General features: G+C 39.7%; 6 protein-coding genes, 4 long non-coding RNA genes, 14 other non-coding genes and 3 pseudogenes across 24 annotated transcripts; 6 read left to right on the top strand and 21 right to left on the bottom strand.

Moving 5' to 3' along the window:
- Positions 1–4,265: 4,265 nt before the first annotated feature.
- LOC122641340 (phospholipase A1-Igamma3, chloroplastic-like) lies at positions 4,266–5,948 on the bottom strand. Its single transcript, XM_043834552.1, has 2 exons — positions 4,379–5,948; positions 4,266–4,286 (listed from the first exon to the last, which is right to left on the bottom strand). The coding sequence occupies exon 1, from the start codon at positions 5,946–5,948 to the stop codon at positions 4,416–4,418; it is 1,533 nt and encodes a 510-aa protein (XP_043690487.1). The 3' UTR covers positions 4,266–4,286; positions 4,379–4,415.
- A 20,097-nt stretch (positions 5,949–26,045) lies between these two features.
- On the top strand, positions 26,046–26,887 carry LOC122642802. The gene is made up of 2 exons (XM_043836403.1): positions 26,046–26,639; positions 26,744–26,887. The coding sequence occupies exons 1-2, from the start codon at positions 26,058–26,060 to the stop codon at positions 26,867–26,869; spliced, it is 708 nt and encodes a 235-aa protein (XP_043692338.1). The 5' UTR covers positions 26,046–26,057; the 3' UTR covers positions 26,870–26,887.
- Positions 26,888–27,621: 734 nt separating this feature from the next.
- TRNAA-AGC lies at positions 27,622–27,694 on the bottom strand. The gene has a single exon. It is a non-coding gene; the product is annotated as a tRNA-Ala (tRNA).
- Positions 27,695–39,112: 11,418 nt separating this feature from the next.
- On the top strand, positions 39,113–59,080 carry LOC122642980. The gene is made up of 3 exons (XR_006330137.1): positions 39,113–39,124; positions 45,247–45,250; positions 58,724–59,080. It is a non-coding gene; the product is annotated as an uncharacterized LOC122642980 (long non-coding RNA).
- A 6,951-nt stretch (positions 59,081–66,031) lies between these two features.
- LOC122643895 lies at positions 66,032–81,661 on the bottom strand. Its single transcript, XM_043837466.1, has 5 exons — positions 81,288–81,661; positions 80,239–80,316; positions 78,051–78,150; positions 67,363–67,505; positions 66,032–66,366 (listed from the first exon to the last, which is right to left on the bottom strand). Exons 1-5 carry the CDS (start codon positions 81,603–81,605, stop codon positions 66,157–66,159), a joined length of 849 nt encoding a protein of 282 aa, XP_043693401.1. The 5' UTR covers positions 81,606–81,661; the 3' UTR covers positions 66,032–66,156.
- A 617-nt stretch (positions 81,662–82,278) lies between these two features.
- Positions 82,279–82,439, bottom strand: LOC122644340. Its single transcript, XR_006330279.1, has one exon. It is a non-coding gene; the product is annotated as a U1 spliceosomal RNA (small nuclear RNA).
- Positions 82,440–83,122: 683 nt separating this feature from the next.
- On the bottom strand, positions 83,123–86,294 carry LOC122642354 (annotated as a pseudogene).
- A 2,065-nt stretch (positions 86,295–88,359) lies between these two features.
- LOC122644346 lies at positions 88,360–88,520 on the bottom strand. The gene has a single exon (XR_006330284.1). It is a non-coding gene; the product is annotated as a U1 spliceosomal RNA (small nuclear RNA).
- A 653-nt stretch (positions 88,521–89,173) lies between these two features.
- Positions 89,174–89,334, bottom strand: LOC122644347. The gene has a single exon (XR_006330285.1). It is a non-coding gene; the product is annotated as a U1 spliceosomal RNA (small nuclear RNA).
- Positions 89,335–92,162: 2,828 nt separating this feature from the next.
- LOC122644370 lies at positions 92,163–92,358 on the bottom strand. Its single transcript, XR_006330306.1, has one exon. It is a non-coding gene; the product is annotated as a U2 spliceosomal RNA (small nuclear RNA).
- A 3,416-nt stretch (positions 92,359–95,774) lies between these two features.
- LOC122642353 lies at positions 95,775–97,023 on the bottom strand (annotated as a pseudogene).
- Positions 97,024–97,102: 79 nt separating this feature from the next.
- Positions 97,103–103,497, top strand: LOC122643023. The gene is made up of 3 exons (XR_006330148.1): positions 97,103–97,115; positions 102,169–102,170; positions 103,363–103,497. It is a non-coding gene; the product is annotated as an uncharacterized LOC122643023 (long non-coding RNA).
- LOC122644339 lies at positions 103,369–103,529 on the bottom strand. The gene has a single exon (XR_006330278.1). It is a non-coding gene; the product is annotated as a U1 spliceosomal RNA (small nuclear RNA).
- Positions 103,530–109,980: 6,451 nt separating this feature from the next.
- Positions 109,981–110,141, bottom strand: LOC122644356. Its single transcript, XR_006330294.1, has one exon. It is a non-coding gene; the product is annotated as a U1 spliceosomal RNA (small nuclear RNA).
- An 8,734-nt stretch (positions 110,142–118,875) lies between these two features.
- Positions 118,876–118,997, bottom strand: LOC122644383 (annotated as a pseudogene).
- Positions 118,998–120,034: 1,037 nt separating this feature from the next.
- On the bottom strand, positions 120,035–120,195 carry LOC122644338. The gene has a single exon (XR_006330276.1). It is a non-coding gene; the product is annotated as a U1 spliceosomal RNA (small nuclear RNA).
- Positions 120,196–121,716: 1,521 nt separating this feature from the next.
- LOC122644377 lies at positions 121,717–121,913 on the bottom strand. Its single transcript, XR_006330313.1, has one exon. It is a non-coding gene; the product is annotated as a U2 spliceosomal RNA (small nuclear RNA).
- A 6,886-nt stretch (positions 121,914–128,799) lies between these two features.
- LOC122644350 lies at positions 128,800–128,960 on the bottom strand. The gene has a single exon (XR_006330288.1). It is a non-coding gene; the product is annotated as a U1 spliceosomal RNA (small nuclear RNA).
- A 1,779-nt stretch (positions 128,961–130,739) lies between these two features.
- Positions 130,740–130,935, bottom strand: LOC122644376. Its single transcript, XR_006330312.1, has one exon. It is a non-coding gene; the product is annotated as a U2 spliceosomal RNA (small nuclear RNA).
- Positions 130,936–132,270: 1,335 nt separating this feature from the next.
- LOC122644354 lies at positions 132,271–132,431 on the bottom strand. Its single transcript, XR_006330292.1, has one exon. It is a non-coding gene; the product is annotated as a U1 spliceosomal RNA (small nuclear RNA).
- Positions 132,432–135,275: 2,844 nt separating this feature from the next.
- Positions 135,276–135,436, bottom strand: LOC122644358. The gene has a single exon (XR_006330296.1). It is a non-coding gene; the product is annotated as a U1 spliceosomal RNA (small nuclear RNA).
- A 196-nt stretch (positions 135,437–135,632) lies between these two features.
- LOC122641674 lies at positions 135,633–143,922 on the top strand. The gene is made up of 3 exons (XR_006329942.1): positions 135,633–135,822; positions 143,285–143,290; positions 143,912–143,922. It is a non-coding gene; the product is annotated as an uncharacterized LOC122641674 (long non-coding RNA).
- A 489-nt stretch (positions 143,923–144,411) lies between these two features.
- LOC122644371 lies at positions 144,412–144,608 on the bottom strand. The gene has a single exon (XR_006330307.1). It is a non-coding gene; the product is annotated as a U2 spliceosomal RNA (small nuclear RNA).
- A 5,306-nt stretch (positions 144,609–149,914) lies between these two features.
- On the top strand, positions 149,915–158,183 carry LOC122644020 (chlorophyll a-b binding protein 7, chloroplastic). Its single transcript, XM_043837611.1, has 6 exons — positions 149,915–150,126; positions 150,228–150,394; positions 151,202–151,348; positions 151,857–151,989; positions 152,951–153,043; positions 157,841–158,183. The coding sequence occupies exons 1-6, from the start codon at positions 149,950–149,952 to the stop codon at positions 158,141–158,143; spliced, it is 1,020 nt and encodes a 339-aa protein (XP_043693546.1). The 5' UTR covers positions 149,915–149,949; the 3' UTR covers positions 158,144–158,183.
- Positions 158,184–167,911: 9,728 nt separating this feature from the next.
- On the top strand, positions 167,912–169,952 carry LOC122644186 (cytochrome P450 704C1-like). Its single transcript, XM_043837799.1, has 5 exons — positions 167,912–168,484; positions 168,576–168,860; positions 168,965–169,303; positions 169,381–169,581; positions 169,713–169,952. Exons 1-5 carry the CDS (start codon positions 167,963–167,965, stop codon positions 169,908–169,910), a joined length of 1,545 nt encoding a protein of 514 aa, XP_043693734.1. The 5' UTR covers positions 167,912–167,962; the 3' UTR covers positions 169,911–169,952.
- A 20,464-nt stretch (positions 169,953–190,416) lies between these two features.
- On the bottom strand, positions 190,417–207,732 carry LOC122644190. Its single transcript, XR_006330246.1, has 4 exons — positions 207,719–207,732; positions 205,920–205,925; positions 199,055–199,060; positions 190,417–190,982 (listed from the first exon to the last, which is right to left on the bottom strand). It is a non-coding gene; the product is annotated as an uncharacterized LOC122644190 (long non-coding RNA).
- LOC122644187 (cytochrome P450 704C1-like) lies at positions 192,787–197,097 on the bottom strand. Its single transcript, XM_043837800.1, has 6 exons — positions 196,635–197,097; positions 195,997–196,281; positions 195,577–195,915; positions 195,303–195,503; positions 194,551–194,764; positions 192,787–192,803 (listed from the first exon to the last, which is right to left on the bottom strand). Exons 1-5 carry the CDS (start codon positions 197,028–197,030, stop codon positions 194,567–194,569), a joined length of 1,419 nt encoding a protein of 472 aa, XP_043693735.1. The 5' UTR covers positions 197,031–197,097; the 3' UTR covers positions 192,787–192,803; positions 194,551–194,566.
- Positions 207,733–239,376: the final 31,644 nt, after the last annotated feature.

Raw genomic sequence — 239,376 nt, 5'->3', positions numbered from 1 at the left:
TCCTAGATAGTGACAAGAGATGGAGCTGAAAAGGAGATATTATGTCCTTAGATAGTAACGAGAGAAGGGGTTGAAATGGAGATATTATGTCCCTAAACAGTGATAGCGTGTCCAACCTTTACCTTTAGGCTAATGAGTCCAATTTCTCTTCCTCTTGTAAATCAAAAACATAAGATAAGATAAGTGATTACCTCTCACATGTATGTTGATCGATACATATTTATTTTAAGAAAGAAAAATAATTGAATTTGTTGCCAAAGTGAGGCAGCCTAAGGGCAGCCCGACAGAGGTAGGGACGCTCCAAGACCGGGAACTGGCCACAAGGTGTGGGACCATGGGAGGGGGCGTGCTTGCTTGAAATATGTAATGAGGTAAGTAGGGGTAAAAGGCTAATGTTGAATTAAGTTATCTGAGAAAATGGGCCATACAAGATTAAGTAAGTGCTTTACATTGTAATAAGAGCTGGAACTTTCTAGACCTCATCGATCATTATTATGGGCTTAGCTGTAGTGGGCACTAAAGAGAGGTGAGTGGGGGTGAGGCCTGAGGACCCGTCACCCTCTTGGTCATCATCATTGATGGTAGGGAAGGATAATTAGATTAGGGAAAAATCTTGTTGTAATCAAAAGTTTTATTTTTATTTTTTGGTAAATTTGTTGTAACCAGGTTTTTTTTTTACTTTGATTTGTCTTTTAAAAAAAATCTAAGTGATTCGATCTTGTTAAATTCAAGTCAAGACGAGTCATAGTTTTTAAAATTTTTTGAAGAAGGTATTTGTACATGAGAAATTCTCTCATCAATTTCATCAAATAGGGGGTCTAAGGATTTTTATGAGATTGTAGATTGACATTTATATCAATCTAACTGCATTTAATGCAAGTCGTGTACATACATGACCGTGCATGAAAACTTCTGTCAAATTTTTGGTAATGCAATAAATTTTTATAACTTAAGGATCACCTAGCCAAATAAAGACTAAAACCTTATATTTAGAAACAAATAAACCCTTTCAACCTAGAGTTGCCCTAGCACTATGATTTCCTAAATAAGCATGAAAATGGGTGATCAAGGAATGAGGTGGTCTCTCTTTTGATCTTTATTTTTTTGGGGGGAGTGGGGTTGGTTACAAACAATCATTAATACATCTTGAATAGATTGTGAAATCAACTAAGATTACCTAAATCTAAATACTGTGGACTCCGTGTTAATCATCTCAGATGACAGTTTTGATTCTTTCACAAAAAGGGGAGGATGGGGATCAATGATCATACATAAGAATGAAATTGTTGCTTCTTTTATGAATTCTGGATATGCAGGGACAGCTCAAGAAATGGAATTCAGAGGAGTCAAAGAAGGAATCGAAAGGACACTTCTACTGGAATGCAGGAACCTAACTATCTAGACTGATTCTAAGGAGGTGAAGAACTGGTTAACTGATCAAGAGAGGCATCCTTGGCCCTGAGATATTTTTCATTTGCTTTTTGATATTCATTCTCTATTTAAGTTATGCTGCAATGTAACTCTAATTAAACAACCTAGAGATGTAGAAGGATCTAGACATAACAGAAATGAAACTTAAGCCACAAACTTAAATACTCCTCAACAAATATCAGTCACAATGAAATGGCTGGCTCCTCCAATACTTGACATGCAATCTTTTTCCAATACCCTTAAAAATATCTATAACCACCTTGGCATCTGATGTTGAGTGGATCCTACTCAACCCAATTTGTCTTTAGCCATCACTTCAATAGTACATCTAGGATTATGACTATTTTCATCTATTTGGGTCCTCCTTAGTCAATTTCTTGCATTATCAGCTAAATTGTTGTCTTGTTTGAAACTAAGCATCAAGCAATAGGGGGTTTATAATCTAGAACATCAAGTCATATAAAACCTATTAATCCTTGACCTTCCTTTCTTAGAAGGAGCTTAAGGTTGTAATCACATTAGTTACAAATTATAATAAAACCGCATGGTCTTGATTTTTGTGTTATGTGTCTCGAATTACTTCTACCTGTTTTGAAGATTGATCAATTCGATTTGATATTTTTGGTGATGACTTGAATGAGATTTTTTTTGAGGTCTGTGATGGTAGCGTAGGGGTTTTTGGGTCTATCGGACCTGATGGGTCGACCCACTTGGAAGAGTATTTATATGTTTTGCGTGTTTTATTGTGTAAGCAAGTGAAACAAGTGAGATTTTAAGGATTTTCGAGTTAGGGTTTCTGGGTGAGAGTTCTTGTAGCTGTTTTAGGTGTTCTTGAGATATCTTCATTTCTATCCGAATTCCTTTGTACACATGTTAAGTTTCAGCCCATTCGTAGTTTGCCATGCGGCAAAGTAGCATTGCAAAATAGAATCTAGTCTACAAGAGGGTCCCAAGAGAGTCTATGGGACTATATATAATAGGGTGCATGGATATACATGGGAAGGACATTAGATGATGGAAGGTAAATGACGAAACTAGTCAATTCCCTAAATATCCAATAGTCAAATTTGCCACATCATTCTTCTATGTGGCATAATCAGACCATGGTTAGAATTAGTATAGCAACAATTGCTGATCTAAGATTCCCTAGCATTAGCCTAACATTGAAAAGCCTCCAATAACCCTGAACAATTTCTTTCTTGTATCCAGTAAATGGTAAAACAGGAAATAGAGAAGAAAAGACCTTGATCCAAACAGAGATCTCTGAAGTTTAAACCTAGGTGAAGATTAAGGGAAAAGAGACTCATTGCTTTGGGTATAAGACAATTAAACTTGCATTCTAAGAAGCTTTGAAACAAACAATCAACTTGAAATTATTTCATTATCATCAATCAATATCAATTTGAACAAGTCCTTCACATATTTATATTTGCACCGAGGCATACAACTATATTCTAGAATACCTTCACCCACCATCCGTACATTATTAATTCATTCAGACCATGGTTTGAGGAATTGGTATTAGATCGGTCGATTTGTATCGGTATCGGTACTGATGGAGATCGATATCGATTCTTGGCCAACCATGTATCGGTGGTTCGTTACAGATAAGGGTAAAAATGTAAAAAAAAAAAAAAAATTTCAAAGAAAACAAGGATAAACCTGTCCAATATAGACCGATCCGGATCGATATCGGCCGAGACCGATACCGATTGCTAAAACCATGATTCAAACATAGATTAATGGTTCATGTATTTCTAACATGTTGTGGAACCAAAGCTGCATAAACAAAAAGAAGTTGAATTTACTGAATACATATAGGGAAAATTATCACCTCCAGTTTGCTGACCGGCCCAGTTCCCCAGTTCCTCTAATAGGGGGATGGTGGACCCCACCCGGGCAGGGTGTTTGGGCATGGATAGAGAGGTCATTTCAGCCCCCCTTTGTTAGAGGAACTGGGGAACTGGGCCGATCAGCAAACTGGAGGTGATAAGGATCCATACATATAGTGGGTTTGTCAAAACATCCAAAACTACAATTTGATACCGAAATTTAATGACTTCCTTTCTTTTTCCAAACAGTTCAGACTTACAATATCAATGTCAATTTCATTTCATAATCATAACAAAACTGGAATCAAAATTCACATTAATTTGGATTCTGAGTGCACTCAATTGTAGTTGTCGACTCAACTGATCTCAATTATCCAATTGAACCATAACTATATTGGGAGAGAGATGGGTTCTTCTACTTGAGAATATTGGACCATGGGTTTTCGTTACTGTTAGAACAAACACCAAACGAAACACGAACAAAAACGAAAACAGAGCAAGATGACATAGAGATTTAACGTGGTTCACAGACCAATATGGTGTGCTACATCCACAGGTGAAGCTGAAGATGTTTCACTATGCAAATCAGAGAAAATTACAATGAAGATCTCTCAAGAACATCCAAATCGACGCTGCTGTTCTCTCCCAGAAACCCTAAATAAAAAAACCCCAAATCTCACTCACTTGACAACAAAGCAGATAAAGAATATAAATACTCCTCCATTGGATCGGGGCATATCGGCCCAAGCCCTCCGTTACCATCACATATCTGAAAAAAAAGTTCCATTCAGGTCGCCACAAAAAATGTCGGAGCAGGTCATTTTTCAAAACGGGTACAAGAATTCGAGACATACATAACAATTACATACCCCTTTAAGCCTATTACATGTCTTCTGGTGAAGCTACCAAAGAATATATCAGTATTTAGAACACTTCTTATGGAGACATGATAAGTATTGGCAACACAGAGGAAGAATGGGAATTACTTAAGAGGATCATATCATTAATAACAAAAGCATTATATGATACAATAGTAGCTATACTTTTCATTCAATTCACACAAAAATTACTATAAAGGCTGGATTGACAATAGCTTTACTAGTAACAAAAACATTATAAGATAGAACATTAGTAATTCCAATCACATTACAGTTACTCCAAGGGTACTGAATTCACAAGCTTAAGCACCTGTTCAAGATGGTGAGCAGTGTCAGGTGGGTGTGCTTCCATCCTTGGTCTCTCCGGCACGATCCACCTACCGTCGGCACACCTTACCATCCCCTTATTCTCATCTTGACGCCAATACGGCGGCACGTTATAGTCTTCCCTCAAGAAATCACAACTCTTGTTAACAAGTGCTATATCTCTTTTATTAGCCAAACAAAACCTGCATCCCATACCATGGTATCCATCCAAAAGGTGTAGATAAGCCTCAAGATTATGTGCACAACCAAGGTCACCATTAGGCTTTAGGAAAGGTGAATTTTTATGATCCAATGCAAGCTCTACACCCACATGTGCATAACTCCAAGGAAAATCAATTACCTCTTCCATGTATTTTTGATACTGAAATTTCTCATTTGTAATGATCCCTGGTACTGTAGGAACCATATCATGAACATTAACCACTCTTAGTACTTTTACTCCAAGCTCATCACACCTTTCTTTGAATTTAAGATTACCCACTCTAGGACCTGCAAAGGAGAAGACAGTGATAGGAATTCTACTCTGTTTTTTGCTGTTCTCATGTCTAATGTTGAGTTTCATCTCTGCAATATCATAAGCACTTATTAAAGCTAGTGCTGCTCCAAGGCTATGGCCTGTGATTGTAATACTTAACTCTTCTTCCTTTTTATATCTTTCAATCAATCTCTTGATTTCAGCTAGTACTTGTTCTCTAGCAGAGAAAGAGCAGTACTTACAGTTCTGTTCTTTCTTGGTGTAGAGATCATAGAAACCAGACTCAATTTTAATTGATGGGTCATCAGTGAAACCTGCTGGATGAAGGATATCTTTGAGATCTGTGATCCATTCAAGGTATGTCACTGTGCCTCTCCAAGCTATAACGATGTCGCGTCTACCTAATCGTTTGATCTCTTCTTCGTCGGTAGATACAGCAACATAGCCCATCCAATTTGCATGAGGACTCCACACACTGCTCATTTTTGATTTCTGAAAGAAATTGGGAAGATTGATGTTTGAAGTTGCATAGAGATATCTACTCAATTGGTAGCCTTGATTAGCCATATCGAGTTTTTCGAAGAAATGGGCACCTTGGTACTTACATGTTCCACAATACTTTGAATGAGGATCGAAATCAAAGGAATCGTAGCAGGCTTGAGCGAATTCGCCATATCGAATGATCTCTTTCCGAAGGAGAGGATTCATAGGGTCTAACAATCCTTCCCAGTCATTACAACCTTGGATTTCATTCCAAACATTTTTGAGAGTTGGTGAAATTGGTGTCACTTCCTCAAGGACTAGATTTTCTTCTGAAGTTGAAGTCAGGCTTGAAACAGATGTGCATCTTGGGATAACTTTACTTGGTTTTGGTGAGATGGGTTTTTCTGAAATTAGAAGTTTTGAGGTTCTAATACTGAGGTTCCATCTGGGCACAAAGTTTTGACAAGGACTTGGTTTCATACATTTGGGATGGTTGGAGCAGAACAAAGGAACAGAAGCCATAAGAATACTTTGTGCCTTGCCTTAAAATAAGATCTATAAGGCCTACACCAAACAGAGAGAGAGAGAGAGAGAGACCCTTTTCAAAAAAAGGGCTGCTTAACTAAGGCTAGCTCACTGGTAGTATAGAAGGAAGCAGAGATTGAAGCAGATAGGGATCAGTTTGAGTTTGAGATGGTGAAGTAGAGATAGAGGCAAAGGTTGGAGGAGGAGGAGGGTTGAGAGGAAGCTCAATACCCAATTTGAGAAGCAGGTAACTTAGCATCCTCATCTATTGAACCATAGAGTTTAAGTTGGGGAGAGGACTTATACACAAGATGAGAAAGGCTTTTGAATGAGGGAAATCAATAATTCTACAGAATTACTTCTTTTTGGGGTTAGATGATTATTCAAGATGATGAAGGAAGGATATAAAAGTTGGTATTTGTCATGCATGAATAGTTGTTTCAGACCTTATAAAGGTTGTTTGATCCTATCCTATTTTCCAGTCTTCGCTGACTGTAAAGAACAAGTTAAATTAAATGATGCTTGTGTTTCTGACTGTTTTTAGCTAAAGGTCAGCAAGTATATATTAAGATAAAAATGAGGATAAAATACAAGAATAGTTACAGCAGAAAAACCTTAAACGCTGATGCCGCAACCGGCCAAAGAAACAAGAAAAGGTTTCGAAAATTAACTAAATTGATAGTATGGTTTGCCCAAGGCTTCCCATGTTATCAAATGTGCGATGAAGGCAGGCGTGCCATTCCAAACCTCAGAAATTTTGGAGCATGCTGCCCTACTTGCAAGCGCATTCGCAGGAACATTACCTTCTCTATAACAGTGAGTGATGTGCCATTGTATGGTGGTTAGGTATCTTTCGGCTGCCCACCATAAATGAAGAAAATCCCAAGGGATCTTTGAGGAGAGGATGCCTGAGACTACCACTGCCGAGTCGCATTCTACCCATAGCTTTTCCACTTTGAGAGTCTCAGCGTCTTTTAATCCAATGAAGAAAGCCTCCATCTCCGCTTGATAATTAGTTCTAATGCCTTGGAAAGAAGAGAAACACCTCTTTGTAGCACCTAAATGATTCCTGAGAATCCCTTCATGTGTTTCTGACTGTTATATATACTAATATTGGGAATTGAGATGCCCTTAGGCCCCAAGTATTAAAAACCAACCCCACCTCAGCTGAGATTTTAGGATCTCATTTGATGTATAAGTCTTGTTTAACAGAAATATATAATATGAATATGGAAATCTTGTTGTAATCATACATTGTTGGTTAAACAAGATTGTAGCTTTACTTTTGTGCTCCTTGTTTTATTTGTAAAAGTTATTTTCGTGATGGGTAAAAATGGGTTTCAAAATAAATTGAAAGTGATTATCATTATGTTATTTTCAAAAGTTGTCGTTGTCCATATGTAATGACAAGATTACTCCTGTATTAAATAACTTTTGAGAATGAGATAAAGGGTAAAAAAGTAAGATTACAATTTCTTTGTTCACCTACTTGGTGACAACAAGATGCACCCAATATGAATATACTGATTCGGATGATATAAGCTGTAATATATTTATGGGAGAGGATTTTATGAACACGCAAGCAACTTAGGGGAGTGTACCAATCAAGGGCGTTTCAATTTCAGCATGGTTTCATTAATATGGGGATGGGGAAGAGTGGAGAGAGATATAGACATCGGAGTTGCTGGCGTACGATACACCAGCAGGTCATAGAGACTTTTCTATATTGAGATATGGAGTATTCAAGACTGGAAGATTTTAAGCTCCTTATATTTATTTGGCAAAAGGTTTCGTGTACAGTTGTTCGCAAGGGTGCTTCTGTCTAAGGTGGAACGCTACCCTACTCGGCCGTACTTGAAAACCTTTGAAGTTAGAAGTCATCCTCTATTGACTTCTTTGAAAAAGCAAGAAAAAACACTATTGACAATCTTTACAAGAAAGTGCCAATGGATTGAAGAAAACTGCTAACACTGTTGGTGGTACCTTTGCCCATAGGTAGACAGTATCTTAGAAGACATGGGATCAAGTCTCTGCTTCACCTAGGAAGGGCTGGGGTGGGATCTGGCTCTCCTCCAGCTGTGGCGGGAGCTGGAGGATCCAGACCACCCAAAACAAGGGTGTTTGGGTCATTTTATAGGTGGGCCCACATGTGAAATGATCCAAACACCCCTGTTTTAGCTGGCGAAGAGTTGAATTAAATTGGGTTGGGGTGGGGTTAAGGAAGAAATTATAGTAGGTATAGTTTTTTTTTTTTTTTTTTTTTTTTTATGAAAAAAAAAAGAAAAAGAAATATATAAACTAAAAAAAGGAAAATACAAGAGAGTTAGAGTCCAGGGCCTATATGGCTAGATTAGAAGCAATTGCATACCAGAAAGGGTTCCTTACCTTATTAAACTTTGAGTCCAAGTCTTGGCCTACAGAGCTGATATACAGAAGGTCCTGAAAGACATGCCACAGCCAAGGATTAATAGTAGGTATAGTTGATAGCTGCAAATTATATATCATGTAGCAATATAGTACTACGGTCAAATTGATGATATTATAAGAGCTAGGTATCCAGTCCTTGTCCAATTGCCACACATTTTATTTGTTTCTTTGGTAAGATCCAATTGCTACACATTGCCTACATATTTATTGGAAGGTACCACTGCCAGCTTTTAACTGGTAGACTAGTCCTTGCACTAAGATCAAATCTCCTTGCCTCCACAATGCACTAAATGTGTTATGTGCCCTTCTCTCTCTCTTTCTTTTTTAGGCCGGTGAAACCTCCCCTTCCTCTCCTCGCTCTTGTAATATTACCCGACATTGGTGTTTATATATTTATGGATCGAGTTTTCTTTCAATCCTGGTGATTGAGATTAGGAGAGTATTTTCGAACATAATAAAATTCTATGAGAGGTTTGTGAATCTTAGGATGGTGGGTGAACCGTTCTCGATGGGTGGAGGAAAACTGTGTCCTATATAGATAGCGATGAATCCTTTACATACAATAAAAAATAAAAAAAAAAAGCAAAAGAAAGTGTACAATAGTCTTGTGGTACATTATCAATTGACTTAATCTTTGACAAAGTAGTAGAATTATTCACGTAGATAATGAATTTTAGAGAAGCATATACTCAATTTTGTGTTGTTTCAAAGATGTAAAATTTCATAATTTTTTTTTGGAACAATTTGTTGTCACCAAAGTGAAATGAAGAAGTTGTAACCTTCTTTTGACTGTTCCTTGTCTTGTTCTTAAAAGTTATTTAGTGTAGAGATAAATTTGATTTTAAGAATTGAAAGGTAATAATGCAGTTTTTGTGAAATAATAAGATTTAGGGTAAATTACACGTCACCGCTGGTTTTCAAGCGAAACTCAGATCATCCCCTGGTTTTTGAAAAAACTCAAATTACCCCCTCTACAGTAACAGTGTTAGTCTGCAGTTAGTTATTGGTGTGAAAGGACTATTTTACCCTTGTATTAAAACATTAGAATTAAATTTACAATACTACCCTTCCTTCATGTTCAAGGGTAGTTTACGGATGAAAATTTATTTAACTGGTTGACATCATCACATAACAGCATAAAACTAACGGTAGGGACTAATTTGTCGTATTGGGGTCTAAACCAAGGGGTGATTTGAGTTTTTTCAAAAACCGAGGGGTGATCTGAGTTTCGCTTGAAAACCATGGGGTGACGTGTAATTTACCCTAAGATTTACCCTCTTTGAAAAAAAAGTGGTTATACTAAATAGGCAAAAAAGTAAAGTTATAATCTTGTTGTAACAAACCTTGGTGACAACAAGACCCCCCCCCCCCTTTTTTTTTGGGGGAAAATTTCACGGACACCCCCTAAAAGTATCCAATGTCTCAGAAACTTACCATACTTGGTCAAAAAGGCACAGACTACCCTTATTTTATGAAGATATTTGAACTTAGTCCACTTCGTCAGGCTTTTGGGGTTAAGTTGCTGTTAGTTTTATCATAATGGCCAAATTACCCTTAGAAGGGATAAATGTACCATAATACCCCTTAGGGGTAAAACCCTCTTTTACCAATCTATGGCAGAGAACCGACGTTCTGAAAAGCCTACATCTATCCATCACCGGCGGCATCCAACACCAGAAAGCTTCACCGGCGATCACTTTAGATGCTTGACGACTCCATTTATCCAAGTTTAACAAGTGAACCAGAGATCTCTGATCCCTTCATCACTACCACCATTAAATGCTCTGATCCTCATTTCATCAGACTAGATTGGGTTTCGGCTCCATCATGTTCATGTCTTCGAACTCGACATCATCCTCGAGGAGCTTCAGCCAAGAACCCGTACCTCCACAAATCCCAACTTCTAGGGCAACCGAGATCAAAGGATGAAACAGACGTACCTCTGAAGCTCACCGCTTTCCCTTCCTTAATACAACAAACAACAAATTAATTGAAACAAGAAAGCCCTAACTTTTGCAGGCAAAAGCTTTTGAAGATAGATTTCCTCTAGCGACACAGAGAGAACGAAGAAACGAAGATATGAGAAATATAAATACATAACAGATGCGCATTGAAAGAAAGACAAGATGACGTTTTTTATTTTTCTCAATTTCTTTCCCCCCTTTATTCTACAATAGATCGAACAAATGTTGGCGTTTATCGGATCCGGTTACTGCAAAACCGTCTTGATGTCAATCCATTGAATGAAGAGAAGTGGATTCCTGGAATGGGAGCCATTCATGAGAGTCTATACCGGAAGTGCCTCCCACTCTGTTTTGATCACACAAGTCATTTATACCTAGGAAAAATCTCCCTCCTGGGCATTGATTGTACTTCTTTTCTGGATGTGTTGTGCATTGAGTAAAAATTAATCCATATTGCTGCTTGGTTTTGATCCCCTTCCATATGCTGGATGGGAAATGGGAATATTGGTAGATCAGGTGAATGTTATCAGATTTGGTTGGGGTTAATTAATATACAGGACAAACATGTTTCTTCTATCAAAGGCTTTTAATTCTTGGATGTCACTTGTTCTTGCGTCTTCCTCCTTCAGCCCAGCGAAAACGTTGGAAGAGAGAATGGTGCGCCCATAGTCCTATTTTACCAACTCAAAATGGTTTATTCAAGAGAGCAAGAGCACCAAATGGACCCACGAATAGCCCTAGTTTCTCAAGCCCTAAACCCAATCCTATTTTACCAACAAAAAAAAAAACCCAATCCTACTGTGATGTAACTCACTATACCCAAATCTGAATCTATGACTCGGAGATGGAGAAGGAAAGGGATAGGGAGATGCCGCTGGTAATGGTCGCCAGAGAAGAAATCGCAAGACTTTATTCTCGATAAAGTTGGAAGAAATAGCCGGAGATGAAATTGCCCACGGTGGTTCTGTTCTTCGCACTCCAACGGGAAGAATCTAGTCTTGCCCTAGTAATTTTTCCAAGAGGGTAAAATCGACATTTTCTACTTTAGGTGATACTAAGAGGGTAAAATCGACATTTTATCTTGGGGGGTCACCCTACTTAACGTCAGGGGGAAGTTTGCTATTTTGACCAAGTATGGTAAGTTTCTGAGATATTGGATACATTTAGGGGATGTCCGTGAAATTTTCCCTTTTTTTGTTATTTTTACCTTGAGTGCATTCTTTGTCAATTTTTTGTTTCATTAGTCCAATTCCTATTGTATTTTCATTTCAAGATATATTTGTAATTAACAAATATTAATTTATTTAAATAATGTTAAAAAAATGCATTTATTAACCAAGATTTTAACACCTTAGCCTTCTGGTCCATGTTGCATTTAAGCAGGGCCAACTGATCTCTATTCAAGTGTAATGTGTCAGTCCAATTTAAAGGAGTATTAGATATGTAAATTATGAATGTTTAAGAATGATTAGAAAGTCAAGGTAGAAGGGAAAGAGTTCCAATGGAACAAAATAATGGGAAGAAGACCAACCTCATTTCATGAAAAATGAAAATTATCTTGAGAACCCACCAATGGAAGAATTCAATCTACAAGGGTTTTGGAAGCTTGAACTCTCTGCTGCTCCTAAACTGTTTCTCACATATATAAGTAATGAATTGGGTTGACACCATCCAACCTAATATCAATAGAGTTCCCAAGCCTTAATTATTTGACCCCCCCCACTCCCACCAAAAAAAAAAAAAAAAAACCTAAAAAATGCAATTTAGTTTTGGAAAAGATATCCTTAAAGAAGCAACTAGTTTATTTGAATAGCATGTCAATGACATTCATTAAGGGGCATACCCAATGGACGAGGCTCCCACCAATCTGGAGTCTAAGAGGATCATAATGTACACAGCCTTATCTCTACTTTTGCAGAGAAACTGTTTTTAGACTCGAACCCGTGATCACTTGGTCTCAATGTAGCCACCTTACCGTTGCATCAGAATCGATCAAAGCCTTAATTCCAATCGGGGTCGATCAACTCCAAATTGACAAGATTTTGATTTAATTTTGAAAACCATGATCAACAAAACAATAAAGAAATATTTTGTCATTTTACATGTTTTCCTTTGGTTCAATGAATTACTTTCTCCACAATCATTTCAAAATAATAAAGAAATGGTCCTTTCACCACTCCTCATCCCAATTGCATTAGGGTGGAGGTGGTTGGTGCAAAACCCTGAAGTGGCAAGGCATTTCTCTCTTCATTAGTGGAGATATATCATCTTCAAAAGTATTGAGTAATGCTAGCCAAGCCTATCTTAAAAAATAAAGTTTGCTTTAACATCACTTTCAATATAATGGATTCCACTCTTTACAATATTGGGTCAATGGTTGGCAGATTGGATCCAGAATAATTAGTTATAGGGGTGTCAATAATGCCCGGCTGGCTCGAACCTGCCCGAACCCGCCCTGAGCCCGGCCCAGACCCGACCCTGATCTCCCAGCCCGAAGGGCGGGTTAGGGTTGAGTTTTTGGCTGACCCTGGCAGGGTCGGGTCGGGTCTGGGTTAAGACCCTGGGCTTAGCCCGGCCCGGCCCGACCCCGACCCTGAATTAGTTATAAACATTTATATATCTGAAAATACCAAAATACCCATAAGAGATGATAACCCTAATCCCATATTCCCTTTTCATTTTCAGTTTTTCACCCTTCATTCTTCATCCACGAGAAACTGAGAAAGCGGTCGCTCGACTAGCCTTCTTCTTCCTCGGTTCCTCCTTCCTAGATTCGTTATTTTGTTTTGTGTAGGCTGAGAAAATCATAAAACTTGCAGAAACCTAATCGCCTAGTCCGAAACTCATACTTCTTCATTCTTCAAGCTCTGAACCTCGGCTGTTCGATAACCTTAACGGAGGTTAGAGTTACTTTCTGTTATTTTCTGATTTGGGTGATCGATTTGAAATCTATAATTTTCTGAACTTTTGGTATATCTCTAAAAATTGAGATAAAAAAAATTCGTCTTTATGTTGGTTTGGGGAATCAAGAAGACAGAGTGTACTGTGTCTGTGTAGCCATGGAGGTTGTTTATTGGGGATTTAGGTTGGTGGTTATGGCTGCCGTTCTCTCTTCTACTAGCGTTAAGGGTTTCAAAAATCATGAATCGACCAAGACAGGTATCATTTTTCAGGCTAATTAAAGGAATTTTTGCATTGATTCTGATGTGACCTGAATTTGGAATAGGTCCCTCAACCCTGGCAGGGTTGGGTCAGGTCGGATCGGGTCAAGCAAAACCCTGGCAGGGTCGGGTTAGGGTTGAGGGTTTCTTGACCCTGCCAAGGTTGGGTCAGGGTCAGGGTCAGGGTTTAGGCAGGCCCGGCCCAACCCGATCCATTGACACCCCTAATTAGTTATGAAGTGATTTTTGTAACGTTAGAATTTTTTTAAAAGGGGCTAAGTATTCTTTCATTCGCAAAGAGAGAAGAATGTGAAGAATATGATCCATCGATAGAATCTTGTGTCATCCTTACATTTCCACTGAAGAACACGATTTTTTAAAAATAATGGGAAAATATAAATTGATTCCGTTCATATGGAATCATTCGTAATCTTTGAACTTCAAATTATTTATAGTCTTTAGAATCCAATAGAAAAAAAATACCCTATAAGAAGGTCTTGTGGTTTTTCTTTATCAAGTAAAAAACTACATACTCTTACTAAATAATGTAATAAAATAGTTGATACGAAGTAAAATAATCTAAAAATAAAATAAAATAAAAGAGAAAAATATTAGGGGGAGAAAGAGGAAGAGAAAGAGAATATGCTTTACAGACGAAGCAATGGCGTTTGGCTTAGGTGAGGCCGTGAGGAAGCTTACTTTATCTCTAAGAGATAAATTAGGGGATTCAAATTGGGTAAATTCCATTCCTTGGCTTCATAGACTTTGTGTATCTGAAGCTAATGGTTTTGCACATGGTTGTCAATTTCAATAAATCTATTTTTCACCAAAAAAAATTTAAAAAAATTAGGGGATTCAAATCATATTCATTCATTTAATATATTCCTGCTAAGAAGTAGTTATAACTTCTATAACTTCTCCACAAGACCCACGTACAGCACCACCCAATTATCCCTTAACTCTCTCCCATGATATATATAAATAAATAATTAAAATAATAATTATTAAAATTAAATTAATAATTAAAATAAAAACACGTAACAATGGTATTTACCCCCAAAACATGTGATAAAGAGGGAAAAATTAGGAAATTTAACCAGTCAAGAATGTGAGAAAAAGATGGAAAATAAAGAAATACTTCTGTGACATTCTTTTTCTCTACTTCCCTTTATAACTCCATTTTTATTAAAAAAAAATTTCATCACTCAGGTCTCTGGCTCTCTGCTTTAAAGTCCATTCACCTCCATCTCTACCAAATGAGATACTCACAGAGTGAGTTCCCTCTTTGAACGTGAGACACATGGGATGGACATTTGGTGAAGGATAAATCCTACCAGCATTGACTGACTTTAAAGAACATTAAATTTAGGTTTTAAGTGGTGGCTGAAGATGTCTTGAATATTCTTGAAAAGGGAAAAAGAAAGAATGTTAGTGGGCTTCTGAAAGGAAAGTTAGACATGGGCTTTTTGAGCCCACACAGGCTCTATCTCTATACTCCTAAAAGGGTTATAGACTTCCCAAAGGGGAGAGTTAAGGGCATAGGGCCTCAATCCCCAATTACCTCATTTGTAAATTTTGTTTACCAAATTATATAATATTTTGGCTGTTTTCAAAAACATTTTTCCTTATTGACAAACTTCATATCATCTACCCATCAGTCTCTTCTACAAGGCAAAATCAGAAATAATAAAAGATAAAAAGAAATCGACATTTAAGTGTCACTGAATTCTTTCTTTTGCATGGCGGACCAAAAAGTGGGGAAAAATGAAAAAGAGGTAAGGAACAAAATGTGGTAGGTTGAGACTTGAGTGAAACAAAGAGAGAGTACAACAAAGTCTCCGCCACAAATTTTTAAAAAAGTCAAAGGGAGAGAAAAAGTATGCCGAGAGGACTACACGTAAATGTGGGATCTTTATCATCTGCAGGGCTGCCCGGCCCAGTTCCCAATTCCTCTAACAAAGGGAGACTGACATGACCTCTCCATTTATGCCCAAACATTCTGTTCAGGTGGGATCCACCATCCCCCTATTAGAGGAATTAGGAAATTGGGCCGATCAGCAAATTGGAGGAGATAATTTTCCTGTAAATGTGTGATGTAATTTTACACTCTAGTATCTTATTGATCGTTTATGAAACAAATATTTCATTTATTCAAATCACCACTTATAACATCACCAATGATTCACTGTTGCTGCTCGGACATCACCCTCTCCCTCCTCCTCTGTCTCCACCACAAACCACTATTTCATCTCCTTCTCACCTTTATGTGTCTATCTCTCTTCCCTATTGTCCCTCCACACTACAAGTGCAAATCCGTGGGACCTTTATCCGCTGTTGTAATTGAAGTGTTGCTGTGCGTATCGTGCAGTGTAGCCGTGGTCATGTGCATACAGTGGGGTTTGCTATGCACACATGGCCACTGTTGTGCCACACAATGCACATTGCTAGAGGTGTCAAGAGATCGGGTTCGATCGGGCCTAGCCGGACTTCACCAATTTTTTAGGTTGCACCGTGTTCGATCGTTTAACCATTCAGACTTGCATAAACTGAACATGATACTGTTTTATTTCGATCATGATACTGTTTTATTTCGATCGATCAGTGTTCGATTTTTAATCAAGGCAACCTTGCGTGGCTTGAAGACGCTGAAGGTGTGGCAAGATCGCCCCAATAGACAACAGCACTCGGCCCTTTAACAATTCGAAGAGGCTTTCAAGCTTTTTTAGGGATAATTATCAGATTTTTTAGGGATAATTATGAGAGATAAATTGGGGTTTGTGCCTTTGTGGGTAAATATTTTAATATATCTTCTAACTTCTGTCAATAGATATCTTGTCATGTCAAATCATTATTAATCAGTATTTTATAAATCGATATATATTAGTCAAATACACATTCACGTGTTCAGAGCCCATTAATATCTTAACCATAAAAAGGTCATTAGCAACAGATTTTGGTCATGGAGTCGGGCTGACCGTCGGTCTCTCAGTATACACCGGGAACGACCGATTGGTTCTCAAGCCCGGCATGTTTGCAAATTGATCGTATCGGTCTCGGTTTTTCATCGATTGGAATTGATCGGTTCTACCAGTGCGGATCTATAATTGACATCCCTACACACTGCAGCCCTCCAGTTACAGCAACGAATAAAAATTCAAATCCGTGTTATTGGTGAAGCCTGATCTTAGTCTAGAAAGTATTGTGACGAATTTTTGGTGGGCCATTTTACCTTAGAAACTCGTCAGAATGGTTTTAAAGTGCATACATCAATGCTATAGGCTTTGCATCTTGTAGAGTTCGACGAGACCTTCAAAATGATATGTATATGCACATATGTTGGGTTCTGGTCCGAACTAGTTCTAGGGGCATTTCTGTACTTTTTTGGGTTAGGGTTCTCCTATAAAGTATTCTTGTCTCTTTGTGAGGGTGTGTGAGATATGAGGGTTTGTAACTTTTGCTTCAGAAGTAGTGAAACCATTTCCTATCTCCGATCGTTGATGTAGCCTATCTACTTGGGGGTGAACAACGTAAAATCCTTGGTGTTGTGTGTGTGCGTGTGTTTGTTATTCTCTTTATTTTCGTTTTCTTCTGCAAAATCCCCATTTCTTGGCGTTGTTTTTCTAACACTCCGGTGTTGCACCCGAATATGCCTACCCTCCCTCTCCCTCTCCCACTCTGGCTCCCCCACCCCACCCCACTCATTGCAAACCTCTGTATCTCCCTCCCCCTCCTTCAACCCAGACCCTGCCCTCCCCTTGCAACTCCCCGCCCCATCTCTACTTTGAACTCTTCCCCTCCCCATACCCACTGCAAGGTTTAGATAAAATGCATAATTAGAAAGTCGCTTTCTATTCGAGAGTGTGGCTTATGTCAGCACTCCCATGTGTCCATCTTTCTCATCCTCTAAACAAGGGGATACAAGTGTCTTTTCATATGGGGAGGAGAGAGATGCACTCATGGGAGTACTGGCGTAAGCGACACTCCTAGACAGAGTTATTTTTCTTAACTCCCTTAAAATTAGTGTTACTCTCCCCTACCCACACACACACACACACAAAAGAGAAAAGAATATCTAAAAATTAGTGTGTCTATAATTGAGCAAACAATATCTTTTCGACAATCAATGGCTTGTTGGCAAATGTTGATCCACTACTAAGATGACAACGTATTTAAATACAAGGAGCTGATTAGGTTGGTACAATTATAGACTTTATTTGTAATTTTTTTTTTGTATGGAGAAAAGCAGTCCCAACCTTGTGTCCCCCTGGACTCAACCCATGCCCACCCTCCCAAGATTAAGCAGGCAGTGTTTTTCTATGTTTTTGTCGTTTTATGTAATTTTTTATATAAAAAAATAGAAAAAAATTAGTTTATGTAAACAATTATATGTTTAATGAGAGAGGGTACCAATGGATATCTTGAAAAAGGTATCATTTATACGACTTATATTTTCAAAACATGTGAGAGAAAATAATAAAAAAAATTCATGAGAAAGAAAAATTGCAAATTGGCTTAATAATTTAATATGAGAAATCAATGATGTATATCAAATGTAAAATATGATACTTCATCTATTGGCCTTTTTCTTGCATACATCTATACATATACAAAGGTTAGGGATGCAGCCCAGGCTTGTTCCGGCCCGGCCCAACCAGATATGGGCCTGAGCATACCTGTACTTAGCTGCTTTCAATTTCAGCCCAAATGCTTATTGGGCTTTAGCCATCTTGAGCTTGTTGTACTTATCATGGGCTTGCAGAGTGAAGTGCATTCTATTAATTCTTTGTTTCAAAAGATTCTGCAATAGATGCTTTTAGTAGTGGATCAACAGCCACAAAGCAACCCACTGTCGCCCGATCCTCCTCTGAGGCAGAATACAAGGGCATTGCAAATGCATCCGCTGAACTCCTATGGCTTCGCCAATTGTTTCTTGATCTTGGTATGACTACCCCGCCGCTATTTCTCTACTATGACAACATTGGTGCTACATGCTTGGTTGCTAACCCCCTCTTCCATGTTCGCACCAAGCACATTGAGATCGACTATCACTTTGTTCACAAGCAGGTTGCAGGCAATCGTCTATGCATCCGGTTTGTGCCCAGTTCTGATCAACTTGCTAATTTGATGACTAAAGGACTCCCCACTCCACGGTTTTGGCTTCTACGAGACAAGCTCACCATCTGTACCCGACCGCTTCGCTTGCGGGGGCATGTAAAGGATAACAGCCGTAATTATGTTGCACAACTTGATAAAGTGCTAACCAACCAATCCGTATCTCCTAAGTCTGCCACTCTCATATTGTTACCCAGATAACTATACCATAGAGAGATAAGATAAGGATTATAGCCGCATCCCATGATAACTCACCACACCGACAAAATGATCCAAAAATGTTACATCAGATTAAAAAAAAAAAAGTTTTTTTTATTACTATTAACCATAGGAATAATTTCACCAAAAAAAACCATTTGATTAGTATTTTCTAAACATGCTTTTAGAAACCCTATTCACATAATATAATGATTAGTACAAAAAGTATGAATAATACATGGGAGAAAGAATGCTACCTAGGCGCGTGTGGTGCGTTACCCCTATGCGCAGACACAATGGCAAGCGAAATGATTGTTGCGCCCCCATGAAAAGGCGGAATTTACTGATGACGGGATAGTCATTTCGCCTACCCCTGTGTCTAAACACAAGGGCAACATACCACATGCGCTATGATGATCACGATATGCAATATCACGATATGGTGTGAATTGCGATATTTCGCAATTTGCAATATAGCTTGATCATCGTAGCAATATATATCGTGTATTGTATCATATCATTATCGATACGATATGGGTCAATCTCGTATCGAATCAATAATGATTTGATATTGAAAATGAATTCAGTTGCACAAAGAGGAAGAAAAGAATGATAGACAAAAAATCTAGATTGCGATCGGATTGCTACATATGATGATCAGATTACACCATGTCGCGGGATTGTATTATGACGTGATATATCGTGTATGGCATCATATCGATATCAATACGATATGCGTTGATAATAGTTGATTAGTATTAAATTTTTTCTTTTTTGAAGAAAGATTAGTATTAAATTTGATCCTTCATTATTAACATACCACTTTAATACTTTTTGACTAACACAAAAAGCTTTCAACTTATCATAACATTTGATCCTTGATTTATTAATTTACCCCAAAAAAAAAATCCTTGATTTATTAACATAACTTCAGTACTTTTTGACAACCACAAACCTTCAGCTTTTTGATTAGTATTAAATTTGATCCTTTATTTGTGCTTTACCTTTAAAAAAAGGATTAGAATGATTTGATGCCCTAATCACGTATCAGTTATCAACGTGTCTTGATTAAGTCTTAACTCCCAACTTTCAGGGTAATAGGACAAAAGATACAATTAGATGAACTGTACAAAAAAATAGCTTTGAAATAGAAAATTCCTGTGCCCAACGATAAAGTTACACTTTTCAATTTTTTTTTATCCAACGGTTTCGATTAGCCAACCGTGTCCCAATGCACTGCAAAAGAAAATTTTAAAAGAGAGAAAATCTCTTTCAACGTGGTTCAAATCAGTCTTTCTGAAACCTGAAGTCTGAACTTTGTTCAAAACTGCGGCCTGGGTAGTTGGTCAAAGTCAAATTAAAGAAATCAATAATTGCTCATGATATATATTGACCAAAATACCCTCGTTAATATGTCCAGTTGTAATTCATGCATGTTGCCTCGTGCGTTTTTGTCAATTGGTCGGTTTGGAAAGGGCCTCTTGGCAGGGTCTTGGCAGGGTGGTGGCTGCTAGTACAGTAGAGCCCTAAATTTGGTATCCAAACCGTTTATCGAATTATCCATACCGTATCGAATATAATTCGATATGGTAATAGTATGAAAAAATTGTATCGTACTCGATACAATATGGTATCGATATGGAGGTTGATACTGATGGTAAATACAGATATTGTACCAAATACTGGTATTGTATCATATTGTCATAATATATACTTATACATATATACTAATTTATATATAATAAATAATATATATAAGTATATATGTATTAAATATATATATATATATATATATATATATATATATATATATATATATATATATATATATATATATGAATAATCGTATAACAAATACCTTATACTATATCATATACATACCAAATAAAACTATTTATCAAATTGATACTTTACAGTACGATATCGGTATGGGTTGTTTGGTTTTGATACCGTACCAAATACCGGATATCGTACCATTTGACACCTTTAGAGCCTTGACCTAAATCCAAGGAGAGATCGCTTGTTCGATTCGTCTTCAACATCCTATTATTCTCTCCTTAACCATTCACACCCCAACCTTTATTTGCCCTTCCTTGAGTTGGGATGCAAGCCCCTAGTAGTCTACGGGCCCTCAATGAGATTTGTTAAAAAAAAAATAATAATAATAATAAAAACGATTGATTTGGTTTGATTTTGGTTGAGTTGAATCGATTACAATATGTTATCGGGCCAATCTGAAAACAAACCATAAACGAAGTTTTTGTTTAGATTTGATTCTTATCAACGGTTTGTAATCAAGTTACTATCGGATCGATCCGGTGCTGTTTTGGTTCTATATGTATACATAAGGAAATCAATAGAAAATTTCTGTATTTTTTTTCCCCGAATTCTTATTATTATTAATCCGGTTTCAAATTTGTATTAAATTCAATATGCTTTTCGGTTTCGATCTGTGCATTCAATCGATTTGGTTTGGTTTTGATATCTACTGTTAGTCTAATGCATTAAAATCCCAACCCAAAAGTAGACCAAAAAATATTCGATTCGATTCAATCCAAACTAAACCATTTGATTTCGTTCAATCCAACCGGTTCTAATTGAACTTTGACACCGTTAGTTTCCCAAGAGAGAGAGAGAGAGAGAGAGAGAGAAGCAAAAATATCCTCTCAGGTTCTCTGCCCGGTACAGTTCCCTAGTGCCTCTAATAAGAGGGGGGTGGACCCCAAGGGGCAGTGTGTTCGGACAGGGGGTAAGGTTGTCATTTTTGTCCCCTATGAGAGAAACCGGATGAACTATACCGGGAGAGAACCTGAGAGAGAGAGAGAGAGAGAGAGAGAGAGAGAGAGAGAGAGAGAGAGGTTATAACTTATAAGGAAGACATGAAAGACACTAGGGGTGTCAATACCCAACCCGAACCAGCCCGGACCACACCGGACCGAACTCTTAATGGTTCGGTTTGGTTTGTGGATCCAGAAAGGCAAACGGTTTGGTTTGGTTTGGGCTAGCCCGACGGTGCACCGGTAGTCTGAACCGTTAGGCCCGAACCCAAATCGAACGGACCTAACCCTATAAATGAGTAAATCAGTAAATGCCTAATGCCCCATTGCTCCCTAAATGTGTTGTGATAGTTTCTCACTTTATCTCATATCCTTTGTTAGTGATTACCCAACCAATTGTATCCATAGGCCATAGGACATAGGATACAAAGATGCATTGTATTTGAAATATTTTATGTACTTAAAAGAGAAAGAGAAGAAAAATTAGCACTAACCGGACCTTACTAGTTATATAAAACAGGTACCAAACCGAATCCAAACCGATATCAACCCGTTATCATAAACCGAAACCGACACGAAACCAAATCGCACCGAAACCGAATATTTCTTAATGGTTTGGTTTCGATTTCTATAAAAGTCACACCGAAACCGAAAAGCCCGAACCGGCCCGTTGACACCCCTAAAAGACACCGAGCATATAATCCCCCGTTTGGTGAGATTTTTTGCAAAACAGTTTTGGGGACAGTGTTCTTAAAACTGTTTTTTCAATACACACGTAAATGACTTGGATTCCTTTTACTATAGGGTAAATATCATCCCCCTCCCCTCTAAGTATCCATAATATCAAACCCTACCCCCAAGTTTTGAATAATGATAATACCCTCCCCTACTTTCCCAAGATTCTATCAATCATGCCTTAACTGTTAAAAAACGTCATTAAGTGATGAAGTGGGTAGGGCTGCAACAGGGTCGGGTTGGGCCGGGCCTATTAAAACCCCAGCCCAACCCTGACCCGCCCTTAGGGTCGGACTGGGTTGACCCTGATTGGCCCTAGCCATGGGGGAGGGGGGAATGGAGATGCATGGGCTGGCCAAGCTGAGAAAAGGAGATGTATGGGCTGGCCAAGCTGGGAAAGGGAGATGAATGGGCTGGTTAGGCTGGGAAAGGAAGATGCATGGGTTTGCCAGGGAAGAAGAAGAAAAAGAAGAAGAAAGAAGAAAGAACAAGAACAAAAACAAAAAATAGAAGACAGGGTCGGGCTCAACCGAGGCCTCAACCCTGATCCGGCCCGACCCTGACTCCGGGTCAGAAATTCTTGACTTTAACCCACCCTCAGGGGCAAGGTATCTCAACCCAGGCCTTGTTCGGGCTCAGGGCAGGTTCGGGCCGTCAGGGCGAAACTTGCACCCCCAGAAGTGGGCATGTACAAAATTTCTAAAACCCCAAAATACCCTTAGTATAATTCTATTCCAATTTTGCCCTTCCCTACTTTCCCTTTTGTGGTTCCTCTTCTTCCTCTATACGTTTATTCTTCTTCTTCTTCTGCCAGCACCAACATCATCGCTACCACTGCCGCCTCCGATCCTCTTCCACCGCTAGCACCACCGCCGAAATCCCTTTGCGAAACCCCTCTACTACTTTCCGCCGATCCTCTTCCTAGGTAAGTTGATTCAATCTTTGTTTTTCTGTAGGTACATCGTACTTCTCTTTAATTGTTTTTATCAGCTGAGATCGATTGGCGTGACACGAATCTCTGAATCCTTAAATTAGCTCCGAACCTCAAAACCCCTTTGCTTTGGATAAGAGAGGCTCTCTTTCTCTCTCTCTCTCTCTCTCCCTTAATCTACATCTCACGGAGATTATGTTTACAGGAAGAAGTATCTGCCGTTTTCACTCTGTACAATGTTGCTTTTAAGGCATTTGAGAATAAATTTTTCATTGTTGCCTTTTTAAGGTACCAGAGGCGGTGGTGGTTGCCATTTTTTTTTACTACTGTTAGTTTTCGACAAGACCATTACCGATTGGAGGTCAATCTCCATTGATTCTGGAATCAATCGTTTTTGTGTTGGAATCAGGCACACTAAGAAGAAGAAAGAAGTGAGGGTAATATTGTCTTTTGAACTGTTATTTTATCACTCTTAGCCGGGTACGGTTGATAGAATTTTTTCAAAAATAAGAGATTATTCAAAACTTAGAGGAGGGGTTTGATATTATAGATACTTAGAGGGGAGGGGGATGATGTACACCCTTTACTATATGAGAAACCTGCAATCTTACCCAATAAGCAAAAAAAAACAAAAAACCTGCAAACCTGCAAAACTTTCAGATTCATATCTAACGCCGTACACTACATATAAACTATCAGCATCTCGAGATCTTTTTGCTTGGGAATATAAAAAGAGTTTTTCTACAACAAGAAGAGTAAAAATTTTCTTTACTGTACCATCAACTTTGACTGTATAGAGATATCTTTCAAATCATTTAGATTATGCCAAATCTCATACTCGAATTTAATTGGGAAAATTACATGATTAGCTATTTTTAGATTTTTATTTACAAAATTATTCATCCTATGTTTGAATTAATAAAAATAGATAAAAACAAGTTAAGGTTTATAAAACTGGACAAAATAGTCTTTTCCTCCCACACTTACTATTTTAGACATTTTTACCCCTGCCATTGCCTTCTCGCCCAAGCATCCTTTGTTCCCTACAACTCCACCCCTATCTCCACCACTGCCATTCTCTTCTACCCCAAGTAATAGAGGAAAATAAAAGAGATTTTTTCAGAGGGGAACTGTCAAGGAAGACAAAGGATGAAGGAGAGTCACTGTTTTGTCTAGTTTTATAAAACTAAACTTGTTTTTGTCTATTTCTGTTAACTCAAACATAGGGTGGACAATTTTGTAAATGAAAATCCAAAAGTAACTAGTCATGTAATTTTCCCAATTTACTATGAAAGTTGTACCCTAAGGCTATGTTTGGATGCTGAGAAAAAGAAAAAAATATTAATAAGAAAGATGTTCTATGTTAAAGAATTTTTATCTTGGTCGGTTCCTGTCCGGTACAGTTGTCCAGTTCCTCTCATAGGGAGGCGAAAATGACGACTTAACTTCACTCGGACAGTGAGAAGGATGACTGGTTAAAATAAAAAAGAGAGTTTGAGGATGATATTGTACAAAAAATTAAAATAAGGTAGATGAAGTGGAGGGATGTGTTCAAAATGTTATGTGATCAACATATTCATTTAAAACTCAAAAGAAAAATAGTTGTACAACCGATAATGATGTATGAAGCTGAATGTTGGGCAATAAAGAAACAAGATGTAAACATATTTACTGTAGTTGAAACGGAAAATGTTGAGAAGGATGACTGGTTAAAATAAAAAAGATAAAATAAAAAATGAATAAATTAGAGGTAATATATGAGCAACTCTAATATATGATAAGTTGTGAGAAAATTATTTATGGTGGTACGATTGTATAAACATGTGCAATGGAGGACTTTGAATGGTCCAAATTTATTATTTAACGTCTGAAATTAACGGTATGGACTTAAATGGCTTTAAGTTGAAAAGTAGGGGTGGTACGTGGAATTTTCAGGGGGTGCGTGCGAAATTGTTAGAACCTTAGGGGGGCATGAGGAATATTGGGTGCACTTTCGGGGGTACGTGTATCTAATCCTTTATAATACTATATTTATTATAGTATATGGACTGAGTAGAGGAACCGACACCAAACCATGTAAGAATCTAATTGAACCGAATTTCAGAACCGAATAAGAACCGAAACTGAGCAAGTTTGGTTTGAGTATCGAATTTTAGAATCGATTTGATTCGCAGTTCGATTTTGGATCACACAACACTCTCTGGAACCGAATCGAAACCAAAACCAAAGTGAATAATTGATTCCAAACCGATTAACACCCTTAGATTGAGGGGGGGGGGGGGAGGAGGAGGCTTAGTGTAACCAGGGTTTCTCTTTCTTTTCCGCTTACATATTTAGCAAAAAAAAAAGGATCTAACATTAAAGGAAAAATTCCCATGAACCATATGGTTAAATTAGATCATCAAACATGACATGTGACTACTATAGAAGAGATCATAACTATCAGATAGGTAAAAATTTGCCACATGTCTTAAAACCCATGTAGGATATTGAGCCAACAATGACACGTAATTAATTGTGCCACATTTTTGGCTTTTTTGTTTGGTAATTAAGGGGTTCCCTAATAGAAGCTTTCACATTGGGTCTATGGCTTAAACCATACACCTTGGGTGGATTCCATCCTCCGTCCACCTATAGGAGAGAGAGAGAGAGAGAGAGAGAGAGAGAGAGAGAGCTTTTTCTGTACTATAAATGACAACACGAGAGGGAAACTGTAAAGAAGAAACAGAGATACCTCTTCCCCTCTCTGCTCAGTACCCGGAAGAAACAAGTTGGAACTCTCCGAAAAAAAAGAAGCGATCATGGCATTCGATTGGAAAGAATGTGACGGAGTGGAATCAGTCTCAGACGGCAAATCAGGCGACGCAACCACCGCCAGAGGCTGCGTCGACGCTCGAGAGCGTCACAAGTTGGCCGAGCGGGAGCGGCGTAAATCGATGCGAGAGCTCTTCCTCTCCCTCCACGCTCTTCTCCCACACGCCAAAACTGTCCGCAAAGAACAGTCAGCAATCCTCGAAGAGATCATCAAGTACATCCCTTTGGCTGTCGCTCGCCTCCGATCGCTCCAGAATAGGAAAGACTCCCCTTCCTCTGCTTCCTCTAGGGGGTCACCATCGCCGGTACCGCTGGTGGACCGCCACTCTGCTTCTTCTGACTCGTCGGAATATGACATCCGAGTCTCGCCGGAGCCGCCGTCAAGTGTGTCGATTCGGATCAGAGGGGACCGAGTCAACGTGTCACTAGCCGATACGAATCCTAAGGGAACGTCACAGGTTCTCCCACTTTCTGCCATATTAGATGAACTTGAAGCTCATCACCTTCAACTTATTCGCTCTACCCATTGCCGTGATGGAAGCAAGATACTACATCACACTGAGTGCAAGGTCTGCATTGCTTCAAATCTCTTTCTATTAATGTGTTTGGTACCCATTACTCAATTTTTGATTTACTGAACTGGGTTGGTTTTATTTTCTTGTTTTGATTTCAGGTTTGTGATGGGTTGGATAAATCCCCTGCTCTGTTTAAAGCTAGATTACAGCAACTAGCTTCCAAGCTTCACAGATTAAGGAAGTCATCTTCTTCTCTGAAGAGAACATATGACCAGCTGGACTGATTGACTGAATGATCAACCGCCTCACCAGTCACCACTCATTCCACGCATCTCATCTTTGTAGTTTTCCATTTTTTTTCCTCCTTTGGATGTGATTTGGTTGGGTGTCGGCGTATTAATTTAAAATTAACTCCTGTTTAGTCTCAGCTACTTTTTTTTTCCTCTCCAGTTTCCTTTCTGTTTAATCTGTTCTTGAACAGGATTGAGAGAGTTTGTAGATGAAAAAGAGAGCTTTCAATCTTGAATAGTATTGAGAGAGTTTTTGGAGTTGAAACTTGAAAAAGGACAGCTTGTTGAACCACTGTTTGCAGCTTTTACTCTTGTGAATCTTGTCCTTCTCTGTTTTTTCTTTATATTCCCCTTTCCCTAAATAAGAGATTAAAAAGGGGGGAAAAGAAAGACGTTTTGTTCCAATGCAGAGCAGAAAATTGATGAACTCATTGGATGCAAAATTTAATGGATCAATGGAAGGTGAGAGAAAGGGAAAGCCATGCTTCCCTAAGCCATGGCTCCTGTTAAAGCTGCAATGGAAGGTGAGACTTGAGAGGATAGCCATTCTTCTTTTGGCTACTATTGAACCTGCAAACCTAGTGCTTAAAAAAAAAGTGTCAATGGAGATCAATGGAAAGGCTTACCAAAAAGGGACAAAAAAATCAATGGAAAGAGAAAGCAATGGGTCTCTTAAGCCGTAGGTTCCTCTCAAAGCTGCAAACCTTTCTGAACCAAAAAGAGAGGCGCCGGAAAAAATCAATTAATGGAGATGCGGGGTATCGATCCCCGTACCTCTCGCATGCTAAGCGAGCGCTCTACCATCTGAGCTACATCCCCTTGTACCATAATCTTTTCCTAAACTTTAATGAGAAAGGGTAAAATGGTCACAAAACTCATTTTTTAAAAGAAATTCAGGTACATTTGTGATCAATACAGTCGATATCGTATTGATTTTGGGGTCACTAATACCCGTTCCCATACCGTGCACTAAAACCTTGATACCAGTGGGACCCTTTCCCTGATTAGAAATGTCCCTGCATCATAAAAGACCAGAGTAGCTACTCGTCTTTATTTAATAATTTTAATGTTTTTTTTAGGGTAAATTATTGTATATTTTATGTTATGTGATATGTATTCTTTAGTCCCTACAAATAAAGTCGGTTACTTTAACATGTGGCGGTCAGCTTTAATATTTTGATTATTGATAATTATTATCACTTGTTAAATTTATTGGTCATCTAAAACCCCACCTTGTTTTAAAATACTAAAAAATTTATGAGTAAAATCAATACATAAATAATATTATATATGAGATTTATGGGACAAAGATCAATATTTGGTGTTGTTTTCTACGCTCTCTCATAGGATACTGTTAAGTGACGCCTCTGCCCCCTAGATAGATATATAGGTGTGCTCTCCCATTGGCCCAGATACTTGTGTAGAGATAATGATATGTTAATTAAAAATAAAATAAATTTAGAGGAACAAAAAATTTCTTCTCTTGTGCCAAAACCTGTTTGTACACATCCTTCAATTTGGTGGGACTTGAAAATTTGATTGGGACTAAGATTTTATAGATATGTTGTCAACATCAGCATTAGATTTGGTAAAAATTGCAGACATATTTGACATCCATAAGTAACTATAGAAGATATATATATACATATATATTTCAAGTTGAAATATCAACAAAAACCGCAATATTTAGTAAACTCTATGGTTGAGATAAACAACTAATTTGACAAACCATTTATTTTAAAGGTTCAAAGTAACTTGTCAAATCATTATTCTATGTGATTAAAAACTATCAAACTTGCAAGAGTCATTGCTATAGAAAATCAGAAATCTTTATACAATTATCAAAATTATTAAAAATACTTGAACAAAATACATGTACAAATTTTTATGAGGGCAAATCAAAATTCACCACGTGACAAATAGTTCATAAATTGTCAATCTAATAAATGAGAAGGGTTGAGAAACCCAATCTTAATAAATCACCTCCCACGCTGATTCAACCATTTCAATACAAATGTCATCTAAGATAACACGTGGTCTTTTGTAAAGGATTCTAAAGGGTTTTTTTGACTAAGAAGAGTGAGATCTTAAAGTACTGATCAATGGGCAATTATTTTTCTAGGTGTAGGGCAGATGGGATCTTTATCCGCTGCTGTGCCATCATGCGGTGCAGCAGAGGCCATGTGTGCATAATGGGGCCCCCTGTGCACATATGGCTGCTGCTGCGCCGCACAATGGCACAGCAGCGCTACAGTGCACAATAACGGATAAACATTCGGGCAGATGGGGCCTCGTGGCTGTGACCCAAGAGGCAAGGAGTTTCCCAATGACAAGTCTCCATAACATTAATAATGGAAATAAATAAAAGGAGTGTTGGGGTGGTGGGACTTAGTACTTCCTATATGGAGGGCAATCAAAGTTTTAAATATAATATGAGAGAATGTTTTCTCTGCTGGGGGCGCAGGCTGCGCCTAGACATACGGGGGTGGGTGCAATGACCACTTTGCCTCCTGAGTGGCAGCCTCATGTGTCTGGGTGTAGCCACAAATAACATGAGCCCATATAATATAAAAGTAGGTTTCATGGTATCTTTAATTATACTTGTCAAGTTTGTATTCAATTGGAAAGATGATGATGTGGCAATATATCCACCTTAAAAACTTAAAATGGATGAAAGAAATTGTTATGAAGCTTGATTAGAGGCTAATTTAGATCATGCCCTTCTTATTGCATTTTCATGTGACACAATACTTAGAACATTCTATTGGAAAATCCATTTGAAAGTGAGTAAATAAAATCCATCTGAAGAGATAGAAAATATGAAAATTTCAAAACATAGTTAACAAAAAACGGGAATGACAAAAAAAATGAAAACATACGGTACATGTTTTAAATGGCGTAAAACTTTGAACTATACAGTAAAAAAATGGGACACAAAAAATATAAATTGAGGAATTATTATCTGAATATTTGCATCTAATGTTTCAAAACAGCTATAACATCAAAGTTTAGTGCATATATATATTCCAAAACCCATAATAAGTTTTAACACATACCGTCCAAAATACAATTCCAAATTCATACACCATAAAAAAACATGTCCAGTGTATTGTTGAACAATGTCACTTGGCTATGGTATTGTTCATTGTTGTCAACACAACCAATACACTATCAGCTCAGAGTGATGCTTGAAACACTTTTCAAACATCACTTTGTAGTTCAATTCCGGCATCCGTGCATTGAACACGAATTAAAGGTGATAGCATGAGAAATGTGGTCCTTAGAGTCAACTTTATGTTGGCGAAAGAATCAAATCAATTAGAGTTTAGTAGAGAAAGATATACTCAATTAAGTAAGCTATTCTTTAACAAGTCTAAGGTCTTAAAAAATGTCAAAAAAATAGGAACGTGTTTTAAACACATTTAAATTCAAAATACTTGTCGTTCGTCGTTTTTTCGATATTGTTAGGAAACAAATGAGAAAACAAATTTACAACAGTAAAAACAAGAACACCGTTTTAAACACATTTTTGCTTTACTATGGTTCAAAACGTTACATAGGAGTTACTATGGTTTGAGGAGTCGTTATTGAGTCACCTGAATCAGGATAGGTAGATGTTGATATCAGTTCTGGGATGATCCCGCATCAATCAATCGATACAGACCAAGAGTTAAAAAAAAGCTGATTGTTTTAAAAAAAAAACATGGATAAATTCATTCGATTCGACTCGATTTAAACTGATCTGGATTGATATCGACCAAAACTAATCCTGATATGAATTACTAAAACCGTGTAAATTACACATGACCTCCAAAACTAAAAAATAGACCCCATATACTATCCAAGGACATCCTATCATCATGGTGGTGCATGTCTCCACGGTTTTAGAATGAAGTATCTACAATCAACACTAAATAATTAAGTTTAGGAGCATTATTTTGTCGATTATAACTACCCCCAAAGAATTTCCTATTTTGGGGAACTTTCCATTTTGGGTAATTAAGCTTTAAAACCTCAGAGCCCACCAAACAACAAAAAAAAAAAAAAGGAAAAAAAGAAAAACACATTAAAGGTTTTGTTGATCGGACGGCAACAGTCATACTCATGGCCATAGATGATTGAGATTGATTTGGCAGGTAGGACCCACTTCAATATTCACCATAAAAGAGAAATATTTTATTTTTATAAAATAACTGAATTTCCATTTCCCAAGAAGTAGAAAAAAATAGTAAAGCAAGTTGTGTAATACTGTAATGTGGGATAATTCAACTAAGCTCACCTGATATCTTATCGGGTAGATATTTATTTTATTCTTAGGTACTTATAATGTACCATGTTACTACCCCCATTTGTAGTTAATATTCAGTTGAAAAATGGTTGGGTTATGATTCTAAGGATTATAATTTATGGTTTTTCAACCAAAAAATATTATAATTTATGTTTTTTCTTAAAAAATGTTTTTACCTTTGAGTGATTTCTAAGTAGTTGAATTTTGAAACTTAGAAGTTAAATGAAAAGAAAAAAAAAAAGTGAGATGTATCCATGGTAGAGTCCAGATGAGGTTTTTGTACGAAAATCATTATCGCAAACCCTTAGGTGTACAGATGAAATCTACTCACTCTCTTGGATTCCATTTGTGTACATTAGGACTTACGAGAATGATTTTCATACGAGAACCTGATCCAACCTCTTCATGGTAAGGGTCTCAAAGTTAAGTCCGAATCGATTGGATCGGTTGAAATCGATAGGTATAGCTTGGAGCGAATTGTTCCTTAGTGGTTTGGTTTTGGGTTGGGGTTTTATGGGATCTATAGAAACCGAAATGATAGGAACAAAAAAAATGCACAGACCAATCAAAATATGAACCAAACACGATATGAAAATGTGACTAGATCAATAGTAACCTGATAAGAAATCGGAACCCATAAAAAATTAGGATTTTTCATTAATTTTCTTATTTATACATGTTAATTCTAAACCAGACCAAACCTTACCAAATCGAATCGATCGATTGACACCCATAATCCAAGGGCTGCATGTATCCATATATTTGGGTATCTCTCTCCCTGGCCATGTGGTAACTAAAGCTAATGACAAAACTTTGCAGACTTGTTGTCTTTGTGAGCCTCAACCATTTGAAAATGGTTAGAGTGCATATTCCATGTGGAGAAAATAAAGCTGTTATGTGTTTAATGGGATCCATTCTAGTGTATGAGTGTTAGATTGGATCAACCTAGTATGAGAAAGGTTAAAAAATTTAATTTAACGTGTTCTATCAGTTCCGGAGCTTTTGATGTATCGATCAAAAACTTACAAAGGCATAATTTGAAGGATATTGAAATGTCAATAATTTTGAAAATAGCTTGCAGTAATTTAAATTATAAGAAATAGGAAAAAAACAGATACTTGATCTAGACCATATCTTATTTGTCCAATAATCATAATGGCCAAAATCCTGTATCCACATAAAAGAAAACCAATGTGTTAGACAAAAGCTGCTTAAACAACCTGTGAAGACTGAAGAGATATTTTCTTATATTATAAGTGAAAGACTTTAAATTATTCTTTAGGGTAGTTGGAAATCTAAAAGTGTGAGTTAAGTTATTTTAAGTCCTAGCTAGTCCTTGAAATTGATGTTCATGAGAATGATACGTTGGATGGAAAAAGTGATCTGCACATTTCAAACATATAAAATACAGAAATTTCAATCATGAAATAATGTTTTTTAGTGTGCTCTTAATTTGTTGGACAATATATCTCTCAAGTCAAATCAAGAACAAAGGGGGTTGCATGGACCAAGAAAATATTTTACAGATGATGTTTCTGAGTACCCTTCAACGCCTTTGAGAAAGGGGCCACCCTTTTATGATGGATCTGTGTGGCACATATTGAAGAGATTTCTTTCGGATCATTGTTCGTTGTTGTAAGTGCAGCGTTGTTGTACTCATTGTGTGGTGTTATAGGTGCCATGTGTGCACAATGGGCCCCACATGACACACATGACACTTGCAGCACCGCACGATGAGTATAGCAGTGGATAAAATCTCATTCTTTCCTAAATTTAATCATAACATCAAATCATCATAGATGAAGAGATTCTCTCTTCACTTCTGCTTCACCTATAATGATATAAATTCAATCATAAAAAAAAAACTATTAATTTGAAAAGAAATATTCAATGAGTTTTCTTTTCTTATTTTTGTTTTTGACTTTTTGATGCCCTTTCAATGTCTTGGTATGCATTAGTGTTTTCTTGTATCTATTTAACTTTTTTTTTTTTCCTTTTCCTAATAAATAAGAAAGAAAAAAAAAAAAGAAAAAAAAAACAAAAATCAGGTATCATTTTTTATGGAAAAAAAATCAGGTATCATGGATGAAGTCTCATATATTAATTAATGTCATAGTCAAGATGGTACTCATTCCCTATTCAGAAATCATTTTCAAAAATGACAATTTTAAATCCTTTGGAACATAGATTTTTCTTTTAAAAAAATTTATTAAGTACTGGCACATGTTCCTCTCTCTATCTGTCTGTGTGTGACAGAGGGAATGCACCCAATATATATACATATTTTTTTTGTGAAAAAGAAATTATTAGTTGCTATTTTTAAGATCTCTGGAATCTTGAACATGGGTTTTATTATGACACGTGTTATTTAAAATAATTAAGTTGGTGACTGTTCTTAATTTTGGGCTTTGCTTGATATGCATTTTCAAAGTAGATTATGCGTCTAGCGCGTAAAATATAAAACAATAGATGGAGAAGAATTGTCTCAGAATGTGCTCTAGAAATAGAATCTATTCTGAGATTGGACAGCTTAATTAACATCACTTATTTTGATTTAATCTGATTCCGATCAAGTCCAATCAAATTTCAATCGCCCTCAGCCAATACAGGACATTTCAAAACAGTATTGAATTAAAAAAAAAATATATATATATATATATATTTTTTTTTTTTTTGAAATTGTTCTTATTATTGATTCATAGTTTTAACCTTGTTGCCGTTCTATTACTATCTAGTAGTCGTGGGTTCGAGTCTAAAAAAAGGTCTTTGCAAAATAGGAATAAGAACCACACACCCACTTTCAATCCTAAGGTATGCCAAAAAAAAAAAAAGGTTTTGCTCGTGGAATAGTATAGCGTATGCCATCAACCCTAAAAAATAAGGTTTTGCCAAATTGGTGATCACATAACCTCTTTTTTTCTGGATTGACCCGTGGTGAAATCAATTCCAGGCTATTGTTCAACTATTTTTTGCATGATGATTTCAAAACGGATTTTGTTTGTAGTTACTTTGATAATAATAGATTGAATATATCTTCCATCCCTTCCTTTCTCCCGACATGTTATGTATTTGCTTGCTCTAAATTGACTTTAACTAACACTGCAGACGGTTGGAGATGTTCTATCTCTTAATATGGTAGATTCACTACTAGTTTAGCAGTCGATTTTATTCAATCTACTTTGAGACCGTCTAAACAAGTTAGAGACTCATGTTGGTAGCGCTTTCTTTGGAAGCTTCCTATTCACTCACAATTCAAACTATTTTTTTGGCGTGTTTTACATGCATGGATCTCTGTCAAAGCGACTCTCTCAAAATGGACCCAGATCGATTCTTGTTGTGTATTTTGTGGATCTTGGGTTGAATCCATCTAGCACCTCTTCCTTTCATGTGATTGGTCTAAGCATATATGGGTGGCAAGCCCCTTGGGATTGAGAACGGAGTATCTCTTCCACTCCTCTATGGTTTAGCTTTGTGTTTCTTTTCTCTCTTATAAACACCTAGATAAGGCGTCTACTAGATGGTTGTTCTTGGTTTTTATTATAACTTGTTATTTCATTTGGCACCAGAAATAAGGTGATACATGAATCTGTTAAACCTGATCCTATGTGGGTCATCAACAATACTCATACTTGGTTATATGATTTGACTATTTTACCCCCTTCCCCCACTTAATCCTATGAGATGTTTATCCTGCATTGATGTGAAAACTTTTTATTATCTTGCCTGGATTCATTGTCTATATTACATTATCCTATTTTGATTTGCATAAGAATAACTTATCATCCTTTGAAGAGATCAGGGTGGATATATTCCATTTTGTTGAAAGGACATATTATTTTAATAACTGCAGTTTTTTTGGGAACTAAAAGGATTTTGGAGACCGAACTTTTTGGTCTTGTCCAGGGATTGGATCATTCTTCACAACTAGGTTATAAGATCAAGGAGATTTGTTGCTGCAACAAGGATATTATTCTATCCTCAACTACAGCGGTGCGGCTTTGGAGTTTGATCCCCCTATGGATGAAAGTATCAAAGTCAAGTTCTAACATTCCCTTCACCATCACAAAGAATGCCCATATTTGGGAGTTCACTAACATCTTAACTAGACATGTAGCTGATAAGCAGCATGACTTTGTTTTGTATGATAACATTGTACAGACTTTATTATCCTTCTTTTATATATTTTTATTTTCTCACCATTAAAAAAAACAAAAAAACCAAGGGTCACAATAATTGGGTATTTTTAGGTTGTCATTATGCTCAATTTTGAATTATAACGCTTCATTATTTGCCATTTTGTATACATGTGTTAGTCCATGTGATAGAGGACGCTACGTATATTTCAATGACCAAATTTTAATCTAAAATAAACAAGGGAAGTTGCTCAGACTCTAATTCAAAGTTTTAATAAAATTATCAAAAGGTAATCAAATGAAGATGAATATAAAACACAAAATGACATCATTTGTAATTTTAACTATTTCCTCTACTCATTTTAAGTTGAAATTATAAAAAAAGAGAATCCTCCTCACCTTCTATCATATGGACTAACCCATATATTGTCATGTGACAAATACTGAAACGTTATACTTCACTAGGCATAGTGATGAGGAAGAAAACCTTAAATGAGTAACGGAAATGAGCTCTGGGAGGGCAGCTGTTTGAGAGTGGGCGACGTAGAGAATAATACCAAAGGGGATACTAAGGGATAACAACCTTCCAGTCTGATGCAACACTTGAAGGTGAATTCACTTGTATGGAAGTTGGAGCTCGTCACTACAATCTTGTCAAAGTTCACTTCTTATTCCTTCCTTTTAAATTTCTCCCCTATGATTGCATTCTTGACCGTGTTCGAATTCCAAGGATTTGAGAATGGAATGTATGCCAAACAAAGTTTTTAATGTTGTGTTTGGTATGCATTCTTGGAATGTATTCTAGGTCGATTTTGCATTTTTGGACAATAAAAACAACTATTTTTATCATTCGAGAATGTGAAATCGACCTCGAATACATTCCAAGAATACATATTAAACACAACCTAACGTTCCAAAACAAGAATGCATACCAAACAATGTCTTAAGTATAAAGTTGTCTTTCTTCATATTTGTAAGTCTTGGTTTATAAGGTTTTCTTTCTAATGGAAAAAAAAAATATATATATATATATATATATAAAGTTTCAAATTAAGTTAATTATTTTACAAATTGGTAAGAAAAATCTTGGTGGTTATTTGGTTACTATTTTCTCACAAGAAAAAGACCATCCTACCCCTTGCATTGGATGCTTGTGTGCACACATGCAGGAGCCACGCATCCTAGCAGCAAATCTCTTCCCTCTTTTTTAATCTATTAATTAAATGATAGTAGAACGAACCGGGTCCTACTCCCCATAATGGTGGAAGTGAACAATACGTGTGGGGGATTGAATAATGAAACCATCGGAAATTGAAATAAAGCAAAAAGGTTTACCAAAAAAACAAAAGAAGAAATAAAGCAAAAAGGAGGAATTAAATAACAAAATAGTTTCTGACACAAGGAAATGCTTGGCCTTTTCACCTCTGGAAAGTTAAATAAATTTCCAATTGCCATCCAGAAATTCCAATAATAGAGTTCTTCCCTATAATGGTGGAAGAATCTTCATTCTAGGAAGTCATCTCTCACATTTTTATTATCACTTGCCACAGACATATATTTGGAAAGGGAAGGAAAAAGGTTAAAAGAATCTTCAGTCTGTGGAGCACCATATACTATGCAGAATTCATTCCCATCAAAAGGAGTAAAAAGTTGCATCACTTATGATAATAAAGAAATCTGCAAAGCTAAGTATTATGATGTGATCTGGACTTGCTCATCTGGGGTCGAACCATCCTACAAAACAGTAAGTTCGGGCTGAGGAATGCCGGTCTGAGTTGGCGGAATGAGCTCCGATGCCAAAATTAGATCGCGTACAAAGATAATCTCTAGGTGGTAAAAACTTGAGCTAATTCAATCCTCTTTACCTAAGTGATGCCTGGTTATTTATAGGTTCTATGTCTTAGACCGTCATAGGCTCTTCGTCGATGCCAAACCGTTACTTCGATCTAGCGGATGCATGGGTGGAGCTCTGCCTGTGTTGACACCTGTCCGGAGGGTCATCCCAGATGCATGACCCTAGTTCACGCTGTCTACGTGACATGGGTGAAGCGATCCTGTCCTCATCGTGTGGGCTGGTTGATGGATATCTGAAGCTCAGATCGATCATGGTTATACCGATCTGATCATCATTCTCAATTCCGTTCGGGTTGCCACGTCCTACCGATCTACTTGGGTTTAGATACTCCTAAATTCAGGTCGGCCGGGCCGACCTAACCTGAATGGATGACACGTGTCAGTACGTCAATGGTCAGGTAAGAGTGGTTATATCACAAAACATACAAGTAAGATCAGATCTCCAAATTTTTAGAATGAAAATATTTTAAGAAGAAAAGTTCCTGTGGAGGAGTGTACTGCCCACATCCAGACATAGTTAGGGGAGGGGGTGGGGGGAATGATCGCCCTTCCCCGGCCCAATGAAAGGTGGAAATCCCCACCCCCATGCACCGATAGGGGTTACGCTTCCCGACAAAGAACTCATGCCCAAATTCTAAATAACCATAGATTTTGAGAAATATTTTCTTCTTTTGCTTTATTCTCATTTTTAGGATTTTTCATTGGATACCATCCGATTTCGAACTGATTACGATCAATCTAATTAGAATCGATGGAAGCCGATCTCATGTCTAATTATGTATACTTTTTTATTTTTTGCTCGAATCTAATTATGTATACTGTATGCTTGAACTTTGCTTTATATAGTTGTGGGAAGATAAATTGTTTAAGAACATACCTTAGGTTTGGTTAGTGGATCAAATCCTCACAAAGTTACGCACTCGTAACCTGCACCGCCTCCCATCCCCTAAGGGTGGCACCATTGGTAGGGGTGTCAAAACCTAGCTTGAATCGACCGAAATTGAATCAAATCGAAACCGATATGAACTTATTGAATCATGTTTCGGACTAGGGTTTTGTGACGTCGAAACCAATACCAATCCAAAATTCATAAAAAAAAAATATGGGGAAAAGATATCTGTCTAGGAATGTGGCCTACGCCAACACTGCCATGAGTCTATCTCTCTCCTCCCTATGTGAAAAGACACTTTTACCCCCTTATTTTAAGGAGGAGAGAAATAGACACATGGGAGTGCTGACGTAGACCACACTCCCGTACAGAAAATTGCTTCCCAAAAAAAAAAAATGTTTTTTTTTCATACTTCTGTGTATAAAATATAGAAGAACGAAACCAACCCAATAGTAAACCAATTAGAAATCGAAACCAAACTAAATCTGATGCATCTTTATTGGATCATGTTTTGAACTCACTCATTCTCACACTGAAACCAATAAAATCAAATCGAAGCCGATCTGAACCAATCGATTGATACCCCTACCCTTTGGGCGGCCAATCCAATCCTCTGACCCCAATATTGGGCTTTGTGTGGGATGGATTGGTTCGATTCCCCTTGTCTCTCACTCATGAGTCATGACTGTCGAGTCCCATCTTTTCTTTTGCGTTTTTTGTCCAGTTTCATTAGACCCCACACAAAGCCTGAGGAGGACCATAAAGGTTAGGCTTTGATCCAGAAACCAAATCCTTATATAATGGGAGGCTTAAATGAGTTTTAAATTTCTTTAAAGTAAGAAAAAGCTAATCACATTTATCACGTTTTAATGATGATGCCCCACTGTCACCTGTATAATAATAGCCTAAAAGTACAACTCTTTTCTTTGCTTGATCTTATGGTCATTAATCTTGTGTCTAAATATATATATAAGCCAACTATATATATAAGTTTCAAAAATTGAGTATCAAATCGGTGAATTGGTTGATAGATTCTAGCCAATCTGACATGATCAATTCATTTCAAGAAACCCTAGAATCGCTAAGTGTTAAGAAAACAACGCCTAAAATGGCGATTTACAGAAGAAAAACAAAAAACAGAGAAGAACAAGCAACACACACCATCAGAAATTTACTTGGTTTACCCCCAAGATGGAAAGCTACATCCACGGTCGAGCAATAGAACGAATTTCACTATTCTTTGAAAATGTTACAAAACCACTCTTACAGCTCTCTCAGAGATATGAACATTATATAGAGAAGCCCTAACATGAGGAAATACAAGAAAACCCCATGACCTAGAAATTGCCAAACCGGATGGGATCGGACCAAAACATAACGTATATCACAAAATATACCGTTTCGTAGATCTTGACGAGCCTAACACAACTCCCAGCCTTTGGCAATAAAGTACGCATTTTTTTGGCAATTCAAGATCGTTTCGAGGCTGAAATGACCCTCTGAAGATCTCAACCGCACAATTTGAATCAAAATCTGGCTTCACCAATAACACTAAGGCTCTGCGAGGTAATGTTTAAAAAAATTGTATGTGATAGTCGAATTTTTTTTTTTTTTTTTGTTTTTAATTTTTAGATTGGACTGGTAAACAAAAAAAAAAAAAAAAAAAAAAAAAAAAAAAAAAAAAAAACCAATTTTGACCCAAATTTAAAAAACATAAAAAAATTATACCAACAAAACAAAAAACAGAAAGCGAAAACTTGGTTGATAAGTTCTTGCATGAAACAATAACCACCACCACCACAACCACAGAAATGTAAGAAAAATTGAAATGGTGAGTGTAAGTACCGTGGTCCCTCGGGACGAGGGTTTCCTCAGCCCTTATGGTATATGGCGACAAAGGGTTTTGGGAGATGTATGGTGTGTGTGTACATGGATATGGATAATATTATCAATGTATAATATTGATAAATAGGGGATTGGGATCATGCATTAAAATATGTTAATGTAATGTGAAGTCGCTACTTAGGGTTAGGGCCTAGGACCCATTAAGTGTAGCCCTATCCGTTGTAAGCGGAATCGGGCTACGTGACTCCATATGGTCCGGCTAAAGGTTCGGGTAAGGGGTCAGGTTACGAGTGTGGGAAGGTGTTAGGCACCCACCTCGCCCTGCCGAAGCCGGTCTCTCTGTGTTAGATGCTACATAAGGACGAATGTTCTCTCTCTTTTATTTCGGGGATGGAGGATATTATGAACTACATTCAGATGCTATGAATTGAACTAAAGCATAATAAACTACATTACATATATGATAAATGCGGACTAAAACGATGAAATATGAAAGGACTACATTGAATCAACAAAAACACAGTAATTATACCTGTATGGTTGTATTTCCCTGGCTCAGGGGAGATAGACGAATGGACTGACGCCGATTCTTTCTCGGCAGAGTAACGGCTCTTTCAAATGATTTGGAGAGGGGTAAACAGACAGAATAACGTCTGTAATAAAGGAGTTTTGATGGTTATCCGTGCACAGACGGGATAACAACGCCAAGGAGCAAAAGCGCTCTATACTCAGAGGGACAATCGAAGGATCTGTCCGTCACAAGAAAACTTCAAGCACTCACACTCTCATGAGAGAAGGAGGAGAAATGAGGGTGAAAAGAGAGGAAAAGAGGCTAGGAATCATTTGGGGAGGGTCTCTCCACCCAAAATTCCTTGGGAAATGTGGGAGGGGACCCTCCAATTTATAGGGAGGGACCCCTTCTCTCTCCTGGCCGGATAAGTCCTCCACGGCACTGTGGGTGACGTCAGCAGACTGATGTCACACCCCCTCATGGCGCCGTGAAAATCCGGTACACATCCCCACGGTGCCGTGGGAAGAGTCCACGGTACCGTGGGAACGCAGTGCCATTTTTTCTTGTTTTTGGGCCTAAAATGGGTCATTTTGTGCTCAGTATGGTTCTTGGTCTTATGTGTCAGGTATCTTGGGTCTAAAAAGAGGGAGAGTACATCGTCCATCGTCCATGTCCCGTTGTCATCATCGCCAATTAGGGGGTGACAAAAAATCAGTGTCTACAGTGAGATCTCTTGCATGATAAGTTCTCCTTTAAAGTTGGTTGCTTTTTTATTTTTATTTTAATTTATTTTAGGGTGGGGTTTGTCATTTGGTATTCAACTACCAATTATCATTCATAAACAATTTAATGTAGAGGGTACCCTTTAATGGATTTTCCTCTTGTCCCGTATGAATTGCCTATTTATACATGAAACCAATACCACCAATCACCACCTGATGCAACAAATATGGATTCTCTTTATATATTTTGGGGATTGCTTAAACAATCTTTGCAACCATACAAAGATTTGAAGGTGTATATATATCACTATTATTAAATTAAGGTTGATTAAACAGAATCTAATTTTAATCTACAAAACTCCAAGCCCACCTCATATTTTGGTTTATTTTAAATGGTATATTATACATGCAACAAATATGGATTCTCTTTATATATTTTGGGGATTGCTTAAACAATCTTTGCAACCATACAAAGATTTGAAGGTGTATATATATCACTATTATTAAATTAAGGTTGATTAAACAGAATCTAATTTTAATCTACAAAACTCCAAGCCCACCTCATATTTTGGTTTATTTTAAATGGTATATTATACTGAGGATAAGACAAACCATTCATGAAGAAAGGACAAACCATACATTTCCAAATATTTCTAACCCACTATTGTCCCAAATTGGAAAATTTTGGAAAAAAATCTAAATTAATAAAAAATGGTATGAACCCTCTTAAGTTTATGCATTAGTTGCCTTCACATTAAACATTAAGAAGATATAATAAGAGCATGTGTTTACATAACATCCATGATTATATAGTAAGTGGTGTAAGAGTGATGAAACATATACACACACATTGTGTAAACCTTGCTTTGCTTTGTTTCTACCATTTACTTTACTTAAAGAGGGAAAGTATAAAGCTAATTCCAATTCAAATGATTATATATATATAAAAAAAGAAAAAATATGGTTTAGGAATTGGTTATGTTGAGTTGGGATCGTTGGATGTCCGAGCTGTCACGTGTCGGCATCTCCACCTAACACTACCGCACTGTCAAGCTTTAAGAATTGGAGAGGATAATAACCAATTTGGATCTTCTACTGCCGAGCTGCCCGGCAGGATCGTGCTGCCCAGACACGGTGCTGTGCGCAATGTCCGCCTTACCCCTGCCCAAATGCCTTGCCCGAGTGGGGGTAAGGCGGTCATTGGGCGCAGCACCATGTGTAGGCAGCACGGTCCTTCCGGGCAGCTCGATAGTAGAGTATCTGGATCCGATAATAACCCTTCTGATATGATGTTATATATTCTGACTATGTTAGAATTCGTACATGATAAGGATCCCTCATCAATGGTGTGTAGAAATAAAAAACCTATGACGATATGTAAAACAAATGAAAATTACAAACAAACAATCACATAAACGAAAGGATTAATGTGGCTCGACATGATTTTCTACGTCCACGAAATGACATCTGTTCCAAAAATCTCTTGGCCTTGGCACTTGGTTCCTCTCCTTTTGAAGATTTTGGATGTTATCATAGGAATTCCGCTCTCTTATCATCAGACCCTCCCTAGCTGATTTTTACTAACTTTTTGATTTATTTTGCCTTATTGCATAGACAACATTTTGTTGTAAATGGGCAATGTAAATTTTATGTGTTAATATATTTATTTTTTATTATTATAAAAAAAAAAAATGACATCCATTTCACCATCAATGGAGAATAGGGTTAAAGGTACTCGTCCTCATGCTTCTCTCACATTACAGAGAATGAACCTTCAATATAAAATTTAGTAAAACCCACATAGACACATTATCGAAATACCCATATAGCCCCCCAAAAATAATCTCAGTATTGCCGCCCAGCGCCCCCCCTAACCCCCACCATGCACCTCTAGTTCGTTGAGCCCTCAATAGCAAAGATAAAACATAGAGTGGGCCGATTCCTTCGGACCTCGGGCCCTATGGCCTTTTAACGTCCTTTTGGAATCAGCCCACAAACCCATGTGACGCTGTGACGGAATACAAAACATCGTACCCCCAACTTGATGATCACTTCTCACTAAGCCATTCCAGTGGGTATTCTAATTAATGCCACTATCACTGTTGAGTGTTAACTTAAACTAATGGAAAAAAGGTATAGGTATCTGGTTCGGTTTTCCATCAATTTTTTCAAAATTTTTGCATATATTACTTCAGATTAAAATAGGATCAATAAACTGGTCAGTTTGTATAACCCAAACCGAAGCCGATAGCTATCAGTTCAATTTGGTTCAATCTCTTATCTTACTTCAGTTGAATTGGATTGAAACCGAACTGACAAGGAGTTCAATTCCGGTTTCGATCGGTCCAATCAGTTTGGGCTGATTATTGACACCTAAAGAAAAAGATTGTTTTCTTCAAATTTAAACCAGTAAAATGTAGATCCATATATGAGTTATGGCAAGGAGATGATCAAATCCGCATAGGTTCTTGTTGACTGTTCTAATGATAAAGAGAGCGATACACACATAGGGTGCTAGTTTATGATATACCGCTAGCATACCCAGCCTTTTTCCTTAAATATTTTGTCCCCTTTCACATATCATATGATACGGAAAAACAAAAAGGAGAGTTCTCAATGCACAGAGCTCCTGCCAGTGCGAGATTTCGGAAAGGGCAGATATATATGTAGATATCATACAATATATACCAAGCTAAAATCCCATGTGATATGCAGTTAGGGAACAAAGACAACCAATAAATTAAAGAGCTAAATGGGTTTACTACTGCTGTGTTTCTAATTAACAGATTACCTACTGTTGTGCTTGGGAATACTTGTCCTTTATTCAAGTTATTTGGGACCCAACCGGACTACCTGACCTTGAGGGTCTTTGGGGCTGCCTGATACCCACTACTTAGGCCATTCAACAAGCATAAGCTTGATTACCGCTCTGAGCTTCATGTCTTTCTTGGATACAACTCCAGACACAGGGGGTACACTTGCTTAAATATGCGCACAAGGGCAATTATCATATCTCGGCATGTTGTTTTTGATGAGGATTGGTTTCCATTTAAAGAGGCTGCGGATAAGGTTGAACCACCCACTCCTCCCTCATCCATACTTGGCCCTCCACCACTACTTCCTCTATTTTCCGTGACATCTCAAGGCTCCACTCCGACGCCTGGTACAACAATTCCTATATCACCACAGCATACATCTAATGCTGCTCCATTAATTCACCCAACTCCATCTAATGCAACCATAGAGCCAACACACACCAATACTGCCCTTACTCTTCCTACAAACAACACTTCCATGGACTACTCACCCTTGTTATACCCGTACCCCGGGATATAATTAAATATCATTTCTTCTCGTGACGTGTAGATACCGCTGCCATGTATGCTGGTGACCTGTTCTCCATGATGGTCAAACCTAGCTACAAAATCGTTGACCACAACACGGGATTGCCTGTGGAGGAAAGATTCCTCAACCGCCAGTGGGGAAAGTTCGTTGACGGCGACTTCGTCGACTACCCTCCAAGTACCAGCCCGGGAAGCGAGGAGTTCAGGAGAGAGCATCCTGGACCGTCACCTCAGCTGGATATTTCGTTCGGTGATGAGCTTAGCATTGCCGTGGCGAAGCTGTTCGGGGTCATGGGTAATAAACCATGACAGGGGAAAAGGTAAGTTCTAGCCTCAAGTCTTACTAATTATTTTTCCTTTGGTAACCTCGAAGTGCGGGTCCGGGCTGGAACCGCTCGAGCTATTTCATGAGAGAAGGGAATAATTTAAGTTCGGGTCCCGCGTACCTTTAGGAAGTACATTGGGGACTTAAACCCATCTCATATGAACCCATCTAAGAATGGGCTTTTCCCTAATTAAGGTTGTGGGCAGGCCCAATTAACCTATTGGCCCAATGGTGGGTTATTCCATCCACTTACCCACATAGGACTAATGGGTTGACCCATTAGGCCTCATGACCCATTTGACTTGAGGTACCCCAAATACCCATTTATTATAAAAGAGAGGAGGAGGGGGAGAGAACATTACTTCTTCTTCAACATCCTCTTCTACCCTAAATCGTGGAGGAGAGAAAGAGGAGAGAAAGAGGAGAGAAAGAGAAAGAGGAAGGAGAGAGAGGCTTGGAGGAAGGTGGAGACCCCATCTCTTGGGCAGAAATCGTGGAGCTCTCATCTTGGGGGTAGGTAAGCTTCTTCCTTCTTCTATTTTGGGTTTCAAAAAGGGGTTGGGTAATGGGAGAGATTGACCTAGATCTCTCTTGGAACCTAGGGAGTAGATGGAGCTTTAAAGCCAAGCTATGGTGGAGTTAGTTCACTCCATTATGAGCTCTAATGTGAGGGTTCTCATTGCCATTTGGGGGGATTTAAGGTTGGACCCTAAGGAGCTTAGGATAGAGTTTTCTAGAAGTCCTTGTGCCTTAAAAACCACTTGAAATGGGGTCCTTGGAGGGGAATCCTTCGGATTTTGGACCTGAAGGTGTGAGGGTTACATGTGATTTCAGACCTGCAAGAAACCCCTGAAACTACCTTCCCGAGAAGGATTCAGTGAAGGTCGGATTTACACTTCGTTGATTTTTCAAAACCACATCCGCATCCGACCTTGGCAAAAATTGTCCTGAGCCCCTGTGAAGCTCGGATTTACACTTGGATTCAGTTTTTCTGAAACCACATCTGCATCCGACCTTGACTAAAACTGTCCCGGTTTCCTAGGATTTACATGTGGTTGCAGAATTTGGGCATGAAACCACTCCTGCAACCACTTCGTCTCTGAAACCTTATACTTAAGTGTTTATGGGAGATCTTTTGGGGATCCGTTCCTTTCGCTCGTTTAACCTTATTCCACTCTTTGTATAGGTTAAAATATTCACTTTTGTGGCTTATTGCTTGATCGAGGCGACAACTGATAAACTGGGTGCTTGGCGTATACGTTGTGAGTGGGTTTGGTTGTTTGGGCTTGTTATTACTATTGCACTATATATTATGTACTCATTATAATTAATAAGCATGTGTGCGCATATTGCATAATTTTATATCTATTTGTTATAATGTTGATTGATAATGTTGTATCTTGATGGGTCTCGGTGCCGGTGGAGTGGGTCTGCGAGACTCCTCGAACTTTATAAACATTTATGAAGAAATTATGTTGAATGTCATGTTGAACTGTATGCGCCGTGCCGTGCTGGTAACCGGGCACTAAACCAGATGAAAAGTTGATGCGCCCGGATTACCTCTCGGGACGATAGGACTTGCATGTAGTATATTTGTGGCTAGGATTTCACACCCTTATGCTACGACCCTTACCAACAGGGGTTTAGGTGTTGGGTAATCGATACACCGGATTACGTGGAGGTGGGAGAGGCCATCATGGTAGTATTGGTTATCAGTGCCGCCACCGAGTGGTCTTGGAGGCTTCGATCGGCGTGGGTCCCACGTGACAATTGAGGTTTCATTGTGGCGATAAGTTAAGTGACCCACGAGTGTCTCCCGAGTTGTCACGATGAGCATATGCCATTGACTTAGTTGTTTGTTAGGTGGAAAAATGGACTTAACATGTGCATGCATCATTGGACTATGTGAATTGCGTGTTTGTGCATTCCCATCCCCTCACTGGCTCAGTGGAGCTAACCCCCTCGTGCGCACATTTTTTTAGATTATGGTGCAGGTGACGGATATCTCGCGGGACTTGGAGTTCAGCCCTCGGGATACGATGAGATCGGTGAGGAGGAACCGGAGGCCGTGTTTGAGGAACATGGCGACGGGTGTCCTTGCGATGATTGTGCCTACGGGCCGTGAGGATATTCGGGACTCGATCCCTTTTTGATTACTTTTGAGGCTAAGGCCTATGGTGAAATACTTACTGTAATACCATTTTTGATAGTTATTAGATGATCATTGGAAATGTAACTAATTACTGTATTTATCATCTAGCTTTGAACGTCTTGTAACTATTCGATTTATACGCTTCCGCAATACTACTGATCCTTGGAATGTAATATTCCTCTTTTCTGCATTCTAATGTTACATTGTGTTAATATTGGATATGACTGTGCGTTGGGACACTGTGTCAGTGATCCGGGCGGTTTAGTAGGATGACACGCGTCGTCCTAGTCACCCTTTATATGATATTATATTCCTTGTCTGGAATAGGGGCGTGACAACCCTTGGCTACCCAATCTCCACCACCATCTTCATCTTCGGCTCAGCCACCTCTGGAGGTTCAAAGCCATCCTATGGTAACTCGAACCCTGGATGGCACCAGACGACCAAAGATACTTCTCACCACCAAGCATCCCATACCAATATCTCTCCTAACCGAATCCGTGGCACATTCTATGGAACCAACGTGTTATACACATGCCTCTAAGGACCCTAATTGGCGTCATGCAATGGACACCGAATTTAATGCCCTCATCCGTAATGGAACCTGGACTCTAGTTCCCCACCACCCTAAGATGAATGTAGTAGGGTGCAAATGGGTGTACAGGGTAAAAAGACTGGCTGATGGGACTATCGAGCGCTTTAAAGCTCGCTTAGTGGCAAAAGGATTCCATCAACAAGAGGGTCTGGATTACGCAGAGACCTTCAGTCCTGTTGTCAAACCAACTACAATTCGGCTTATTTTATCTTTGGCTATTTCAAAGGGGTGGGCTGTTAAATCCGTGCCCAAAACCCGATTTGAAACCCGATCTGACCACCGGTCTGGTTTGAACCTTTTGTGTAGAACCGGGAGTGGAGTACACTCACGAACTGTGGGTCATAATACTCAAGCCATCACACAAGATTGTCGACCGCGAAACAGGGGAAGTCATCGAGGAAAGATCCATCGTCAGAGACAGGGGGAAAATCGTCCTCCAAAACATTTTGTTGTAAATGGGCAATGTAAATTTTATGTGTTAATATATTTATTTTTTATTATTATAAAAAAAAAAAAATGACATCCATTTCACCATCAATGGAGAATAGGGTTAAAGGTACTCGTCCTCATGCTTCTCTCACATTACAGAGAATGAACCTTCAATATAAAATTTAGTAAAACCCACATAGACACATTATCGAAATACCCATATAGCCCCCCAAAAATAATCTCAGTATTGCCGCCCAGCGCCCCCCCTAACCCCCACCATGCACCTCTAGTTCGTTGAGCCCTCAATAGCAAAGATAAAACATAGAGTGGGCCGATTCCTTCGGACCTCGGGCCCTATGGCCTTTTAACGTCCTTTTGGAATCAGCCCACAAACCCATGTGACGCCGTGACGGAATACAAAACATCGTACCCCCAACTTGATGATCACTTCTCACTAAACCATTCCAGTGGGTATTCTAATTAATGCCACTATCACTGTTGAGTGTTAACTTAAACTCATGGAAAAAAGGTATAGGTATCTGGTTCGGTTTTCCATCAATTTTTTCAAAATTTTTGCATATATTACTTCAGATTAAAATAGGATCAATAAACTGGTCAGTTTGTATAACCCAAACCGAAGCCGATAGCTATCAGTTCAATTTGGTTCAATCTCTTATCTTACTTCAGTTGAATTGGATTGAAACCGAACTGACAAGGAGTTCAATTCCGGTTTCGATCGGTCCAATCAGTTTGGGCTGATTATTGACACCTAAAGAAAAAGATTGTTTTCTTCAAATTTAAACCAGTAAAATGTAGATCCATATATGAGTTATGGCAAGGAGATGATCAAATCCGCATAGGTTCTTGTTGACTGTTCTAATGATAAAGAGAGCGATACACACATAGGGTGCTAGTTTATGATATACCGCTAGCATACCCAGCCTTTTTCCTTAAATATTTTGTCCCCTTTCACATATCATATGATACGGAAAAACAAAAGGAGAGTTCTCAATGCAGAGCTCACCCGGTCGAGATTTCGGAAAGGGCAGATATATATGTAGATATCATACAATATATACCAAGCTAAAATCCCATGTGATATGCGGTTAGGGAACAAAGACAACCAATAAATTAAAGAGCTAAATGGGTTTACTACTGCTGTGTTTCTAATTAACAGATTACCTACTGTTGTGCTTGGGAATACTTGTCCTTTATTCAAGTTATTTGGGACCCAACCGGACTACCTGACCTTGAGGGTCTTTGGGGCTGCCTGATACCCACTACTTAGGCCATTCAACAAGCATAAGCTTGATTACCGCTCTGAGCTTCATGTCTTTCTTGGATACAACTCCAGACACAGGGGGTACACTTGCTTAAATATGCGCACAAGGGCAATTATCATATCTCGGCATGTTGTTTTTGATGAGGATTGGTTTCCATTTAAAGAGGCTGCGGATAAGGTTGAACCACCCACTCCTCCCTCATCCATACTTGGCCCTCCACCACTACTTCCTCTATTTTCCGTGACATCTCAAGGCTCCACTCCGAGCCGGTACAACAATTCCTATATCACCACAAAGATACATCTAATGCTGCTCCATTAATTCACCCAACTCCATCTAATGCAACCATAGAGCCAACACACACCAATACTGCCCTTACTCTTCCTACAAACAACACTTCCATGGACTACTCACCCTTGGCTACCCAATCTCCACCACCATCTTCATCTTCGGCTCAGCCACCTCTGGAGGTTCAAAGCCATCCTATGGTAACTCGAACCCTGGATGGCACCAGACGACCAAAGATACTTCTCACCACCAAGCATCCCATACCAATATCTCTCCTAACCGAATCCGTGGCACATTCTATGGAACCAACGTGTTATACACATGCCTCTAAGGACCCTAATTGGCGTCATGCAATGGACACCGAATTTAATGCCCTCATCCGTAATGGAACCTGGACTCTAGTTCCCCACCACCCTAAGATGAATGTAGTAGGGTGCAAATGGGTGTCTGAGGTAAAAGATCGGTGATGGGACTATCGAGCGCTTTAAAACTCGCTTAGTGGCAAAAGGATTCCATCAACAAGAGGGTCGGATTACGCAGAGACCTTCAGTCCTGTTGTCAAACCAACTACAATTCGGCTTATTTTATCTTTGGCTATTTCAAAGGGGTGGGCTGTTAAATCCGTGCCCAAAACCCGATTTGAAACCCGATCTGACCACCGGTCTGGTTTGAACCTTTTGTGTAGAACCGGGAGTGGAGTACACTCGCGAACTGTGGGTCATAATACTCAAGCCATCACACAAGATTGTCGACCGCGAAACAGGGGAAGTCCTCGAGGAAAGATCCATCGTCAGAGACAGGGGGAAAATCGTCCACGAAAACATATTCTTGGAATTCCCTTATGATGGGGATCCGTGGGGCCCGCACCTGAATCGCCCTTATCCACTTAGCGATGACTGGGAGTAAGTTACTATCCGACTAATTCATGCCTATGCATGACCATTAATAAGCATAAGAACTAGAATAGGCTTGGGCTTAGGAGCTTAGCCTCTTTCTATTTGTAACTAGAACTTAGGACATGGGCCCAAGTGGATCCAATGGCCCAATGACTTAAACTAGACCTTGGGCTTATATCTAACCAAACAAGCTCCTAAGCAAATGGACCTAAGGACCTAAGACAACCAAACATGACTTAAGACTAAAGTGAGGTAAATAGGGGTCAGTCTACTATTCACCTCACAATAGAAGACCTAAATCGTGGAGAGGAAAGGAGAGAAGGAAAGAAAGAAGAAGAAGAAAAAGAAGAAGAAAAAGAAGAAGAAGAAGAAGGAAGAAGGAAGAAGAAGAAGAAGGAAGAGAGGTGGAACCCAAGCTTGCTCTCCTACATTGGTGAGCATTCTCTCTCTCTCTCTCTCTCTCTCTCACTTCCTAATTTATAGACCTAGGGTTTGGAATTATGAGTCATGAATGCTTCATCTACCCTAATGGAAAGGCTATTAATGACTAATCTTTGAAGCTTAGTTATAAAGACACCTAATCCTACCTTGAACCCCCTTTCACCCTTTCTCCATTTATGAACCCTAAGTTGGGGATTCACCTCCATTTATGGGTTTCACCAACCCTCATGGAAGACCATAGATGTGTGGTTTGTGGGTTGTTAAATAACATTGATTAACGGCCCTTTCAAAACCCCAATACCCAAACCCATGAGTTTCCTTTCCATATGTATTTTAATGGAGGAAAACCTAATCAATCATGGGGTTTACAAACCCATGTTGGGTGTGTGCTATGGCACCTTGGTTGGGGTTGTTCTCATGGCCAAAGAGACCCCTAAAAACCCCTAAGAATACCCCATTTTAGCCCCAGACTTTGGGCTGCAAAACCATTCTCGGAATGGCATGAACAGCAAGACTGGCACGTGGACAGGCACATGCAAGTGTCAGTCCCTGAGAAACTAGATCTGCCGGTGAGAAGTCCGAGAGGGACAGACACATGGACAGGCACATGCAAGTGCCAGTCCCTGAGAAAGATCTGCCGGTGCGAGGTCCGAGAGGGACAGGCACATGGACAAACACATGCAAGTGCCAGTCCCGAGAACCTAGATCTGCGGTGGGAAAGTCCGAGAGGGGACAGGCACATGGACAGGCACATGATATAGCCTTCTTGTATGTGCTGGTCCCCTATTTTAGCCTTGTTTGATAACTTATGGGGCCCAACTCTTCTAGCCCTAAGGCACTAATCTCTCCCCACGTTGTACACTCTCTTTAGGTTGACTGACCCAGCTTGGGGGCGTATTAGTACGTGGGACAGTGTACTTGGCATCGAACGCCGATTCGAAGAGCTCCGTACTGACGATTGACTGAGAATCAAGGTGAGTGAGTTAAGCAAACGTCTTAATTTATGGAATGTTTGTGTGTCGTGTCTTGCGAATGCCATTCATGCATGTGTGCTATAATATATAATTATTGGTAAGATATAGGACGATATAAATGTTTAGATGTTGATAGGACTTTACATTCTTGTCTTGCGATATTATTTATTTTATTGCACTATGGTGCGAATGGTATTGGATTTAGTTATGGGACTCGGGTGTCGGTTGGTGCTGGACCTGGGGATTCCATAATATGGACTTACTCATGGCATGTAGATCTAGGGCTTTCGGAAGCGGGATCCAAGTGCCGGTGGGTGCTGGGCTTGAGATTGCCGTACTTGAAATTGCATTAGAGTTGTAAATTGCATTAGGTGGAAACGGGATGGTGACCGACCGACTACCTTCGGTATTCACATCTCGTACTTGTATACGTACGTATGGGCTAGAGAAGCGAGAGGATAGCCGGCCGACCGTATTTCGGTATCTATGGACTCGGCCTCTGGCCTATGCACATGCGTACCTCACTTATACAATAGGTGAATGCTAGCTAGGATAAATGTTTACCCAGTACTATGACCCTTACCGACAGGGGGTTAAGTGTCGATCAAATCTGTGGGTTCCGACCGTTATTCGGGTATACCCACTCTGGAAGTTCGGGCACCAACCGTATTTTGGGCCGAACGCCAGGACGGGATTTGACTTAGGGGTTTGAGTATATCTCTTGGTGGAGACCGGTACGGCAGGCTCCCAGTGCGACTCGGGTTTGTCATCGTCGGTATACCATCCGTTTATGGTACCGATGTCGGGGATGCTACCTAAGGTGTTGCTATAGTACTATACCTGACTTAGTTGTGTGTTAGGTGGATTGGCTAGGAAAAATGTTTACCCAGTACTATAACCCTTACCGACAGGGGGTTAGGTGTTGGTCAAATCTATGGGTTCCGACCGTTATTCGGGTATACCCATCCGGGAAGTTCGGGCGCCAACCGTATTTTGGGCCGAACGCCAGGACGGGATTTGACTTGGGGGTTTATGTATATTTCTTGGTGGAGACCGGTACGACAGGCTTCCAGCGCGACTCGGGTTTGTCATCGCAGGTATACCATCCGTTTATGGTACCGATGTCGGGGATACTACCTAAGGTGTTGCTATAGTACTATACCTGACTTAGTCGTGTGTTAGGTGGATAACAATAAAACTATACATCATCATTCATTCATGTAGCATGATTGTAAATTGTATGTGATGTACGGTCTACCTTGGTGGTATGGAACACCTTGGTATCCGTCCATCATGTATGGTTTGCAGTCAACCCCATTCATTATTATTATTGTGTATGCTTGTGTGGCTTAGCCACTCATTGGGCTCAGTTGGAGCTCACTCCTCGAGGAAACATATTTTTTTTAGTTGATGCAGGTACATTCGAGCAGGACGGTATGGAGTTCAAGACTCCTGAAGAAGGTCATGAAGAGTGGTGGACTTCGGAGTATGAGGATCATGGACCGGAGTGCTACTGTGAGATGTGTTCCACGAGGGAACAGTGATTCTTGGCTGGTGGCGATCTTTTGTTACACTTTGATAAACTATTTTCTGATTCAAAGGTGTATTCTTTTATTCCTTTCTTGATAAGTTTATTTATTAAACAGTGATAATACATAGATCCTGATTAGAATCCATTGATATGAAGGGGTAAATTTGAATATACAATATTTTATATGCTATCACCTAGTTTCTGCTAACTCTGATGTTATTAATATTAATCCTTTCCTTTTACCTATTATTTGTCGTTGTGAATGAGTTAGTCTTGGGTACTGCATTAGTGATTCTGGTGATTAGAGAGCGTATTGGTATGCTCTGGTTGCATTCCCCGTGGTTCAGGGATGGGGGTGTGACATGGGCAATCCGGCAACTTGATGTTCAGAACGCCTTTTTACATGGTGTATTACAAGAGGAGGTGTACATGGCCCAACCACCAGGCTTTACAGATTTACAACACCCTAATCATGTCTGTCGACTCCACAAATCCATCTATGGTCTTAAGCAGGCCCCACAGGCCTGGTTTGAACGGCTCAGTTCGTTTCTACAGGATTTTGGCTTCCGGGGTTCCAAAACTGATACGTCATTGTTCATATACAGCTCTACTGGCATCACATTGTTCTTATTGGTCTATGTTGATGATATTGTCCTCACAGGTAACAATAACAGATTTATTGCACGCTTTCTTGATAAGCTTGCCGACACCTTTGCCATCAAGGACCTACGCCAACTTCACTACTTCTTGGGCCTCAGTGTAGCTAGACAAGCTAATGGGCTGTACCTCTCTAAAAAATGGTACATTCTTGATCTTCTTGATCGAACTAACATGACTGGGTGTAAACCGATTGCTACACCAATAGCCACCACTCATTCTCTATCGAAGGCAGCAGGAACACCCATGGATGATCCAACTCTTTATCGCAGTGTTGTAGGGGGTCTACAATATGCAACACTGACTCGGCCAGACATAGCCTTTGCCGTCAATAAGGTGTGCCAGTTTATGCACAAACCCACTACTGATCATTGGTCCGCCGTTAAACGGATCTTACGCTACCTAAAATCTACCATAAATCATGGGTTATACTTTCAGCCTCAGCAGACTCTACAACTCTATGCCTTCTCTGATGCTGACTGGGCCGGCTGCCCTGATGACAGAAAGTCAACTGGTGGTTATGCAATCTACCATGGCACGAACCTAATCTCCTGGAGCTCACGCAAACAGAACACGATTGCACGCTCCAGCACCGAATCCGAATACAGGGCTGTGGCAAACGCAGCAGCAGAGCTTACCTGGCTACAATCTCTATTGTATGAACTAGGGATTTACATGTCTACTGCACCAGTTCTATGGTGCGATAATGTAGGGGCAACCTACTTAACAATGAACCCGGTGTTCCATGCTCGCACCAAACATGTGGAAATTGATTTCCACTTTGTCCGGGATAAAGTTGCTAAAGGTGATCTTGATGTTCGCTTCATCTCCACCAAGGATCAAATCGCAGATATCTTAACCAAAGCTCTATCACGACAGCGGTTCAGTCATCTCAGTACCAAGCTCAAGGTTCAGCCACCCTTGAACTTGCGGGGGCGTGTTAGCGATAAGGATAATGGTTTATCCGTAACAACCACTCTTGAAGAGATCAATGGATCAGATGATAAGAGCACCTCAGTGATTATCCCTAAACCAACGCACAAGGCTGCTGTAGTTGTTGAGTTGCAATCCAACTCCTCCAACCTCAAGGATCGTGACCAAGTGGTAGAGTTACAACCCAACTCCTTCAAACTCAAGGATCGTGACCAAGTGCACTCAAACTGTAATACTCACTGTACCCATCCTTATCACAGTGTTTATCCTTGTAAACTAATCATATCTATCTCTAAGCCTCTATATAAAGAGAGGATAGATGAAGGCTAGGAGTGTGGAAAAATAACAAGAGCTGTGGACGTAGGTTTCCAGTGAAACCGAACCACATTAAAAACGTTTCTGTCTCCTTCCTTCTTTCTTTGTTCTTCTTTAATATTTCTTCAGTTCAAACATACACCAACAGTGCAGGCCTTGTCCCCAACTCCCTACATATATACTGGATTCTTTGGTGAAATCATAGAAGATCTTTCTAATAAAATGGTTTTGTGAATCCACAGCCCATGTGGTCTCAGAATCATTTCCTCATCTACAAGACCTGTTTCTACTTCCAAATTTGGATTCCATTGCTCAGACTCCAAAACTACCAAGTTCTTCTGTTGTCTACCATTCCCCATATGAATGTGGGGTCTACTGTACATGTAAGATCCTACTCAGCCTGGGATCTTTATCCTCTCAATTTGCCTGCCCGTACTTGACGTCAAGTACATCTAACAGAGGGGCCGGAAGTGTGGAACTGACTATCCTACCCCCTGCCCAAACACACTGCCCGAGGTGGGTCCACGTCCCTCTATTAGATGTATTTGACGTCAAGTGCGAGCAGGGAAATTGAGAGGATAAAAATTCCTCAGAGAGAGAGTTATAAGAAATCTGTGTCTGGACTGAATACCACCATTTGTTGAGAAAGTGTGCGTGTTATAAGAAAATTTGTGTGTGGACTGAATACCACCACTTGTTGAGAAACTTACTTTAGTTTGGACCACTTGATTTAAAGCCAAATTATCCTTAATATTATTTTAGCTTGTTAAGAGGCGGACCTTGGCACAACGGTAAGATTACTCTATTGCAGGTTCGAATCGGGAAGCAGCCTCTCCATGAAGTTGAGGCAAGGTTGTGTACATTATGACTCTCCTTAGACTCTGCAGTGGTGGGAGCCTCGTTCACTGTGTACGCCCTTTATTATTTTAGCTTGTTAATTTTATCTACACATTCCACACCTTACTCTCATCCACCCTTGTCATTCTGTTCCAAACCTTGTGGTCAAGGAACATCACCTCCTCTCGTGCAAATGAGCACTTTTCCTTCTTTATGTAGAGTTGATTGTCCCTTGTTGTTTTGAGAAGAGTCCGCAAGTGTTGTTGTAGTAGTAGATGTGTAATTAGTCACACCACAAAATGCAACAAGTATGGATTCTCTAGAATGCATTGCTATTAGGAGCTTGGATTCCTAGGTTGTGTTTGTTATGCATTCTCAGAATAGATTCCGAGCCTATAATGCATTCTAAATCTCGGTTCTTCTCTATTTTATTACTTCAAAGTATGTTCTAGACACATAATCTATTCCAAGAATACATACCAAACACAGCCTAACATTTCTAAAACTTCGATTTATCTATAGGATAAGATGTAAAACATTCGTACCTTAGTTGTAAAATTTTCAGTTCATTTCGATGGACAAAAATAAAATGTCTTGTTGATTCAGTCTTTTTCTTAACATATATTTTGTGCTTTGATTACTTTGGATTGTTTTAGTGATTTCGATTTAAGCACATGCGTAGAAGCGATTTTGAAATTTTTTTGCATTAGCAATCAATCTTAACAATTAATTACTTTCATCTAAAATTGCTTTGTTAAACCAAAATTTAGGGCATATTTAGGAGACATGTTCGTCTTAATCTTTGAGATCAGGAGTTGAGTACTATTCAACCAAACTTGAAGATATGTGTGAACAATGCTCCATTGTTCACTGATCATTAATGAAGGTAACCAAGAATGACCTAAACTAATAGGAAAATGATTTTATTCAATAGTTACAATATAGTATGCATGAAATTAAATCTCTTTGATGTGGTACTTAATGCACGCGGTAACCAAGGATTTTTGAAAAGATGAATATCATTTAATGCAACATTTCGAGGTATCTTTATATTTATTGACTTAATGATCCCTCTTTTAGACTGTCTTCTTCGTTTGTCGAGAAATAAAAAGAGAAGAAAAGAAAAAAGAAAATATCAAGAAAAAAAACAAAAAAAACTTTCAAAATCTTCCAATTATGTAAAGAAACTTTGTGAGAGAAAAGAAAATAAATTTCATCATTCCTTTGGTGATTTTAAATTTAAAAGAAGGGGAAAAGAATGTTAATGAGTCGCATGGTTAATATGGTTCCTACGCCTAGACACAAACCAATGTCTCCTTGTGCAAAAAAACTATTGAGCCCCAATGAAATCGAAAATCACATCCAAACCAATGCCTCTGTGCACACTTTCATTGGCTACCACGTTGTACAGGGACTACGGCTCTGTATGGTAATGCTTCTGTTTTTTTTTTTTTTTTTTTTCGTGTTTTTGGGTCCGGCACACTTTTGTGTTTTTGTGTTTTTTGAGCATTTCTGGGTCCTAAAATGCTGTATGGTAATCCTGAAAAAAAAAAACGTTTACGAAGTTTAGAAGAAACAGAAATTTGTATGGGTCGCACTAACAAAATCGTTTCTTTTGTTTACCAAAAATTACGTAATTGCCATCTATACCATGGCTTTTATACTTATGATTTTTTAAGCCAAAAAAAAAAGAAACAAACATCACAATTCAAAACTACTTAATTGTTTAGATAGTACATCAAAATTAAAAACCTATGATTTTTAAGTGAATTCGATTTAGAATGAGATTAGATCATTACACATGTTAGGTTATTCTAAATCTTTCCAATCCATTTACTCAAATAGCTCAGCTATGTCAAGTAACTAATGAGATCAAACTCTCCAAACCCAAACAATGATGGAGCCACAAGAATTTAAGGCAATTCATTAGAAATTCATTATGATAAGAGCCACAAGAATATAAGGCAATTCTAGATTTCAACTAAGACAAACTAAGCAAGCAAATTCAGTGGTTGTTGGTGGTTCCATATCTGAACCTCCCTGCATAAGATTTATGCAACCATTCAAATTGTCAAGTGAAGAAGAAGGTGGAACAATCACACGAAGGTCACAAAAAATCCCATATGAAGCATCGAATTTTGGATGCCAACGACGATGAGATCGGGTCCAAAAATCTCCTGCAGTGCTTGAAACTATTAGGTGATGGCAACTTCTGCTCTGATGTACAGCATGACCAACAACCCCCATTTTCTCTTTGTTCTTGAAATACAGGAATAACCCACATTAAATTCCAAAAGAGGAGATACCCACAAGTCCCCTTTTAAGGACCAAACTCTCAAAGCTTCCATTTTTGAGTGGGAAATTTAGATGTAAATACGGAAAGCTATTGCAAAATCCATTCATGAGCTAGTAGGGAGAAAAGAGAGGGTTTTTTCAATCTCCAATGTCACTTCTCACGAAAACTGAAACTAGATAATGAAAAGAGAGGGTCTTGGTGTAATTATTAAGAGACTGAGACGAGCTCATTGGCTACTTGGCTTGGCGCCATCGCTTCTCTCTCTCTCATAAGTCGATGGAATATGAATCGAAGAAGAAATTAAGTTGAGGATCGAAGAAGGACTGGGAGACAACGAAGTGGAGAGAAATCAGGAACCATGGAATCGATTGGATGGAAGGGTAGTGATGGTGACAGAAGCTTCTTCGGGGCTAGGGCGAGAGTTCTGCTTGAATCTCACCATGGCAGGCTGCAACATTGTCGTCGCTGCTCGTCGGAGAGATCAATTGAAGTCTCTCTGTAACGAAATCAATCAAATGAAGAAACAAAAAAACTCTTCAAACGCTTCAGCCTCAAATCCATCTACAGAGATCAGATCTATTGGGCTATAACTCAACGTGACCGCTGCAGGGCCTGTGATCGACGCGTCTGTGCAGATTGCTTGGATGCCTTTGGCCAGATCGATGCCTTAATTTGCAGAGGGAGCACGCAAAGAGAGCAGTAGAAATCAACAGAGGGTTGCAGAGGTCGAGCGAGAACAATGAAGAGAGGTTTTAAGGTTTGAGGGCGAAAACCACCTATTTGTTATGTTTAGATGACATTTTACATTTTTACCCTCGTTAATTTAAGTGAAGCTCATGTTTCTTCGAAAATTTGTAAAAGTGTTTCTCTTAGGTGAGAAACACCAATTTAGTGTTTTGCAAATGTGTGCTAAAAATGTGCCAAGTGCCCGGTTCATTTCAAAAAAACAAAAAAATGAACCGAACATACCATTCAGATTTTAGCATGTTTCTGTTCCAAAAAAACGAAAAAACACTAAAAAAGAACGTTATCATATAGAGCCTACATGACCGGTCAACATTATCTTGTCCTTAAAAGAATACACATTCTCTCTTTTCCCTGACATACGGGCTTTTTTTTTTTTTTTTTTTTTTGATAGTTGGGTCCCAAGGAGAGTTGAACTCATGACCTCTTCTTTGAGAGGTGTTGGTCTTTGCCAACGGGTTACGGGCTTTATATATATATATATAAAAATTGTGTGATGTCCCCTCCCATGCTCCAATTGGCAGGGTATGTTGATCCCATTACACACTGGCAGCATATAAATCCCCTCCTAACAAACAACTAGATTTGTTTTTCTTCTATTTGCTTCTTGCCAAACATGGCCTTGTGCATCTATCCTCGTCACATTAATATGATAGCAAGAAATTATCACAACCACCATGAATCAATGAATGCATGTTATGCTGGTCACCTGTACTTAATTTTCATCATTTTATGGTTATATAGTTGAGGGTGGAGGATGAGACACAGCACACACACACACACATTGTGTGGATGTTGCTTTGGTTCTTGATATGGCATTACTAACTACTTGCAGCTAAGATAGTGAAGCAAGATTTCAAGAAGCAGGACAGCATCAGGAATCCCAAATCAGTTGAGTTGACGCACCAAAGCAAGAAAAAAGCATTACCTGCCAAAGTGTGAATTGATGTTATTTTAGTGACCTTTTGGATTCATTCCTGCTAAATGCTAATGGTGGTCCCTGTTTCCCTGGTAAGTGGTTCGTTCCCACTAAAGCTCTTCGTGTATTCTAATGCCCTTTACTGTTCTACTTAAAACTCAAGTAACAGGGTGGCTTTCTTCCAGGTATAACCATGTCAGACCTATAGCAATTAAATTCCTCCCCATTTGTCCTTATTGCAAACCTTTAAATCATTAAGTGGAGAGAACTCTTCAAGTATATGAAAGCACTAATGAGCTGAGTAAACCAATGTGAGACTATATAACTCTCAACATCTTAATAATCCCCACGTGTGGTTTTGGCATACCTAGCTCTACACATGGACAAATAACTAAGGGAGATAACAAAGGGACTTAGGCTTTAACACCATATTACATAAAGTGGAATAATCCACAAAATACCACCAGAAGATCTAACTCAAAACCTTAAAGCATTAGGTGGAGAGAGCTATATGAAAGAACCAAGGACCTGAACAAACTGACATGGGAATATAACTCTATAACCCCCCAACATCTCAACACCTTAAGAGCGAAATGCAGGAACTGTCCGAGTTCTTAGATTTAATATACTCCTGCAAAACATTTTGAACAAGAAATGGCAACTAGATATTACATGCAAAATATTGTAGCATTGACATTAATTGTAGACCAGCGGTTCTTTAATCCTTCCAACCCCCCCCCCCCCCCCTTTTTTTTTCTCTTTCCTGCAAACCTTAGTAAAAGCAACATAGCTCTGTTTGTGAGTGAAATGTTGGGTCTAGTTCTAGTCAACATGAATTGATCCAACGAAGAAGACAACTGTTAGCACAGTTGGTGATCATGGAATAGACTCTCCTGCTTCACTTGGGAAGGGCTAGGGAGAGGGGTGGGGGGAGGGGGGGGGGGGAGTTAAATATAATATATCCTTTCTGTACCAAAGAAGAAACCTTATCAAAAGAAGGAAAGAAATAGACAGCTTTAGAGCTGTGAAGTGTGAACTGGCCCCAGCCACAAAATAAGAGGGTGACAAGAAAGGTTGCAGAAATGACTTTGAGAGCATTTGGGTGATATACTTCCATGAGTAATCAACTGATATTAGTTCTTGAGAGGTAAGGTGAAAAACAACAATGGAATCACCTACCCAGATGTGTTGTCAACACATCCGGGATCAAGAGCCCACAATACATTTCCCACCCCAAACCCCTCCAAAAAAAAGAGGGGTGGGCATCTCCTGAAGCAATCAACCACCATTACTACTCATTGGCCGACATACAAAGCATATGAGGCTCATTCTCACATCCACCAAGAGTGCAGGCCATGTCCCCAACCCCAGCACATATTGGATTCCTTAATGAAATCATGGAAGTTCTTTTGACTACAATTTTCTTTCACCTGGGCAAAAGGATCTTCATTCACTCCAAAACAAAACTCATAATAAACCTAACAAAAATCTGAGCCAGCTTGGAAAAGAAGGTCCTCGAAGAATAATCCTCAACCACAAAAAGACCTAAATCAGTTCAAACTTATGGACATACAAGTTCCTGTCCCTCCAAACAAAAAATAGAAAGAAACTCGACAAACCCCATCACAGAAGCCCTAATGTCCTGCAAATTATGTGCAATCATTCGGTTTTAGTCTTCCAAAGCATTGCAATGTGGTCCTTTTTTTGAACTCAATAAAATGCTGGGAAGCTTGAGGAGTTTTTAACCAGCAACTCTGTACCAACAGTATCTAGAGGATTATAGTTTAGAAATAAAAAAGAAAAGGAAAATTAAGGTTGCTTTACATAGTATAAATTTCCTCAGCATACTTGATGTATCACAAATTACCAAAGACTTCTTTGACAGATTTATTGATCAACGAATTTCAAAACAAACAAATTTTTGGATCCTTTAGTCTTAACTACATTTTTCATTGTTTTCTTGCATAAGAATGATCAGAATCACTATCAAATATTCAATCAATTAGACGCAAACAGATCTGAGGACGTTGAATATTTTGTTTCATCTGTCATTTTCATCAGAGATCTATGACTACATGATTTTCTCAGACCTATGATCCACGGCTACCTAATCAGTTAGTTCTTCCTCCCAAATTTTCAGGAAAGAAGAAAACTTCGAAAACAAAAACCTCTGTTCTCCATCTTTTTTTTCCCCCTCTTTAAAACAAGAGTAGTGCAAGTAAATCATGGTAATGGAAAGCAGAAGGCTGCATCTAATAACTCCACAAATGCATTATGAGTGGGTGAGCATCCTCATATTGTGCATGCCATGAGAACACAGTCGGATCGACCATCAATGAATCCCTGAAGAAAACTCATCTTAGCCTTTTCCCAACTGCTTGGGTTCCACTACATGGATCTTCTTCCACCTTTCTGCTCTATCTAGGTAATGCAGTATCCAGGGTACAAGAGAAGAATAACCTGCAGCTGCATGAAGACCAGGGCCTTTCTTGGTTCTGCGGTTCAAGATTTGAACCAGTTTTCTGGTTCAAAATTAACCCTGCGGTTCCAGATATGGTTCACCTAGGAATCAGAACCGTGGGGTCTGTTTTGAGAGTCCTATTTCCTTATGTTTCTTATTACTATATTGTTGTAGTTGAGCTGGATTAGGTTACTGTAAATCCAGTCTTGTTTAGGTCAGTTTCCTTTTGCTTTTTTTGCATTAAGAAACCTCCAAAGCAGCTGTCAGCTGGGGTTTTAGAGTCCAATTCTAATTTTAGTTTGTCGACTTTTTCTAGTCAGTTTCTAATATTATGAATAAGCATGTAAGGGAACATCCCTACCCAACTATTTATTTAATGAAGAAGCTCTTTACTGCCAATTAGTTCTGAGGATTACAGACCAGCTCTTGTAGGATTCAAAGGTGTTTTACTTGGTGGATTCAGAAGTGGGCTGTTGAGAATTCAATAGCTACAATTCATCTGGGATTCCTGGATGAAAACTCTCTTTATTTTATCTTCTCTGTATACTTCACAGCACAAATCAATCAGTTATTCCAACTTACTTTACCTGTGATTTCTAAATATGTGAAATTTCTCAGTGTTGTTTTTTTCTGTTAGTTCTAGTTCCTGTTAGTGAGTTAATCATGGATCAGTCCCTGTGCTTCCATGCCATCGAATTGCTTAATAAGTTAGTAGTTCAGATCATAGTTGGCTGGGCGTCGCCTCGGCATCCAGGCTCTTTATTGGGTCCAAGGCGACAACACGCCTTGTTGACACTTCACGAGTTTACGTCGATTTATTTTTATTGTTTTGTTTTTTAGTGAATATGCTTATATTATATCCTATGCTTTGTTTATTATATGTTGGTTTTCTAATATTGGGTCATTACTAGCATAATTATATCATATTGCATTGAGATGACTTCTATGTTGCATATAACCCTAATTATATAAAATTATCATTTGTTATATTATACACTCATAAACTGCACACCTAGGGTGCCTAGGCCGGTACCTTGTCACCTAGGCACCCCCCAATGCCTTTGATCGCCTAGTCACCGTGACAACTATGGTTCAGATTCTGCTTTATAGACAGCTTTCTCCATCAATTTCTAGAATCTACTGCTGTTCAACTTTCTAAATTTCTGGCTGTAGTTGAGTCCTCATTGTTGTTTAATCACTAAATCAGGTCTTTGTTTAATTCTATTCCAAAACCTCAAAGTACCATCCATCAATTTTACTAATTATTCTGGGTTTCCAATTTTCCTTTTTCCAGTAGGAAACTTACATATTTCTGAATCTGACCTTGGATTGCATTCAAACTTTGTTGAGATATTCTCTTTGTGACATGGACAACTAGACCAGAATTATCTGTCAACTAGGCTTGTTTTCATTGAGCTATTGTAAAACTCTTCAATTCTGAATCTGGTTCCCTTCTTGCGATTCTGGCTTACTTAAGGTTTCCTAAACCCTAATCTTTAGGTGACTTAGAATACCCCATTACCAAGGCCACATTTTCCAAATATGTGGCAAAAGCTTGGAACAAAAAATTTTGAGCATTCATGTTTAAATCAGATTCAGACATGAGATGGTTCTATAGGGGTGATGACACCAACCAAATAGAGATTCAACACCTTTTTGAGCATCCAAAGTAATGTGATGTGTCGCATGGTTAGAGTATCAAATTTTATTGGCCTGGAATGATGGGTAGCATCCACATGCACATTCTCAGCATATACAAAAAAGATATTTCATGGTCTTAAGGATATAACAGAGTACCACTTGAGAGTTTACTAAAAGAATATGCATGATTTCTGTTTTCCCAGGTTGCTAGCGAAATTCTATTTTGAAAATCATCTTGAGCCATAGAGAGAACAGTCAGGAGCACTTTAGAACATCATGATCTTGACAACAACTTTAAGGCATAAGCAATCTTTCCTGCAAATTAGCACACAGCTTGGAAGTAACAATGTTTCCAAATTCTATCACAAAAATAGGAAAGAAATTTCCTCGGAACTGCATCAAATGATAGAAAATAAGTGATTAGAGGTTGTGAGGTGAAGCCTTTTCCCACATTTTAATGGTATTATTATTTTAATATTTCTAATGACACTATAAATGTATCATTTTTTTGGGTAAGGACAAAATATATATCCACTTTAGAAAAACCGTAACTGGTGTCTCATTTATGTTTATTGGTGTGACTGCACAGGAATATTCAGCTCCATGTATTCAAATAAATCTTCTAAGTGACTCTAGGACTTGGTCACCCTGTCACTGTAACAATTCTTTACAAACTGATGACAGTTTCCATGCATTTTGGTCCTCCTTGCACATGCTGATGTCCAAGGTTGACTTCGTACTGAATGCTGATCCTTCTGTTTTATTTATGCATCTAGTACATTTTTTGACACACTTACCCCATGAAGTAGTATACTATTTGTTACTTTCCTGCTCCAAACTAATCACCTTTGAGTTGTGGCTGTATAGATATGCCCTCGAATCCAAACAGCCACAGTATGGCTATAAATCTCCCATCAAGAGGCAGGGGACCCACATATTGGATTTCCAATTTCATGAATGATATGAGAAGCCTACCATCATTGCTAGAATAGCACACCTATGAAAAGTCAATAACTCCACAACTTGGAAATTATTCTAACCATTCAAGCATGGCAGAGTTTCCATATAGCTATTGGTTTTCCAGACAAATCCTTTGTTGAATGTTGACATTCGCAATCATGTCACTAACCATTTGATTGTTCAATCAAGGAATACCAGTGCACAGAATCATTCTTCCCCCCCACCCCGAAGCATTGGTTGCATAATGTCTCCTTGACTACTAATGCATCTGACCAGGGACATGCCAGGAAATTTCAAAAGCATTATATCACTTCCTTAAAGTCTACAATTAATAATAGGCAATGTGAGATTACTTATCCTAATTGGAAAGCACTGCAACATCTGCTTTCACAATACCCAATACCAAAAGGATATAGTGGTTCAACTTTTGCTACAAAAAGAAACCTAAAAAGGCTAAAGTTGTCGGTGCATGTCTGATAAGGTGGTCTCCGTGCTCATCTACACTGGATTTGAAGATTATTACATGGTGTCCTAAAAATTCAAAAACTTGAATCTGATCGATGTACAGGGTTCTTTCACCCGTCAGGCTACAACCAAACACCAAGAACAACCAGTCCATAATCGAGCTAGGACTGGCACCGAGGATTTTACTTACCAGTCAGTTCCAGTCAGGCCTACGTGTGCAGGCCAGCATTTGATACCCCTAGATTAGATATTACATATTAGAAAATAGAGGTAATAGGATTGGTTATCTGACATTACTTGAACAAGCTTATCATATTTTATAAAATAGAGGCAAGAGGATTTGTTATCTGACATGTTCGCAAATAACCTTATTCTGACTTCCGGAGGTTATGAAGAATGTACAAGGAAGCAGATGACAAGATAATACATAGAGAGTAACATAGAAGATCCATTCCAGTAGGTATTGGTTATCTGACATGTTCTCAAATAAGCTTATTACATTTAATAAAATACACGCAAGAGGATTTGTTATCTGACATATTCTCAAATAACCTTATTCTGACTTGCGGAGGTTATGAAGAATGTACAATGAAGCAGATGACAAGAAAATACATACAGAGTAACTTAGAAGATCCAATCCAGTAGCTATTGTCACCATCTTGCTCTTTTCAAACATCTTTACGAGAAGAATCATGACAATAACGTGTCCCACCTTTGTCTTCAATTCATCCAGTGAGCTGATTTTCATCCATTTTGGTCTCTCCTACAGACCAATAGCAAGAATCATAATCAAGTTTTTATGTTCTTGGCATTAAGCTTGGTTTGAACCCATGAACTCATGGTAGCAGTGAACATCAATAAGCTGAGCGGTAGGTACACCCCAGACCATAATTTAGTTTTAGTGAGATTTAAGAATTCCATATTTGTCAACAACATAGAATAGTTGCAGGTATATCATTCAAAATCCTGCCAAGCCATGTTCAGGTTTTTAGTTATATATGGACTGATAACAGATTCTGACTTTCTGAGTCAGCCCCACAGCATGCCAATTAAATTATAGATGCATATCTAATTCTAAAACTCGTGTATTTACACTCATGGTAAGAAAAGGACTTTTGCTTATTATCCTAAATCAGATTTCAACATGTTGACTACCAACACAATGATTTGAACCTACAAATTAGTGGGTATCCCTTTGATGGGATATCCCCATTTTTTTTCTTTCAACAGCTAAAACATGTCTGGCAAAAAAGAACCAGATCAAAAAATCACAAGAGAAAAAGGTTAATGTTTCAAACTGTATATTTCTAAAAAAAAAATCCTATGTGTCCACTCAGTCTCACTAGTAAATTATGCCCGATTGAGGTGGCCAGGAAAATAATTGGTATTAATGGATGGGTTGGCAGGCCAAAGTCCAGTCTATAAGGGGCATTTATCAATGATTCATATGAATCTAATATCCTTAACTTCTTTCAATGCATAAAAATTAGTTGATTGAAGTATAAGATGAATCCAGTGTTTGACACATCATTAACGGTCAAATTCCTGCAAATTATGATGATGTAAATGCTAAGCGACATCTTTAGTGATAGAATTTGCTGTAATCTAATTTATTAATTGCAATGTAACAAGAGCCTCACCCTGATAAGTGTATTTAAGAGAAAGTTCAACATCAAGTACCAATAATAAAGGAAAGGAGATGTTGGTTCATCTAAACACCATACATACTTGGAGTTCAGTTCAAATGAATGTTACCTACCTTCAATGCGAACATCCCAAACAAGGAAGATCCCTTGGAAACACGATCATTTTTGGAGGATACACCAGGAGGCTCATTACTGATAAATAGTCCATACAAGCCCATACCAAATATTAACATGACAGTACCAGCAAGATAAACATCTGCATTAAGATGAGATTGCCTCTTTAATCTGTAATATGAAGCAGAAATATCATATGCAATAGAACATGGGATTCCTCAAACTTTTGTCCCTTTAGGGTTGAATGAGTTAGAGGGTTATTCCATAACCAAACAGCAAAGATGAATTCTGCACCCAGCAGGAAGTAGAATGCCTTCTATGCGGAAAACAAACGCACAGATATAAAAATATTCTCAGTAGATTTATGTATTTAAATAATTGTAGACTATGAACTTACTATTTCATGGAATATTTTCATCCAAAGTAACAAGATGTGATTAGACTTCCGTTTTATTCTTTACTTTCTTTTTTTTTTCTTTTTTCTTTGGGGAGGGGGAAGACCTCCGTACTTCCCTTATTGGTAAGGAGAAGAAATATACAAGGTATGAGAATCGGTCCTAACAAAACCCAAAACAAGCAAAGACCATACAAAGGTCTTTAAAAAAAACATGCAAAACAAGCAAAAACCATGTGATCTATAGACTTCTTCCTAATGAGAAGGGCAGACAAGATGGTGTGTAAGGACTATAAGGTTATCCCTGGGGAGAGCCTAACCAAGCCTAACCACCCAACATAGACTGGTGGTCCTAGATGTGTGCCTCAGTGCACAGAAGCGCAAGAGGAGGGATCCTATGTACCCTAAGATAAGGTGGTGGAGATTAAAAGGGGAGTCCTGAAGACATTTAATGATAATATGGTCGAACAAGGAAAGTGGGATTTTGAAGGAGACACCAATGCGATGTGGAACGAGATGCCAAAGATGTGCTAGGGGAAGCGAAGGGTAGTCGTTAGGCCCTTAGGGAGACTTGATGGTGGAATGTTGAGGTCCAAGCAGCCATTAAGACCAAAAAAGTTTGTTTTAAGACATGGCAAAGGACTAAAGAAATAGAGGATAAAAAGAGGCATTCTGATGCCCAAAACAAAGCTAGGAAGATTGTGGGGTTGGCTAGGGTGAAGAAATATGAGGATCTTTATACCAACCTAAACACTAAAGAAGGAGGAAAAAACTATTTACAAGATAGTTAAGATGAGAGAAAGGAAGAGATAGAGTAGGAGTCATAACACTGAGATATGTCGATCATATGGTCAGTGGCTCCAGAGTTAATGACCCACGAAGAGGCAGTGGAAGAAGCAGATGTAGAGGCCTGTAAGGTGGAAGCTGAAGAATCTTGTATTGTAGGTGTAAAAGAAGAGCTATCCAGATATGACATAACCCTGCGAAACGCTGCAATATCATCCTGAGTGAGAGACTGGTGTTTGTCTATAGTCCAGATAGATATCCCATAGGTTCAACCTCAGTCATCATAGTGTGTGCTATGGCTCCCCCTCTCCTACTGCCATGCATACCAGGGGGACAGCCATAAAGCATCCAACATCTCTCTCTAGTGTGCCCAGATTTCCCACAATGATTACAGCTGAATCTATCCCTGTCATTCCCTCGGGGTGGCCCTTGACCTCTTCCTCCAACCTCTGACATGTTGAGTGTTGTAATATGGGGTTCAAGGGTATAATTGTCCATAGGGTTTTATCTTGTGTTGCCCTAGGGGCTTTAATGTCTTTTTACTTCATATCTTATTATTTTAAATAAAGAGTAGGCTGTGTCTCTAGACACAAGTCACAATTTCCAAAGCTAACGTTGAGAAAATGGAACCTCACTCTCCTAACTCACATTCAAGTGTGTTTTGATGATAACTGTTACATATCTCTTAACATATGTAACAATAACAAACAAATTGAGTGAACCTAACTCCTCATCTTAAGATGGGGCTTGTGTGTAGCTTGCCATAAGATTATCAGATTGGAAAATCAAAGTCAGTCAAGATCAAGTTCAAGAATTCATCAAAAGTTCAAGCTCAAGATTCAAGAGTGAAGTCTTGAAGATGATCAAGTACACATAGGCTAGAATAGAACACAATTGCATAATGTAACTTGCATTCATACATCATGAGTATACGTACATCTTAGAGACCTAGGAGGTACTTAATCATTCCTAAAAAGGCCCTAAATTAAGATTGGACATGTTACAAAAAGATCCCAAAGTCAAGTCTGTCAAAAAATCAAGACAGAGAACCTGACGGTTGACCGATAAAACAGGAATTTTTTATAACATATCGACCGGCCATAACAGAAAGATTGACAGTTGCTGCCGTCAACGGCTAGTTTTTTAATGGTCATATTTTGGCGGTCAATCGTCATATGCCACTGGTCGACCAGTAAAGGTCAAAATATAGCCGTTAGAGAATTTTATCACATGTTCAAATGTGCATTTATTGATGCCTATAAATACAGACCCATCAAACTTTCTGGCAATGCACTACAGTCCAAAAGAGAACTTTATGAGTAAGAGAAAAGTCAATTCCAAAGGCATTTATTGTTCTTGAGTCAAGTGATCAATTGTCAAGTCTCCATCAAACATTAACTCAAGCATTCAAGTCTCCTTACTCCCTCAAGTTAACATCATCAAGAGAAGTTTTCAAAGAGGCTTGCATCGTGCATTCATCTTATATCATTTCATCCACTTGCAAGGAGTATTCGTCACACTTCTTGCCTAGGTAATCTTTTGTCTCTATAATTGTAATTATTTTGCTTTGTTCTTGAGTTTGTAGAACTCTAGATTGGAGCAGTGTTTTGCATTACCCTAGACTGTAATTAGGTAATGCAAGGATTCTTTTATCCTTAAAAGAGTAAGGATCCACTTATCCATTAAAAAGATTTGTAAAGGTGATTATTTCCCCACCTATTGTACTGAAAGGGAAACACTGTGGAATTCTCTCAAGGTTAAGAGGAGTGGATGTAGACTCTTGGAGTTGAACCACTATAAAATTCTCTATCTCTTCTCTTACTTATACATTGTCTTGTGAATTGTTTAAATTTTATTTCCCGCATATCATTGCATAAATTCATGCATTATTATAAGAAATAAAAAAAGAGGTATATTCCACTAGTATTAACCTATTCACCCCCCTCTAGGTTAATTCACATGACATAATGTAGGAACTCATGTAGAAAGTGGGGATGTTACCCAAACCAAATGGGGAGTACACTCTCTAGCCAAACCTAGACTATTCTTCCCAAGTAGGACTTCGCCAAAAAGAAACTTCATAGAAACAATTACAAAAAACATCCATAACAGTAATATTTCCACTGTAAATCGCTTCTAGCATGTATTACAAGATGGAATCATCAATCATTACCAACCAACTAGGCCAAATGGGAGCCTATAGATCAGAAGTTCTTGTGAGATGCCAAAAAGGCTCAAAGAGGCGGTTTGAGTTACTGCAACCAGATCAGGCAGTTTCCAAACTCCACATTTATACCACTATTCAAGGACCCTTAGGTGACCTGAAAGGTACCAATCCATTGCCCTAACAAGCTCCAGGTTGAAGAGAACAAAAGCTGCAACAGCAGGCCAACGAGCCAGTCTGGTGGCAGAATTGTTCAAACAAAAAAAGGAGTTGCAGAAAACAAGGGTAGAAATCACCAGCTGAGATGACCCTTGGGCGACTCAAATGAAGCTGGTCCCATCTCCAGCTGAGGTCAGATGAGAGAAAAACAAGAATAAAGGGACAGATTCTCGGGTTACTGTAGCGGACGAACTATAGCAGCAGCACAAAAATGAGTTGCAAACCTTGGGCTTCCCTCCTTTACAACCAAGGTTTTGGGGACTTGAAAGGGGACCCAAGGGCGACTCCAATGGGCCAGGTCCAAGCTTCAACAAAGCCAAGATGAGGGAGAATAAGGGCTGTTTCAGAAATCTGGGTACTGTTCAAGGAACAGTGTTTTCTCGGGTTACTGTCCACGGAACAGTAATCTGGGCTGTCCTTTGATTTGAGCTTCCAACAGCCAAGTCTTCACATGCAGACCTATCTTGGTGCTTCTATAGCCTTCATCAAGGGATATGACATGATTTCTTCAATGTTTTCACATAGCAGCCCCTACCTTGGAACCCCTTTGTAACCTAAGGTTCCTAAGAGAGGGAAAGGAGGTGAAGAGCTTGTAGGACGACTCTCAAACCGACAAAGTGCGCTCTGATACCAAGTTGGAAGTTAAAGAATGTAAGAAAACAAGGAAAAAGATGAAAGTAGAAGGTTGGAGAAGAAGAAGAAAAGGAGAAGAGAGATGCTGCTGCAATGTTATGTGTTAGAGAATTAACTCTACCACACCTATATTACTTCACTAATAAGATGAAAGGAATTACATACACCTCCCTAGGGAGGTAAAAGGTAAAAAAGAGAAATTACAATATAAGACAACTAGACATTGAACTAGTTCCTAAAATACCCTTATTACATAGACTCTTAACACTTTGAGGGTGGGCTTTGTCCCTTTGGGTCGCTGTTGCACTCTTGCTGTTTGTTTCTGTAACAAATCAAACCTGTAAGTGCAATCAGTAGAGAAGAAGAAGAGAGAAGATGGAGAGGGAGAAGAGAAGATGGAGAGAGATCGATTGGGAGAGCCAACAGAACCTCCCTCACGATTCTAATTAATTGAATCGTGAGGGGAGGCAGTATTATTTATAAAGACTTAACTAAGTTACAAGGGTAAATACCCAAACTGCCCTTAGTACAAGAAATAAACTAGAAACATAACTAGGATAAAAAGTAAGACCAAAACACCCCCAGACTACTAACTTCAATCGACATTCTTAACACTCCCCCTCAAGCTGGAGCGTAGACATCACCAAGAACCAATTTGGAACAACCATCCAAGAACTGAGGTCGAAACAAGGCCTTCGTAAACATATCTCCAAGCTGAAACTGTGAACGAACAAAAGGAGAGACCATCAGTTTCTTTTGAACAGCATCCCGAACAAAATGACAGTCAACTTCAATGTGTTTGGTCCGTTCATGAAAAACAGGGTTGTTGGCAATGTAAATAGCAGCTTGGTTATCACAGTACATCTCCATGGGCTGATCACTGGAATACCCAAGCTCAATAAGGAACGAACGAATCCACATAAACTCTGCAACTGTATGAGCCATGGCTCTGTATTCAGCCTCAGGACTGGAACGAGCTACAATCGTTTGTTTCTTGCTCTTCCAAGTAACCAAATTTCCTCCAAAGAAGGTACAATAACCTGTAGTCGATCTTCTATCGCCATCAGAAACAGCCCAATCCGCATCAGAGAACCCAACCACGTTGGTATGACCACGACGACAATACACTAATCCTTTACCAGGAGCACCCTTGAGGTACCTTAGAATGCGACAAGCAGCATCCTAATATACTTGCTTAGGAATCTGCATGAACTGACTAACAACCCCCACAACAAAGGAGATATCAGGATGAGTAACTGTGAGATAAATAAGTTTACCAACCAGGCATCGATACTGATGTATGTCACCAAACTCTTTGTCATCAGAAGCACCAAACTTGATGCGGGGATCCATAGGAGTATCAATAGGTTTACAACCTAACATTCCTGTCTCATCAAGTAAATCAAGAACATACTTTCTCTGAGACAGGCTAAGACCTCGAGAGCAGCGAATAACCTCAATGCCAAGGAAGTACCTGAGGTTACCTAAGTCCTTGATCTGGAAATTATCATGTAAATAAGTCTTCACCTGTGCAATTCCAGAAGCATCATTACCAGTAACAATAATGTCATCAACATAGATTGCAAGAACGACCACGTTAGATCCCTGATGTCTAACAAAGATAGAGTGATCAGAATAGCACTGAGAAAACCCATAACTAGCCACAACACTGTTGAATTTGTCAAACCATGCACGGGGAGACTGTTTCAGTCCATAAATTGCCTTATAAAGGCGACAAACCCTAATACTATCCTCCCCCTGAGCAACATACCCAAGAGGTTGCTCCATATAGACCTCCTCCTGAAGGTCACCATATAAGAAGGCGTTCTTTACATCCATCTGAAATAGAGGCCAATCAAGGTTGACGGCCAAGGAAAGAATTATACGAACAGAATTCAACCACGCAATAGGAGAGAAGGTCTCAAAATAGTCGACCCCATAGGTCTGTGTAAACCCTTTCGCAACCAAATGGGCCTTAAGCCGTTCCACAGTTCCATCTGGATTGTACTTAACTGTATGCACCCAACGATACTTAACAAGATCTTTACCAGGTGGTAGATCCACTAATGATCAAGTCTTACGAGAGATCAAGGCATCCATCTCCAAATCCATAGCATGTTTCCACCCTGGGTGAGAGAAGGTAAGTGTATAAGAGGTGGGAACAAAAGTAGAGTGTAACGTAGTAGCAAAAGCACGATAAGGAGTGGAGAGATGAGCAACAGAGACATAGTTTGCCAACGGGTAAAGAGAACTATTTTGAGTGCAAGTACGAGTACCTTTGCGCAAAGCAATAGGACGGTCATCATCATCTAAAGGGAGATCTGCAGGTAAGGACTCAGCTGGTGGTAGTAGAGGGGCAGCAACAATATTTTGAGGTGGCACAGGCGGCGGCTGTTGTTGGGTACGTCGGTGATAGACCTGCAGAGGCTCGGAACCAATAGAACCAGGATTGGCAACTAACGGGAGAGGAGGAATAGTAGTATCAACTGGACCAACAACACCAGTATCAACAGTAAGATCAACATCATTGGGAGAACCAGCAAAATAAGGGGTATTTTCGAAGAAGGTTACATTAGCGGAAACAAATTGTTGGCGAGAAACCGGATCAAAACACCGATACCCCTTCTGGGTACGAGAATAACCAAGAAACAGACACTTGATAGCCCTAAGAGACAATTTATCAAGGCCAGGGCAAAGAATATGAACAAAACATTAGCACCCAAAAACAAGAGTGAGAAGCAAGAAAACAGCCCGCTCCGAAAAAACAACATTAAAGGGAATTTGATCATTAAGAACCGATGAAGGCATACGATTAATAAAAAAGCAAGCAGTGAACACTGCATCAGCCCAATAGAGTTTAGGAACATTCATATGAAACATCAAAGATCTAGTAATGTCTAACAAATGACGGTTTTTGCGCTCCGCCACACCATTTTGTTGTGGTGTATAAGAGCTACTAGTTTGATGAAGAATGCCATTGTCAGAACAAAAGGAAAAAATCTCATGTTGAACAATTTCCAGGGCGTTATCAGTACGTAAAATTTTCAAAGGAACACCAAATTGAATACGAATTTCATTATAAAATTGTTTGAAAACAGAGACAAACTCAGATCTATCCTTAAAGAGGTACAACCATGTCATCTGAGAATGATCATCAATAAAACTGACAAAATAACGAAAACCTAAACGACTCTTGACCCTACATGGACCCCAAATGTCCGAATGGACGAACTGAAATAAAGAAGTACTCCTAGACTCTGGACTCAAAGGAAAAACAGTTCAATGATGCTTGCCAAGCTCACAAGCTTCACACTCGATACAGGAGACAGATTTGCAGCTAGGAACCAGATGCCGCAGCTTGAATAAGGAAGGATGTCCTAGCCGATAGTGCCAATGTAATTGAGAAACATCAGAGGAAGTAGCAACAGCCGCTGTTGGAGAAGTTGCCAAATCAAAATAATAGAGACCACCCTTCTCATGCCCACCACCAATCGCCTTCCTGGTTGCAAGATCCTGGAAAACACAATGAGAAGGATTAAAGGTTGTAGAGCAATTTAAAGATTTAGTTAACTGACTAACAGACAAAAGATTAAGAGGCAGCCTAGGGACATGAAGAACATTAGTCAAGGACAAATTAGAGGATAAGGAGATATCCCCATGACCAGCAACAGGAATGGAAGATCCATCGGCAATGGAAATTCGAGATGGAGTAGTAGATTGAGTAAAAGAAGAAAATAATTTAGGCTTTCCAGTCATATGAGAAGATGCACCGGAGTCAATGACCCACGGAGAAGATGAAGAGGCAAAACATGCAGTAGTACCTGAATGGGCAAGAGTAGCTGTAGGAGTAGAAGATGATGCCTCCAGTTGTTGAACCCGTTGTAACAATTGAAAAACCAGATCACTAGAAGGACTACCACCATCAGTAGAAGACCCATGATTAGTGTTGAAAGGATGCACAGATTCAGCCGCTCCATCAGAGACTGCGGCATTGGCAAACTGCTTTCGAGCCCATTGTGGTTTGTCATGTTTCAGCCAGCATTTTTCAACAATGTGGTTGGGACGACCACAATGAGAACACCATCGAGAATTACCATCACCAGAAGATGAACCAGCAGGGTTCGAACCAGCCCCTCGACTACCAAAAACAGCCCCACGGCCACCTTGAGAAGAGGTACCACCACCACGACTATGCCCTCCAGTAGAAGTAAAAAGGGCAGAATTATCCTTAAGAGACAGGAGCAGCCTCAGATTTAGCCGTGGAGGGAGAAACAACCCTTTGTAGGCGACAATAAGCTTCATTCATAGATGGGATCTTCTCACAATCTCACCAGTCAATAATTGGCTTTTGACTGATTGAAGATCAGAATCTAACCCAGAGAGGAATTTAGCAACAAGAAATTCAGAACGTGAGCTTTAATTACAGCAGCATCAGTAGATATAGGCTGGTACACATTGAGTTCCTTCCACATGCCCTTCAAAGAACTGTAGTATTCGCCAAGAGATTTTCCTTCTTGCTTGAAGGAGAAAAACCTTTCATATAAATCATAAATCCGTGGGCCTAGATCAGCAGCCAATGATGAGGAAATAAACTCCTAGTAGAGACAAGATCGATTTCCACAGGGTTTTTGGAGGATCGATCTCAGATGAGGGTAGACAGCACTTCAATCATCCAACCTTGTAGGCAGCCAAACTTCAGCATAGCAGGGAACCCTAGTCTTTCATCATAATACGACTAGGATTCAGTCAATAGAAGGCAGCATATGGTTGCTGTGGACCACAACAAGAGGGAACAAAGGCAGCATATGGTTGCTGTGGACCACAACAAGAGGGAACAAAGGAAATCCTTCAAAACTGCAGGAGGGAGGAGGAAGATCGTGGATCAGAATTGATGCTCTGATACCATGTAACAAATCAGACCTGTAAGTGCAATCAGTAGAGAAGAAGAAGAGAGAAGATGGAGAGGGAGAAGAGAAGAAGAAGAGAGATCAATTGGGAGAGCCAAAGGAACCTCATTTCCTTCAAAACTGCAGGAGGGAGGAGGAAGATCGTGGATCAGAATTGATGCTCTGATACCATGTAACAAATCAGACCTGTAAGTGCAATCAGTAGAGAAGAAGAAGAGAGAAGATGGAGAGGGAGAAGAGAAGAAGAGAGATCAATTGGGAGAGCCAAAGGAACCTCCCTCACAATTCTAATTAATTGAATCGTGAGGGGAGGCAGTATTATTTATAAAGACTTAACTAAGTTACAAGGGTAAATACCCAAACTGCCCTTAGTACAAGAAATAAACTAGAAACATAACTAGGATAAAAAATAAGACCAAAACACCCCCAGACTACTAACTTTAATCGACATTCTTAACAGTTTCCAATAAATTTCTTTGTTATCTAATAGGGGGAAAAAAGAGAACTCTTTCATACAATGATTCTCAATTTATGCTCTTTAATGAAATGTACCATTGTCCATAGGATCTTTCCATGTGAACTGAAGCTTATGGAAACCTATGGGGCAGATAACTAGAGAGTGAAACTTTTTTTTTTCTTTTTGTCTTTTCCTTTCTCTTTTCGGTGGAGGGGGAAGGAGAAGGGGTGTTGCCCATGCCTCTTAAATGAGATATGAAATAACTCTAAACCAGACATTCAGGAGTTCCCACAGAAACCAAAGGACAATCTAGAGCCTTAGCAAACACCAGTCTGAATAGAGTGCCAAAGCTCCAACCTTATTAATCTTGATGCAAAGCTGAAGCACTACATCCGCAAGAAGAAGAAGAATAAGAAGCAGCTGCCCAAATAGAAGTGTTAGTAGTATTAGTAGTGGATCCATACTTAGTTTTTTTTTTAGTGTTTTTATGTTTTTAAATTGAACCGGCCCAACCTGGTTGAACCAGTGGTTCAATTTAAGTGACTTGAGTCCACTACTAATATGTAATTTTCCTTTTTTTGGGTCCACACCACACTCCCACGATTTAGAGAGGAGTGTGGATTAGTTAAGTCAGCTAGGGGTTATTTAGACTCCTAGGCTGAGTAGATGTAAGGCTGTTAAGCCCTATTTAAATCAATGCAACATACCATAATTGTCACAGCATCTAGGCGACCCAAGGCATTGGAGGGGGCCTGGACGTCAAGGTGACACCAACAAGAGACCTGCCTAGGTGATGCCTTGACAACTATGCAATATAAAGACAGTCTTTTAGCCCTAACTTTCTCAGTTCGCATAAAAATGTAATCTTGAGCTTGTTAGATGGGTTATTGGACAATCTCTTTTATCCGTACCAACGTCAATGTGCTTTGATGCACTTTTCTTCAGGCCCAAAAGTGAGGCCACAAGTAGAAGGATAAACTTAAAACTTGAGCCTTTTGGATAAATTTGCAGCACATAATGAGGAAAGTATTCAGTTAGCCATCTAGTGCTTTATCTAATTGTTGAATTGGACTGCTAACGGCTATGATAAAAGCAACGCATCATGAAGTGAATTTTAAGAATCTAACCAATAGCTTCAACTAATCGTAGAACCATCTGTCCTGTATGAACTCCTTTGAGGCATCCTGTCCAGTATACCTTGTATGCGTCAAAAATGTAAACACAACCCTGCAGAGAACAAACGCTAGTATTAGTCAGCTTCATGATATCCAGCTCAAATCGGGGAAAAATGCATGCCTAGAAGATCAAAGAATTACCAAAATACATTCATCCTATCAAATATATACTCCAATAGTAATAGAAATATGCAAGCCAAAAAAACTTATAGAGTGCAAGAATCAATCTCCCTGAGCCTGAAACCTCCACATAGATCAAATTCTTAAAGTTCGTATCTTCATGGAAAGAAAAACAACAGTTCTAGCTTCTAGGTGTTTAATATCTCTAAATGACCTATGGCACTTAAAACCCTCTTATTTGCAATTGAACAAGCAGAAGCAAGAAGATTAGCATATGGGAAGAATTGGAACAATACCACTAAAGATGAAATGACCATCACATCGAAAACGAGGGGAAAAAGAGCCACAGAGCTGACTCGTATTTGAAGCTTAGCATATGAAAATTCAAAGACTCTTCAGCTGCAGACATGAGATATTTTTGGAACTCCTTGTTTCAATAACCTGTACCGTCTTTTTTTATAGCCTATAGTTGTGTATAGTGAGACCTGCTTTTCTTAATAAATTCTATGTTCATACTTAAAAAGAAGAAAAATTGGAACTCTTCCACTATATGGCTCTAATAATTTGTGGGGTTAGAATTTTTCCCTTTGCAACGTAAATTTATCAATGCTCTAACAAGATTAATTTGGCAAGATAATTGAAAATAAAGACTTCCAACATTAATTTGGCAAGATACTTGAAAATAAAGACTTTCAACATCAAGGTGCCTTTTACTATTTTCAATTCGTTGGATTATACAGAAAGAAAAGATGATAAATTCAACAAATTAGAGCTAATGCATAGTAATCAAGGCGGTGCCATGGCAACGCCATGGCGTCCAAGCTCCGTGGTCGCCTTGGACGCCTTGCCGCCATGGCGCGCCTTGCTGCCATGGCGGTGTTGCCTTGATTTTTTACCCTTTAAAACGCCATGGTCACCTTCCTGCCTTGATAACTATGAGCTAATGGAAGGCAAAGTGAAGTGGATTCTGATGCATAGCCCTAAATATTGAAGAAGCTTCAAAATATAACTCCATATTAAAGTATTTTTGAGTTTGCAGCGTAGTGAATTCCAAACTTCTATTTTGTTGTTATCGATAGGAATAACTAGTCTCTTATTCACATGCATGAAATGCTTATTAGAATATAATGGTTGTTAATAGCTATAATAAGGTTTAGAACTTGTAACTTGACTTGATTCTCTTATTCAAATTAGAAATACTGTTGATAAGTATGAAATAAAAACCATCATTCTGAGGTAAGAAGTTCTCTAATGAACAAAGCCTTCTGAAAGAACAAATGCATTTACAGTGACATGTAACCCAGCTTCTACAAGAGCGGCACTAGAGAACAATTCATTGTAAAAAACTCCTACATTCTTTAGTAGCCACTTCAGATCCTAATCCAAGACTGTATGAGTGATGTAATAGCCCCAATACAAGCAGGAGTGGATATTCTTTCCTGTGCTATGTTTCCTCTTAAGAAAACTCCTACCTTCTTTAGTAGCCACTTCAGATCCTAATCCAAGACTCTATGAGTGATGTAATAGCCCCAATACAAGCAGCAGAGCCACATGGTTCAGTGCTATTCTATTGCAGGTCCCAGAGTCCTGATTCAAAAAGGCCAGGGGAATTGGTAAAAAGAGCAGAGAAAACCTCCTATTATAACATAATTCAGACTTCTAAAATATGACTTAGTACTAACAATAAGATGTAACATAACAAAGCAGCAAATATGTGGTGGTTCATAAGCAAGTCTTAAGTTCCTTTTGTGAGACACACCACAACATATGTGGTATAGACAACTAAAAACTCATTTTGGTCTTTTATTTTATTATTTGATTTTGTATATAATAGTGCACAATTCTATTTTATAACCAACCATATAAAGCTGTAGGGGAAAAGGTTCAAGGCAAAATCAAACTTTAATAGCATATTAACAGTGACAAGTTAACTTCATGCTTTCACCAGACAAATATAATATGGATGGCACCAACATTTTCATAGTTGACATAAAAGAAATAGTGTTACAAGGAAAATTACATTCAAAAAGCACAACAAGGAACCCGCCAATGAACCTCCAACAGCCAGAAGCGCCAAGAAACGGAAATCAAAAATTGCCTGCTCAATAGAAGTGCAAACATGAAAAACATTACTAAACTAGAATATGGATGTGGGAAAATCATAAATCTGTGGCAATGGTATAAAAACCATGTTCATGACTTAAGCAAACATGGAATTTTCTCCCTTTGCATCTATTGCACAATATTATATCAGAAATACCATGCTCTTACCCAAAATCAATCACTTGATGCAAAAATAGGTGCAAAGAAGGGCATCCATATATATTGGTTAGTCAAGCCATGATCAACCAAGGGTGACTCAAAACAATATTACATCAATGACCAAATGTTTTAATCGTCCATCAGAATTAATAAAAAGAGCATCCCACTATCCCAGTGCACAAGGATCCCGCTACTGCAGGGTCTGAGAGGGGCAAATGTACGCAGCCTTAACCCCTACTTCACAGGAGAGGCTGTTTCCAACTTTTGAACCCACAACCAACAGGTTGCAATAGCGCAACTTAACCGAATTAATACACAAAATTAATGTGATGCTTAATTTTACATAAAAAATGAGCCCTGCAAGGTCAGAAAAAAATAGTAATTCCATGCAATAAATTAGGTACACTGTTGATGCAATGCTACTCAAGTCCATATCTGAACTTATCATTGACAGCGTGAGAAGCTGATTGATTGGCCAGTCTACTTAACAGTTAAGGCAACAGAAATATTTAATTAAGAAGTGAATCCGTCTCCATTTTAATAATAAAATATATCTAAAACAAAACCGATAAAAAGAAATAATAAAACCGCATAAAACACAAAGAGTGGAAATAGAATTGGAAGAAATGATCACAGAAGAAACACAATTTTAGGACTAACATGTAACGAACTAAAACAGCTAGTACGTCAACAAGTGTAGTGTCTGCTCAAAATCATCTCTCAAATTGAGGGTTTTCTCCAACAATTAGTTCATCCAATCAAAGAACTAAGTTGAAGATTGAGGAAAGAAAAAACCATTTATTTTACTTTCTCGATGGAGGATTCAGCTAAGTGGACGAAGCGAACAACTGGGCTACCGTTGGGATTGGCAAGCGCATAATTGAAGCTTGGCTTCGGCGGTAGAGAAGTTTCGAGAAAGGGTTTCTTGGTTACAGGGGTAGAAGAAGAAGTGACGCTCTCGGTAGGAGAGTATTCAGGTGATGATGATGATGATGAGCTCAGAGCATCGACCTGGAAGGAGAAGCGTCTGTGACTTCGTTGAGGGTGATGGAGTGAGACGAAGGAGACCGGAGGCAGAGCTGCTGATACAGAGGTAGACAAAGTCGTCATCATCATCGTCATCATCGAGAGTAGGCGGAAGAAGAAGAAGATTTTTGGCAGCTATGAAGTGAGACATTGGGAGCTGAAGGGGTTGGGGCTTCTTGGTCGCGCTGGGTGTGAGCCCCGTGAGGTGTTGTGGACCTACCTTTCTCCATCAAGTTTATGACCGGTAGCGGGAAGTGAAATAACGGTTCTCCTTTAAAAGCCTTTCTTTTCCCTTCCAAGAGGTGTGTTTGGTTTGTCATTGTTGGAACACACGTATCCCCTAAGCTTTTGATAAGTCTACTTACCACCCCTGCTTTAACCCTTAATGCCATTTAAATCCATACCAAGTGTTAAATGCTAAAAAATAATCAAACTACCCTTTCTTCTATTTGTTCTAAAATTTTGAAAAGACCTAATTACCCTAACCTATTTACTAAAAATTAAAAATACCAAAATACCCTCATCTTCCCCAAATCATGATCTTCTTTTACATACCTAATACCACCACCACTAACCACCACCCACCATTACCACCATTAATATCACTACCCTTTGGACAAGTATCTCAACCCAAGCTCTATTCCAAGTCAAGGCAAGGTAAGACAAGACAAGTTCAGGCCAACAAGGTCAAACTGACATTGTCTTAGTTAAAATATCTCAACCTGACCCACCCTTATATGCATAATACCCAAAATATTTAACTAAGAATTTGGTAGGGGCCGCGCGAACGCGTACCCCCACTGCCACAAATTATGACGTACACTCTCCCACTTGGGGAGATGTTAGGCAGGCACCCCTCCCAAGTGCAATGGAGGTCACCAACCTAGGCAATGGGCCGTCTTGATCACCCATAAACCCCGTCCAGGTAAGTATGTTTTACCATCATTGCTTTCCCTATTTGTACAATTGTTTCCCTTTCTATCTTCTACTACCTGACCGATGTGGGACTTTAAAACCAACCTCCTTTGATTCCTTTTCCATACTATAGCATCGCTTGGCCAACATATGGACAATAGATCAAGGGTGCATAGGATGATCTTTGGGCTTTGTTTTCATGGATTTGAAGGGAAGATTAGCAGTCAAAATCAGGAAAAAAAAAAGAAAAAAAAGCAATGTTGGAGGTGGGTTCTTCTCTTGTTATAATGTTTCTACTTCCAGTAAATTGAGTTGTTCACTCTCTGCTTCAAATTAAGAAAGCACCAAATTAGTAGATATCCATGTGACATTTTTTGTTCATTAAAGAGTTGAGGTTACAGACTACAGAGAGAATAGCAGAAACTTCAATACAGAAGAAACACTTTGGCTCTTCTCCTATCCTTCAATTTTTCTTCTTGAATGGGAATAATAGTACAAGACAGAGACCAGTTTTCCAGATCTGGCAAGAGAATACACTTAAGTCACAAGTGCTAAAACCAATAGTGGTGGTTTATACAAATAGTCAGAACAAGCAGAGCTGTATTCATGGAGGAAGGAAGCCCAAGAGGGACAAATAGGAGAGAAGAAAAAAAAATTTGGTGGTGGTGGTGGTGGTGGTGGTGGTGGGGGGAGGAGAATATCTAAGTTTTGTACACTATCGTCGAACGACGTCGGTTTCTGTGGGATGTTGCTCTGCTGCTACCCATCTGCAATGTTCTATTGATAAGTATATCCACAAAACTAAAGTAGGCATCACTCCATGGCTTTCTGATTGCTAGAATAACACAAGGTACCAAAAGACCAGTTGCAAATCCCAAATCAACACTCAAGTAAAACCATTTATCCTTTATATCACTGTCATCTTCAACTGTCCCTCTTCTATCTGAAGCACCAATTTGGCAACTTTTGAGAAGTGGAAGACCACAAAGACCTGGGTTTCCATAGTATGAAGATTCATCAAAAGTAGTCATCTGCCCATTATCTGGGATTTTTCCTGATAAGTTGTCGTTTGAAAAGTTTAGATAAGCCAAAGAAGCCATGGATGCCATGCTGGAAGGAATGCTCCCTGACAGCTGATTATTTGAGACATCAAGAGAGGCTAATTCATGCATGTTTGCAATTTTCTCAGGAATTTGCCCACTGATATGATTTCTTGACAAGTTCAAAACAACTAAGCCTGAGAGATTTGTTATTGTTTCAGGAAATTCTCCCACTAAGTTATTTCCAGACAAGTCTATGCAGGTTACAAGAGAAAGGGTCTTTGTGTATTGTCTAGCCTGGTCTTTAATAGAAATAACCACATTCTCTTCATAGTAGAGCCCTGTGTACTTCCCATAAAGTAGATACTTGTTTACACTTTGCACATGTGTCATGGCTCGAAGATCCCCTAAGCTGGCTGGAAAGTCTCCAACCAAATTGTTATTTGCCAGATCCAGAACTTGCAATGACCTCAGATTTGAAAGTTGAGGAGTTAGTCTTCCTGAAAACAGATTTGATCTCAAGCGTAAAATTCGAAGAGTGGTCATCCTTTCGTAAATCCAAGGTGGAATGTTACCTGAGAATTTGTTGTTACCAATGTCTAGAGTTTCCAAACTAGAGCAATTCTGCAAGGATGATGGAAGTTCCCCAGATAAACTATTGTCACTTAGGTGCAGTGTCTGAATCTTTAATAACTGACCCAGTTGGAATGGGATCAATCCAGATAGATTGTTCTGTCGAAGGTCTAGAGCTTTTAGATAAGAACAATTCTGTAAGCTTGATGGTATGTTGCCTGTCAGATTATTTTGTGACAGATCAAGGACTTCTAGAAGCAACATTTTGCCAATGGAGGCTGGGATTTCACTTGTTATACAGTTATCTGAAAGAGACAGAAACACCAAATTTGGCAGCACATCACCTATGCTCAATGGAATAGAACCAGAAAATCGATTCTTAGAGAGATTCAGTAATTCAACCTCGACCGATGGAAGAGGAATGGGTCCTTGCAAGAGGTTGGACCTGAAATCTATGTCTGCAAAGGATGCAACTGGAAGAGGGTTAGGTAGTTGGCCTTGTAACTGATTGAAAGATGCATTTAAAAGAGAGAGATTAGAAGAAAGATCCCAAAACCAGTTGGGTATAAGGCCTGAAATGCTAGCATTTGAAATATCCAGAAAACTGATTTCCTTTTGAGTTTCAAGCGAATCAGGAAAGAAGGGACCTAGTTGACATGACCCCATGTCAAGATTATTGATCTGGAATGGAGGAATCCACTTGGAGCTAACATTCAAAGTTAAGGAATTTGCAGATATGAATAAGAACTTCAAGTTACTTAGATTTGAGAAATGAGCTTCAGAAACAATCCCAGTCAATTGATTGAATGACACATCAAGTGAAACCAACTCAGAAAGCTCTCCTATAGAATTAGGAAGGCTTCCATTTAGTTTATTCCCCCCAAGTCCCATATCTGTCAAGGTTGATAATCTTCCCAAAGAAGCAGGAATTGGACCTCGAAGCAAGTTGTTAGTCAAATCAAGTTTCATTAGATTATGCAGTTCCCCCAGCCATTCTGGTAAATTCCCAACCAGCTGATTGCTGGTCAAGCTTAAGTACATCAGACTAGGCAATGGACTCCTACCGACGCAGTTCTCTGTTCCTTCAAGAAATTCTAGTAAACCTCCTGTTAAGTTATTACCTGCTATGTTCAAACTTTTTAAGTTGCAAGGAAACCAATGGAGCTTGGGATCCCTCCAGCAACATTATTAACAAACAAATTAAAATCAACCAGAGAAGTCATATTTCCAATGGAGGAAGGGAGTCTCCCATGTACTCTGTTCATAGATAAGTCAAGTACCTCAATGCTTCTCCAGCTTCCCTTTAGTAGCTGTCCACAACTGGCAGTAAGATTACCATTTTCTGCAAGACTCAGATGTCGCAAATTTGGAAGCTCAGAGATACCAAGGGGAATCTTTCCTTGTAACCTGTTAGCACTTATGTCCAAAGATACAAGACTGCTTATGTTTACAATCCAGTCAGGAAACTTTGAAGTGAAGCTATTCAAGCTAAGGTCCATCACTGCAAGTGAAGTGAAATTCACAAACTGAAGGGATGGAATGGGACCAGTCAAGCCACAAAAAGATAAATGTAATTCAATCAATAATGGGAGCCTGTTCCTAATATAGGAACCCAACCTGATCCCACCATCGAAAGGTCCACCCCATTCATCGCGAGGTGTCTCAGAGAGCTGAGACCAGACACCCACTGTAGACTGTTAGCCATCAAAGGAGGGAAACCTGAAGAAACATCAAGGTACTGCAAGCTAGAGAGGTTTCCCAAACTGGGAGGAACTACACCACTAAAACCTGAATTTGACAGGTTTAGATATTGCAATTCTTGCAAAGAACCAAGAAAATCAGGAATTGGGATTCCATCAAATGTGTTGAGACTTAGGTCCAACTGTTTCAATGACTTGAGTCTTAACAAAGCAGGATCAAAATTTCCTCTTAAGTTCCAAAAACCATACCTGTTAGAAGAATCAGAACTATTATATGGATGTGGGTTGTGGAGATCAATTGCAATCACAGCTCCAGAACTGTTCTCACACTGCACTCCTCTCCATTGACAACAATCATTTCCTTGCCATGACAAGAGACGATTTTCAGGATCATTGAGGCCATTTTTAAACTGAATAAGAGCTTTCCAATCGGATTCCAGACAATGGGAATGGGTTTCACCATTACATGCAAACTTCTCAGTTGATAGCAAACAGAGAATCAATAGGACCAGAAGAGTAACAGAAAATCTACCCATTATGTCAATAATTCCCAATACTATGACTCACTATGAACCCAGAAGACAGATATTTGAAAGTAGTCTATAAGTGCCTCAATATGGATAAGATCATAGAAAGAAGATTATCAGAATGAGAAGTAGATGATTCTCTTCCAAGAAACCAATCACTTTCATATTTGACCAGCTAAAAAATTATGAATTATGAAGCTTTCAAGGCCTTTCATGTGAAAGATGAACACTTGTCAACATTTAGTCACCTTTGAAATAATATTGCAATAGAATATAAATTTAGTTGACTATTCTTAACAGGAAAATTGGGGAGGACGGCAGGGGACGATGTGTGGAAATTTCTTCTATTCACATGATACGAGATTCCTATTCCATTATTAATAAAGGGAAAACATCAAAAGCTTGAGACCATCACCACTCACCATTACTCTCCAATTAACAATTACAACCTATCTCGTATCATGTGAATAGAAATGAGCTGTAATGGCCATATCCATTGGGACATTACTTGTGGAGAGTCTTTGTAACGTTACGACATTTGATATACCATTAGCTAGTTGTGCCATTACGATAAGTATTTTTTTATTGTTAAAAAATTGATGGCTATTATGATTCATAACTGATTGAAGAAGCTCATTACCACTAAGAAATGCTTGCCACTTGTAACGGAAGATGTATAACCATTCCCCACTTGTAGGGATTGATGAGCTTAATGATGATATCCTTAAGTGGATGAAACAGATGAAATTGAGGTAATCCATTCTCGCTAGGAGATGTTGAAACTGATGAAATGTAACTTCTGGCCCATTGTGGAGTGGCTGAAATTGAAGGTATATAACCACTAGTCAAATGTGGAGGTTGATGAGCATTAACCATTGTAACTGTTTGATAAACCTTAGAAGCCATTAACGAATGAGTGAGTAAATGCTCATTATCGCAAGGAGTTATAGAGAATGTGATGGTGTAACCGTTTGAATAGAGTTACAATCATTTAATGCAAAGGCTAGTTGAAAGGAACAACCATGAGGATCGTTGTAATGGTACTGGCGGCTGAGCCACTGATCAAATCCCATGACAGATTTTTCGGCTAAGGAGGCATCGAAGCATGGGATTTCATCCTCTTTTGTTGGCCTATCGGCTCATATAAACGAGGAGCTGCTGAGAGATGCTCAATGTAGGCCTAGATTTCTCTTGTTGATGGCATTGTCGAAGGTGTGAGTTCCCAGTTATTTTTGTTCTTGTATTCATCTAAGTTGCCCAAATGTTAATCCTGTACATCTCTTCTTTATTCATCATTTTAATACATTTAGATGTTTTAACAAAAATAAAAAATACACTATTTTTGTGCAACATATTATATTTTTTTAATAATAAACTATTAACTTTTCACTTACAAAATGGAAAAATTAATGTCAACTCAAAATTTTTATTTTTTCATAATTTATAAATTAAAAGTATAAAATGGTATATTTTCCATGGCCAAATGATTTTCCCTTCAATTTTTAGTAAAAATTTCATGAAATTACTTCTTCACAGAAAATGCCCAAAACTATAAATCAAGTGAGAAATCTCTCAAAAAAATTATTGCTTTCAAACCATAAAATCGAATTTAGTGACGCATGTATCATTAAAAAACTTGTTCGGAGTACATCTAATAGTGTGAAAATCAAAAACCATTTTAACCACAATCAAGTTTGAAAATGGATCCCACAAGACCAATAATGGAATCATACATAAATAATGTTCAAATTAAATTGTTTTCAAACAATTTTCGAATATAAGAGTTTCTATGATGAAATACACAAAATCCTCAAATTTGAACTGATCTCAATGTTGTTTGATGAGCTTTTAACTAGTCAACCCTAATAGGGGCATTTTGGTTATTTTATAGAATTCCTCTTTTTATTTGGGATGGTTCAAAACATTGGTTGGGAGTTATACAAGATGTCTAAGATTATAAACTAGAACCCAAACAAACAAAAAGCAATAAGATTCACACCGTAAGGATGACAAAATAAAATTTCTACAAAGTTTGAAACAAACAATCAATAATCTTCATTGCATGAAAAAAAAAACAAAATATTTAACTGAGAGTTGGGTAGGGGCCGCGCGAACGCGTACCCCCGCTGCCACAAATTATGACGTACACTCTCCCACTTGGGGAGATGTTAGGCGGGCACCCTTCCCAAGTGCAATGGAAGTCACCAACCTAGGCAATGGGCCTTCTTGATCACCCATAAACCCCGTCCAGGTAAGTATATTTTAATCTCATTGCTTTCCCTATTTATACATTTGTTTCCCTTTCTCTCTTCTACTTTCTGACCGATGTGGGACTTTAAAACCCACCTCCTTTCCCATACTATTTTTCATGGGTATACGGTCAAGTATTGGTCTCTCTTGTGGTGATATTTGGGCCCTGTTTTCATGGATCAGTAGGGAATGGTAGCACTCAAAATGTGGGTTGGGGGAAGGGGGGAGAAAAAAGCAATTTTGGAGGTGGGTTCTTCCCTTGTTATAATGGTTCTAGTCTCCATTGATTCCGATTTGAATCGACTTAAATCGATCAGACCGGAGGAATGTGGAACAAGAGAACGCGATTCGTTCTCTTCAGATTTTAGGTGTTTGGAACTGTGAAAACCTTGCATTCTTGAGCAAGATTGTCTAACTAAATCCCGGTAAAATCATGTGAAACCACAAAGCAACTTCCTTTCGGTTCAAAACAACCAAGCCTGAGAGATTTCATTATTGCTTCGTAGTTGTCCCTGATTGTGATCCTTTTAAATGGTTTTCTTGTGAATTTGTGATACATTTTACCCGAATGAACTACAGAAGAACCGGCTTACCTCAGCTCGTTGAACAAGGTCGCTGCTACATCCAATTATCAAACAGTAAAATATTTTACTAAGAACTTAGTAGGGGCCGCGCGAACGCGTACCCCCTCTACCACAAATTATGACGTACACTCTCCCACTTGGGGAGATGTTAAGCGGGCACCCCTCCCAAGTGCAATGGAAGTCACCAACCTAGGCAATGGGCCTTCTTGATCACCCATAAACCCCGTCCAGGTAAGTATGTTTCACCATACTTGCTTTCCCTTATTTGTACTCTAAGTCTCTTTTCTATCTTCTACTATCTGTCCGATGTGGGATTAAAAAAACCCACCTTCTTTTCCATTCCATGTTATTTTTGTATCCGTATATGTAAATGATTTTTTTTTATGCAAATAAAAACTATATTACTTATGAAAAGATATTTACGATAGACTTGTTTGAAACAACTTTAAGAGCCAATTGTTCTAACAGTCGCTCGCTGATTGTGCTTGCTAATTCCAAAACGGGGTGAAGGGTGTTCCAAGAAATTCTTAAATATATATATATGCAAATGATTTTGATCCTTTGGATACATAAATGATTTATTTGTTCATTAAAGAAGTGAGAGATACAAGGAGAGACTAGCTGAAACTTTAATTTTGAAACTGAAATTGCAATTTTAGTCAATTGAATATTTAAGAAGAAATAATATAGATTAACCACATGGTAGATTTCAGACTCCAATCAACTTGTAGACCCTCCCACATGTCGATTGAGCATCTCCAATATTTTAAATTTTATAATACTTTAGGGAAAAAATAAATCTGTCCAGAAGTATAGATACTACGCATAGATAGAGATGGCATGAAATGACCCCCCCTCCCCGTGAAAGGTAGAAATTTGACCTCCATTGATGCTTTTTTAGGCGCTTTTATTGGCCCCTACGACAGAAAACTCTTTCCCAATACATTATTTTGTCACTTGGTAAATTTCATTTGGATTGAAACTTAACATGTGAAGTGGAAATTTATTGAACAACTGCTTGCTCAGTAGGTTGATGGTTTGCCAGTAGAATGCATGCTCCCAGGAGGTCATGGGATTGACTCTCCTGGTTCACATTTGTGCCATGAGACACCCCTCCCGATACATGGATGGAAGTGGTTAAATGAATCACAACCATTTGATAAGGTATCAGTGGGGGCCAAGGAAATTACCAGTTGTTATTATATGTTCTTAAATCTAGAGTCTAGATCTTGGAACCAAGTTGTTTTATCCCACTTCCAAGATTTAACATCTGACCCTCTTTGTCAGTAGAATCAATAGCAGATTATCTCATTGGAACGCTAACCTTCTCTCTTTTGCTAGCCCTGTAGTTGATTCGATTTGTTACAACTTTTGGTGTGGCGGATCTAAGAACAACAACAAAAAGTCCCTTGTTTCCTGAAAACGAATATGCCTTCCTTTGGACCATGGGGGTCTCGGCTTTCGACCCTCTTGTATCCAAAATACTGCCCTTCTTCTTAAGTTAGGTTGGAGACTTCTTGTTGAACCACATTCCCTTTGGACCAAAGTTCTTAAAGCTAAATACTTTCCCAAAACTTCTCTTTTTGATCTTAGGACTAGATCTCGGAAGGACTCATGGGTTTGGAATGGTATCACTAAGATTATCCCTACCCTTAGATCTCTCTGTATTAGGAAGATTGGCAATGGAATGGACACCTATTTTTGGACCGACCCTTGGATCCCATCAATACCCTTGTTCTCCCTCAAACCTGAGGAATTTCAAAGGTCCTTTCCTGAAAAGGTCAATTTGTTTCTCTCTAACAACTGCTGGAACTTGGATCTTTTGAGGATTTCAGTCCCTTCTTATCTACCTCACATCTTTCACATCCCTTGCTCTGACTCCTCGGACTTGTGGTGGTGCACCCTCACTAGGGATGGTCGTTTTATCACTAAAAAAGCGGATAATTTCATTTCTAACACCTCTTGCTTTGATTTGTCTTTATCCGTTTGGTGAAATTTTTTTTGGAAACTCAATCTCCATCTTAAATTAAATTTTTTTTTTTTTTGCGTGTATTAAATGTAGGGATTCCAGTTAAGGATACTATTTCGAAATGGACTCAGATCGACCCAACTTGTGCTTTCTGTGGCACTTGTAATGAGACCCTTTGGCATTTACTGTTATCTTGTGACTGAGTTAAACATATTTGGACAGCTGGTCCGTTGGGTCTGAGGATAGAATTCATCTATTTCCCATCTCTAGTACAATTCTGCATTTCTTCTTTCCTCAATTGCAAACTTGATAAGCCATCTCTTGTTTGGTTTTTTTTTCATTTTTATTATAACTTGTTATTTTATTTGGATTTCCAAGAACAATTATATTTTCTGTTTTGTTAAACCTCATCCTCTAACTGTTTTAACGAGTATTGAACTTTGGATGCAAGACCTTCATATTCCCCCCCCCCCCTATTAAGCCCAATGCTGTACTTTCTAATAATTAGTAACCCTAAGCTTCATTTACCTACTTTGGACTTTCCTGTTTTGTTATGCATAGGGCTCTTCCACGGACATAGGTTGTTTTGGATGGACTCTTGGCATTTTGTTAGATGGAAAATTCATTTTGTTAAATACAAGAAGGGTTAAAAGCAACCATGAAATGGAACCAGAACTGTTAGCTATTTTCGACGGTTTTGATCTGGCTAATCGATAGGTTTGAAGTTGAAAGAAGTTTGGTGCTCTAACAAGGTGCTACCTGGACTTCTTCCAACTCCATCCCATTCTCCATGGCGGTGTTGGAATACTTTCTATAGATTTTGGATCGTTCACCAAGCATTTTGTTCAAACATATGACAGACCCCTCTCTGTTATATTGGCTCAAGTCCCTAGCACAACAACCTCTAGCTTCTAATGCACCCTAGATAGACAATATTGTAACTTTTTATCTGCTTAATAGAAATTTTCTTTTCTTTCATCGAAAAATAAAACAATCCAAAGTCCAGAATCGTTTTCCCCACCAAACCTTCAAGATTTATGGTAACCTTATTTAAGCCGTCAGATTTGGATCTTTACAAAACTTTTTAATTAGCTTTTGTAGGGGTACGCCAGGCCCGTGCAGTAGTGCAACACATGGGCAACGCTCGAAGACCCTAGTAGCAAGCTACTGTTGTGGGCCTTCCCCCAAGAAAAATTAATTTAATATCATGTGGGTCTATGACCCACATATCAGATATTAAACTGATAAGAACAGATACTACACTTGATCTTAGCCAAAAGGCCGAGAAAGGTATGCTTTGTTAATCGTTTTTGTTTCCATTTTATAGACACCTATCCACTCATCCTTGCTCTTCCTTTAGCCGATGTGGGACTAGCGATCATTCTCTTCTTTAGCTTTGACCTCCTCACATGAGCATATGAGAACTATTGCCAGAGATTGCATTTACAGTTCACAAGTACTAAGGTGGTGTGAAGCCTATCTTTGATTCTCTAACCAATAAAATGGTTTATTTTCTCCATAAAGAAAGGTGGTGTGAAGTTTTTGATGGATTGAGGATCTTGTCTTATCTTTCCAGAAATAAGCCTCAGTGAGTGTCTATTACAGGTGTAAACAAATCACCACCCATTAGGGTGTACCTGAATAGAAATAGGAATGCATCGGAATGATCTCGTACGGATTTGATTATAAGGTTTACGAATTCAAACGATTTTCTTCAATCTCTAAATATCTTGAAAGACTTCGATCTCCTGAGTGAGTGTCTATTGCAGGTGTAAACAAATCACCACCCATTAGGGTGTACCTAAATAGAGATAGGAATGCATCGGAATGATCTCGTACGGATTTGATTACAAGGTTTACGAATTCAAACCATCCTCTTCAATCTCTAAATATCTTGAAAGACTTTGATCTCCAAGAAGAACTTCACACCACAAATCTTTGGGAACAGATGAAATCCCACAGAGAACACACTAGTAACTTAGTGAACAAATTTGAGAATGAGAGACTTTAATGGTGCAAAAATGCAATTAGGTTTTGGGGTGACTTGATTATATTTATATATAATCAGTCCCCGCATCCTTAGAGTGTCCCACTCCAAATAGGAATCACAGAAAGGGAAGAGACCTTAAGGGTAAAGGCCAACTCCTTAAATGGTCAATCCAACTGGTCCAATCGGCTGCCCCATGGGTGGCCGCCAAACCCAAACCGGATATGTACCCAGGTTTGATTAACAACAGGAATTAGCGCAATGGTTGTAATTGTCCAAGTCTAAGGAAAATGGGATCAAAGAGAAAAAAGATAAATCTCTTCAGATCTTGAATGTTTCGAGCCGAAATACTGCAAACAAATTTCGGATGGCTCCTTCTTCCCTTCCGCTTCTGCTTCATCTTCTCCATCTTCATCTTCTTTGGTAAATCCATGTCAAATCCCTCTTGCAGTACTTCCCCCCATTTTCTAATCGGATCACTACCTCGACCACCCATACTCTAATCCTTATCCCATCATCCCCTCTTCATGAGATCATGGAAACCCATACCCTAAACCTATCCTCTTCCCTCAAACCTTCTTCTCCCATTCGTTCAGATGGTCTTCTTGGAATTTCTCCCACACCTTGGTCTGGTTCTTCATTTAAAGAAGAAGGGTACAAGTTCAAATTTAACCCTCACTACAAGAAATTGATGCAATGACGGCACTTTGGGTTGAGTTATTGCGGCATATTTTACAAACGTCGTCATATGTGAAGATATACCGACATTTTAATAAAAATGCCGTCATATATAAAGGTATAACGGCGCATGGGTTTAAATGCCGTCATATATAAATATATAACGGCGTTTTATCACAATCGCCATTAAATAAAGCAATTTTCGCGGCGTTTTTTAACAAGCGCCACTGGAGTTTACTGTGTAATAATGGTTTAATATATTTTTTTTAACGGCGTTTTCAAAGAAATGTCGTTGTATTTCAAAATACAACGGCGTTTATCTATAAACGCCGTATAAAGTAATAGTTTTCAGCGAACAAAAACCCCAAAATCTTTTCACTTCCCCGCGCTTTCCATCTCCATCCATAAACATTTTCGTTTCCCCCGCTCTTTCCATCTCTCTCTCAAAGTTCTCTCAAGTCTTTTTCCCCTCTCAACCGTCAAACTTCTCTGAAATCCCTTTCCAAAGACAGAGCAACGGTGAATCGGCGACACCAATTCTCGCAAGTCCCACAAGGTTTGATCCCATTAAACCCTTCTTCTCTGCTTTTTTCTTAGATGTTTTGATTTGTCAGAAAGTGTTAGTTATTGTATTTGATCTGTTGTTAGTATTTCAAGTTTTTTGTCCAAATTCTTTTGTTTAGGGTTTCTATTGTTAATTCTGTTGTTTTAAATTTATTTATTTTTAATCTTAAACTCTCCTTTCTCTATTGCTCTCTGTGTTTCTGCTTCGATTCATTCTGTGTTTGTCTTTGGATTTGCTTATGTTTATATATGTAATGTGATTTTGATCTTTAAGGGGGAGAGTATTTTCTACTTTTCTCTTTCGTCTTCGTTCATTCGATTCTTTTGCTTCGTTTAAGCACCAAAGAAGATGGGTTTGATTTCTAGAATTGTAATGGGGATTATCGTCAGCATCGCTTTGAGGGCATGAGCTTTATGGCCTGTGGGGTGTTGATATATCAGACTACAGTACTAATACTACTGGGTATGGTCATATGGACTATGGATAGAGTCAGATCGACCGCCACTAACTTCTCTGTCAATGATTGAGTCAATTCACGAAAAAGGAGAGGAGGAGAAAGATGGAGAACCCAAGAGAAGATGTTGACATTTCAGCAAGCAATCAATATAAAATAGAGCAGTTAAAGAGATGGGTAAAACTTATAAAACATAAAAGGATGGTTAAAGGTGGAGGAGGGGAGAGGAGAAGAGTGGAGTGGAGAGATGCTATTCTAGTGAATAGGAGTCAACGTAGAAAGACAATAGGAGAAGTGTCAACCCAACCCAATCCCATAGAATTCAAATTCACCATTTTTATATTCTTTACTATTAGGTAACAGGTAGGACACTTTCTTTTTTTAAAGAGGAAATTGAAGAAACCACCCAAGATTTCTGTTTTTTTTTTTTTTTTTTTTTTTTTCTTTTCCACCTTTGAAGGTGCATGAAGGAATATCTCTCTCTCTCTCTCTTCTCTATCTCGGTGTGCTGTAATGGGAGTGTCGAAGAAGATATAGAAAACAAATAATGGCATCCCTTGTATACAAACAATGGCGTACGACTAGAGATTAATACCCACCCACATTATGAAATTCCACAATAAGAGATTAAGAGTGCTTGAATAGCCCAACAAATGTGTATGATCAAGCCAAATTAATGAAGCTAACCGCATCTGCATTATATACTTGAGATGAACTCAACATGAAGGAAATTTCTATTTCTGTTGAGTTACTCTCCTTTCTAGGTTTAGCCAGAAAAAGAGAAGAACAAAAAGGATAGAGAAGAAAATAAAAGTAACTATTCTCAGTTCATCACCATCTATAATCAAAACAGCTACTCACAGAAAGAGGTATAAAGGGAAGAACTTATAAGCACATGTACTTTGAGAGTACTATTATTAAGCAAAAACATCACAGTTTCTCCCCTTCCCCAAAGCAAATTGACTACGTTTTTGAGTCACTTACCTAAATTTTTTTTTTTCTTTCTATTTGCCAAGATCATCTTTACTAAAGATGATTAGCGCTGCCTCCAAAGGATCGACCAGAAGCCGACTTCATTTCTGGATCCAGGGAACTGATGTCAATACCATGTTGTTCTCTTTGTGATAACCCACCTCCCATGCTCCTTACCATCCCTCCAACACCTAAGAAGTCTCTTGTTAACCTATCAGATCCTCCAAGACTCACTGTAACATTTTGATGCAACTTGGGTTCTTCCATGTTTCCAAAATTGGTATTCTGATGGTGTTGTTGTTCCAATGACATTCTGTTTGTATTGAATCCACCAAAATTGGTCTATTGTTCATGTCCACCACTATTACAATTCACTCTAAAGGTAGGGATTCCTCCTGAAGCACCTCCAAAAATGGAGGAGCCACCATTTGCTAGAGAATTCATTAGATTTTGGACATGATTTTCATTTTCCATCTGTGACAATGTTTCACCCCACCACCTCCAAAATTAGCCCTAAAATTAGACGTCAAGTGAGACTGTCAGTTTAGGACCACTTAATGAAGAACTCGCCAAAACCTCTAAGCAAAGAACCACTTCCACGCTTTGTCGTTGAACCCGTTTGAGCAGCTTTTTGAAGCAAAGCAATGGACATTTGAGGAATAACAACTTCAGTTTGTCTTGAATTGTTGTAAAGAGAAGAGACACTTGACCCAATGTGATCACCCATTAGGTTAGAAGAAAAGAGGGAATTTCCTTCTCCACCATTTCCATTGAACTGTCGGGAATTAGTAACCCTAAGAGAGACAATTGGTATTGTTATTGTTGACATTGTTGCTATTATTGATGCTGCTATTGAAAAAAAGTGAGATTGAAGAGATTGGCGGCAATGCAGTGGAAGAAGAGGAATTACTTGTCTGCTTTGAAGTTCAAGTAGTTGCATTAGTCCTTGGAAGGTCTTATTTTGTAACAGTCCATGGTGGGGCGCTTCATGGTATTCTTGATTTGAAGCTCCTGGTAGGAAGAAGGCAGATGAATGGGTTTGCTGAGGTGATCGAAACGATGAAGAAGGATTCAATTGCGAGATGAAATGATTAAATTGTGCTCCTCCGGCACCATCCCTTTTTAGAGGAGTAGAACCTCCTTGACCTACATATTTCCTGCATCAAAATTCTATACAATTGATTTGCTTCCGCCCACCATCCCTTTTCCTACAGATCTATGCCAAAGCTTACAGATAAGATATTTTTTTTAAGTTATAAATCATTTAAGTGTATCAGTTTTTGGGTAGACAGTTTGACTGCATTTGTATTTTTTGAAAAATGTCGAAATTGATGCTACCCACTAGGATATTTGGGTGTTTTGAATTAGTTTGTTGGCACAATAGCTTATCAATGTGTGGGATCTTTCATATTTATTGCAAAGCCTCTCCCTATCAGACTAGTTCTTGAGTCTCCTCTCAATTAGAGGAACATGAAGGAAAAGAAAAAGAGACAAAAATGAAAAGGACAGTTATTGGATGTCTGCTTTCAGTAATGGAGAGCACCTTGATCTAAAAAAATGAAAAACAGGGCCCTGCTCTTACCTGCCATTCATTGCTTCTTTTCTCAGTAATTTCTTTGTCTTCCCTAATCCCAATCATTTGTATCTCCCCTGTCATACCCAGACCTATATCATCCAATCAAGTCCTTCTATGAAGATCACATCTCATGATAAATATCTTATTAAAATCGACTGTTTCAAGTTGTAGAAACAGTCGGATATCCATCTTTGGATGTTATGAGATTGCAGCCTGAGGCTAGATATCCATCTCCTTCTGGGATGGTTTATTGGGTTTTATTAGGCATGGTAATGGGGTAGGGTTATGAGATTGCAGCCCTGAGGTTAGATATCCATCTCTGGATGTTATGCATAAGGTGAGTGGGGTCATTGCATTGGTTTTTAGCCAGTCATATGAAATAGCATGTAATGGAAAAGATAGATAAGAAGAATTTTTAATCCTCAATGGTGGTCTGGTTGGAGAAAAGCAAATTTGATAAAAGGTTCAGGAGGGAAGAGTCTCTTAGGTGCTCAGTTATAAGACATAGAGGTCCTGCTACCTAGAGTCTCTTTGAGAATGGGCAAGAGAGAAAACGATGTCACATTGTTTCCTATTCAAAGTTTTTTTTTGTTTTTTTTATGAGAAGAGAAATATTATAAAACAAAAGAAAAGATTACACAGTATTGAGAAGAGTGTCTACTCTCACCAACAAAACAGGAAGGGGAAATAAATAAATAGAGTTTATTGTAGCAAAAGTTACCTGAGAATTGAATGACTTAGAGTTTATTGCAGGTTTATTAGGTTTACATTGAGACTACGTAAGTAAGAACAGCTCCATCTACTATGATCTAGTCCTTATTCACTAGTCAAAAGCTTTAGGCCAAGTTTTAAAACCACCAAATTTGAGAATGCTTACAGAAATCTGGAAGCAATATATTGTATTATATTGTATAACAATTATAATGGATCACCAGTATATTCATGATGTCTTCACTCTCTCACTCTTTCACTCAAAATGCAAACCCACCCCAAGGCTGAAAAAGGCTAAACAGATCAACCCTCCCTTTTATTTTAATTTTTATCTGAAGTACTATATATATTGATTTTACTTACCCATTCATTTGAACAGCTGATAATTGAGGCCATTGCATTAGTTGGCTTTTTTTTGTCCGTCTATCTGTACAGGTATGCTTTCAGTACTTTCAAGATTTGAGTTTCATTTGAACTGTTGCATGGATTAGTTTTGAGTTTGATTTGGGTTCTTTTGACAGTCTTCTTCCTACTCTTTAATCTGCTTCCTACTCTTTAACAAACCCCAACTTTGAACAACAAGCGCATGTGAAAACAAACCCCAAACCCCCGGCACCGGCTTAAGCCAATTTGCCTAAATAGTGAGCTAAATATGTTTTCACCTTGCATTCATTTTTCTCTTGTATGTTATACCTCAACACTTTCCACAATTTAAATCCTTGATAACATAGTATCCAAAGATCAATTCTTCCAAGAAACCTTAGACTAATGGCAATTCAGTATTCATATTCCTGCAACCATAAGTAATTGTATTGTAGTGAAAGCTCTATTTGATGATAGATTAGGTCTTTAATTTGGAACATTTCTTAGAATTAGTCAAACTTGCATTTGTTATTCTTTTTCTTGCTGTTCTTGAGGAATATTGTTGTCCTTTTTCTCTCTCTTCTTCCAAAGATATTAGTTGGGCCTAAATTATAAGTCACAATTGCTATTTCATTTTTTTTTTTTGCAATTGGCTATGCATTAATGCTGAATACTAAATTGATTAGATTAGGTACCAAAAATCAGCTTGTTTGTATGAAATCCTGGAATTTGGTTCATCTCATAAGACTATTAGCTTCAGGCAAATTGAATTTTGAACCAGATGGTTACTATCATCTGATGAGATGTTTTTTTGTGTCTTCCTACTGATGCAGTAGTGTCTTTGAAATACAGATCTCACAGGTTCTGTAGTGATAATCTTTTGTAAAATCAAAGGTACTCTTCTCCAGCCAGACATCTTAAGGGGTATCTTCTTTGCATCGGAAAAATACAAGATATTTTTCAAAGAACTTCAAAAAAAACAGAAAGAAATACACTTGAAAGGGAAGCAGAGATAGAGTCTAACCAACTATGAAGTGATCGAGGCTTGCATTTGGCAAGAATTCATAGATCAGGAGCTTTTCTTCTCCTTTTAAGCTGAAGCCAAGGAGTCGTACAAGATTCCTGTGCTGCAACTTGGCCACTAACACCACCTCATTCTTAAATTCTAGTTCACCTTGTCCAGAATCTCTAGATAGCCTATTCACAACAACTTCTTGTCCATTCAAAAGCTTACCCTGTATACTATTTGTGTTAGAGGATCCTCTCAAAAGAGTGGACTTGTATAGACTGATTTAAAACCACCTTTAAGAATTCAGAATGCAACTTTAAACTGTATATGTTAAGATTTTGTTGCATGCTTGTATCGTAGTAATGGATCATTAGCTTGTAGACAGCACCGAATCCACCTTGTCCAAGCTTATTCATATCGGAGAAGTTGTCGTGGCAGCTCTTATTGTATTAAAGTCAAATTGCAAGGATTGTGCCACATTGATATCAGCCACACCTTAACAACCAACCCCGAAAAAAAAAAATCAACCAATACTTCCCAAATAGAAATGCTTTGATGAAAACATGCAGACAATTTTGTATAGTGAGCATAGCTGGCCAAAGCTTTCTTTCTTTGGATTCAAACTAGTTCTCTAGGGACTTGAAGACAATATGTTCCACCCAAGAGATTTTCCAAGGGAAATTAATGTTTGCCTAATAATTTGTTTTTCCCTACACAGCTCCTCTTGATTCCTCGCACAATCAAAAGAATATAATGAAATCAATCCATTATAAATGTTTTAATTTCCTACATACAAAATTTCGTATACATTGACACCTAAATAAAATATAAAAGATAGAGAAAGATTTAAAGTACGGTTGCTCACCATCAATTTCACTCTTTGGCTTCCTCATACAAAACCATATAAATAGGGTAGAAACAAGAATAACTGCTGTTATTGCCACAACGACAATAATAATGACAATAGTCGACGAATTTTTTCCTTTCCCTGTAAAAACCAAAATCTTTCTTTTAATGTGTGATCCAATTGATTGGTTTTAAAAGGATTAATAGCAAATGATGCATGAATACACATAAAAAATAGACAGTCTTGAAGTTCAATGGTGTGTGTTTGAGGGGAGGGGGGTCAATCTTGCTTCTAATAGAAAAAAATTAGAAGTAAAAAATAAAATGAAACTTCAATCAGTATTAACTAGAGCTCCTAAAAGCATAACATACCCTGTGTTACTGTACTGTTTGCCGGTGGAGGCGAGGAAAGAGGAGGAGGAGTTGAAGGAGGTGATGGAGGTGTTGGAGCAGCTATTGATTCATAGAAAGGATCATTGAGCTCAAACCTCAAATTACAGTTGGGCATGAGAACTCTCCCACATTGCTTTGCATTGCAACAATTTGGGATATGAGCAACAACTTCAACTAAGCATCTATTGCGATCATTCGAGATATATCGAGTACACTTGAATTAACCCATGAGTCTTCTCAAAGTTGTTTGTATAATTCACAACCATTGTGCAAACATTCGAGTGGAAGAACCAAAGACAGCTTGGTTCACAAGGTCATTCATTAAATTTGCCAAAGTCGATTAAATTGAACTGGGTTTGACACATTATTCACATTCCACAAATACCAAGTTGGATTTTCTTGCATAGTTGAGAAGATGAACTGATCGGAGTACCTTAACATGCATAAATCATACCATACTATTGCACCTGTTTGATTGGGACAACGTTGTGTGATATCTTTACTTGCTATGTTAACACAATTTTGACATTCTTGGGAAGTAATATAAACACGCACGATGAAGAGACCATAGATGTGTTGGAATTCGGGTAATTGTTGTGTTGTAAAATCCGATCTTGTTGATAGCATTAGAGGATCGAGAAGATAGAAGATGGTTGAAATTGTATGATCTGTGTTAGATTTGTTTTTTGGACCTCCGGTTCATCTTTCTGTGTATTTCAGTATTTGTGTGCATGTGTGTGCATGTGTATGTAAATGCATTTATTTCCTTGATTTTCATTGAATCTAAAATCGCTAGGCATTTGGGTATTCTCAGCATTTTCTGATTGAAGCATGATTCTTGTCTCTATGTAAGCAATTCCAAGGTTTCAGTAGGAAGTAATGCTACTTTTTAATGCTTACTTCTCCTTGAGACAAGCTTTAATTATCCAGTTAAGAACATCTAGGAAAGTTGCACAATTCAAGGCTTTGAGTGTGAAGATCTGTGAAAAGGTTTTATTTATACAAGCCAGTGAAGGATGGTTGATTGGATTGTTTATCTGTCCCTATAATTTTTTGTTTACTTTGTTATTGGTACTTGTGCATACCTCTTGTCACCTTCAGTCTTACTAATTAGTTTATATTGCTATTTGATGGTTTTGTGTAGGATGGAGATGGTGTTCAGGTCTTGGAATTTCACTTTTGGGCTTGGTTTCCTCACTGGGAGTATAACTTTGGTGGCTTCAGAGATCCATGAACTAATATTATTTTACTTGCTAATTGGGTTATGAATTTTGTATAGAAGGGGGTCTCTTTGTGGTCTTTTTGCAGTATCAGAACCTTAGTACTATGGATTTTGTGTAGGAGGGGATCTTTTATCTTTTTGTAGTATTGGAACCTTAGAACTATGGATTCTGTGTAGGAGGGGATCTTGTCTTTTTGCAGTATCGGAACCGTAGTACTTTAGACTCTGTTTTTATTTTATGTTTAATGGATATTTTACATAGTTCAATATATCTTGGCATTAGTAAAATCATTATTTTGTGGGATTTATGTGTTCTATATGAAACAAGTGGTCGAAAAGATTAATATGGATGAATGCATTATATATGAAATAGGTGGCAGAATGAATCTATTATATTTGAAACAGGTTAATGGAATAGATACAGAAGCTATTCTTAAATTTAAAAAAAAAAAATAGCACCTATAGCGGCGTTTTTAAAAACGTCGGCAAAAACAAAAAGCCAGGCCTCATTTACCGGCGTTTATTAACAAATGCCTCAATATTATTGCCTACAGCGGCGCTTTTATAAACGTCGTTTTAGTGTACTAAGCCCCGGCATTTGCTACAAACGTCGCAACAATTAGAAATTCAATGCCTACCTCGGCACTTTTAAAAACGTCGTTGTAGGACATTTTCCACGACGTTTATTAGAAAACGCCGCGGTAAAGGCACTTACACAGTCACTCTCAAAAAACGCCGTTGTACAAAAACGGCGGTACCTTCGCCGACGTTTCTACGGCACAAAGTAGAAACGTCGTTGAATGATACAGCGGCGTTTTTGGGATCTATAGCGGCGTTTAAAAACGCCGTCGTAGACCCAATTTCTTGTAGTGCCTCCAGCGTCATTAGATGGCAAAATGAGGAAATGGGATCTTGAAGGGTATTTTAGAAAATACTAAAACCTAGGAGGGTATTTATGAACCCTAAAGGGAAGTGAATTATTCCATTTCTTTGGCTGCTAGCCCTGTAGTTGTTCCTGTTACAATTGTAGCACTGAAATTTTTTCCCAAAATTCTAGCTATAACTCTGCAAAGCCATATTGCCTTTGTTTTCATTGATGTTTGCAATTTGATCCACTTAACTATTACTTTCTTAGAAACTTAGGTTTTTAATCATATTATGGATTCTAACAACAATAATCTATTTTGAGTTTCTTTTTTTGGTAAAAGTTTTGAGTTTATTTATTCACCCAAAAAAATCTTTTTTGAGTTTTTTAAGATTATATTAAATTCCCTCATGTTGCCCCTATTTCTGTTGAGACAAGTATATATCTCTATTACCTATCAAAAAAAAAAAAAAAAGTATATATCTCTATTGTTTACCATTACCGGCCAGCACATCCATGAGGATTATAAAGAAGTTTCAAGTTTGGGTAAGTGTAAGTGGCTGCTTACTCAACTAAGAACCTTGGGAAGATTTTATTCACTCAAGTTCTTCAAGAAGGTACGGCTAATTATGTAATTTGTCAAATGCTTTAACTAAGACTTGGGAAGGGGCCGCGCGAACGCGTACCCCCGCTGCCACAAATTATGACGTACACTCTCCCACTTGGGGAGATGTTAGGCGGGCACCCCTCCCAAGTGCAATGGAGGTCACCAACCTAGGCAATGGGCCTTCTTGATCACCCATAAACCCCGTCCAGGTAAGTATGTATTACTTTATTGTTGTCCCTTATTTATACGCTAGTCTCCTGTCTCTTTCTCTACTAGCTGACCAATGTGGGACTAAAAACCCACCTCCTTTCTCATATTATCTTATTTTTGTTTACGTATCTACAAATGATTTTGGTCCTCTAGCTACATAAATGACTTATTTGTACGTTAAAGAAGTGAGGGCTACTCTGAGAGATTAGCTTTCAATTTTGAAAATGAAATGCAATTTTGGTCAGTTGAATATTTAAGAAATAGGAAAGAGAACGTCACTCGGTTGCACAACGCATGCCGCCCCTACACGCAAACACATGGGTGGCCTAAATGATCGTCGCACCCCTGGTCATTTCCATCTTTCCAAGGGATGTGGCAATCATTACATGTCCCACATATTTTGATTGAGTGTCTCCATTGTTCTAAATTTTATAATACTTTAGCTAGGGAAAAACGACTATGTTCCACCATGATCTTGTTGAGACGGAGAGAATTATTGGTGTATTCGACACCACATGTCGATCTCAAACAAGGATGAGTAAGAGGGCATTTTTTCAGTTTAAGTGAAATGGTTAGATAGAAGGGTCTTCTTTAGGATAGCAGATCTTTGCAAGTGGAAGAACAACTGATAATTTTTTTACACACAATTGGCCACAATGCCAAGAACCGAGTCCTCCTACACCAATTTGGTCATTCTGATGAGACTAAAGTAGGTACTTCAATCTTGTTTTGAGTGCAATACTTCAACTACATACAAAACTATTGAAACCTCCAAGATCCACAACTCAACGCAAAAAAATTATCACGTTACTTCAACAATTGCATTGGAGCCATAGATGGTTCACATATCTCTTTATGGGCATCAGTTGACCAACATCGAAGATTTCGTGATAGGAAGGATAATATATCACAGAATATCTTAGTTGCCAGTGACTTCAACATGAAATATACATATAAACTTTCTGGATGGGAATGTTCAACATTAGATTCTCGAATACTAGATGATGCCATCCACAGGGTTAGGGATATAGAGTATAGTGCTTAGGGATAAGGTTTACGATTAAGGGTTTAGGATTTAGGGTTTAAGGGTTTAGGATTTAGGGTTTAGGATTATGGGTATAGGGTTTAGGATTATGGGTATAGGGTTTAGGGTATAGGGTTTTGGGTTTAGGGGATTGAGTTTAGGGTTTAGGGTATAGGGTTTAGGGGATTGTGTTTAGGGTTTAGGGTTTAGGGTTTGGGGTTTAGGGTATAGGATTTAGGGTTTAATGTGTAGGGTTTAGGGTTTAGGGTTCAGGGTTAAGGGTTAAGGGTTTAGGGTTTAGGATTTAGGGTTTAGGGTTTAGCCACTAGCTAGAAATAAGACAACAACTAGGAATCCTAGTAGAACTCTATTAATTTGTGTATTCGGACAACAAAATTAAATTAAGCGATAGAATTGTGTTTTCAAATCTTTAGTGATTCCAAAGATTTAGGAAATCACTTGGGCACGTGGGTTCCATCCTGGGGATAAAACATTATAAAAAATTATCCTCTCTAATTCCTTAAAGTGTGGCAGTATGCTAGTGCTAGGCGGAGATGTTGACACCTGGCAGCTATCGCATCCAACGATTCGAGCTCATTGATATGGACGGTTGGATGCGGCAGCTATCAGGTGTCAACATCTCCACCTAGCACTATTGCATTGCCACACTTTAAGGAATTGGAGAGGATAATAATCCCACCCTCTATTTACGAGGTTAGGATTTCAAATCCCGAATCCATCCCCTAATAACCTATTAATTTATATGATATTTAACAATATATATATAAGCTTTATATTTTTCAAGTGTCCTAGTTATTTGTCGAGCCCACTGTCTAATTTCCACGTAAGATAGCCTCATACATGGAGGACTACAAGAATAGTGCCATGAATCAGAAGCTTTGTTTATTATTATTGAAAAAAAAAATTACCATCAAATTAGAGTAATTCTTATATGATTCTAAATTCTATTTTTTTCCCCCCTTTTTTTCATCTCAGATGAGATACCCGTGCCTATATTGTTCTCGATTGTACATGCATATATGCCTCGAGAGAAAGAAAAAAAAGTTGAAAATACAAGACAACGGCCAAGTCTGAATTGATAGGAATGGAGATAAACCATGCATTGTGGGTTTTAGAGGAAGTTTTAGCTATTTATTAAGCCATCCGATTGGACCTACTGTTAATTTTATTTATTTTGTACCATTCAAATGAATATGATGAAAATGTTGAACTCATGATACAACCTATATGTTAGAGTACAACGGTACCCATTAATGCTCTGTCATTCACATTATTTATGTTCTCTCTTGTATAATTACTTTCTAATTTTTTTTTTTTTTTTTTTTTTTTTGTGGGGGAGGGAGTAGGATGTTGGAGGAAATAAAAGGAAATACAAGAATTGAAAGAAACAGATCTCCACAGTCCATGTTCGATCCAACTTGATCAGGTCCCCTAACCAACAATTGAAGAAGATGATTTTCTATGATTCTTTATCACGCAAATCGTCAATTCTGGATGATGTGTAATTTACCCTAATAATTGCCATCAAATTAGAGTAATTCTTATATGATTCTAAACTCTATTTTCCTTTTTTTTTTTGGTTTTTCTTTTTTTCATATGAGATGAGATAACTGTGCCTAGATTGTTTTCAATTGTACAAGTAAAGGGTGGGTTTGGCTAAAGATGTAAATGGATCAAATTCGAATAAAACATTATATATATAAACCAATAGAAAATCTAGAAAAAGAATCACTTTAGAATAGGAGTCACTTACAAACTTCAAACTCTCTCTTGCATTCTCACTAATGGAGTCCCAAACAATTTTTATGAGCTGTCCTGGATTTAGGTATCAGTATCGTAAAGGTAGTATTATATTGATACCGATACAATACTAATATGGATCGGTGGTATTGGTATGTATGAGGGTAAAATAGTCCAAAAATCAATAGTATGATATTTTTGTTATAAAATGGTCCAATCCAATTTGATTGGCCAATCAGTATCAGTATCGGCTAAGACGTACTGATACAACCACCCATACCGTATTTTAAAACATGCATTGTGGATTTTAAAGGGTTTTTTTTGGGTAATTTACACATACCACCCCTGAGGCTTGACGAAAGGATATTTTTACCCCCCAGTTTTGGAAAATTCTGCGTATCCCCCTGAGGTTTGCAAACGATAACAAATACATTCATTCCGTCAGTTCATGACTAACAGTGTTAAAAACATGGGATGAAATGACAAAATTTCCCTTGCAAGAAAAACAATAAAAAAACCTACAACTCATCTTCCCCACATCTTCCCTAAATCAATTGGGGAAGATGAGTTGCAGGTATCCTTAGTAGGGAACACCATGGATGCCGAGATGAGTTGCTGAAAGAACACCAGAGAGAGAGAGACTGGTTAAGGAGAGTTAACAGGAATGATAGAAGAGGGGAAAGGATGGAAGGACATGCTGATCATGAAGTTGAGATTAGGGTTTCGGATCGGTTGCTAGAAGAGGGGAAAGGGGAAGAACTAAGAATGAATCTTCCACTCCCATACCCGTAATCAATAATAACCTCTCTCCACTCCAACCTTCTTCTACCCATAATCTAATTCAATCCCTTCCCGTTCTGCCTGGGCTTTAATGCTTTCTTCCATTCCGTCTTCACCATTCTCTGTTTTTTGGAGTTCTGTACCATCTACGTTGACAAATGTGAATAGAATTGCCAGAATCTTTGAATCTTCTCCTTCAAAGTTCGTCAATGGCTGATTACGATTTAAGGAAATGATCTGAAACCCTAAATTTTGGCCTGACATCTTTCTTTTTTTTTTCGAAGCACGGTAGAAGGGGGTTAAGAAGAGCAGAGTTGAGTTTTCCTTGTTTTCACTGAATCCCCAATTCACGGTTGATTTTTCGTGGATCGAATTCGGGTTTGAAACTGAGAGTTTGGAAGAGAAATGGCGTCAGCGAGGACGTCCCAGTCGAGGGGATCGATAGCCTTAGGGAAGGTCGTCAATGGCAGCGTTCTAGAGAATGGACAGCAGCTTGATGAGTGGCGGTTTTGATGCTGACGCTTATGTTTAGTCGAATTGTCTCTCCTTGAATGAGAAGGTCCGTTTCTTCCATTTCCAATGGCTGCATTATTTCACAAACTTCTTCTACTCTAGTCTGCCATAGTGTTCAGTTCTCTAAGATTGGTTGAATGAAGCTTGAATTTTTCTTATTATGCTTTGTTGTTGGGTTTTTTACTATTTGTCCAGTAGTCCTTGTTAATTTGTATAATAAATTATGGTCTTGTAGTTTAAATGTTTGGAAACCTCAATTTGAGTTGCTCATGAAATAGCCTGCATTTTGGGAAGATGAGTTGCAGATATTTTTTTGTTTTCCTTACAAAGGTAATTTTATCATTTCATCCCATGTTTTTAACACTGTTAATCATGAATTAACAGAATGGGTGTATTTGTTACCGTTTGCAAACCTCAGGGGGGTACGCAGAATTTTCCAAGACTGGGGGGTAAAAATATCCTTTCGTCAAACCTCAGGGGTGGAATGTGTAAATTACCCTTTTTTTTTCTTCCATTGGCATGGTTCAATGGGAGTGTTCCACAGACCGTTTTTAAACATACTGCCTCCTCGAACGAGTGTAATGTTGGATACAATGTGATCCGCCTTTCTAATTTCTAACAATTTCTTTCTAAATCATTTCTTTCACACAATGTAAAAGAAGTTTAAATAAGACACAGATGTGAGCAAATATAATCTATTTACGATCCCAATAGGCTAGAAACATGGATTACAATAATTTAACTCAAAGAAAAGAAAATTATGTATGCTTTTTCTCCATAACGAAATACGCTCTCTCAAATTCGAAGAATAGCAAGAGCTCATTGTAGGACCAGGATCCTCTGTAGTACCGGGGGGCGCGGTGCACATCCGGCGTACGCAGAGACCACATGGCACACATGGCCCACATGGTTTCTGCTGTGCCGTCCGATGTGCACCGCCGCCCGCCATGTATTGCAGAGGATTTTAATCGCTCATTGTACGGGTTGTCATCCCCTTACTCCATCGGGGACCGATCCACTGGAGAGATTAGAAGAAACGAAAAAGTAGTTCATCTACTCTTTGTAGTGTTTAATGCTTTGTTTTGTTTGTACCGAACCCGTACCATTGGTGCATCAGAAGTACCATTTTGTTTCTTAGAGACGCTAGTTGTTATAAGAAATAAGTGGATCACCTGTGAACTTCCGAAAAGTCTGGAAGATACACTACATAGAGGTAGAAAATTTTTTCGTCTACGGTTCCTTGATCGGCGTGGTTTCCTAGTGCCTCTCACAAGAGGAGGGTGGACCCCCGCCTGGGCAGAGTGTTAGGTCAAGTGCCCCGGGTGGATCCCATCCCCCTCTTGTGAGAGGCACTAGGGAACCGCACCGATCAAGGAACCGTAGACGATAACGATTCATAGAGGTAGCTCTACATGGATCACCAGTGATCCACAGAAGACTTCTTTTATGGTCCTTCCTTGATCAGCTGGCATATGATGTTTGCTCAAACTCACAAGTTGGAGGGTCTGGGCAGTCAAAATCAAGAAGAGTAATAACATGGGAAGTGAAAGATCTTCATAAATATAGGATTCAAGGTTTTGGAGGGGAGAAGTCTCTCTCTCTCTTCATTTCATGAAGGCATGCTGGGCTATTTATGGAGACGAGCTAAGGTTTTGAGAGAACCCAATGGTCATTCTAGTGAGCCTTTTACTTTACAATTTATATAGATTGCAACAATAATTTCCATTTTTTCCTCAATTATTCACTGAAAATTGAGGAACCCTAACTCTCATTGGAAAGGGAAGGTAGTGGAAAGGGATAAAAATGTCACAAAAAATTTACTAATAGGCAAGAGAAGAACACTATTTTGGGTAGTTTTGTAATACCTATCTTATTGATGCATCTTACTATAACCAAAGTAGTGAACTAAGAACGTATAACTTTCTTTTGATTTGCCTTAATCTTATTCCCAAAAATTCTTAAAGTTAAAGGGGCTTGGGAAATGAATTTCTTAAATAATTGCAAATGCTATCACATTCCTAGGTGTTGGATTGGAATAATATTCAAAATGTGCATTCATGAAAGCTTTTTTTTTTTCTTTTATTGAGAAGCTTCTTCAATTGAGCCGTCATGGCCATGGATCTTGTTTAACCGTTCTTAATTGGCTAACAAGTGCATACTCACCAAACATTCAATATTATTTAAGTCTTAGTCACATTAAAATATATATATATATTTTGGTAACGAGTCACATTAAAATATTAAGAGAGGCTGCGTCTAGGCACATGAGCAGCCTATGTAGTGGGGTAGGGTGGTAATTACACCCACCCCCATGTGCCTAAGCACAACCTGCATTGCAACACAAAGAACAACGCTCCTAAAATATTTAACTTAGACTTGGATGGGGGCCGCGCGAACGCGTAACCCCGCTGCCACAAATTATGACGTACACTCTCCCACTTGGGGAGATGTTAAGCGGGCACCCCTCCCAAGTGCAATGGAGGTCACCAACCTAGGCAATGGGCCTTCTAGATCATCCATAAACCCCATCCAGGTAAGTATGTTACACTATCATTGCTTTCCTTTATTTGTACACTCTAGTCTCCTTTCTATCTTCTACTAGCTGTCCGATGTGGGATTAAAAAAGCCCACCTTCTTTTCCATTCTATATTATTTTTGTATCCGTATATGCAAATGATCTTGGTTCCCTGGCTACACAAATGACTTATTTGATCATTAAAGAAGTGTTTATCAAAAAGAAAAAAAATTATTAAAGAAGTGAGGGGTACAACGAATCAATTTTGAATCGATGAATATTTAAAATTTGAGAAAAGGAACGTTAACCGGTCTCGTGATTCTTACACCCAAACATAAGAGTGCACGAAAAGAATATTCAGCCCTAGTGAAATAAAAAATCTCAACCAAACCAATGCATTTGGGTGCACCCCTTCATTGGCCTCCGCGCTGGTACAGGCCACAAGGGCTACATGACCATTGGTTAGCATTTTGCTCTTAAGAAATAATATAGATTAACCACAAAGCAAATTTCAGACTCGAATCAATTTGTATGTCTTCCCACATTTGTCGATGTAGCATATCTTCACGGTTCTAAATTTTATAATACTTTATTGGGTAAAAGATTTGTCCAACGGCATGTTAATTTCAAAATTGTATGCTGGCATCCCTCATAAGACTCAATCACTGTAGCATATCCTTGTAAAATGTCTCATATGCCCCCCTATTATTAATGTTTTTCCGTAATACCCCTCTTCTAAAGAATGAAACTACACATTGGCTATGTACCAAACCCTCTCCCTACTTTATTTTGTCACTTTTTCTTTTGATAAAATTATTTTGTCGCTTGACAAACTCCATTTGTATTGAATCTTAACATGTGAAGAGGGACCTTACTGAACAACTACTTGCTAAGTTGGCTTACCAACAGATTGCATGCCCCTAGCAGGTCACAGGACCAACTATCTTGCTTCACATTTGTGCCACAAGGCACCCCTTCCTTCCACTCGGATATCAATATCAAACACATACCAATTTGGATCAATCTATATCAGCCTTAAATTAGGTTGGAATCAGGAAAAAGGTAATGTTTCGAGATCAGACCTTGATTCGCCACTGTCATGGTTTTAAGATTCGGTATCCACCTGATCCGTTTCCACCAATTCGATACCGATTCCTCATTCTTTGCCTACCCTGGGAAGATAATGCAGAGGATCAAGATCGCCTCCAGGGAACCCAGCTCCCAGGGTGCCGTCAGGGGGCATCCAGCGGTTGAACTGTGCCGCACACATCTCGATGCATACTTAGGGATGTGTGCGGTACAGCCCAACAGCTGGCAGCACCCTGGGCGTGCTAGGCTCCCTGGAGACGAGCTAAATTCTAATGCAGATCACCCAATCGTATAAAAAGAACAAATTAAAATGGACAAACTGTACTATTATCAAAGAAAAAGAAATGGAGAATGCTAACACTGTTAGAATTTTAGTTCTAACAAAATTCTATATGGACATAATTAAATCCCTAAACCAGGCTAATTAGGGTTTTGGTCTAATAAAGTGGGGTCATTAAGTTATATTAGAAGTCTAATGTGGACTGGCTTAGTGTGGGCCGGATAGATTCCTATTGGGATTGTGATGAGTCGACCCTATAGGGATTACTATATAAGGAGAGCTAGGTCCCCCCTCTACCCATCACAACTTATTATTCTCAATTGCTATTGAGGAGTGCATTCTTGAAAGAGAGGGAGATATTCGGTGTTCGTCGTCCCTGCGCATTCGATATTCTCATCAGTGCCGTTACTTTGGGAATAAAGGGAAGCACCTAGATCTTTGTTCTTTATTTTCCGCTGCAATCATCATCACTATGGATGCGAAACAAGGTTGGTGGTTCAATCCCTATTTTCTATTATTTATTTGATTGTGTTCTTGAACGCCCTATGGAGATCCTGGCTTTTGGGATTTTGTCCCTATTCGGATCGATTTATTCTAACATGTGGTATCAGAGCCTCCATAGATCCGTTCTTGAACCTATATGGATTCAAAATAATAGAACATAATAAGGGAATCGAAAATTTTTCGATTCGAATCAAGGTTTTTAGGTTTTTTCCAGTTTTTCAAAAAACCCGTGCGGACACCGGCATTCATCGATTTTTTAGCCTACAAAATAACGATCACATGGGGGCGGAGCTCGAAAATCAGAATTTTTGGTGGGTGGATCACCGCCGGCCGCCGACGCACTCTCACGCGCCGGCGGCGCACGAGTGATCTTCACTCGCCGGCAAAATTAAAAAAAAAAAAAAAAGGGATCTGGGTTTTGCTATCGTGCGCCTGGCAGTACTTCTGGGCAATGCAAACGTGCGCTCACCCAGGTCGGGTCGACCCGGTTTCTGACCCATTGACCCGACTGGTGACCCGAACCCGGTTGGACCGGGTCTGAACCAGTTCGCTAAACTGGTTTGAACCAAATTGATTTGGTTTGACTTTTCGTGACCGGTTTGACCAATACAATAATCGGATTTGGACCGAACTTTGACCAGGTTTTTGGGGGCTACGAGACTCGCTTGGGGTCCCGTTTTACGTTGGCTCTGTTTTTCGTGATCTACACAAGGTGCCCTCGCTTTGATTAGATATGCATATTTTAAATATTTTTGATATTCTTTGATGCATGCCCTATTCTGAATTTGTTGATTCGTCCATTGGGAATCGAACTAATTTTCTCGACTTGGAATACCTACCTTGATGAACAGAATCGTTGGATTTTGTGTTAGTTTTAAGACATTAAAAATAGATATGCATATTTTAAATATTCTTGGTATTCTTTTGATGCATGCCCTATTATGAAATTTGTCGATTCGTTCCATTGGGAACCGAACTAATTTTCTGACTTACTGGAATACCTACTTTGATGAACAATACTGTTGGCATATTTGTGTTAATTTTGAGACAGTTAAACCCCTTGTCATAAAGTATAAAATAACACAATTTGTTTAAGGATGTAAGTAATTTTGGAATATCCCAAGAGAGGGTTCCATGGGTTCGACAGGATGCAACCGCCAAAGCGACCTTCCTTGTTGGATTTGTGAAACACTGGTCTCATACAGTTGTGGGATGTCCTTCAACTCTGATGTGTGGTCATACACCCAAAGGTGGTGATCATGTATTGGTACTTGAAGGGTACATATACGTATGCATGTGAATAGGCTTACCCTAGAATTCTGTACACCCAAAGGTGGTGGATTTCAAAAGTTGAGTTGTATTCCCATGGCCACTGGTATGTAGGATTTTTACAATTGCATGTTGGGAATTCAGCTCAAAGGTGTTTTCACAACGATGTATGTAAAATTCTCATTAGCTTATAAGGTTTCAAGCTATATTTGCATCATGCTGATTATTGTACTGTTCATTATTTAAATTTTCAGTCACCTTTTCTGTCAATAATAACATGGTAACTATTGAGATTCTTACCGGGTCAAATTTTAAGAAGTGGAAAGAGGACATTATGTTTGCCATGGAAATGGCAATGTGCATACGTCCCTTGTTATAGATAAACCAATGGACCTAACAAATGATAGTACTGAGGATGAAAAATCAGGTATTCGCATGGGAAAAGAGTAATCGCTTAGCTATAATATTTACAAAGAGGTCGATACCGAAACACCTTAAGAGGGGTCTACCCGATAAATGTATCGCTGCAGTATTGCTTGGATGCAATTTTCAAGAGATACCAAGTTTCATCGAATGCTAAGATTGGGAGACTTCTGCAAGGGCTATTTAATATGGAATATCATGGTTCCTGGGGTGTTAGGGATTATATTGTTTGGATGATTGACTATCAAACCAAAATCAAAGCCTTGAATATTGCTCTTCCCGATGCCTTGATTGTTCATCAAGTTCTTAATACCCTACCTTCCGATTTTGACATCATCAAAATCAACTACCTTTCCCAAGACGGTGTCCAAGTATCGATGACCTTATTTCTAGGGTTGTATCTCGAGGAAGAGAAACTACTTATTATTTTCAAATCCCATGAGAGTGAAAAGTCTAAAAACCATACTCATAAGTCCGCCAATAAAGAGTGCGATCGGATTAACAATTTGGGACCTAAGAAAGACTCTTTTAAGAAAGAGAGTGATCGTTGCTTCTTTTGCAAGAAGAAGGGTCACATAAAGAAGGACTGCAACAAATACAAGACTTGGTTATCAAAACCCAAGCCATCACGTAACGATTCTTTGACTTTTGTTTGTGAATCCAATCTATCATAAGCCTCATCCAATTCTTGGAGGCTAGACGCGGGGCAACTAACTAAGTTGTCTTTACCATACAGGATTCATAAACCGGAAGAGGCCAAATCAGGATGAATCAAGGCTTGTCATAGGGAACGATGGATATGATTGACGAAAGTTCGTGGGAGATATCATTTTCTTACTAGTTTCTAATTTTAATTTGATCAGAAGAATACTTTTTATGTACCATCCTTCGCATTTAAATTTAATTTCGATTTCAATGTTGGACATTGGTCGTTACCATTTTGAAATAAAGAACAAGATGATAAATTTGTTTCAAATAAAGTTGGTTCATGCATTACGTCCAATGGATTGTACAGATCGTGTTTATCTTCCAATGATATCTACGCCTTCCATAATGTTGAAAACGTTGTTTTCAAAAGACCCTTAGCTAAAGAACGGTCTTTCACATTGTGGCATAAGATGTTATGTCATATTTCTAAGGCAAGAGTGGAAAGGTTGATAAAGTCTGACATCCTACCTACTCTTGAAAGTGATCTAGAAACTTATGTAGACTGATATAAGGGAAAGATGACCAAGATAAAGAGGAAAACTGTAGTCTATAGTTCTAACCTGTTGGAGGTCATTCATACTGACATCAGTGGTCCCTATTCAGCCACATAGTGTAGAATTTTTTTTTTTTATTTCATCACTTTTAATAGACGACTACTCCCGATATGGCTATTTGTTCTTAATTAAAGAAAATTCTGAATCTCTTGACAAGTTCAAGCTTTTGGGACTCAAGTTGACAAACGCTTGGGGAAAGTTATTAAAATTGTTAAATCCGATCGTGGGGATGAGTATTATGGCGTACATGGCGATGCTGGATAGCTTCAGGGCCTATTTGCCAAATACTAAGAGGACTCGGGATAGTTGGTCAGTTTAGTATGCCAGGAAGTCTTGAGAAAAAGGTGTCGTCGAAAGGCATAATCGCACTATTGAGGAGTATGATTAGTAAGACAAATTTTACCAAGTTCTTATGAGAGAAGTTTTTGAAAACTACTCCTTGTATCCTTAACCATGTAGTTACTAAACCCGTAAACCATCTTAGAGTTTGGGGTGCCTCTAAGTAAAATCATATTATCCGACTTTGAACAAGTTGGATTCCAGGACTACTCATTACTATTTTGTTAGCTACCCGATCATTTGAAGGGATATAAATTTTATAACCCTTATGGAGACACTAGAATTATGGACTTATAGGCAAAGTTTCGGAATTTGATATGGCCAAAAGGAATGATTGTTCTCGATCGTTCGAGATAGTGACATGGTTGGTACATTGCTACATGTTCTTCTACCTATTCGACGGATGTGGGGCATACCACGCCATTAGTTACACTCTGGAGTTCGGAGCCTCGATATTGATAACGATCATTGACATTCATGTAGCACTGATGAGATTCCTCTCAATCAGATGCGATTGAGGATCCTATCATTGATGCGCTCCACCGAGATTTCTATCTGTGGTGAGGCAAGGGTAGCACCATCACGAAAATCCATCAAGGGGAGAAATTCGAAATACCATCTATTTATGAGGTCTATCTCGAGAGAACATGACTACGACATTGGTTGTGTCGTTGATCCGGCTTACTTATTCGGCATTGTTTCTAGTTCTCATTAGATTTGTGGTTAGATGTAATGAGAGATGAGGTGGAATCGATGAAACATAATGATGTTTGGGAGCTTGTTGAATTAAACCCGAGGGTCTTGCGGTGAATGGTTCGAGACCATCTTGCGTGGACTCAAGAAGTCTATTTACGGTCTCAAACAAGCTTCCAGCAGTGGTATTTGAAGTTTGACAGATGTCGTGACTTCATTCGGTTTTGTGGAAAGCAAAGCGGATCAGGTATATATCACAAGGTCATGGGAGCAAATTCTATTTTTTCATATTTTATATGGATGACATCCCGCTTGCTAGCGGTGACCTAGGGATGTTGCATAAATGAAAGCAACTATTATCTAGGGAATTTGACATGAAGGACCTTGGTGAGGTTTCTTTTGTCCTTGGCATTGAGATCCATAGGGATCGCTCTCGCTGCTTACTAAGTTTTTCTCGGAGGGCTTATGTTGATCATATTCGGGAGAGGTTCAGATGCGATTGCAAACCTGGGAATGTTCCCTGTTCTCAAACCGAGCTCGACACGTGCCTAAAAAATGAAGTTAGAAGGATGACATAATGAGGTGCCTTATAGTAGCGCACTAGGTAGTATCATGTATGCTCAGTCCTCACTGCATCGGATATTACTTTTGTGATGGGTCTTCTTGGCGATATCGCCGATCCTGGTCTTAGCCACTCGGGTTCCCGCCAAGAAAGTATTATGGTACTTGTAGGGGACAAAAGATTATATGTAACATAAAGACACATTCTCGAACTCAAGCTAGTGGGTCATACAGATTTCGACCTTGCTAGCCGTGAGAATGATAGGAGATCCACATCCGGTTATGTTTTTCTAATGGCGTAAAGGGTAGTATTATGGAACAAGACAAAACAAACATTGGCAACCACATTGACTATACAGTAAAGTTTGTAGCATGCCATGGGGTTGCTACTCAGGTTATTTGACTCGGAATCTCATAAAGTAGTTGACCATTGTAGATTTTGTAGATAGACCCATCCGGATATACCGTAATAACAGCTCCTGTGTTAGGTTATAAACAACAATAAAGGACTTAGAGGGTCTAAACACATGGAGGTCAAGTATTTGACCATAAAGGAGAGAGTAAAGGAAGGTGACATTGCAGGGGAGCATATTGGTACAGTATGATATGGTTATAGATCCCCAACCTAAGGTCTTTGCCCTTGTGTTTTGAAAGACATGTCATAAGCATGGGTTTAGAAGCATCATGGGATGCGGTTGGTTAGTGGGAGTTGTTTTGCTCCATTGTAAAATAAAGTTTATTTTTATCTCGTAATTTTTACCTTATGGTAAACCTTGATTTATATATATATCGTGTCATTGCATGCAGCTTTCTTTTAAATACATGAGTGTTTTATTTATTGACATGATGTATATATTTCTGCTTTTAAAGTCTTAAGGAATGTGTTAACCTTAAGCAAGGTCAGGGCATTAAGTTGTTAGCCTAAAGGTATGTCTTGTAACACATAAAGTATAACTCGAGTTATTTCGATGAGACATACGATTCTTAGAATCACAAAGTTTATTTCTCTAGTGAGCCTGTGCCACTTAAAGAAGAGAAATTTTGGACCGATAAACGGATAATACATAAGGAATCACTACGTGAGTATTATCTCGTTGCCACACTACCACATTGCATCCATGTTAGTAGAGTTGAGGGCTCTCGTGACCATGGAAGGCTCTGTGTCACTTGATCATAGATGCATACCGCCATGATTCAGTGTCTAAAACTCTATGGGATAGGATTGACTTTCTAATATGACCTCTAATATTTTAAAAATTGTGCACATAAAGTTTTCTTAAAGAGTTGTAGCCTGTGATTTGTTTTGGTCAAAACTGTTTTTAAATCCTTTTAAAAATAAGGAATTTAATGTAAGTCCAAGTGGGAGAATGTTAGAATTTTAGTTCTAATAAAATTCTATATGGACATAATTAAATCCCTAAACCAGGCTAGTTAGGGTTTTGGTCTAATAAAGTGGGGTCATTAAGTTATATTAGAAGTCTAATGTGGATGGCTTAGTGTGGGCTAGATAGATTCCTATTGGACTGTGATGAGTCGGACCTATAGGGATTACTATATAAGGAGAGCTAGGTCCCCCTCTACCCATCACTACTTATTATTCTCAATTACTATTGAGGAGTGCATTCTTGAAAGAGAGGGAGATATTCAATGTTCGTCGTCCTGCGCATTCGGTATTCTCATCGGCCGATTACTTTGGGAATAGAGGGGAAGCACCTAGATCTTTGTTTTTTATTTTTCATTGCAATCATCATCACTATGGATGCGAAACAAGGTTGGTGGTTCTATCCCTATTTTCTATTATTTATTTGATTGTGTTCTTGAACGCCCTATGGAGATCCTGGCTTTTGGGATTTTGTCCCTATTCGGATCGATTTATTCTAACAAACACCTCAGATGTTTTATCAATAGGGTGGAACTGGATCCGATTCGATCAGGCCAGGTTAGAGTTGCAGCTCTATTAGATGCTTTTATCACACCATACATGACTTGGGGGCCATTAGTGGGACCCATTGATGGACATGAAGTGATGGAGTTGTTGAATGATACCAACCGTTTGATAAGTATCACTGGGGTCCAGGGCTTATTAGAAGTTATTACTCTCCCCAACTTCCAAAAATTTTTGAAGTTAGTATTGGTAGGGGGGCCAGGCCCGTGCAGTAGTGCAACACATGGGCGACGCTTGAAGACCCCAGTTGCAAGCTACTGTAGTGGGCCCTAATTCAAAGAAAAATTAATTTAATATTATATGGATCGATGATCCACATATCAGATATTAATATTAAGGGAGAATGCTTTCTGTGTCACAGCGTAGTCTACCCAAAGCACATGGGCAGCCTGTGCAAGGGGGCAGAGACCCCCCACCTCCATGTGCTACGCTGTGGCAAAGAGAACAACGCCCCTTATATTAAACTGATAAGAACAGGTACTACACTTGATCTTAGCCAAAAGGCCGAGAAAGGTATGCTTTCTTTATTATCTTAATTTCCATTTTATAACCAATCTCTAGCTATCCTTATTTCCTCTCTAGCCGATGTGGGATTATTCATCTTCTACCTCTTTTTTTGTTTAATGATTTCTACATTTCTCTTCCCAAAAGTACCCTAATTTTTATTTTTTTTGGGTTGAGAAAATACCTTAATTCACTATTTATTCTATTCACACGGTGGATATTATTAAAAAACATAACAGCAACTTAAGCCTTAAGGACTAGAATACATTGCTACATGCCTTTCCAAGTCCAAGGTGCATTTGAAGGACATTTGGCATCAAATAATCTTCTATGGGTTAGTATCTAGCTTTGAGAACTTGTTGGACCCATAATACTTTTTCTGATGAAAGTAAACAACAAATCATTTTTGTAAGGATGTGTATAGGATGATCTTATCTGGAACCCCAGTCCCTTCGATCCTTATGCTCGCAAATTTTATCCAAAAAAATATTGGCACTCAAACATAGATTGGTTGGTTGATTAGAACTCGCTAATCAAATAAAAGATTTATCAATTACAAATGAAAAAAGATTCACATTCAAACATCTTCAAAAAAGTTTTACACACCTTATGCCCACCCTTGGGACTAGAAATACATATAGAACATCACGGGCTTTGAGATATCATATTAGAATTCAACAGGAACAATTGAAATTAAAAGCCATTAGACAGTGGACACCCATGATATAGTTCCGTGTCCATCTCAACCTTCAGCCTTATGCACGGAATGGGTGGAAGAAGAAGAAATATGATGATCTCTTTCAAGGAAGGGGGAAGGGAGATGGGGGAAGGGAGATGCAAGGACTGGGCCATGCCAGGGAGAAGAAGAAGACAAAGTCACTCAGTCCAAAGCCTCAACTTTGACAGGCCCTGGCCCTGAGTTAGAACAAAAAATGACTGCCCTGCCCCTACAAAAAAACATTGCATAGAACGGTAAGGAACTGAAGCAGATAAAAGTTCATTTCACACATTAGATGGCAATCAAAAAAGAAATATTAAACTGAGACTTTGATAGGGGCCGCGCGAACGCGTACCCCCACTGCCACAAATTATGACGTACACTCTCCCACTTGGGGAGATGTTAGGCGGGCACCCCTCCCAAGTGCAATGGAGGTCACCAACCTAGGCAATGGGCCTTCTTGATCACCCATAAACCCCGTCCAGGTAAGTATGTTGCACCATCATTGCTTTCCCTTATTTGTACTCTAAATCTCCTTTCTATCTTCTACTACCTGTCCGATGTGGGATTAAAAAAACCCACCTTCTTTTCCATATTATATTATTTTTGTATTCGTACATATGCAAATGATTTTGGTCTTAGAATAACTGGACCTTTATCCCATGAGGTTCGTTGATCGGTACGGTTGTGCGATTCCTCTCATAGGGGAGTTGAAATGACCATTCCACCCCTTGATCGAACATACTGCCCAGGTGGGGTCCACCCCCTTTTATTAGAGGCACTAGGGAACTGTACCGGACAGGAGAACCGCAAGTGATAAAAATATTATTATAACTTCGTTATTTAGCTACACAAATGACTTATTTGATCATTAAAGAAGTGAGGGGTACAGTGAGAAGACTAGCTGAAACTTCAATTTTGAAGCAAATATTTAAAATATGGGAATAAAAACGTTAATTGGTCCTGTGGTTGTTGCACCCAGACATAAGAGGACACGAAAAGACCGTTCAATTCCAATGAAATAAAAACCAATGTATTTGTACGCAGCCTCATTGGCTCCGCGTTAGTACAGAAGCTACATGACCACCGGTTAGCATTTTCTTGCTCTTAAGAAATAATATAGATTAACCACATGGCAAATTTCAGACTCTAATCAATTTTTATGTCTTCCCACATTTGTTAATGTAGCATCTTCACAATTCTAAATTTTATAATACTTAATTGGGTTAAAGTTTTGCATAACGTTAGTTTAATTTCAAAATTGCATATTGGGCCTATTGGCACCCCTCATAAGACTTCGTTACTGTAGCACATCCCTACAAAATATCTCATACCCCCCCCCTTATTTTTAAGGTTTTCTCATAATGCCCTTCTTCCAAGGCATGAAACTGCACACTGTAGCAAACCCTCTCCCTACTTTGTCTTGTCATTTTTTTTTTTTTGGTAAATTTATTGTCACTTGACAAACTCCATTTGTATTGAATCTTAACATGTGAAGAGGGACCTTAGTGAACAACTACTTTCTAAGTTGGCTTACTAACAGATTGCATGCCCCTAGAAGGTCACAGGATCGACTATCTTGCTTCACATTTGTGCCATAAGACATCCCTTCCTTCCACTCGGATATCCATATCAAACACGGTATTCGTCTTGATCAATACCAATCTGGATCGATCTATATCGGCATTAAATCGGATTGTAGTGAGGAAAAAGGTAACGTTTCAAGATTGGACCTATATTCGCCACTGTCATGATTTTAAGATTCAGTATCCACTATCCGTTTCCACCAATTTGATACCGATTCCTCATTCTTCCATTTTATTCTCTGTCTGTAAGGAAACAATTAAATTCTTAATCTGCGGCTCAATTTGTTTTCTACTTAAATTAAATTCCTTCTTGTTGGGATAACAACCGTTTGATAAATATCAGTGGGGTCCAGTGCTCATTAGAAGTTATTAGTCTCTCCAAATTCAAGATTTATGAGATTTCCAAAAAAAATTGAAATTAGTTTTGGTAGGGGTTCGCCAGGCCCGTGCAGTAGTGCAACACATGGGCGACGCTTGAAAACCCCAGTAGCAAGCTACTGTAGTGGGCCCTCCCCCAAAGAAACATTAATTTAATATCATGTGGATCGATGATCCACGTATCAGATATTAAACTGATAAGAACAGATACTACACTTGATCTTAGCCAAAAGGCCGAGAAAGGTATGTTTTCTTTATCATCTAAATTTCTATTTTATAACCAATCTCTAGTTATCCTTGTTTCCTCTCTAGTCGATGTGGGATTATTGATCATTTTTTCCTCTTGCTTTAACTTTCTTACGCGAGCATATGAGAATTATTGCAAGACAGTGCTTTCACAAATTATGGACCAAGTTTCCCTACCCATAGTGAACGGGAGCTCATTCACCGCAGGATGGGAGAGGGCGGGAAAGGGTATCGGGAGAGTATTTTGGAACATACTAAAACCCCTAGGATGGTGGGTGAACCATCCACTATGGGTGGAGGGAAACTTAGTCCACAAGTCATCAGTGTTAAAGCGCTTATGTCTATAAGCCTACCTTCGTCTGATAACCCATAAGATGGTTTGTTTTCTACGTTTCTTTACATATCGCTCAAGTATAAATTCAAATACTTTCTCATAGAATGATAGGAGTTGTGGAGTTTTTAATGGGTTGATGAGGCTATTTACTTGTCTTCTCAAGAATATGGGTTGGGTGAGTCTCTGGTGTGAATAATCTAATTATGCGTTGATTTGAGATCTGGTTCGATTTTATTTATTTGTTTTATTTTTTTGCATTAAACCATTTTATATCATTTTGTTACAGCTGGTTGAAACACTTGTTAATTACGTTGACTTGTGACAATTAGTATGGATCGTTGACCGAAAACCCAGATCCTCCATGTCTGCCCTACCTTTCTTCATTTTAAATATTTAAACGTTTTCTTGATGTTGGATTAGAGAGATCTGGTTCGATTTTGTTTATTTGTTTTATTCTTTTCTTGTAATTCAATTTTTTTTCTGCTGCTTTAAACCACCTGTGAATTGCATTGACAAGGTTGTGGCAATCACTGTGGGTCTTTGATCCAAAACTCAGATCCTCTATGCGTACCCTTCCTTTCCTCGTTTTAAATATTTGACCATTTTCATAACATTGGATTTATAATGTTCATATATATATTAGAAAAATTCAATCGTGCAATGATTGGAGATTTGATTCTATTTTTTTATTCATTTTATACCCTAAGTTTTGGGCTTAGGGTTTAGGGTTTAGGATTTAGGGTTTAGGGATTAGGATATAGTGTTTAGTGTTTAGGGTATAGGGTTTAAAGTTTAGGGTATAGGGTTTAGAGTTTAGGGTTTAGGGTTTAGGATTTAGGGTTTAGGGTTTAGGGTTTAGGGTTTAGGGTTTAGGGTATAGGGTTTAGGGTTTAGGGTTTAGGGTTTAGGGTTTAGGGTTTAGGGTTTAGGGTTTAGGGTTTAGGGTTTAGGGTTTAGGGTTTAGGGTTTAGAGTATAGGGTTTAGGGTTTTAGGGTTTAGGGTTTAGGGTATAGAGTTTATGGTTTAGGGTTTAGGATTTAGGGTTTGGGCTTTAGGGTTTTGGGTTTAGGGTATAGAGTTTAAGGTTTAGGGTATAGCGTATAGGGTTAAGGGTATAGGGTATACTGTTTATGGTTTTGGGTGTAGGGTTTGGGGTTTAGGGTTCAAGGTATAGGGTTTGGTATTTTTGGGCCCTAAGCTAACCTATGTAAATTTATGAGTTCTATTCGATTATTCTTTTCTATTCCTAGTCTTAAAAACCATTTGAACCTTGAATTGTCTCATGGCTCATCAATAAGATAAATTTCTTGAAAAAAACTGGTGAAGGAACAAATGATCCCCTCTCTCGCCACCTGTGGCTTCCCAGACTTATCCCTACCGTTCCATCAACTAATCTTATTCTTTTATCTTGTTAGTGATATTGAGACAAAATATCTCTATGAATTTTCCAACTTTCTATGTATACTAAATTACTATAGTATCATATAAATAACTATATATTTATATTACAGTATCATAAATTAAATAATAAATCTTAACCTTAAATTATATAATACGACCCTGTTAGTAGCGGCGAGCGAGAGCAAATTGGGGGTTTTCAAAAAAAGGAAGACGAAGATTCGTTCCGAAGCAAGCGAAGAAAACTAAAAGGGTGGTCCTAGATCAGCTCGACCGTAGGGTCGTAGACTAAGGCTTTCTTCGTTTTTTTCTTTTTCGCCAGGTTTCAGTCGATTTGTTGTGGATTGGATGATAGAAAAACCACCAAGCAACAAGCAGGGTTTAGGCTTTAGGTTTTAGGATTTAGGGTTTAGGATTTAGGGTTTAGGGTTTTGGGCATAGGGTCTAGGGCATAGAGTTTATGGTTTCGGGAATAGGGAATAGGGTATAGGGTTTAGGGTTTAAGGTTTAGGGTTTAGGGTTTAGGGCTTATAGTTTAGGTTATATGGTTTAGGGTTTAGGGTTTTAGGGTTTAGGATTTAGGGTTTAGGGTATAGGGTATAGGGTTTAGGAAATAGGGTTTATGGTTTAGGGTATATGTGTTTAGGGTATAGGGTATAGGGTTTAGGGTTTTGGATTTATGGTTTAGGGTTTAGGATTAAGGGTTTAGGGTTTAAGGTTTAAGGTTTAGGGTTTAGGATTAAGGGTTTAGGGTTTAGGGTTTAGGATTAAGGGTTTAGGGTATGGGGTTTAGGGTTTAGAGTGTAGGGTATAGTTTTGGGTAAAGCGTTTAGGGTTTCGGATGCAGGGTTTAGTGTTTGGTGTTAAGGGTTTAGGGTTTAGGATTTAGGATATAGATTCTAGGGTTTAGGGTTAGGGTATAGGGTTTAGGTTGTAGGGTATCTGGTTTTGGGTTTAGGGTATAGGGTATAGTGTTTAGGGTTTTGGCTATAGGATTTAGGGTTTAGGGTATGGGGTTTAGGATTTAGCATTTAGGATCTCGGGTATAGGGTTTAGGGTTTAGGGTTGAGGGTTGAGGGTTGAGGGTTTAGCTTCTAGGGTTTAGGGTTTAGGGTTTAGGGTATAGGGTTTAGGGTTTAGGGTATAGAATTTAGGGTTTTGGATTCAAGGTTGGGGGTTTAGGGTTTAGAGTTTTGGTTATAGGATTTAGGTTGTAGGGTTTAGTGTATAGGGTTTAGGATTTAGGGTTTAGGGTATGGGGTTAGGTGTTTAGGGTTTAGGTTATAGGGTTTAGGGTTTAGGGTTTAGCGTTTAGGGTGGTTTCGGGTATGGTGTTTAGGGTTTAGGTTTTAGTGTTTGGTGTTTAGTGTTTAGGATATAGGTTTTAGTGTTTGGTGTTTAGGGTTTTGGGTAGGGTTTATTGTTTACGGTTTACTACATGTTGAGAATAAAAATCATCTTCAAGTTCAGCCAACAAAATAAGTGTACTTTTTGCCACTCGGTAAAGAATCCCTGGTTTCAGAAATTAGATCTATAAGTTAAAAACAAAAGATGAGTTGATGAGATTGATTTCAATTGAAAAGAATTTATATATATTTAAATTTTGGGGGAGGAATTTACACACCACTAGCATGTGTCGGAATCTCCAACGCAAACGAAATAGGGGGAGAATATGCTGCACAGTTTGTATACGGGGCAACATGGTCAGGGAGGAGAGATTGCAAAAGAAAGGTAGATGTAGGCTTTTCGCTATGTATAAATATCAATCATTTTCTTAAAGAGGACGGTACCTCTAATATTTTATTAATAGAAGTAAAAAATGTTTACAAGTACTTTGATGGAAAAAAAAAATTAAAGAATGTAAAATCAAAGGAAATAAAAGAATAGAAAGAAACATAACTCCACAGTCCATGCTGGATCCAACCTGATCAGGTCCTTAACCAACAATTGAAGAAGATGATTTTCTATGTTTCTTTATCATGCAAATCGTCAATTCTGGAGACTGTAATTGCAGAATAAAGAATGTGGTTAATACTATGAACCATTTCCATGGGTAATAAATTAGAGACAATTTTATTATGTAAGAAAGGAAACAATATATTAAGTTTCAATTAAAACAACTGATGATGGAATTAAAACTAATTAATTAATTACCTTGGTAAGCCTATACTCGTGCATAATCCAATCAGTCTTCTTCCCCTTTTTTGATGTACGGTTATTATCAGTATAAATTAGATACGTCAACTGTTTAAAATAACCGATGATCACCATCGACTCTAACCACTCTATCTCCCATACTCGCTCTCCAAAAACCATTACCAGCTCTACGCATAGCTCTGGAACTGTTCTCCGATAACTTTCTTCAAGGAACAAAGAAGTAGAGAGATTTTTTGGCACATTGTTAGTAGTGAATCTAACAAAAATTTAATAGAAAGACAAAAAAGAAGAAGAATTGAAGAATTGAAGAAATTAAGTAGGTAAAATAAGTAAGTACCTGGAAGTAACCATGGCTCCTTGGTGTAAACATCGAAGTCCTTCACTGCATTTGAAGGGAGGTTTCTGCCACTCAATCTGTTTCCGAGATAATCGATCAATAGAACTTTGTCGGTCGGAGTGAATCGAAACCCCCATGGCTTTTTCATCAGATATGTAATTATTAACAACATTATTAACTGACTCAGACTCATCTGAGGGGAGCATTATATTTATTGCGCTGCTGCTGCTTATCTGTTCTTCTTTTTCTTGATCTTCTGGAGGTTGCAATAACCTTCTTATTGGCTGCTCTGTGTTGCAATCATCATTAATTAAGCCCAAAAGTTCATCCACACTGAAGAACATTTGATCCATATTGTTAAATTCGTCTGATATCAACCATTTCTCGGGGGCCATCTCAAGGCTAATGGCATCCGAAGGGAGCATTTGACTGCTCATCATCAGGGAAGACTGAAATCCGTCGTTCAGTGCTTCCATCTCTTCTTCTTCTTCTTCTTCTTCTGCTGCTTTTAACCAAAAAAAGAGGGGAAAATGGTAAACACCACAAACTCGATCTTAACTCGATCACACGCTACGCTAATTCTCAACACCCAAAATGTCCATATAAAATACAAACCAAAGGGAGCATTTTCCTCTCCGATGTGGGATTATTGATCATTTTTTCCCTTGCTAATGACCTCCTTACATGAGCATATGAGAACTATTGCAAGACAGTGTATTCACAAATTATGGACCAAGTTTCCCTCCACCCACAGTGCACGGGATCTCATTCACCGCAGGACGAAAGAGGGCGGGAAAGGGTATCGGGAGGGTTATTTTGGAACATACTAAAACCCTTAGGATGGTGGGTGACCCATCCACTATGGGTGGAGGGAAACTTAGTCCATAAATCATCAGTGCTAAAGCGCTTATGCCTGTAAGCCTACCTTCGTCCGCTAACACATAAGATGGTTTGTTTTCTACGTTTCTTTACATATCGCTCACTTAAGTCTAAATTCAGGCAATACTTTCACATAGAATGATAGGAGTTGTGGAGTTTTTAATGGGTTGATGAGGCTATTTACTTGTCTTCTCAAGAATATGGGTCGGGTGAGTCTCTGGTGTGAATAATCTAATTATGCGTTGATTTGAGATCTGGTTCGATTTTATTTATTTGTTTTATTTTTTTGCAATAAACCATTTTATATCATTTTGTTACAGCTGGTTGAAACACTTGTTAATTACGTTGACAAGGTTGTGACAATTAGTATGGATCGTTGATCCAAAACCCAGATCCTCCATGTCTGCCCTACCTTTCTTCAATTTAAATATTTAAACTTTTTCATGATGTTGGATTTATAATGTTCATATATCTTGGAAAATTTAATCATGTATTGATTAGAGAGATCTGGTTCGATTTTGTTTATTTGTTTTATTCTTTTTTTTTAACACAAATTTTTTTTTCTGCTGCTTTAAACCACTTGTGAATTGCATTGACATGGTTGTGGCAATCAGTGTGGGTCTTTGATCCAAAACTCAGATCCTCTATGCTTATCCTTCCTTTCCTCGTTTTAAATATTTGACCATTTTCATAACATTGGATTTGTAATGTTCTTATATATATTAGAAAAATTCAATCGTGCAATGATTGGAGATTTCATTTGGTTTTTTTATTATACCCTAAGTTTTGGGTTTAGGGTTTAGGGTTTAGGATTTAGGGTTTAGGGATTAGGATATAGTGTTTAGTGTTTAGTGTTTAGGGTTTAGGGTATAGGGTTTAGGGTTTAAAGTTTAGGGTATAGGGTATAGGGTATAGGGTTTAGAGTTTAGGGTATAGGGTTTAGGGTTTATAGGGTGTAGTATTTAGGGTTTAGGGTATAGGGTATAGGGTATAGGGTTTAGGATTTAGGGTTCAAGGTATAAGGTTTAGGGTTTAGGTTTTAGGGCTTAGGATTTAGGGTTTAGGATTTTATGTTTAGGGTTTAGGGTATAGAGTATAGGGTTTAGGGTAGTTTAGGGTTTAGGGTTTAGAGTTTAGGGTTTAGGGATTAGGGTTTAGGGTTTAGATTTAGGGTTTGGGCTTTAGGGTTTTGGGTTTAGGGTACAGAGTTTAAGGTTTAGGGTATAGCGTATAGGGTTAAGGGTATAGGGTATAGTGTTTATGGTTTTGGGTGTAGGGTTTGGGGTTCAGGGTATAGGGTTTGGTATTTTTTGGGCCCTAAGCTAACCTAGGTAAATTTATGAGTTCTATTCGAATATTCTTTTCCATTCCTAGTCTTAAAAACCATCTGAACCTTGAATTGTTTCATGGCTCATCAATAAGATAAATTTCTTGAAAAAACTGGTGAAGGAACAAATGATCCCCTCTCTCGCCAGCTGTGACTTCCCAGACTTATCCCTACTGTTCCATCAACTAATCTTATTCTTTAATCTTGTTAGTGATATTGAGACAAAATATCTCTATGAATTATCCAACTTTCTATGTATACTAAATTACTACAGTATCATATAAATAATTATATATTTATATTATAGTATCATAAATTAAATAATAAATCTTAACCTTAACTTACATAATACGGCCCTATTAGTAGCAGCGAGCGAGAGCGAATTAGGGGTTTTCAAAAAAAGAATACTCACCTAAGACTTAATGTGACATTAAAATATTTAACATAGAGTTGGGTAGGGGCCGCGCGAACACGTACCCCCGCTGTCACAAATAATGACGTACACTCTCCCACTTGGGGAGATGTTAGGCGGGCACCCCTCCCAAGTGCAATGGAGGTCACCAACCTAGGCAATGGGCCTTCATGATCACCCATAAACCCCGTCCAGGTAAGTATGTTTCACCCTCATTGCTTTCCCTTATATGTACTCTAGTCTCCTTTCCATCTTCTACTAGTTTACCGATGTGGGATTAAAAACCCACCCTCTTTTCCATATTATATTATTTTTGTATTCGTATATATGCAAATGATTTTGGTCTTAGTATAACTTCGTTATTTAGCTACACAAATGACTTATTTGATCATTAAGACTATCAACTACGGATTGGTTGAAATTGAAACCATTTAGGTTGAAAGTCATGGTGCTAATACCTAAAGCAGTGAACCAGATACCTACTACAGGCCAAGCAGCTAGGTAGAAATGTAAAGAACGAGATTTGTTGAAACTAACATATTGGAAGGTCAATCGACCAAAATAACCATGAGCAGCTATGATATTATAAGTTTTTTCCTCTTGACCGAATCTGTAACCTTCATTAGCAGAAGAAGTGTTTATCAAAAAATTATCCTTAAAGAAGTGAGTGGTATAGTGAAAAGACTAGCTGAAACTTCAATTTTGAAACTGAAATTTCAATTTTGAAGCAAATATTTAAAATATGGGAATAAAAACGTTAATTGGTGGTCCTGTGGTTCTTGCACCCAGAGACAAGAGGGCATGAAAAGACCGTTCAATTCCAATCAATGTATTTATGCGCGCCCTCATTGGCTCCGCGTTAGTACAGAAGCTAAATGACCACCGGTTAGCATTTTCTTGCTCTTAAGAAATAATATAGATTAATCACATGGCAAATTTTAGACTCAAATCAATTTGTATGTCTTCCCACATTTGTTAATGTAGCATCTTCACAATTCTAAAATTTATAATACTTTATTAGGTAAATGTTTTGCACAACGCTAGCTTAATTTCAAAATTGTATGCTGGCACCCCTCATAAGACTCAGTTACTGTAGCACATCCCTACACTCTCCTATTTTTAATGTTTTCCCATAATGCCCTTCTTCCAAGGCATGAAACTGCACACAGTTCGTGTAGCAAACCCTCTCCTTACTTTATTTTGTCACTTTTTTTTTTGGTAAAATTATTGTCACTTGACAAACTCCATTTGTTTTGACTTTTAACATGTGAAGAGGGACCTTAGTGAGCAACTACTTTCTTAGTTGGCTTACCAACAAATTGCATGCCCCTAGAAGGTCACAGGATTGACTATCTTGCTTCACATTTGTGCCATAAGACATCCCTTCCTTCCACTCGGATATCCATATCAAACACGATATTCGTCTTGGTCAATACCAATCTAGATCGATCTATATCGACCTTAAATCGGGTTGGAGTCAGGAAAAGGGTAATGTTTGAAGATCGGATCTATATTCGCCACTGTCATGATTTTACGATTCAGTAACCACCCGATCCGTTTCCACCAATTCGATACCGATTCCTCGTTCTTTCATTTTATTATCTCTGTTTGTAAGGAAACAATTGGATTCTTATTCTGCGGCTCAATTTGTTTTGTCTTAAATTAAATTCCGTCTTTTTTTTTTGGAGACAGGAGGGGTATCCGACTTTAGGCCGACTAAATCCCCCCAGGCTCATACATGAACCCCGCACCACGCACAAATCGGGAGCTTCTGGGCCCTAGTGAACCTCAGGCGGGTAGCCCCAAAAAATTATGCAGCGACGAAGGTTTGATCACGAGATCTTGCTTCCTGAGGCGGAGTCGTTAAATTCCTTCTTGTTGTGAAGGTTTTATTGGTAGGTTATAACAACCGTTTGATAAGTATCAGTTGGGTGACTTGGGTCCAGGGCTCATTAGAAGTAAAGTTTTGCTAATAGTTTTGGTAGGGGCGCGCCAAGCCTGTGCAGTAGTGCAACACATGGGCGACGCTTGAAGATCCCAGTAGCAAGCTACTGTTGTGGGCCCTCCCCCCAAAAAAATTAATTTAATATCATGTGGGTCGATGACCCACGTATCAGATATTAAACTGATAAGAACAGATACTACACTTGATCTTAGCCAAAAGGCCGAGAAAGGTATGCTTTCTTTAGTATCTTGATTCCCATTTTATAACCAGCCTCCATCTATCCCTATCCTCTCTCTAGCGGATATGGGACTATTGATCATTCTCTTCATTTGCTTTGATCTCCTTACATGAGCATATGAGAACTATTGCAAGAAAATGCATTCAAATGTCACAAGTGCTAAAGCTAAGGGTGTCAAGTTGGAATCATAACCAAATCGAATAGAATTTGATTACAATTTAGAACTGAAGAACTGAATTGAGGCGGGAGTTGGTTATTTTTCAGTTCCAACATAGGAATCGATGTCCTATCAGCCATCAAGATATGTGCGACACAGCCCAATTGGATGCCTCATTGGGCACTCATTGGGCAATACCCTCCAAGGAGAGGAACCCAATCCTATTTTGTCTGCCACAATGGTTTTATAGACTATATGAGAGTTTTTTTTTTAATGCAAAACTAGCTATAAGTTTTACCTATGAATCTATGACTCCTTGCAAGGGAAATTAAAGGAAAGAGAAGTGAAAATTCTTAAATCTACAAAGTAAACTTTAGTAATCATTATCCAACATGATTGTATAAATTACAAAAGACAAAAAAATGATTGCATAAATTATTTAAATTTCTCATAATATTTAGTAATGATATTTTTATATGTATAGAGGATGGACATTGGTGCAATGTTTAGTTTGATCCATTATGATCAAGTGGTCACAGGTTCGAGTCTCTGGAAACATGATATAATCATGTGGGATAATTATTACGGAAGTTTCATTTTCAGGTTTGAAAATTTCACCTGTCTTCCCTTTAATTTCTCCTCCTTTGCCGTGGTTGGGTGAAGGAAAATGCTCATAGACCTTATTAGTAATGAAAAAAAAAAAAAAAGGAGAAGATTTCTCATGACCTCGGGGGGAAGAATTTACACACATCACCAACGATAGTTCTAAATAAGGTATCGTCAATATGGGGACTCATAAATTCAGAGTAAGAGGAAATAATAAAATTGGCAAAAGTTTTCCTTCACTATGGGGGGAGAAAGAATCCCCTCACCACTAATGTTGTCCCCAGATTAGACTCTTGTCCTATCATCAGCTCATATTCCCTAGTTTTTGGAGTCAAAATTATTCCTTCCCTATGGATCATTATCTGCTCCATTTTCCTATCCAATCCATTTTTCCAAGTTCCTCTAATAGGGAGGTAGAAATGATCACCCCATTTAATAGGGATAATGCTAGGTTAAGTTATAATAGCCAACCAAATCGAATCCAACAATTATAAACTAATTATGTTATTTGTCAAATGTTATCACATTCCTAAATTAAGTGACATTAAATATTTAACTTAGAGTTGGGTAGGGGCCGCGCAAACGCGTACCCCCGCTGCCACAAATTATGACGTACACTCTCCCACTTGGGGAGACGTTAGGCGGGCACCCCTCCCAAGTGCAATGGAAGTCACCAACCTAGGAAATGGGTCTTCTTGATCACCCATAAACCCCGTTCAGGTAAGTATGTTACACCATCATTGCTTTCCCTTATTTGTACTCTAAGTCTTTTTTCTATCTTCTACTAGCAGTCCGATGTGGGATTAAAAAAATCCACCTTCTTTTCCATTCTATATTATTTTTGTATCCGTATATGCAAATGATCTTGGTTCTCTTGCTACACAAATGGCTTATTTGATCATTAAAGAAGTGTTTATCAAAAAAAAAAATTATTACAAAAGTGAGGGGTACAGAAAAAAACTAGCTGAAACTTCAATTTTGAATCGAATAATATTTAAAATTTGAGAAAGGGAACGTTAACCGGTCTTGTGGTTCTTACGTCTAGACATAAGAGTGCATGAAAAGACTATTCAGCCCTAGTGAAATAAAAAATCTCAACCAAACCAATGCATTTGGACGCACCCCTTCATTGGTCTCTGCGTTGGTACAGTCCACAAGGGCTTCATGACCACTGGTTAGCGTTTTGCTCTTAAGAAATAATATAGATTAACCACATGACAAATTTTAGACTCGAATCAATTTGTATGTCTTCCCACATTTGTCGATGTAGCATATCTTCACAGTTCTAAATTTTATAATACTTTATTGGGTAAAAAATTTGCCCAACGGCAAGTTAATTTCAAAATTGTATGTTGGCACCCCTCATAAGACTCAGTCACTGTAGCATATCCCTGTAAAATGTCTCATATGCCCCCCTATTATTAATGTTTTTCCATAATACCCCTCTTCCAAGGCATGAAACTGCACATTGGCTGTGTATCAAACCCTATCCCTACTTTATTTTGTCCTTTTTTTTGGTAAAATTATTTTGTTGCTTGACAAACTCCATTTGTATTGAATCTTAACATGTGAAGAGGGACCTTAGTGAACAACTACTTGCTAAGTTGGCTTACCAACAGATTGCATGCCCCTAGAAGGTCACAGGATCGACTATCTTGCTTCACATTTGTGCCATAAGGCACCCCTTCCTTCTACTCGGATATCAATATCAAACACATACCAATTTGGATCGATCTATATCGGCCTTAAATTGGGTTGGAGTCAGGAAAAAGGTAATGTTTCAAGATCGGACCTTGATTCGCCACTGTCATGGTTTTAAGATTCAGTATCCACCCGATCCGTTTCCACCTATTCGATATCGATTCCCCGTTCTTTGCTTACCACTGGGAAGATAATGTAGAGGATCGGGATCATCTCCAGGGAGCTTAGTGCTCACGGTCGTCGTGGGCATCCACGTTGAGTTGTGCCGCACACATCTCAACGCCTAAGGATATGTGCATCCCAACACACTGGGCGTCTTGGGCTCCCTGAAGACGAATTAAATTCTAATGCACATCACCCAATCGTATAGAAAGAACAAATTAAAATGGACAAACTGTCATATTATCAAAGAAAAAGAAATGGAGAATGCTAACACATCAGATGTTTTATCAATCGGGTGGAACTGGATCCGATTCAATCAGGCCAGGTTAGAGTTGCAGCTCTATTAGATGCTTTTATTACACCATACATGACTTAGGGGCCATTAGTGGGACCCATGGATGGACATGAATTGAGGGAATAGTTGAATGATACCAACCGTTTGATAAGTATATCACTGGGGTCCAGGGCTTATTAGAAGTTATTATTCCCCCCAACTTCAAGATTGATGAGATCTTCCAAAAAATTTTGATGTTAGTATTGGTAGGGGTGCGCCATGGGCGACGCTTGACTTGAAGGCCCCAATAGCAAGCTACTGTAGTGGGCCCTCCCCCAAAGAAAAATTAATTTAATATCATGTGGATCGATGATCCACGTATCAGATATTAATATTAAGGATGAATGTTCTCTATGCCGTAGCACAAGCTGCACCCAAGCACATGGACAGCCTGTGTGTGGATGGTCATTGCAACCACCCCCATGTGCTTGGGCACAGCCTACGTTGTGGCACAGAAAACAACGCCCCTAATAATAAACTGACAAGAATAGATAGTGCACTTGATCTTAGCCAAAAGGCTGAGAAAGGTATGCTTTTGTTATTATCTTAATTTTCATTTTATAACCTATCTCTAGTATCCTTGTTTCCTCTCTAACCAATGTGGGATTATTCATCTTCCACTTCTTTTCTTGTTCAATGATTTCCTAAATTTTTCCTCCCAAAAATACCCTAATTTTTTTTCTTTTGGGTTGAGGAAAATACCTTAATTCACTGCTTAATCTATTCACACAGTGGATACTATTCAAAAACATAACAGCTACTTAAGCCTTAAAGACTAGAATACATTGCTACATGCCTTTCCAAGTCCTTATGCTCGCAAATTTGATCCTAAAAAATATTGGCACTCAAACATAGATTGGTTGGTTGATTAAAACTCGCTAACTCAAATAAAGGATTTCTCAATTATAAATGAAAAAATATTCATACTCAAATATCTGACAAAAAGATTTACACACCTTATGTCCACCCTTGGGACTAGAAATACATATAGAACATCACGGGCTTTGAGATATCATATTAGAATTCAACAGGAACAATTGAAATTAAAAGTCACTAGACAGTGGACACCCATGATATAGTTCCTTGTCCATCTCAACCTTCAGCCTTATGCATGGTATGGGTGGAAGAAGAAATATGATGATCTCTTTCAAGGAAGGGGGAAGGGAGATGCAAGGGCTGGGCCATGCCAGGGAGAAGAAGAAGACAAGGTCAAGCTGGGCTCAGCCCAAAGCCACAACTTTGGCTCGGCGCTGAGTCAGAGCCAGAAATGACCACCCTACCCCTACCCAATAGAACGAGAAGGAAATGAAGCAGATAAAAATTCAATTCACACACAGAATGACAATCAAAAAGGAAATATTTAACTGAGAATTTGATAGAGGCCGCACGAACACGTACCCCCGCTGCCACAAATTATGACGTACACTCTCCCACTTGGGGAGATGTTAGGCGGGCACCCCTCCCAAGTGCAATGGAGGTCACCAACCTAGGCAATGGGCCTTCTTGATCACCCATAAACTCCGTCCAGGTAAGTATGTTTCACCCTCATTGCTTTCCCTTATATGTACTCTAGTCTCCTTTCCATCTTCTACTAGTTTACGGATGTGGGATTAAAAACCCACCCTCTTTTCCATATTATATTATTTTTGTATTCATATATATGCAAATGATTTTGGTCTTGGTATAACTTCGTTATTTAGCTACACAAATGACTTATTTGATCATAAAGACTGTCAACTACGGATTGGTTGAAATTGAAACCATTTAGGTTGAAAGTCATGGTGCTAATACCTAAAGCAGTGAACCAGATACCTACTACAGGCCAAGCAGTTAGGAAGAAATGTAAAGAACGAGAATTGTTGAAACTAGCATATTGGAAGATCAATCGACCAAAATAACCATGAGCAGCTACGATATTATAAGTTTCTTCCTCTTGACTGAACTTGTAACCTTCATTAGCAGAAGAAGTGTTTATCAAAAAAATATCATTAAAGAAGTGAGGGGTACAGTGAGAAGACCAGCTGAAACTTCAATTTTGAAACTGAAATTTCAATTTTGAAGCAAATACTTAAAATATGGGAATAAAAACGTTAATTGGTCCCGTGGTTCTTGCACCCAGACATAAGAGGGCACGAAAAGACCGTTCAATTCCAATGAAATAAAAACCAATGTATTTGTGTGCACCCTCATTGGCTCCACGTTAGTATAGAAGTTACATGACCACCGGTTAGCATTTTCTTGCTCTTAAGAAATAATATAGACTAACCACATGGCAAATTTCAGACTCAAATCAATTTGTATGTCTTCCCACATTTGTCAATGTAGCATCTTCACAATTCTAAAATTTATAATACTTTATTGATAAAAGTTTTGCACAACGCTAGCTTAATTTCAAAATTGCATGCTGGCACCCCTCATAAGACTCAGTTACTGTAGCACATCCTTACACAATATCTCATATCCCCCTATTTTTAATGTTTTTTTTATAATGCCCTTCTTCGAAGGCATGAAACTGCACACTGTCCATGTAGCTAGCGCAAACCCTCTCCCTACTTTATTTTGTCACTTTTTTTTTTGTTGATAAAATTATTGTCACTTGACAAACTCCATTTGTATTGAATCTTAACATGTGAAGAGGGACCTTAGTGAACAACTACTTTCTAAGTTGGCTTACCAACAGATTGCATGCCCCTAGAAGGTCACAATCGATTATCTTGCTTCACATTTGTGCCATAAGACACCCGGCCCCTTCCTTCCACTCAGATATCAATATCAAACATGGTATTGGTCTCTACCCACCTGATCCGATTCCACCAATTCAATACTGATTCTTCGTTCTTTGCCTAACTTGGGAAGATAATGTAGATCACCCAATCATAGAGAAAGAACAAATTAAAATGGATAAACTGTAATATATCAAAGAAAAAGAAATGGAGAATGCTAACACACCATATTGATCCATCCCTCATCTACCGATCGAACCAGGGTATTAGATGCTCTTCTTTCATTTTATTTTGGGAAATTATCAACGCCACCCCCTGACGTTTGCCTATATTTTAAGACACACCCATTAACTACCATAATATCAGCACCACCCCCTGCTTTACCAAACTAAGTCCACACAGTCCCCCTACCATTAGTTAAAAGCTATTAAGTGCTTATGCCAGCTATTTAATATTTTTTTAAAAGACAATTTTGCGCTTCTTAGTTGGCTAAGTACCTAATCTACCCTTTCAATTAAAACACCCACAAACTCTTTTCTTCCTCACACTCACCGACAACCTTGGAGAATCCACTGCAACATCTTCCTCACCCCAGATCGCACATCCTTCAGTTCTCCGACCAAGCTCAAGTTGCAGAGGCGAGTTCTCTGTCCAAGTCCCAGTCTCACTTGATCACAAGCTCGAGTTGCAGCTGCGAGCCCCCTTCTTCTTCTCGTCTGATTTCGATTGAGCCCCCTTCCTCCTCTCTCACTCCTCTGTCAACAAACCTTACAGAGCAAGCCATAGTTCTTAAAACAAGTCATTAGAGGTGGTGAGATGGAGAGAGAAATAATGAAGCTTCCTTGGTTGCCTTGTCTTCATCTACTTCACTTTTGAGTTTCTGTTGAAGCCCTAGCTCTGCTCCTTTGTTAGTTCAGATCCCGGTAATTTCTCGCCTGAGCTTCGTTTCTGATTCAATTGATACTCATTGTCGATGAGAGATGCGTCTCTGCAGTATTGATTAGATGGGAGAATTAGGAGCTTTAAATGTTCACCATACCCTATTTTACCCCTTCCACCTCCTCCTCACCCTCTATCGGGCCTTAGCAAAGTTGCATCAAGAACACCAGGCTTGTCGGTACAGGCAAGCACGATTACGCCGTTGTTGTCGGAGAAGCCATCCATCTCCGTCAATAGCTGGTTAATGGTCTGCTCCCTTTCATCGTTCCCACCTCCGAGCCCAGCCCCACGTTGCTTCCACGGTTCAAGCACTTCAGGATAAACTGCCTGAAGATTAAGAAGCTGAAGCTCGAATTTCTTCTACCAAATCCTCAAGTGCAACAAGAGTGGTCATACAGTCATTCTAATTCGCATTAAGAATTTGGTGTATTTGTAACATTTGTCTCTCAATAGCAAATACCTGCATGACATGTTAACTGAGTGTGTGCACTTCTGGGTGGGTGCCCATAGCATCCATATATTAATGGAAGTTGTATGCTATGAATTTTCCATGATTTGTAAGAAATTCTAGATTCAGATTCCAATTGAGATGCTGACTTTTTATAGCCCAGGGAGTAAAGACATTGGATAATAACTCTAAGAAATTCAGGTTTCTTAATTAAACCTTTTGAATCAAGCAGCAGAGGTAATACTCGTTTTCGATGAGAGATGTGTCTCTGCCTAAGCAGAAACCTTTTAAGAAAGTTGTCTAGTTTGGAACCAGAATCGTGGAAGTGATTTTCTGGTTTTGCTTTCGGTTGTTGGTCCTTACTGTTTTTGCTCCTATTGTTCTGTTTATGGATGGGAGTGAGTGACAGGGACGGGTGGTGGTGGGGGAGAGCAGTGAGGTATGGGAGTGGAGGTTGCGTAATAGGGCCGCGGTGGCTGAAAATGAGTGGGGGCAGAAGTTGAGGTGGAGGTGGAGGATGAGATGAGAGGGTAAAATAGGAAATTTGTTTAGGAATAGGTTTTTTTATGTTTTTAAAATAAAGGGTATATTGGTCAAAAAAATTTCATATGTTAACACCGTTAAAAAATGGGTAATGGTTGATATTATGATAGTTAGTGGGTGTGTCTTAAAATATAGGCAAACTCAGGGGGTGGCGTTGATAATTTCCCTTTTATTTTCTCTATTTATAAGGAAACAATTGGATTCTTAAATTGAAACCCTAATCTGCGGCTAAATATGTTTTCCCTTAAATTAAGGGTAAAGCTGTTTGTAACCTCGTTGGTTACAACATATTTTATAACCTCTCTTTTCTAACCTTTGCTTCCTTCTTTTCAACATTTAATATTAGGGACAGGTAAGTAATTTCACTTCTTAGTTCAGACTTACCTTAGGTAAAGGCTCAAATTGAGCCAAGCCAAACCAAAAGAATATGGGCTGCTTTCACTGTAGCCAAAACTTTATCCTCTTCTCTATCCATCCAACCTAAACAAACATCAAACATGGCGACCTTTCTGGTGATGTGCGATCGTAACACACACACACACCCAGAAATCGAACCACCAAGGTAGAGGTGTTGTGCTGTCATTCGGTATTCTTCTCCCTCTGTTTTTGCTCCCCATTTCCTTCGCTCTGTTTGTCTCTGTGGACCTCTGTTTCGTCATCTCTCTTCTCACTGGTTCTCCCTCTTTGTGTCTCTCGCGGGTGCCCGCATCGTCTATCTTCCCCTTCTCCACCTCTCTCTCTCTCGAACAATCACCTCTCCCCTTGCCCCTTTTCTCTCTCTCTCTCTCTCATTGTTTCGTACCGGCAGTTCAAAGAAGATCGGGTTTAGCATTTTTCCTTGATCCAAAATCTTATCATTAAAGATCTGGATAATTCGTAGTCATGCGGCCATGTATAAGGCACACAGTAAACTCCTAGATTTATGTTCACTCGACACTAGTAAGAACCATTGTGACTATTGCGTTGATGATGACCGAACACGTAGCATCGTATGTATTGGATCTTTATCACCTCCAGTTCGTTGCCCTGTTGCCCGGCCTAGTTCCCCAGTTCCTCTAACAAAGGGTGATTGGAATGATCACCCTACCCTTGCTCAAACACTCTGCCGGTGGGATCCACCATCCCCTATTAGAGGAACTGGAAACTGGGCCGGGCAGAAAACTGGAGGTGATAATTTTTTGTATTAAGAGTGTTGTGGGCATTTGTTAGAGAGGGCCTGCCACGTAGGAAAGATGGCTTAGAACCCCAAAAGAGGTTGATACAAACTGGAACTGTGTTGGAGAGAGAGAGAGAGATATCACTTTGTAGTTATAGACTCAAGATGTGATGCGAATGTCAAGATTCAAGATTCAAGAATCAAGACCCATAACCCATGAAAATGCAACTCTCAAAGGAAAGCTCATATGGTGGTTTTGGTTTAAAAATTAAGCAAAAAGCTCATGGTTTTGATGTAGAAATTAAGCAAGAACTATCGATCTTGCATCAGACAATTGAAGCCAGCACTGAGGTAGAACTATAAGGGAGGATACGAAGAGAAAAAAAAAAAAAATGAACTCAAGAATAAAAAAACTCCACGCCAAAGTACACAGTTTCATCTGTTCCTATTTCAGAATGCAAACCTACGATTTCAATCGCGGTGGAGTTCAAGCGCTCTGCAGATATCAAGAAGCTCAGGGATCTGAATTAACTCTTGTAGCATTTTTCAGACATGACCGGATAGTCCATAGGTACTTGCTCATTGCTCGTTATTAGATTAGTCGGACGAAGATACGTTTTGCGAGTGCCTAGGATGGTAGACGAAGTTCGTATGGACCTTGAGGCCTCACATGGCATGAGCAGCGCAGTCGTAGGCGTTGGAGGCATCCTTGGCGGGGTTCAGCCATAGCCTCTCCCTGGACTATGGGTCTCCTATCTGTGCTGTGTATCGGCCCCATGGCCACCTCTGGACTCGAGGTACAGGGACAAATATTCTTTCCCAATAACCACAGAGAGAGAGAGAGAGGTCGGAGAGATGAGGCGAAGGATACGATGAAATAGAGGTATAGAGCAAGAGGGCCAAGGATGTAGACAGAGAGAGTGAGAAGAATTCCAGGGAGCAAAAACTGTTCCATGAGAGAGCAGAGAGACTCAGAGAGAGAGGGAGCCGAGTGTCGGGGTAGGGATTAGGGAAGGAGTAGTGAGCCAGTGAGAGTATCGAGGGCGAAGCCACGACGCTTGAAGACAGGATAGGGCTGTTAAAATTACATATTTAGACACCTTAAATAATTGACACCTCATGTTTCCAAGGATAAAAAAAGTATGGCAACAAAATCTGTTCGTAACCTTCCTGGTTACAAACAGATGCACCCTTAAATTAAATTCCTTTCTGTTGTGAAGGTTTTATTGGTAGGTTATAACAACCGTTTGATAAGTATCAGTGGGATCCAGGGCTCATAAAAGTTAGGATTATTTCTAAATGCCTCCCTGAAAATGATCAAACTTACAGTTGCCCTCTTGAACTTTCACTAATTTTATAGGCACCCCTATTTTCCAAACTAACTACCACTATAGTCCCTACCGTTAGACAGAGACGTTATAACATAACGGATCCCAATTTTTGAGCTTCGATTAACCATTCTACCCCTGGATAGAGTAAAATAACCAAAATGACCTTACCTGAAAAAATAAAAAATAAAAAAACCTGCAACTCATCTTCCCCAAATCGTTTAGTATTTGGGGAAGATGAGTTCTTGAACAATGGTACTTATCATCCAAGTTAAAGCAATTTAATTCCTATAACCGTCTTCCCCAACGTAACGTGCCACCGCCATTAGCATTTAGCAGACCACCACCAACCACCAAAATCCAATACCGTATTTGGTATCAGCTTTCAAGTTTCAACCTTTCTTTTGCAATTTTCAAGATAAAGATTTTCACGGTGGGGGACCCTTCACCCCTTTATGCTTTGTCTCCATTAAAACACGACACCTTCCCTTCTTCGGATTCTTTCTCTCTCTCTCACTCTCTGGATTCTCGATAATCGCCAAATTCAAACCCTATAGATGCCATAACAGAAACTCTCTAGTCTCTACCCTTCTTTGATAGGTACTCTTGTCTGCTAGCCATTACTTATACCATAGCAGATTTTTTAGGCACCCGAGCTCTGGAGGAGTATTTGGGCGGAATTTTTTTTGGGGATTTACAGAGCAATAGAAAATATTATAATTTCTTGGGAAATTGAAAAGGAATAGTTTTTCTATTCTTTTATCAGCTTTTTTGAATTCATATTGAATCAGAGCTCGAAGAAGAAGTCTCGAAGAAGGTGGAACATTGCAGAACCAGAGTTCTAAGGTAAAAAACTTCTTAATCTTTTATAAATGGTTTTTGTAGATTCTGCTTTTTCAGAATAATAATCGTTTACGGTTTGATTCAAAAACTCATCTTCCCCAAACCCTAAACGATTTGGGAAAAATGAGTTGCAGGTTATTTAGGGTTTTTTATAATTATCACCCCAAAATTTTTTATATTTACTATTATCCTCCCAAAAACTTTGAAACAACTATTACCCTCCCTTGTTGCATACTAATAACCAACTGGCCTCCACCGTTACAGACACGTAACGGAAGGGGTTAGTCGTGAGAGTGTGCCATTGTCACGGATTTTTTAGGATCAAAATGCCTTTTTGGGGTGGTAATTGTAAAATACCCCCACCCCATCGCCGTCCTTTCTCCTCCTCCTTCTCCTTCTTCTTCTTCCATGGCGTCAGTAGCAGAGAAAACGGTGTAGACTAGGAGAAGATTGTACCAGTGATAGGGATTGACCCAAACACCCACAAGCCCTTGACTGAAACTGAAGCACAAGATGAGAAGAAATGCAAAGAAATGAAGACTACTTGCAAACATCTCAGCCCAAGAAACAGAGAACCTTATCAAGTTTACAACTTGGGACTACAATTTCCATTAATGATTCAAGCTACTATGTTCAGCCTGTGACCAAGCAAGTCTTTGATCCTTTCCCTTTGTTTGAATTCCAAGAGAGCACAATCAATCCAACGGGATCTAATCCCAACTTTCTGTATCAAAGCCACCAAGATTCCAGAACTTTGAATCAGAATCAAACCCATTTGGAAACGAGCTCAGAATTTGGGTTTTCTTCGATTCGTCGTCCAGCTTCTTATGATAATGTCACAGAGACAGATATTTCAGAGAATTCTATCACTACATCAAGAGTGAGTAAATGGATTCTTCTTCAATGAAGCAAGAGAGAGTTCTAGCAACAGTTGTAACTGTGGAGAACAGAATTCATCAAAAAAAATTCCCCTCTTTTTTTTTCAAATCTAAGATTAGGTAGCTCATCTTCTCCTTGCCCTGGCAATCTTTATGAAGGAAGAGCGAACCCTTAAATCTTTAAGGCGTATGTGTAAATGGTCCCTCCTTAACCCCAAAATCACCATTAGAGCACAAGAGCAGAACCCCAAAACCCACCCCTTCATCGCCTTCTGGCAATCCCAAACCAAAGATCCTAACAGTAATAGCCCTAAAACTCCACAAGCCAAATCGGTCTCAGGTTTCCTTCTATTACTCAACAAAATCATCAAACCGCAAACACCCAACTAACCCTCCATCTCCTCCTTCCCCATCTCTCAAATCCTCCCCCTCTAAATCCTTTCCAAATACCCATCCCTCAAATCCTCCCCCTTCGAATCTATTTGGTTCCAGGAAAATAAAATAAATTTCGATAAGGGCATAATAGATTCTGGTTTTACCATCTTGAATTGGGGTCTGTTGACGGCCAAGTAGTAGTGACGTTGTTTACTGTAATTTTAGCAAAAGAAAAGATTATAATTTACATATCCAAATCTCAGTCCACCCATGAAAGAACTATTCAAAACTGTTATTGCTTATATCAATCATACCTGAAATGGGAGCAAGAAGGAGAAGGAGAAGGAGAGGGAGACGAAGATGGTTTTTCGATCCCTCTTCGATTTCTTCTTACAGCGAGAATTGGATTCTGGGTTCGCGATGATTGCAGAGTACACAGCCGAACATGATTGAGATCTGAGAAGTCCGAAGTTGTACGAAATAAAGGAGATCGAGTGATTGCACAAGAAAATGTTGTGGCAGATGAGCTTATGAACAGAGACGACGCTGCTCGAACCTTACTCCCATGGTGTGAAAGAAGATCTTTAAAGAGGAGAGACTGGTGTTTGAACTTTGCTGCTGCACATAGCTTCCGGGTTGATCGAAGAGGAAGAAAACAACGAGAAGAGAGGAAAGCTTAGAAGGAGAAAAACGAAAGAAAAAAAAACACAAAGAAGTTTTTCCACCGATTTGCTGCAATAGGTGAAGAGGGAGTGAAGAAGATGAAGTGCAGGTGAAGTGAAGAGGAAGCGAAGAAAATTTTCATTTTGACATAAGGGTATTTTGGTCCTAAAAAATTCTTGACAACGGCACACTCTCATGACTAACCCCTTCTGATACGGGTCTGTAACGGTGGGAGTCAGTTGGTTATTAGTATGCAATAGGGGAGGGTAACAATTGCTTCAAAGTTTTTGGGGAGTAATCGTAAATACAAAAGATTTTGGGATGGTAATTGTTAAAAACCCTTTTTTTTTTTTTTAGGTAAGGTCATTTTGGTTATTTTATCCTATCTAGGGGCAGAATGGTCCATCGAAGTTCAAAAACTGGGATCCGTTATGTTGACTATAATGGTACTTAGTTTGGAAAGTAGGGGTGCACATGGAATTAGTGACAGTTCAGGGGAACAACTTTAAGTTTGGCCATTTTCAGGAAAGCATTTGGAAATAATCCTAAAAGTTATTATTCTCCCCAACTTCAAGAATAATAGGATCTTCCAAAAAAAATTTAAATTAGTTTTGGAAGGGGTGCGCCAAGCCCGTGCAGTAGTGCAACACATGGGCGACGGTTGAAGACCCCAGTAGCAAGCTACTGTAGTGGGTCCTCCCCCAAAGAAAAATTAATTTAATATCATGTGGGTCGATGACCCACGTATCAGATATTAAACTGATAAGAACAGATACTACACTTGATCTTAGCCAAAAGGCCGAGAAAGGTATACTGTCTTTATTATCTTGATTTCTTTTTTATAATCAGCCTCCTTCTTCTCTATCATCTCTCTAGCCGATGTGGGACTATTAATCATTCTTTTTACATGAGCATATGAGAACAATTTAGAACTGAAGAACTGAATTGAGGCGGGAGTTGGTTATTTTCTAGTTCCAGCATAGGAATCAATGTCTTGTCACCATCAAGATGTATGCGACACGCCTAGTTGGATGCCTCATTAGGCATTCATTGGGCAATACCCTCCAAGGAGAGGAACCCAATCCTATTTTGTCCGCCACAATGGTTTTATAGACTTTATGAGAGTGTTTTTTTGTTTTTAATGCAAAACTAACTGTAAGTTTTACCTTTGAATCTATGCCTAGTTGGATGCCTCATTAGGCACTCATTGGGCAATACCCTCCAAGGAGAGGAACCCAATCCTATTTTGTCCGCCACAATGGTTTTATAGACTTTATGAGAGTTTTTTTTTTTTTTTTTAATGCAAAACTAACTGTAAGTTTTACCTTTGAATCTATGACTCAGGGAAATTTAAGGGAAGAGAAGTGAACATTCTTAAACTTATAAAGTAAATTTTAGTAATCATTATCCAACATGATTGTATAAATTACAAAAGAAAAAAAAAATGATTGCATAAATTATTTAAATTTCTCATAATATTTAGTAGGGGAAAATATAGGGACACCCCCTCAACTATGACTTGTTTTCATGTACACCCCCTCATCTTTAAAACCTTTCAAACACACCCCCTCATCTATGGCACCGTTATCTAACCTGCAGAAAAAGTAAAGTTACTAAAATACCCTCTATATTTAATAGATTAAAAATCAAAAAGACCAAACTACCCTAAATCCTCCCACCCTTCTCGTTACCCCATTTCCCAACTCTCTCGTGAACCTCCTCAGCACTGCTATCTGCTCGACCCCCACCCTTGCATCTCCGGTCGCCGCTGCTACTCCTCCGCTAAAAACTCTCTCTCTCTCTCTCAGACAAATGATAGAGACTCTGAGTTGTGCCGCTGGAACTATTACTTCTTCTTCTCCGATGGAGGAGAAGAATATAATTTCCCAGAAGAGGATCTCCACTAGTGTCTCAGTTCCACAGACCCAATCTGTAAGTTATTCTTCTTCGTTTCCATAACCTGTACTTAAAAAAAGACCCTATTTTATTTTTAGTTAATTGCCCCATTAAAAAATGTCACGTTCAGGGTTGAAGAAGCGGCCACCATGGAACATAATATGAAGAAGGGGAAACGAGCTCTAACGAATGGTGATACGTTCCATAACAACACTGCCAAGAGAAAGAAGGCAATGTGCAGTGGCCACCGACCTCAATCTGAGAAACCTTCAGTGACCCATGATGAACAGACGGTTTGTAAACAGTAAGAGAAAGGGATTATCAATTGGTGTGTGTGTGTGTGATTTGCAGGCGCCAGTGAGGAGAACAGCTTCAGTTTTGCAGGAGGCTTATGTTCATATCAAGCAGCTCCTTCAAGAGCAGGTTCAGGTATGGCTATGTTCATCATCCATATATCGACCCAGTTTTTATTTCACTTAATTTCATCTTTTCTTTTCTTTTCTGGGGAGAGGGGGTGATGGAACCAATTTGTATTTTTCTTAGTCTTCAAGGCCCACTCACTTGAAGGAAGAGAATTTTTCTGATTTTTTTCAGATGTTAAATAGTAGATGTTGCATGCCAAAGTTATGATCTCTACTCCCACTCCCACAAAGTAGATGTAAAGTTATTACTGAAAAAATAGTAGATGAGCGGTACAAGGGAGTGATGGGGGATGGTGAAGTAAATTAATAGAGGTGGGGTGAGGCCGTACAGGGGAGTGATGGGGCGAGGAAGATAGTAGAAATGGAGGGTGGGGGCGGTACAGGAGAGATGTGCCCAACCCTATGGCAGAGTAGGGGAAAAAAACATGATTTGTATTTAGTATTTATCCCTAGAGGGTATTTTTGTCTTCAAATTTTTAATTTGGGCAATTTGGTCCTAATAAAATGGTTGGATGGGTATTAACGTTTAAAACTAAATGGCAGTTAGTTTGATGGACTAATTTACTTACTTTCAATAGATGAGGGGGTGTGTTTGAAAGGTTTTAAAGATGAGGGGGTGTACATAAAACATGTCATAGTTAAGGGGGTGTCCCTATATTTTCCCCTATTTAGTAATAATATTTTTTATATGTATAGAGGATGGACATTGGTGCAATGGTTAGGTTGCTCCATTATGGCCAAGTGGTCACAGGTTCTAGTCTCTAGAAACATAATATAATCATCTAGAAACATAATATAATCATGTGGGATAATTATTACAGAAGTGTTATGTATGTCTCGAATTCTTTGACCCGTTTCGAAGAATGACCTGCTCTGACATTTTTTGTGGCGACCTGAATGGAACTTTTTCTGAGATCTCGTTGGGGGTGCGGGGGGAGAAGCCCCCACGATACGGTTCGACCTGACCCGATGGATCAACCCGGATCTGATGGAGGAGTATTTATGTTCTTTACCTACTTTATTGTAAAGATGAGTAAGATTTGGGGTTTTTCGTTTTAGGGTTTCTGGGAGAGAGCAACAACGCCGTTTTGGGTGTTCTTAAGAGTTCTCCATTATAATTTTTCTCCAATTTGCATAGTGAATCATCTTCGCCTTCGCCCGTGGATGTAGCACACCATACTGATGTGTGAGCCACGTTATATCTCTGTGTCCTCTTGCTCTGTTCTTCTTTCTTTTCGTATTTTTGGTTGGTGTTTGCTCTAACAAGAAGTTTAAAAAAAAAAAAAGGAGATGATTTCTCATGACCTCAGTGTGGGGAAGAATCTACACACAACACCAACAATGGTTCTAAATAAGGTATCGTCAATATGGGACTCATAAATTCAGAGTAGGAGAGGAAATAATAAGATTGGCAAAAGGTTTCCTTCACTATGGGGGGAGAAAGAATCCCCTCACCACTAATGATGTCCCCATATTAGACTCTTGTCCTATCATCAGCTCCCATCCCCTAGTTTTTGGAGTCAAAATTATCCCTTCCCTATGGATCATTATCTGCTCTATTTCCCTGTCCGGTCCAATTCCCCAAGTTCCTCTAATAGGGAGGTAGAAATGACCACCCTACCCCCTGCCTGGTCTACCCCCTATTAGAGGGACTTGGGAAATGCACAGAGCAGGAAATGGAGCAGATAATTTTCCCTTCCCTAGGCCATTCGACAGTACCAATGCCCATGGTGAAAGAATGGGTGAAGGGAAACTCGGTCAAAAAAAACTTATTAAATTTTTTCATGCTCTCGATGCCTTCCAAAGAACTCCTCATGTTAGGATTGCAAAAGGGCCCGGTTGGGCCGGACTTACCCAACCCTGAGTGCTTCACCCTAACTCAAGGTTGAAAATCCAACCCTGACTCACCTTCAGGGTTGGTCCTGGCTGACCCTAATTGGCCCTGACAGCATGAGGAGTATTGAGTCTGACATGGGCTTTCTAAACTGGCTAATTCAAATAAAGGATTTATTTTACCATTTACAAATGAACATATATTGACATTCAAACATATGCTAAAACGATCTACACACGTCATGCCCACTCTTGGGACTAGAATATGTATAGAACATCACAGGCTTTGAGATATCATATCAGAATTCAACAAGAATAGTTGAAATTGAAATTAAAAGCAATTAGACACTGGACACCCATGATTAGGGGTGTCAATGGGCCGGTTCGGGCCGGTTTCAGTTCGGGCTTTTCAGTTTCGGTGTGACTTTTATAGAAACCAAAACCAAACCATTAAGAAATGTTCGGTTTCAGTGCGGTTTGGTTTTGTGTCGGTTTCGGCTTATGATAACGTGTTGATATCGGTTTGGATTCGGTTTGGTACCGGTTTTATATAACTAGTAAGGTCCGGTTAGTGCTAATTTTTCTTCTCTTTCTCTTTTAAGTACATAAAATATTTCAAATACAATGCATCTTTGTATCCTATGTCCTATGGCCTATGGATACAATTGGTTGGGTAATCACTAACAAAGGATATGAGATAAAGTGAGAAACTATCACAACACATTTAGGGGGCATGGGGCATTAGGCATTTATTGATTTACTTATTTATCGGGTTAGGTCGGTTCGGTTTGGGTTCGGGCTACCGATGCACCGTCGGGCTAGCCCAAACCAAACCAAACCGTTTGCCTCTCTGGATCCACAAACTGAACCCAAACCATTAAGAGTTCGGTCTGGTGTGGTCCGGACTCGTTCGGGCTGGTTCAGGCCGGTTTCATTGATTCGGGTTGGGTATTGACACCCCTACCCATGATATAGTTCGTTGTCCATGTCAACCTTCAGCATTATGCATGGCACGAGTGGAAGATGAAATATAATGATCTCTTTCAGGAAAGGGGAAGGGAGATGCAAGGGTTGGGCTAGGCCAGGGAGAAGAAAAAGAAGACATGGTCGGGCTGGGCTCAGCCCAAAGCCTCAACTCTGGCCCGGCCTGACTCGACCTTGAATCAGAAATTTCTCGCCTTGAAACACCCTTAGGGTCAAGGTATCTCAGCCTAGGCCTTGTTTGGACCTAGCGCGGGTTTAGGCCAACAAAGCCAAACTTGAACCCGTATCTCACATGACATATGGGACTTATGTGAGTTGACTTGGCGGATCATTCTAGTCGGGGATTTAAAAATTGGATAGGCCGATTTATGATTCGGACAATACCGCTCACGTCAATTCTGTACGAAATCTAGGGTCAGGACTTGGGATGATTTTAAGTCGATTCGTATTTTGTACTGATTCTAGATTGTGTCCGGATTGATAGATAGATCCAGATCCCGAAAGATTCTGATTTTTTAAACACTTTACCATCCTAAGCATGGTTCTGAATCTCGGATTGGTATTGGTTGAGTCCGATCCCAAGATTAGACCGATACAAGGTTTGACTGGATCGTTCCCTGGATCGGCCGATCCGATCCAACTGAATATTTTTTGATTTTTTCAAAGTTTTTAAGTTTTTTTTTTAATATTATCTTGACCGATACTGACCGATATCAATCGATATTGATCGATCCAATCTAGCTAATATCGGCCGATCCAATCTCGAGATCAAAACACCCACCAAATTTGGCCGATACATGACCCACATCATAAAAAAACGATTTTGGAGGGTTTTTTGACCGACCTGACTGATTTGTACCGATCCGATCCTGATCCGAAAAGGTTTTGGAGTGACCGACACCGAGTCCGATACCTTGGTCCTAAGACTCCTACGTGCTAACAGAATAGGAAGTTCGAGACAAACAAAAGTCTCCCCAGTCCCCACCACTCTCTCTGTATCCTCCGACGTCCACTGAAGATGGCGTTGCCTCTGATCTCATCTCAGACCTCGTCGTCATCTCTTTCTTCTTCGTCTCTTTTCCATGGTTCTCTGGATGGGTTCTCCCTGAAGCACTTCAACTCGAAGCCTCGAAATCGCTATTTAAGTTACAGACAAACAAATTCGAGTTCAGGTTGCAGAGCTTCATGGCAAGAGGTCTCAGAATTTGTGGTTTTCGTTTTTCCTCAGAAATCGATTTTCACTTTTCTCTCCATTTAAACATCGTTTTCACTGTTTGGGTTATCGACTTGTTGAAGCTCGCTGGAGTTCTCATATTCTCTGCGATTCCTTTCACCGCCGTGAAAGCTATCGCCAACAGTTCGGTCGGAGTTGCGCTTCAGAGGCGAATGCTGGAGACGAAGGAGGTTGCTGTTAAGAACTCTTCCAAGTTCAAGGCTTTAGCGGAGAAAGCCAGAAAAGATAGGTAAATTGAGGAAATTTCAGTCTTCGAGGTTTCAAGTTTCTTCTCAAGAAACGATTGTCTTGTTAATTGGTAGAATTTTCTATTAATTAAGTAAATATATTTGGGGGTGGGCAGGTCCTAGTTTGCTGCTATTTTCTCAAGCAATAAATTGAATCACTCATTTACTAACTTAAACGGATATCGGAATAGTGCTCCTAGGATCTGGTTTTTCAGATTTTGAGAATTGCTTTGTTTCGACCAACGGAGCTTTGCAGCTCTATTGAATCCAACGCTTAAGCAAGTAAGATTTACCATTTCTGGGAGCTCCTAGGATGAAGAGTTATGCCTTAATGCAGCTCACCAAGATTTACCTCCTCTGAGAGCTCATAGGATAAAGAGTTCTGCCTTGATACAACTCGTGTCTCCAACCAATCTAATTCTGTAGTTCTTAGAGCAGGTTGGAATGAAGTTTGGATAGTTTTGCATGAGGATATGTGTAAATGGCATGGCGAATTGTTTCCTTAAGGATTTTCTGTATTCAGATATCAGCTGGTTTTCCATATTGTGTCTCTTGAAATGCAAAAGGCAATATGATGCTTTTCTCTTTGCTACCTGGTAAACAATCTTGACTCTGGAAGTCCCTGAAGGGTTGTGGGTCTTCATCTCTGCTGAAAAGTGGAATTGACCAAACCAAATGACTATTCAATTAGTTCATCCTCTTGTCCCTATGATCAAAACCCTCTCCACTAGGAAATGGTTGACAGAGGAATTTCTTGTTATGTAACAACTTCATGTAGTTTGTCTTGTTCTTTTCTGATCTTGATGCAGTTTTTGGTATGGAGAAGAGCGTCCCCGCTGGCTGGGTCCAATCAAGTATGATTATCCAGCACATCTCACTGGAGAACTACCTGGTGACTATGGTTTTGATGTTGCTGGCCTGAGCAAGGATCCGGTCGCTTTTCAGAAATACTTCAAGTATGGTATTTATGGTTGAGTATGTAATTTTTCATTTAATACATCTCCATTCAATTCATTTGTTTCCAATATGCTTCCATGGGGAAGATGGTTGGCATTTAATTGATATAGGATTCTATTGTGATGATGGATTGTTTTGATTTTCCTTCACTATTCTAGACATGCATATGATGTGTCTTTCACCACAATGTTGTATGTAAAATGTAGATGCCTCTGCTGCATCCTATGATATGATAATCTCCATAGTCATTATCGTTAAGTGGGCACTCCTTTGTAAAGTAGCATATAGTATACATCTCACTTATATTCTAAACATAGTTGTCACGGCGTCTATGCGACCCAAGGCATTGGCAGGAGCTTGGAATCTAGGTGAAACTAACAAGGCATCCAAGGTGCCTAGGCATCGCCTTGACAACTATGATTCTAAAGCAGTTTACTTTTTAATTTTTACCTCTCAAAATTGAAGATTGAATTTCCAAAAAGATAATATTTTTACTATCTTATGCAGCTTTGAAATATTGCATGCTCGATGGGCAATGCTTGCCTCCCTTGGCGCCTTGATTCCAGAGTTGTTGGACCAATCAGGTGCTGTTCACTTTGTTGAACCTGTATGGTGGCGAGTTGGGTATGCAAAACTTAAGGCAAGTAGCTCCATCTTCCACACCATTAATATCTACACTTGATATAACTTTTCAAGCGGTGGTGCTTTATTCAGATGTTGTATGGTCAATGGTTGCTTATGGAGTAGAATCCCTTCCACAAAACTCCAATATCTCTTTGAGAATTGGTTTACTTTTTTTGAAATTTGTGGAAGAATTAAATAATCAGTAACTTTTTTGAAACAATTGTTAAATATTTAAGGTCCTCTTGCTCTTGAGAGACATGTCCAGAAACATGCCTGCTCAACAAAACTTAGAGCAATAGCATGGAGACAGAGCTTCTCTCTTTTACTGGATAATACATTATGAAATATTGAGGTAGTTCTAAGACAAATTTTAAGAGTCCTACTAGTGGGTTCTCCTGGTAGATTCAAGTCTTTTCTATCACCCTAGACTTGTGAACATGATTGGTAGACCATTATCTGGACTGATCTCCATATCTTCTCTGACCATCCAAAAGATTACATTGATGGGATGGTTAGGACTACCCACTAGGATTGGTTCTAGCACAATTATACCTCTTGGTCAAATAATTCATAATAGCAACTTAAGTATGTCATTCTAAAATAACCTTTACAGATTGATCTACTTATCGTTCACAAATCCTCCATGAAATTGCATCTAGCTACAATATGTTAATTTTTATATTTGTATTGGGCAAGATATGCAGGGAACCTTAGATAAATTGGTGAAGTACATTCTGGATCACTTTGTTTGCCAATGGTGGGTTGTGGGATTACCCGCTGTTTTTAACACCAATGTTTATCTGAAGTTGATTCTCTTACCCATTGCACATAATATTCAAAGCAGCAGCCTTGCCTAACTATCCATAAACCTTACACAAATTTACCCCTCTTTTTTTTTTTTTTTGAGTTTCTTCTTGACTAAAAAGAAACTGAGGAATGTTAATACTAGTTATTTCCTTTTCATGAATTTTCACAAGGGAGATACTCTTGACTACCTTGGAATCCCGGGGCTTCACATAGCAGGAAGCCAAGGAGTGATTGTGATAGCTGTATGCCAAGCCCTTCTGATGGTAGTAACTCTTCTGTTCCTAACTTATTTTTGTTCCTAACTTATTTTACTGAAGTCGTATGTTTATGCTAGTATCTAGAAATTGATGATGTTCGATCTGCTGGCCTTGCCTGGAAGCATGGTCAAATTTAGAAAAGCTATCATTTCTAATCTCTTGCTTCTTTGCTTCTCTCTCTCTCTCTCTGTCTCTCTCTCTCACACACACACACACAACTACGTGCTTATTGCTTTTAGCTTTTGCCTTTCACTTTGGTATCTATGGGCATATAAATTTGAATGCCTTCGCAGAAAACAGTGCACCATATGAAGGGTGCAGATACCAGTCAAATTGAGGGAGGGCCAACAGGTGTGCTAATTACTGACCAAACGATCTATAGACGCTCTGGCTGGAGTATGCACCATCTCTTTGAGCTTTCAAAATAATTGGATGTCAATTGATGGTTGAGGGAACCGATCTAGTTGATTGTCACCCTAAGGCTGCGTTTGGTAACGGTCTGAACAAAGAACGCCCGTTCTTGACTAGAAACGTTCTTTTGCGTTCTTGGTGTAGAACGACCTTCTGAGACCGAAAATGACCGTTTGGTAACGGTCTCAAGAACGCCGTTCAGAACGAAAATGGTGTTTGGTAAAACCTGTTCTTTCCTATTTGATATTAATTACAATAATGCCATTTCTTTGTCAATTATACCAAAAAAAAGACTTGTAAAATCCTTTTCTCTTACCAACCTTAGCATAAAATTAAAATATCTCATTAACATAACCAAAGTAAGTATAAAAATATGTCAAATTTCAAAGATGCCATTAAAATTGGGTTCTTGTGTGGATTAGTGGCATAACTGACTATGCTATGAACAGTTGAATAAAGAGGGCCTTGGTGGACTCGAACCACCATCCTCTTGGAACATACTCATGTTCCAAGTGCTCTACCAATTTGAGCTAAAGACCCATCAAAACTGAGTGCAACCCCTTTCTTCTTCTTCTTTCTTCCATCATCATTTTTGAAACCAAACACCAAAAATAATGCAGGAAAAACAAAAGACATCACTAATATATAACTCCCTTTTTTTCCCCCAGTAACTTAGGCTCACAGTGCCTAGTTTATCAGATTCAACCACATTAGTTAGATACTTAACACAAGTTTGCTACCTTGTATTGTTCAATCCGTTTTTTCACAGCTACCCTGTGCGAACCTCATCTTTTGGAAGCTAGCTTCTGGTTCAAATGTTCCATCCAGCAGATTCAGTTTTAAAAATTCTGCTTCTACTGTCTATCAACAGAAATATGATTTTTCAAACATTCTTCATTGATACTCTAGACTCAAACAAATTTTATTAAGCTAGAGATGATACTGAAAGTAAACAAAAAAAAAAGGGGGGGGGGGGAAAAGAAAGAAAGAAGGAACATATATAATGGTCAGCATGAAATCACAATTTCCTAGTTGTGGAATAATGCAGGAAACAATAGGAGAAACTGATTCTGGAAACATCTTGATTTGTCTACAGTATTCTGGTGTAGGCAGATTTCAAAAAACCTGTGGGTCATTTGGGCCCAACAGAATTGAAGAATGTTGATTAAAAAAAATAGAGAGAAATAGGAGGCTTGATCACAATGAGCAAGGCTAGGGTTAGTCCACTTGAAAGAGAACCACTCCTCAACCATAACCAAAAGACCCAAACAATTCCATACAAACATGCTGTTTTCAAGGCTCCATATAGGTATTAACCACACAGATTTGGCCCTTTTGGCCTAACTAGAATCCTAATATAACTCAAATTACAGTTAGAAACTCCCATGAGCGCTAGATGTCTTTAATAAATAAACAAAACTACAGATTTAAGAAATAGTAGACTCCTAATCTAATTATACTTCTTTCTTTTTTCTCCTAAGCCACATAAAGCACACAATGACAATAAAAGAAAACTGTGCACATGAAAAGATATTAAAGGCTCCGTCTGTTTCAAGTTGAAGAAATGTGGAAAGACAGTGATCAACTTGTTGAAAAGTAAAAGTTCTCAAATTCGATTTCGAGAATTACACATTACAACACAAAGATAGCAGCTAGACTTTAATCACAGAGGCTCTCCCTGAGAAACCAAGCAATTGACATCAGAAAGCAGACCCTTTAGACCGAAGATACTCAGCTGCTTGAACTCTTTCGTTTTCTGATGTCCAATGAAAAAGCCATTCTAGCAGCCATGGGCCATTAAATTGAGATCAAATGTCATTTAATTCTTCAAGAAATGAAAGTCTAGTCATCGGCTGAGTATGACTAGACTCATATTCTAGCAGCCATGGGCAATCCCATTTTCTTTTAACACCTTTATTGCTCTACTTAGATCCTTCCAACAAAACCAGGTTATGGTCGTGCAAACTTCCAAGACCTAAACCGTCCATTGACTTGGGAATGCACATAGATTGCCAAGCTATAGGGCAAATTGCCTTTTATGACAAGGTATTTCTTCATGTTCATTTCCTTGTGAGCATCTCTTATGGTTGCTAGTGATGCTGTAAAGAGAAACATTATCCCTCAAGAGGGTTCCCACAGCTAATTTTTGAGATTAGATCGATCACTTGTTGGAACAAAGACTTTCTATAACTTACCAAATTACAGGAATAAAGTATTCAAAGCAAAATCACAATTTCAACACTAGTAATAAACCAGATCCTCTGGTACAATCTGAGAAAAAAACCAAAACCCAAAAAACGAAACATACCTCACACGAACCAACAACTTTGTCAGAGACGTTACAGCAGGAAAAAAATTTAAAAGAAAAAAAAAATCTATTGTGTATGCATCACTGCGTCATTAGAGATGCACGATACATTAATCGGAACAACTCTTTCTGAATATATCTCGCAATCTGATTTTACATCTCAATCAAAATGTAAACAAAGATTTGAGAAAGAATATACAGGGTTCAAGATCGAAGGAAAGACAATCAGAACCAATATTCTATATTACAGTAAAAATCACAGACTAAACTAGACTACACTAGATCTGAGATATAATATTACCTGAGACAAAATGGGAAACAAAGGGGTGCTTCTCTGTGTCTGTTTTCGGTTATAGGGTGCTTAACCACTTCCTGAGACAAAATCGAAAACAAATTGGATCAATCTTCCATAATCTCCACATAGAGACGGTGAGAGGGAGAGTATGAGAGGGAGAGAGAGAGACAGAGAGAGGAAAAGAACCAAAAAAACGACACAGAGAGTATGAGAAGGAGAGAGAGAGACAGAGAAAGGGAAAGAGCGAGAGAGAGGCGCAGAGAGTGCGAGAGAGAGCAACAGAGAGAGGGAAACAACGTTACCAGAGCATGTGAGAGATAGAGAGGGAGAGACAGCGAGAGAGAGTGAGAGATCTCACCTAGGGTTGCAGAGCGAGTCCTTCCTTCGTCGTTTCCTGGTGCTAGCAGAGCGAGAGAGATGAGTGTCGTGATTTCTCTCAAAAAAATCACGGGTTTTGTGATTTGTCCGTCGCTCGCGTCGTTCTTTGTTCTGAGACGGTCTGCAAAGAATGTTCTTTTGCTGCTCAAGACCTCCGGTTCGTTCTAAAAGAACGAAAAAACGAACCGCAAAGCCAAACACTTTTTCATGTTTTTTTGTTCTTTTTGAACAAAAGAACTGTTCTGAACGTTACCAAACGCACTCTAAATGTCTCTGAGATATGTAATTGAATGGTTACTAGTATTTTGTCGGTGCAAATTTATACATAAGGATGGCCAGGGAGGACCATCTCTGCCATTGTCCTGCCTTGATGTGAATATTCTTCTCCCTTAGAAAGGGGGAATAAGGGCTAGGATTTCAGTAAGATATGGAGACATCAGTGTAGAGAAGCGCCTGCAGCCTAACTGATTGAGCTGATTCAGCACACCCCCCAAATGGTTCTAGAGAATTTGATGGTCACAAAATGATAAAATAAGAAACAAGAAAGTTCATACATTTAGATAGTTTTTCTTTACGAATGTTGTACACTTTTTATTATATGTTAGGTGTCCAAATTGTTCTTTGCTCTAAGAGATTTAAAAGCAGGGTCCTTGGTATAAAAAATTTGGATTTGTGACGTGAGCAGTACAAGGCTGTATTGTTTCCTCATAACTAAAATATCTTTATTTACTATTTTTCAAAAAGTTTTCAATGTTTTTGTCATTAATTACCAATGATTACTGAATTATTGTTTCAAACCTCAGTCTCCTGTAACCTGTATCTGTCTAATTCGTTGATTTTTCCTTTCTCTCCAGCTCCACACTTCGTGCCATCTCAACCTAAATCCCAACATCTTAAAAATCTCAAGGTCAAATTTGGATTGCAAATGAAAGATAAATGCACTTCAGAGTTCAGAGCGGTATCTCTAGATAGTTATTGGTCATTCTTTATACTTGCATCAAACCAGCAAAAGATTTTGACTGTTATTATTCTAGCAGAAGATTGTCCCTCCACTGGGATATAATCTTTCATTTATTGCTTGAGTTTCACTTGGAGCCTAAGTCCATCATTCCGTAATATTTGATTATATGTTTCTCCACCTTACACTTCCTTTACAAGAATTATGGCAGTATAAATGATCCAACCATTACAAGGATTCTACTCTACTCTATGTGCCATAAAGAACCAATGTAATTTGAGGATTTTTCATTTGTTTTATTGTCACCTTTTCTCTAGTTACCCTCTATTTGATTCGTATTTCTACCTCACTGAATAAGTTCTATTGTTTGTGTTTTACCCTCTATAGTTTTTATTTTTATAATTAAGATTTCTGATGTTTATAATGTTTCATGATCTTTGAACTTATAAACAGGTGGGGCCTGAATATGCAAGATATTGCGGTATCGAGGCTTTAGAGCCTCTGGGAATCTACTTGCCAGGGGACATAAATTATCCTGGGGGTGCGCTTTTTGATCCCCTGGGCCTCTCGAAAGACCCAGTTGCCTTCGAGGAGCTGAAGGTGAAAGAGATTAAAAATGGACGCTTGGCCATGGTTGCCTGGTTAGGCTTCTACCTGCAAGCAGCTCTAACTGGTAAAGGTCCTGTTCAAAATCTTCTTGAACACATCTCAGATCCTCTCCACAACAATCTAATATCCCTTCTCAAGTCCATGTAAAAATATCAATTCATCTATTGGTTTACACGAACATACTAAGATCCTCAATTATTAAGAGACCAGAAGAATAAAGCAAAGCCATTCTCTCTCATTCTTGTGTACACGGACAAAACATTGTAAATATGATAAAAGTTGTACATAACTTTCTGTTTTTAAAGTTCCAAATGTATACTGACTTCCAAGATGATTCAGTTCCCCACCCCCTCTCAGATGATCCAGTTATTGAACTGCTTACCTTTGCAATTTGCATCAAAGCAGGTTAGTGCAGCTACTGTGAGTTTCCATGGAGAAATTAGATAGATAGTTATTTTCATGAATATATATCTTGGACTCAGTAATGTTTTCCTTCCTAGGGCCATCTTGAAAAGTCTTCAGAATGAAGTAGGTTCACCATTGACTAACAGTTTGAACCGATTATAGCACCTTTGATCTGATATTGTTGATCTGATAGTGTTGCAGGCAATAAGCATTGCAAGGATGTTTTCTGTTAACACAAATGGATGGTTTGTTTATTTATTTATTTTTTTTTTGGACTTATATTAACCCTTAGTTATTTTCTTTTGAAGCAAATGGACTTTTCACAGAGGTGTAAATAATCCTTTAGGTAAAATCTTCTTGTAATCAAGGTTGGTGAAAAAAAAAATGTCTGCTAAAATTGGAAGACATGAAGTTTGTTGGTGATGTTCCAGACGGGGAGTTGTGTGTGCTTTGTTTGATGCAGCGGGCAGGGCGGTTTGCTGTTGTTCCATGTGGGCCTTGCACCGATCCGGTTCACTATGTTCACCATTTTACTTTCACATAGTGTCTAGCCCAATAGGTTCGTACACCGATCTGGTTCACTATGTCCACCATTATACCTCCACATAGTGTCTAGCCCGATAGGTTCGAACACTGATTCAGTTCACTATGATCATCATTGTATCTTCACATAATGTTTAGCTTGAGGATTTGGATCCTCTACGGTCTGAGGTTGAGTGGTCATCGTGCTGCACTCAATCCACAGGCCATCACATGGATTTCATATCAATCCAATGGTTGGTAGACGGTGGTCTGACATTTTTGAATTTTGAACGGTAATTTTGAATTTTAAATTGCCACCGTCTACCAACCATTAGATTGGCATGAAATCAACGTGGAATCAACCGATTATTATTCAGTCATTCCCGGTGCATCATATTTGACCGATGGTCATTAGACCGGACCAGCTGAAACATGTGACCAACTATCCTGCCTTCTTAAATTTGTTCATAATTCAAATCACAACATGGATAATTTTTTAATCCTTTTCTATTATAAAATAGGGGAAAGGTTTCGTACATGGTCGTGTAAACCGTGTACGAAACTTTTCCCCCCCCTTTACTTTTGGCTTTTCCCAAAAATCCCGTTACTTTTCATTCACAATTTTTCTCTTTCTCCTCTATTCATCTCTCTCGTCTCTATTCACCTCCTCTCTGCAACTGTACAATGCAATTGGGTGTTAAGGAAGTGGTAGATGGGTTGGTCGTCTCTGCTTGTGAACCTCGACTTGCCGTCGTTGTGCATCACTTTCTTGAGCGGATTGACGTAGAACGTTTCGCACAGGTTAGTCTTCTCTGATTTGCAGTAGATGCAGTGTCCACTCTCCATTGAAGATGGGAATCACGTGATCACCTTCTCTCATGTCCAACACCCCTTCTCCCACGCTCTCCACGACTTTGTTAGTATCATCTCCGTCATCATTCACAACATTTTGAAATGAATATATTGCATAACACATGCTCGATTAAAGTCTTCTTTCTTGAGTAAGAGATTACAGTTGCAGCAGGTAGTGACTCAAAAATCTTACCCGGCAGCTTCGTGGCCAAGGATTCGAGGATAGGCTCGATGCGCCTGGTTCTTTTGTTGTTGTTGTTGTTGTTAAACAATGAAGAACAATTGAGGAGTTAGTGATTAATTCTGTTAACTTGAGTAATTCAAAATTCTATTTAACTAAAATGATTCAATCAATTACCTCGCCTTTCCAAGCACTGATCGAGATCGGTATGACAGACTGAAGTGTAGAGGATCTTAATCCGAACCTCCATCCTTTGAGGAGGATCGACTTTCACTTCTTCTATTACAAATGGCTGTCCCGGCCCCCAAACAATTGCAGCTTCATCACACAAGTTTTAAATAAGAAGTCAAGAATGGGTGCTACTAAGTTACAATGGTGATTATCATGATCATGGAACAAAAACAAACAAACAAACAAAAAAAAAAAAAAAAAAAAAACAATACAATTATACAAGCAAGCAAGGGGGAGGAGAAAAAAATCATTAGTGGAAAGAACTGCTGTGTTCTTACCCTTACTCGTAATGACCTTCCCAGCTGTCTGAAATGAAGTGAAGCCATTAGAAGTTTCATCGAACAAGCTTCCCATCTCTGTGTCTCTCTCTCTCTCTCTCTCTCAATGTTGCTCTATGCTTTGCGAAGCTTTGTTGTTGTATTTATAAAAACGAGATCTTAGAAAAGTAACTGTGCAGAGAGGAGGTGAATAGAGACGAGAGAGATGAATAGAGGAGAGAGAGAAAATTGTGAATGAAAAGTAAAGGGATTTTGGGGAAAAGCAAAGAGTAAAAAGGGCGGGGGGGGGGGAGTTTCGTCCACGGTTTACACGACCGTGTACGAAACCTTTCCCCTATAAAATATATGTATTATTTTATAGATAACTTTTTAGTACTCTTTCTTTTCACATTTCTGGTAATTTTTATTCTCCCTTCTAGCAAGTGATGTCCCTTTCTATTATAAAATTTATATAAAAATTTTGTATCGATTTTAAGGTAAGTATTTTTAATCCTCACAGTTTGATTGTTTTTAATCCCTTTATTATCTTTTTAGCAAGTGGTGGCCACCTCTTGTATCGATTGTAATAATAGTATTTTAATCCACATTTCTTTCTTTGACAATTCATTAATCCTTCTCTCTTCTTTTAATAAATTTTTAATTCTTCCATGATTTGGAATATTCATATAATTGATGGTATTTTATGTCCAAGCCCATCTAAAGCACATTTATGCGCCAATTAGGCATTGAAGATGGCTTCTTTTCTTCCTACATTCCCTTAGCATCACATTCACTCTGCTCAACATTGCAACATGTTTGATAAGCGAAACCAGAATTTAACATATTTATTTGTATCTTTGATTTACAGGCCGGTCCTCGAATCTGTTTGGGGAAGGAATTTGCATATCGACAGATGAAGATCGTTGCCATGGTCCTTCTTTGCTTCTTTCGGTTCAGATTAGCAGATGAAAAGAAACAAGTAACATTCAAAACCATGCTCACACTCCACATTGATGGCGGCCTCCATCTTAGGTCTCCCCCTCGTGAAAAATTTGGCTGCTACACTTGAAGCAGGAATGTTCCTGCTACAAGGCTGGCAGCCAAGGAAATGGAATAATTCACTTCCCCTTTGGATTCATAAATACCCTCTTAGGTTTTAGTATTTTCTAAAATACCCTTTAAGATCTCATTTCCTTGGCTGCATCATTTGTAAGAGTCTCAACTAACCATCTACACCGAATTTAGTGGAGCTAATCTACCTTATGTTACGAAAATCTCGATGCTAAGGAGCCGTTCCCTAAAGGAACTATAAATGGAATCTAAATGATATGGAGACATCTAATGTATGATAATTGAAGTTTATGAAATGATAACTTATTACATGCCAAGGTTCTATTACATAAAATACATCCATTCCAACCCAAAATGCATTTTATACATCCGAAAACACATATATATACACATACTATCAAAATGAAACTAGTAAGACTTCCAATAAAGGTATCCTCAGCCTGAAAGAGCAACGATAAGGAGTGTGCACGGGCTCTGGCCACAAAAATATAAAGTGAGGTGAGCTTATAAGCTTTTAGTGAGTGCAATTACAGTTACAACAATAAACAAGTAGCTATAATATATGCATAGATGACATTTATTGGAAACATGTTATATAAACCCTTTAAATCAATTCAAACCCAAATTATGACAACTTTTCATGGTATGGTCATCTTTGTGATTGCCATAGAAACAACATGCCCCATCACAAGGCTAGTGCGGAATACATATGCAAACATCAGTCTATCCCGGTCATCGAAGCACTGGGCCTCTAGCTGGCATCATTGGACATTCCCATTGGCTAGGCAAGGTAAATCAATTCCATTGTTGGTTAGGCGAGGTAGAACATCTCTATCCCGGTCACCGAAGCCTGCATCGTGCCCTCTAGTCGGCATCGTTGGGCATTCACGCTGGATAGGCGAGGTAAAGCTTCTCCATCGTTGGCTAGGCGAGGCAGAACATCTCCATCCCTGTCATCGAAGCACCGTGGCATGTGAGGCCTAGTCGCACATTCCCGCAGACCACGTGGGGAATTTATTATGTACCTTGGCAGTATCTAACCCCACTACTGACAATGGTTGACAATCACGAGGTTAATTTTCATTCTTTCATTCCTTTCGTTACTATAAGGCTACGTTTGGGGATCTTTATCGCCTCCAGTACTGGGGGAGGTGCTGTGCACATCGTGCGGCGCAGCATCGCCCACATGCGCATGGTGGGGCCCACTGTGCACATGTGGGCAATGCTGCGTTGCACGATGTGCACAACACCTCCCCTAGTATTGGGGGCGATAATTTTCCTACGTTTGGTAGTGTTTTTTTTCCTAGAAAAGTTTTTTAACTATTTTTTGTCTAAAACAATGTTCTTTGTATGTGTTTGACCATTTGGCAAATCCGTTCCAAACTGTTCTATGGCATTTGGTAAAACCTGTTCTTACAAATTTGCAACCGAGAGATGGAGAGACACCTATCAAGAACTGAGCAGGTTCAAGGCTATAGAGGTCGGAGGTTTAAGACTTAATAGGTTGTTGAACGAAGTAGTAACATAGAGGTCGAAGGTTGAAGGCTTTGTATTGCTTTCCAATTTTTTTTTTTTTTTTTTTTGGATCAGATCTAATAGAAACAGGGAGACGCCTTGAATCGGGTTCCTAATTGGAGGAGTATGAGAGAGGACTACGCATTCAGGTGCGGTTGGGTTTAAGATATAGGGTTTCAGTTCAATCCAATGGCCTCACATAGAAGACGTTTGAGCTAGGGTTTTTTTTAGGTGAGAGAGAGAGAGAGAGAGAGAGAGAGAGAGAGAGAGAGAGCTTACCTTGGATGGAGGTTCCAAGAGAAAGCCGAAGGAGAGTTGCAGGTCGCTCCAAGGAGTTACACTTGAACACCCTAGTCGAGTGAAGTGCGTCGAGTGATTAGGCAATGAGTCGTCACTTCTCTCGATTTTTTGTGCCTTGTTGTTCCATGGAACAACAAAACAAGTTTGACTTGTTTTGTAAATGGCATTCTCAGAAGCAAACCCCGATTCATTTTTTCATACCTAAAAAACGAACCAAAATGTCAAATAGATTTTATTTGTTTTTCCGTTCTCGGAGAACGCAGAAACACGTTCCGTGGAATACATTCTTTTCAAAACCCTTCTTTTTTTTTTTTTTGTTGGTAAAACAGGAGCTTGTATTATATATTTAGGAAATAAAAAAGATAATTACAATCTGAGGTATCTCTTACCACTAGCATCATTCCTAACAATAGTAGAAAAGTAGAAAGAACTAGAGGAAGAGAGTGAATACATAATGAGATCTCAACAGGGGACCTTGCCAAAGCTGCTAAGTAATCCGCACAACCATTATCACATTTCCACCGTTTGGAAAATAGGTGAAAGCAGCCATTATAATTACATTTCTTCACTCGTGTCTCTAATAAACCGAAAAAAGCCAAATGATTCTTACAAGCCCAATCTAAACTGGGCATCATGTGCAATGTGTTAAGTCACATTCTTCCATTTCATCATTTTTATAACTTAGTCATCATTATTTTGTGCACAACACATTTACACAACATATCATTTACCATAATCTCGAGCTGGCAAGGGTTGGGCATACCGCGAACTATAGGTAAGTTAGTGGCTATGTGTCACATCCCACGCCCAAAAGAGCCACCTGGTATGATTAGGATGTCAACTGTCATCCCACACTGACTGTCAGGATTTCAGATGCAGTACCTTTACCATCACAATATATCATAATATTACAAATCAGAGCAGCGGAAGTAATAATAATAAATCAAGTAATAAGGGAGTCTAATCTAATAATTTAATTTTTTTGGTAAAGAGAGACTTTACTAGATATAAGCATGTGTACACCCAATAGCTTCAGATGCACAAAGGTCCTGAAGCCACAGAATGGAGAGTGGCCAGTCCAACATTCAAACACATATGTACATATAATATATTATTTATACAACCTGGTAACATTGAAATAATATTAAGGAAGAGCAAGAACAACACGTTTCCAAACCACAATCTACCATAGGCACTATAATCACCAGTGCGACCAGAATCATGTTTCACCAGCTCTGGGTTGTATTGGTCCAACTTGCCCACATCAGCATCGGATAGAAACCCGCACCTACTACCACCACAACACTTGCACTCACAACTAAAAGAGTGTGTACACGAGTGGTGAGCTTAACAGGCTCAATGAGGGATGATGACATACAAGCATACACAAATATAATGATACGATACATGAATTCATTTCCTTTAATTTATCTTACACAATACATCTAAGTCATGGTTTAGGTCCTACTGCAACACATTAGATTACTTCCTTAGTCCTCAAATCTGTCCTGGGTCCCCCAACGATTACAATCCAAGATGTGAAATGGAACTTTTTGGTCCCCGAATGCGACCTTCAATCACCCAGCAAACCTCGAATAAACCCCGCTAGTCCCGACTACGCGACCTTGTCAGCCTCATATTGTTAAAGGTCCGAATTACTTTTGGCTGGAGAGAAGGGCTCTATCATGTGGATTAAGAGATTTTTTATTTACCATGGGTGAAGGAAAACTCGATCTATAAAATATGCACTACTTTTATTATTTTGTATTAGTTACTCTATCGAAACATCATGGTAATTGATATAGAATTTTTCTTATAGCATGAACTACATATAATCTTTACCAAAAAGAAAAAAGAAAAAACTACATATAATCTAATAGAAAAAAAAATTTAGTTTCTCTACATCAAATTTTACATCCTCTTTTGTCTCTCTCTCTCTCATTAACTTTAACCATCGATTTTTTGTTAAAAGAACAATTTTCTATATTTATTCAAAACATCTAAGATTTGTTTAACAATTAAATTATTGCTTCTTGTAAATACATAATTGCATTAGGTACCTTTGATATTACTATGTAGGGAGAGGTTTCCCTATCAATGTCGGGGAACGAGATTGAATCTCATAACTATTAAATAGATTAGGTAACTTTTTATCAAAAAAAAATATATATATATTAGGTAACTTTAGTATTAGTATATATAGGGAGGGATTCCCATGCCACCAATATAGGAACAAGATCGAAATTTCGTAATTATTAAATAATACATCAGGTACCTTTGCTATTAGTATAATGGGAGTGGGATCTCCATGACTCCATAGTGAATAATGCGGGAGAATTTCTCACACCACATCAATTATGGTGTGGGAAATAGTTGTGGGGACCACAGTCTCGGTGGAGAGAGAGAGAGAGAGAGTGTGTGTATTAGTATGTGTGTGTGAAAGGGCATGGGAATACATAGGGCTGCAACAAGGTCAGGTTGGGCTGGGTTTTTCAAAACCCCAGCCCAACCTTGACTCCCCTTAGCTGGGCCCAGGTCAAACCCAAACCTGACTTAGGACCTGGAAAATCCAACCCTGACCCGCCCTTAGGGTCGGGTCGGGCTAACCTTGATTGGCCCTGATCATGGAGTGGAGGAAAGTAGAGATGCATGGACTGGATTGAGTTGGGCAGGGTCTAGGAGAAAATTATCAATTTTACATAAAATAATATTATAATATTATAATAAAATAGATTATCACTTATTATCTTCATATATTATATTATATTATTATATAACAAAATATGCGTGACATTTAAAGTTTAATATATATATAAATATATATATTAGTATAACTTAAAACAAGGTCGGGTTGGGCTGGGCCGGGCTCAGCGCAAGGCCTCAACTCTAGCCCAACCCAACCCTGACTCAGGGCCAGAAATTTTCAGCCTTGTCCCTCAGGGCCAAATATCTCAGCCCAGACCCTGTTCGGGCTCAGGGTTGGACAGGGCAGGTTTAGGTCGATAGGGCCAAACTTGCACCCCTAGGAATACATCTTCACAATGTTGGTGATAGGGTTTTTTTCCTAGGAGGGGGACCACTGTCAAGCTATTATGATCCTTACACTAGTGCGGTGCCCAATGAGAGCGTGCATGAGGTATCTAATAGAGATGAGATTTTTTTTATTTCACGGGGGATGGGACGGTCATTTCACCCTTCCTATGTCTGGGTGTAGGTGTCATGCAGTTTGACATCTTTATTTTTTCCGTACTATGTATATATTTTTCCTATGCATGGGTAAGGGTGTCAATTTGGAATCGAAACTGAATATTGAAACGAAAACTGACTGTATAAAACTGTACCGAATTTGTACCGGTACGATTTTGGTATGGGAATATGATATCTCTCTCGGTTTGGTATGGTATTGATTTCTAAGACGAAACCGTTTGGTATGTACCGATACCATACCGAGTATATAGCAAACCTATAACTATATCTGTTTTGTATATTTAGTTTCATCACAGTATTTTAAAAAATTTTGAATTTATCGATTTAAACTTTATTTGGTATCATAACCACAGTTAGCAAAAAAGGGAACGGTAATAAAACGGAGTTTTACGGGACAGGTTTTAAACGGTAAAAAATTGCAAACGAACGGTCAAATAAAGGGGTCAAAAAAACAAAGAACGGTAAAAAATGAAAAACGGACGGTACGGATTTTAAACGTTTATATTTCAAAAAAACGAAACCAAAGAAACGCCACTATTCTCATATAAATTGAGGAATTTTTATTTGAAATACATGCTTCTATTTCTGGTATCCATGTATTGACTTTGAGTTGAAGATGATATCAAGAAAAATGTAGCCCTCCGAGTCATCTTTACGTCGGTGAAAGAATCAAGCCAATCAGAGTTCGGGAGAGAGAGATATGGTCAGTTAAGTCCAAGGTCTTAAAAAAAACCAAAAAAACGGGAACGTGTTTAAAACGGAGTTTTAAACGCGTTTTTGCTAACAGCCATTGAATATTTATGTTACCATGAGTGTGAGGAGTTGGGGAATCTTCAGAGAAATAACAACTGGCTGCTTGCATAGTTTGATTGGAATTCAAGTGTGTAACTGTTTCAAGCGCGTAATGAGCATTATGTGCCAAAACCAATTGATGGGATGAGCCACGTGGAAATAGTGAAACTGAAGAAACATATGTTGATCACCATCGTTCTCGACACCGGTTGCTTTAGTCGGCAGCGGTGGCATAGCAATTGCTTTTAAGGCTGAAACTCACGATTCCTTATACAATAGATTAGAGCATTCTCATCTAATAAAAACTGTTTTCAAAACCAAATACATACCGTACCAAAACCATACCGATTGGTATGATTTTGGTATTAGAAATATATATTGTATTCGGTACATTATAGTGATCAGGGGATTATTGATTAAAATTTGAATTCTTTATTTTGCAGATCTTATTTTCTATCTTTTAAAAACAATTAGTCAGTGCCTTGAGAGTGGAGTGGATTTTCTTTTCTTCATCTTGTGGCTTTAAGGCTCAACTCTAATCCATGATTCAAAAGATATGTTTTGCTGATGCCATGAATTTCTCCCTTGCTCCCTATCATTTCTGAAATTTTCCATTATCAGTTACTTGCAGAGATGGAGTTATTATCTGCAACAGTGAGTGCTGCAATGGCTTCATTCTGCTTTGTTCTCATATGCTTCTGTGTTCTGCTACTAAGAATCTTCATGGGTAAATCACTGAAGCACCCTCAGTATCCTCCTGTAATGGGCACTGTCTTCCACTCTCTACTCTGTTTCAACAGAGTCTATGATCACTACACTGATGTTGCCCGCAAGTACAAAACCTTTCGTCTCCTCAGTCCATCCAACAGTGAGATCTTCACAACAGACCCTCGAAATGTCGAACACATACTCAAAACCAACTTTGATAAATACAGCAAGGGATCCCAAAACTATGAAATCTTAGAAGATCTATTTGGTCATGGTATCTTTAATACTAATGGTGATAAATGGCGTCAACAGAGGAAGATTGCGAGTTTCGAGTTCTCTACCAGAAACCTCAGGGATTTCAGCTGTGCTGTGTTCAGAACAAAATCTGCCAAATTGGCTGAAACCATTTTGGGTTTTGGAGTTAAGAATCAGACATTTGATATCCAAGTGAGTATCCCAAAAATTCATTTTTCTCAATTCATTGAATGGAAAAATTTGATTGAAGTAAATCTTTTTTTCCTTTTTTTTTTGGGTTTAGGACTTGTTAATGAGATGTTCTCTGGATTCCATATTCAAAATTGGGTTTGGGGTGGACTTGAATTGCTTGGAGGGTTCAACAGAAGAGGGGAGAGCATTCATCAAGGCTTTCGATGATTCAAATCGATTTATATGCTGGCGCTTTGTCGATCCCTTTTGGAAACTGAGGAGGATTCTTAGTTTGGGATCTGAAGGCACTCTTAAGAAGAACATAAAGTTCATGGATGATTTTGTGTTTGGAGTCATCAGCAACAAGAGGAAACAAACTTTTGAGCAACAAAACTATGTGAGTGGATATCAATTACTGTTAATCTTGAGTATTACTCTTCCTTTTGTTCTTCTTGTTCTTCCCTTTTATTGAATGTTTGAATGTTGTTTATTGAATTCAAGAATGACAAGGAGGACATACTTTCAAGGTTTCAAATGGAGAGCAAGAAAGATCCAGAGAGGATGACCAATCAGTATCTCAAGGACATAATTCTGAATTTCATGATCGCGGGCAAAGATACTACTGCAGGCACACTCTCCTGGTTTTTCTACCTTCTCTGCAAGCACCCTCTGATACAAGAAAAAGTTGCAGAAGAAGTAAGAGAAGTCATCAATTGTAAGGAGAACGAAACTAAAATCGATGATTTCGTAGAGTGTTTAACTGATGCAGCATTAGAGAAGATGCATTATCTCCATGCAGCCCTAACAGAGACTTTGAGGCTATACCCTGCTGTCCCCACTGTAAGTTAATTGCTAATCTCTGAGAGTTAATGAATTGAAATTGATTTAATGGTCTACTAATTGGGCAAAAATGACAGGATGGGAGGTGTGCAGAAACAGATGATGTTCTCCCTGATGGTTTCAGAGTGAAGAAAGGAGATGGTGTGTACTATATGGCTTATGCCATGGGCAGGATGAATTACATATGGGGAGAGGATGCCGAGGAATTTCGACCAGAGAGATGGCTCAACAATGGAGTTTTCCAGCCTGAATCACCATTCAAATTTGTTTCATTTCATGTTAGTAACAATGCTCTCAAAGAATCAATCCATCATGATACATGAATTCAAATCCCTTCCCAAATTCTACTTAGCTTGATCACACTTCATGAAGTTAATTTAACATATTCATTTCTTTCTTTGATTTACAGGCCGGTCCTCGAATTTGTTTGGGGAAGGAATTTGCTTATCGACAGATGAAGATAGTTGCGATGGTGCTTCTTCGTTTCTTTCGGTTCAGATTTGCAGACGAAACGAAACAAGTAACATACAAAACCATGCTTACACTCCACATCGATGGTGGCCTTCATCTTGGTGCAATTCCTAGAGTTATTTTTGACAAATTCTAATCTATGAAAAAGTATTGTGAATAAGGAACATATTGTACATATAAGTCTAAGTGTTGTGAATGAGGAACATATTGTACATATAAGTCTCCCCATGTCACATATAAATGAGGCTAAAACCAATTTAACTTGAATGTTTGTATTCTTAACATCTGTACCTTTTGCTGTTTAATAGTATGTTTATTTACTTGTTTTCATCAAAAAAAAAAAAAAAAAAAAAAAAAAACAATTTAACCTGAAGGAGCTGCGGATATAACCTCCTACTACTTGGTTTCAAAGATGGCCCTCTAACATCGCAGGTTTAGCAGGGTCTGGGGAGCGTCAAATGTATGCAGCTTTACCCCTGTTTCCAGAGAGGTTATTTCCAAGACTTGAACCTGTGACCAAGCGTTCAACCAATGAACACTTGACCAACACGCCAAGCACAACCTTCGAAACCATAAGTCTATCATATGTTTTTTTTTTGGTATATGTCTACCATGTTTAACCATAGTTATAGTGGGTTAAATAGGCTTGATTGGGTTAATTGGGCTATAAACGGTCTAAGTATTGGTTGATTGGTCACAGTATTAGGCTGGATGACCATCGAGCCACTACCTTGCACGGGGATTGCCTGATTATTATTTGGCCGGTGTTTGAGCCGGATACGTTTTGGTCTTAGGCTTCAACCAGGTGGTTTAGATCGGGCCTACCAGTGTGGGTGCAACTTTTGAAACCCCTAGGATCCCCTGTCGAGAATCCCCCAAGTAAATGTATGTAAAATGTATCTTGTCTAATTCATACCTTTTAGGGAAAAGGGTTTCTATATGTACATCTTGTTCTAGAATCATTTCAACATGCCGATAAATTGTTTTGGGTTATAGGGTCAGATTTTTTGGTATTTTTTCCAGTGAGAAAACTTCAATAGTTTAGTAAACGGTTTAACAACACATTTAATGTCCCAAAAAACTGTGAAAATGTCCAAGGGCAAATCTCATCATTATGCATCAACCAATCAACCATGCTTTGACAATCATGCTCACACTCCATATCGATGGTGGCCTTCATCTTGGTGCAATTCCTAGAGTTGTTTTTGACAAATTCTGATCTATGAAAAAGGATGTGAATAAGGAACATATTGTACATATAAGTCTCCCCATGTCACATACAAATAATTAAGGCTAAAACCAATTTAACTTGAAGGAGCTGCGGATATAACCTCCTGCTACTTGGTATCAAAGATGGCCCTCTAACATTGCAGGTTTAGCGGTGTTGTGCTCAATGTCCGCCTTACCCCTGCCCAAACGCCTTGCCTGAGTGGGGGTAAGACGGTTATTGCGTGCAGCACCATGTTTGGGCAGCACGGTCTTGCCGGGCGGCTCGGCAATAGAGGATCTGGATTTGTCAAATGTACGCAGCCTTACCCCTGTTTCCAAAGAGGCTGTTTCCAGAACTTGAACCCATGATCAAGCGTTCAACAAGTGAGCACTTGACCAACGCGCCAAGGACGACTTTCAAAATCATAAGTCTATCATAAAACTGGACTATAAACGGTCTGAGTATTGGTCGATTGGTCATAGTATTCGGCCGGATGACCATCGAGCCACTACCTTGCACGGGGATTGCCTGATTTTTAATTGGCCGGTGTTTGAGCTCGATACGTTTTGGCCTTGGGCTTCAATCAGTTGGTTCAGATTGGGCCTACCAGTGTAGGTGCAACTTTGAAACCCCTAGGATCCCCTGTCGAGAATCCCCCAAGTAAATGTATGTAAAATCTATCTTGCCTAATCCATACCTTTTAGGGAAAAGGGTTTCTATTTATACATCTTGTTCTAGAATCATTTCAACATGCCGATAAATTTTTTTGGGTTATAGGGTCAAATTTATTTGGTATTTTTTTCAGTAAGAAAACTTCAATAATACCAAGAAAGGAAAGAGTACACATTATCCGCTGAGAGCGTAACCTAAGTTTTTTTGATCTAGGCCTTTACGCTAAGCAATTCGCCAAGGCTATTCAATCCCTATCTTGTTTTAATTCAAATACTTTAGTAAACATTTTAACAACACATTTAATGTCCCAAAAAACTATGAAAATGTCCAAGGCCAAATCTCATCATTATGCATCAACCAATCAACCATGCTTTGACAATCAGTCCATATGTCGACGATTTCGGCCCTTAATTCTCTTGCTCATTGAAGTCCCTCAGGAATGGTTCGAGCCTTTGCTTCTTGTGTCCTCCCTGTATAACCAAAACCATAGAAATAGCAACAAAAGATTTGTCATAAGCAATACTTGAAGTTCATTCTAGTTCATCTATTTCCTTAATATAATTTCCGTTACAAATGATAATATGAGATCCATCAATAATCGATCAGCTCATGGTATTCAATTAGAGATAAAGAGTTAGTAACATGTTGAGTAATATCTTAAGAAAATCATAAAGTAAACAATATTTACACTCACAATACAATTTGTGCCTGAAAGAAACTGGAAGAAGACCCTCATGCATGTGTCCTTGAATTTCCAGCCACGTATGCTTTTAGTTTAGGGTTTCATTCCAGCTTGTAAATTCTTTTATTGTTCATGATCCTTCAATTAAGTTCTTTAGGTTCCAAGTCCTTGTGTAATTATTTAATTGTTTGAGTCTGTACATTATTCATTCTTTATAAAATTATGTTTTTTATCTCTTTCCTCTGTTTTTTTTCTTCCATTATATTACTTGTCTTGTTAGCCCATAGGAGAACCAATAAACCAGTCCTTTCTTTAAACTTTTATTTCCTTTTACGTTGGGCTATAATAGCCTATTCTGTGTTCATGATTTTGTTTCTTTAAAACAGCCGCTTTATCTTGTTTGTGTATCGCTACATAGATTTATCCATTTTAATGTCCATATAGTCGTTAATCGAATTATCTTTCCTTCTACTTGATTCATTAAATTTAATCAAATCTTAAGTTCTTTCATTAAATTTTCTAACAGTAAGTTTAATTTAATATTATTTTACTTATGCCTAAGGTATTAATAGTGTAAACAATTAAATAGGCCCAAAACAGTGGCTGAAAACATAAAGTCCAACCCAAGGTATATACAACTCATATGAATAAGAGAAGAGCGCCTTAAGGAACCGAAGGTAGGCTAATGAATGGAGAGAGTTATGAAAGGGAAAGGTCCTCAATGCTCCTTACTATAGGCGACTCAGGGAAAATCCCACCTTTTATCAAAATCTGACTAAGAAGTAAGGCCCGGAAAAGGCTCCAATAGGGCACATAAAGTCCAGCCAAAGGTATAGGTGTATCAAACACCCATTCAATGTTAGGTCCATCTTATCAGTTTAGAGCCATTTAGAAGCCCAAATCAGTGACATTTAAAACATAAAATGGCTTGCATCACAGAAATATTTTATGACCAATTGAAGCCTTGTAATAAAATTTCAATATAAGTTAATCTATTAGCATGATACAAGTGTGGGCTTAAAACAGAGTATAGGTCCAGCAGGGTTTTAAATTACGCCCATTATGAAAACCCACAAAGATATAGGCCCAAACCCATAGGATCTATGCTAGACCCCAAAAATCATGTATCTTCTTCAACCTCTAATTTCCTATTCTTTTTCACCTTCTATTTTCTTCTCTTTTTTTTCTGTTTTAAACAGTGGACAAAAGCCCCATCAGCAGCCTAAGTGGCTTCAAGACGCACAAGGGAGGGAGGGAGGGAGGGAGGGAGGGAGGGGGGGGGGGGGTTGGTGCCGGCTTCCTTGGCTGAACCCTTTCTCTCTCTCTCCTTGTTTATCTCTCCCTCTCCTATTTTCTCTCATCTTTATTTCCTTCTTTATTTCCTTCTTTTTCTCTCTTCCTTTCACTCTCTCGGCTCCTTCTCTCCTCACCCCCTCTCTCTCTCTCTCTCTCTCTCTCTCTCTCTCTCTCTCGATGACGTGTATGATGGTGTACTCATCATCGTCACGGAAAACCTCCGGGAGAAAATATAAAATGAGCTCTCTACACCTTGCAAGGAGGGCCCTATTGATGACGTGTACGATGGTGTGCCTGTTTCCGATCCGTGGTTACGTGATCTATGTAATGCCCGGCAATGAGTTTCTCACCTTATCCTTCATAAATTTTTTCTTCTTACAAAAAGAAAAAGTCATTAATTCTATAAACTGAACTTCATTTCTTCTTGTCCAAAAAAAAATACAACCTGTTAGTCTTTGCCCAAAAAAAAAAAATACAAACCTTTTAGCAACAAAAAAAAAATATCCAATTTGTCTTTTACCCAAATTCCATTTATCTTGTCATTGTCATTATTTTTATAGAAACTGCACTTCATTTCTTTCTTGTTCAAGCTAATTGAATTTCCCTAAAAATAATAATAAATCAAAAGAAAAAATTTGTTTAACGTGAAAATTGTAATAATAAATATTGAAATATTTAATATGGCACCTCTCAAAAATCTACCCAACCCTAACTCAGTCGGGTTTGTGCCACAATTTCTTTAAAATGAATAATATAATTCATACTCCATCCATATGTGATATACTCCAAAAAAAAAAATAAAAAAAAAATTACACTGCCAACTCCTGAGGTTTATACTAAATATAGACTCTTTGTGTTTTTAAATTATACAGTTGCACCCCTTGAATTCCCATTCCGTTAATTAGGTGTGATGGTAATGGACAAATGACTAATATACCCCTTTCACGGTGTGAGTTTACCATTTTACCCGTAGGACATCCCAAACTTCACATTCCCTCTTCCCTTGTTCCTCTTCCCATGTTCGTTGCAGAGATAATGACGCTTCATCAAAGCAGCAAATGCAGTCTTTAACCAATAGCCACTGCAACAACTTGGTCCTCTCACCTTCAATCATGTTCTCGATAGTAGCAAGAGTGTTATAAATCGCAGTCATCTCATCTGGGTCATTCTCATTCAACCTCCCAAGATTCTGAACCAGCAATTGAAGAGCATTGTTTTCAATCAAGGAATCGACTAGAGTCCGAGCTAGTTCATCATTGTCTTCAAGTACATCCTCATCGGTGAGGTCTTGGAGCAATCCAACCTGATAACCTGATGGTGTTCATCTCTCTACCTCATTTTTAAAACTCCGAAAATCACAGTCAAGCAAAACATAAGAGGCAAAAGCCCAAAAAAAAAAAAAAAAAGAAAAAAAAGAAAGAGAAAAAAAGGGGAAATAATGAGCTTATGAGTTGATTCAGAGAACCGTTTAAGGAATGAAATCTTCCTGGATCTTGTCCTCACAAAACAAAACCCTATCCACTATTTACTGTTTCGGTTTTCAGTCCGCAAGAGACCCAATCTCATTCTAGTGTTTTTTTTATTAAATGTTTGTTTTTTCTTCTGCTGGGTTTTGAATCTCTATCTTTTTATCATAAACTTTATTTTTTTGAGGGGATTTTTTTTCATATACTATATAGGCTGTGTTTCATCTGGGAGAGATCTCTAATTCTGGAGAATTTGTTTTATTGGAAATCAAAATGAAGACTGAGATTGTTAGTTAAAATTCCTTTTTTCTTTTTTTTGTGGAGAAAAATGGAGAGTAACTGCGAGCAAAAAACGAAAGCAATAGATGCGTCTATCGGAGGACTGGTTTGGGTAAGGCAAATCTCCCTTTGCCGTTTACCTTGGCGGATCGTGGTGAGGTGCTTGAGATTTTTTATGGTGGGAGGAATGGTTCCTGTGAGATTTTTATCGAGGGAGGCGACTGTTATTACCCTTCTTCTGCTTAGGCAGAGAGAGAGAAAGAGAGGGCAGAGTGAGAGGAGAAAAATCTGAGAAGAGGGGGTGTGAAGTTAGGGCCTATGGGCAAAATGGTAAGCTTATACCCTAAAAGGGTTATATTAGTCATTTGAGGACAAACTTAACCATCACTGTAACACCTAACTAACGAAGTGAGCATTCAGAGGTCACTCTGTATTTAGTACAAACCTTAGGAGATGGCAGTGTAATTTTTCCAAAAAAAAAAAACAATTTGTTTAAAACTTTTACCCAAAAAAAAGAGTAATTCATACTCCATCCATATCTTATACATGTTAACTATGAATTTCTATCCAAAAAAAAAAAAAAAAAATGAATAAATTCCCTTTCTCCCTTGTTGAGGCGGCTGGGGTTAGGGTTTCTTGCACCCAAAAAAAAAAAAAAATAATAATATCATAGTATAATACAAAGGGGTGGATCTCCAAACACTATATAAAACCCTAAGCACTCCCATTTGTCTTCCACCCAACTCCACTTATTGCTTCATTTCCATTGCTTTTGGAGAAGCTACAAGTACTTAATTTCTTTCTTCTCACCACTATCTATACGTTCTAATTGAAACTTCCCTTAGCCTATAATGGAAGTGTGGCTGCTCATTCTTCTCCTCTCCCTTTGTCTCTGTGTAACCCTAAAATTCTTCATCGATCAACTCTCTCACAGCAAAATCAATCTCCCACCAGGCCCTCCTTCACTCCCCATATTTGGCCACACTCTTTTGGTCAGCAAATACTTGTCATCAGGTGTTGGGTCATTCTTCCGTGACCTTCACCACAAGTATGGAAGTATTGTTACTATCTACGTTTTCTCTTCCCCTTCCTTCTTCGTTTCAAGTCACTCTTTAGCTCATCAAGCCCTAATCCAAAATGGTGCAGCCCTTGCTCATCGCCCTGGACCTGTCACCCTTGGTTGCATCCTCAAGAACCACTATGATATTGGCTCCTCCTCTGGTCCTCGTTGGAGTCTCTTTCGTCGTAATCTCACAACCGAAATCCTCACCTCTTCCCGGTATAAATCATTTCGCGAAGGCCGTACTTGGGCCATGGAAATAATAAAAGATGGACTCAACAAACAAATTGAGTCAGGTGAGTTCGTGCCAGTGATGTATCACTTTCGATACGCCATGTTCTGCTTACTTCTTTTCATGTGTTTCGGCGAAAAACTTGATGAGAAGACGATCAGAAAAATCGAAGAAGTAGAAGGAACTGTAGTTGCTAATTTCATCAGAATCAATCTCTTCAGTGTGTTCCCTACAGTTGGGAAATACCTTTTTAGAAGAACTTGGAACCAACTACTTGAAATCCGTAGCAATCAAGAATCTGCTTTACTTCCTTCGATAAAATCTCGTCGAGAACGAAGGGAGAAGATTAAACAAGAGAACCCAGATGGATACATTACCTCCTACGTTGATTCACTGTTCGATCTTGAAATCACAATGGACGGAGGAAGGAAGGTCACCGACGAAGAAATAGTGACTCATGTCTCTGAGTTCCTAGGCGCAGGGACTGAATCGGTGACGACTGTGGTGGAGTGGATCATGGCACACTTGGTGAAGGATCAGAAGATTCAAGAAAAGCTTTATAATGAAATCAAAGGAGTTGTTGTTAAGAACAACAGCTCTGGATCATCGAAAGAGATGATTAGAGAAGAGGATTTGCCAAAATTACCATATTTAAAGGCGGTAGCGTTGGAAGGGCTGAGATTGCACACACCTAGCCACTTTGTTTTTCCACATTCTGTTAAGGAAGAAATTGTATTGGAAGGTCATGTAATCCCTAAGAATTCTGTGATGAATTTCATGGTGGCTGAGATGGGTAGGGACCCAAAAGTTTGGAAGGATCCAATGGTTTTTAAGCCAGAAAGGTTCATGGCTGAGAATGAAGGTGGTGAAGGGGAAGTTGTTGATTTAACTGGCAGTAAGGAGCTTAAGATGATTCCATTTGGTGCAGGGAGGAGGATTTGCCCTGGGCTTGGTGTTGGTATGCTGCATCTTGAGTATTTTGTAGCCAATTTGGTCTGGAGTTACAAATGGACGGCAATTGATGGAGGAAATGATGTTGACTTGTCAGAGAAGGATGAGTCCACCACTGGGATGAAGAACCCCTTGAGGGCCCACGTGTCTCCAAGGTAAAAAAAATTAAAAAAAAATAATAATATCAGAATAAAGATTAGCCTTCCTTAATCCCCTAGGAATATCTTCCTCTAGATATGTTCCCTCTTGTCTTGTTTTTGTGGATTCTTTTGGTTGTTTGCTTCTCTAGCTTGTGAGGCTCCCCTCGGGTTTGAGGGGTCTCACTCCTTGTTAAAGGCCTCAATTCGATCTGTTTTGGGCCTGTCCAACAGATGTCTTAAGAGGTCCTTTCTGTCTTGTATATGTTATGTTTCTTCTTTTTTATATATTTGATTTTCCAATAAAAAAATGAAAAGATTAGTTTTTCTATTTTTTTGTTTTAAAGATTAGCCTTTCTCAGTACGTAAATCAATATGGGTTATGGTATACATCTCATTCTTCTACAAGGCATGCATTCTCCTTAACTAGTGATCAATATTAAGAGAATAAAAGAATATCATTTATTTTAGTTACTATAGCTAGATTCAGATTAAGAGTTTTATCATTAGCAGTATAGTTTTGTATTACACCCATTCAGCTTATTATGTTTTTTCCCATTCAACTTATTATGTTTTTTATGTTAATCTAGCTCCTTCCAATATAATTAGGATGGGCACTTTACATGCATGAAGTGGTGAGGAAAGACATGCTTAACTTAGGTCAATGGCTTTTGAGTCATACAATTGGACCTATGGAACCTCAGATATGGGCATTTGAACGTTTTCGGACCAACTCTAGACAGGCTTCAAACTGACGCATTTCACTATTGAATATTGGGGTTTACAAAATAGTGTGGATACCATATTTTTGAGATTAATTTGGAAGCTTGGAATTCATTTATAGACATTCTTTAGAATTTTTCTCCTCTCAGGTTCCCTGCCCGGTCAGGTTAGTAGGTTCCTCTCATAGGGAGGGCAAAAATGACAACCTCACCCCACCCGGGTAGTGTGTTCGGGCAGGGGGTGAGGTCGTCATTTCCGGTCCCATATGAGAGGAACCTACGAACCTGACCAGACCAGGCAGGGAACCTAAGAGGAGTTAAGTCCCATTCTTTAGCCCCCAAGAAGCCTCCTTAGACGTGGTAATTGACTTGGAAATATGTGATTGGCCAAGTGTATTGGCATATTGTGCACCAAGGATGATTTAGATGGGTCTTTTGATCCTTAAACGTGTTTAGGATTGTGTACTCCTCTCCTAATCTATGAATACAAATCTTCCCATGTTGGGTTGAGGTCCTTAATTTTTCTTTGGTTGATCTAAGTGTTGAGACCAAAGTTGAGTTGAGAAGAGAGAAAGTGGAAGAAACCCTAATTAGTGGGTGTTATATTCCAAGATTAGACTTCTCTTCTAAGTCAAGAGCAGCCTCCAACCCTTCTTGTTCTATGTTCTTCAAGAAGGTAAACATCTATTCTTTTATTATATTTTCTTTCATTTCCTGTATATTCTCTTTTTCTACAAAACATGGACATGGTGTGTGTAATCCTACCTCCAGAGGTAGTGGTTGCACACACCTACATTGTTGTAAGATTTTATCTCCCTAGGTAGAAGTTGCACACATCCACTTTGGACACCTTTTGTTTTGTATTTCACTTTAAGGAGATGTCATCCATATATTCACTATTTTCTTCTTCTCATGCATGGTATTGCCTATGCTTTGTATGTATTTCATGTCTATTGTATGCTTATGTTTATCTTTCCTTCAAATAACCATGAGGAGTTTTCGTGCATATGGGTCTCTTCAATTCTTAATTTGATATGTTAAGGTCTCTCCTTAGTTTATATGATTTTTTGTTTTTGTTATCTTATATCATAGGTTCTTTTTTTTTTATGGGTAAATTACACATCATCTCCTGATTTTCAAACGAAACTCAAATCACCCCCTGGTTTTTGAAAATACTCATCCATCCCCCTCTACAGTAACGGTGTTAGTGTGATGTCAGTTATTGGTGTGAAAGGACTATTTTACCCTTGTACTAAAACATTAGAATTAAATTTACAATATTACCCTCCTTCATCTTCAAGGGTAGTTTAGGAATTTAAATTAACAACATAAAAACTAACGATAGGGACTAATTTGTTATATTGGGGTCTAATATAGGGGGTGATTTGGATATTTTCAAAAACCAGGGGTGATTTGAGTTTCGTTTGAAAACTAGGGGGTGATGTGTAATTTACCCTTTTTTTTTTTTTAATTATTATTGTATGCATGGTCTCGTCTCACCTTGCATTCATGTCGTGATGCATTCTCTCTTCATGCATATGCTTAGGATTTCCTTTTTAGTTTTTCACTTAAATGCATGTAGCATTTTGATTTAGCAATCCATGTCTAGGTTGCATGATATAATATTGTCTTTCTCTTATCTTGTTTCCCTGTTTTTTGCTATCAAATACATGTTTTATTGAATTTTAGGATTTCTTTTATCTCACGTTATCTTAAGAGTCATTGAAAGTCAATTTTTAGACATTGCATACATTTTTGGTAAACAAGACACTCCATTTTTACACCTTGGGAAAACGTTTCGACAATGATGAGACAAGCCTAGCTAGCTGATTTCTATGGCTACCGAATGGCAAAAAATTACCACTTTATCTCCATCCTACTTTTGGTACTTAAACCCTCCTAAGTAAAGCCCAAACCGCTAGGATAGCTTTAGTAAATCATTTTAAGCCTCTGCATGAAATTTCACCCAAATCCGACACCATTTGCAAAAATGATCATGTCCTTTGGTATTTTTCTCGATATCCGAAATACCTCGATTTGAGCCAAAACTCTTTATTTAGTCTCATATGGCTATTTTAAACTTGCATTTAAAATTTCATTCAAATCCAACATCGTTTGGTACTTCTTAATTGCAAAATGAATGTTTTACCCTTTACACTTTTCTTGGTATCCAAACCTCCCAATTTGGCCCGAAACCCTTTGAATGACCTTATTTGGTCAAAATTAATCTTACATGTAAAATTTCATGAAAATCCAGTATCATTTAGACTTCGATCAATGTGAAATATCATTACTATAGATTCATCGATTTCTATGCTACTTTTTGGAAATAAACTGGTTGTGGCCACCGTAAGTATGGAAATTAATCGTTGAGACCTTTGCAACAAAATGTTGGCACGCCAAAATCGGCTGCACAAATTTGAAGAAATCAACGTTTTAAATCCTGGCCTTAAAAAGGGAATCTTCGAAAGAAAAAAAAAAATTTAATGGGTTGATCAGAGCCAGCCCAACTCAAGCCAACAAGGCTTGACAGGATTGCGTGCGCGCAGCAACTGTTGTGTCATGCGTGCTTTACATGCTGCGGTTTTACCTTCTCATGTCGTGGCCATGCCCATGATGTCCTATCTCATCGTGTGCCTATAGCCAAGGTTCTAAACTCGGGTTTCGACTAGGTTTCGACCAGCCAGAAATCGAGTTCATCTCGATTTCGACCATATCTCGGTCGAAACCTGGAACTTTGTCCAGGCTAACTCGAACCTTGGTTTCGAGGCCCAGAAGTTTTTTTTTTTTTGCCTTGATTCTTGTTGTGCTGCCTATTTTTGACATTTTAAATTCAATCCATGCATTAGTTTCACATAGAGATTACTAAATATAATACTTGTGATTTTGATCCATGTTTGATACTATATATTGATCTTGGACATGGTATCGAATAAGGTTTGACCAGAACATAACACCTTCAATATAAATCAGATTTAAGCAATCTTGGATTTGTTAGAAAGTTTTGTTTTGATAGCTTTCCAACAAGTACAAGATTGCGTAAATCTGGTTTATATTGAAGGAGTTATGTACCGGTCAAACTTAATTTGGTACGCGCGAATGCTGTCAAAATCGCTTTGAATGAAAATATTTTTTTGGACATCAAAACAAATGAATATTTTACCGCACTTTTGGTTTTTAGCAATGTGTTAACATATTAAGATTTATGAAATTTTTAGATTTGAGAAAAACCCCAGTATTAGAAAGTTGAAAATTACACCTACCGTCGAAAATCCAGTTTATATTATTGAATTAGAGGATTGACTTTTTTTCCTTTTGGAATTTGATTTTATAATTATTTTTGTTGGATTCAAATTGGGGTGTATTTCCCTATTTATGAATAATATCTTAAGTATATGAAATACAAATACATTTACTTAAGTATTAGGCATAAATAAGTGTCTGGCCTGGTTACTGGCATACTTAAGTATCTGTATTGGTTTCAAGTCAAGTTTTCCCAAGTTTCGATGGGCATGTGTCGAAACTTGCAAAATTACTGACATCTCGGTCGAAACCAGTTGAAACCATTGAATTTCAATCGAAACCCTAGATTTTTTAAAATCACCCTTCAACTCATCTCGAAAACCTGCGAAACCGAATTAACTTGGTGGTTTTGACAGGTTTCGATCGAGTTCTTCTTCCATGCCTGTAGCTAGCCAGAGCCTAGCCCATACAGACTTGAGGAGCATTTCATCAAACACATCTCAGGCTATCAAGGAGAAAGTTCTTTGTGGTCCCCTTATTAAAGTAATTGTTTCCCACACCATAATTGGCGCGGTGTGAGAGATTCTCCCACATTGGTGATCACATGGAATCCCCTTATATATGTTAATTGATACCAAGAATAGAGAGGGATGGGGAGTTGGGATCCCATTCCCTATATACTACTAGGGTGAAAGAATGTTGCCCGAGTCTCTAGAGTCTGCACATACACGCATCTGGATTGGATTTTTTACCTTTCCATGAGGACAAGGCGGTACTTTCCATAGAGACAAGGCGACATTGTAACTAGGTGCAAGAGCCTAGAGCCATGCTGACCACACGACCAACTAATGTTCTTTTTCTCATACTTATAATAATACTTTCTTTCTTTTTTGGGTGAAGAAAGAAAGTATCCTGAAGCACTGGTGATGAACCTCAACTTGTCCAGGACCCAAGTAAAGGTTGGAGCCTGCAACCAAAAAGCTGTTAAGAAAACAACGCCTAGAATGGCGATTTGCAGAAGAAAAACCAAAATAGAGAGAGAAAGCACACAACGCACAACACAGAGATTTACGTCGTTCACTTCCAAGATGGAAGCTATGTCCATAACCGAGCAGTAGAACAGGTTTCACTAATTTCTCTGAAAATGTTACAAACCCTTGTAAATCTCAAAGAGATAAGAACAATATATAGGAAAACCCTAACCCCAGAAAGTACACAAATGCCTCCCAAAAATGCCAAAAAACTTGAACCGGACCAAAACATAACACATGGCTCAAAAGTACTTATTTCGAAGATCTCAACGAACCCAACACAACTCCAGCCTTAAGCATGGAGCCCCGCCATTTTTTGGCATTCCAAGATCGTTTGGAGGTTGAAACGGTCCTCTGAAGGTCTCAACCGCACTTTCTGGACCAAATCAGACTTCACCAACAACAAAAGCATCCCTTGTCGCATCCAATAGCCACATTAAAACTTACTTTAATGGAGTTGTGAGGAGTGGGGGGTGACAGGGCAGGGGGAATCGGGATGGACTGGAGAGAGAGGAGAGAGGGCCGGAAAAGATTGAATCGTAGCAGCGGCAAAAGTGGCCATGAACCCTACACCGTAAAAACCAGGAACCGGTGACAAAAGAAAATCAATTGATGGCTGAGATTAATTTTATGCCAAATGTACGGTTAATATCGGAAGACATCCGTCCTCCTACCACCTACCCATTTTTAAAAGTTTTTAATAAATATAGAAAATTATGCTTTTTAAAAAAATATATCATGTGTGACAATTTTCATTTGAAATAACCAAGCCACTAGCCTTCCTATAAGACGAAGTTGATGGGAGGGATCTCCCTTGCATGAATCCCTTCCCCTAATAATAATTATAATAATAATAATAAGTCAAAAGAATAACTTTGATCAACGAGAATATTTGTGATACTAAATATTTAGTATGCCACCTCACAGAGAATATCTGTATTCATTTTATTCTTAAAAAATAAAAATAAAAACCACATATGAAGAGTGGCTTGTGCCACAATTCCTTTAGAATTGATAATATAATTCATACTCTATCCATGTGTGATACACATTAATTAAAAATAAATTCCCTTTCATACAGAGGAGTCAATCTCCAAACACAATATAAAACCCTACTTAATTCTCTTTTTATTTGTCTCCTTTTTATACAAGACTTTTAGTGTTACCCAAAAAAAAAAGTACAAGACCTTGTAGCAACAAAAAAAAAAAAATCCCATTTGTCTATTGGGTCCGTCTGTTTATAACCAAGCAGATTACAAACAAAAATTGTAACTAGACTCCAGTTGCCCCTTAACATATCTTATATTCACTTGAATGGCAAGGTAAATAAGGTAAATTCACATTAAATTGGTTCCCTTGCTTAAAAGTCTACCATTAGTGTGAGCTGACATGAAGGCTGAAGCCCAAGATGGAGACAAATTTCATTTCCATAATTACCTTCCATCTTGTTTCAAATTTTCCAGATGATGTCTTTGTATCTTAACCCGATTCCAATCTCCGACGTATTCTTCAAATGAAACAATCAAGGTTGAATCTGATTGATCATAGAAGCACTAGCTATTACTTTCTCCATGGCTTGTTACGTTATCATCATTGAACTCAAAGAAATCGAAATTGGAAACCCTAGTTTTATATTGATTGAGCTGCTTGGGAATCGCCTAATGTCGCGAAATCCTTCAAGCTTTCATTAGTTGTGGCCTTCCAATTCCACACCAAGTATGTTTTTCTCTGATGACAAGACATAGAAAGTTGGCTTTTCGATTCCCCTGCGAAGAACATAACAAAAACGAGCTGGAACTCTAAAAACAAGTCCTGAACCTTGCTTTGTTCAATCTCTCTCTCACCCCATAAATTTTGGAAGAAACAATGTAACACGAATCGTCAATTTTTAGAGGCTACCATAGCAGTGGCTTCAACGACAATGATACCCATAAATGTTGAACCCCTCCCAACGAAAGCTTCTTGCTCTAATTAACAAGGTTTGCATTTGCTGTTTGAAAAGAAAATCAGTGTTTGCTCTTTTCGTTGTTCTCTGGGTTCTTGGAAACCATCAGTTTTATGGAGTTAACAGAGCCTTGCAATGGAGAAGGGTTGCGCCTACTATTCTGTTTGACTCTTGGAACTTCATTGAGTTGCAGACTGCGAACGACAGGAGAAGACATGGGGTTTTGGCTTAAGTCAAGCCATCCATGTTTTTTTGTGGCTTTGGCTCAAGTTGAGCCATTTATATAAGCTAAGTCTTATGAATCAAAAGTGAAATTACTTAGTTTGTCCCTATTTCAAATTGTTCAACTGAAGAAGGAAAGGGTTTTAGAGAAAAGAGGTTACAAAATCTATTGTAGCCGGGTTGGTTACAAACAGCTTTACCCTTGTCTTTTACCCAAATTCCACTTATCCTGTCATTGTCATTATTTTTACAAGAAACTGCACTTCATTTCTTTCTTGTTCTGGCTAATTGAACTTCCCTAAAAATAATAATAAATCTAGAGAATAAATTTGATCGACTGTGAAATTGTAATACTAAATATTTAAATATTTAGTATGCCACTTCATATGGAGACTTTTCTACTCATTTTAAGTTTTCTTAAGCCATATGTGAGGAGTGGCTTGTGCCACAATTTCTTTAGAATGAATAATATAATCCATACTCCATCCATATGTGATATACGTTGACTATAAATAAATTCCTCTTTCCCCTTTGGATGAAATTTTGTTGCAACACTAGGAGTAGGAATATTCGTTTCACAAGGCTGACACTCAAAGAAATGGAATCTTAAAAGGTATTTTAGAAAATACTAAAATCTAGGAGGATATTTATGAACCCAAATGAAAAGTGAATTATTCGATTTCTTGGCTGCAAGCCTGGTAGCATGAACATTAGCAAAAAAAAATTTCATCGTTGAATAGTGGGGATGACATAATTTGTTTAGAATGGATAATATAATTCATAGTCCATCCAAGTCTTGATACACGTTAACTATAAATAAATTTCCTTTCCCCTTGTTGACTCGGTGTTGGGGTTTCTTTTACCAAAAAATTAAATAAATAAATTAATAATTAATTAATTAATATAATAGTATAATACAAAGGGGTCGATTTCCAAACACTATATAAAGCCCTAATCTTTCCTATTTTTTTTCCCACCCAACTCCACTTATTTCTTCATTTCCATTGCTATTGCAGAAGCTACAACTAGTTAATTTCTTTCTTCTTACCACTATCCATTCTAATTGAAACTTCCCTTAGTCTATAATGGATGTGTGGCTCATTCTTCTCCTCTCCCTTTGTTTCTATTGTTAGATTAATTTGATCTGAATAGGGACAAAATCATGAAAGTCAGGATCTCCATAGAGCATTCAAGAACACAGTCAAATAAATAATAAAGAACAGAGATAGAACCACTAACCTTATTTTGCATCCATAGTGATGATGATCGCAGCGAAAAAATAAAGACCATGATCTAGGTGCTTCCCCTCTATTTCCAAAGATAACTGGCTTGATAAGAATACCGTATGCACAGGGATGATGAACACTGAATATCTCCCTCTCTTTCCAGAATGCATTCCTCAATAGAGATTGAGAATAATTAGTTGTTATGGGTAGAGGGGGGACCTAGCTCTCTTTATATAATAATTCTTATAGGGCCAATTCTTATAGGGCCTCACTCATCATAGTCCCAATAAGAATCTGTCTGCCTACACTAAACCCAATGACCCCCTTAATTAAACCAATACTATAATTAGCCTGAGTTTTAGGTTATTTAATATAAGTCCACAATAGGATTATTAATTTAACATCTGTGTAACCCTAAAATTCTTCATCGATCAACTCTCTCATAGCAAAACAAAGAAATCCAAGATGATCACTCTCCCACCAGGCCCTCCTTCGCTCCCCATATTCGGCCACACTCTTTTGCTCAACAAATACTTGTCATCAGGTGTTGGGTCATTCTTCCATGACTCCCACCACAAGTATGGAAGTATTATTACTCTCTATGTTTTCTCTACCCCTTCCATCTTCATTTCAAGTCACTCTTTAGCTCATCAATCCCTAATCCAAAATGGTGCAGCCCTAGCTTGCTCACCGTCCTGGACCTGTCACCCTAGGCTGCATCCTCAAGAACCACTATGATATTGGCTCCTCCTCTGTGTTAGGGACTTGGGTCTCATCCTCAAATGTTGGCCGTTAAAGAGAGGGTGCCTAAGTACTTATTAACCCACCCACATCCCCTTTCATATTCGATGTGGGACTATTCTTTTTTGCTTTATGCATGGATATCCCAACAATCTCCCCCTTCACGTGGATGACTAACACGTGGAGCCTGAGATCCCGATCTCCCCCTCCACATGAGAGCTGATGTGGAGCTTGAGATCAAACCCCAAGAATCTTCAGCTAAACGGGAATTTTCACTCTCTGGCTCTGTTACCACTTGTTAGGAACTTGGGTCTCATCCTCAAAAGCTAGCCGTTAAGGAGAGGGTGCCCAATTACTTATTAATCCACCCACATCTCCTTTCATATCCGATGTGGGACTATTCTTTTTGCCTTATGCGTGGATATCCCAACAATCTCCCCCTCCACGTGGATGGAAAACACGTGGAGTCCAAGATCCCGACCTCCCCCTCCACCCTGGAGCTGACGTGGAGCCTGAGATCAAACCAGGACCTATCTCGGAATCTACCCAAATCTTCACTATAAAATTTTAGGTACAAAACCTAAATCCAACAAGGTACAAAATCTATTCTCAATACTTTGAAAGGGGAAACAACCCCACATCCAATAGCAATAAAAATCACAAGAAGTGAAGATAAAGTAGCAAAATCTACTACAACAAGAGAGAGATGGTGAAGATCTCACCCAAAAATGTGGTCTGAAACAGATCCAGATTTGTAGACATGGAGAGCTCAAACAACAATCTTAACTGTCTAAAATGAAGATCATGAAGTCACGAACCTGTTGTCCAAATTTCAGCTCAATTGGACCACAGACGACCTTAGATTGCCAGTTTGATCGTAACTGTGCAGAACACCTTAAACCTGCAAAAATTCTGGGTTTTCTTCCCCTTCAAGGCTACTGATTTCACTCTTCTTTCCTTATCCCTCTATCCCCAAAAGAATGCTAGGGCAAGATAGAGAAGACCAAAAAGAGAGGGGCAATTACCAAAAGAACCCTCACTTAAAAAAGGTTCAAAAGAGATCCCTTAATGGGCTGGACCTAAATAGGCCCAACAAATCTCCCCCTCCAGCCCAATTAGGGAGATGACCACAACAATTCCTCAAACAACAATCTTAACCGTCTAGAATGAAGATCATGAAGTCACGAACCTGTTGTCCAAATTTCAGCTCAATTGGACCACAGACGACCTTAGATTGCCAGTTTGATCGTAACTGTGCAGAACACCTTAAACCTGCAAAAATTCTGGGTTTTCTTCCCCTTCAAGGCTACTGATTTCACTCTTCTTTCCTTATCCCTCTATCCCCAAAAGAATGCTAGGGCAAGATAGAGAAGACCAAAAAGAGAGGGGCAATTACCAAAAGAACCCTCACTTAAAAAAGGTTCAAAAGAGATCCCTTAATGGGCTGGACCTAAATAGGCCCAACAAATCTCCCCCTCCAGCCCAATTAGGGAGATGACCACAACAATTCCTCAAAAGGAATCCATGCCGGCTAGCCGTCGACAAACCGAACCTTCTCCACGTGAAGTGCCTTTGCCATCATGTCTGAACCATTATCATCAGTATGCACTTTATCAAGCTCCAACAATTTAGATTCCAAATTTGTGTTTCAGATGTGTTGGCCCAAGAAGCGTAGCGTTTAGAAAGTAAAGCTATGCCCCCTGACTATCAACAATTGATTTTAGTGTTGTAGTGGTAGCATAAGGAAATAAATTGCGCTCTTACTATCACCAATTGGTTTTAGTGTAATGGTAAACGCTCAATGCGAAAGATCAACAAGATGTTAATGTATAATTTTGAAACCAGCCTTAATTTTGTACTGTGAATCACCGATAGAGTTTTTCTTGAATATCTTTAGCTCTATACTCTCGAAATAAAATTTTCTGCAGTGCGGCCCTGAGAGCTCAACATGTGGAAGAAGCTTCATCCAACGGTGCAAGCTCGATGCCAGGCAATTTTTTTTTCTTTTCTTTCTTCTCGAGCTCAGCACTATTGAATGCCACATCTTTCACGTGTCGAGCTCTCAGGCCCGCACTGCACCACACTACATCGCCCGATTAAGACACTGGAGAGGATTTTTTCCCCTTGTAATCTCGCATATTCTGTCCTATTGCCTCACTGAAAAGTTCCCATGGACTTTTGGTCCAAACTAATTCATAGTGAAACTGTTTCTATGATCACCTAGCATCATTCTGAATACTGGGTTTGTACCATTTAGCTCCCTATTGCCTCCTCACTTGCTAGAATTGGGCCAAAACAGATCATTTGGCCTTTATGTTATGGACTTTGGTTGTTGTTGTTGTTTTTGTTGTTGATTAGCTTAATAGGAGAAATAACAAAGTCCATTTTCTGTTTTACACCAGATGCATTCCACTGCATAGGGCCCATTAAAGCTGAGGTTTCTGTCAAGGCTGTGCATGATTTGAGATATGACTAGAAAAAGAAAACAGGTTATGTTAGAAACAGAACTCAACAAAGAAAATGTAAAGGAACTCAAATGGACAGGAGAAAATAGGAAAGAAGAAAGAGATGGAAGAAAAGGACCAAAGAACAGCCAAAGAGAATAAAGAAAGAGTTATAGAAGAGAATACCTGAGGGAAGAACAATGGAAAGAAGAAATTCCAGTCAGGGAAGGACCACCACTGAATCAGTCGTTAGCTCTTACAACAACCATCATTAAACTTAAATAAATATTCATTCCATTCAAATCCAAATCTCCATATTCGATGTATACAAGCATATATAGGCTTAAACTGAAAAAGTCCTAATCCTAATCTGCAAACTGAATTCAGAGCAATGCTCGGTTTGGAGATTTATAGGAGCAGCTTCAATTTCCTCTCTTCAATAGCAGCAGTAGCAGCGCCGGCGATGATTTATAGCAGCAACATCATCGGCAATGATAAAGATACTTTGCAGTTTGCCAGAGAAGAAAGGGATAGGGGGAGATGGGTTTGGGCTATGGTTATGTTCTATAAAGGTAAAATTGTCCATGACAAAAATTGAAATGTAATATAGCTATTTTCAAAAGTTTAACTACACCTAACGGTTTAAACTTAACGTTAAGGACTTATTTGTAAGCCTCCCAATCATCCAATGGGATGCACATAAAAGGTGAAACTAGGGGGTGTTTTGTTATTGTTTCAAACATCAGGAGATGTATGTAATTTGCTCTAATAATAATAATATCAGGTTTTATTATTTGTTTTTTTCTTTTATGAAACACACAAACCACACACCAGCAAAAAAGGTTAACCGACATTTAGGACCGTGGAATGACGGATATACACAACAAACACCACACTCACAAACCCGATGTGGGACTAAACTCACACACACGCACTAAGCACGGCTTTATTTTTTATGAAGGTAAACACACAAACCACACGCGAGCACCCAAAAGATTAACCGACTTTAAGACCATGGAATGGCCGATGTACACAACACACACCATACTCACACAGGGTTTTACTTACTTTCTAGTTTCAAGTAACTAATTGGGGGGTCGATAATACCCATAGACACTGTAAAATGTCTCCACCGAAGTGAGCAACAAGAAGATGAACCCAGCAAAAAGGGAAATGATAGTCCATGGGTTCCTGCAGTGGTTTTGCCTTAAGATGGCTAGCCATCTGTTCCGCCTTTTGTTGCAGTAATTGTTCACGTCCGCCGACAATTTAGAGATGTAAGTGTTCTGGAAATCAAACACTACCTCTCTGCACAAACAGTTGAAGAACACTGCCACTTCCTCATAACTACCCAACCAGTGCGCCAATATCTTTCGTCTATTCAGGTAACTCACGTCCTCAGCCGAGTTTATCAGATTGTCCATCAATATCAAGTAAGCGGTGACCTCGTTGCCACATTCCCAGTGGCAGTGCTCGTAAGCTTTCATGTTCAGTAAGAGCGATTTGGTTTCCTCATTGACAACCAGGCGTGGGATCCAAAGGGTTCCTTTTTCGAACTTCACGTCCAACAATCGATTTGTCTTCCTCTTCTTGAACTTCACCCCGGCCGCCCTCAACTCTGTTGCGCACCGGACCTGTTGCTGCTTCTGCTTGTCTGTCTTCGTATCCAAGGACTTTTTGCGTATATGGTTTCGTCGGAATATGTCGAGGCAATGTAAGCCACGGAGGTCAGTGGATGAGTTTGCAAGCCACTTCCAATTCCTATTCCTATTCCACAATGGCTCGTCATAGTTCCCCACGAGAGGGTTGAGGAACCGAAGTGCTAGCTTGGCTGCTGCTTGGGATTTTTCGTGCGGTTCTTGGAGTGCAAGAAGACGATCGAGGATGAAAAGTGGGATTTGGTTCTCGAGCATGAGCATGTCGTTACGGATGGAGCGCATAATGTCGGGTGATGTCTTCTATTTGAAGATTGGGTGGTTTGGGTCGTTACAAGAGTATCCCAGTTTCTCGAAGCCATAGACATCGCCTCGGAAGAGCTCGAGCATGAAGCAACCGTCTAGCACCATCAACTCTATGAAATCATCGATGTTGTAATCGATTTGGCCTTCGTAGCAGCTACGGGCTTCGGCTTCCACACCTCTGATCGAATTGAGGTAGAAGTTGTGATCTTTACAGGTCCGGTTGAGAATCTGCCGGAGGCAGCACTGTTTACGCTCGTCCATGTCACGGAAGCGATCGTCATGGTTATGGTAAGGACCAAAGGAGACGACTTGGGGGACGAAGGCTTCCTTCTCTCCGAGGGATTTGGGGACTCTGTAGATGCAGACCCTCGACGATAAAGAAGCGCGTTCATCGTGACGGGCCGAGCCCTCTGTTGCGTTGCCTTGTAGTATTGACTGGGGACAGGATGAGGGCCTTTGCGGGTTCTGCTGCACCGGCTGTTGCTGTTGCGGTTGCGGTGCTGGTTTCAATGGCAAATCGTGGCAGCTTGATGGGTTGGACTTGGTGTTTGCGAGGCCAATCTCAATCTCTACAGGTTCCATCGTTTTTCCGGCCCAATGTATTCCCCTCTCTCTCCTCCTTGTGTGGCTTAATAACGATTAAAAAAAGAAAGAATTACCATGGAACAATAAGAATCTTCACGTACAATGAGGATACAGTATGTTTTTGACATGACTTGCGTCATTTCTCAATCAGTAGGATTTTTTTTTTATAAGAATTCTTATCTCATAACACATGTCATGTGTCTTTGAGTAAAGGAAGAGTCTTAAGGCCTCAATTGTTTGATGGATAAAAACGAGTGAAAAACATGTGAGGGTAGATCGTACATGTTTTGAGGTTGAATTGCTAAAGAAATAAAGTAATGGAATATACATTTTGTAGTAGGATGGGATTTAAAGGAAGAGAGGAAATGAACATGAAGTGAAACACCATGAGAAAAAAAAGAAATAGATTGAGAAGAGAGAGACTCAAAAGTAATTTTTTCATGAATAAGATTTGGTGGGATTTTGAAAGTGAATGAGGTGAAAAAACAAGGGGTGCTACCATGATTCGTAATCTTGGTATCGGTTGAATTGGATTGGGATCGCCCAAACTCTGGGAAATATGACACTTTTGTCCCTGTTTTTTTATTAAAAAAAAAAAAACTCATTTTTACATTTTTACCCCTTTCCATATAGCTGGATCAGATTGGTATCGGGGATCGATCTCGGCCAATACTGATCCGACCCGACCAAAATCGACCGATCCGATCCGATACCTCAAACCATGGGTGCTACTTCACCAGACAAGAATAAATACATTAAATGAGTTTGTCTGAAAATTTCCCACCGATCCAACCTAAGAATCCCATTTGTGGTAGTTTGTAGTAAATAAGTAAAAAATTTCTCACCTTTTTTTACTTTTTCCACTTTTTTTCGTCACCATTTTTCTTCGCCAAACAAACAGATCCTAAACTACTGTTCTTTCACCTATTTGTACCAAAAAAACATAACCCTGCTCCACGGGCAATTACTATCTCTCACCTACATTTTTACCTTACACTAACTAAAATTCTCCTACCTTAAATTTATTTTCTGATGCTTTTGCATCTCTTTTTCCCCTCATATTTTTCAATGCCTAGATTACCCCTCTCTAGGTAAACCCATCACCCCTAACTTGCCATCCCCATCACTCCTCTTCCCTACCTCATTCTCCCTACCCCACCCCTCTCCTCTGGTAGCCCTCTTTGCAGCGCACCCTGACCCGCCACCACCCTTGCGTCCACCCAGCTATTTGCAACCTTGTATGTCAATCCAACACAACGTGATGGACTGAACCAGACATTGTCAATCCTCCATTCTTCCTGTGGAGCCATCAGTCCAAGCTCCTATTCTCCAAGTATTCATAAACAAGAAGTAATTATTCCCAATATCTGAACCTCTGCTTCAAATTCCTTCTCATTCGTCTGATCTAACCTAGTCTCCAAGTATTCATCTATGTTTACTTGTGCAATTTTCTTATGATACCCCATTTTCGATAACAGTGCCAGTGACTGATAAATTACATGAAGCAACCTATAATGATCAATCTGAATATAAAAATAGGGGAAGAGTCCCAGAAAATAGAAACTTGTGGTGGTAGAAAACAGAGAAACCTATATCGATTAAGAAGAGTAAGAGAGACCTCTGGTGATAGAAAATAGAGAAACCTATAACGATCAAGAAGACTAAGAGAGATATTACCTTTCACAAGAGAGAGAGAGAGATAGAAAACCTTTTACAAGAGTCCAGTTGTCTACAAGGACGAGACAAGAGTTAGTGTGAAGTTTTAGTAAATATAGACTAAGTTTAGGGGAGTGATAGTAATTTTCCCTTTCTTTAAAGGATTATTATTGGTGTCACCATCCTTGGTACCATAGAGTGTTAATCATATTTTTTATACTGAACATATTCTTCAATTTGGAAAAGAACTTACCCTCCAGTGGTTGGTGTATGACGCTAGCTCACCGAAAGCTAGTAGCACACCCAATCCTTCCATTACTTAAAATATACACGTTTTCCTAGTTGTAACCGATGTAGGATACAAACAACTTGTTATCGATTTTCCCATTCCTTTCTGCTAAAGTCATCTTTGGACAAAAGTAAAAAACACATATTTTCACGGGAGAGAGATAGGCTAGTGGTAAACAGTATGCTAGCACCCTATGTGTCTATCTTTCTCTTCCACCCTTTGAAATGACTCCCTTAACCCTCAAAGGGAGGAAGAGAGAGATAGACTCACAGGGTCCTAGCATACAGTCTACCGTTAGCATACCCAGCCTTTTCCCTATTTTCACATATTTGAACTAAAAAGGGAGAAGATCGCTACCTTGCATGTGCGGTGCACTGCCCGTACACCTAGACACAATTATGTGAAATGACCGCTGGACCGCCATGGAAAGGCGGAAAACTCCAATGGTGCGGTGGCTATTTCGCATGCCACAATGTCTAGGGGCAGGGGCAGCACACCACACAATTATATATTACATGCATTGAAGCCGTCAAGATTGGGCTTGGGTAAACTATGCTTGCAAGCTTCTTATAAGCCTGCAATGTTAAAGACCTATCTTTGAAACCAAGTAGGAGGTTATACATATCCAGAGCTCTTTCAAGTGAAATTTACCTTGGGTTTTAGCCTTGCCTATTTACATATAACATAGCTAGGCTGGCTTATTTGTACAAATTATTCCTTATGCACAATGGTTCTTCATTGTTCAGAATTTGTCAAAGAAAACTCTAGGAATTGCACTAAGATGGAGGCCACCATCGATGTGGAGTGTGAGCATGGTTTTGTATGTTACTTGTTTCGTTTCATCTGCTAATCTGAACCGAAAGAAGCGAAGAAGGACCATGGCAAATATCTTCATCTGCCGGTAAGCGAATTCCTTCCCCAAACAGATTCGAGGGCTGGCCTGTAAATCAATGAAACAAATGAATATGTTAAATTCTTGCTTAGTACTTATCATCGAACATGTTGCAATGTTGGGCAAGGTGCATCAAATATGAGGGATTGTAAGAAGCCATCTTTAATGCCTAATTGGCTGCTTAGACCTATCCAGGTTATGGGAAACAAAACCTCTGTGTATGTTTGTGCTGGTGGGGTAGGGGGAAGGATGCTGTAACACTATGTGAGGATAGAGGTGATGGGATCTGCTTGAAAATGATCATTAGGGCAGACATTGATAAATTTTGAAACAAACTAAGCTTGAACCTTGCCCAGCATGGCTTATTTTGGTTCAGAGTTGGGAGGAACAGAGTATTATAATGGTTAATCAAGGTTTGCAGCCATTCCAATTACAAAATTGGAATGAAGCAACAAAGTCTCCAAAGAAGGAACTGATTGTTTTCTGGCTTTGTGCAATGTGATCATGCCTAGTAGAATTTAGGAGGGGAATTGAATTTGAATACATGTATCATGATGGACTGATTGTTTGAGCATAGGTTACTAACATGAAATGACACAAATTTGAATGGTGAATCGAATCGGAATACTCCATTGTCGAGCCATCTCTCCGGTCGAAAATCCTCGGCATCCTCTCCCCGTATGTAAGTCATCCTGCCCATGGCATAAGCCATGTAATACACATCATCCCCTTTCTTCACTTTGAAACCATCAGGGAGAACATCATCTGTTTCTGCACACCTCCCATCCTGTCATTTTTGCCCAATTAGTAGAACACTAAATCAATTTCAATTCATTAACTCTCAGAGGTTAGCAAGTCACCATGGGGACAGCAGGGTATAGCCTCAAAGTCTCTGTTAGGGTCGCATGGAGATAATGCATCTTATCTAATGCTGCATCAGTTAAACACTCCACGAAAGCATCGATGTTAGTTTCGTTCTCCTTACAATTGATGACTTCTCTTACTTCTTCTGCAACTTTTTCTTGTATCAGAGGGTTCTTGCAGAGGAGGTACAAGAACCAGGAGAGTGTGCCTGTAGTAGTATCTTTGCCAACGATCATGAACTTCAGAATTATGTCCCTGAGATACCGATCGGTCATTCTCTGTGGATCTTTCTTGCTCTCCACCAGAAACCTTGAAAGTATGTCCTCCTTATCGTTCTTGAATTCAACAAACAATGTTCAACCATTCAATAGCAAGAAAAGAAGAAGAAGATCCTACTGTAATTGATATACACTCACCTCGTTTTGTTGCTCAAACATCTGTTTCCTCTTGTTGCTTATTACTCCAAACACAAAATTATTCATGATCTTTACATTCTTCTTAAGAGCACCTTCGGATCCCAAATTAAGAATCCTCTTCAGCTTCCAAAAGGGATCGGCATAGCGCCACATTATAAATCGATTTGAATCATCGAAAGCCTTGATGAATGTTCTCCCCTCTTTGCTTGAACCCTCCAAGCAATTCAAATCCACCCCAAACCCAACTTTGAATATGGAATCCAGAGAGCATCTCATTAACAAGTCCTACAAAAGAAAAAACCCCATACATTTTCAACAACATTTCTGTTATGTGTGTCTCGAAATCTTGTATCCGTTTTGAAGATTGACCCACTCTATTTTCTGGTTCGACCCAACCCAATGGATGAGATTTGAAGTTTTGGGTGTTTGAGGGATCTTCGCATTGTAACTTTCTTCCGTTATATAGTGAAACATATTCAGCTTCGCCCGTGGACGTAGCACATTGTATTGGTGTGTGAACCACGTTAAATCTCTGTGTCATCTTGATCTGCTTGTGTTTCTGTTCGTGTTTTGCTTTGTGTTTGTTCTAACAATTTTGATTTAATCAATTAGTATCAATGGTGTATTGGGATACTTACTTGGATGTCAAAGGTCTTATTAATGGCTGCAAACCCCGAAACAGTCTCAGCCAATTTGGCAGTTTTTCTTCTGAACACAGCGTAGCTAAAATCCCTGAGGACTCTGGTAGAGAACTCGAAGCTTGCAATCTTCCTCTGTTGACGCCAATTATCGCCTTCAACATTAAAGATACCATCACCAAAGAGGTCTCCAAAATTTTCATGGGTGTAGTGTCCTTTGTTGTATTTGTCAAAGTTGGTTTTGAGTATGTGTTCGACGTTTCGAGGGTCTGCAGTGTAGATCTCACTCTGTGAGGGAGCGAGGAGACAGAAGCTGGTTCGATGCTTTCGAGCGGCATCGGTGTGGAAATCGTAGAGACGGTTGAAATAGAGTAGTTGGTGGAAGACGGTGCCCATTACAGGAGGGTATTGAGGGTGATTCAGTGACTTACCCACGAAGATTCTTAGTAGCAGAACCCAGAAACTTTTTTTTTTTTTTTGGATAAGGTGAAATTCATTGAACCAAAGAGTCAGTACAAACAGTTGCTTCAGCCTCACAAAGACGAAGAAGCCAAGGAGAGGTAAGAGGCCAAACAATCGAAGACTCAACCGAAAGGGCCGACCTGGCCAAGGAATCAGCCACTACATTGGCAGACCTTGGAACAAAAGAAAATGAACATTCAACAAAAGACTTCTGAAGCTGAACAATATCATGATAGATACTCTCAATAGCAATCTCAGGATCAGAAGAGGAGATTTGCTTGATTAAGGAGTAGCAATTCGATTCCACCAAGACCTTGTTGAAGCCACCCTTAATAGCAAGAAGAAGACCCCATCGAATGGCTAAAGCTTCTCCAATAAAAGCGGAATCACAATGAACACCAACTGAATAAGCCGAGAGAGGGAGGCTAGTGTGATCACGAATAATATTCCCAAGACCACCTTTCTTAGAGGCTTTGATCCAAGCAGCATCGACATTTAATTTAACCCAAGAAGGCGAGGGGGGAATCCACTTGTGAGTAGGACTTGGAACCGAAGTGCGAGGAGTATCCATGAGAGGAGATGGAGAGGAAGGAGGTTTGGTAGCCTACTGGAATTCAATAAAGGCTTTCTCTGCCATTTGAATAACCTCAACCGTCGACCATGAGCGATTTTTGAATATGATATCATTCCTAGCTCTCCAGATATACCATATGATGAATGAAGCTTGAGAAAAAAGATCTTGAGCCTTCTTCTTATCATCAGAAAATAAGGGATCCCAGGCTTTAAATGAGTCGCTCATAGTTGCTTGGACAGGGAAATTAATCATTTGTGAGAGAGACGAGCAGAACCAAATAGCTTTAAAAAAAGGGCAGTTGAGGAAAATATGGCCCACTGATTCCATATCTGCCCATCTTTGAAAGGAAGGATTAATAGGAATATTCCTTGAATATAGACCAACACCAGATGCAATCCCATCCGCACAGCACTTCCATAGAAAGAGCTTAATTTTAGGGAGAGTAATTGCATTCCAAATATGGTTCCAATAAGACTCCTTCATCAACGGATAGGCTTTGGCAGTTGGAAAGGAAGTGGGACGGTCCATCATAGAAGCTGCTTTCCTATTATTAAGGAGATGATACATAGATTTCACAGTGAACTTTCCCGACTTGGCAGCATCCCACACTAATTTGAGAACAAAGCAAAATGAAACCATTAAAGCACCCACTGTGGCAGATAATAAATCCATCTCTGAAAGTAACTGATAGAGGAAAATCATCAGAAGGCTTGTGAGCAAGGGAAAGATAAGAGAGTTTTAAATTGCTTCTTAATTCTGAGCTACAAATTAGTAGTGAGGAGAAAGTTAGTCGATTTCATAACCCTTTTGAGTGAATCGTTATCGTCTACGGTTCCTGATCGGTACGGTTCCTTAGTGCTTCTCACAAAAGGGGGTGGGATCCACCCAGGGTACTTGACCGAACACTCTGCCCGGGTGGGGTCCACCCTCTTGTGAGAGGCAGTAGGGAACCGCACTGGTCAAGAAACAGCATACGATAAAAATTCCTTTTGAGTCCCAACTGCCAAGTACTATCCAACTGCAGTAGGTGAAGAAATAACTTCCATGATTGAATTTTGAAAACAAAATAGAGACTTGGAAGTTTTCCTTCAGCGTACGACTCTGGTGGTTAAATGTCAATGGATAAGATCTTGCATTTAATAAAGGAAGCTGGGGCGATTACTATCACTACCCTACACTTACCCTATATTAACTAAAACTACCCTACCTTAAACTTCTTTTCTGAAACTACCCTGCTTTTAAACCTTTACATCTCCTTCTACCCTCATATTTCTAAATACCCAAATTGCCCTTCCTTTTCACCTAGTAACCTGCTAATATATTTAACATACCATTCTTCTTCTATTTTGTACTATTTTTGTCATTAAAATAGTAAAACACCAACCCGCTTCTTCTCTCTCCCATTTTTTAATCTATTCGGTTTTTTTTTCTTCAATTTTTCTATTAAATTAATTTTTAATTCAACATTTCATCCTCATCATTCTTCTTCGAACAGATCATGGTTCTAAGTATCGGTATTGTATTGCCCGATACGGGCGATACGTACCGATTTTGCTAGTCACCGACACTGTATCGATAGCATGGTATGGACAAGGGGTAAAATGGTCAGAAAACTCAATTGTTAAAGAGATTCAGGAGTAATTTTGTCCGATACAACGGATTCAAGCTGATACCATATCAGTATCCTATCGGTTTTGCAAGTTACCAATACTTGTTCTTATACCGTGCACTAAAACCATGGAACAGATCGACTCTCTTCAAAGCACCCCACTTCTTCTCTCTCTTCCTCTTTTTATTCAATTTACCTTTCGTGTTTTTTATTTTTAATTAACCTACAACGCGATTCTCGAGTCGTCACTCTTCTTCTCCCTCTTCATATTCGCAGAAGCAGAAGGCAACCCTCCCTCTCCAGTACAATTGATCTCTATACGACCATCTTCATCCCTCCTCAACCTCGCAGTCATGGGATAGATGACACAAGATCAATCATCCTATTGTCTCTGCCTTATTGGCGATTTCAGTTGAGAATCCATGAAAGATGGATCGGTTTCAGAGAAGGGAATGCACCTACAACGGAGACAAAGGAGAAGAACTGGATCACGGTGAGGATCAGGTCGATCTGTTCGAAGAAGAACGATGAGGAGGAAATGTTGAATAAAAAATTAATTAAATAGAAAAATTGAAGAAAAAAAAACCGAATGGAGTAAAAAATGAGAGAGAAGAAATGGGTTGGTGCTTTCATTTTTTACTATTTTAATGACAAAAATAGTAAAAAATAGAAGAAGAATGGTAGGTTAAATAGATTAGCAGGTTACTAGGTGAAAAGGAAGGGTAATCTGGACATTTAAAAACATGAGGGTAGAAGGAGATGTAAAAGTTTAAAAGCAAGGTAGTTTTAGAAAAAGAAGTTTAAGGTAGGGTAGTTTTAGTAAATATAGGCTAAGTGTAGGGTAGTGATAGTAATTGCCCCATAAAGGAATAGATTTCTTAAAGGACCACCGAGGAAGGCGAGAATACACTTTCCCCGTCTTCCTTTCATCCGTGATTTTAGTTGACATCGGATCTGGTACCAGTCACCTACAAAATCGATATGATACTATATTGGTATCGGCATGGATCAGTCGTATTTGACAAATCTGTTCCTGATCTTCTTTAAAAATATCAGATTTTTTTATTGTTTTACCTCTTGTTCGTACTGTACCACTGTTACGATATCGAGATCGATGACTAACAAAACCGTTACGTATTGCCTGGATCTCAAACTATGCTTTCCTCATTCGCATGAAATGACTTTTCTACTTCCTCAATAAATGATATTGTTGCGTGGGGATCCTCTGTAGCGCACATCCGACGGTCTGCAACGCATGGGCATGCAGCCCAACAACCCACCTTTGTGTTGGGCTACGTGCCGTTGCACTGCAGACTGTTGGATGGTGTGTTACACGCTATGTCGCGCTACAGAGGACCCCAAATCCGATATTGTTTCCTTATTGCCCTCCCTTATGATGATTGATTCTTCTTTCTCATTTACTTCCTATATGAGACTAAAGTTCTCACATAAGAAATGATGAGCTAAAAAGCAACTCCCAATAATAATAAATCTTGTGGATGGAAAACTCAAAAACCAAAATTTCATAAAGGATAAGATTTTTGTTTGTTTGGTTTTTTTTTTTTTTTTTTTTTTTTTTTTGATGAAAACAAAGGGAAATATATTAATTATAAGATAGGGAAATATACATTGTTTTTAAGTTGACCATATTTAGCCAGATTCTTAGCTAGATTTATACAAAATGAGTCATTTTTATAGAGAAAACATATATATATTAGGTGCCTTATTGGAGATATATATAAGGTCTTTAATAAGATCCCAGGGCCATGGATGTTTCGTTGGAGATGGAAGAACATCGGTGATTTGATTGTTGCAGCACCATACTTCTTGTATCTTCAACCCCATACACGTGGCATGGTCAAGACCTGTCCGGATGCTAAACAAGTCAGGTTCCATACTATTGGTAGTATTTATATATCCTGCAGCAAAAAACACCAAACTGCCTCCTAGTAAGATGATATAGGACCAGCCGGCCATACTTAGTCCAGGAATATGGTATCCTGCACAGATTAAAACAGGAAAGTTGAGAGTGGGTATTACATAGTTAGATGAGGGTAAACAAGCCTCCTGGTGGCTATAAGTTACAATAGGGGGGATAAATTTAAGTCTGAAATCCATTTGTTCACATTATTCATAATCCAGATAGGGTTGGGTGTGGTAACCCTAGCCACGACTTTGTTCCGTAAAGTCTAGACAAAATAGCAAGTAATAATAAAAACACTAAAAAACCATATTAAAGATTGTTTATCCAAATTTTGATTGCAATAGAAGGCGAGGCACAAATCTGTTAGACTTGCAAAGATCAGATATTCCGTTCTCAGCCCTAGAGGTCCAGCCGCCCAAATGTGTTTAACCCAATCGCAAGATAAAAACAGATGCCAGGAGGACTCGACACAATTTCCACATAGAGCACAGGAAGGGTCGATCTGAAGCCATTTTGAAAGAGTGACCTTGAGAGGAATTCCTGCATTTAGCAAATGCCAGAAAAAAAAACTTTAAATTTTGGGTGGATTGTGAGTTTCCAAAAGAAATTCCACTAAGGTTCGAGCACAGGATGATTAGTCACAGAATTAGAGTTAATCTCTCTAGCAGCAAGTTTAGTAGTTAGGATACCATTTTTGGCCTTAATACACCACCAACTGTCATTCTTGAGAGAGATATTAATCATTTGAGCACATGAAGAAAAAGCTACAAACAAATATTGAGTTAGAAGGGTCGGGTTCCAACGAGGTCCCAAGATAAATTTATCAACTTTTGTCAAATGGTCCATCGGGCTTATAGGATTTAGGGAGGAGTGTAAGAGATTACTTGGAAGGGATGGCATCCATTTATCAATCCCGAAAAATGTATATTTTCCATCTGCTATTTTCCTGAGTAACATCTTTTCCAACACGGGAGTGATGCTGCTTATGCTATTCCAGGTCCAAGAACCTTTTTTGAGCCTAGTTTTGGGATCAAAGAAGGACAATTTGGGAAAGTATTTAGCTCTTAAAACCTTTGCCCAAAGAGAGGAAGGTTCATTTAGTAATCTCCAACCCAGTTTAGTTAGGAGGGCTTTGTTATGGTATTCAGCCTTCCGGAATCCTAAGCCTCCAGAAGATTTTGGCATACACATTCTATCCCATGAAATGAGTGAGGATTTTCTTCGGTTCCCTTTAGTGTTGCCCAGCCAGAAATTGAGGCAGAGGGAATCAATGGTTTCACAAACTTTGAGGGGAAAATTGAAACACTGCATCAGATAAGCTGGGGTAGAAGCCAGAACAGACTGGATTAGCACATTCTGACCAGCAAATGACAAAAACTTTGATTTCCAAGAAGATAATTTTCTCTGCATTCGCACCACAATGTTGTCAAGTTCCTTAACTTTTGATCTGCAGTGAAACAGGTTAGTACCCAGGTATATTGAATCTTTGGGCATTTCCTTTATGCCTAATAAGGAACAAAGTGATGTCTTATTGATAGCGGCAACGTTCCTACTAAAATGAATGCCACTTTTATTCAGATTTATTTCCTGTCTAGAAAGGTCAGAGAAGAGATCGAGAATAGCCTTAATAGTCAAAATGTCATCAGGGGTAGCACGACAAAAAATGAAAATGTCATCTGCAAAAAGAAGGTGGGAGATTTCAAGGGCAGTCCTAGAAATCTTAATTCTTTGAAACATATTTAGATCTCGGTAAGTCAAGAAAAGCCTGGAAAGGACTTCCATTGCCACAATGAAAAGGTATGGACTCAGGGGACAACCCTGCCGGATTCCCCTGGAAGCTTGAAAGTGGTCAAACGGACTGCCATCCAACTTGATTGAGAAAGATGTGGTTGAAATAAGAGACCAAATTAAAGTGCCCCATTTTTCACCAAAACCTAGAAATTTGAAAATGGAGTTAATCAGGTTCCATTCTACCTTGTCATATGCTTTGGACATATCAATTTTGATTGCCACAAAGCCTGTTTTGCCCCTGGTGTGATTAAGGAAGTGGAAAATTTCTTGAGCCATAATAATGTTGTCAGTGATTTGTCGGCCTAGAATAAAAGCTGCCTGGAAAGGGGAGATAAAAGAATATAATTTACATTTGAGTCTATTTGCCACCAATTTAGAAAGAATTTTGTAGGTTACATTACAAAGACTAATAGGTCTAAACTCACCTACCTTGGAGGCATTCTCATTTTTGGGGATCAAACAAATCAGGGTATGGTTAAGTCCTGGGGGGAGATACCCACTTTCGAAGAACTGCAAGGCTAGAGCCATCAAGTCCTGATGAACAAGGGGCCAAATTTTTTGAAAAAAAATAGCTTAAAATCCATCAAAACCAGGTGCATTTAAGGGCCCTAGGGAAAACACCACCTTTTTTTATTTCAGAACTGGTAGGGGGATTACAAAGAAAAGGAATTTCCCCAGGGGGGAAGATGGAAGGAAATAAACATTCAACAAAACTAGCGTCCAAGGGGTTGGAGGTGGTGAAAACAGACTTAAGATGTCTAGCAAAAACAAGGGCCATCTGTAGAGGATCATCAATCTTCTTTCCCTTTTCATCCCAGATGAAATCAATTCTTCTTTTTCTTAGATTAGTCTTCGCAACCGAATGATAAAATCTAGTGTTTCTATCTCCATCCCTGATGTATAGGTGTCTTGATTTTTAAAGCCAGAAAGCTTCCTCGGCATCAAAGATCCAACTCATTTTCCTGTTGATGGATTAGAGGAGTTCATGATCAGGGGCCATGGAATCAGAATAGGAGAGGTAATTGGTGAACATGATGTTTTTTAGGTGGTTTACATGACCAAAGGTATTTTTGTTCCATATTTTCAAGGCATTGGATAGAGAAACCAGTTTGGAAGCCATATTGCTATGGGAATTTGAGTTCCATGAGGATGTGCAAAAGGTCAGAAAATCCGGGTGGTGTATCCAAGCTTCCTGAAAATGAAAGAGTTTTTTGTAGCTTTTTTGGGATCTAGAGGTTGGGAGAAGAATTGGATTATGGTCAGATCCTAGGGGGAGAGTTTGGTGAGATGGGCAAGGGGGTAGAGAGAGTTCCAGGATGGGGATGCCATGGCTCAATCTAGACATTCTTTAATGAGATTGGGTGGCTTTTGTTTGTTTGACCAGGTAAACCTAGAACCACATAGAGATACATCTTCTAGAAAGTAGGACAGAATTATTTCCTTTAGAAGTAGAGTAGCCGTGGTAGGTTGGAATAAGGCGCCACCCAATTTTTCTTGGCTACAAAGGATTTCATTGAAATCTCCGAGGACATAGAAAGCCTCATCCAGTTGACATAAAAAGTCCGAAATTTTTTTCCAGAAACAAGTTCTCTCAGGTAAGTGAGGTGGAGCATACAAGCAAATTAACCATGAAATATTGGAATCCCCATCCTTGATTTTAATGCCAATGAAGTTTTCCTATGCATAGTGTTCCAAAATATGTAAGTCTGGGTTGGTTAACACCCAAAGTCCTCCTTTCTTTCCATGAGAGCCTAAGCTATTTGAAAAGCACACAAAGTTGTAAGATGAGAGAGGGTGCTTAAGCTTAATATTTGCATGATCAGGACATTTAGTTTCACACAAGAAGATAACATCAGGTTTCAATTTGGAAATATGAAAAGCTAAGCATTTGTGTGTGAAAGAGTTATTAAATCCATGAGTGTTCCAAGATAAAAACAACATTATAAATAAAAGGAAGATAGCAGCAGACATACAGAAATGATAACCACGGCGGGGAGTGAAAGTTCTTAGAAGTGCTCTACGATTTAGATCCCAAGTGCAAAGTACGAAGCTCAGAATTAAAATGAAGAAGACAGTGAAATAGTTAAAAAAGTTCTGGTATAGGGTGTAGAGAGATACCAGATTAAGTGAGCTTGGATCCACTGTTATTCTAGGTTCTAAAATGAGGGCTATGCCATCATCCGAGTTGAAATCCAAGGAACTCCGAGATCAAGGCTGATATCATTAACCCAGTCTTTAACCATAGAGATGAAGAAGGCAGGATCAGTAGAGTTAATGATGCTGTGTTCCAAAGTTGATTTGAAATTGGAGAATCCAACTGCAAGAGAGGGAGGAATGGGTGGAGTTTCAAGCTTCCTTTTTTTGAGAGATCGTCCTCCATCGTGGTTCCCCAACTAAGTCTCAGGCCGAGTCACAATCGGAGTTGGGAAGTTCAGCTTTACCGTTATTGAGATATATTCTCCTCTCTTCACGGTTTTGTGATTGAGTTTCCTATTGAAACACAATCTCTTAACCAAGGCAACCTTATCTCTTGTAATCACATAAAATATAGAATCCCACATAATCTCCATCTTGTATAGAAACTGTATCGGACTAGGGCTCTATGACCTTTGTATATCTCTATTGTATATATTGTCTCTTTGAGACTACAATCAATTCAAGGAACGAATTCTTTTGTCTGACATGGTATCAGCCGCTCTTGGCTAACACCTCTCCTCCTTTACCGATCCTGGTCTCTCTCTTGGTCGCCCTAGTCCACTGCCATGGGTGATTCTTCTTCCATTGTTGCACCATTCCCTTCGGGTGCTCACCACTTTGTCTCCCTTAAACTCACCTCCACAAATTATCTTCTATGGCGCAAGCAATTGACTGCGTACTTGAAAGGCCAGAACTTATATTCTTATGTTGATGGCACCAAGGTCTGACCCTCTGCTCCTGTGGATTCATCTTCTTGGCAACAGCAGGATTCCACAATCGTGAGTTTATTGCTCTCTTCCCTCTCTGAGAGTGTTTTATCGCTGGTCCTTGACAAGGATACTAGCCACGCTATTTGGACCACGTTACATGAAGCCTTTGGGTCCACTTCTTCCACCCGTTTGATGTCACTTAATATGAGTCTGTAGAATTTATAGCAGCTTCCTAATGAATCAATGTCCATCTATCTCCAACATGCAAAGCTGCTGGCCGATGAATTGGCTGCAGCCGGGAAACCCCTTTCCTTTGTTGATTTTAACATCTATGTCCTACGCGCCCTTCACTCAGATCTGCAAGATATTGTGCCTTCTCTTCTCACGCAACGGGATCCTCCCTCTTACGGTGAACTAAGTGGTATTTTATTGAGCCATGAAAGCATGAAAGATTTCCAAAAATTAAAGCTGACTGAGACTGCTGTTGCCACTGCTCCACCATCTGTGAATGCTGCCCAGGCCAATACTGTTACTTCAGATGCCACTTCTCCTGTAGGTCATGGTGGTTGTACCTGTGGTGGCCATGGTGGTCGCGGCCATGGCCGTGGCGGTAACCTGTTTTGTCACCATTGCAAAAGAACTAATCATACAATTGAAAGGTGCTTTTATAGACATCTCCCTCCCAATCCATATCCCCCCCAACCGTACCACCCCTACCCTTCCCCCGCACCATACCGTCCTCAACTTCAATACCCCAACTCGCCCTCCCCACACCGGAATCCCCCTCTCCTACCTACCCCATCTTATCCCCCATCCACGGCCCTGACTTGGTTCCCTGACATGGGTGCTACCCACCATGTTGCTCCTGACATCCAGGCTTTTTCCTCCTTTGATGGCTATAATGCCGTGGATCAGTTACATGTCGGCAATGGTAAGGGGCTGCCTATATTACATGTTGGTCACTCTTTCCTACCCTCTCATTCCCCTTCACGCAACTTGTCTCTTCACAATATTTTACATGTGCCCTCTATTACTAAATCTTTATTATCTGTCCAAAAATTTTGCATTGATATTAATGTCTATTTCGAATTTCACCCTTCTCATTTTTTTGTCAAGGATCGGGTGTCCAAGGAAATACTGCTCTCCGGACCGAGTAAAGACGGGCTATATACACTGAATCCTTCACCACATTCCTCCTCGCCTTCTGTTTCTGTTGCTGAACGTACTACCATTGATGGATGGCACCACTGCCTTGGTCATCCCCATGAAAATCTTCTCCTGTTTATGGTTAAAGAATATACGATGCCGTGTCAGTCCACACGGTTACAGTCTGTTTGTCCATCTTGCCAGTCCGGCAAGGCTAGTCGTCTGTCCCTGCGAGAAACACAAAATCGCAGTCTTTCTCCTTTAGATCTTGTTCACAGTGATGTATGGGGTCCCTCCCCAAATTTTTCTACCAATGGTCATAAATATTTTATCATTTTTGTGGATGATAATACCAACTATATATGGTTCTTTCCTTTAGTCAAGAAATCTGATGTTTTTAATACATTTTTGACCTTCCAAGCACTTGTGGAAAGGCAATTTTCTAGGAAAATTAAGGCTGTCCAGACCGATTGGGGTGGTGAATTTCAAACCCTTCCCCATTTCTTTGCCAAACTTGGGATCTCTCACCCTCTTTCCTGTCCCCATACACATGAACAACAAGGTTATGTCGAACGCCACCATCAACACATTGTCGAGACTGGCCATACCCTCCTTGCTCATGCCTCAGTTCCACTTCATTACTGGCACTTTGCCTTTGATACTGCGGTTTACCTCATCAATCGCATGCCATCTCGTGCCTCGCATCGGGTCTCTCCTTTTCAGCTCATTCATCATAGGCGCCCTGACTTCTCTTTCTTGCATGTTTTTGGATGTCTGTGCTTCCCTCTCCTTCGTCCCTATAATGCTCATAAATTGGATTTTCGATCCAAACCGTGTCTTCCATGGTTACAACCCTTCTCACATGGGCTACAGGTGTCTTGATCTATCCACACATCGGATGTATATAGCTCTCCACCTTTGGTTCGACGAGATGGTTTTTCCCTTTGCATCTCCTTCGATGGGCTCCCCTTCACCACCACCCACTCCCCCAACTGCTCCTTGGGGTGTCCTACCCACCCGGGTACCCATAACCGCACCTGTGCAGCCCCCTCCTGCACCTTCTCCTCCACCTTCACCGGCACCATCCACTCCACCCACGCCTCTCCCCATTACCGATGCCTCCCCTACAGTCTCCTCTACCAACCCATCACCCTCACCCTCACCCTCCCCCTCCCCTCCTGGCTGAATCCGCACATTGGTGGATCTCTACAACTCCACTCACCCTATACCACCACGTGCCCTGGTTACCATGGTCGACCCTCTTCCCATTGAGCCTACTGGTTACTCTCAGGCTTGCAAATTTCTGGAGTGGAGGGCTGCTATGTCTGAGGAGTTCAATGCACTAGTTAAAAATGGGACATGGTCTCTGGTTCCCCGCAGTCCCAGCATGAATTTGGTAGGGTGCAAATGGGTGTACAGGATAAAGAGCAAGGTTGATGGTTCACTTGAGCACTATAAGGCTCTCCTAATCGCCAAAGGTTTCCACCAACTTGAGGGCCTAGATTATACCGATACATTCAGCCCTATGGTCAAGCCCACCACTGTCCATTCCATCTTGGCCATTGCAATTTCACAGGGTTGGGCGATTCGGCAGTTAGATGTTCACAACGCGTTCCTGCATGGTGTTCTATCTAAGGAGGTGTATATGATCCAGCCGCCAGGCTTTGAAGATTCTTCTAAACCTGATCATGTGTGTCGGTTGCATCGTTCTTTATATGGGCTCAAACAGGCCCCCCGGGCGTTGTTTCACAGGCTTACATGCTTCTTAGTTCAGTTGGGCTTCACTGCATCACGCACGGATCCTTCATTATTTATTTTTTGCAAGGGCTCCTTACTGATATCTGTACTCATTTATGTGGATGACATAATTGTGGCCAGCAACAGCACCAGTCAGATCATGTCTTTGCTCTCTAAATTGGCTGCGGAGTTCTCTATTAAAGATCTGGGCCCACTTCACTTTTTCTTGGGAATTGAGGTTATTTCCCAGCCCAAGGGCGTCATTCTCTGTCAAAGCCGATACATTAAGGATCTACTCGAGCAAGCAGGTATGCAAGATTGCCGGCCCATTTCTACACCTATGTCCACCTCCCCTCCTTCTGACACAGGGGGTGCTCTTATGGAGGATCCTACTCGATACCGTTCCATTGTTGGTGCACTCTAGTATGTCACCTTGACCCGCCCAGATGTGGCCTTCTCCGTTAATCAGGTCTGTCAGTTTATGCACGCCCCCATGAAATCTCATTGGGCCATGGTAAAGCTCATCCTCCGATATTTAAAGGGCACTATGCATCATGGCTTATTACTTCAAGGATCCTCCACACATTCTCTACAGGCCTTTTCTGATGTCGATTGGGCCGGTTCTGGATCCGACAGGCGGTCTACGGGTGCATATGCAATCTTTTTTGGCCCAAACTTGATTTCTTGGAATTCTTGCAAGCAGAAAACTGTGGCCCGTAGCTCTACTGAGTCCGAGTATAAGGCCCTTGTGGATGCTTCTGTAGAATTGATATGGCTGGAAAAATTATACCGCAAGTGTATGGGTCAATCGTAGCTACGGGTCGAACACGAGGAGATATACGCCACTCTATTTAACTAACATAAAAGTAATGCAAAGTGAACCAAATTAAAGTGTTAAATTAAACTAATGAAACTAATGAAAATTAATGCATCCTAACTCATAAGCATCTAATAAAATTAAGGGATTAAGTTGGCGTCCTAACACATGAGCATCTAACCTATCAAACTAACGTATATTGGAAGGAATAACAAAAACGCAGCCACACTTCATAATCACATAAAAAGAAATAAAGGAATAAAAATGTATCTACATACCACAACCATATAAAAAAAAATAAAAGAAATAGAGGGAGAAGAAGAAGAAGATAGAGAGAGATAGAGGAGAAGGAGAATGAGATTGAGAGTTTAGATAGTAAAACCTAGATGTGCTTGCATGAATGTAACTGAAAAGCTTGAATACTTCATAAACTTACCTTGGCCTCCTCTTCTAAATCTTCAAGTCTTGTCATCAACTTAAGAACTTAGACTAGAAGGGTTAAAACCTAAACTAGAATTAAGAAATTACAACCCAATTGAAGACTTAAATTGAAATTAAAGCATAAACTAAACCTATTACAACCATTAAATGAAAATCAAAAAGCAAACTAGAACTTAGAAAAGCCAAAAATCACAACTTAGAAGGAAAAGAAGAAAAGAAATTTTACTAAGTAAATGAACTAAAAATTACACTAAAAACTGAATTAAAATTGAACTAGAAACTAACTAAAAACTGAACTAAAAAACTAACTTCTTACAACCCAAAGGGCAAGGGGTATTTATAGGGGGAAGAGAGGAGAAGAAAGAAGAGGGAAGTGTAGGAGAAATATTCCCTAAGAAAAGAAAATATTCTCTTCTCCTTGCTCTTTTACAATGCCTTGAATCCTAAGAAAAAAAGAAAAAAAATAGAAAGAAGAAGAAGAGAAAATTGTTTACATGGACCTTCTATTTCTAGAAAAGTAAACTTCCAATTCTAACAAGTGCTTCCTTTTCTTTGTAGATATCTTCTCCAAGCAATAAAATCAAAGCATCTTTGACTTTTCAATTTTCTATAGGTGAGAGAATATCTTTCAAAATAAATCTATCCCAAGTAGAATTCCAGAAGTGCCTTTGAGAAGTTGGAGGAGAGAGAGAGTAAGGGTGATGACTAGGATTCTTTCAAGAACAAATAAAATACCCATTCTGTCCTTCAGAAAACGTGGAGCATGGGGTACTTATATAGGCCTCACCATTGTGTTCCTTGCGAAAAATCACCCAAAATAGACCCAAATTTTGTCCAATTTGGAGTTCGGGAGCCCAAGATATCTCAAGTTGAAGTTGAACTGTCTAGAGCCCTCCAAATGGAATCTTTCGGGTACAGGAAATATAATTTCTGGCTATTGCGTTAAGGCCCCTAGAATCCGAACTTTCGCTTCACTTTGTCCCCGGCCGACTGTCAATAATTACAAATAAACCCCTATAGACCATTTTCGTGCTTCATTACGAAAACGGCCGTAACTTCTTCGTTTCAACTCGGAATCAAGTGTCGTTTGAACCGTTACGAAACTGACTCGATGGGCTACGCATCTAAGCCATTAACACCTCGAAATAGCTTAAAAACATTTCCTTAGCATCATCTCCTTCATTTTCACAAGAATTTACCTAAACCCTGAAAAGCACAAGAAAGCACCGAGTAACTCTGTCCAATGTGGTAAAATGTATGCTTTATGCCCTAAGATTTCACACATAAATGTGCTCATCAGATTCCCCCACACTTGAACGTTACTTGTCCTCAAATAAAGCAAAAACAAAAACTAACCTAGAATGCAGAAAATCCTAACTCACATTCATAGGAATCACGGTTGCACTTAGCATGTGCAACAAACCTTTAAACCCCTAGGTTACCCCTAATGGACGAGTTGTGTCTCGTAGGTGTTTGTAGTGAATATACACCCAAAATTCAATTGTAAATAAATGAAGCAAATTTTAATCATGGCATAAGTAGGATAGTACACATAATCCCAAAAGGTGTTCAACTAAAGATCAAGGAGCCAAAGGTTCCCCCACACTTGAATTTTATCACCCCACATCAATTCAAGTAACAAGCATGCATCAAGTTCAAGGGATCTCCTCATATTTTCTGAACATTACTCACCTTCAAGTAAACCCCCCCATAGCATCGATGGAACCAAAGACTTAGGCATTGAGTATTGTTGACCATACTTTCTTATTTTTTTCAGGCATTAAGGCAAAAGTTTTTTCTTTCTCACCCACAAACTCTATTTCTACTCCACTATTGTTCTCTGAATGACATGGTGGAGCATACACCAGACACTCAAATACTTGGTAGCTTCGCTTTTTGCATATATCCATAAGGCATTGAGACATTGATGCAAGAGTTTTTTGAGTTTCCTTCCAAGGAATTTCGATCAAGTCACCCTGCTTCATGAGGCACAGTGCCCTGTCTAGTCCCAAGGAATTCCACTTTCTTTTCTGTTCCTTGTTTTTTTTTCTTTTTCTTTTTCTTTTTCTTTTTTTTTTTTTTTTTTTTTTGAATTCACTTCCACTTTCATGCCTTGCCTTGCCACAAACAAATTGGTCTCAACTACTAGCCAAAAGATCAAAGGGTCCATAAAACACATAGAGGAATCTAGCCATCAAATGAAATAACTCTCATATTTTCAAACTCAATCCCCATCACCGGATACAAACCAACTACCGTCCTTGAAAAGGGATTTTTTATTATTTCGCATGCTAGGACACCTAATTCTCTCTCTCTCTCTCGTTTTGCAATCAAAGAGACATATGCACAAAACCAAACTATTGCCACAATCAAAATTCACCAATTAAGCCTAACATCCCCCCCACACTTAATTCATGCAGTGTCCTCAATGCATGCATAAAAGAAATAATAAGGACAAGGGAGGAGATGAAGGTGCTTACCAGATATAATCAAAAAAGAGGGTCATGAAGAGTCATGGGCTCTACAAAAAGTACTAGGGGCAACAACAGAAATCTCAATTCATGGCCAGTAAATAGAGAAATAGCTTCAGACCCAGAAAACACTCGACCATGAATTTTAGTAAAACGATAAATAATATAGAAATTAAGCACAACTGAGAAATATCCGATAGAAAAATCTGTCCTCATGGGACAGTGGAAAATGAAGGCACTAAAACTCAGGCCATAAATCCGTCCCTTCTCTCCTGTTTGCAATGTAGAACACATGTCATTATCGTAAAAACCAACTAAGAATGGATCACAATAAGCATAAAAAGGATTATGAATAACCTCATCAAAATAACCATAAAAAATGGGAGGTTTACTCAAATCAATCCTAGCAATAAAACTATCCGCTCTTTGCAGAACTTGGTTTGCTAAATAAGGATCATGGAAATATGCTTGAAAGGCATTATGACTAACATTGTCCTCCTCAATAAAATAGTCAAACCTAGGAGGTTTGGACAAATCAACATGTGAGACAATGGAATCCTCAAAATGACAATTATCTAAGTTTTCCAAAGAGAGAGGGGGAGATCGAATTTCCTGCGTTTCTATGTTATCATGAAAATCTGATTCTAAATCAATAAAAACACTAGGCTTACTAAAATCAGAAATTTCAGGAAAAAATTGGACTTCCCCAGATAGCTCATCAAATCTCGCTTCACTAATATCCTGAGGAGACTCAATCTCAACAAATAAATCATCATGAAAAGTAGCTTTTTGGGAATGACTCTCATTAACCTCAAACTGGGATGGTGGACTTTCAATATCATTAAACTGGGGATGGGGCGGTTCAGGCTGACTAGGTAATGTACCAGTTTCCTCCCCTTGCACCATGTTTATCAGTTGAGAGAGTTGCTTCTCCATGGTATTTTGGCTTGTTGTGAGAAGGTCTATATATTTCTCAAGCTCATTCAGTCTGGCCTCCTCACCCATGTTTTAAAATTCAGGGGGTTGGTGGTATTGTTCAAGGAGAGGTAGCCCATTGAGATTCGATGGAGGGTTGGGCATTGGAGGACCAAACTGACCATGATATTGGAAATTGGGTGGTCCAGCTTGGTTATTCCATTGATCCCACGAGAAATAGGGATGATCACTCCACCCCTGATTGTAAGTGCCAAAAGAATTGTATTGAAATTGAGGACTCACATTCTCATCACCATAGCTACCCCCATAAAGATTAGGGCATCCTTCCATAACATGGATAGTCTGGGGATGTGACCAATCAAAAAATTTCGAAAGCCCATAGTTGGGTTGGAGAGCAAAATTGTACTGGGGTGGTGTAAAATTGGTCTCTATCTCACTACTTTTGGCTTCTCTAACCTGTTTAAAGATTTCCTCCAAAATCATGGTTGCCTTAGCATAGGTCCATCTTTCCCCCAAAGTCTTATTTGGAAGTGTATCTCCCATAATTCTAAACTAACCACCTACCCCAAATTGAGGTCTCCCTTAGAAAAATAAATAAATAAATAAATACAAGACTAGAAAAAAAATTCACTAAAAAAAAAAAAAAAAAAAAAAAAAAAACATGAGGGAGCCCAAGGTAGATAGTGCATCTATCCCTCAAAAATCGAAACAGTGGTTCCAAAGCTGTAAGGTTGCCATATAGGTTGACAGTAAGGGAACCCGTATAGTCTTCACGAGCCACCTACGGGCGACTCCTAGTGAATTCTGATGTAAAGTGGAGGACTACTATACGTTTCTATTTTCAAACTCTCTCACTATGTTGCTTTCCTGTTATCAAGAGTGGTCACCTCCAAAGATAAGTCACATGCCAATCCAAACCACCCAACGAATCAAGGGGCACCAAGATTGGCTGGGTTTGGGCATATGAAGGACTTTAGATTGGGCGCACACTATTTGAAATAGAAGAGAAACAAGAAGAGGTTTTCAAAAACTGATTTTTTTTTTTCCAGAAAAAGAAGAAAAAATAATAAACTAAAACACTTCGAACTACTTAAAAATCAAAAAAATAAAATGGACTATAATCTCCCCGGCAACGGCGCCAAAAACTTGTTTGAATTTAAAAATTATACCGCAAGCGTACGGGTCAATCGTAGCTACGGGTCGAACACGAGGAGATATACGCCACTCTATTTAACTAACTTAAAAGTAATGCAAAGTGAACCAAATTAAAGTGTTAAATTAAACTAATGAAACTAATGAAAATTAATGCATCCTAACTCATAAGCATCTAATAAAATTAAGGGATTAAGTTGGTGTCCTAACACATGAGCATCTAACCTATCAAACTAACGTAAATTGGAAGGAATAACAAAAACGCAGCCACACTTCATAATCACATAAAAAGAAATAAGGGAATAAAAGTGCATCCACATACCACAATCATATAAAAAAAAAATAAAAGAAATAGAGGGAGAAGAAGAAGAAGATAGAGAGAGATAGAGGAGAGGGAGAATGAGATTGAGAGTTTAGATAGTAAAACATGGATGTGCTTGCATGAATGTACCTGAAAAGCTTGAATACTTCATAAACTTACCTTGGCCTCCTCTTCTAAATCTTCAAGTCTTGTCATCAACTTAAGAACTTAGACTAGAAGGGTTAAAACCTAAACTAGAATTAAGAAATTACAACCCAATTGAAGACTTAAATTGAAATTAAAGCATAAACTAAACCTATTACAACCATTAAATGAAAATCAAAAAGCAAACTAGAACTTAGAAAAGCCAAAAATCACAACTTAGAAGGAGAAAAAGAAAAGAAATTTTACTAAGTGAATGAACTAAAAATTACACTAAAAACTGAATTAAAATTGAACTAGAAACTAACTAAAAACTGAACTAAAAAACTAACTTCTTACAACCCAAAGGGCAAAGGGTATTTATAGGGGGAAGAGAGGAGAGGAGAGAAGAGGGAAGTGTAGGAGAAATATTCCCAAAGAAGAGATAATATTCTCTTCTCCTTCCTCTTTTACAATGCCTTGAATCCTAAGAAAAAAAAAAAAAATAGAAAGAAGAAGAAGAAAGATTGTTTACATAGACCTTCTATTTCTAGAAAAGTAAACTTCCATTCTAACAAGTCTCTTCTTTCTTTGTAGATATCTTTCCAAGCAATAAAATCAAAGCATCTTTGATTTTTCAACTTTCCATAGGTGAGAGAATATCTTTCAAAATAAATTTATCCCAAGTAGAATTCCAGAAGTGCCCTTGAGAAGTTGGAGGAGAGAGAGAGTAAGGGTGATGACTAGGATTCCTTCAAGAATAAATAAAATACCCATTCTAGCCTTCAGAAAACGTGGAGCAAGGGGTGCTTATATAGCCTCACCATTGTGTTCCTTGCAAAAAATCACCCAAAATAGACCCAAATTTTGTCCAATTTGAAGTTCGGGAGCCCAAGATATCTCAAGTTGAAGTTGGACTGTCTAGAGCCCCCTCCAAATGGAATCTTTTGGGTACAGGAAATATAACTTCTGATTATTCGTTAAGACCCTTGGAATCCGAACTTTCACTTCACTTTGTCCCCAGACAACTATCAATAATTACAAATAAACCCCTATAGACCATTTTCGTGCTTCGTTACGGAAACGCCCGTAACTTCTTCGTTTCAATTCGGAATCAAGTGTCGTTTGAACCGTTACGAAGCTGACTCGATGGGCTACGCATCCAAGCCATTAACACCTCTAAACAGCTTAAAAACATTTCCTTAGCATCTTCTCCTTCATTTTCACAAGAATTCACCTAAACCCTGAAAAGCACAAGAAAGCACCGAGTAACTCTGTCCAATGTGGTAAAATGTATGCTTTATGCCCTAAGATTTCATACATAAATGTGCTCATCAGCTCTCTTCAAGGAAATTGGTTTTCCTCTCCATGACCCACCCATTCTCTGGTGCGACAACATTGGTGCGACCTATTTGTCGGCCAACCCAGTTTTCCACGCCCGCAAAAAGCACATTGAGATTGATTTCCATTTTGTGCTGGAGCGTGTTGCTAATCGGCAGCTTTCTGTCTAGTTTATTTCCACCATAAATCAGATCGCGGATGCTCTCACCAAAGGCCTCTCCACCGTTAGATTTCAGTTTTTATGCGACAAGCTAAAAGTCCATCAGGCTGAACCTCCATCTTGAGGGGGTGTATTGAGACATATTCTCCTCTCTTCACGGTTTTGTGATTGAGTTTCCTGTTAACCAAGGCAACCTTATCTCTTATAATCACATAAAATATAGAATCCCACATAATCTCCATCTTGTATAGAAACTGTATCGTACTAGGGCTCTATGACCTTTGTATATCTGTATTGTATATATTGTCTCTTTGAGACTACAATCAATTCAAGAACAAATTCTTTTGTCTGACAGCCGTGATACCCACAGAAGGGTCAATATCCAGAGGGAAGGAGAGCAGACCGTAGCCGAGATAGGAGTGCTCGATCTTGTCAGTGTAGGGATCTCCAAGTTCAGTGGTTTGTCCTCAAAAGGTGTTTCATCGGGAACATCAAGAATAGCCGATACCAATTCGTCCGATGGGGTATCCTCAATAAGTGGGAGGGGATCCAACCCGGGAGAAGAAAGAATGGCATTGTCGGGGTTGATAAACACCTGGGCAAAGCAACCTGAATTGAGCCCCACACCCCAATCCGGTGCATCATTGAACAGAGACAGTTCCCAATCCATATCCGCAGGTGTCACACTTTGAGAACCTTGGATGCCTGCATGTGATTTCAGGGCAGCATCGTGCTCAACATCTTCAAGAATTTCTGTAATGATTGGAGCCGGTGGGTCAGAAGGAGGAGTAGCAAACTCACTCAGATCACCAAAATTGTTATGACCGGTGAAATTCATTTGTAGAGGATAGGTCAAAGCTTGCTCGAAAAGACCAGAATTGGGGTCGAAACCCCCCAGTGCTTGAACTGGCAGCCGCTGCAAGAGTGGAACAGGAAGTGACTTCATGACAAAGCCTGCCACAGTGTCCACATATTTTAAATGCCTCATATTTTAGAACAACCCGAAGCAAATCCCCACGAGTATTGCGGATTTTGGAATGTACACATATCGGCCTTCTCCACTGTAAAAGGATTTTCACTCTTGCCACAATAAGGGGTAGACCCAAATCATTCTTGAGGTAGATGTCAATCACTTTCCCAACACAAGATACTGCTTGCTTGATAGTGTTAAAGGAGAAAGCATCGATAGGCACAGGCCGGGCTCACTTGAATTCAGATAGGGACAGTTTCCCTTTCAGAGGCAAACAGAATATCATCCAAAGCATGAGGAACCAGATTAATAAGAGCTTTGCCACACCACCAGGGGCACAAGGCCAACAATTTATCACGCGCAGCCATTGAACATGTTTCTACAATAAACATCCCTTCGGCAATCCAAGTAAGGGAGAGCATACCAATCGGTTCCCATATGCCTGAGAAATGGTTCCAGAAGATATCCTTGGAGGGTTTTGGAAAGCCAACGGTGAACCCGAACAATACTGGGTGATCCTTATTATAGAAGCTACTCAGGTTGCGCCAATTCAGACCAGTAGTCAGCAACTCAGAAGGTAAGGAGATGGCATCATCACTGCCTACAGCAGTGGTTAATCTTGGGCGAGAAGGTGTCTCCGTCCATCCATAATCCATCTAAAAGCGTCGGCGTTTGCGATAAGGTCTTCGAAGACCAGAGCCACGAGACCTTCAGAGGGGGGGGAGGCCATGAAGGGAAATCAAGCTGTGGAATAAACAAAGGAAACAGGAAAAGCCGTTGGAGCACAACAGTAAGTCAGAAGAAAGCAAAGAAGAAGTCAGAGGTGGCAAGACCCCTCCATCAGGATCAAGCCGAGGGTAAAGAATAATAACAGGGGTGGGGAGATAGCAACGTGATAATAAGGGCAAGACCCACCAATGGGATCAAACCAATCGAAGCTTAAGCCAGAAAAGGCAAGAGAAATGCCCCCAATAGTGAGGAATCACAAATCAAGCCATGGCAGCAGCTGCACAGGAGGGGGAATACGAGATGAGGACCGGCAAAAAGCAAAACAGGGAAACAGCAACAGTTGAAAGAGGTGGAGATCCCAAAAGCATGGCCTTCACCCTCGTTCAGCCCTTTCATAACAGTGAATGCTCACCTAATCCAGAAAGAAGAGTTAGTAGGAGAAAAAAAGGGGAGGGTGGGTGGGTAGAGATTGAATGCTCATAGATTAAACTAAAGTGAAACGATCATGTGTAAGCTTAAAAGCACCCCTTGTCAAGATACAACACGTAGTGCTAAAAGAGAGATTGAAACTTGGCCAAACTCCAAATTGTCTTAAGGGAAAGAGGTTTGATGAAAGGATATTTTCACTTCCAGTTTTGGAAAATTCTGCATATCCCCCTGAGGTTTGCAATCGATAACAAATAAATCAATGCCGTCAGTTCATGACTAACACTATTAAAAATTAGACTTGAACTAATGACATTGCTCTTACAAAAAAAAAACACCTGCAACTCATCTTCCCCAATCGTTTTTGGGGAAGATGAGTTGCAGGATTCAAAACCCTTTCAACCCTTAAGGAATTAAGGGTTTCAAATTGGGAAAAAATCCCCAATCAAAACCCTTTTGTGCACTCACTAACATCAATCAACACTGAACCATTTCTCACATCAATCAAAACCCGCTTCACCCATTTACTACCACTTCTCCTTCTTCTAAATCCTAATCGTTTCCATTTCTCACTTTCTGCTTTTCTTCTGAAACGTGTGTGGTAGATCGCCCAATTAAGAAGGCAGGTGTAGTTTAGCTCTCCATTTCTAATTTTGTCTTGTGGAGAGTTGACAGGAGGTTGGGGAGCAGGTCATGGAGGAGTGGATTTCCGACCAGTGGGGGCAATCCGAGATATCAGAAACGCAGGAACGAAGGGAGGAAAGAGCAGGTTCGCGGCAGACAAAGGCGAAAACACAGAAGAGATCGAGAGACAAAGAACTAAAATAGAAAAGTGAATAGATCCCTCGAATGAATCAGATCGTAATTACCCGTGGTAATGACCTCAAATTATCATCTCAACACCGTCTTTATTCTTTCTCTAATTTCTCTTCCTTCCTTCCTTCCTCTTACAAGACTAGTATATGGGGGATGGGATCACAAACAATATCTCCTCTCCTTAACTCTCAAGTCCTACACCCATCCTACCCTGCTCCTCCACAGATTTATAAGCAACGAAGTCCATTAAGGCAGGTTTGCAATTTCCGGTGGGTCGTGTTGCCTGTTTCTTGAAGAAAGGTCGTGCCAAATTCATTTGCAGGTTTCAATTCTCACAGCAGGGATAGATTTACACCGTGAGGCTCTAAGGGTTTGTTCGCCCAAGGAAGAGCTACCTTCGACACAAATCTCAGGGAGAAAGGGCAACACACTTCAATGGATTCAGATTCTGGATACTTTACAGATGAGATAATGGCGTGGGAGAGCATAGCCCCTGACATCTTTGAGAAGGTCTTCGAGGGCTTCAACTTTGACGGCGACTGCACGGCCATTTTGGGCTTCGCCAACCACTCGGCCGCTGTATTTGGTGGCGAATCGGCGTTTGGAGACGAAATAGCATATCCCAATTAACTGATGCCGCTGGTGCCACATAATTCATAGTCATGGTCAATGTCTCTGTTTCATCAGTTTCTCATAAGTTTCAGTAATAAACATTCTAATTCTATTTTTGAAGATGATAACCTTAAAAAGAAGAGAAATTGAAATGTGAAATCTGAAAAAGGTAGAATGTGAAACCTTAAAGCTAAGCGTCCTTGAGCTTATCCTCGTCTTTCTCCATTGAAGTCTCACTTGAAACATTAAACCCTAGACTTCAAAGTTGAAACGAAGAGTTCTGTTTTGGGAGACTCGCACAGACTCCATCCTTACAAAAGGGTTTTGAGAAGCCAGTGCTCCATCCTTGCAAAAGGGTTTTGATTTGGGATTTTTTCCCAATAGTGGACGGCGAGGGTATTGGTAGTTTGTTTGAAACCTGCAACTCATCTTCCCCAAAACCGATTGGGGAAGATGAGTTGTAGGTGTTTTTTTTAATTTTTTAAAATTTTTTTTTTGTAAGGGTAATTCCGTCAGTTCAAGTTTAATTTTTAACAGTGTTAGTCATGAACTGATGAAATGAGCTTATTTGTTACCGATTGCAAACCTCAGGAGGATACGTAGAATTTTTCAAAACTGGGGGGTGAAAATATCCTTTTGTCAAACCTCAGGGGTGGTATGTGTAAATTTCTCTTCTTGTGTTTTTTGGAAACTTCACTTTAATAGATTCATTTTACAACAATAACCCTAGCCTATTGACTAATTGATTGGTATATAATCGTATGATATGGATTAATGTTAATCAAACTATGTTAGCATTATATTCTGATGAGTTGGTAGTGACTCATCAATTCAACATGTTTATATTGTTTATATTTCCTGTATATCTTTGTTAATTAACTTAGGATACATATTAGGATAGTTAGGATTTGATTCTTATATTTCCTTTTTTATGGAGTGATTGACTCCCTCTTTATATATTTATTCTTTACAATCTCAATGGAAAATTATCCGTTTCCACACAATATGAAACTTAACAAACTAGTTTCCATACACTAGTTTGTTATCACCAAAAAGAGTGAAGAATGTTTGAGATAATATAATATTGAATATGTCTTTAATGATTCTAACTTGTGTTTTGTTGTCAAAAAAACCTAGTTACAATGGTAAATGTAGTGGATGGTATGCTTTCAAGCTACATCAAATCGAATGACCCAGTTAAGCTTGTTTAACATGTTGGCTAGAAATGTATACAAATATATATATTGAAGATCAAGGGTATTTTAGTAAGACCATGCACGGTTTGATGTGGCAACAAAATTGGTAGATTTTTAGCCAGCCACCTCAGTAAGTTCATAGGAGAAGCAAAGATTGAGAAACGGAAAGACTCAAGCTTCACTTCAATAAGACCAATGAAGAATGCGCCAAGAGCTCAACTGGACAAATGTAAACATTGGCATATTGGAGACTTAGGAATATAACTTTAACTTGTAACTTTCATTTAATTCCTAAACTGTGAAGTGGTTCTCACTTAGGCTCTTAAACTCATTTGGATTTGGTCTGTTAAGTCACCCGAAAGACCATAATTTGCATAACCATAGACTGGAGACAAGACAAATGACCATAGGGGAACACTTAGACATACATTGGTATATCGGTCTGAACAAAGAACGCCCGTTCTTGACTAGAAACGTTCTTTAGTGTTTCTGGTCTGAAACAGCGTTCTGAGACCGAAAATGACCGTTTGATAACGGTCTCAAGAATGTGTTCAGAATGAAAATGGTGTTTGGTACAAATATTAGCCACTGATAGTTAACAAAAAAGATGTGAACAACTGGGATGAGAATGTAGGGAACTTCTTGGCACTGAAGAGGAAGGAAGCCACAACGGACCAGTCCAAGGTTAAAGCCTGCTATATCAAGACCCTTCATGCCTGAACCAATCTGTTGTGCTGTGACAGAGTTTTTGAATGCCCAGCAAACCCATGATATGTTTGTCAATGTAGGGAAGAGGTAGCCAGGGATGACATACCAGCAACAGCTACAAACGAATGCAATCAAGAAGAACTTTGCTTTTGACATTCCGCATTCAAGAATCAGGGGAGGCGAAAGGGTTTTCCGCATTCAAAAATCAAGGGAGGGGAGAAGGTTTCAAGCAAAGACCTTAAAGAGAACAAAGAAAACAGAACTGAAAACTGGAACTTCCAACGCAGTCAAATCCCTAAACCAGGCTTCCAATCCTAGCATCGTAAAAATGCGAAAATGAATTGAGAAAAATGAGATAAGCAGGTGAAGGAGGCCGAGCTCTTCCGATACTGGATTGCTAGGGTTTCATGAGCTTCCGACATGAGTTTATCATCAGACAACAGAAGCTTAAAGTGCACGAGAGAATCACATAAAATTAGGGTTCGAACAATGATAGTAATGGATAACCAGTTTCCAATACTGGATTGCTAGGGTTCCCTCCCTTCCCTCTCCTCCGAACCCCTGTAACGGAGAATGGACACCCTAAGATTAAGCTCTGCAATTTCAAATCAGAAACTGAAATTGAAATCGTCTTTGATGAGGAAGAAATTGTGAAGGGTTTCAAAGGATTTGAAGAAAAAATATGTGAATCAAGGAACAGAGAGAGAGTGAGAGACAGAGCGAGAGAGAGAGAGAGAGAGAGAGAGAGAGAGAGAGAGAGAGACAGAGCAAGACAGAGAGAGAGAGAGAGAGAGAGAGATGAGAGAGATGAGAGAGATGAGAGAACGAGTTGCAAGTAGAGGTCTCCTCCTCTGCTCCTTCTCTTCCCCTTCTCTTCCCCTTCTCTTCCCCTCCAGATTGCAAGGGTGCTTCCTCAAAACAATGGGAAATCACGGGTATTTGCTCGATTTTCACTCGACTTTGTCGTTCTCGTTCTTTATAGACCGTGTCTGAGACGGTCTGTTAAGAACGTTCTTTTGATGAAATTTCCCTCCGATTCGTTCTAAAAGACCAATAAAACGAACTGGCAAACCAAACACGATTTTGTGTTTTTTTGTTCTCAAAGAACGGAAGAACGGCAAAGAACGCTGTTCCGACCGTTACCAAACACAGCCTTAGGAATATAACTTTAACTTGTAATTTTCATTTAATTCCTAAACAGTGAAGTGGTTCTTACTTAGGCTCTTAAACTCATTTGGACTTGATCTTTTAAGTCACCCGAAAGACCATAATTTGTATAACCATAGACTGGAGACAAGACAAATGACCATAAGGGAACACTTAGACATAATTTGGTATATCGGACTAGAAGAATTAACCCAACAATTGCAAGAGGTCAAATGGCAAAGAGACAGGCTGTCCTGACCCAAAAAAGGCGGAGAATGGATCATTTGCCCGTACCAACAAGTGAATGTACATTTCAGAGCCAATCACATATTAATTTTGTTTCCATAAAAACCCCTCCTTCCCTTGTACATGGCAAAAATAGGACGAGTGGCCAGTTGGCTCTCACATGTATGTTCACCAGTTTGTACGTGCAGAGAATCCAAATTCAAAAAGGCGTACCAGACAATATGCTGTTGACCGGCCAAAAGCCAAATGGTATTACCTGAGAATAGCCCAAAATGAATTGAGGGGTGGACAAACAATGGACTGACCTCGGAAGATGTCTAGATGATGTACAGTTCGACCGATGATCGCCTGACTACTTTTAATGGCTTCAAAATGGTCATTTCTAAACAACTAAATCCCAAGAGGGTCAACCAGCCATGGGAGATGGACGACGGTCAACCGGGTCTAATAAAATTAGAGTCATTGGAGACTCTTTTTGGTCAATCTCTTATCCATTCCTTGACCTCTATTTAAATAGGGGTGTAAGAGACTTTTAGGACTTTATTGGCGTATCTAGTCTTGGGTTTTTGAGTTTTTGAGAATCATAGTCTTGTGCTTTTAATTTGCATAATTTATTTTTAAAAGGTATTGTGTTTAAGTTGTAAATTTGGTTATTCGAGCCATTATTGTAATTTGAGTGGAAACACATCCAAAGAATCTTGAAAAAGAGTTTTGTTGTAGGAGATTGGGGAATCTCTAATTTTGTAAATAGTAACCCAAAAAGTTCATTGCTTGAACATTAGTCGAAACACTTGGGTTAATTATGAGCCCAGAAAATAATTATGACAAGGCTTGAGTAAGGGCATTTGGAAATTAATTTATAATGGAAAGTCTAAAGTGTCTGGGTATCACTTGGTAATGGATGAAGGCAAGAGACAGAATCACTTTAAATCCTGTTGAGTTATATCATAATGTATCACTTTTTTTTTGTGCGAAAATGAAAAATATATATATTGAATATCAAAGACGAATAGTACAGTATTCCTAAGGTTTACAAAATTTTGTTGGGTTAACAAAGCATGAATAGCCAACTTTCTGGTGAGTAGTGTTAGCATCCTCATTTACCCAAAAATACACAGCCTGAAATTCTTGATAGCCTCAGAAGTCCATAGAAGAGCTGGGAGAAGTTTCCATGGCCATGTAGTGGTTGTTGGTGATGGTAAATATAAAAGTAGGTCCTTCTTACTACACCAAAACTTCCTGAACATTGAGTTGCATCCTGTGCACATGCTCCAGGCCATTCAAAACATCAAAAATATTTGCCTCCAAAGCACCTTCTGAGTACATATATCCTGGAGCTACCAAAACAAAATGTTTATCTAACAAAATGCACATAGACCAACCAGAGATGTTTAGACCTAGGTTAGAGGCTCTGCACAGATTAAAATAGGGTAATTTAGCATGAGGATGGGAACATTCACAATAATAGGAGAGCGATCAAGAGAGTCCAGATTTGAAGTATCACACTAGGGAGATAGAGAAGGGGGGGGGTGAATGCTGATGAGGCATAAAACACCCCACCTATCAGAGGCTGCCACGTGGCCGACCCGACCTCAATCCGAGAACCGAGTTGGGCCGAGCAGGAAGTTGGGCCGACCCCATATCCGATAAGTCACCTGACAAAGCCTGGTTTGTGTGAGCTTTTCGGCGACTGAGGCCGAGATTATACGGGTCAGCCAGGGACTCCTAGCCGACCTCATGGCCGAGACCAACCTCCTCTCGGGCCGACCTCCATGGTCGACCCCACGGGCCGACCTCGTAGGCCGAGCCCTCCTCCATTGAGACTCCCATAGCACCCCACCGGGGATCTCCGGGCCACGTCAGCACATCCCGGGAATCACGGGATAAGGACCGAGCCACGATCCCAGCGCAACACAGAATCACACTCTACATGGACTCTTACCTTAATAAGAGTCCGACCCCGAAAATAACTCTCCACTCCGCTCTACGCGAGAGAACCTTCCGAAAGAAGGACTCCTACCATACCAGGACTCTCCCAACCGTCTCATCTCCTCCTTACTCTATAAATACCCAGGTATGGAGCTCTATTCCACATCTGGCTTTTTACTACGCAGTTACGCTGTCGCGTTGAAGACCTGACTTGAGCATCGGAGAGTCCTAGGCCGGAGCCACACCGGCCCTCTTGCGCTCATTGCTTGGTTTTTGCAGTTCATCCGCGGCGAACCAAGTAATCGGAGGTTATCACACGCAATGATTTGGCGCCGTGCAGTGGGAACGACATCAGCAAGCCTTGTCGTTTCTACCAATTCCAAGAGCAATAACAATGGTGCACACGAGGTCGGGCGCATGGCTCGACTTCCCGCACAGAAGAGCCGCAACCCGTTGTGCAGACGAGGAGATCACCGCCCCCCGAAGCCTCTCGGCAGGGGATAAACAGAAGACCCCCCAGAGCAGGTGGTGCGCAGCCCATCACGGGCACCATTCCACCTCCAGAAAGCGGGAATGGAGGAGGTGCACTAACCACGGCCGCGGCTAGCCGGGTACAGGCCGAGCCAAGTTTGGACGGGAATGTCTTACCTGCACCGCCACCCTTGCCGGAGAGTTTGGACCCAGAAGCCCCGGCAAATAATCGACAGGTTATGGATTTGCAGCTGCAGATGCTCCACACCAACGAGATGCTGCGCGCCTTCATGAACCAGATGGCCCGAGGCGGGCTGATGGGTCAGCTGCCGGCCGCGCTCCCTCCAGCTCCGGCCCGCGCTGAAAGAAACTTGCAGCAAAATGAGGGTCGGCGTAGGGCCGAGCCGAGTCGGGCTGCGTCCTCGCATCCGTCTCGTCAGAAGACTCCACCTCCGCGCCCCAGTAGAGGCGCTCGACGGGGTGAACAAGAACATCGCCAAAGCCCGCGAACAGGGCGTGAAATTGAACCAGCCGGCTCTGTAGCAAGGAGGTCGGTATTTTCTGGACGGATCGGAGAGGACGAACCGCCAAGGATATTCCGAGAACAAAGGAAAGACCCGGTTGAAAGGCGCGCACCGAGACACGGAGAAGGATCGCGTCATACTCCCCGACGTCCGAGCTCACCTCCCCGAGAAGAACAACAGGGGAGTCCCCGAGGGTCCAACTTCCAAGAAGAAAAAAGAACAAGGAAGGACGGTGAGGACCGAGCTGACCAGAATGGCCGACTACAGCGGGATGACCGATCCTATCAACCCCGGGCCGAGGAGCCGGTTGGCCAAGCACCTGAAACCGAGCTGGAGAAGCGGCTACGAGACTTGGCCGAGCAGGTGGAGGGGTTGAAGAAACAGGCGACCCCGGACGCCTACTCTTTGGTCGGGCGTCACCCTTATCCTCCCGAGATCATGACCGCGCCACTACCACACGGTTTCAAACCTCCCCCGTTCGACAGGTATGACGGGACGACCGACCCGACAGATCACATTAACTACTTTAATGCGATGATGACCATGTACGGGGGTACCGAGATCGTTTCTTGCCGAGCCTTCCCTGCATCCCTCAAGGGCGCGGCGACCTCATGGTTTTCCTGGTTGCCGCCGAATTCCATAAAAAGCTTCGCTCAACTCTGTCGGGCCTTTGTCACGCGCTTCCAGAGTAGTATGAAACATAAGAAGAACACGGTCAACCTCCTTAGCGTGAAGCAAAGGCCAGACGAGTCGATCCGAGCATTCGTCTCCCGCTTCAACAAGGAATCCTTAGATATCAAGGATTTGGATGAGGCCACGGCCCATACGGCTATGAGCAACGGATTGGCCGACATGGACCTTATCAAGGACTTGGCCCGGAAGCCGACAAGAAACCTGGCCGAGCTCTTGGAGAGGTGCAACGAGTTTGCAAACATGGCCGAGGTCCTCCAAGCCCGGAAGGGCAACGAAGGTCGTACCGACAAGAAAAGGCCGACAACAGACGACCGAAGAGAAGACAAAAGGCCAAGGACGGATCGCCGGGCTGACAGGTCGGATCGAGCTCGGAGCCCCGACTACACGCCATTGAATGCATCTCGCAAGGAGATCCTGATGCAAATACAAGATGGGGGGTACATCCGCCGACCCCGACCGATGCAAGCGGGGTCATCTCGGAATCCCAACAAGTATTGCCAATTCCATAAGGACATCGGTCACGACACCGAAGATTGTTATCAGCTGAAAAGAGAAATCGAAGAGCTGATAAAAGCGGGCCACTTGAAGAGATATGTCAAAGGAGGCCGAGAAGATCGTGGAGGTCGGCGGCCGGATGACCGAGATCAGAGAAGAGCCGAGCCTAAGGCCGAAACCAGGCGAGTTGAAAGAGGCGATGACAAGGTCCGAGCCGAGAAGAAGGAGGACGGATCCGGGCCGAGCAATGACAAGGGAGCCCCCATATACACTATCCTCGGGGGGCCCGGGCAAGAAGGTACTCGAAAGGCTAAGGCAAACGCTCGCTTCGTCGGAGTAGCCGAGATGCCCGCCAAGAAACTCAAGCCGGCGGTGACGATTTCCTTCACGGAAGCCGACCTCGAAGGTATAAGTTTACCTCATGACGATGCTTTAGTGGTGCAGGTAGAAATCGCGAACAGACCCGTACACAGTGTATTGGTCGATACCGGCGCATCCGTGGACCTTATGTCATTGGAAGCGTACCGACAATTCGGCTTCGGCGACGAGGCGCTTAAGCCCGAAGGAACCTCGCTTCACGGGTTCTCGGGAGCGGCGGCAACTATCAAGGGCTCGATCGATCTACTAGTCACAATTGGGCAAGCTCCCTGCCAGGCGACGATCCAAGTCAAATTCATGGTGGTACGGTCGGTAGTGGCTTTCAACGCCATACTCGGCCGTCCGTCATTGACCGCCCTCCAAGCCATCATCTCCCCGACTCACTTGAAGATGAAGTTCCCCACCGAGAACGGTGTCGGCGAGGTCCGAGGCGACCAAAAGAAGGCACGAGAGTGCTATGCTACCTTCGTCAAGCAAAACAAGGGTAATGTTCGAGGAATGGCCATGTGCGTCGAACATCTCCCCGAGGATCAGCGGGATGAGCTTATCGAGAGAAGAGGGCGACCCGTGGAAGACTTGACCCCACTTCATCTCAGCGAAGATGACCCAACCAAGGTGGTCCGGCTCGGATCACTACTAAATAAAGATCAAAGAAGGCGGCTCGGAGTTTTCTTAAAAGCGAACGCCGATGTCTTCGCCTGGTCGGCCGCTGATATGTCGGGCATACCCAGACATATAGCTGAGCACCGACTCCATGTGGATCCTGGTCGGAAACCAATCCGGCAGAAGAGAAGAAACTACGCACTTGATCGGCAAACTGCAATCAAAGAAGAGGTGGAGAAGCTTCGCCGATCAGGTTTCATTCGAGAAGAGAAATTCCCGACCTGGTTGGCCAACGTCGTCATGGTCCCTAAACCGAACGGGAAGTGGAGAATGTGTGTCGACTACACCGACCTCAACAAGGCCTGCCCAAAAGACGAGTACCCACTACCTCGGATCGACCTCTTGATCGACGCCACGGCCAGTCACGAAATGCTGAGTTTCATGGATGCGTACTCGGCTACAACCAAATCATGATGCATGAGGAGGACGAGTCGTACACGGCCTTCCGAACTGACCAAGAGAATTTCGCTACAAGGTCATGCCGTTCGGATTGAAGAATGCCGGAGCAACATACCAACGCCTTGTGAACCATATATTCCGCGAGCAGATCGGAAAGAACATGGAAGTCTACGTGGACGACATGTTGGTGAAAAGTTTGAAGGTCGAGCACCACTTGGCCGACTTGGAAGAAGCCTTCGGCGTATTGAGGAAAAACCAGATGAAGCTGAACCCCACCAAGTGTGCATTCGGCGTAACCTCGGGAAAGTTCCTCGGCTTCATGGTCTCTGTCGGAGGCATCGAAGCCAATCCGGCAAAAATCGAGCCATCCGGAGATGAGTCCTCCAAGGACGATTCGAGAAGTACAAAGGCTAAACGGACGTGTGGCGGCGTTGGCGCGATTCATGTCGAGATCGGGCGACAAGTGCCTACCGTTCTTTAAGGCCCTAAAGAATATCCGGAACCCAAAAGATTTTATCTGGTCATCCGAATGCCAAGAAGCTTTTGAAGAGCTGAAGAAATATTTGGAGAACCCGCCTCTTCTCAGCCGACCTGAACCAAAAGAGGAACTTCAAGTCTACTTAGCCGCCACTCCCGTAGCGGTCAGTGCGGTGTTGATCAGGGAAGAGAGTCGAACTCAAAGGCCGATATACTATGTCAGCCACGTTCTCGTTGATGCCGAGACAAGGTATTCCGGGTTCGAGAAAGTAGCATTCGCCCTAATCACGGCTGCAAGAAAACTAAGGCCGTACTTTCAAGCTCATCCGATCATGGTACTGACCGACCAGCCACTCAAAAAGATATTACACAAACCCGATGTTTCGGGACGACTGATTTCCTGGGCAGTTGAGCTAAGTGAATACGATATAAGCTATCGACCGAGGACGGCGATAAAAGGACAAGCCCTGGCCGACTTCATTGCCGAATGCACGGGGCCCGAACATGAGGTTGGAGGAGAAAAGACAGTCCAAGAGGTCGGGGCTACGGCCGACCCTATTTGGACAATGAATGTTGACGGCTCAAGCAATTCCGGAGGAAGCGGGGCCGGCCTAATTCATGTAAGCCCCGAAGGCTTTCTGGTCCAATATGCCCTAAGGTTCAAGTTTCCCGCCTCAAACAATGAGGCTGAGTATGAAGCCCTTCTAGCTGGACTTCGAGTCAGCAAAGCTATGGGCATAAAGCGGTTGAAGGTGCGAGGAGACTCCCAACTCGTGGTCAACCAGGTCAACGGAGACTACGAGGCAAAAGACGAAAGGATGATAGCATACCTGGGTCGAGCCCGAGATCTGATCTCCGAGCTCGAACACTTCGAGATGACTCGAATACCGAGAGAAGAGAATGCCGCGGCGGACTCCTTATCTAGGTTGGCCGAGGCCGACCTCCAATATCTGAGCCGGTCAGTATACATAGAAATATTGGAGAAGCCATCCTTACAAGACGAAAGCATAAAGCACATTGAAGAGGATGGGCCGACCTGGTTGGACCCCATTGTCAACTACTTGGAAAATGACCTGCTCCCGGGGAACCGAGACGAAGCAAGGAAGGTCAAGATCCGATCTTCCAAGTACTCGATGATCGACGGAGTACTCTACAAAAGGGCAATCTCGGCCCCTCTTCTCCGATGTCTGGGACCGAAGGGGGCCGAGTATGCATTAGCCGAGGTGCATGAGGGAATATGCGGGAGTCACATGGGCGGCCGAGCTCTTGCATACAAGATACTTCGGCAAGGATTCTATTGGCCGAGAATGCAAGAAGAGGCCATGAAATACGTGAAAACATGTGAGAAGTGCCAACTGTTCGCGCCAATCCCAAGCCGGCCAGCAACAAAATTAACCTCAATGCTGAGCCCAATCCCATTCGCTATGTGGGGAATGGACATTCTCGAAGATTTCACCCCAGCATCGGGAAACAGAAAATACGTAGTAGTGGCGATCGATTACTTCACCAAGTGGGTCGAGGCCGAGCCCCTTGCCACCATCACTGAGAAGAACATGGAAAAATTTTTTCGAGATAAGGTCATCTACCGGTTCGGGCTACCGAAAGTTCTCATCACTGATAATGGCGCGTAATTCAACAACCCGGCCTTCCGAGAATTCTGCGAGCACTTCCACATTGACTTCCGACCCATCTCGGTAGCTCACCCACAAGCAAACGGACAAGTAGAAGTGTCCAACCGAACATTACTTGCCGGCATTAAGAGGAGGTTGGATGAGGCCAAGGGAAGATGGGTGGACGAACTCCCAAGCGTCCTATGGGCATATCGGACGACTGTAAGAACTCCAACCGGGGAGAGTCCATTTCGCCTCGCTTATGGGACCGAAGCCCTCGCACCGGTTGAAGTTATGGCTTCATCATACCGGGTGCTCAACTTCGATGAGAAGACCTATGAAGATGGGCTGCGAGCCAATTTGGACTTCCTCGATGAAGTCCGAGAAAATGCCCTACTCCGAAACGCGGCGTACCAACAGAAGACGGCAAGCTACTATGACTCAAGAGTCAAAGAGCGGCATTTTCGTCAAGGGGACCTTGTTCTCAGAAAACTCAGCGCATCTCAGCCGAGGCAACAAGGAAAATTAGCACCAAACTGGGAAGGCCCATACATAGTCTCCAAGCAAATTCGCCCTGGCACATATCGCTTGCAGACTCCGGGGGGCAAGAAGGTACCGAGACCTTGGAACTCGGAAAATTTGAAAAAGTTTTTTCAATAATTCAACATGCTTGTATTCGGTTTCAGTTCCGACATTTGATTCAATAAAGTTTTTCCTCCAACACTCAACGTATTGGCAAGCTCCCAAGTCGAAGTCATAAGACCGGTCCTCATAGACCAGGCCGACATCAAAGACCGACCCTCATAGGTCGGCAGCCAAGTCGTAAGACCGGTCCTCATAGACCAGGCCGACATCAAAGACCGACCCTCATAGGTCGGCAGCCAAGTCATAAGACCGGTCCTCATAGACCAGGCCGACATCAAAGACCGACCCTCATAGGTCGGCAGCCAAGTCGTAAGACCGGTCCTCATAGACCAGGCCGACATCAAAGACCGACCCTCATAGGTCGGCAGCCAAGTCGTAAGACCGGTCCTCATAGACCAGGCCGACATCAAAGACCGACCCTCATAGGTCGGCAGCCAAGTCGTAAGACCGGTCCTCATAGACCAGGCCGACATCAAAGGCCGACCCTCATAGGTCGGCAGCCAAGTCATAAGACCGGTCCTCATAGACCGGGCCGACATCAAAGACCGACCCTCATAGGTTGTCAGCCGGGTCGTAAGACCTGTCCAAATAGACATGGCCGACATCTCAAGGGCCGCCATTCTTATTTGGCCGAGCCTAACAAAGTACGAAACTAAGCTAAGGCATTGGGCTCGGCCAGGAAGGATATTCGGCTATGCGTCCGCGTATATGATAGCCTCTCCAATTGGATCGAAGGAAAAGGCGAATTAAACAACTAAGGTGAGGATCACATTGACCTCGGCGTTGCAGGGCCGAAACCGCCGACAACGTGGAACATGGATAAAAAAGAGACGAGTTCCTAAGCTCGGCTAGGGAAACAACTTGGCAGCTCGGCCACAAACAAAATAGAATACGCAAGGAAAAGAATATTGTGGGCGCCGAGTTCAAATACTTAGATAAATTTTGACAAAAATAAGTTGTTTTATTCATTGAAAGCCGACTGATCGGCACGGTTACAAAAGGGGCAGCTCGGCCCCACCCATACAAAAAAAAAAAAAAAAAAAAGAGAGAAAATTTTACATCTCAGCCTCCTCGGCGGGGGACTTGGAGGCACCCTCGGAGGCATCCGCGGTGTTGGGCTCTACAGCAGGATCTTGAGGACCAGCTCCCAGAGGGACGACGTCGGCTGAAGCAGGTGCCTCCAGGGGCTGAGCTTGGGTGACCTCGGCTCCCTCCTCATCTCCCATCTCCCCTGCAAAAGTAGTCGCATCATCGTCAAAGCGGGAGAGATTGAGATCAGGATACGCGGCCTTGATCTCGGCCAAAAGCTCAGCTCGGCCAGCTTCAAAACCTTCGGCGAAGGGAGGCTTCCTGATCTCGTGGCAGATATTGGCGTACTCCTCCGAGTGGAGATAGTCGCTAATCGCCGCGCTCCGAGCCGTGGCCAGATCTTCCTTGGCCTTCTCCTTCACCTCGATGACCCGAGCCTGCAGAGCCCGGACCCTCTCTCTCTGCCTGGCCACCTCGGCCTGAGAGCTCTCCACTTCGGCCTCGGCGGTGAGCTTCTCTTGGGTCTCCCGACGCCTCTAAACGGCATCCTGGCGTCCGATAAGCCTTCTTGCCTTTGGACGTCCAAGGAATAGTTCTCGATCGAGAGCCGCTCGAGCGGAGCATGGTCTCCACGCTTTGGCGAACCCCTACAAAAAAGCATGAGAACAAAGAATCGGGATAAACTACACATATCGGATCATAGGCAAGAGCCGACAAGGAAACTTACCATATTGAAGTCTTGAAATAGGGTGGAGAGGAGCTCGGGGTCGGACAGCGCCTCCAGCTTCTCCTTGTCGGCTGGGAGCCGACTGGCATCCAGCCACTCCTTGGCGTGAGCGGCCGACGTCAAGGCCGAGTCCCCCGGGAAGAGGCGCCAGGTCGGCCTCACAGGGACGTTGTTGGCCGAAGCCCTCCCCAGGCCGTATCGGGAGATGTTGGTGGGGGAGGCCACGGGCGGAAGGCCGCCACTTGTCAGGTTAACCGAGAGCTTTTGGCGTTTAATGTCTCTCGGCGGGCTCCTCTCGCCTTTTCGGCCTTTCCCCTTCCTCGGAGACACGGCCTGACCCGTGTTCTTCTCGGCCTCCAGGCCGACCACCGCATCCGATGGTCCCGGCATCACCCCCTTTCCCTTGGAGGCCTTGGAGGACTCGCCCCGGGGTTTCTTCTCTGAATTTTTCTTCTTCCTGTCTGCGATGATCTCGGCCCGTAGCCGAGCTGTGTCCATAGGAGGAATGTGGCCAACCACTGTAAGAGAAATCGAAAACACAAAAAACGAGTCAGAACAAGAAAAGAAAGCTAAGTAAAGAGGTCAGCTCGGACAACAAAGACAGGCTCGGCAAGGGCTCCTACCCGGGGTCATATGCCAACTCTGGAGAAACCCCTCGTCCTGAAGCTGGAGGACATCGAAGGGCGGACGCCGGGGGATCAGTTCGAGCGAGGTCATCTCGTTCTCGGTCAGGGGTAGTACCCTATTGACGTAATTCAGGTTCATCTCCTTCCACTCGGTTCGGAGAGGGCTGTTGGGAATGGAAGCGAAGAAAAAGCGAGGCTTCCAATACTTGTTGAAGGTCGGCGTGCCGACCAGAAATTTGTGGCCGCCTAGAGCCGCACTCTTCCCGGATCGGCGGCAGAAGTAGTACCAGCCCTTCTCGGGAGACTTCTTCAGGAAGAAGAGCCGAGAAAAAAGCGCCACGCTCGCACCTCGGCCCATCTCGCAGAACAAGGAGTAGAAGCCATACACGGCCAGCCAAGAGTTCGGCACCAGCTGACCAGGGGACAGGTGGAAGTGGTCCAAGATCTGGTCCACCAGGCTGAGAACGGGGAGCCGAAACCCGTACTTGAAGGGCGTCTCGTACAGAGCCACCTCGCCGGGCCTGATGAAGCAGGCCATCTCCCCGGGATTAGGAACTCGGAGCTGAATGTCCTCGGGGATGGCGTAGGTCATCCTCAGATAGTCGAGGTCGGCCTCCGTCATCGTGCTCGGAACAGTGCCGACACTACCCTCCTCGGGCTCAGGGGCGTCGGTAGACGAGCTGACCGAGCCAGCCCCCACCTCGGACGAATCTTCCTCACTTGACTCTTCATCGGATGAGGACGACCCGGAGTTCTCGGCCCGGACTGCAGCCGTGGATTGGGCCGCGTGGTCAGACTCCATGGGTAACGGGGGCTCGGCCACCTCGGCCTGACGAAGCTCCACTACGTCGGGCTCATCTGATGCCGAGCCCAACAGGTCTATTGTGGGAGAGCGAATGGGGAGTTCTCGGCTCGGACTCGTGCCCTCTGCCGCCCTGGCGAGCAGTTCGCCCATAGGACTACTACAAACGGACATGCTGGGCGGAGAAGACTTACTGGTTGAAGAAGAGCTGAGCGGGAATGAAACGACAGCCGAGTTGATCACGAACGAAGCTTCGGCCGAGTCGATCGCGGACAAACTTGCCGAGAAGTCTACCGAGATCTACCGAGTTGACGGACCCAAACTTGCCGAGAAGTCTGAGCAAGCAAGCGACGAGATCTACCGAGGTGACGGATCCAAACTTGCCGAGAAGTCAATAACTTAAAGCAGTGAAGAATGAATAGTTAGGAGTCACCTATTTATAATCCTTGGGTCCTACTGATCCAACGGTCGACCAGAGCTCAACATGATCCAACGGCCCAGATCAAAGGACGTTTCGAATTCTCGAGCCCGCCATAATGACTGCTGACGTGACACTGACGCCCAACCGTCAGATCGTGCAGCGTCAAATCCGGAGCAGTAAATAATCTTGGCTCAACCGCAAGATTCTTCCCGACAAGCGCCCCGGGGAATTTCACTCATCAGCGCCGAGCCGACACCTGATGAGTGGGGGGGCCTGTGATGAGGCATAAAACACCCCACCTATCAGAGGCTGCCACGTGGCCGACCCGACCTCAATCCGAGAACCGAGTTGGGCCGAGTAGGAAGTTGGGCCGACCCCATATCCGATAAGTCACCTGACAAAGCCTGGTTTGTGCGAGCTTTTCGGCGACTGAGGCCGAGATTATACGGGTCAGCCAGGGACTCCTAGCCGACCTCATGGCCGAGACCAACCTCCTCTCGGGCCGACCTCCATGGCCGACCCCACGGGCCGACCTCGTAGGCCGAGCCCTCCTCCATTGGGACTCCCATAGCACCCCACCGGGGATCTCCGGGCCACGTCAGCACATCCCGGGAATCACGGGATAAGGACCGAGCCACGATCCCAGCGCAACACAGAATCACACTCTACATGGACTCTTACCTTAATAAGAGTCCGACCCCGAAAATAACTCTCCACTCCGCTCTACGCGAGAGAACCTTCCGAAAGAAGGACTCCTACCATACCAGGACTCTCCCAACCGTCTCATCTCCTCCTTACTCTATAAATACCCAGGTATGGAGCTCTATTCCACATCTGGCTTTTTACTACGCAGTTACGCTGTCGCGTTGAAGACCTGACTTGAGCATCGGAGAGTCCTAGGCCGGAGCCACACCGGCCCTCTTGCGCTCATTGCTTGGTTTTTGCAGGTTCATCCGCGGGCGAACCAAGTACCGAAGGTTTTCACACGCAACAAATGCGAAGATCACCAATCCCACGAAAATACAGATTAAGAACCAAACTAGGATCAGACTAACTGACCCTTTAAAAACTTTGTTTCTCACATGCCAAATAAAATAAAATATAATGATAAATATTGAAAAAACCAAATAAGAGATTTTTATCAAAAGAGTTATTAGACAGGAAAGAGAGACAGAGATGTGCCATGCCCTATTACTTAATCGCACCTATTTCTTTATCTTACTGTTTGATGATAAGATAAGACGGCCAAATTTTAAAAGAAGAACCTTTCACCCATAAAAGAAAGCAAACAAACTATCTATTCATAGCGGCAAATCTATCAAATTTGATAGGCATGCTAAATTGACTTCTACTGGAGTTTTACTATATGGGCATTCCCTCTCGCGTTTTGATTCCCATCATGTCGATCACTCCTTTTGCCTTATGATTTTCCCCGGATTAGACCTAAATACTTTATTGTTTTATACAATATAGCTACTGCTACATGAATTATTGATGACATTTATAGCTATTATTCTGCCCGACAAGAGAGAGGCAGGTAGTCTGTCCATCTCCACTTGAGTCTGGTGGTCTCCCTTTTTACATTTTTTTACGTTTTTGGTAAACTTTACCGTCAGGTACATATTTTCATTATGGTCATTTATTTTGATATAATGTAGATCGTTTAAGCATATTTTTGTTCTTTTTCATTATTTTCAACATATTTATCATCTTACATGTTAATATAAATTGTTTTATCATGGGAGAACAATCAAAATGAAGTATCTAATAAAAAGACCGGTTCAGCAGGACGAGATGAGTGTCTAACACCTTCCCACTTACCTAAAATCTCTAAGCAGATCGTATGGAAACGTGTAACCCTTTCCACTTATGTCGGATAGGGCTACACCCATTGGGTCCTAGGCCCTAATCTTAAGTGACGACTCCATCTTTATTTTTAAAATTGCATCATCCCAAACCCCCCATCATTGCCCAAAAGCGGGAAATAGCATGCCATGGAGCCACACCACGACACCTCGGGAGACAGAGAGGCGTGGAACGGCCCTGGTATCCACAGCATCGTGCACCAAAACCATGCCCATAAGGTCATTATCATGATGTTAGTTCTCCTAGATGTATAGTACGTACAGTTAGGGACTAGCACCTGTCATATTCACGAGTCCAGTTCCTCTACACGTACATATGAGAGGTAACCACCTGTCCCATTTTTTCCATTTATAAAAGAAGGAGGGGTATTAATGGAAACAAAAAGGACAAATGGTTACCTCTCACATGTACGTTCACGTGGACATACGTGCAAGATACATTCTCCATATTCACTGCCTTAAATACCCTTCTTCACCTCCTTAATGGCACATCCTTCCCAAAAGAAAGAGATAAAGAAAACACAATTATCCAATAAATTAAAAGCATTAGAGTAAATTACTCCCCCCTCCCCTCGATTATGCTCTAATGACAAACCCCTCCCCTGGGTTTTGAGTAATGACTCTCCCCTCCCCTGCATTCCCAAGATTCTATCAACCGTACCCATTCCGTTAAAAAGGGCTGTTAAGTGATAGGAAAAGACTATATTACCCTTTTACAGTTTATCTAAAAACCCTATTCTAACTTCTCTCTCCTTGCTCTATCGTCTCCCACCTATGGAAACGAGAAAGTGAAGATGGAGAGTGCATCTTCCACCTGCTGAAACAGCCATTGCCGCAACAACCTGCAACTGCTTGGACGTGCATCTTCCATCTCCGCTTGGACCTGCAACCAACTCCCATCTCGGTTATTCTCCCACAGCTTGGACCAAAAAAGATGAGTGGAAAGTGGAAATTTATTGGTGAAAATGGCACTCCACAACATCCACCTGCTCAAATACAGATAAAAGATACGTTTATGACTATTTTGAGTGCGTCTCTTTCTCACCATCACTATCAAAAACGTTTCTTTTAGAAGCCCAGACCCAAAAAATCAACAAATTAATGCCAGACGATTAGAGATTCCATTCCATGCATGTACTGGAGGTAAGAAATTTACAAAAACTCTTCATTTTTTAGGAGAATTAATTTAAAGCCATGGCCACCATTTCTATTGTTTGAGTACAGTAAATGGATCAAAACCCGATTCAGATAACCTCTTAGATTCGTCGTTTATTGAAGATTCAGAAAAAAACACTTGAGAAGTTAGTTGGGAGCCAAATTGGCGGATTTCCTTTAAATCAGATTTCTGACTTTTTATTTGCATCTTTGATTGGTCTCTATCCAACTTTAGGAGATCTGGTTTGAAGTTCTAAACTGCTCTCATATCTATTTGCCCCATTTGTGATGAATTTTTCAAGAACCTCTTACTTCTCCACACACAGTTTTGATTCTATGAATGATCACAAGTGGGTTTTTTGGGGAAGAAGATTTTATCATTTCTGTCCAAACAGAGTAGCAAACGATAACTATGATGCTCAGGACTCCAGTAGTTCAATTCCTCTGTTCTTTGGAGTTATCCTAATTGGAAATCCATAATCTTTTCACAAACTCAGAATGAAGATTGATATGATCCAGCTTCTCTGATTAATGAATAATAACTCATCGTTCTCTCTCTTTCAAATAAAACAAAACTGTATTAAGAAAGCGATTCGTCATTCTGGCTCATACCTGTTAGCCATTAGCCAACCACTCGTTTCGTGCACATGGCACATGGCACGAAACAGATGTCTCCACAATCTTCGTGGGACACACTTTAATTGCACCTCTCTGTTGCTTGAAATGAAAGACAAGGGAAGCTCATTGTGCTAAATCTCTTCAATCAAGAAAGTGCGGATCGTATCCTGATAGGTTACAAGAAGTTTTGATGAATTAAATTTTCTTAAGGTCGTATGGTTTACCATTAATAGTTTACAGTTCAATTGGGGATTAGAACTTATGGATATAATTGCAGAAAATAATTCACCTTCTTTAAAAAATGAATTTTGTGTTTATTGTCTGAGAACAATTCAATTTTAATGGTGGCAAAGCATCCTCAATTGTTTATTTCACTGGCAACTGTTGTTGTTCTTACCATAGTTAACCTCCCCTTGAATTTCCATTTGTTTGTATTTTTTTTTCTTCAGAGAAATTT

This window comes from Telopea speciosissima, chromosome 10 (genome assembly GCF_018873765.1).
Source record: "Telopea speciosissima isolate NSW1024214 ecotype Mountain lineage chromosome 10, Tspe_v1, whole genome shotgun sequence".
Lineage (NCBI taxonomy): Eukaryota > Viridiplantae > Streptophyta > Magnoliopsida > Proteales > Proteaceae > Telopea > Telopea speciosissima.
The sequence above is the reverse complement of the archived record's forward strand: the minus strand, read 5'-3'. Positions and strand labels throughout refer to the sequence as shown.

Bases quoted from the DNA above. Each gene is read 5' to 3' on its own strand.
- LOC122641340 (XM_043834552.1), bottom strand. From the start codon at position 5,948: ATGGCTTCTGTTCCTTTGTTCTGCTCCAACCATCCCAAATGTATGAAA.
- LOC122642802 (XM_043836403.1), top strand. From the start codon at position 26,058: ATGGCATTCGATTGGAAAGAATGTGACGGAGTGGAATCAGTCTCAGAC. The intron at 26,640-26,743 runs GTCTGCATTGCT...TTTTGATTTCAG, and splicing joins TACATCACACTGAGTGCAAG to GTTTGTGATGGGTTGGATAA.
- LOC122643895 (XM_043837466.1), bottom strand. From the start codon at position 81,605: ATGATGACGATGATGATGACGACTTTGTCTACCTCTGTATCAGCAGCT. The intron at 80,317-81,287 runs GTAAAATAAATG...TCTATTGAGCAG, and splicing joins CTGAATCCTCCATCGAGAAA to GCAATTTTTGATTTCCGTTT. The intron at 67,506-78,050 runs GTTAGATTCTTA...ATCTTAATGCAG, and splicing joins ACGATTAGTTGAAGCTATTG to ATGTTTATCTTGCTGGTACT.
- LOC122644020 (XM_043837611.1), top strand. From the start codon at position 149,950: ATGGCGTTGCCTCTGATCTCATCTCAGACCTCGTCGTCATCTCTTTCT. The intron at 151,990-152,950 runs GCAAGTAGCTCC...AATTTTCACAAG, and splicing joins TTGGGTATGCAAAACTTAAG to GGAGATACTCTTGACTACCT. The intron at 153,044-157,840 runs GTAGTAACTCTT...ACTTATAAACAG, and splicing joins TATGCCAAGCCCTTCTGATG to GTGGGGCCTGAATATGCAAG.
- LOC122644186 (XM_043837799.1), top strand. From the start codon at position 167,963: ATGGAGTTATTATCTGCAACAGTGAGTGCTGCAATGGCTTCATTCTGC. The intron at 168,861-168,964 runs GTGAGTGGATAT...ATTGAATTCAAG, and splicing joins CTTTTGAGCAACAAAACTAT to AATGACAAGGAGGACATACT. The intron at 169,304-169,380 runs GTAAGTTAATTG...CAAAAATGACAG, and splicing joins TATACCCTGCTGTCCCCACT to GATGGGAGGTGTGCAGAAAC.
- LOC122644187 (XM_043837800.1), bottom strand. From the start codon at position 197,030: ATGGGCACCGTCTTCCACCAACTACTCTATTTCAACCGTCTCTACGAT. The intron at 196,282-196,634 runs GTAAGTATCCCA...TTTCTTTTGTAG, and splicing joins ATAAGACCTTTGACATCCAA to GACTTGTTAATGAGATGCTC. The intron at 194,765-195,302 runs GTTAGTAACCTA...ATTGATTTACAG, and splicing joins TCAAATTTGTGTCATTTCAT to GCCAGCCCTCGAATCTGTTT.